This window comes from Pleuronectes platessa, chromosome 23 (genome assembly GCF_947347685.1).
Source record: "Pleuronectes platessa chromosome 23, fPlePla1.1, whole genome shotgun sequence".
In the NCBI taxonomy this organism is placed as follows: domain Eukaryota; kingdom Metazoa; phylum Chordata; class Actinopteri; order Pleuronectiformes; family Pleuronectidae; genus Pleuronectes; species Pleuronectes platessa.
Window position 1 is genome coordinate 5,611,204 of NC_070648.1, and position 236,160 is coordinate 5,847,363.

General features: G+C 42.9%; 16 protein-coding genes and 2 non-coding genes across 26 annotated transcripts in view; 4 read left to right on the plus strand and 14 right to left on the minus strand.

The window, feature by feature from the left end:
• LOC128430194 (carboxypeptidase Z) overlaps positions 1–2,802 on the plus strand; it is a 7,675-nt gene extending 4,873 nt beyond the window's left edge. Inside the window, exons 8-11 of the mRNA XM_053416176.1 lie at positions 603–738; positions 876–1,015; positions 1,170–1,269; positions 1,702–2,802. Of these exons, the coding sequence (XP_053272151.1) occupies positions 603–738; positions 876–1,015; positions 1,170–1,269; positions 1,702–2,054 (729 nt within the window). The 3' untranslated portion in view covers positions 2,055–2,802. The remainder of the gene's footprint in view (positions 1–602; positions 739–875; positions 1,016–1,169; positions 1,270–1,701) is intronic.
• A 27,051-nt stretch (positions 2,803–29,853) lies between these two features.
• On the minus strand, positions 29,854–31,433 carry hmx4 (H6 family homeobox 4). Its single transcript, XM_053416467.1, has 2 exons — positions 31,165–31,433; positions 29,854–30,951 (listed from the first exon to the last, which is right to left on the minus strand). Exons 1-2 carry the CDS (start codon positions 31,379–31,381, stop codon positions 30,404–30,406), a joined length of 765 nt encoding a protein of 254 aa, XP_053272442.1. The 5' UTR covers positions 31,382–31,433; the 3' UTR covers positions 29,854–30,403.
• A 1,586-nt stretch (positions 31,434–33,019) lies between these two features.
• LOC128430597 (homeobox protein HMX1-like) lies at positions 33,020–34,521 on the minus strand. Its single transcript, XM_053416700.1, has 4 exons — positions 34,269–34,521; positions 33,792–33,798; positions 33,622–33,746; positions 33,020–33,441 (listed from the first exon to the last, which is right to left on the minus strand). Exons 1-4 carry the CDS (start codon positions 34,519–34,521, stop codon positions 33,020–33,022), a joined length of 807 nt encoding a protein of 268 aa, XP_053272675.1.
• A 23,530-nt stretch (positions 34,522–58,051) lies between these two features.
• On the minus strand, positions 58,052–59,690 carry LOC128430368 (alpha-2 adrenergic receptor). Its single transcript, XM_053416412.1, has one exon. It carries the CDS (start codon positions 59,360–59,362, stop codon positions 58,052–58,054), a length of 1,311 nt encoding a protein of 436 aa, XP_053272387.1. The 5' UTR covers positions 59,363–59,690.
• A 24,959-nt stretch (positions 59,691–84,649) lies between these two features.
• Positions 84,650–114,073, minus strand: LOC128430264 (protein Dok-7). Its single transcript, XM_053416295.1, has 13 exons — positions 113,908–114,073; positions 113,747–113,792; positions 112,077–112,307; positions 108,325–108,525; positions 103,381–103,500; positions 99,985–100,083; positions 99,026–99,810; positions 96,599–96,647; positions 95,862–96,455; positions 94,693–94,781; positions 93,844–93,910; positions 87,574–87,747; positions 84,650–86,022 (listed from the first exon to the last, which is right to left on the minus strand). Exons 1-13 carry the CDS (start codon positions 113,959–113,961, stop codon positions 85,886–85,888), a joined length of 2,646 nt encoding a protein of 881 aa, XP_053272270.1. The 5' UTR covers positions 113,962–114,073; the 3' UTR covers positions 84,650–85,885.
• Positions 114,074–115,088: 1,015 nt separating this feature from the next.
• LOC128430598 (hepatocyte growth factor activator) lies at positions 115,089–128,182 on the minus strand. The gene is made up of 14 exons (XM_053416701.1): positions 127,995–128,182; positions 127,816–127,879; positions 126,450–126,543; positions 123,664–123,737; positions 123,391–123,534; positions 122,554–122,685; positions 121,152–121,262; positions 120,531–120,705; positions 119,630–119,727; positions 118,557–118,803; positions 117,519–117,658; positions 117,037–117,177; positions 116,191–116,333; positions 115,089–115,274 (listed from the first exon to the last, which is right to left on the minus strand). The coding sequence occupies exons 1-14, from the start codon at positions 128,058–128,060 to the stop codon at positions 115,089–115,091; spliced, it is 1,815 nt and encodes a 604-aa protein (XP_053272676.1). The 5' UTR covers positions 128,061–128,182.
• Positions 128,183–136,128: 7,946 nt separating this feature from the next.
• On the minus strand, positions 136,129–158,182 carry LOC128430433 (regulator of G-protein signaling 12). 4 transcript variants are annotated; one of them, XM_053416483.1, is made up of 15 exons: positions 157,851–158,182; positions 146,005–146,026; positions 144,272–144,441; positions 143,485–143,577; positions 142,455–142,598; positions 141,730–141,912; positions 141,469–141,619; positions 140,746–140,840; positions 140,327–140,512; positions 139,874–139,947; positions 139,642–139,768; positions 139,068–139,164; positions 138,527–138,588; positions 137,950–138,061; positions 136,129–137,703 (listed from the first exon to the last, which is right to left on the minus strand). In XM_053416483.1, the coding sequence occupies exons 1-15, from the start codon at positions 157,875–157,877 to the stop codon at positions 137,129–137,131; spliced, it is 2,118 nt and encodes a 705-aa protein (XP_053272458.1). In that variant the 5' UTR covers positions 157,878–158,182; the 3' UTR covers positions 136,129–137,128. The 4 variants fall into 4 exon arrangements, with proteins under 4 accessions (XP_053272458.1, XP_053272457.1, XP_053272455.1 ...); XM_053416482.1 differs by lacking the exon at positions 157,851–158,182 and adding an exon at positions 150,240–150,355; XM_053416480.1 differs by lacking the exon at positions 157,851–158,182 and adding an exon at positions 149,928–150,187.
• Positions 158,183–163,629: 5,447 nt separating this feature from the next.
• LOC128430599 (regulator of G-protein signaling 12) lies at positions 163,630–167,439 on the minus strand. The gene is made up of 2 exons (XM_053416702.1): positions 167,384–167,439; positions 163,630–165,553 (listed from the first exon to the last, which is right to left on the minus strand). The coding sequence occupies exon 2, from the start codon at positions 165,469–165,471 to the stop codon at positions 163,630–163,632; it is 1,842 nt and encodes a 613-aa protein (XP_053272677.1). The 5' UTR covers positions 165,472–165,553; positions 167,384–167,439.
• Positions 167,440–168,789: 1,350 nt separating this feature from the next.
• msantd1 (Myb/SANT-like DNA-binding domain containing 1) lies at positions 168,790–171,201 on the minus strand. The gene is made up of 3 exons (XM_053416484.1): positions 170,704–171,201; positions 170,320–170,613; positions 168,790–169,075 (listed from the first exon to the last, which is right to left on the minus strand). Exons 1-3 carry the CDS (start codon positions 170,952–170,954, stop codon positions 168,790–168,792), a joined length of 831 nt encoding a protein of 276 aa, XP_053272459.1. The 5' UTR covers positions 170,955–171,201.
• A 2,848-nt stretch (positions 171,202–174,049) lies between these two features.
• Positions 174,050–183,241, minus strand: dtx4a (deltex 4, E3 ubiquitin ligase a). Its single transcript, XM_053416260.1, has 9 exons — positions 183,086–183,241; positions 182,343–182,557; positions 179,577–180,753; positions 175,673–175,734; positions 175,275–175,436; positions 175,128–175,189; positions 174,698–175,018; positions 174,528–174,617; positions 174,050–174,431 (listed from the first exon to the last, which is right to left on the minus strand). The coding sequence occupies exons 2-9, from the start codon at positions 182,548–182,550 to the stop codon at positions 174,201–174,203; spliced, it is 2,313 nt and encodes a 770-aa protein (XP_053272235.1). The 5' UTR covers positions 182,551–182,557; positions 183,086–183,241; the 3' UTR covers positions 174,050–174,200.
• Positions 183,242–183,491: 250 nt separating this feature from the next.
• Positions 183,492–183,563, minus strand: trnaa-cgc (transfer RNA alanine (anticodon CGC)). Its single transcript has one exon. It is a non-coding gene; the product is annotated as a tRNA-Ala (tRNA).
• Positions 183,564–184,427: 864 nt separating this feature from the next.
• si:ch211-119e14.1 (uncharacterized) lies at positions 184,428–187,232 on the minus strand. 2 transcript variants are annotated; one of them, XM_053416002.1, is made up of 4 exons: positions 187,016–187,232; positions 186,521–186,618; positions 186,328–186,429; positions 184,428–185,525 (listed from the first exon to the last, which is right to left on the minus strand). In XM_053416002.1, the coding sequence occupies exon 4, from the start codon at positions 185,521–185,523 to the stop codon at positions 184,942–184,944; it is 582 nt and encodes a 193-aa protein (XP_053271977.1). In that variant the 5' UTR covers positions 185,524–185,525; positions 186,328–186,429; positions 186,521–186,618; positions 187,016–187,232; the 3' UTR covers positions 184,428–184,941. The 2 variants fall into 2 exon arrangements, with proteins under 2 accessions (XP_053271977.1, XP_053271976.1); XM_053416001.1 differs by having other exon boundaries at positions 186,521–186,622; positions 187,016–187,230.
• A 1,346-nt stretch (positions 187,233–188,578) lies between these two features.
• Positions 188,579–194,516, minus strand: coro1b (coronin, actin binding protein, 1B). Its single transcript, XM_053416009.1, has 10 exons — positions 194,298–194,516; positions 193,949–194,071; positions 193,496–193,625; positions 191,709–191,890; positions 191,480–191,599; positions 191,223–191,327; positions 190,988–191,133; positions 190,608–190,665; positions 190,234–190,524; positions 188,579–189,980 (listed from the first exon to the last, which is right to left on the minus strand). The coding sequence occupies exons 1-10, from the start codon at positions 194,499–194,501 to the stop codon at positions 189,858–189,860; spliced, it is 1,482 nt and encodes a 493-aa protein (XP_053271984.1). The 5' UTR covers positions 194,502–194,516; the 3' UTR covers positions 188,579–189,857.
• A 3,055-nt stretch (positions 194,517–197,571) lies between these two features.
• trnar-ucu (transfer RNA arginine (anticodon UCU)) lies at positions 197,572–197,660 on the plus strand. The gene is given in 2 exon segments: positions 197,572–197,608; positions 197,625–197,660. It is a non-coding gene; the product is annotated as a tRNA-Arg (tRNA).
• Positions 197,661–197,997: 337 nt separating this feature from the next.
• LOC128430067 (oxysterol-binding protein 1) lies at positions 197,998–210,802 on the plus strand. 4 transcript variants are annotated; one of them, XM_053416007.1, is made up of 17 exons: positions 198,190–198,480; positions 199,474–199,646; positions 199,919–200,127; positions 200,751–200,919; positions 201,266–201,377; positions 201,584–201,767; positions 202,379–202,496; positions 202,711–202,768; positions 202,954–203,118; positions 204,736–204,981; positions 205,625–205,745; positions 206,010–206,113; positions 206,399–206,494; positions 207,572–207,759; positions 208,557–208,792; positions 208,915–208,953; positions 209,077–210,802. In XM_053416007.1, the coding sequence occupies exons 2-17, from the start codon at positions 199,510–199,512 to the stop codon at positions 209,217–209,219; spliced, it is 2,325 nt and encodes a 774-aa protein (XP_053271982.1). In that variant the 5' UTR covers positions 198,190–198,480; positions 199,474–199,509; the 3' UTR covers positions 209,220–210,802. The 4 variants fall into 4 exon arrangements, with proteins under 4 accessions (XP_053271981.1, XP_053271980.1, XP_053271982.1 ...); XM_053416006.1 differs by lacking the exon at positions 198,190–198,480 and adding an exon at positions 197,998–198,018 and having other exon boundaries at positions 208,915–210,802; XM_053416005.1 differs by having other exon boundaries at positions 198,189–198,480; positions 208,915–210,802.
• Positions 210,803–211,320: 518 nt separating this feature from the next.
• Positions 211,321–215,317, plus strand: LOC128430249 (N-acyl-aromatic-L-amino acid amidohydrolase (carboxylate-forming) B). The gene is made up of 7 exons (XM_053416272.1): positions 211,321–211,699; positions 211,837–212,106; positions 212,199–212,394; positions 212,500–212,593; positions 212,692–212,799; positions 212,901–213,013; positions 215,075–215,317. Exons 2-7 carry the CDS (start codon positions 211,841–211,843, stop codon positions 215,315–215,317), a joined length of 1,020 nt encoding a protein of 339 aa, XP_053272247.1. The 5' UTR covers positions 211,321–211,699; positions 211,837–211,840.
• A 37-nt stretch (positions 215,318–215,354) lies between these two features.
• On the minus strand, positions 215,355–220,757 carry LOC128430250 (claudin domain-containing protein 1). 2 transcript variants are annotated; one of them, XM_053416274.1, is made up of 4 exons: positions 220,466–220,757; positions 219,298–219,405; positions 218,888–219,025; positions 215,355–217,648 (listed from the first exon to the last, which is right to left on the minus strand). In XM_053416274.1, the coding sequence occupies exons 1-4, from the start codon at positions 220,755–220,757 to the stop codon at positions 217,428–217,430; spliced, it is 759 nt and encodes a 252-aa protein (XP_053272249.1). In that variant the 3' UTR covers positions 215,355–217,427. The 2 variants fall into 2 exon arrangements, with proteins under 2 accessions (XP_053272249.1, XP_053272248.1); XM_053416273.1 differs by having other exon boundaries at positions 220,448–220,757.
• A 1,799-nt stretch (positions 220,758–222,556) lies between these two features.
• Positions 222,557–228,999, minus strand: LOC128430156 (mucin-5AC). Its single transcript, XM_053416137.1, has 9 exons — positions 228,854–228,999; positions 228,281–228,337; positions 226,255–228,002; positions 226,003–226,067; positions 225,682–225,860; positions 223,602–224,437; positions 223,383–223,444; positions 223,148–223,296; positions 222,557–223,051 (listed from the first exon to the last, which is right to left on the minus strand). The coding sequence occupies exons 2-9, from the start codon at positions 228,321–228,323 to the stop codon at positions 222,966–222,968; spliced, it is 3,168 nt and encodes a 1,055-aa protein (XP_053272112.1). The 5' UTR covers positions 228,324–228,337; positions 228,854–228,999; the 3' UTR covers positions 222,557–222,965.
• Between the last annotated feature and the right edge of the window lie 7,161 nt (positions 229,000–236,160).

Below are 236,160 nucleotides of genomic sequence, written 5' to 3' on the forward strand. Positions count from 1 at the left end.
AAAACAAAGGATCCCCTTCAGAACAGGAAGATGTGATTTTCACAGACTTTGCCGTTCAAAATAAGTGATGTTAAATGTCAATATTCATAAAAAAAGAACCAACTAATCACAAAGAATGATGGTGTACACAGAACTGCTGTCAAAAACATTCATAATTTAAAGTTATTAAAAGCATACAAGGGTTCATTAATAAAGTAGTTCATAAATTTTTGATTCATGATAAATGTTTTCTATTGTGTTAGGCCTCTGTTATGTTAATCTCCAATAATTAGATATCATAAAACCAGATTACAATATTAACATTAACTGAAAATCTGACCTTAATTTAACTAGAATCTAAAGCAACAAGGATTTACAGACTAACAACATAAATTGCTAAATGTGGTATAAACAGGATACACAATTAAATGAAAGAACATATGTTGAATAAATAGATAAATCAGAGATGACAAATATTTACAAACAATATTGAAAGAAATGCATGTACTGATAATGGATAAATACAGTTTTTGGTACATGGCCCAGTTTGGTAAATAATTTGACATCATGACCAAAAGAAGAAGGAAAAAGTAATGCACCATTTTTTGTATTTTATTTTGTAGGTTTTCAAGTTTCTGGCGGGAGGATACGCGAACTCCCACGAGAGGATGTCCAACGAAAACGCAAACTGTGGATCGTCTCGTCACCAGAGTGTGAAGGGAATCGTGAACGGAGCCCAGTGGTCCAGCATCGCAGGCAGTGAGTCTGACAAGTGAAGTGTCCAGAGGCCACAAGGGGTCACTGTACCGTCAGTTATGATCAGGATGTGGGGGGGACATCAGCACAGTTCTCCCAAGGGATTCTGGGTAAAGCAGTTCTGTTCTGTCACCGCTCAGGTATGCAGGACTTCAACTACCTTCACACCAACTGCCTGGAGGTGACCGTGGAGCTGGGCTGTGATCGGTTCCCCCCCGAGGAGGAGCTCTTCATCGGCTGGCACGAGAACCACGATGCTCTGCTCACGTTCATGGAACTGGTGAGAACGAGTCCCGCCTATTCTGGGTTTTGCATAAGTAAGGTATTCACAAGTATATAATTTAAACTAGTTCATATGGAATTAGAGGGATTTTTTATACTAAAGTCTTAATTTCTGTGTATGAATTGTTTTTCAATGTTGTGGTGTCCCTCAGGTCCATCATGGCATTAAAGGCATCGTACAAGATGAGGGGGGGAATCCAATAAAAGGTGCAAGGATTTCCATCAGAGGAGTACGACATGATATAACCACCGGTGAGGACTATACATTTTTTGTCACACGTTAGAAGTTATTGCAATTATCTGTTCATGTCCAAATTTAATTGACAACTAGGAAAACCCAGAATTTCTCTGAAAGTTCCAGTGTGTTCGACTGGAAGTGACTGAAGACCCAACATGGAGGCTCCACATCTTTAAAGTTACTTACACCCAAGTTAGAATGGCACATACCAGCGCCAAAGTCCAACAGTCATCTTATGAGACCACATTTAATATTCGTAGATCCAGATTTCTAATTGGATCTGCACCAAAATGGACACTCTCATAAATATCAGTCCCCTTAATAGGCCTGATTTATTTTATCACCAAAACCATGAATTACTCCCTGAGAAATCAATCAAATGACCTGCAACATGGTTCAGTGTTTTATCCTTAAACGGCACATTGGGCCTTTCTGTCTCCCCTCAGGTGAAACCGGAGAATACTGGCGCCTCATCAACCCCGGCAGCCACATCGTGGGCGCCTCAGCCCCGGGCTACACCAGGGTCATGAAGAGAGTGGTCATGCCTCGTCGTATGCACACGGCCGGCCGGGTGGACTTCGTGCTGCAGAAGGCGCCGCTGGAGCCCGACGTCCAGGAGGAGGAGGCCACCATCACGACCAGTTACGACCGCTTTGACCCTTACAACCAGTACGAGCGCTACACCAGGGCGGCTGACCTGAGCCAGAACCACGAGGAGAGGTCAGAGAAGCCCTGGTGGTGGAGCTACTTTGTCCTGCCGGGTCGGCCCGCCCCCACCTGGCTGCTACAGCACTACTAGAGCTTTACTGAGAGACGTCCTGCAGGTATACACATGCACACGCCAGGCCTCCATGTAAAGGACGTGCTGCTTTGTATTAATGTATATACACAGCTGAAACGTGTAGCGATAGCTGGCTGGCCCTGAGCTTTCACACTTTTAGTGCTTGATGTTTTTTATAAAATCTTAATATAAGCACCTCTAATCCCCAAGTGAGCGTCAATCAGGATTTCACAGAGAGCTTTGAGTCTGCTTCAGTGTTCAAATGTAAGACTTATATTTGTATTTTACAGCATAAATAAATAATTTTAATGTGCTTTCACTGTGTCACATACATTTCCTGTAAACCTCATATTAAAGTTTACACAGGTCGTTGTTTTATTCTGAAGGAATGACCTGGATTTAGGAGTCTGGCTCAAGTATTTCATTTGTAGTCGGTAATGAAGCCAACTGGCCACCAGGGGGCAGGCTACACAAACTGCTGACCTGAGTTACTACACTCTTCACAAACAGCAGAAATAGTTTCGTGCACGTGCGTCATGGTTGTTATGCTGAGTCAAGGTTTATTTCTGTTGTTAAGTCAGTGACAACAACTTTTAGATTACAGTGGTTGCTCTGAAGCTTCATTTGATGCAGGTAAGAAAGTTATTAACTCTATAATGAACTCATTGCATTGTCTATAAACTAGAATTATCATACATTCTGTACATTAAACAAATGTATTCAACATTTGATGTATTGCAACAAATAAAGAAAATTATTTAGGAGACTTGAGGGTGATCATTTTTAATATTAATTTCTATTCTTCAGTTTTACGGAAGAGATAAGTTTAATTCGCATTTTGTGACTTCTATTTGCCTTAAAATCATGATCATCTAAGAAACACCCACCACAACAACATGAATTCACCTATCAGCAGAAAGTGGAGGAGCTCCTCCTCGAGCATCACCAGCCCCAGGATCTGCTGAAGTCCCAAATCTTATAAACAAAAAATGCTTCTGAAGAATTCTTACGTGAGGTCACGGGAGAAGCATGGGAAAAGCATATTTCCCCCCCAGACAAAGGTCGAGGAAAACTACTACAGAGGGATAGAGGGGAGACCAGTTAGGGAACCACGTGACCCAGGACAAGTCAGTGGGATAAGAAAGAAAGTGCCAGGCTTCTCAGGGGATTTACCAAACACAAACACATGATTTGGCACCAAACTCACAAAAGAGCAGAGGAGGAACCTCCATCTAGAGTCAGCCTGAGAAATACTGACCCAGTGACACAAAGGACAGACACACAAGTTGTGTAAATCACGATAGCGTGTAATTTGAATATTCAGATTTCTAAAAGTAAATATATTAGAAGAAAGAGGCTGCAGAAAAGATGTTTGAAAGTTTGTTAACTTTTTAGTTACCTCTGTTTTTTGACATTTCCACAGATTTTCCCAGGGACAATTCATAGACCTTGATGGAAAACAAAATCAGCAATATTTAGGGCACTGATATCTATGAGTGTGTGCTTCTTAAGGAGTGTTGGTCTTTGGTGTGTGTATTTAAAGTTGTAGTCAATGGAGTGTATGTATTTGTTATTTATCTGAGTAAAGGTTGCGTCTATGGCTAAACAAGGAACGTTGAAACTTGGACGTTAATGTCACAACAATCCCTCACATGGATCTACATGGAGTTATTGGACTGATTGTCACCCAAACCAAACACGGTGTCAAACCAGACCTGTATAGCTTTCTGCCTTAAGGACCCGACTGCTTTTACTGGTCACATGCTTTCCTCCCAGCAAGCATGCGACAATCCCACGTTGGACTGACCCCTCATGCCTCTCTGGGGGCCAGCACCTCGAGCCACCCATGTCAGGTGGGGTGCCGGGTCACCAATTACCCGGCGAGGCTGAGAAAGCAGCGGAGAGCCGCCCCCGAGCCGCCATGTTGTGTTAGCGTCACGCTTCTGGCGAGTAGGTGAGCGACGCCCCACTGCAGCTCAGTGAACCTGCTCTCTGTTCTCAAAGGAGCTTTGATACGCTTACGTCCCTCCTCCGGATCAGTTTGTAACTATGACTATTTATGAAGTCCACCATGTGAGTGTAGTGCCACCAGGTGCCAGTGGCACAGCGGGGGGGGGGTTATGTCATGATTACTTTTTAACACTTAAATGATTTTAAGATATGAGTGATTATGAAACTTGAGATATGAAACTGTAATGTGTGAATATGGGCTTCAAATAAAATGTGATTGAGTGATTTTGAAACCAAATTGACACCCGGAGAAACACAGACAGGAGTGGAAATAACATCCTGGTTGAAAAGAAGTAAATAAAAACGTAAAAGATAAAAATAAAAAAGAACAGAGCTTGAGAGGAACGTTTTCTGAACTGAGATATGAAGTGTCATAGTTTGTTTACTGCTCCATCAGCTGCAAATGTTTTTTTCCCTCTCGACATAATACTTTAATAAGATCTGATCTGCAACAGGTGTATATAAAAGCTGACTCTCGTTTCCATGATTATATTTAAACCACGGTAAGTGAAGCTCGGTGCTCAGAGCAACAATCTACCAGATCAGAATCCTCTTTCATTCATAAAGTTCCAAAACCTCCAACATCATACATTACTACTCTCGTCCAGTCTTCCTCTTCCAGGGGAGATCCACTGAGCCCTGCCAAAGTCCCATAATTGCAAAAACAGCATTTCATTTCCCAATAATGGCTCAATGTCAAGTCCAATTCAGTCTGCTGGTTAAGCGGCAGCAATTACCAAATCGTACATGTGCAGACAAGTCCTCCACCGGGTGATAATAAGCCACTTTCTTTGTTACGGACCCTGAACAAACTCGAGGGGGAAACACGTGAAGCAGAGATAATGCGGCCGGTCGAGCGTGAGCGTGCACAAAACCCCACGATCACTCTACTGGAAAACTCCTCAGCTATGAAAAAAAAGCTGGTCCAACTGGGTTAAGGTGATTCCCACTTTAATAGCGTTTGGGATCCGCAGCCACAACAGAAGCCAACAATAGAAAGAAAAAAAAAATACAGCTGCTCGTCTGCAGGAGTCACTTCCCCTTTGAAAATAAGAGGCCGCGTGTTTTTGAACTTGGGAGGTAACGCCGAGGATTTGAGGGGCTCTTTGTTTCTGTTGGTGTGTTTGGGGTTTCTCCTTCGGCGTGACGGTCAGAGGTCGCCGTACAACGAGGCCACACAGGCTCTACCGTGACCCCGCGGGCCCCGGGGACCGATCGTGTTTGTTGACATCTTCCTGCAGAGTTTGATTGTGTTCGTTATGTTTTGATTTGCCCCCGAAACGCTCTGGTACTCTCTTATGGTGGAGGGTTCAAAGGGGAGATGGCACGGAGGCTCGGCGTCTGCTCGTTCAGGTGTCGGCCCTCGCCTGGTGGGGGCGCCACCCTAACGTCAACTTTCATAAGCTCGTTGATCCCTCTAAATAAAACGAACTATGAAACTTTGGTTGCAAGATGTATTTCTGTTCATAAACAAGACGATAGTCATGTTAAAGTGTCGACCTGCTAAATAACAGCATGTTAGTATCGTCAAACGTTTTTAGCATTGATTTATTTAGATTTTGGTAGAAGTAGAAGAGAATATTAGGTCGTAGAAATACTTTCAAAAGTTTTAAAAATCGCTTTTGTTAGTCTTTTTTTCATTTTGGGTGGTTTTTAGTGTCAAAAAGCAAAAGTTAATCTTACACGTGTGTCATGAACATAATGATGGGTCGTCTCCCCCCCCCCAGTCGGTAGATCCTAACCCAGTATCTTTTGGGATGTGGTAGAACAGGAGACTGGAAGCATGAAGGTGAACCTGAATGTCTCCATCATCTCGTGGGGTCGATGCCATGAGGAGTTGCGGCGGCTCTGAGAGCAGAGTGTGGGTCAAACCGAGCCCTTGTAGCTGTGCCACACATTTTGGTGCGTAAGAAAAAATACAAAGCAAAGAAGTTGGAAGAAAAATGTAACAAAACAATGTGGTCGAGAGTCTGTGATTCCTCATCGAATCCTCATGTGCTGAGTGGTTCTGGGAAGCTGAGACCTTCTGCTTTGGTCTTTCACCAACAAAACGTCCGGAGTGAGAGTTGCTCACTATAAAAAAATCTTGAATACACAGCCTCCTCCAACCAACTGTCTCTTTTACTGGGTTTTTAGCAAATACTTAAGTACAATTATGTATTTACTCAAGTAGCTCAGGGATCTGTCCAACCTTGGACTGTGCAGTACCACTCTGAGTACTTCTTCTCCTCTCTCTTGTTTTACTGTGTACAAATGATTTCTGTTCATAATAGATAGGATGATTTATTACCTGTGGTTAACCAGAGCCCAGGCAGTGATTTATTAATAATATCTAACATGCTGTCATATACACAACAGAGAGACTGAGAAGTTAGAGCATGATGGAGCTGGACCCCCCCCCCCCCCCCCCCCCCCCTCCCAAAAGAAGGAAAAACAGAGTTTCACTCAAATTGATAATTTGTATGACTGTTGGAAAATTTCATGTTGGAAATGAGGATGTGATTTTAACAGGGAACAACTGCAACGTGTGTGTTATTCTGTGACTATTGCTTTACTGATTAAAAATGAGACCTAATAATAATATTTGGATAATGCCAGACATAAAGTTATGTGTCCTTAACTTCCCCAGTAATAAACCAGTGTAACCATCTTCAATATAAAGAATGCATATGACTACGTTCACATTTAGTCCTGAGGCCTGCAGAGCTCCGGATCAATCACTTACATAATTATTCTTAACATATATAGCATATCATGTATTAATACTGCATTTACCTGCCTTTGTGGTTGTCGGTGCAAAACAGAAACATGAAAATAACCATTTTGAGCATTTTAAGTAAAAATCAGACGTTGATAAAAGGTTCAAACTCAATGAAAGTGGATTTTTTTCCTTGTTCAATTGAGGTGAATTCATGCAAGTTTGATGCAAAAGTGCAAACTGCTTGTAAAGTGGGATTTCTGACGTGCTTCATTTATTCATGTGGTGCATTTCCTGGTGAAACGCTGGAGTGGGGGTGGGGGGGGGGGGGGGGGGGTTCTCAAGCACGAGTTTGATTTGATCAGAGCAGTGAAAGGGGGCGGGACTTGACAGAAAATAACTGTGATGTCCTGATTGGCTGAAACCCAGGAAGTGATGACGCCACAGTCAGTAAATGAGTCCCTTTCCTGCAGGTGTCCTCTGAAGCCACAGGTGAGATTTGTTGTTGTTTCCTTTAGATAAAGTTTGTTGTTATTTCAGTGTTGTGTTGTTTTCAGGCTGCATTTTATTGAACTACGTGTGTGTGTGTCTGTGTGTGTAGATGACCACATGGGGTCAGTTGTTTGATTAGTGTCTCGGTCCACGCTTGGCCCAGATGAGCATGGTTTGGTGAATTAATGATTCCCACAATGTGATCGATCAGGTTTGAATCTGTGTGTTTCCGGATCTTTTCTATCGTGTGGATGTGGAAAAAGCTTGGATTGAAATCGATTATGTCAGATGAATATTCTGCTGCTTTACCACGTGTTGTGTTTCACTGGTTTTCTTTTGAGTTCGGATGCTTGAACTCAGTGATGCTGGAGGATTTGACCTCAGAGGCTCTTCTGTGTGTTTCTTCTTCTTCGTGTTTTGTTAGATGACTCTTAGAAGCCGCTGTCACTTCCTGAGCATTCATTTAACAGTTTTTTAACACATCTTTATGTTTCTTCTCCAAACCCTCATGGACTGTGATTGGTGTCACCTGTGTGAGGAGGGGGAGGGGGGGGGGGGGGGGGGGGGGGGAACTGCTGTTACCTGGACAGATGCATTTTAGAGTAAAGTGTGATGCTGATATTTACTTCTGTCAAGTTTGTTTGCAGTATTGTGCAAAACCTACTAAATGAATTTTACATTTTTCACATTAGATGTATAAATCCAACATGCAGTTCATGTGTGCATCAATGTTTCTCTAATGCATTTTCCCTGTGAAATAAACAACTGCATGAATAATGAAGTCCTGGTGCGGTAGCTTTCTTTAACTGCTGCATACTTTTAAATGGCTTGTTGTTGAATTGTAGCTTTTCTATTGCATGTTACATGTTGTGGTGTTTAATGCCGTGTTAAGTTTATTTCTCTGAAGCGGGTAAACTTAGTTGAGTAAAATATGTGACATTAACTTTAATGTTCCTTTTTTTTTGGACTTTGTTTAATGACAGTTTTGTTATCAGATCGTTCGCTATTGTTACTACTACTATCATGTGTAGGTTTGTTCAGCCTGAAGAAATGCACTCTAATGACTGTCAATGTAGTTTTTACTATACTTTAATGTGATGTATAACTTTGTCCTGTTTTCTGGAGGACATTATTTTAAAGGTGATTATTTTTCTTTGTCAATGAACCAAAGTGTTTAACTATACCTGTAACACCACGTATATAAAGATTGCTGACTCTTCTCCACTTCCTCCCACCTTCCAGAAATGAAGCCAAAATATCTTGGGCGTTCAGAGCCAGAGTCTGTGCAGTAGCACTTGGTGGGGGGTGGAGCCACGGTACAGAGGTCCCACCGATACACATGGTTAACCAATGCTGAGTCATTTTCAGCTGTCAATCAAAATATTTCAACCTATTTTTATATCGTCAAAAAAACAGTTAAACCCCAAATTATTGAAAAAATACAATTTTAATACTTCAGTCTGATAAGAACTAACTAAAACTAGGGCTACGTTGTAGCACTAACGGGCCCCGAGCACAGGCGATTTCAAGTATGTTGCAGTCGGGGAAGAGAGAGTGATCGATGACCAAGCGCACGTCTCCGCCTTGTGTGCGTTTTAAGCTCTGCACTAAGGATAAACGCTTCACTTCCTGTAGCCAGCAGGTGGCGCTTTATGACCTATATTGCATCCAGCCACCAGGTGGCTTCACTTTTAAGGAAATGTCATGTCGTCCATCTAGTCTGATAGATTCACATACATCCTCCTGCTGCCATAGAGTAGAGGACTCTAGAATACTCTCTAGTACTCTAGAATACTCTCGTCCAAATACACTACAGACGACCGGTGCACAGAATGTAATGTATATATTTATTCCCTTAGCATATGTCGGAAATGTGTTTGCTTTGGCTTTGCATTTTTAACGAAGCTTAAAAGGCAAATTCCTTCACGGCAACAAAATAATAGGGAAGATGAATGTTTGCCTACTTAAAGTCAACTCTGCTCTCACAGCCCGGGATCCTCCCATGCGAGTTATTCTCGGCAAACGCACATGTCTAGACGCTGCCGAAATTAAGGGCCAGAATAAAACATGAAGCACAATTGAAATAAGTGTTCTTGATCTTAATGCACATTATCGCTGCGTCCCTCGGATGAAACACTTAAAAGTCAGTCATGAAGAAGAGAGCGCCTGAGGGCTCTTTAGGCTGGGTACATGTCCGGCTACTTTAGCTGTCATGCAGCGACATCTCAGAGCTTTCGCCCGTACCCGGCTTAAGCCATTTAGCGGCGGCCTGGTTAACTGAAACCGACAAAACTTCTGATTCCAGCCCGATCTTAGAATAACACCCCTGGCGGTTGTGAAGCTGTCCCTGCCCATTTCGTCCAGCGCGCTCCCACAACCGCGTCTGCAGCTGACGGAGACGCAGAGGAAGATGCCTTGTGATGTTACAACTGTTGCCCAGAGAATTAGATCAAATGGAAAACGTTAAAACGAGAAATCACATCTGGCTGACAGTTGTAGACGAGGAAGGGGGTGAGACTTGTAGTACTGCTCGGAGAGAGAGAGAGCGCCGGATTAAAGGGCGCACAAGTGCCGTCACATGAATAAAAGAAGATGGCATTTGGCCACTTAAAGCCAATGGGGTTCTCCAAAGGCTAAAGTGTTGGATGATTCCGGACCAATCTGTCTGCGGAGAGTTGCTCTTTGCACGGAGGCAGTTGCCCCGGAATCGTGCGGAGCAGCAGTAGTGGGTGATGACATGTTTACAGCTGAGCGGGAATGTGCACGCTGGGCATGTGAGGAGTCAAATCTGCTCACGACACTGGAGCAAATCTCACTAAACATAACGGATCAGATGTCAGGGGAGTGCAGGGCTGAAACATGGCTGCTCCTGCAACACATCCCGAGCTGATGCTTTCAAATCTGTGATGGTGTCTGTTCAAATGTCTGTCGTGCCTTTTTCAAGCTTAAATCTTAGTTAAATGTATACATGCTAATAATGTAAATGTTTTCCTATGCATATTTGCTGCAGCAATGCTGTTAATCACATTTATGAAATTAACTCAAGATACACACGTTGCATGTTTTAGAGCTTTTTGTTGTAGCCTCTTTACTTTTTCAATTAGCTTGACTTTGCTCAGGTGTCGTCATGTGACCTCCTACCCAGACCTATCGGGGGGCCAGAGATGTGGACCAGGAGTCAGTGGACGGCTGGATAAAGACCGAGGACTCAACCTGTGCAGAGTGAGTATCTAATATGGAGTTTTAAATACTTTCCTATAAAGAAAAGAATGTCCACCAGCAGTCCCCTTGAATTCAATCAAGCTAAACAGATATCAGGTCCTGATTCTCTTTTTCTTTTCATCAAAATCCATAAAAGATTCCCTGGACAAGGATCTGGCCCCTAATCCAGATCAGCAACCGGGGATTAGCGGCAGCGAGAGGTAATGACTGTCTACCCCCAAAAAAACACAAATGCCTCTGACAATGTTTTTTCTGCACTGCATTTCTTCTCCTGCCCTGATGCATCATGGTCCCGACAGTGGCAGCTCCACTCTCAGACCTCACAGTGCAGTCTGAGAAACCAACCCTGGTTTATAAAGGCCAGTGTTTCCGTCACCACATGCTCACGCTGCAAGTTAATTAAGCATAGTCCCGTGCACATGAACTTTAAGCTCTTACTCAACAGTGATCTGCCGTTAGGTGCACCGGGGCTAATTACGCGATGATAAATCTTTCCGTGGCACGAGGTAATTTCTCATTGCTCTTTAAAGATGGCAGAGAATGTGGCAGATAACCGCTTGAAGCCTTTGCGAGTCAGCGGCGGCGAAAGCTAAATGTGGCAGCAAGTGTCAGGCCGAATCAATACACGCTTCCCAGGATTCCTTTGGTGCCATAATCCCGGCTGCGGTGGGCACTGACCCCGGGGAGGCCTGGCTTCTTGTTTTCTTGCCCTGTTTTTTTTTTTTTCAGAGGCAGATGCACTTCTGAATATGACAGCGCTGAGCACAAGCTAATTACCGTAGAGGTTTGGGCGGAATTTGTGCTATAAACCACTTAGCTCGTATCTCAGACACGTTGAAACCTCTCTTCCCAACACTGGTCAGCGAGCTGTCCACTGGGAAGAGGATGACCTCATGTTCCTCACTCGCTGCACAACTGAACTCTTAATGCGGGGGGGTGCACTGACTGCTTTATGTGTCAAGCTCTCCCTCTGGATACAGAGCCTTGGTCAGCAAATTCATAATTTCTCCTTGAGCATGAGCTGCATTTTGTAGCTGTCCCCCCAACCTCCCACCCCCCCCCCCCCCAGTGTCTTCCAGCTGATTTCACACATCCCATTAAGTCCTAATCTTGTATTATATGCCTTAAAATAACAAGAGATAATCCTGGCATCAGCCTAATCAGCCGTGAAATTGAGGAATCTCCTTGACTAACTGGATTCCATCGCAGCAAGCTAACACACGATGCATGTGCGCACAACAATGATGTGGGGAAAAAACGATTTTCCATCCACAAATATAAAGTTTTTTCTATTTAAATCCTTATGAATATTGCAAACTGTAAGTAATTTCTCCTCCTAGGTCCACAAATAAAACCACGTCTCACCGGGAACAGATCATTTAATCCAGGATGAGGATCTGCAGGAGTGTGAGGGAGGATTTCCCCCGAACATCTTCCCATGTAAGCAGCGCTCGCTTACTGAAAGCCATCAGCCGGTCATAAAAAATGTAAAAATTAACGTTTTTTTAAAGTGGAACATGATTCTGCTTTGAGCTCGGGGGGGGGGAGGCAGTGAAGCGCGACGCCTGCATACGAAATGCGTTCGGTCATCCCCCTGGCAACAGGGAGGGAGAAAGGTGCACTGAGTGAAACGAGAGCAGATTGCTTTTATTCTTTATTTAGAGAGTTATTCTAGACACCGAGTCGCAGATGCCCCCCCCCCCCCCCCCCCCCCCCCCCACACACACACTGTACGAATCCTTCCTGCTCAATTGAGGCTGTCGGAAGAAAACGTGGAAGGCTCGACTGCTTAAGGGGGGGAATGGGAAAAGAAGTCGTGGATTCAGATTTGTCTCGGATACGTTTTCACAGATTTGGGCTGTTGACATTTTATTCTGGAGATTAACAACATTACAAATCATTCACTTTATTATAAGTGTAAGAATGAAATGGTTAAATCGTGTGTGTGTGTTTAAGTTGAATGTATTAGTAAACAGTCGGGGTCCTTTTTTATGAAATGTGCTTTAGTTCACACTGATGTTTGGCCCCGGGCCTGAAATGTAGTCGTATTAATGTGTTCCGGATGTGTTGTGTGTAATGTGTCCCATATTGTCGGTTTCCTGCATAAGCAGTGTATCCACTTTCCTTCAGGATTTGATTTAAATTGACCTATTTTTTAACTGAAAATAGATTAATACAGATGTTTGAATATCTGCACAGATCGGACATTCACTGATTTACCAGATACTGCAGTACACCGATGACAGAAGTATCGAACTACTGAGCGGATTTCCACGAAACCTGGTCCCACTACCCCCCCATAAATTTAGCAGATAAACAGATAAAGGATTTTTTTTTCTCACTTTCTTTAAATTTGCTAGATGAGTTGAATCATGAGAGAATGAATCACGGATCTTGATGAAAGAAATCTGGAATATTTAGGGGACTCATTTCTATGAGTGTGTGAAAGTTAGTGCAGCCTGCTTGAGTTTAAGGGAAGGATCATTTAGGACAGTTGGGCCTCGGGGCAGGTTTCCGCTCGACTGAGTGTGATTCCAGTTATGTAATATTATGATTACAAGGCAAAATTATAACCTCATTAATGTCATAGGTCTAGACCTTTTTAAATACAAAAACAAATTTAAACCATCTTTATACTGGCACAGGAGATGGAGCGGGTTGTCCACTAATCGGAGGGTTGGTGGTTTGATTCCCAGTTTCAGACCGGATGGCAAAGTGTCCTTGGGCAAGACACTGAACCCAAATTGTCCCTGATGGCAGCGAGAGAATGTGTGTGAGTGTGATAAAGCAATTTGAGTGGTTATGAAGACTAGAAAGTGATGTTTAAATACAGTTAAAAATACTTATTAATATATTCATCTCTTTTGGTCTAAAAAAGTTTTTTTTCTCTTTTGCAATGTGCCAAGGAGGGATTGTAGAAATACAGTAGTCGAACCCCATTTGTTCCCGTTTTCAGTCCCATCTCGTCTTCACATTTCATTTGAGCTTCCTTCAGGAACTGAGGATGTAAAGGCACAAATCATTTCCCCCCTTCTTGTCATCATCAATCATAATTACGCAACAATTTCTTCACCTTGGATCAATTTGTGCCGTTGAGATCAAACAGGGGCGTTAATGGGCGCCCAGATTTCTCCACAGGGTAATCTATATCATGTGGTGCAGGCGGCGGCCTTTCAAAGCCTCCGGTTCTCCTCGCTCTCTGCGTATTGTTTGTAACCGACACAGTTTTTCCCTGCAGCCAAAATGTAAATATATTCTTTTGTCCCTTCCACATGGCTGATCCCCACAGTCAGTCTCCTACTGTTGATCTTCATGGCTCCTGACAATGTACAAATGCCCCTGATGATTGTATCGGGAGGTGGACGCACTACTGTATGTCTTGGGTGTTTTTAGAAAACCAATATTTAATTTGGGCTGGAGATTAAACGAGATATGCTTCTTAAAAAAGTGGTCGCGCCTCTAATCGCTATCGACAGGCGAACAAGCTCTCATCATCATTAGTTCACTCACAACACAAACTGGGTCTTCAAAGGTTTCACCCACGGTGCAATTACATCAAATTACTCTCACCACTGGAGTCGAGGCGAGGGGCTCTGGTTCCAGTCCCCCTCTTCCTGTGGACAGGATGTTTCACAACACTACGCTGGATGTTGTGCAAACGGTGGTTGAGAGCTCGCAAAGAGATGCTGCACAGTGTCGGGCGGGGCGGATGCAAAGGAGGGTGCAGCTCATAAGGGCCGAACCCATTCAGGGTCAATGATGTTGTTCATATGCAGTTAAAGGAGGATTCAAAACTGGATTTACTGATTCAATAGTTCTGCTACTTCGTCAAAGGGTTGTTGGTTCGATCACGGTATAGAAGTAACAGAAACTTTCAAATCACTATAACATGCATGTCCAAGGACTGAATATAAAGATGGACGACCCGTCTCCACTTCCTCCCACTATGCAGGAATTAGGCCAAAAATATCCCAGTTACCAACAGGTACACACCAATTGGGATGTTTTGTAGCATTTAACAACTAATTCAAACCACTTTTATCTCTATCATGAATTTAAGGATCTACACTTCTGAAAACACTTTGTAGAAAAAAGTATTTGGTGTGTACTTTGACTTTATTTTGGTCCACATCCTCTCAATGAACATGGCGGAGGCGGGGTTTATGACCTATAAGGCCATCCAGTCACTTTGGCCTCAGTTTTTTGTGGAGCTGTCATTTCCTCCATTTTATATACAATCTATTAACGAAAACCATTTCACCTTAAGTCTACCTACTTGTCTTTTTTAGTGGTTTCAGCTTAAATAACCAAAAAACTATGTCTTCTGGTTTGTCAACAGGTCCATGATGCACTGATGAAGACTGTGGGTTGTAGCAGAAAGCTCTGGAAGAACGTGAGTAGGCCAAGCTTTATTCTGGGATTGTTTTGTTAAGCTATGACAAACTGATTATTATTATCTGACACTAAAAGGATGCAAACAATTATCATTTATATACGTTTATATATATATAAATTACACATGAGTTTAGCTGGCATATTCTGCACATCATTAATAGATTTATGTGCATGTGGGTTTGAGATGTAGCCACCTCGCCACGTTAGAGAAACATCCGAGTCAAGTTAATCTCTTCAGTTTCTGCAGATTGAGACCAAACCCTTGGACGATGAATTAAATATCAATTGTTGGACTCCTCGGCCGATTCCATCCCGTTGCCCCCGAACTGCTTTGAACCACATCATAAAGTCGCCGTTGCTTAAAAAGACATTAGCATGCGTACCCAGGAGGTGTAACACTATAGTGCTGGGAAGTACAGTACGGCGCAGACTGCGGCACATGAAAGGGCCTGAGCCTTACACGATGTGTTTGTAGTTAGCGGGAGGCGCTTGTTTCTTACCCCCATGTACTGTAGTTTAAGCACCCTGTCACTTTAAACTAGGCAGATCTGATATATTTTGCCGGGTGACTGCAGAGAATGCTAATGCCTTGGAAGTTGTATCCTGTGGCTGTTTTTTGGCTCAAATGAAACCCAGAGAGGCACGAGGAAGAGGCGAGCGGCAGCAGTGCCCACTTGAGAAAGGCTGGTAATGGAATCTATCAACCAGTCCGTGTGGGATCACAGGGCGGGAAGAACATGGGCCGGTTGCTTCACACGCCATTCTTTCATCTGTACGTCTGATATCAAAGAGATGAAGGTTGTTTGGGACCGAAAACCGCAAAGATCTACTGGACGATTTGACCGCTTGTTTACTTTTGCTGAAATAGGTTGTTGGATTTTTTATTTGAGGACATTTGTGGGTCTGAAATATTAGAAACAAAGTACTTTTGTACTACTGTTAAGTACAAATTTGAGGTATTTATACGTTACATTAGTATTGGCATTCAGCAACTTTTATACTTTTAAACACATTATTTACTAATTTAAGGTTTTGAACACAGGACCTTTACTTATAGCGCAGTATTTCCTAAGTGTGAAAGTAGTACTTTTACTCAAGTAAAGTATCAGAATGCTAGTCCATGAAGATCCCTGGTGGTGTTGTAAGGCAGTAGATAAAATCATATTAAGTGAAGATTCACGTCTTCAGATCCTGTCACTGCCGTTTGTCAACTGACGACAGATGAGCAACCCTCACCTCCCCCTCCCCTTCCATACATGAAAGAGAACCTGTAGAAACCTTCAGTTGTCATAAAAACTCAAAAGGTATTTAGTTTGTCCAGTTTGGGCTTCTGTAAAAACCATGGCGGCCTCCGTAGAGAAGAAAAACCACATTTAATACAACTTGGATGATAACACACAGTTAAAACATTACTAGGATTATTTCATATTCAATTTTACAAAAGAATTAAAAAAGAATAAACATTTATGTGACGACCATACAAATGCATCTGTTGGTGAAATCTGGGCTGAAAAAGGTGCCCAATGTTTGGCTTCTGAGACCAAATGCAAGTGTCCAACATTATTTATTCATGTTAGCACCAGAGAACGACCTGGTGTAGATTAGACTCCCATGGATGTGATGCATCCTCAGTAAGCAGAGCGTTGGTCAGAGAGTATCAGAGAAGGAAAGTCACAGATCTTCTTCCTTGTCGCCAAAGTAAAATTGTGCCAAATTCTAAGAAACATGATCTCTTCTGTGTATTAAAGGATTCTATCTATCACGTTTTAACTTTTTAATTGAACTTCAGCGTCAGGCTGCAGACAAAGAAACTACGGCTGCTGACCTCAAATATACCGTCTGACGATGAAGGTTTAGCAACTGGTCAAATATTCATGTGAAAGCCGGCAAAGTTTGAGCCGTATATTTCGGTATTACCGTCTGAGAACAGAATTAATATGACAGTGTTCTCTTTACAGTGCAGCCACATTTACAGCAGAGCAGCAGAGACGAGGCATCGTTGTCCTGTTCTCATCATCAGCTCCTGGCTACACAAAAAAAAAAAAGTATCTGTCAGAACGGCTTTAGTGTTTTATAGCTCAGAGGAAAACACAATACATCTTTTACGCACTTGATTGTCTTTGTTTATCACAAACAAAAATCGTGACACGTGCAAACAATGGCTGAGATTCGCAACAGAAGGAAATCAAGGGAAATTGTGTTTTGCAAAAAAATTGAAGGTTTGGTTCACTCTCCATTCCCGCGTGTGGCTCGTGAAAAGCGCGTTTACAAAAGAATCCAATTTTGATCTCCCTCGTCCCCTCTTGATGGTGAATCACTGGTTTCTAATTTCCAAATATGTGGGTGTTTAATGAGGCCTGAGACGTTTTATTCTCCCCGCTATAGCGCTGTCGACAAAATTGGGCACTGCTGAGTGTAGTCATGCAACGCTCCCCGGCACAGACAACACTCCGGCTGCAGCGAGGCAAAACCTGCAGCCCAGAACTGCTCCACTTACTGGGCGGCTGACGTGAGGCGAGCAGACAGGCGAGAGTGGAAAGCCCTCCGGTCATGCAAAATGCAAAAGAAATATGACTTTATTGCGGCTCCCTAATGGTGACATAACAATCTGTTCGGCCACTTCCCCCCCCCTCCCCCTCCCCCCACCACCACCGCCGAATCTCGGTGCATTCTGGGAGAGTGCTCCGTTCCGCGGGACGCTCTGAAAACGTCCGTCCGCCCGTGTGAGCGAGTTTAAACATCATGGAGTTTGAAATGCAGCTTTCGACCGGCTCATCTGCGGCGGCTTTTATTTATTTATCTTGTGTTGTGCGTGTCAGTGCAGTTAATGGGCCTGAAAGACAACAAAAACAACACACAACAATCTGTTAGAAACTGCTTGGCCTCGGTTTATAACCACTTAAAGAAATTGGTCATGTTTTTGTTTTTTTCTGCTTCTATGTATATGGATCTAAAGCTTGGTGGCAAGCAGCCTAGCTTAGCATAAAGACTGGAATCAGGGGGAACAGCTAGCCTGCTTTGCACCAAAACTCCTAAAATGCATATTTGATACCCGGCAATACGTTTTGAACCAGGAACATTTGGCAGCCATCTATTTGTGGATTTAAAAGATGAATGAAATAAACACAGACTCTTGTTTTCTCTGCGGCAGGGCGGTGGAATTAAAGGAGTGAATAATACATGGCTGAAAGCATCTGTCTCCCCCCCCCCCCCCCACCCCCCCGAACGGCATCTTCTTCTCTGGACACCGGGTGGGGGGGGGGGGGGATTCCAACGCAAGTAAGCACAGATATTTATGAAGCGTCGTTTGACTTCAGAGGAAGCGGATGATGATGATAAGTCACCTCAGCGCTCAGATGATGATTTTAACAGGGCCCACCTCTTCAGATATAGAATAACACAGGAAGTCGACATTTTGGCTTTGAGGTGGTGAAGTTTTGTCTTTAATAGCAGGATTTTTCATGATCTGCTGGAGAAATAAACTGTGATACATGAGTTTACTGATGGATGAGATCGGACTCAGGATCATTGATACCTTTACCCTTCAGCATCTTGTAGAAATTTCAGCTCCAGGTTCTGAACTATATACTAGACTCTAGTTTCCTAATATGCTATTATCATTTTCTGCTGCTTTTTCCACGCTTTTCTTATTTTGGTTTGCTTATCTCTTCAGTCCAGAAGTAAATAATCTTTCTTCTCATTCTCTGCCTTTTGTGAATTTGTTTATATTCCATATGCAACCCTAGTTCTGATCTGAGCCTATATTGTTTATTCCTTAAAATCACATGCAAATACACAGGTCATTATCCGCTCCTTCATATTTGATTATAATAGACTTTGATAGATTAATAATAGATTTAGTTCAAAGCAAAACACCCATAAAATCCCACCTTTTCTTTTTTAACGTAGGACTGAATTGACGTAGACGCCTGTCGACAGCGCTAAGTGGCTGTGACCTGTGACCTTCTCAGCACTCTGTCCCGTCTCGGGGCTGATGGCTAATGTGGAGAAGCGTGTGAATGGAGGCTCTGATGGCAGCTGACAGGTTGCATGAGTCTTTTGAGCGTCGGATCATGATGTTGACGAGAGGCTCGACCCCGGGCTGCTGTCGGGCTGGATCCACTTGTTGGCTCGTCACGTGCCGGGCGGAGCATCTTCGAGCCTCCATCTTCCCGGCGTGGAGATGCAGTTGTATGTCTGAGCCGAGTGTCCATCAGGGCAGTAACTCACACAACAGTTGGTTCTGCTGCACCATCTGTATCTGCACATCACTGGATTTGTTTCAGATGAGCGGTTCTCACAGAAATGGTGGGGCTGTTACAAATTATGTTTTGGCGGAGATTCCAACGAGGGCCAGAGAGTTGGTGAACGGGTCGGAGCTCCTGGCGCTTCACCGGTTAGCTCTGAAGTGACCGGGGACCATTCAGAGAGCCGAGAGGACGAGTGGAACGGGAAACTGTTATCGTCATTGCTTTAACTTATTTTTTGGCATGTTCAAAGAGCCTTAGAATTGTTCTCCGGGGACAAATAAAGTTGTTGTTGCTCATAAAATGTAAACAAATATTGAATAGATGTGACTGAACCCAATCCCGAACCTGAATATTCAGGTCAGGTGTCCACACGGTAATTCCTACACGTTTCATTTGTTCCTGCTTCTTTCCTCTTCATTCCTGGTTGTAGCTGCACTGATGAACGTGTTTTTATAATAATGGTGAATATCTTATAATATCTGTGGGGCATATTTGTGCTGACAAATCCAAAGGAAATCATCACTCCCATCAGCCCAGTGAAACCCTTTAGTCTGGTCAACATGTTTTGGTTTCCTGACGAGCAAAGTCCCTGTTTCTGATTTAGTCTCACGGATCAAGTCATCGGCATCGTCTCCAGATGCAGCAAACAGCTGTCTTCATGGGAAAAGAGCTCAAACATCCAGTTAGTGACTCGCCGGTGAGCACAGTGGAGCATTTAACAGCTTAAGAGTCAGACGCATCCCCTCGGGGGGGGGGGGGGGGGGGGGGGGTTGGTGGAGACCAAAAACGAGTTAACGGAGAGTAAATACTGGACTCGAATTCAGCCGGTGCAAAACACAAACACTTGGAATTGCATCAACAAACTATCAGAAAACAAGGGGTGGGGTTTATGAACTATAATGCAACCGGCCACTAGGGGGTGATCATGATATTTTGTTTGTTTGATTGGCTTCACTTTTAGTAGCTGTCATATCATCTGTCTTTATATAAAGTCTATGTAGTGAGACATCTTGTAGTCTTTCTTCAATCTGTGTATAAATGTGATTTAACTGGACAATCTCTTTGCTGTTCTACCACCACCGTTAAACATCGTGTAAAACGTCACATCGTAGAACGAGTGAACGCTTGATCGCTGCTGAGACTAAAGGTTGTTTCCCAGCAGCTGTTGTTTAATGGTTTTCTTAGTCCTCCTCAGCCGTATGTAATGATTTAACTGCGTCGATGACACAGTCTGTTTAGAGCCGCAGGTGCGTCTACCTGGCAGGAAGCCACTCGGGCTGTTAGCTCACAATCCGATGATCCCTGTTTGGGGAGCAGTTGTCCTCATCGCTGCTTGTACGAGGCGCGCCCGCTGACTGCTCCCTGATCAGTGATATGTGTGTTTACAGATGATAAACTCCCACGACCGAGCGGTTGCACTTTGGATTTCGGGCTGTCACAGTGGATGAGCTGAGCGATCGTGCAGCTGCTCAGCCCCCGGGTCAGAGCCCGAGCTCGCCAGCACATGCTGCCGATTCAGAAGGAGGCCAAGTCGGTTGCAGCACAGATGAATCACATTTTGTTTTGGTGAGGGATGTGGGTCAGGTTGTGTCCTGTCGCCCCAACTGCCTGGAAGATGGAGGGCCAATGAGCAGCAAATACACCAGCAGTCAATTATCTGTCACTCTCAACACAAGCGGTGTCATGCTGAGTCAGCAGTTTGTGAGGAACACGGCTGACGTTTCCTTGTTTCCTGTTCTCTCTGGTAGAGAACTCTCATATGTGGCAAGAAGTGTACAAACAGTGCAGAGACTGACAATTCAGAGAAGACCGTGAGAAATAATGTGACGTGGAGACGAATCTGAAGACGCCTCAGACGTCCTTGTCTGTAAACAGCTCGAGTCGCTTGTTGAGTTGTGACAGGATTAATGATCATTGACATGTGAATCTCCAAAGTTCAGATAAGTGATTTTCCCAACAGATGGTTTTATGTTTAGGATCAAAAAGTTGGGAAATCAAGGATCTACGAGGTCATCTGGGTCTCTAGGGTCAATGAGCCTCTGGCTGCTGATGGCACCACTGAGAGCAAAGAGGAACAGAGTAACAATGAATAAGTGTTTTTAAGAAACACCTATTCACTGTGACTGATCTCAAGGTGTCACCAACTAGAAAGAAGTTCTCTTATTTAATGTTGACGGAGGATTTGACTCTTTTACCTCTGTGGTCGTTAAAGCCCCTGAAAACTTGGTTTCAAATCAAAACCTCAGCTCCTGCTTCATCAGGACTGTGGGTGGGATTTAATCATTTTCTAATATCGGCAAAGTCTGATTGATTGGTTGGATTGTCTTTTATTTTTTTACTGCTTATGAGAAATCCTCAAATTGAGAATTAAAACTGCTCTAACTTGTGCAGCCAACTGTGTGTGGTACCTCATAGTAAGAAGCTGATTGAGAAAATAGGTTTGTAAGCAACATTTGTGAATAATGAGGAGCATGTTTCAAACTCTCCAGTTATCTCAAGTTTAATCTTGTCACATTGTCACACCAGTGGCAGCCGAACAGTTTGCTGTCCTTCCCCTTATGACTTATGATATGAAATGAAGTGGAGCTTTAAAATGGCACATTAAAATAGCAGTGTTCTAAATGATATGACACTCGAGCTCATTCATAGCGGCACCAATGAGCATTTCAGATCCCCTTCTGGCCCTGAGCAGAAACAAAAGTCATTATGGAGCAACTAATAACTTGCTATTGATCAGAACAAGAATCCCTCAGGGCCAAGAAACTGATATTCACACACATGCACAGAGAAGATGCACTAGTGCCCGAACACAGACACATTCATCCTGGTGCGAGCGTACGCAGACTCGGTGCCTCTGTGTTGCTCGCCGGTCACAGAAGCTTCTTTCCGATTCAGTCGATAGGCTTCCATTAAGAGGGGGTAGGCTGTCAAAGCAACCTGTGACCTCCTCTCGCCCTCGTGGAGCCCACTGGCCTGTGATGTCCGTATCAATATGAATATCAGCCCCTTTGCAGCCATCAGCTTCAATTCCCAGCGTCCATTAGTCTCAAGTATCTGTTTCCTCCGACTCGTGCTATTGATTTGGGTCTTTTTGTCCACGGCATGTACGCGGGTCTTAAAGATGGGGACAGCCTCGCATGCGGGGGGGCGGATTCTGTCACGCAGGCGTCAGGGCTCCTCTGTATTCTGCTTATTAAATGATTTCCATCACCTCTGTCACCCAGAGTGATGCTTTCACTCTCCTCCCGGCCTGCAGCAGCCCTCGCAGTCTGTGAGGCAGCTGTCCGGATCGGGTGACACGCAGTTTGAAGTTTGCCCTCGAAGGTCAGGGCTCTTCATCTCCGACAACACAATGAAACGACCCGTTGTTGTCACACATGGAGGAATATCACAGCAAATACTGAAGCACAATATGGTCACAAATCCCTCAGGGTTATGAAGTTTCAACATACATCTGTTACTAAACCCTGTTGTGTAGTGCTCTGTCATGAAACAAGTTTCTTTAAGTAAAGTGAGATTATTTTAAAACTGAAAAACATAAATTGAAATATCAGTGAAATTGAAAATCTCACTAGGAAATAAATAACTAAATATTTATATTTAATGATCTACATTTTATCAATGTAAGAAATTACACATGTTAGCATGGCATAAATAGTAAATACAAAATAATAATGAATAATTAGTGGCCGATGTACGTAGTGATCAATACAAATCAATATATTCTACATAATAACCTACAATCATAATCAAGACATTTAACGTAGAACATGAGAAATGGGACTTTTTCCACAGTTTACTGGTTAGACAATCTTTTTCCTTCAATGTACTACAGTACTATTAAGTACATGTTATTAAATATGTATATAAATAGAGTATTTGAATTATTTAAGAGTGGGACTGAATGTACCAAGTACAGCGAATATTTTCTTAATGAGCTTGGTGAAAAAAGTCACATGTGACCCAAACAGTATTTTTATCATGTGTGAAATGAATAAACTAAAATAAGGAAGACAAAAAAGACTTTGAAGAACCAACTATTCTTCATAGTGATTTTTTTTATCTTACCAATAGCTGAATATTATAGTTTCCCACCAATAAACTTGACTTTTAATAAAAATATGATATAATTTCCAGGTTGTTTGGGTGATAGTCATCAACCGTGAACTGCAACATCCCCATCTCTCTCTCTCTCTCTCCCCTCATTTCCATCCATCACGTCCATTAGCTGTACCACTCATCCTCTTGGGGGGTCATGGGGCCCCTCATTTCATCTTTCCACTAGGAGGCGTTAAATAAATAAAACGCATTAAATTTCCCTCAACTTCTATAGATGCATTCCTTGAAAAGTGGCTGAAGATTGTGTGTTTTGTGCAAATGTCACTAAGGTGCACACTTGGAAGCAAAGTAACGAGGTCCTTTTAAAATTAAGGAAATGGTGATCTGTATTTTATTAAATATCACATCTGTGAGTTTTTTCTTCCAAATTAAATAAAATGTTATTTAAAGCCGTTAACACAAAACTGAACCAAAGTTTTTGATATCCATCAAGGATTAAATGGTAGAAAGTTGCAGACACCTCTTCATCCCCCAAAGTAAAGAGGACCTGACCTCAGTGACCTCAGCTTTGCCTTTAAAGGGAGACACTTAATTGAGAAAGAGATCTGTCCCATTTGTTCCAATCCCAGTAATGACTCTGGTTTCCACAGTAAATGCAAAGGTGTCCCCCAGGTGCCTCTGTCCTCCTCCCAGCGTTCCCAGTGTGTGAATAGCATATGCTGACATTTGGTGGCTCCTCGCTGCGGTGACATGTCTGCCACTAGGGGGCCCCCAGGCACGAGATTAGATATTCCTTAACACAGCAGCCTGGGCCCCACAGAGCAAGATGGACGACCTTTGGCTTTATTTATGTCGTCCCCACTCGTGCGGGACCTTTTCATCAGATACACGGTCATTGTAATCCCACAGCCCCCATTCAATTAACAGAGGCACTCTGTCACTGCAGACCACTAAAGTCGACAAAACGAGTGGATCAATAACGCCTCTGAAAGCCTGCCCCCCCCCCCCCCCCCCAGTCACTATCAAGTTACCTGTCATAATGAATGGGGTGTTGTTTATGTTGTAAAGTGCAGCGTCACTGAGTCCTCTGAACAAACCCCCACGTTACACCACTGAGGTTTGGGACACTGTCAAATTGAAATGTGGAAATAAAAATGTATAACATGCAATTATGTAACTAAAATCTTTGCCCATGGTTGATAAATCTTTATAAACTAATGGTTAAAACTAACTTTTGTGTTGCCAGGTTGCGAAACAAATCCTGTTCCCTTCTCTTCTCACTTATTTGGTTTGTCAGTCAAATAAAGACCCTTCAAGTTGTTACTTTTTCTTTATATATAAACTGAATAATCTGAACCAGAGAGTGTTTCTTTAACAGTTTACCACGGAAGTGTTTTAAATCAAACAAAACCTAAGAAAGAAACACGTAAGATATTAACATAGCATAGAATTTGTAAAACAACGCAACTAATTAAACGCAGCCTGTTTTCTGAGCAGATGAAAAGTCGACACTTTGGACGCGTACACAGTTTGGACAAGACAACAAAGCACCGACTATAAACATTTGTAAAGTTAAACACGAGCCAAACACAGTTTTCCATAACAAGAAATATTGAACAGAACCATGATACAAATAAGAGAAGAATTCCATAACAGGAAACAAGTGTCATGTTTAAGAGTTTATATCAGAACAAAATTGCCTTAAATAAACCTGAAACACTTCTAATTCGCAAAGTTGATTTCAGCAGGTGATACAGCTGATGTCCTGCAGAGGCTTTATTGCTCTTAGTTTTTAGATAAAACATAATTGAAGTTTAAATCTGCTATACATTATTTGGCAGCATTTCAAGCTGGGACATAATTTCCTCAGTTTTCTGTCAGTCTCCACTCGTCATTCCAGCTTATCGACCACGATTTGACTTAAATGCACGATATGCCATCTTCTGCCAGTAGGGGGCTCTCCATCCGTCTGATGGCTAAAATCTTTCATTTGATTAAAAACACAAAGAACAACCAACGTCTATGGATTTCAATTGTATAACAAGTAAACGTCAATGGAAACCCATGTGTAAAGAAGAAATTACACCATGTACAGGCCACCTAATAAAGCGAACTGCTACTTTGAGTAAACTTTCAGATGTTAGTTCTGGAAACTGCTGCATTGAAGCTCTTGGGACAACTCAAGCCGAAGTCAACAAAGTATAAAACGTGGCTCTTGTTGTCTTTATGGGATTCTAATGGGGAAAACTTACATTTGTAGTAATTTACTGCAGTTTCCTCTCAGCTCTCATGCATCATGTTGGCAGAATGAAGCCCGGCCCCTCGCAGTGAGCGCCCGCCGCTGCCTCAGATCCAGCCTATCTCCAGGCAGCTTCTACAGTAATTGGTAGTAATTATAAATCCGGCCTGAGAATGCACAAAGAAACGCTCACGGCAACAAAAAGAAGAAGAAAAAAAAAACAGGGCCTGTTTTTCACCGGCGTGCCAAGAAGTGTGAAAGTAGATTAATGGGTCATTATCAGGGTTATTAAACAACTATTCATACGTGCGGGTCCGGTTACAAACGGGGCCAGGGCCGGATGATTGATATGGAAATCCCAATCAAAGCTGACACTCACTGTGGAGGAGATGAAATTGGGTCTGACAACATGTCAGCCTGTTTGAGACCGGGCACGAGATGAAGATCCTTTGGCCAACACACACACACACACACACACACACACACACACACACACACACACACAGGCAGTACACATAGGGCTTGTAATACGACGGCAGTTTGTGCAAACCTAGGTCTCCGTTTACGTCCTCGGCGATCTCAACGTGATTTAAAACGACTTATCCAAACTTCACAGGCTCCTCTAATGGGACCTCTTATGGTAAAACCAAGCCTCGGTGGTCGGGTCACATCTCCACATTTGCATGCTAGTGGCGCGGGGAGAAACTCCCACCACAGTCCTGCAGCGGGGGGGGGGGCACATTATCACATGCAATTCACCATCAATGATCTCAAACAATAGCTCTCAGCGTTCGTCCGTTTTCAGCCGTGGATGGAAACCATGTGCTGCGTGGGTTACCGCTGGTCACAGTGGAGGAACGTGCTGACAGCTCTGGACGGCCTTGAGGTGCACATCAGAGCCGGAATACCTCTGCCAGACTTGCGGCTCTGCTCCTTTTTGGTAGAGGAGGAGAAAAAAGCTTTGTTGCCCCGGTTGGCAGTAAGTCAATCGCATGTATTAAACTACCCCACAATGCTCGCCAGTCATCGATAGCCCTAAATGAGTGCATATGGTGTCTTGGCTTTTTGGGCGTCTTTTTGATCAGGTGGAGATTTTAATGGATTTTTTCTCTGTGCCTCTGACAGACGAGGCCGGCTCGGGGCAGCATGCGAGCAGCCGGTGGGGTCATTTGAACCTTGTGGTTGCAGAGCAGAGTGCCGAGACGCTAAGAGCCAACGCTGCGTTCACAAGTGTCGGACAGAGGGAGAGTCAGGAAGTCTGGCGACTGTAAACCCCACCCGACCCCAACCCCACCCCACCCTCCACCCGTCTCAGACACACACACCCTGAGACGAGCCAAGTGGGCACTTCAGCGCACACAGAGCTGCACTGCTGCACTTGTGAGGACATTTGTGGTCACTCGCATTCATTATCTGCCCCGTGAATAAACCTCTACCTCGCCTTTAACTTAATTATAACGTTTAAAGGACAATCCCTGATCCACATATAAACATATAAACAAACCAGCACTATGAACACCACTAAATGTTCAAATCTTAATTATTAGTAAATCATGTTTAATAATTTGTGTTACATCACTAGTATTAATAAGAATTTTGAATTATGCAATGATTAGAACATCATTCTTCTGGAGCTCATTTATTCAAATTTACATGCACACAAACATTTTTCTAACATTAAGATTACTTCCAGTGAACTTGAGATATGTAGAAACATACAATTTAGTATATTTTCCACCACAAATTACATAATTCATATTATTTTGGGGGTTAACACATGGCCCTGGGCCTTTATATTTTACCTCTTAATATAAATGTGTTGTTTAATAGATTAAAAAAGATTGTCATAAATCCTGTGCCAATTAGGTTAATAGTTTAAAAAGTATCTTACCTTATTTGTAAATGCAAAATTGTAATGCTTACGTTTTATAGTACAACCGAAAGTTTACAAAATCAAATATTTAAACCCAGTTAAATGAACATGCAACTTTGTGGGATGTGAATTTTTCTCTACATAGTTGTCTTGAGAGATATTTGTCTCCACAATAAGATGAATAAAAAGTTATTTGTAAAAAGCTTCATTGCATTTCTGTAGTTAACTATTTGCCTACTAGTGTTCAAAATGTAGTGGATGATAAAATATGATCAACTTGAAAGTAAGAAGCTGTTATTGTAAAGTGCTTGCACAGATTTAGTTTGCTGTCAGTCTCTTCTTGAAAGAAGAAAACACTTCATTTGTTACATTTTTTAAATACAAACTACTTTCAAAGTAAAAGTTGGTTTATTATCTACTTGCTTTCTTTTTTAAATTCTTAAATCCATATTCGTTTTGGAATGATCTCCTAATTTTGAACATCAAAACTAGATCCCGCATTTCTCTCTTTCCTCTTTTTCATTTTAGAACATTTTCAAGAAAACTATCCCTTAACAACAGCTGCTCATTTCCCTGTGTGCAAAACAATGTCCTGCACCATTGTGTGTGGGGGGGTGGGGGGTTGGATGAGATACAGTACATCTCCACATGCACAGCGAAGGTAGGCAGGAATTTAGCAGAGAGAACAACAGATTTGCAGGCAGACTAAGTGGTTGAGTGAACAGGTTAACGGCGGCGGGGCCTTGAATGCCTGTGACAGGGAGAGAGCAGTGAGAGGCTCCAGCACTGAAAGGGGAAGTGACCCGGAAACGCTGTGTAAGTGCAGCTCGCCCAGGCCCTTTAGGAAAACTCTCTCCAGAAGCACTGAGGCAAGTCCGGCTAAACACACATTTCTCTTATTTCTCTGGCTGCAGAGATGCATTACTCAGCTACACTCATGCGCTCTAACGGCAAAGAAAAACAGATAGTGGGGGGGGGGGGGAGAGCTGTATCCAACAAACAGTCCTGAATCTTGATTTGTGCGTATGTTCAGTACTTAGAAAACACAAAGTACCTGGTCAAAGCGAGGGACATGGTATATTATGGATGCAGATCAACCTTTGCTGCCACAGTGTGTTGACTCAGCCTGACCCACCTTTAGTGTGTGTATGCATAATTGAATTACAAAGCTCGGCTCAGATTTTATTGTGTGGTATGAAAATGCACATCTTTGCTACACAAAGCAGATAAAGTGCAAATTGATCAAAGTAGCTGTGAAGTTTCAGAAGCCTATCATTGGGGTTCTACTCCCATTAAGAAGCTTCCTTTGTTAATTTGTTACAACTTTATTAAATTTTTTATTTAAGTCGCTTAACAAACTACTTTTTGTGATTATCATATATTATTTACATTTATAAGAATCTCAGACAGTCCATGAAGAAGTAAATGTGAGACATTTTATTTTTTTCTCAACCTTATGTTACACTTAACTTTAATCGTAGCTGATCAGACTTACTGTTTACAAACTGTCTCTGTATTTAACCTTTATGGCAACAAAATTTATATTTTTGCAGTAACTTTCACACACTCATGAGAATTTTCAGTATCAGCCAATAATATTCAAATTATATTATTTTTGCCTTGATGTCAACATGTTCCAAGAATTGACGGTGTAAAGCAGAAGCTTATCTATTAATATGTAAATACACACAACGTGTGTGTGTGGTGGGGTGTGTGTACTACAAACACTAACCAGTAATAAATTGTCTGTTGGAAAAAACTAAGTAATAATCCATAACCAGTTTCCCATTCAACTTGTGACTTGTAGAACGTGAACATGTTTTGAGTATTAGAACCATTAGTAAAAACATATGGGTTCTTTTTTTGAATTTCATGTCTTAAATCAAAATGTATAATCTCATTTCGGGGTAGAGAAAAGTTAAATTTGCATTCGATATTCAAGTTAACAGCAGCTTAAAATGATATACTAATTAACAGTAATTACATTTTGCAATAGAAAATACTTTCTTTAGGGTTAACTCAGTTGGAGTTAAGCTTTGAAGCAGCAGTTTCAACAGAGCGAGCTGGGCCTCTGATAGACTGAGCAGGAAAAGGCCTGAGAGCAAGTTTGTAAAGTTCAAACTTCTTTAGCACAACATTAAAGCCTCACACAGGAAGCAGGACTATCACACACTGACTTCTAGAGATGAGACAACTCGACACTTCACTGAGGGAGGCAGAGCTTATGAATGAATAAATAAATACAGGGAAGTGACCTAATGTAGCGTGTGATGAGAAACTAACAATAAGAAACAGGTGATTCGACCTGGAGACGAATTTGAGCCACGTTCTCTGGGATCAGCATTTAAGTTTCATAAAACATTCAATACCAGGAAGTTTGGCACTGCAGAGGGAAAAACAACTTTAACACTGATATAATCTGTGATCACAAAGATTCTACATCTTCTAAAATTATACCAAAGTGTCTTTAGACATCCAATTCACATTAAAAGAATAAGGATAAATAAATAAAAAACTAAAGCCCGAAATAAAAGTCTAGTTTTGAAGTTCGTTTGAAGTCAAAACACGCAGCAAACAACTTCAAACATTACTTATTTTATTGCAAAAATTCATCATCGTCATGATATAGTAACTGTAGTCACAGTTCAACAGTCTGTCATATGAAAGATCAAGTGAAAACAAACCAGAAAAGTGTTCAACAACAACAACAACAATAATAATATAAGGCCATATAAATACAAAACCAAATATTGCTCCAAAGAAACTTCAACATTTCAACACGAGCGATGGAAACGATGACAAAATGCGTCTTTTAACCAAAGTTGCTGCAGCTTGACTCTGAACGTACATTCAGTCTGATGACATTACTGCGCCGAGTAAGAACTGCTCAGAGGAACTTTAATGCATGCACGACCTCAACATATCAAAAACTTAAAAAAATATATGATAATAATAATAATTAATAATAATAATAAACATTTGGGGGGAGGACAAAAAGTGGCACATGCATGTCTTGGATTAGTTGATATGTTTACATCAAAGTTTCAGGAATTATATGAACTCATAAAAATAAAATAAAATAAGAAAAGTGACCGGCTCATGTAAAGTCCAGACATCCAGAGGAAACGATCAGTCCGCGTCGAACAGCCCGAAGTACTTGCCAGTGTTGGAGAAGTAGATGTACGGCGCCGCGTTCGCAGTCGGGTACATGACGGGGAAAGGCATCGGCATCAAACATCCGTTCAGCAGGCTGCTGTCTTTGTAAAAAGTCGGTAATTGCACGTTTTTCCCCGCGTCCGAGAGGTGCTCGGCGGCCAGCGGCCCGTCCATGTCCGTGGACAGCTGCCGCTTCAGCTTGTTGCGGCGGTTCTGGAACCAGATCTTCACCTGGGTCTCGGTGAGCTGCAGCGAGCTGGCGAGGCACGCTCTCTCCGAGCTGCTCAGGTACCGCTTCATGTCGAACGTGGCCTCCAGCTGGAAGATCTGTCTCTTGGAAAAGATGGTGCGCGTCTTCTTCTTCACCGTGGCCTTGCTGTCCCCGGGGCTCTGCTGCTGCTCCTGCTGCTGCTGCTCGGACGCGTCCTCGGCACCGTGCGCTCTGTGCGCCCCGGGAGAGGAGGCGGCGGTCAGCGACGGTGTGTGTCCCCCGCGGTCCGCAGGATGGACTCTGGGCTTCACTGCGAACAAAGCGACAAAATGTATTTAACAGATCGAACATAATTAATAACAAAAATTAGATCCTCATCCAGACATTTACAGGAAATAGTTCACTCGTTCCTCAAATCCACATTTTACGCATGGTTCTGCCTCTAAACGCGTAAATCTGTATTTAAATGTACTAACCACTTTGATAAACCACTTTGCACAGACTGAATAAATCCCTGAGTTACCTCTCCCCTCTGAGCTGCTGTCGTCTCTCCTCCGGACGTCCCACACCTCCTCGCGCTGCGCTTTAAACTCATCCTTGCACCCGCCGTCCCTCTGAGTCCTTGCGCCTTCGCTGTCCCCGGTGTCCCGCTGCTGCCGCAGGTTGAGGATGCTGTCGATGGTGAACGTCAAAGAGGCGCTGCGACCCGGGGCGTCCCCTTTGCTCATGTTCCCCGGCATTTCACGCTCTCCTCCGAGATTCCCGAACAACCGACGTCCCCGCACGCTCCGAGCACCATCGCTCCACGGCTGCGACTAGCGCGCGGAGGAGCCGGCTCGACGCTCTTCTACGACCCGGAAGAGTGCGGTTTAGCGGCTCGTGATTGGTGCGGGTTGCGGGGCAGATGAGGGCGGGATGCAGGTTTCCCGTCTGGCTGCCATATTGTTGCTTTAAACACTTTGCTGTCATCAGAAGCTCAGGCTGCCCGGTTATAGGCTCCCGACCAAAAACAAGACGTGGCTCGAGTCCCGTTATTTTAAACCTCGGAGTTTGCATCATTATCATAGATTTCCAGGACTGATGTGCTGTTTATATTCTTTTATTTAGTAAATTATTTATTTATATGCCACATTCACATCTTCCCTTTAAACATATGGAACTAAAACAGTAATAAACGCCAATCCAAAATTGTCTCTTTGGGTCGTTATGGCACAAGAAAACTAAAAAGTGTGTTATAGTGAATATAAAGTGTGCTTGAAGTATCAGGGAAGCAAACACGTAACATAGTGACCCTGTCAGTCAGGAAACCACAACACAATTTGTGCATCAATTTTATTCACATGTGAACATCAGTGTACAAAAAAATCTGTATTATAATCCTCTTAAATAAAAAATGTCAAATATTATTAGGGGTATTGCTAATGCTATCAAAATTCACAAACACTAAAATGTATTTCATAAATTATGGAGTTTCTAAACATGGTAGATTTAAATTTCTTTGAAATTGTCAAATGATCCAATGACTAAATCCCCAGGACAGGATGTGTATGGGCTCAAACGAGGGTCAAAAAGATTTAGAGCTCGTGAAATAAGGCTCAGAGGGAACTTTTAAAACCAGTGGCATAAGTTAGGAGAAGGTTCCAGCTCATGTTGCACAAAGAAATACAATCTAACACATTCTTTGTAAACCAAATATGTTTGAATCTTGACATTTTCTTCTTTGTGTAACTTCTCCTTGATATAAATCCTCCACATTTTTTTTTATTCCCACATTTTCTTGACAACTCATTTGTACTTCTCCTGCAGTTTCGTGTCCCAGTCAAACACTCGTTTTGAAGTGATGTCCGAACCCATTATTCCTCAAGCTTGAAATATTATGACACTTGAGTGTTCCCATCTGTCTATGGGTCATCCATACAATTTTGAGAAACGACCACAAAACAGAACCATATTTTAATACTGTGTGATCTTGTGTGTAGTGTCCTCGGGGCGACTTCAAGAGTCCCAAAAGATATCCATCACACTTATTAAATCGAACAGAGACTTGTAAAAAAGTCACGTTTTTAACATGAGTTGAAATAAACACTGCTAATGTGGAGAAATTGTTTTGTTTGAGGTTGTTTTAAAAAAGCTACAGAGAAGGATCCCGATGGCTTATGATCCTCCTTGAGTTAAATCTGGCTTTATTTCCCTAAAGTTGCTTCTAGAAAAAGTCCCAAAGAATCAGTTTGACACAGGTTGAATTATCTTCCGTGCATGAGCAGAAAATCAGATTTTACAAAATCTGAACTGGAAGTAAAATCGACATTGTTGCAGCGTTTTTATTTAATAAATTATCCAAAGAGTCTCAAGAATCTCTGTGACTTCTCGTGGACCTTTCAAAGTCCCACCAGTCCGGCCATCTGTGGCGTCAGGAACGACACAGGATGAGTGAAGTGAGAAGTCAATGGATAGCTAATCGCATTAGGGAAGCCCACAGACAGGGGGGACACTTGACGCAGGCTGCTCTCGCGATACAGCACGGGAACTCTGATGACCCTCTGTTGGGCATAGGGGCGCGAGGCCACCGCCGCGCTGCCGCCCGCCTCCATGTCCTCGCTGATCTGCCTCTTCCACTTGTTCCTGCGGTTCTGGAACCAGATCTTGACCTGGGTCTCGGTGAGCTGCAGCGAGGAGGCCAGGCCGGCCCGCTCCGTGCTGCTCAGGTAGCGCTTCAGGTCGAACGTGGACTCCAGCTGGAAGACCTGACCGCGGCTGAACACGGTGCGGGTCTTCTTCTTCCGGGCCACTTTTGTGTCACCTGAGTGGCGGAAGAGGGAGAGGTGTCTTTTTGTTAAAGGTTCCCATGGCCGTTTTCTTGCACATGGTCCCTAGATGTTTCTGCTACGCCTCTGCTATTTCATAAGAATGTCCTGAAAACAACTAAAACAAACGTATGTCTTATAAATTAAGGGTGTGGCTCTATTTGCTCTGGCCTCACCTGGGTCAGAGCCGTCCTCTCGAGAGAAGCAGGAGGAGGGTGTGTCGTCCTCTCTCTCATCCGTCAAACTGTCTCCCTCCTTCTCCTCCGCCTGTCCCGTTAAAGCCGGGGAATCCCGGTCGCTGCTGGGTAGAGGGTCTCTGTGCTGATCCGGGTAGCTGGGCCTGTACCGTGGACCTGTAAAAAGAAACGTCCCTTAATCATGCTACATGCTGACATTTGGAGAATTTGGGTGTTTTACGCACAGAGGCAGTGAAACGTGCTCCAGACCCTTCGTCGAGCCAACTTCTGACCACGCTGATATATTTTGGAGAAATTAAGAAACGTTAGCTGCTGTTGTGGCCCGATTCTGATCCACGTGGTGATTCAAGACCTTTACGCACGGGATAGGATGGTTTTACGCGTGACGTAATTAATTATATCACTGTGCACGAGTGATGCTTTTCCACCGATTTGTTAGATCAGCTTTAAGTGTTGTCACGACCCTATAAGCGCGTCGTAATCCTTCTTATCCAACGTATGAGCGAGGTTATCGGCCGGTCACATTAAAGAGATGATCTATTGATTTCAAATCACGTTTTAAGAATCTCCCCTTTTATTCAGTGATTACATCAAACATATAAAACCATGTGGCGATGGACACTCACTTCTTGAGCTGTGGATCACTGTGTTTGGTGACGTCCCTCTCCAGTTCAGCTCCTCGGTCTCCAGACGTCCCGGACACACCACCGGGCTGTGGACGGTAACTCTGGAGTCCGGATCCCGAGTGGAGATCCCGATCTCCACCCGCTCCTCAGCTGGAGCTCCTCTGTCTGCGGTTCGCAGCAAATTCTCAATGTAAAAAGACGAACCTCTCGATGCAGCGTTGCGCTTCGACGTCTGCGCTTTATCGTCCAGCATTGTGACGTTTAACCCCCGAAAAACACTTTCCCCTTCTGAACGTTATAAAATCATTCCCAGGAATGTGTCCGCTTCCCAAACAGGAGTGTCCCCTGCTCCGCGTAAAACCGCCCAGACGCGATCCATTAGCGCAAATACAGCTCTAGCCTCCAGTTGCAAGAGATCCGGACGCAAATTCAAACCGTCCCGGAGAAGCGATGGAACTCCAGACAAACAAAATAATACATCAAAACCCGAGTGTGTCTCGTGGTCGGGAGCCGCTCCTGTCGGAGTCTGTCTTCAGGCAGCGCAGAGACGCTGTATTTAGGTCAATTAGGGAGCAAACCCGGGCAGAGACGCAGTGTTGTCCTCAGGGCTGCGGAGATGGAGGGAGCTTCATGAAGAATGGCACAGTACCGCCTATTGGTTACATCGGTCCATGCACACTTTATATTTACTATGCACTGTATAATCCAAAGATTTAAACCCTGAGTTGCGCCATAACGATTAAATCATAGACTGTATGGATTAAATGCACGTTTTGGGAAAGGTTATATATTTGTATTGATTACTGACATTAAACCAATTTCCTTTAGTTTGCGTTTGCATCAGAGAAAAACAGAAGGTTGTTAGAGCAGAGCCTAAAATACTTATTATTCTAATAACTATAATTATTATTACACTAGTTGAACATTATTAATCTTGGTAATGTGTCAAATGATTAACAGATTATCAGAGTTTTGAATGTGTGAGCCAAAGACTTCTGAGGCCTAAGAATACTCATTTCTTTCTTTGTTTGGAACAAAACGGAATAATGTTCCTGATAATTCTTCAATATGCTCAGTCCCGTTTAAAACCATTCCAGCCATTTCACCTTTCAATTGCAAAAGTCTTCAATAGTACATTTACAGTTTTGCTTATAGTTGTTTTGCACATTTTTATAAATATACGATAGTCTAATATCTAAATATATGTGTAAAAATGTATTCTATTATCCTTGTAAACATGTTTTAAGACACACAAATATATGTATCGTTATTATCTATTCATTTATTGTAATATAGTTCTTGGAAAATATTAAAAAATATATTTAGTTGAAAAAGTAGCATTTTATTTACTTTTGCCCGATTTACATAATATATAATTTAAGTAAATTAATACAAAAAGTTGAAAACTGGATTTTACTTCAATGTTAATTCTGTGTAGTTTTTTTATTTAGTTGCATTTTGGAACCAGAACTCCTATTTGGTGATTCTTCTGAAGATCTTGATTTATATAAGCTGAGCAAAGAGAAACTTTGATTAAAGTAAAACAACTTTCCAGTGTCAAACTCTCCTCTAATGTCAAAACACCTGAAGTAATAAACAAGCAAAACATATCTTTGAGCAATGGAGGACTTTAAAGCTCGGTTCCTGATTTGCACAGAGAAAATGATAAAAAAGGACTTTTCCTTGTTTGTGTGTTTCCAAATCAACCATCACACAAACACAGGCATGAACAGATTCACCATCAAGTCACTTCCTGGACTTGTTCCTCCCTCAGCGAGGCTTAAAGGACCAATCAGTGTCCAGCACAGGCCTCACAGAGCTGTCTCCTTTCCACCCTGACAGGCTGAAGGAGAAGCTTTTCACCACAACCTGCCTGAAACACTCAAGTGTAGATCATCTGTGGAGAATTGATATTTTTCTCTTCCTGGAACCGGCCCCTGTTAAATGCTCGTAGATGGACTGGACAGTGTGTTGCAGCTTAAAGCAAAAGAGTTGATTAACACTGAAGGTGGAAAATGTTTAGTCAGCTGCAAGACTGGGAACGCTGGCGTAAAAACAGCAGTGCATGTTTGGAGTTGCAATAGGATTTAAACACTGTGAAAAGCTTACTTTCATCTGTGGGGAAGCTTTAACAAATGCTCAGGACATTCCAGGCTGCACCTTCTCAGGCTGCATGTTGACAAACCACAGCAAATCCAACTCTTGCATAGAAAGACACCTCGCAGCACTTCAGCTAATATCAGAAAACAGAAAGACACCACAGCGGAGGAGTGATGTTAAATCTCAGCCGAGCGGTGACGAGAGAACAACAAACCATTTGTGTTCTCTGAGGAATTGCTCACTCTTCGCTCTTCACTGTGCCACAGAATTGACTTTGTAAAAGCCTCTTTGCTGCTAATAGCCGATCAACCTATTACTCTGGATTCTGAGCGGTGCACCTCATTTTACATGAGTTACCAAATATATGCTTTTTGTAAAGTTTAAAATATGCAAAAGGGATTTAAGTAATCAAGTTTATTGTATATTCAGCATTCTGTGACCCCACTCAGGCAGTGTGTTTTGTTATGGTAGCAAATATATGTATTTCATGAGCAGGGTAATTAGAAGAATAAGAAAAAACTTCTGTAAAGTAAGTTTTACTCTATTTTGATGTTTGAATGCATAAATAGCTCAATACATATATTAATGGGCATTATACACAGGATTAAAAAGAATTGTTTACCTCTAAGACCCTGGAAACGTGTATTTTAGATAAAAGTTTTTTCTCTTTAACTGTTATATAATCACAAAAGGTAACAATTAACTTTAAGAGCTGCTTCCTGAGTGTTGTTCAAATTAAGTCCCCACCCGGCTTTAAACTATAAGAAAAATACAAAAATGTCTCTGTTGTTGTAATAATCAACGTTTTTTATTTAAAAATAATACAGTGAGATAAAGTTGAAGGAAAGTAAAAGAAAAAAATGACACTACTATAATTCTGGGATTGGTTTAAGCTTCTTGATCATTTCCTGGTATGTTGACTCCTTTTTCATTCAGTATTCAGTGGTTTGACCAAAGAATCATTTTAAGACTTCATTTTGACTTATTCTGTAGTTTGATGAAATGTCCCCAAAACACTGTAAAACTACTCAGATCAGTTCTTTAAAGGCAGTAAATGCTGGGAGGCCCCATTTGACACACTTGCCTGAGTCTCCTTTCAAAGCGGAGCAGAGTGTGAGCTTTTAAAAAGATGAAGGATTTGACTTTTTCTATTCTCCAACAATGATTCCGACGGACATGTTTTTGTGTCATTTTGAGGGAAGCTAGAAATGATCTCGTGCCACTTTCCCCTGAAGCAACACTAACATAACACTTTCTGTCCTGTCTGGCCTCATTGTGAAGTGTGGGGCATGTTCAGGATCTTTTAATTGAAGACGACACGTCAACCTTTACAAGGTGGATGCAGACTGAACCTCCAGACTACCTGATGAACATCCACTGGGGATAAGAAAAATCTTCTAGTACAAATACACGAAAATACCTAATTCTCTTCAACCCAGGATAAGGGAACACTGTCCATCCAGGCTGAAAAGCTGAAATACAATAAATATAAAGAAAATGTACTTAATACGTATCAAAAGTGAAAGTACTCGTTGGCCCCTGTATTAACATGCACAACAAATTTTAGTGATATTACTAATGGATTAATGTACAAACAGCCTTTTAATGTTGCTTATTGAAATACTGTTGTGCATTTAATTAAGATATTGTGTTCATATATGTTCTATGGAAAATGCTGTTTTTTCACAGTAACTATTGTGTTACTGCAAAATAAATGTAGTGGAGTTAAAAGTCAGTGTTTAAAGTAAATGTAAATACTATATGCCTACTAGATAAATGTAATATTATCAAGCACATTATAGTACAGTCCAGTTTAATGAAATGTAAATACTATATACCTACTGGATAAATGTAATATTATCAAGCAAATTGAAGTAAAGTCCAGTTTAATGAAATGTAAATACTCTATACCTACTACATAAATGTAATATTATCAAGCACATTAAAGTACAGTCCAGTTTATTGTAATGTAAATACTATATACCTACTAGTTAAATGTTATGTAATCGAGTAAATTAAAGTAAGATACCGTTAACATGCAATGTTAACACTGTACTGAGTAAAAAGTCTAGCATTATATGTAAACATGTAGTTGTAATACAATGGATTAAAGTAAAGTACAAGTTTAAAGTAGTAGGACATGTAAATACTCAACTGCATTAGAACGTATGTTTTCTTGTAGCGAGTTTGAGTTCTTTATAAAACATCAGCTCTTATTAAATATTTCTTCCGTGTACATCGAGCATACATCCTGCTGATTACTATGATTTCATGATGTCAGCTCATCCGTCAACTAACCATCAAAATGCAGAGGAGCTTCTCCTGCAGTGTTGTTAACAGTCTATATGTTTGTCTTCCATATGCACGAGGCGAATCCACGTATTGGGGGGGGTTCCTCCACATCATTATTTCTGCCACTATAATGGGCCACTGTGGCGATTCAAGCTGCTGAGGTCAAAGCCACGGCCCAGAATGCAATAGTGTATATGAGGTCAGCGAGGTCCAGACATCTTAGGTCGGCCTTAACGGAGGCGGTCAACCAGAAGGGCCCCTTTGTGCCACATCGAGCAAGGACCCTTTTTTTTTTGCCGGGCTCTCATGCGACCTCTGCTCGCGGTCTGCTGCTGCTGCTCCACCCTCACTTCTCAAAAAGCCACGTTCACACCCATCAGATGAGATGTTAGACCTGCGTCCTCTCTGGCAGCTCACTGGCAGCTCACTGGCAGAGAGAGGTCGTGGTTTGGGGCCCCCGCGCGAACACAGACCCTCCAGGCTCCCAATGTCACTTTATCAGAAATGGGCCTTTTAATATGCAGTTTTCATACCTGCTCAGAAACTCCTAAAAGAACACTCCGGATCACGACCATTGAAACTGACACATACTTCTCCTGCTTAATCCCTATTAGGGCTCCCCTCACTGCACCCGCAGCCCGATTCATGCAGCGGACAAAGCGAGAGCATTCTTGGAGCTGTTTGGGTTTATTGCAGCAGCTTCTGCAGCCGCGCACAAAAGCTAGGTTAACAAAAACAAGCTTGTGTTGTGTGAGTGTGTTTTTAAAAGTTTTGTGAGTTTGATTTTTTAAGTCTCTCAAGCCTGGAAAGAAAAACACGTTTAGCTCTTGGCCGGAATAAACTATTAATGCCTGTTTGTTTAACCCCTTGGACGGCAAATTAACCCCTGTTAGAGCCAGCTTGTCAGTTCAGCACAAAGGGAGGGAGGGGGGGGGTTGGTTTAGCCACATTCTGGCCTAATGCCACACATCCACACCCCTGGGAGAGAGAGCACCAAACCTATTCACCTCACAAGTGGTAAAATGAAGTTTTGCATCACATGTTTTTGTTCCATGTTGATTTTAATCTTAGAAGAAGAGTTTAAAGAGCTTCTATTGGGGGAAAAACACTAGTTTAAGCCGCAATCATCATGGAAATGTCAAGTTTTTAAATTAGCATCGATTGTAAATACTGTAAAACTGCCAGAGGAATGTAAACAAGTAAATTAATACGTATAGTCCTTGTTATTTTAGCTGCATTTCGCCCTAATGTCACACATCTAAACTCCACTGAAAAAGAAAAGCCAACATTTCCCCCCCAGAAGTTTGAAACTTTGATTTTATCCTTTAAAAAGTGAGTTTAAAGCTTCTATAGGGGGAAAAACTCCAGTTTAAGCTTCAACAATCACTGTAAAGTTAAGTAAAGTCCAGTTTTAAGGGAGCGTACTACTGTGTAAAGTACTCTATAGCTGGCATATGAACGCAAACAAGTAAACTTTACACGTAGAGTCCTTTACGGTCTAATGTCACACATCCAAACTCCTCTGGAAAAGAACAGCGAACATCCCCCCCCCCGCCCCCCAGATGTGTGAAACTTTGATTCTGTCCTCAGAAAAAGTGAGTTTAAAGCTTCTATTGGGGGGGGAAACTCCAGTTTAAGCTGCAACAATCACTGTAAAGTTAAGCAAAGTCAAGTTATACTACGGTGTAAAGTACTCTATAGCTTCCAGGTGAATGCAAGCAAGTCAACTTTACACGTAGAGTCCTTTACGGCCTAATGCCACACATCCAAACTCCTCTCAAAGTGAACAGTGAACATCCCCCCCCCACCCCCAGATGTGTGAAACTTTGTCCCACATTGATTCTATCCTCAGAAAAGGTGAGTTTGAGGAGCATCCACGGGAGAAAAACACTTTAAGCTGCAACAATCACCGGCTCCTTCCCCAGCGCGGTGAAGCCAGCCAGGTTAATCACATGAGATCAGTGCAGCAGCCGGCATGCAGGTACAATATACCTACACAGGAAACAGGGTTTATTCCCGCGGGGGGTGGGAAAGACGGGGCACTTCTGACGGATTACAGGCCCCAGAACAAATACCAAGGCTTATGGGACATCAGATCAATGAGAGAACATCAGCTTCCTTGTGATTCCGCTAATGTCTTAAGCTGTGCCAGGAACTGGGGTCAAATGTCACTTTTTCTTTTTTGGTGGGGGGTGGATTTCAGCTAAAAGGTCCAACTTTGTATGAAAGTTGTAGACAGTTAAAAATAAAATCCTCTCCTGCCGACCGGTAGGAGCAGCCTCTATCTGACCCGGGAGCTCTTTAGATAGAACTCTGCAGGAGGAGGCGCAGGACGAGGGCCCGAGGAGCCTCGGCGAGGAGGAGTTGCGTGCGAAAGGAGCGAGGTACACTCAGAGGTAGCAGCTGATGTCCGTGGAGAGTGCACAGCCCCCCCCCCCCCCCTCTCCTGTCCGAGGTCAAAGCACTTCTGTCATATTAGCTTATACACATGGTCCATATTTTTCAATAAATCATGGCCCCTGAAGGAGAACGGGAGTACACGAGCTATCAGAGCTGCATGTGGGACTCCTCCTCCTCCTCCTCCTCCTGCTGCTGCTGCTGAATTATATTTAATGAGGAGCTCATTCTGTTAATAACTCTGTAAGTTATTTGTATTATTATTATGATTATTATGATTATTATCAACTTTAAGAATTTATTATTGTTAGCTACCCTCAAATTTAAGTTGGGAAAAAGCTGATATTGAAGGAGACTGCAGGGTTTATTGATTAAACATCTTGTATGAATAAAATAAGGGCCTGAATAAGTTTATGAGATCAAAAACCAATTGTGAAAAACATGTATTCAAATCTGTATTGTATATATATATATACACATTACTACTACTACTAAAACTACTACTGATAACAATAATTGTAATAATTATCTATAATCTAATCTTTAAATCATAATAATGTAATATATAGTAATACTTGTATTAGTGATAGTATTATTATGATTTTATACTATTATGATTTGTTGTATTAGTTTTACTACTACTATTAGTAGTTATTAAGAATAATAATAATACGATTGATTGTATATTATTGCTAGTAACATTAAGATTTATACTATGATGATAATAATCCTTATTAGTAATAGTAGTAGATCAAGGAGTTCTAGTATTGTAACTATTCATTTTATTATTGATAATAGTTTAAATCATAATAGTAACACTTCCAATATTATTATTATTATTATAAGTAGTAGTAATTGTAGTTTTAGTAGTAGAAAAAGTAAAAATAATAGGATTAATTCTATTATCTGTGTTACTATATATTATTATTATGCTTATTTAAGACGATAGGACATGTAAAGAATCTATAAAGACATTTCCAAGACATCTTTCCTTCTCTTCTGATTCTCCTCCACGCTTCCTCCGTCCCCAGATGATGCAGTTGTTTTTCCCTGTTTGATTGGAACGAGTGTGGATCTCGGATGTGTCTGAGCTCTGAGCTCCGTCTCCTGTGATGAAACATGTAGGAGGCAGAGCAGGAGCAGCATGAAAGATGAAGGAGTCACTTTAATGTTTGCCTGCAGGACATTGAGTCCCGTTTCTGTTTTCTCTCCTCTTGTCACGCGAGTCCTGCTCCATACATGCACAGGCCACATATATATCTATCTATATATAAATACATATACTCTGCTGCTTCCCTGGGAATCAAACCTACATCACTGCCACAGGGTTCTTTTTCTCTATCGTGAAAGGTTTTGGCGTAGAAAGTTTTTTAATAAAGCGTTTTTTCAAATCCTTGTCGTATTAACACAAAACCTCCCCTATTGAAAAATGGTAGAAAGACGCATGTTTATTCTATACAATATTTAACAGTTATTTAATATTTGGACCAATAGTTGAGGACTTCAGGGACCGTTTTGTGGAACCGTTAAACTTCAAGCAACTAATTTAAATAAACGAAATAATAAATAAATGAAAGATAAATGTGGATCAGAGCTGCAATTTCAAGTCAGCTTCTCTTTACTTTTGTTAATTTGCTGCAGATTTTCATCGTTTCTGTGAGGAAACACTTTAAAAAAAGTTTTTACACTTTTTGGTATATTCTTAAAAAGTATATAAACTACTTTCTAAGTAGCCTTAAAGGGACATCCGCTGCAATGCACTTAAAATATAACCTATCGATTGTAATAACCCCTGCATTGATCTGAGGTTTTAGAAATATTTTTGTAATTGTTTAGAAAAGCTTTTAATTTTGAATGACAAAGTCAGAGTTTTAAACTAAATTATAATCGTGTATTTATGTGTATTTATCAATAAAAGTGAATTTCTATAGAAGTCGCATTTAGAGTTGTTGTTTTCACGTGTTAACGGTAATTTAGGAAACTCAGTTAATTATTTAACTCGGTGAGAGCGTTAATACTCGGACTTTGTATTAAGTTCATGTTTGTAAAGTTTGATCAGCAGCGTTAGGAAGTTTAGATGAAGAACCGATCGTTATAAAGAGATTTAATCTGTCGATAAAACACTCGCTCGTTCGTGAGAAGTGAAAGCTGCCCTGCTTTTATTAACTTTAACAAACTGTAGATTTAAAGTCGTGAGTTTCTTCGTGTTCGTTTGGAAGTCGGATGATTTGACGGAGAAGTCCGACGTTTTATTATTTCACCCGTTTAACGCAGCTCGTTCACACTTTTATCACGTTTCTCTCCAACTGCGCTTTATGTTTAGAGAATATATCAGATGATTTTGTTCAAGAGTGAGAAATAAGTAACATAACAAAAAAGAAACACCCCCGTGTGGTTTTATAGACACATTATCAATTATTTAGAGAAGAGATATTGAATAAAAACAGTTTTTAGCTTACTTTTGTTGCTTTATATTATATAGATATATTTATTATGGTTGTAAACATTATTTATTTAAATTATTGATTGCTATTAAAGACGTTTTATTAACTTCCAAGGAATGTGTAAAGCCTATAACCTAACATAACCATAATTATTTCTCTCTCCCTTACACTATAGTCACACACACACACACAAACACACACACACACACACACACACACACACACACACACATTCTCACACATACTCACAGCCTCACACACACACACACTCTCTCACTCATACACACTCACAGCCTCACACACTCAGTGTCTCTCTCTCTCGCAAACACACGCACACACACACGCACTCATTCTCACACTCTCAGTCTCTCTCACACACACACACACTCACACACACACAGTCTCTCACTCATACACACTCACAGCCTCACACACTCATTCTCTTTCTTTCTCTCTCTCTCTCACACATACACACACACACACACACACACACAAACACACAGTTTGATGTCTGCAGTCCATCATCTATTGGCTCTCTGTGCTCGTACTCTTGACACATGAGAATGATATAAAAACTCTAGGAAACAATTACACATTTCAGTTTACTACAATCTGAGGCGTCTCGTCTCTTGTACAGTAAACAGGCCGAGTTGTAAAGTTCATCACACTTGAAGCATCAAGCCTTTTCTTTTTTTTCGGACTTGATACCCATGTGTTCCCGGTTAGAAGAGATTTTACTTCTTTTAGTTTGAGAGTTACTTGTGCACTGCTGATAATACTTTTGAATCTGTGACATGAAAGAAGAAAGTGGATAATTTGCAGCCCTTTCTGAGGGAGTGGGAGAGGCAGGTCTCTTCTGTGGCCTCCAGCTGTTTGCAGGGCTGGGACTGGGAGGCCTGAAACTCCACTTATTCTAATGTGCTGCTTGACTCTAATGTGTAAAAAAGAGAGAAAGGAAGGAAGGAACAAGACTTTCATGTATGCTCGCTGTTCGTGACGAATGCTTTTCTGGTTTCTCTCATCGTTTCACGCCATATGATATAATGAGAGCAAATGAGGAATCCTGACAGGGAGAGAAATCACACACCCTCTGCTGTGATTGGTTTAAAAGTTCAGTTTGAGGAGTTTTTTCTGTGTTAATAAACTGAAAAGTAATGAGCCGGATGAAAACACAAATACAGCTGAAAACCATTAATACAAACAGAAAAGTGAGGAAGAAGAGCACATGCACACAACAGTATTTTTATTACCACAGTCAGCAGAGGGCAGCAATGCAAACAGCACTTTACCTGTGAAAACTCAAAATAGACGTCAAACTATTTTTTTTTTTATATAAGAAATAGTGTAATGTCCATTTTCTTTTGTGTTTATGAATCACAATGGAAAAAGAAATGCATCGGATTTTAGCAGTTATGTTTTTTCTCATACTGTTAATAAAATAATACTTTTTTCATTGATCAAAGATTAAGCATGACAGTGTGTGCTTGTAACACCACTCTTTTGCCACTAGATGGCAGTGCTATGACGTTTCGTACCACGCATTACAAGTACTTGAGCTGGTGATACTACTACTACCACTACTACTACTACTACTACTAATTAACTATCTATACAATAATTTTCAATAAAGAAAACAAAGTTAAACGATGGAACATGAGCAGACAATAGAACAAAATTAAATGTAATGTAATGCAACAATATGTGGAGCTTAAAGTCTCCTAATGTGTGGTTGTCATTTAAAAATGATTATTATTCCTCCAGCCCGCACATTCACAATGAATAGTTTAGTTCATATTTGTGAAAGGGACAGGAGGTAAGAAAATAATGTACTTTATAAGTTGTTAACATAATAAATAACTTTAATTTCTTCTGTCCCTAGTGTCCCACAACATTTCTGACATGTACTCCCTCCCTTGCTACACCAGCCAACGTTATTACGCATGATGCATTACAGTTGTGCCTATGATTGTATCTTTATGGCCGTTCCATTCCCACCAGTGCACCAGGAGGCCCTAAAGCCCCAGCACCAGTCAATCAGAAGCTCATTAATAGATAATTTACTTGAGGGAAATGGGGAAAGCCTTTTCTATCATGAACAGAATCCATTAACCTGGGATTATTGTGTCTGTGAGCAGAGGATGTCAAGAAGAGAGGGGCTCACATATACACATCTTCATCTTCACATAGTGGATGTGATCATGTGGATCTTCTTGTGTCATTAAGGTTCAGATGTTTGATCATGTAGTTCAGTTTGTGACACACAAGCTTTAACAGCAAGGATCCATCTGAGACGTCTGGTTCTATAGTTTTCACCTCTAATGAAACCTGTTGCTTCCCTGCCTTGTCGTTTGACCGCTCATGTTTACAGGGACCAAAGATTATGAAGCTCACTTTTTACAATAAACATGGTTATATTAAACCCTTCAGTGGGGGGGGCTATATGGACATATTTATAAAATATTGAATTGTGTAGTCTAGAACCACAGAATTGCTCAAAATGCAAAAGCAAATCCAGTGTGTGAAGATTTGTGATGTGACTATTGATTCATTGGAGCAAACGTTCTTCTTCTTTACTTACCTCTCTCCTCTACCTTTTCCTTTTTGCTCCAAATATCCTAATTGTCATATTTATACACCTCGCCTTTTGTGATCCACCGCTCTCTCCTGTGCATGATCTGAATCCCGTGGAGCTAAATTGAAGACGGGTCACAATACATCAGAGCCTTTTCAATTTCTCCCAGCCTTGATCTTCAGGGTAGCACAATACCACAGTGGCCTTTAGCTGCTTATCAGCCTCCCAGACGGTGCTGTGGCTCTCAGCCTAACTGTGCTCTGTCAGCCACTTCTCCCCTGCCAATGGGAAGTGTGGGTCTGCCAGCCGCAGATGTGCGTCCCCCCCCACCCAGTACCTGGCTCTGACTGCGCACCGAGGCCACAGGTGGTCGGTAAACCCGCCACGGGTCCAAAATGCTGCAACGGGAGCATAACAACACAGTCACACTCCGGCAGCAGGGGAGTCAGTGATGAGAGTCAGAGAAAATGTGGGTTTCAGGGTGTTGATGACATTTTATTCCGCTTCGTTCTACAACCTCAGTGGAGACTCTGGTTCCCTCGTCTCTAAACGTATTCTTTTAGTCTGTGGGTTTTTACTGTGAGGTTGAAATGTTTGAGTCCGTCACTGATGTCCCTCTTGGGGCTGTGAAGGCTTCAGAACTTTTGATTTGATATTTTAAATGTATCTATAAAAAGTTCTGCCTTTTATTGACCATAAAAGGAGCTTGGAATTTATTGGAAATGTATTTTATTCCACACAGAGAGAGGTATTCAGACACTTGCTGTTTTTATGGCTCTACTGTTCCATCAAATAATCTCGATAAAGTAGTCTCGAGTTTTATTTTACACACATTACATTTCATGGCAATTAAATAAAGTTCTGTGAGTTTGAGAAGTCTGTGATGACTCGGGGTGAGTCTCAGGTTAATGAGAGTGCTCCTCACATCCTCGTTACATACTGAACTCCATTTCCACTGCAGTGTCACCCACCCCAATCACATCAGCCCTGGTGTATTCTGGGTATGTGACTCCTCTTCCTGTGTTTGCACATCAGGACTTTTTCCTGCTGTCTCTGCTGAGGGAGGCTTTTGTCCTGGTCGCAGCCTGATGCACCGTCTACAATTTAAATCAGCACCAAATTTGCAGGAAACATTATCATAATGCATAATTTATAAAAAGCGTTTAAACCCAGGTCTCACTCAATCTGTTCTCCCACACACACATACAGACCTCGACTTGTTCTTATCCACGCTGCTGAATAATTTACCAGTGCCCACCTTTCCTGATACACACCGACTGTGGCCATTCTATAATGCATGAGGTAAAAAATGAGGGTTCTAGATAAAAAATGACCTTGTGGACTCGACGGCAAAGTCAAAAACTACGAATCACCGAGCACGAAAAAGAGAGAAAGCAGGAATCTGTACTTATCGGCAAATATATACATCTCTGTTCCTCACGGAGAATCTATTCTTTGCTCAACCAGCCCCGTCCTCCGGTTGCAGACCTGTGTGCATGAAGCACTCAGCACCGCCGAGTGAGCATTTGCAGAGATAACAGGCACCGCTGAGGCAGGTGGGGAAATAATAGTTGCTCTCCAAAGGGCTGCGAACAATGTGAAATCCCTGACAATGGGCTTTTCCAGCACTCATCGACAACGACAGAGCTCTTAAGAGGAAGCTGTGCTTTACCTTGGCACCGTGAAACTCTGCAATTTGAGGACAGGGAAAAATAACCAAGATTACTTTCACATTAGGATGGAAGCCTTCAGAGTTGTGTCGATTAGAGTTTGCTGCTGATTGACAAGTCTATGCCCTTAATTAATCCAACCGGTGCCGCCTCGGTCAGGAATTGGCTCGCAGCCGGAGCAGCCTTGACATTCGCTTTTATTGACTCGGAAATCAGCAGATAGCCCGATGACACCGGTGATAACACTGTGTTTCCATTAACAGCCACATCGATCACACAACAGTTCATTCTCCCGCCGAGAGGAAGCGACAAATAAGATGAGCTGTGAATGGAAGCACTTTATAAATCCGCCTTTTCCCCCTCACATCCATTAAGACTAATCATCCTGCGTTTGTATAATATATGTAATAAACGTATTGTCAACGGGCCTTTGATTGTTGAGCACTTCAGCTCGACACTCAACACATGGCGTGGACACACTAGCTGGGGCTGTGGCTCTTGTCTGTGTTCAGGGGGATGGTTCTGTTGGAATGGATTTTTTACTGGAGATTCTGTTAGATTGGTTTTCAAGGAGACAATGTGGTGTCGCTAACGACTGTCCTCCACTGGGTTCCCTGTCGTCCCATCATTTCCCCTCTGAACAATTTTCCATCTGCTCTTATTTCGTCCTGCTGTTTTATAGGTGTACAAATGTGTATTGTTATTCATTAGACATTGAGATGATTACCTGTTTGTTTTGAATCCTGTAATATTTTGCTGTGCACCTCTTGCAGGGTTCAATTTCTATTCAGTTTTGCTAAAACGCCGAGAGAGACCCAACAGTTGGGCACAGTGGAGAGGGAAAATAGCATTTAGTGAAAATTGATTTGCAGGGTTGGATATTTTCGTATTAAAACTCGCCAGATGTTGATAAACTATTTTATTTGCTGTAGGAAATTCGTGGTGTGTAAATGTATTCTCTATAGCAGAGGTCTTCAACAGGGGGTCCGCGGCCCTTAGGGGGTCCGCGGAGGTACTGCAGGGGGGTCGCAAAATGTTTGGGTGATCAGACAATTTTTATATATTTTTTGTGAATGTGTATTTAAAGACATTTAAATACACATTCACATGAATCTAACATATTGTAGCGAACGGATAAATGGTTGCAGAATACATTATCTTTGTGTCAGCAATGCACACACTGCAGGTCCTATACCTTGCACATGTTTAAAATAAAAAATGTAAATAGCTTAGTATTGAATGCCTAATAACAGGGTAGCTATGTTTACACCTGGCACAAGGCCAATTTTAATATAAAACACAATTTTTATACAATATATATAGTAAGGGGTCCCTGCTCCATCTCTCCATCAGTTTGGGGGTCCTTGGCCTGAAAAACATTGAGGACCACTGCTCTAGGGGACAGGGTTGCCATTTGGAGCTCGGGTCAATATAAGAAATTTCCATCCCCTGTTTGGCAATGAAGCTCAGAAGACATGTTGTTAGACTATCACAGGACCAGAAAAGACTTGGTTGTGACCACGTCATCACATATTCTCGGTCACTTTTCATAACCCTGCCGCCGCCATCGTGTGACGCGTCTACACGGCTCCCCTGTTGATAAACAGAGCTTTGTAGGTCATGATTAAGGGACTTGTTTGTCTCGCCGGCCCCGTCTGCTATGTTTCAGCCTTCAAAGTAATTAAGGAGCCGAGGAACAACCGAACGCTGGACTGGCCCCCGGGGGTTTTCACTCGTACTTTCATGCGTCCATTAACAACGCGGCTCAATGCCTTCCATATGTACGCTCACGCTCGGGGATTTGCTGCGCTCTTCATGGGAGTCCTCATGTATATTGCAATTGATGTAGTAATTATTCTTTGAGATTTATCGAAAGAAGAGGTTCCGGCGAATGGGAAAGAAAACAACAGATGTGATTATTACCTGATGCTGTTTCAAAATGACCTTTTTATCTCCATCACGGTTTTTAGTGCCCATCTGTGCAAACGCAAGGGAGATAAAGACATTATGGAAAAGGGAAGATGTTATTCAGCGCCCTTTATCCAATCTCCCGACGCGTTTATCACAAGAGCATCAGGACGAGAACGTTTTTTTAATCTCATTACGTCTCAGGCTAAATCCCATTTCTGTCACCTTGGGTTCGGTAGAATTTGTGTGAAAATTGGGTCTCGGGCATGAAAAGCCTCCAGTAGTAAACACACCGGTCACAAACAGGGGGGTTTGGTGGCTCATCTTAGTCTGCAGGTGAAACTCTCACCATGAATACAATGTGCATGTGATTTTGGATCTGTGGGAGCATGGAAGTAATGAGGAAGCGCTGCAGATCAAATTTAAACACAGTCAAGTGGAGGGTTTTCTTTTTACTGCACAGCTCCATCCAGAAAATACTGGGAGATGTAATAACTCCCCGGGTTACATTAACATTCAATGCAGCAAGAATATAAGTATCATTCATTAGCATAAAGTGATCTAAACTTTAAAAAAAAAGACAGATGTGAGCTGGTTTTAAATGAACTCTTCAATCTTACGAACGAAGTTGGAGATTATTACAATTTTATCTTAGACTTCATCGTCATGCACAACGTTCTTCTGGGACCTTTTCAGTGGAGCCTCTCACCTTCATGTGCTGATTAAGCGTTTGTACTTTAGTTCGTCAGGAAACGGCAGAAGAAGAACAGACTGAACACTGGTATCGATGCTTCTGTTAGATCATTTTAAAAAGGAATTAAATAAAACGTGAAGATGTAAGTGCCGGGGCTGCAGCCTTCCACGCAGAACCTGTGGGAGGTGTATCTGATTTCCCCTGATGGCTCTTCCTGTAATACACAACGTGATATTGAATTTGGGGGGAGCAGTTGTTTCAGTAGCAATAATCCTTAATAGAAGATGAACACTCTGACGCCCGTGTGGTGCGGGACGAGGCATGAGACATTAACTGAAAAACCTCAGTCCTCTTCCCCGGGAGCCGAGTTCCACATTGACGTAGATGATGGGAATTAGCAAAAACTGCTCCGTCAATCATTTCTCTCTGTGTGCTCCCCGATGACTCCCCGTCCTCTTCTGTCGTCTCAACTCATTTCCTGTTTATTCGGCCTTGTCGTATTATTAAGACACACACACACCCACACACACACCTGTCAGCAGTTGATGTAAAGTAAATATTGAAGCTTGTGCTACGCTATTTACACTGAAAAAATAAAACTATTAAATCATGTTAGTTCAACTTATAGTAAAGAAGTTATGTTAACACAATTACTAGCTTTTATTTGAGAAAAAAACTTTATTATATTATTACATTTTTCGGTGTAGCTGGTGTATTAACATCCATTCAAGTTTCAGGTTCCTTCTATTTGCTTGAAATCTTAAAATCTACCAAACACTTGATTTTCCTCATTTCAAACACTTTTGTTTTCTTGGACTCGCTGAGCTCCTGTCGCCCAAAGGTACCAAATCCAAATCTGTGAGCTGGCAGGTGATCAAACAAAACCAGTGATCCCACAGCAAACACCCAGTTAGTGACTGAGTCAGCCGTGGCAGGATGAGACTTTCACCCACACACAGAGAGAGAGAGAGAGAGAGAGAGAGAGAGAGACACATGACGTTCTTGAGGGAGGCTGCCACCGTTATGAAGCTGTTTAGAGACTTGAAAAGAGCTGCTTTAGGAAGCTGACGTTCAAGGCCTTGGTGAAACACTGTAATCTTGATGACGCGACCCATTTCTCTCCACGCAAGACTTGTAATCACCACATGCCGGGGATCTGGGCAGGCTCACACAGGGAGGCAGCCTGCAGGATATTTAGATTTTCTTATTGCAAACCTGCCTATATAACAAATGTGTGACTTTTTAACTACATCTTATTAACCGAATTTAAAGATGAAGGCGTTTTGGCTCTACTCTGCATCAATCATTTTACACATTTTTTGTCAGTATAAAATGTCCTGTCTAATTTCTATGGTGCTAACCTCATTTTGAGGCTAATTAAGTTGTTGGATGACGATTTCAGAAACTTGTATTATTTGACCTTTCAACTTCTTCCACCTGCCACTGTTTCACTTTACTGTAGGTTAGTGTTCCCTAAACTTCCCGGGGATTTTGTCTAAAACAAATTGACTTGTAAAGGAATCACTCGAGAATCTGCAGCTGCGTGGCGACCACCTTTTCCGACGTTGGCACAGTTGGAGTTTGAGTTTGCCTCATTTTCTCTTTCTTTCCCATTTGCACTTGTGTCGCCCTGCAAGTGTCCTCGGGTGGAGAGCACGGCAGGTATAGTGTCCTAAATGGCTCTCGGTGCGAAACGAGTGTAATCCTGTCTCAACTGAAGACGTCTGAGACTGGAGCTCATCATCCCAGCTCGACTGAGACGACTGCTGCTATTGAGACTTCGATGCTTGAAAACCCTTTTGTGATAGATTAACGGAAACAAAGTCTCATATTCCTGCTGCAAACACGATGATTTGAACCTTTTAGTTTAGCGTAATGCTCTAATGTAGCTTATTGAAAGACAGTGAAATGGGTTTTATTATATATTGGATTTAGATTTTCCTCTTGGCGACAGGTGAGTGTGTAAAAATAGAATATGTAGATAGATAGATGGATACTTTATTAATCCCCTGGGAAATTTAGGTCATCCAGTAGTTTATACACTTGTACACTTAACCGACATACATACATAAAACACATCTACATAGGTAGAACATGTCAGATACAGGTACATGAATGGGTCTGACCCTATGGTACAGAATGCAATGATGTGATTGTGTCAGTGTCTAGAATTAAAGTGTTCTTGTGCTGCTGGAGTGGATAGTACAAACAGATATATAATATACATATATAAATATTAAAACAACAATATATATATATATATATATAAATATATAAGAATATGTAAGTGGTAAAAGGTAAAATGTTGCAAATGAGATGCTGATTCCTGCAGGTGGGTTATTTTCATGTTTGTTTGTTTGTTGCTGTGCTAAAGGTCCAATCTGTTCATCTCCATCTCAGCAGCACAAACACGACACTCGCGCTCATTTATCGAAACCTCTCGTGTTGGAGTTATTCTCTCGTGATGAAGCACAAACGTTGGCACAGGACACGGTCGCATTATGAGATGATAATAAATCCCATCTTGTTTCCTCTCGCCCTCTCGCCCTCTTCACCGGTAATCATCACCAATTTCACCCAGTGTCTCAAGGCTTTGAGTTCCAGGCTGTAATTCATATAACTAGTTCGATTTGACGAAAAAGAGCCGCCCTGCGTGGTTAGCAATGGTACCATGGAGAAGTAGCTCATTATGTATGATTGGATTTGAACAGCTGCAACCGGTTGTGCAGTCGTGTGTCGTGTGGAGGAGTTGTTGTCGTGCACGTTGTTTGCCTTCGCGTCTTCCCCGAGGCTGGATGAGCTCACTGAGGCAAACAAAACAGTAAAAGTGACTTAAGGGGTTTATTCTGTTTTTCTCTCAAGGGTCTGTCTTGTTCCCACAACACGAGATGATAAAAACAGAGCAGGCTGAATGTAAAGATAAGTAATCTGGTGTCGGGTGAGGTTGCTGGAGTGTTTACAGATATCAATTTACAGCTCAAGTCAACAGAGTGATTCTGCAAACTTAACTATTGTTACACAAAGAAACATTAGTATGCAGTTATAAGGACCATTTCCCCTTATTGAGTCAATTTGAGTTGATACTTTAAATGTATTTTGTTAATGATACCTCAGGTTCCTCAAAGTTTTTATAGTGTGTTGTTATTGTTTCTTAAGTAAAGGACTTGAATACTTAAAATTGCTGAGTTGTGTGCGTCTTAATAATTGGATTTCATCTAATTGTATTTACTTCTTTAGCTATTTAAACTATTTATTCTCTTTGAATCCATGTGATCTCAGCTACTGGGAGGATTTCCCTACTTGAGCAGCTGACCTACCCCCTGAAGAAACCACATTCAGATCCAGGTTTATATTTGGATCTATTCTGCACCAAATTGCACACACTCATAGTTTTCCATTCCCTAATTCCCATGCCAGACTACTGGAATCAAGATCCCATGAATTATTCTCTCTTATCAGTGAAAGTGTAAAAAAAAGAAAAAGATATCACAGAACTGCCCCTTTGTCCAGATCCAAGCCACAATGTAATGAGGTGTTTCTTGGCCCGTCTCCCGTCCTTCCACCAAGTTCAGTGGAAATCCCCTCTGTAGTTTGTTAGCAAGCAAAAATCCTCCTTGGTTGAGGTAATACATCTGGCAAAGAAGCCTGATGTGACTCCTCCCCCCTGTGCTGTGAAATTCAGTTGTTGTCCAAAAACGATTAGAAACGCATCGGTGATTCACGCTGGTGTTCCTTCATCACCCCGAACGTGGGCACTGTGGTTTATTTGAAGTCGTACGCCTGGAGTTACTACTGATGCCAGATGCATGTTACTCCACAACAAATGAACTGTTCACACCTGCTTGGAAATAACATTCGCTGAGCACTGCACTGCAGGTGTTTGAGGAAATTGTTCAGTGGTTCGCCTCAGGATTATTTATTCATCGTTGGTTTTGGTCTTTTTCTGTGGATTTTGTAAACGTGAACACATATGAGTCTCATCTAAGAAAGATGGACGACACAACGGCTCCCCCAAAAGTGAAGCCAAATTATTTTGATCACCCGCTGGTGGCTGGCTGCAGTACAGGTCATAAGCCCCGCCTCCTCCACGTCAGCAAAAGGTGACTTCTATCATTTATGTCGTTTTTAAAACACTGATGTTTGTCCAAGTGCACACTTTGCCGACGTATTTGATTATTTATTTAATGCAATAAAAACGAGGTCGAGCATCATGCATCATGATTGACAGCTGAGACTCGACTTTTGGTTTTGTTTTCGTCTTCCATCTTTATACCCAGGCTACTTTAATGAACTTTTAACACTATTATTATGTCAGGTGGTTACAGAAGCTTTGTTTAAGAAGTCAGAGACGCTAAGTTCAGTTGAAGAGAAAATCTGCTGCAGGTGTTCAGCCTTTTCTTTCCCAGCTGAGTCACGTCTGAGCTGCCTGACGGGACGGCCCGGCGGCTTTCTGCTCAGGCAGCAGATTGTGGGGCTCAGCTGAGAGTGAGCGAGGGAGGGAGGGAGTGTTTGTGTGCGTGTGTGTGTGGGTGTGTGAACGTCTGTGGTGCTCTCCATCATCATGTCACACTGCGATGGACGATTGCCTAATTCATCACACGTTGAAATGGAGATTTAGGAGTCGTGATGCTTTGACGCTGCTTCACCAAACTTAACTGTACGGCTGTCTATCAAATACTCATCTGAAGATTAATATTACTGCCAGGCAATCAGCTAATTCCATAGTGTTTGCAGCACCACCGAAGGTTCAGCCTTAAAAACAACAAGTATGGAATAACCCATTTTTATCCAAACTTCAGACTTTTCACCATTAGCCACCATCTTATTACATTATTACATTACTTTCAGTTGTAGTGCTCCAGAACATAGACTTAGCCGAAATATCCCACGACACATTTCAAACAAGCAAACCTCTCCCTTTTGCCTTTATATCCTTTATATCCAAAATGTTATGCAACATTTAAATCTTTGTGCTTATCTCTGTGCAGAGGGAGTTGAGTGCACATATAGATCCTGTGTGTGTCCAGCAATGACACAGACCGGGAAAATGTTTTTTCTATATTTCTTAGTGAGCGGCTACGTCACAAATTGAGGAGTAAAACAACAGGAGCTTGGTGAGGGGAATTCAGTTTCACCTCACTCCTGTCCATCGGGGCTCCGGGGGGGAATATTAGATCATGAGGCAGCCAGGGTACATCAAACGTGTTATGTTGAAAAGGTCACCGGCACCCTGAAACAAGCCTGGCCACAGTCCAACAGAGGGACTGGATGCTTTTATATCACCCTATCATGGCGTCCTTGCTGATTTCACTGTAACAACGACATTGTCAATGTAAAGTCTGATGATGGCGATAATAGCCTGGTTTGCAATTACCAGGAACAAAATGTACTTGACTTGTACTTTGAGTTTTTAGTTTGGTCCACATCAGGTGGGATTCATGTCTTATATAATATACAAAACATTTAGTGCACATGTGCATGTCAATGAGGCTCCATGTTGTAACACCACATCTCTGATTCCAAACAGGACTTTGTCATCTTTTATTTGTGCACGACAGCAGACAGCTTAAGCAGAGGAAAGATGTATACTGCACTTTGCAAAATATAAATAAAAAACAAATAAAGAGGTAGATTCTTTCAAAATGAGTGCAAAGTAAATGCATGTGATCATAAATACTCAGTAGTTATAATATCTCTTTAGCACATGATAAAAAAGAAAAGAAAATAGCTTATAGTCTGGAGCGTCAGCCCTTCACTGTGCCATCCCGAGGCTTTTAGGTCCAATATTAGATGAACACACCAAGACTGTGGTAAGCAAGTCTGCTGCTGGGCCATTAGTCAGTTTCAGACTCTGGTTACAGCAGAGATGATTGAAAAGGTGAAAGCTGACATGGACGACAACATCATGGCAGAAAGGACACAAGGAACAACATGATTTAACTGTATTGACTGAGTCAGTGCTTAGGGCCTGCAAAGAGATAAATAAGGGGGGGGGGGGTCATGAAGGAGAATCACAACATATTTGGCTTAACCATTATTTTTCAGACTTTTCTCCAAGAACCTCGTTTTATATTTATTCATTTCTTTCATTAAATACTGATAGCTTTAGCCTTACAGGCCACTAAAGTTATTTAAATGGAACACAGGGAAAATAACTTTGGTGTAACTGCTGCAGGCCTCAGACTTACTGCATGTGGACAGGTTTGTGCTCTTTGAATTACATTTACCCTTAGAGAAAAGATCCACTCCTGTATGCACTGGAAATCTGTAGCTGTTAGCTTAGCATAAGACTGGATGAAGGCAGGGGTTTGTGGTGACCTTTCACCGTTATGTGCAAAAAAAGCTGAGTACTGCTTCTCAAACCCAGGGAATCCAACACCTTCATTAACATAGGGATAAAGATATTTATATAATTTAACTCAACAGTGGATATTTTACATGGTTCATTTTAATAAATGTCTTTCAAGGTTTTCCCAACAAAAGCCGCTCCACAGCTCACGCTAACCCCCTCATCGTTACACATGTTGAAAAGTAACACAACTTCTCGTCACTTGTCAAACATCCCTGGATTACCCACGATGCTCCTGTGCAAAACCTCCACAGTGCTGCGCCTCCTCCTGCTTGAGAAATCCCACCTTCTGTCCCCTGGGACACGACGGGAGGCGTGACAGGAATTATAGCGGCTTATTGTCCGGAGACAATAACCTACTGTTGCAACAAGAGGGCAGTAAATTAAAAGATAGTCTATTTGAAGCTCCGACAAATCAGCCTTGCTTGTCCTTCCTGAAAGATGGCTTTACACCGATTGCCTAGCAACAGGTCTCAGCCAAGACACACATTTTTGCACCTTTCAAACTGGGGAATTGAAGATTTCACACTTTGTATTAACGTTTAAACAAATGAGAGGGAGTGTGCCAAACAGTGAGCAATAGAGATAATATGAGACGTATTTCGTCACCTTTGGAGAGAGCGATGCTAGCCTTTTCCCTTTGTTTCCAGTCTTAATGCTAAGCTAAGGTAACCAGTCATTGAGTAATACCAATCTTTTCATGTAACCCTTTTCTAGAAAGTGAAAAAATGCCCTTTGCCCTTAAAACGGTATTGTTGATCCAAGTCTCTATCTTGAAAACATCATCTGTGCCAAAATCGAGTTTTAAAAACAATTTTCTTGTTTTTGTGCATATGTGTTACATATTTCTTTTGATTTAATATTTAAACTCAGATGAACACAAATCTGTGGCCAAGTAATGTTCGAGCCCGAAAAGACATCGAATGAAATCCACCATTAGCGGCGAGAGAGACAGAAGGAAATACTCAGGGGGGTTTGAGGGGGCCCTCTGTCTATATTTGCCCTTGGGGCCTCCTAGCAGATAAATCCGGCCATGTGTGCATCTTGTGTGGATGTTGAGGAAAGCTTGATTGACATTGATGGACTAAAAAGCATTACAGCAAAACTTCAACATGGAAAAAAGAACTGTGGAGCTCACTTTGGGAAAGGCTGTAATGGAAACATCTTTCACGTTGCAGCTCTTAGAGAGAGCAAAGCCCATGGCTGAATTACAACAGGACAATGAGACTCAACAGTGAGTAACAAGTGGCAGTAACAAGCAGACACAGGGTCCTTCTCCTTTTCTTTTTTTTTTTCAAAGTTCAATTAGATATCTCCTGAAAGATTGTCAGGGTGCAACAGGTCTGCTTTTTATGACCTAAAAGGACTTTTTCCACGTCTTGCAGAGGATTTTCTGGAAGGCTCGCCTGAAGTCCCGGTTGAAGATGGTGTAGATGGCAGGGTTCAGGGAGCTGTTACAGTAGCCAATCCAGAAGAAGAACTTAAACAGCGGGTCGGGGATCTTGCAGGAGTCCCTGCACACTCCGTACAGGCTGTAGCTGAAGAAAAAGGGGAACCAGCACACCACGAACACCCCCATGACCACAGCCAGGACGAATGTGAACCTCTTCTCCCTGGCCTGGGAGACCTTCTTCATGGCGAAGGAGCACCGGCGTCGTTTCCTCCTGGAGGCAAAGAGGTCCATGGATTTGTTACTAACTCTGGCGATGCGAGAGGGCTGTTTGGTGAGGGAGCTCTTCTTTTGGCTGGGGCTCTTAGCTCTCTCGGAGTCCTGGTGCTGGGGCTGGGGCTTGTGACCTTTGCCCTCTGAGGAGCTGCTCTCCTCCATGTCAGCATCCTCGGTCTGTGCGCCCACGGTGACGGTGGGCTGGCTGGGCGTAGGCGGGCACTGACAGTGGCCGTTCTCCTTCTCGCCATTGAAAGGGGAGGTGGCTTTGCTCAGCCCATTCTCAGTCTGTTTGGCCCTATCTGGCCTGGGATCTTTTCCCGACATGGCCCTGGTTCTGGTTTTGGCCACCTGGTATATCCTGATGTAGACCAGGACCATGATTACGCATGGCGCAAAGAAGGACGCGATGCTGGAGGAGATGATGTACCAGGTGTCATCGTTCAGCTCGCACTGAGGCAGGGAGCTGAGATCGCTGTGGCTGTCTATAGAAATCAGAGGTGGAGATGAGATGATCGCAGATATGAGCCACACGATCAAGATGATGCCCTTGACGCGTTTAGGAGTCCGCTTCAGGTTGTACTCGACCGCCTGCGTAACGGACCAGTACCGATCCAGGCTTATCGCGCACAGATGCACAATAGACGATGTGCAGAACAAAACATCCAGAGCCAAATAAATACCGCACCAAACTTTTCCAAAATACCAGTAGCCCATGAGCTCGTTGGCCAGAGAGAAGGGCATCACCAGCGTGGCGACCAGGATGTCCGCGGTGGCCAGTGACACCAGAAAGAGGTTCTGTGGGGCTTTCAGTGCCCTGCTCGTCAACACGGCAATAACCACAAGGATATTCCCAACCACGGTGAAGAGGATGAGGAAACTTACAAGGGCTGCGATGCCGGCGATCGCTGCCAGAGAATATCCACTGTCCAGGCTCCAGGAGGAGGAATTCAGATGGATCACCGTGAACGCGTCCATCCCGCTCGCGTTAAGGGAATCCATCCCGACTGTGAGCACTTTGCATGTGCATAAATCCCGTGGTGGTTGGATGTGGGCATGGAGTTCACCCTCACTCCCTCACTAAGAGGATGGAGAGTCCACGGAAAAACGCGCGGCGCCGCGGCCAATTTACGAATCTGACGACATGGATACGCGCGCATGGAAGGACACCCATTTAGCAGAATCCGAGGGCTGGGATCTACATCCTGCTCACCAAGGTGAATGAAGCTCACTTAGATGGAATAATAAAGAATCTCCCGTGTAGAAAAGAAGGGTTTTATCGTGCGTCTCCATGTGTGCCAGGAGTTGTGCCGTCCAGCCGCAGCTCTGCCTTCCTCCTGGTGCGCTCTGGTTCCTAACGAGACCCCATGTGTTGCTCTCATAAAACTGCCACGCCCCCGGCCTGGACCATTATTATTATTATATTGTGGGAATGTGATACGATCAGGAACACGCCTGCATTCAGCCCAGTGTTGTCAAAACAAAGTTGTTGTTGTGTGGCAATTTTAACATTTGAGGACCAAAAATGAGGGAGAAGCCTTGAAATGAATGTGCACGTCATGTTTTTTTTGGCTACAAGCTGCAAACGATTGTCTGACCAGACCACAAGGAAAATCCATTAGTAATAATTCAGAATCACGAGTCCAAACAAATACCTACTCCTCATTTTTTGGAGCTGTGTGTCTTCAGGGTGAGGGAGGAGTGTGGTTGGTGTGAGAGTTTGATTTTGGAACCTGAGCTCACCAGCTGAGCTCGCGTACGTGCACGCTCTCACACACTTGCAGGGGTTTGAATCCAGACATCTGACAGTGCAAGTTGAGAGTCTATTGTTTCCTGTGATCTGTTGTAATGTGTTAACAGATGAAAAATGAACCCCCCCTGATGTGGCTGAGTTGTAACACTTAGTGCTGACATGGGCCCTCAGGTGCAGCGGATTGTATTTGACAGGAGCAAAACACTTTTTGGCTTTGTATTGTGTGTCAACAGGGTAAACATTCTTCTCATTAACAAAGCTTTTTCTCTAATAACACAGATTCAGGACAGGAGACGATGCTCTGGTATTTTAACTGTTATTTTGAAACACTCTGAAGAGCAGTAGTGGTCTCAAGGTTCAGGACTTCAGCTCAGCAGCGATTCAAGGGACTTTAGGGGCCCCAGCAAAATGGACCTGGGGGGGCCCAGTCCCCAAAGGTGCATAATAATAGTAAATAAAGTCCTACAGAATAAATACAGACTAAAATGAAATACAGTCAAAACTATATAGCAAATAGAATAGCATGTCCGGTGCTTAAAAATACCCTCAATACAAAGTACAATAACATTCTGTGTTAGTTATTGCCTCAGATTCTAATGTAGTGATGTAAGAAAGATGGAGGAATTATTGGATTTCATGTTACGAAAGATTTACTTCTATAAAATCTCTTCCTGCTCCACTCAGCCAATTGTAACTGTGGATTAATCTTCGTGTTTCAAAACATTTATTTTTGAATCAAAGCTCCTGCCCTTGATCAAATGCTGGAGCTTTGCTTTTTGCTCTTGAAAGAGAATTTGTAATCACATGAGAAATATTCTTTTATTTAAAAAATCTTTAATCGTCGGGTGAATTCTAATCATTTTTTTTTTATTTAGTTGAACATTTTTATAAATTTGTGTTTAATTTTATTGCTGTTTTGTCCTCTTGTGAACCACTTTGTCATGAAGAGCGCCACTTTCTTCTTGTGACCCTGAAGTAGACGCACAATCTTCATAGCTCTTTAAACTGAAAGTAGCGCAGCACAAATAATGGATTATAGTTTGTTTATAAGTATAAGTAGCTGGTAACATGTCTGATTGAGTGAATTCATTTCATTTTGAATGAATGTTGCAGCATTTCCTGTTGTTGTCAACGCCCTCTGATCTTCGTTCGGTATCTGTTGCAGAGGGAGACAAGAATATGATTCACTGTCTCACCTCCTCCTGATGGCTCATCCGGGGAGTTGAACCAGTGACCTCCCAGTGATGAGCCGGCCTCTGTGCACCTCCTCACCAGCTGCAGGTCCAAGGTCAGCTCCACCATTTCACTGTTGCCAAACGACTTCAGGTTTAGTTAAGATCCGACGTCTTTATCGCTCCACTCGCTGTGACTCCTCTCCATCAGCGGAGTGTACTCGCCCTATCAGCATCTGTATAAATATTGAAACTAATGTGTATCCCTTAATTATTGATCCGAAGCTCCCGCTCGCCGTATCCCTGTGCTCCGTGTTGTTGTGAAATGTCAACAAAAACAAAACGTTTGCCCTGGAGGGGTTAGAAGAAGGAAGAGGAAGAGGATGGTGATCAGGTAGCAAGTGATCCGCAGGGTTTGAGATGTGTGCCGGAAAGGTGAGCTGAGGTGGCAGCCATCAGAGACGATCCGTGTTTGTGTAAAGAACTCAGGGATGATGGGAGATGACGCCTCTGCCTTCACCTGTAATTACTGCTGCGTATCGTTACTGTGAGAAGAGGCTGTCACTGTCTTCTTCTCTCTGCCTCACAGTTTCTCTTTGCTGTCTTCGGTTGGGTCGATGTTGTTTCTTGTGCTTTTGAAACGTCGGATCTCGTGAGTCGCTTTCAATTACCCATCAGTCTCGAGAGAGAGAGAGAGAGAGAGAGAGAGAGAGAGAGAGAGAGAGAGAGAGAGAGAGAGAGAGAGAGAGAGAGAGAGAGAGAGAGAGAGAGAGAGAGAGAGAGAGAGAGAGAGAGAGAGAGAGAGAGAGAGAGAGAGAGAGAGAGAGAGAGAGAGAGAGAGAGAGAGAGAGAGGTGTGTCTGACAATATTCACATTTTGCATCCTCTCACTTAATAGTGTTCACACTCTGGATGGCAGCTCATGGTGCTCAGATGTTAAACCTGACTCATGTTGATATGGAGGGTGTGTTCTGTGCAGCCAGCCAATCGTAGCTCAACCGTACCCTGGAGCATGAGGATCAGAGACCCCCCCCCCCCCCTACAAAAGAGCTGCAAAAATGTAATATTAATTCTCTTTGTTTTTTTAGCTCTGCTTCAACTTAGGACCCTTGTGTTACACATTCCCCTCGGGGGGGATTCACTACTTTTTAAACGTCCGAGTCGGTAAACCTGTGTGACAGCGGAGGGGCAGCATGTCTTTTGACTGAGATCACATTAGTGATTTGATGTGATACACAGTCGATAGGAATAGGAAAACCCGTTCATCAAATCCGAGAGGAAACAATCACACAAATCCATTGCTTCTCTTGTCGTCAGCAGAATGAGAGGCGGCTTTTGAACATGATTTAATGGATTCAAATATTTCCCTCTCGGTTTTACCTTGATAGATTTTGTGCACCTTTTTGTGATATAAGATTTGTGCCATTTGATTTTGTGCAACACAAAAGATATCAAAATGTTGCTCTGATTTGCTTTTACATATTTCAAAGTCTTTTTGACCAGATTTGATTATGACTAATGGCTGCCCCGTAATTATGACTCTGCTGCAGATCAAATTATCTGTGAAAGTTGTTGCAGTCCTCAAATCTTTACTTTAAGATGGTTATTGTAAGATCTCTGTGCAGCTCCATGCAGCACATATACTCAGAATATCATATTTGCACTGGCTTCACTGTCTTTACAACATGGGCTCTGCAGGGTTAACTGTACATCCTTGTCGGGGGGGAGAGCAGAGTGAACAAGCAGCGTCTGCAGAGGAGTGAGTGGTACATTGTTAAATAAGCACAAAAGGCACTTGTCAAGAAACTGTGAGGGGGAGAGCCGAGAGAGCGAGAGCCCAGCGTGAACCCTTCTGTTCCCCCATCATTATGGGAAGCAAGCCTTGCAATGCTTATTAGACGTTGATTTGCACGTAATAATTTGTTAATTTACGTGTTTGGTGTAAGGAGGTTCAGTTTGACCATGTTAATGCACTGGAATCAGGAATGAAAAGCCCCCTTTCTGGCTCAAGAGGCATCGGCCATCTGCGTTTTAAGACCAGTCAGCGGCTCTGGCACTTCCTCCTTCAGGCAGACGGTTGGCAATGAGACGGTTTAGTTCTTGTGCATAAATACAAAGTCCAAATCTTTGCTCTGCGTCCGAGTGAAGCTGCTTTCAGACACGCGTCTGGAGGTTTTCCCCAAATTTTCCAGAGGGGCTCTAGGTGAGAAATTGTTTTCTGGAACTTTTGCCAGTGAAGAGAATCAACTTGGAAAGAAGATGACATTCTTGAGCTTTTGAGGATCAGGGATTTCACCTGGATGCTCCGAAACATTCCTGTTGTTGTGAAAACATCTGACTCCTCTTGCGTTCTTTTAATGTAAAAGGCCAAAAGTTCATCTCTCAACAAATAACAGCTTATTTCTTTGTGCTAACCTTAAGTTTTAAATCTGCCTTTTGCAGGATATTGGGCCTTGAGGCCTCCCCAACACTGAGATGTTTCATGTCTGGTCCATGGGATACTCTCCAGACTCAATGTTTCAATCTAAAACAAACATCAATCATCACCAGAATCCCGGCCTCCTCTAATATGTTGATAGAAATCACAACCCGCACCGTGTGATTTAATTAGTTGTGTTAGTGTCAGTGTTGCTTCGAGATATGATTTAATAAGGGTGGAGAGAGAGACCAGCCCTTCCAGCAATCACACGGGTCACTCATTCTCCCGAGTCGTTTGGGTTCAATGGCACCGTTTGTTCGCTGTCGCCCAGAGAACAGCACGATCCAGGGAGGATAATGGTTGTCACTATTGTGATGGTTCTCTACTGGTGACGCTGAGTCTTTGAGGAGGGGATCTGAATAGTTTTCACCCCCTCATTAAAAAAAAAGCTGCAGGTATTCTGTCAACATATCTGTAGATCATCTCCGTTGTGTTATTGCCGCGGTCCATGTTTATGAAATATGTTTCCTCTTAGCGCGCCCTACGGGGTCACACACTCACTGCTTCAATTAGCCGCTGACCCCCCCCACACAGAGTCATCGTTCACATTAAGTGCCCCACAACTGCTCTTCGCTGTATTTCAAGTAGCAGGGTGCGACGTCAGAGGAGCAGGAGAGTTGCGTGTTTCCACCTTTCTGTTGTTGTGTAGTCAGAGATGCACTGTGGGGGGGCTTGCTGCAGCCGATATCAACAAATAGCAAGTGACAGCAGACACAATGTGCCGTTAACGCCACGCCACGTTCATGTCAGTTTGCCGGGGCAGCTGCCGCACTTCCTGTCAACACTTCTGAAGGCCTGTCACTGCCAAGCACGTGTGTTAGAATTTGCTTCAACACTGTTGTTTCTTCTAACAAGCTGCACCAGAGCTATTTTTACCTCCGTTTGCCCCCCTGTCCGTTTGTGAGTTGGTTTGTGAGTCAGCAGGATTACACAAACGCCACTGAGCTGATTTCCATGAAACTTGGCGGAAGGATGGGACTTTGGCCGAGAGAGAATCTTTACTTTGATTATTAAAGGCCCTGAGGTGCAAAATGGAAAATCTCCTCACGCAACAATAACACTCAACAAATCCCAAAACATGACAATAAATCACAAAAGAGCTGTGAAAAAACGCAATGGTTAAACACAATAACAAAACACAACGACCAAACGCAACAACAAATCACAAAAACACAACAATAAATCACAAAACGCAATGACACATCCCCACACAAACACACAACACATGGCAGCAAACACGGCTGAGGTGCAGGGTCACAAACCCACAGTTGGTTTCCCTGCAGCTGAATGAACTTCGACCTTTGACCCTGATCTACCTGCGTACCTCGGCAACATGAATAATGTATTTGGGCCATTTCAGCTAATTATATGTGAAAGTAATGGAAGAAAAAGAAAATCATATGTGGTTGTGTTGGTGGGAGCTGGACACACACACACACACACACACACACACACACACACACACACACACACACACACACACACACACACACAGCTCTTCCCTTGTGTGTGGATCAATAAGATATTATCATATCTTATCTTATCTTTTTTGTCTTGTGCTTATCCAACAGGAGATGCCTGTAAAAAGCAATGACCCTGTGTTGCCTCCTGACTCCATCATTCGAACGCCAACGCAGAGAGACACACACACACACACACACACACACACACACACACACACACACACACACACACACACACTCACAGCTCTTCCCTTGTGTGTGGATCAATAAGGTATTATCATATCTTATCTTTTTTGTCTTGTGCTTATCCAACAGGAGATGCCTGTTAAGAGCAATGACCCTGTGTTGCCTCCTGACTCCATCATTCGAACGCAGAGAGAGACACGCACACACACACACACACACACACACACACACACACACACACACACGGACACCGGCTCCATAATATGGATTTAAGAAGATGTAAGTAAGTGTTGTATCTCTTGTGTAGTGTGTTGAGCCTTTGGTCAAGACACATTAGATTGTGCTCATAATACAAATCCAGTCAGGACACACTAACATTATCACTCACCCTCACATTTGAAGGTGTTGACTCTGGTATTCACACTTCAAGACACATCAGGGAAACTGTCAATCATAAAGCTCTGTAAAAGTCAAAGGACTGGTTGCATTGTAAGTCCAGTGAGATTGAGAGATTTTCAGACACTGATACTGGTTTCGGAAATGCCTCTATACTAACACAAAATGCCGGGTGTTTCATCTGTGAGTATTCAACTCTATGCACCGATCCAATACCTGGCTTAAGGTTTACCCAGATAAAAACTGCAATTTTATTCTCCTGGAAATTACTTTTTCTTCGCTGCTCTAAAAACAGCAGTTGCTCTGTTTTTGGAGCAGCAAAGGAGAAGCAATTTCCTGTAGCTTAGCGTTAGCCAGAGCTTGTCATAATGTCAGCAATTTGGGAATATTTCACTCGGGAAAGTCTTATTAGTAAAACTGGGTCGTGTACTGAATACATGATATACGTCCTTCATTCTCTGTATTTGTTTTTCAGAGGGTTTAACTTGAGGCAGACCACACAACAAGGACCATCTCTTCCGTACAAGGTCAGTAGCATACAGCTGTTAAAACACGTCTTTACATTTTAAAGTTCAGGTATCGGAACCAGGAGGGAATAAAACTGGTATAAAACTTTCCATTAAATAAATTCCATCTATGACTCGTTTAGATTGTTCCATCTCTCTAAATATTTTGGTATGAAGTTATCCAATTTTTGAAGGAATGAAGCAGCAATATTGGGAATAGACTATATCATCCAAAGCGCACACACACACACACACACACACACACACGCACACAGTTGAGTTCTCTCGCTTCCTCGCAGCCTTGAAATATCTGCTCCATCACAATCTCCCCGAGGAACAGGACTTTTACTTATTCATCTCTGTTGTTCATTACAATTCTGGTTTATAAAAACATCAATAATGTAGAGCTGACTGTGAGTACAGTGCCCCGTGCCTCAGTAATGAACCCAGTCATAATGATCAACGAGCCGCCCGCCTCGCAGCCAATAAAAACAAATAAGCGATGGGTAAATTAATGCATCATTGCAGGGGTACAGTAATCAGCATGGCCCTCTGTGCTTTGATGGCTCTTTTTAATGAGACTGGTGTAGGTCACTGGTAATCAAGACTTGCATCGCCGCTTGGCTCTGACTTAGAGAGACGGACCAAGAGTTCGGTGTCTCAACTTGTTCCATAGAAAGTTGTAATAATTCTCAGTGATGATTCTCCAGGGCTGAGCAGGTTGTGAGTCCCAGACTGGAGTGTGTCAGTCCGGGCAAAGCACAGAACTTCCCCCAAGGCTCGTCCAGCATTCATCATTTTAAATACAATACTTTTTTTGATTTAATCCAGTGGCCCTGTCCTTCAGAATGGCCTCTTTAAAAATCGAATGCTGTTTCTCACCTACATTCTGCCTTTATACTACTGGAGTGGGCAAACAGTATTTGCGACTCTAGTTAACATATACATATTTGGCATTACTCCCAAAAAAATCAAGTTGTGCCGAGCATAGGCGATTAATAATTTAAAAAGAAAAAAATCGGGGAAAATTAAATTATTTCAATGTGATTTTTATTTAATTGGTTGGTTTCTGTATCTTTATGGAAATGGTGAGCAGAAAACTTATCAACTCACTCAGTAACTCTAGTGTTGGTGTCCAAAGAGAAAACTTGTAGGAGCTGGAGCCCAACATTTAGACCCCAACACCTGACCAGTGCACCTGGCTGTGAATAGATAGACCTCTGCTTTAGGTCTGATTTATTTGGGAAGAGGGAGAGTGAGAGTCGTGAGCAGGTTGTTCATATCATCGTGCAGTATCTGGAGGAATGACGTTCTTCAAATTGGACACAAATAGTCAGCTATGTACGTGCTGGGAGATATTCATGCCCTGAGATTGCAGGCAGGCTGCAGCTATCTGGACGAGAGTGAGATTGGACTCAGCAGAGTGTGAGGGGCTATCAGACAAATTGAGGGTCTGGTAAATGCGGTACAGCAGCTGTGACCGTGGTTTGGTTTAAAATGATGGAGGGATCTGGTCTTGGAGCAGTATTTCCCGAGTAAGAAATGCAGCCGAGTTGAGCGTCCGAGGCCGAGCAGAAATATCACAGAGAATCACAGTAGATCACTTTGCAGCACCAGAGTTTTCAACTGTTATATCAGCGATGAGTCGATCACGACTGTAATTTATGCACATTTTTAATACATTTCAACTGCAGCTCGGCTTCATTAAAGCCCTTCACAAAACAGCTGTGGACCTTTTGTGGCTCTTCTCAAAGGAGAGAAGACGTGAGCAGCCTCCAATTTTCCATTATGTGATTCTGGAAAGAGCTCAGAGACTGAATAAAAGAAGAAGTCGTCCCCTCCTCATTTACAGTCTAATCTTCACCCAGTCCCACGCAGTGTTAGCCCGGCAGTGAACAATCATCCCTCATGTGTCCAAGGTTGATACTAGACACTGATATATTGAGTTTATTTAGCTGCAGCGATGGGTAGGATTCATCGGCAGCGGCTTCTTACCTCAGTCCGACCATTTTGAAAGCTGAAAAATTCACAGTATGAGTCTCTGGAGTGTGTTGAGCAGCATGTGGTTCAACTGAAAATCAAATAATCATTTTGTAAACGCACACAGTTTGATATTGTTTTGAGTAATGGCTCTTTTAAAGTGGAATCAAGGAGAGTTGTGACCAGAAAGCATAGAATAGAAATATGTAAGCTAGATGACGAGTAGAGTTCAATAATATGATGCTATATGTTCTGATTGAATTTCAAAGTTGTATCAGTGAGCATAGATCTTTTGTTAGATATTTAAATATTTAATTACGTCTTTTCTTTATGTTAGGTAGTTTGCTTGTTTGTCAGCAGGATAACACAAAAACTACACAATCATTTCCATGCAACATGACATTGAATTATTATCACAGTCTCTGCCAATGCCCCAAATACTCCTATAAAATCCAATCAAGCAGGAAACAATTGCAAACACTCATGGGTATTACTCCTCTCAATAGGCCTGATTATTTTTCATCAAGGTCCATGCTTATTTTTCGAGAAACTAGTCATCAAATAATGTCACAAAATATGGCATAAAAAGCCCTTAATTAGCACTAAAATTGAATCTGTTCTTTCTTGGCCCATGTGTCATCCTTTCACCAAGTTTTATGGAAATCTGTTTAGTAGTTTCTCTGTAATCCTTCTTGACAAACAATGGACATAAACATAACCTCCTTGGCCGAGGTAATTATCAACTGCTTTTATCTTTATCGCCAAGTGAAGTCTATTTAATGGACAAAATCCTGTTTGATGTGGACCTATACTAAAATATACAGAATGGAAATGAGATGTTAGACAATATTTCACCACCCAGATCAATATGTCTTCATCGGGTTGTCAACGTCCTTGTACTTGTACTTAATGGTGATTGTTGTCACCAGTGGCGGCCAGTGATAGAATTAGAAAAAAACGTTTTTGTGTCTATGTTGTAACTTTTTATTTTCGGCTCACAAACTTATGTAAATAAGATCAAATACAATAATGTGTGTGTGTAATGTGTATTTAAGCTTTTTTTAGTTTCTAGGGTTAAACCTTGCCATTGAGCCACCGAGGCAGCCTTAGAAAGACAGAAGATCAATATTTGACTGTGACATTTACCCTTACAGTTGATATTCATGTGATTCTCCATCTTGTTTGCTTAACCTCAGCCAACGTGTACACAACGTGTTTAATCAAGCCTGGCTCATGCATATCGCTTTGAATGGAACCTCCGCTTGACAGTTGGTGTTGACAGCACTCGGCTCTGTTATGATACCTTTCAACCATCCTCATTTAGGGACAAGCATGCAAATGAAATGTCAATGGGTTTCTTGTTTGGATGCATATTATTAGTTGTTCATGCTCGCCCCCTTCCCGCCCATTATTTTGAAGGAGATCTCTTCAGGTTCTGATAAATGTATGAGGTCTTTGTGCTCCTTTTTCCCCCTGGAGTCTTAATCCAAGAGATTAAACCGGCCGTGATTAATCGTGTATAATGCCTACACTAATTGAATCAGATACAAATTGTCCTTTTTGTGCTATTAATGATATATGAGTAACAGAGTAAATTAAGGAGATACAGGCGTCCTTGTGTGTGGTAACAACACAACACTCATGTACCCTGTGTGTATTTTCTCTAGTAATTTGCGGCGCGCCAAATGTTCCTAATTAGAAACAGCACTGCCTGCTCGTTGACCCTCAGAATATGTGATAGTTTCATTTTCATGTAATTCTTGAAGCAAGTATCCGCTCTGCTCCAGTGTCCTTGAGCCAGATTCTGACCTCACTGCCGAGGGAGCTGTGCCAAAAAACCTTTGAAGATCAATAAACAATTACATTATCATAATGATTTGTCAAAGATGATGTGCATGTAGAGAAAGGCGTCCGTTAGTCATAAACGTATCATGAGCTACTGTAACCGAAGCAATACTCAACTTTGTGTTTTTCTTGGGTACTATTATATTATAAGCAATACACATGAATAATTGATAAGGCACAGATCTTTTTTTTTATTCCAGACACTTACCATATGCCACGTCTGCTTGAGGTGTGCGCAGCATGGGAACCGAGCGGTGGATAAAGTGCTCGCTGAATAGTCGCCTTTGTGGAAGCATAGACAATGGAAATGTGAATTCACTACAGAGTTAAATAAATCCGCCCTACGGGTCGATTTATTTACCGAAAATAACAGAGACCGCCGAAGAAGTGAGACCCAATTTCAACCTTTTATAAACGTATACAGTCATTTTCTTATCTTAAAGCTTCACTTATAGTTTTTCTTCATAGCAAATAACTCATTCGGTTGATAATTATTAGCATCTTTCAGATTTCCCAGAAATCGTATTTGTCTGGATCCTTTCATTGGTTCTTCTTTGGTCTGTGGCTCTTCCACCATGTTTGTTAGTGGAAATCTGAACATTAGGTTCTCTGTAATCCTGCTGACAAATAAACCAGCCAACAGATAAACAAATCAATGAACGGGTGAACACATATCCCACTCATTACTATAAGCTTATAACTTATCAGGGACCCAATTTAACTCTGCAGTAAAATAGCCAAAAACTGGATTCAGCTCTTGGCCTGTAATGGTCTGGTTATCAGCTCCATTACAGACGCGGATGCAGACATTTATGATTATTTAAAAACATTTACATTTTAATTTCCGGTCACTGCATCATGCACCAGTCACTATAACCCATGACTGTAGTTTTGGATTTTAACATCACCAAATGTCTCCTCATTTCAATCCAGTGGGCGTGAAATGAGATTTAGCCCAAATCAGAATCCCATGATATCATCCTCAGATAATCTATAAGTGAGGTAGAGCAGAAAGATGGGATGAAGATGGTGTGAGTGCAGTTAGGCTTGTGATCAGAGGGTTTTCACTTCCTGCCTGGTTGAATACCACCTAGAGCACGAACACAAGCTACTGGTGGGATGAAGATACATTTTTAATGATTAATGGTTTAGGTGTATTTACCATTCACTCAGCTACCAGCGTCACACGGCCGTATTTCTCTGCATGTTCTTGGACCTCATTTATATAAGATGTTCTGTACACAGAGAATTTGGAGGGTCTCTCTTTTTTAAAACCTGTATTTGTCTGCTCTGCTGAGTGCTGTGACCAACCAGTATTCTAACTGGTGATTTTAAGGTCAAGACCATTAAGAAAACATCAGTGTCTGAAGAGTGCTTCCTATGATCTTTAATGTTAAATCACTCGAAGTTGCGCGCAGTGTTTCCCATTCATTTCCTAGGCTGTGGGTTTGGTCTGATTTGTCGCGACAGTTTCATAATAATCCGATTTTTTCATAAATACAAACTTGCATTTTGTAACTTAATCTTCATTGGCATTGGACTAAATATTGGACACCCCATTGTTAAGCTGCTATGGGAGCAGGGGCATGCTGCCTTTATCCTCTGAGCAGTTTGAGTTAAATGCCGTCCACACATCTACTATAAATAACTTGACTTGTGACCTTGACGTGACCCTGAATCACAGATCGTTAAACTGATGAGGACCGGCAGTAAGTTTTTCAAAATTGCAGAACCACTAGAAAGATGAAGAGTTTGAGTACAATGGGCGGCATCGCAGCAGATACCAGGTTTAGATTCATGTTAATGCACTTGATGATTATAATGGGCTGACTGTGCTCGCTGGAACCACTCTGCTGCACACTTCACACGAGAGGGGTTCTGTCAGCAGTTTAGAGGTGGCGCTGTATCTGCAAAAACTTTTATGGTTTTAAAAAAGAGTACAAGGTTCAATGAAGCTAGACTTTTCACGATAGGAAAACTTTAAAAAATACACCCAAATCTCCATCAGTGTACTTTACAAACCTTACAGAAAGGCCATTGAGGTTTCAAATGAGACGTAGACCTGCTGTGATCATCAAGCAACTAATATATATAATCACATTAAAGCTTCTTTCAAAGCCCTTGACGTACTCGTTGCAGGGAGAGATTCCGTTTTCCAAGAAGTTATACGATTTCCAAACAATAACTGGAAATTGAAAGTGGCGGAGGTGGGGCGGCCTGTGTGGAACCCTGACATTGTTCTTTCCGCTGTGGGCAGGAACACAGAGTGATGCAAACAGGCCCCGCTGCTCTGTGGCGGCACTTATGGGTTCGCTGAGCTGCGAGCGACTCAGCGGTGCCGCACATCAGTGGATCGTCTGAACCAATCTGTCAAACCAATGTCTGATGCTGCATAAAACTGCGATAATGAAGCCCCCCGCCATCCCGCTGATGTCTCAATACGCCGCTCACACCGAGTAAAGCCGCTTGCTCAGAATCACTTCAGCGAGCACAGACAAAGCGCAAGTGGGTAGACGTGCATCCCCATCACCGGTCCTGAAAGGCATCAGAGCCGCTCCACAAATTGAATTCCCCTTGCAGCCATAGCTCACTGTGATGATAATAAAACACTCAGAAAGTGAAGCTTAATAGATCTCTGACTCGGGTCGCCCTGGCGCCTGCATCAGTGTCGTTCCTCCTGCAGCAGCTAAATTAGAGTTTGATTACTGTTGCGTCACTGGAAATTTGGCGGCGTATATTGGGTTAAAGGTCTGTTAATTGATTTCCAACTGGCAATATATATTCATGGTCAGGGCCATCAGACCCTCCCATGAATACGATTAAACAACGATCACATCAACAACCACTAAAGGGTGGAAAGACCGAGGTTTTCAATAACAGAATATAAATATAAATTGCGCTGTACAAGTGTTTTATTCATAAATGTAGGAATCTGCTGTCTTTGCACGTCATGCATGAACCCCACCAAAGATGAGGATTAGTCTGAGCATTGTGTTTTTGATGGAATGACAGCTGTCACTTCCCCCGAGTGTTCAGGCCATCGATATTGACATATTGATCCTTCGCTCCTGAATGTTTATGTCAGAGAGTTCATTCTTGTGATAAAAGATCAATATGTAACCCGCTGAGGTGCCTGACAACTGACAAACTGAAATCACTGAGCTGAGATGCAATGACAGACACCGACCTCCCCCTGCCCAAGTTCTATAAACCCCATGGACTCGGTGGCTGCGGGTCCTTAAGAACACTTGAATTTGATTTTTGTTTCTGGTTACGTCCTTCTAGCCGGCCTGCTAACTAGTTTATGAACATGGGGAAATGCAAGTTTAACGAACTGCTTGAGAATAATGATTAGACTTGGTGGTTAAAGCCAGTGACTGGAAGTGGATGTGAATCAAAGCATATATAGTAAAGTCTTTTAAATCAAGGATGGTGCGGATCAAGGTGGCAGATTCTAAATGTGTTTACTTTGAATACTTTTTATTTTTTCTGTGTATTTCCTTCATTTATTTCATTAACTTTAAAGGAAAAAGGTTCCTCACGCCTACTATAGAAGAAAGAAATGACACAGCAAGTGTAATACAACAAATCTGGAGATTAGGTGACTGACTTCCAATGTTTTCATGATAAGATTGGAAATATTAGTTCCTTTTCTTTTCTTCATCTTTTCAGGAGAAAAAAAACCCCTGATATCAAATTTATTCCACATGCCTCGATCAGGGCTGATTAGAGAGACCGACTCAGTTGATTATGACCTGATTAGGCTTGTTATGAATCATAGGACACATTTTGCACAGAATGTACTTCGTCTTTTTAATTTAAATAAAACCAAACATCACAAGTTTCCACATGAAATTCTCTGTTAACATAATGTTACTTAGTCCATGTCAGCAGTGTGGCACCTTCTTGATTTACCCCAAACAACACGCGATTGCATGTTGAAGCCTTTTTAGTCAAGTAGAAATGCAATGAAATTTGAATTTGTGGCCTTTGTGAGGCAACGCGAGATGCTTTTAAGCCTTGGAGCGCTTTCTCGACCGCCCTCCGGGTAGAGTCCTTAATTAAATGAGACAAGGAGAACAGGGGATAGGTAGGGAGTGCATGAGAGGCTAGAGTACTTCCTCTCCTTCAACCAATGAAGTGCAGGAGAAATGTCAAGCCAGGGAAAGGCCAGAGTCAGAAATGAAGATCGTTGTTGACTCGCCCGAAATGTCAGCTGATGGTTTTATTGCTTTGAAGGGAGCACAAGGAGAATTCCTGCAAATTAAATTATTAATTACTTCTGTATATAACCTTATCCCATGTGTTGCAATGTTTCAAAATACTCTTGAATATAAATATGCAGTGATTTCGTGTAGTATTGCGACCCCTTCACTTTTTGTACTTATTTGTACTAATGCATAGTGACGACATATGTTTAAAGTCATTTTAGGCAAATTTATTAGAAATTAAGAACTAAAAGCTTTCACTTAATTCCCCATTGTCATTGAAAATTCAATATACCACATGGAGTGTGCAATAAGTCAAGTTCCAAATCTACTGTAGGTACCTTTCAAAAACAAAGTACATGAATAACGGTAATGGACTTTGACTCGCCACCTCGAGAAATTAAGGGTTCGGTAAAAGCCCTTGTGACGTTGGTGGAGATGAACTGCTCTGGGATCAGGAGCCCTCTCTTCTGCCTGCATGAACTTTCAGAACAAGATGTTGTTTTCACTTGACTTCCCCATCTCAGGAACAGTTATTGACTTTTCAGGGGTAGAAATGGGCTCTCACACATTTGATCATATTCTCCATGCTTGCAGGGGGCAGATACTAATGCACCATACTAATAGTTTTCCAAATATAATGAGAGTCCAAATCGTTTTTTTGAAGTTGGTCCCTTCTCGCCTCGACTAGCATAAGCATGAATATTTCAATTTAACTTGGAGTTATACTGATTGACTAAAGTAACTGACATTTATTTGAATCACTCCCCTGAATTTGGGTAAAGATCCAGGTTCTTCAAAGATGACCAGGAGTTGCCGGCTGATAGTGAACTTTTGCTGAAGTTGTTATGAACTTCTTAAGGAAACAAAGAAAGCAATTTCAGCAAACCACCCAGCCCTCCTCTATCAAAATAAAACACTCCCCCCCCTCCGTACCTCTAACACTGTTTTTCCAGCTGCTTCACCCTCTGAAAGCAATAGATTGAGGTTCTCGTGCTTTCTGGCCTCACAATTCTCCAACCCTTCCCCGGCACAAACAGGAGTTAGGTTTAAGTGCGAAACCGTGTCTGAGCAAAGATCCCTCCCACCACTAAGCCAGGATCAACAGTCAAGAGGTTTCCGTGCGAGCTCGAAGTCGAGTGTGTCCATTTGCTCTTAGGGGGCTTTGGAAGGACTCACCACTTTCTCACAAGATTAAAATTATCAGAAGTTTTTGGCGGCCATATTATTTTCCTAGAGTTTTTTTAATCTACTTTAGTACTCTGTGTCCGTGTCTTGGTTGCTCCCTTATTTAGCTCTAGCTGGTAGGCTTAAAACGGATTGCTACTAGACACCAGATTCTAGACTTTGCTTTATTGTGAAATACAAAGATTCACATGGTGCTGACAGAGGCTGGATTGTAACAATTGATTAAATGTCAAAGTCCCTCACTCCAAATTTGATAAAAGTTCATGTTTACATTCAGAAAAGTTCTATTTTGATGCCTTTGTCGGATCTAGCTTGTTTCGGGTTGTCTGTCCGTCCCTTTCTTGTGAATACAAAGAACTAAAATCTATAAAAACTTTATCTGGAAACCGTCCTTGTCTTTAAGTTTATGCAGCAACTTTTACTAATTGATCATGTGTGTATTGATCCAGTAGTCTGACCTTCTTCCCTGGTTGAATAGATAAATAAACCCTTTGTTGCCTCCTTTCATTATTTAATAGCAAATATTCAAACTTAAATATATCTCTGTTTAAATATTGAACATGCTGAGGGCAGAGAAAGTTAGAAATATTTGAAAAATGATTTGCAGCGCATGAACATTTTATTTGACATTTTGCTGAAATGGACAAACAGTGGAGCAAGTCCAAACTTGCTCATTGTTGCAAAATGTCCCCTGTCGACAGATTGCTTAAATCCGTCAGCATCTGGGTTTCTGAGAGGCCCCCCCGATCCAGGGCGTCCTTTACAGTCTGCTCTCATGTGAGTGTTTACAGGACCAGAGTGGGGACGTATTGATCTGTCCCCCTCTTCAATCCATTATCAGGCCTCTATCCGGACAGCCAGGAAGCCTGCGGTCATCGGATTTCCCCTTTTTTATAAATAGGTTGGATAAGAGCCACCAAACTTTGCTATTATAATGGGATGGTCTCTGTGTAAGTGTTTCCCGTGTGAAAAAAATAGCAACGAGTGACTCTTTAAGTCCTGCTTGGTGTCTTCATTACACATTAGTTCATAATAACTGTGCTGTTGCTATTTCTAGGTGTTTGTCTTTCTTGGAAAATCTATTTGAGTTATTCCTTACTGCCTTGTTCTGAAAGGAAATCTTTAAACATATATTTTGAATACAAGGACTTCTGTTACCAGTATGTAAGTATTGAATTATAGGCACTTGGCAAATATAGTTTAGCATAAAGACAGATAGTTCAGCTTTCTCTCCTGAGAGCCACCAAATCCCCAAATAACATTTTAATAAATGAACCATCTATGGTAATTATTTAATATGTATGCATTAATTAATCAAAAATGATATATGTTAATTAATTAGCATTATCAAACCCTTATGACAGAGACATGTAATTGGCTCTTGAGGTTTTTACAGTTTAATTATAAATAATGATAAATTCAAAAAGCACAATGAATTAATATAAGGCTCATAATGGTATATCAATATATATGTAAAGCAGGTCAGCACTATTGTTTAACCCCCCCACCCCAAAAAAAATCAACACCCTCATTTCTAAGCTTTGCATTCCTACCTGTAAAATGTATCACCACTTGTGCACATGACATCGTACTCGATAGACACTCATCACAGTATTTATATTTATAAGATGCATTTCCCACATCTCATGAATCAACAGCGAAAGATAATCAATCGGGAACATACTGTATCTGTGGTTTCACTATCCCACCACGTCAACACGCTCACTGTACGTGAACGCCCCATTATTTTTGAATCGAGTTGCCATGTCAATATCCCCTTTGTGGAACCCTGCCCCCAAATGTGTTTGTTCCAATTATTCATGAGAGCATTCATGGGGCTGTTAGAGGAGCCGTGTCGCTGCGTGGCTCCATCATTCAGATCTGTTTGTTGGAGGCGGCGTGCTGCGGCGACTCCCACTCGTCCTCCCTCTGGTGTGCGAGTGCAGAGCAAATGGAGAAAACGCAACAGACTCAAGTGGATTTTTTGAAACAATAGCTTGAATAAATTGCAATTTGACTAAAAGTGGATCCAAGCTGTGCCTCGCTTGTTTTAAAAACATTGGACCTCTAATCGTTCGATGGTAACGAGGGGTTTTAATCTGTTATTGTATCTTTTTCTAATTTTCCTGAGAGGCACAGGAGACATGAGGAGAACCAGCACTTCTCAAACTCTCACGTTAAACATCTGTCTTTTGCAGTCCATTGACTCGTCCATTATTTCCAACTCTGACAGGTAATGGTTTTTTCTTAATGCATCTCTTGTGTCTTTCTTTAGGGGGCTGTGAAATACAGCAATTGCACCGAAATGGCTAACTGCAAAGACACTGAATCAAATAGTCTTTTCAGGGCCAAGCGATGCAAGGAGCGAAAGTAAAGTACTGACGTCTGATGTTTTGTAACGAGTGTGTAGTAAGTAGTGTGGTCTTCAGTAGTATAGTTACACACAATTTGATTAACTCCAACACTATAGACACTTGTGATGTCAATGGTTACCTTGGTATGTAGGCGTACAATCATTAAAGAAGTCTAATTCTCAATTTATCTCAGAAGAAAATGTATATAGATTATTCTTGCGTACATACATGTAAACCGTCTGCAGATCAACAGCAGACATCTTTATATAATGATAGTAAAAAGTACAGCTCCACACAGCTCTCCTAGCCTAAACAACCGAGGAACCTTGTGACTCATCTCCAAAATGTCAAGTCTTTCAGTGTGTGTGTGTGTGTGTGTGTGTGTGTGTGTGTGTGTGTGTGTGTGTGTGTGTGTGTGTGTGTGTGTGTGTGTGTGTGTGTGTGTGTGTGTGTGTGTGTGTGTGTGTGTGTGTGTGTGTGTGTGTGTGTGTGTGTGTGTGTGTGTCTCTGCCTTGAAGAGCTCCTCAAAGGCCACGTTTCTGCTTGGCACAGATGTGCCGGGACACCCTTCAATTTACTGAAAAGCCCGACAGAGAGGACAAACATGTGAAGCTGAAGAATTTAGTATTCTGTCAACTTCTAACCCCTTTAACCTCTGTATTTTAAAGTAGTTATCTTCATAGAAAGTGATAACAATACTAGTTAATCACCTCTAATAGTCCATGCAGTGATCATTTAACTATAACAGCACAAAAGGAATCCGGAAAGGTCCGCCCCGTCTGCTCGGCCAGACAGATAATATTGTGTTTTCCTGAGCGGGTCACGGTCGGTCAGCGTGAGTCAGACACAGAGCAACACAACAACAGACCTCGGTTAGGGTCCATTTCCCTTCTGCTCATCTTATCAGTGGATGATCACACAGATCAGATTCCCCTGAGGATCCTTACACGAGGCTGTCAGAGTCTCCAGGGAGATTTATCGTTGTGAAGTATTATCGTCCGATTCATTTTAAGCTCTTAGGACTAAATTGAGTAGAAATTCCTGTGGAAAGGTTCAACGTGTTGCACTAAATGTTTGGTAAAATAAGACACGGCTGTCAGAACTGTGTAGGAGTATACACAGGTCTACCAAGTCCAAGTGTCTCTGAAGCTCCGTGAAACCAAATATCGATTTAATGGCTGGAGTTTGTTGAGTGGTTCAGAAAACAATTTCTTGTGATATTCCTACTAAAAATAATCAAGCTAGCAGTTACTTTTTAAGAATATATACTTGTACCACATCAGTGTGTGAGCTGACGTACAACTTCAGTTGAAAGACTCGGTTTCCTTTAGTATCGAGGCCATATTTATGTATCAGACGTCTTTAAATACTTATTTTCAAATTACTGTTGGTTTAATGAAGGGATGCAACTGATTAAAAAAAGCCACTGAAAAAGCAAGAAGGAATTAGATGCTGTTCAGTCATCATCACTTTTCAGATTTGGCTACAGGCTCCACTGCACATCCATTTTGAATAAGTGAACCCCTCTGTCAGCGAGTCACTTGAGGGTTTCTGCATCGTGCTGAGTTGCGTCTCCCTCTGATCGTTATTCTGCATTTCAAAGCAACTTTCCTGATACATTTCTCTTGTGCTTTTTAGAAGAGAACCGCAAATAGAGTTAAACTGAAAAGATTATCGAGACAGGAAAAGACAAAACAGGCTTTAGAGCCAAATCATTTGCACGTCATCCACCTTCCTCCGACACAAGTTCAGCTGCAGGATGATCACATTTGGCCGCCAGCGCTTCACTTTGTTCAAAGCGACTAATGGAAATCAATAGACGGTGTAAACAGAACAAATGTGGAGGGGGGGGGGGGGGACAAAAAAAAGTAAAACTGAGCTCAAGTGGCGAGGTAATGATGTCACTAAGTGGGCTGTTGTTATTGCACTTGTTCCCTGAGCCACTTGACAGCTTTTTGTTGTCCCTCTCCTTTTCAGTAGCAGTCAGCAGACGAGCATCAGGCTGAAGTGTTTGTGTTGCTCTGCATGTTCATTGTTGTGTGAGTGTGCAGAGATAAAAAAAAAAACACAACAGTCCCCATTTGTCGCGTTATGTAACTCACACCCGAACGAACAGCAACTCAGCCCGTGTGTCGGGGAGCATCTGTGGTTCGGCTGAAATATTCCAGAATTTTAATGGAGCTCTCGACGTTGTGTGAGTGATTTTCAAACAGGCCTGAGTGGAGTGTGGCGTCAAAATAATTGCTAGACGATGGTTCCTCCTGTAGCAGCAAGTGAGTGGATCCCAACTACAGATTGGAAGCCCAGCCTGGAGCAGCTTTACTGATAATGAGACAGAATTTGTTGGCTGGAGCGATTACATTCACATGTTGTGTATACGTCGAGCTGTTATCTGGCCGGGGACAGAACATTTTACACCCAGTTAATCCTCTCGAAAGCTATTATGGTTTCCATTTCAATAATTTCTATTTGAAAATGTGTTCGCTTGTCGGTGTAGAGCTCAGATACGGCAGTGAGTGAACCAAACTTTAATCAACATTTAAAGACCCATTAACTTTAATACTATAGTACTTTATATTGTTGAGTCTGAAACAATTAGGGATAAAATGAGTTGAGACTCATCTGAATAGAAAAACAGTCACAGTGTTAGTTATATCACCAATGCATGGTTTTGGGTCGTGCGGAGATAATGGTGATGACCGTGTCCCCAGCTTCCCTAGCACGATGCTGAATGCCTGGAATATTGGAGTCGTATGAAACCGTGATGCAATTAGACCATTATAAAAGACGATTATCTGCATATGAGCACATTTGAAAGAGAAAATGAGCCACAGAATGAAAACCAAGAAGCACGAAGCAGCGGGGGCAGCTGCGCCACAGAGAGAATGAAGTCTGCACTGGGCAGGAGGGGGGAGGGGGGGGGCAAGATTAAGATGTTTCCTCTTGAGATGCCTCCTGGGCACTGACTGCAATCGGCTCTGTGTGAGTTTGTGTGAGACATTAGGAGGTCATAATCGAGTTGGGCTGAACGAGGCCAATGACCAGGGCCCGACGACTAGAGCAAAAAGGTCAACGGCCGGAGTTTATTGGGTTGCCGTTTGGAAACCCCGCAGGCTTCGACCATTTGCCACAAATCACTTCCGACAGATAAAGCGATCAGCTGCTATTTGCGGAAGCGTAACATTTACTTAGAAGCCATGAGGTTGTGGGTTCAAGCATCAGTGCACGCAGCTCAACAGTTAGTGAAGCTAGACTCAACACCGGGGACATCAGACGCTCGCGAGTCATTTCTTTTACGAAAACAAATCTTTTTTATGACTCCGTTAATGTGCCAGAAGGACATGCAATCAAATAACAAACTGTAAGTCTTACCTGACATTCATTACCCCGGACGTGTCCATGTGAAGGCAGCCATTTACCCTCCACATGACTCATTTCAGTGTCCTCTCTGTGCTGCTCTGCCCGACGCCACTTGAATAACATGCGCTGGTGTCTAATCTAATCTGTGGCTGCGCACTTCACAGAATGAGAATTGATTGAAACAAAGGAGAAAAGAGTGACATGAATAACAACATCGTGTGGTGAGAGAGGGACAATCAAGAGATCGATGGTCAGTGGGAAGTAGTGTTTGTACGAACACTTGTTCTAGAAGTTGGTCGGGTGTCACTTGACGAATTAGGACAACAGATGTTCCACTAGACGGGGCAGTTTGGTAAAGAGTTGACACCACACAACGTTATTTTTGTGCGTTGGTCCTTAGTTGTACTCATAATGGTCTTATTCAACATATGAAGTAATTTAATCCTGCATTACTGGTGTTGATTCTGGCCACTGGGGGCAGCACAAGTTGTTACGCAAGCATGGAGGCTAACAGTTGCCTAAGATCACAAAATATCTCCAAGTTTATCAAAGTGCTCTGTAGTGTTGGGCAGGTAGAACACTATCAGTCTACCAGTGTTTCTGTGGTAGCGATAACTTCCTGCCGCAACCGAAAACAATGGAATTACCAAAACAATGAGCCCATAGACGTTAATATAATTACCAGAGTTGAGGAGAACGGCCGTCTCTAGGGACAATTGACCCCTTTCACATCAAGCGCTGTAATTTCATCCATTGTTATTATAAAGTTAGTGCTGCTTTATGTTCCCCAGCAAAGCCCTTAATGAATTTAAAGGTTCTGACAGGTACGTTTTCCCGTAAATGGATTTAACTTGAGGAATTTCTAGTTCTCTGGTCTGAAGAATTGTCGTTTCATTGGCTTTATCAACAAGGAAAGAGGAGTGTGCTTATGTAGCGACTGAGCTCCCCCCCCCCCCCCCCGTTCTACAAAAACAGGCGTCTGATTTAATGTCCTGTGAATAAAACAGGGTTTATTACAGGAGTGTAGAAAGAGGGTCAAGTTGCGGTCACTTGACTTCAGAGGCACTCGGGGCGACGCAGCCACCGAGGCTCGAGAACGACTTTTATCTGAACAAAACAACGATGCATTTTAATGTTGTTGAAAAATTATGAATGCACTTTGTGACAGGATTCTCTCGCCCCCGAAGTGCTGCTGCCTGAAAATAATCCTCCTTGAATAATTTATGAAATTTTGTCTCGATTTCTCAGTCGCAAGAAAGGAGCAACAAGGTCACAGATGAAGTAGCAAAAAGTAGAGGGGGGGGGATTGACCCTCCATGAATAATTGAACACGTTTGAATTTGTTCCTCTGACAAGTATTTATGAGGCTGACAAAGCAAAGCAGACAGTTTGATTTGCAAAATAGCAATTACTTATTTAGCAGATGTAATTTTCTTAGAACAGATAATTAAACCAGTGCAGAGAACAGAAGTCACTGATCCTGAGCGTTTCCCCACAGCAGTTACAGCCTCTGTTCTGTGCCCCCGATGTGCAGAGGCATGGGAAAGTGTGAACCCTTTGAAATCACCTGGTGTTCCACATTAATGTGTCACAATATGTGATCTGATCTTCAATTAAGTCGACAAAACAACATTGTCCGGCTTCATCGACTGGATTCAAGGTTGTTTCTTTAAAAGTCTCCACTGCCTGTTGAAGTCCTCAGCTTCACGTACACTGTCAACCTGCGCCCTGAACATCTCAAGGCCTGTGTATTGTATCCAATATATTATGGTTGTTTATAATTTATCAATAGACTTGTTCTTGCTTCTGTAACGTTCTGTTCCTAGATAAGTTTTGAGTCCTTTAGAGAAATTCAGGGTCCTGGTTAGTCGGTCTCAAGAAGTGAAAAACTAAACCTGAAGTCCAAGAGAGAAATCTAGTTATTTTCCTTTCAAAGCTGAAGTATGTCAATGGTATTATTATTATTATTATTACATAGCTGAGAGCAGCTCCCTATCAATGCTAAGCCATCTTTCCTCCTGAGATGTAAACAGATCTTGGTTCTCTTGTCTTCAGTGAGTGTTTTGTCTCAAGTTAGTTAAACTCAAGATCTGTCCAGCACTGTGATTCTCCCTGAGACAGATCTGTGTCATGATTAAAACTGACCTGCTGTTTCTCTCATTGAAAAGGGGCAGAGCAATCACTTACAAGCTGTCTGCGGCTTTGCATAGTTCATTAAAAAGACCGCCACCAGCTTCTCTATGACATTATCCTAATTTATTTATTATATCAATATTTGACCGCGGAGACAGCCAATTATGCTTTACTTCTGCGCTGTCCGACTGAATTTAATGAGTAAATCAGTTTCCAAGAAACACTTGGCTGCACCGTGTGCTTTTGTTCCAGGTCAGTGAAGTTAATGTCCACAGTGCAAGTGACTGTGTGACGAGTCAACGCGCATCGTGTCCCTCTAGGAGCTGGCAGACCAGACTTCACCATCTTGGAAATGTGCCGGAGAGGAACAATTCCTATTAATAGTCCCCATGCGAGGAAGCTTTTGATTTGGACTTTTATAACTGGCTGGAAATGAACATGCAAATTCTACTTGTTGTCTTCCAGAGCTCTGACATGACTGGTGGAGACCATTCCCTGGAAAGATGCCTTGACTCTGCACACAAACCAAATGTCCACTGGCTCTGTAGCTGAGGCACTACACAAATTATTACCTCTGCCAAGATGGCTGTGCTTTCATCAGCATTAGTTTGCTTGTTAGCAGGAATGCACTAAAACTGCTTACCCGATTTTCACGAAATGTTCTCTCCCACTCTCGTTAACACGGCGTGATAGGGCTTGAGTCTTGGTTCGAGGTATACTGAGTGTTCTTCTAGTTTTATCAGTCACTGGCTCAACAACTACAAGCTTAACAAAGGTCATATTTGTGTTTTGATCCACAGGTGTTTGTTACCTCCTGTGTTCAACAATGGGACAAGAAGAAGAAAGCCCCATGACAGGTAAGGGTCGTCAAGTAAATCTGAATTAGGCTGATGAGGCTTTCGTTTCAGTTTCAATCACTTAGTATTTAGTATAACATCCAAATGACAAAATAGAAGCTAACTTAGATTTAGAGTTCATCTGTTTTTTTAAAATAACGTTGGTCAACACATGCAGATGTCTATAATGGCCACCAGAGGGAGTCTAATAACACGTACACCCATCAATTAATGATTACAAAATGTGAACTGGCTCTTAATTGGTAATTGAAATCCTTTTATTCATCGTTTTACTTTGAGGTTTAAATAGTAGCTTTTTAATATACATAAATGCCATTGATAAGAACAGGTTCCATTGCCTTAATGTTCACTCATGTCAAATAACCATCATAGTCTTAAATGAAAACCCCAAAAATATTTGTAAATATCCTTTTATTTGGTACCTTATACTGGTTTACAACTGAACACACATCCAAGCGGTAGTTAAAGTTACAAATAATTTACAGGAAAAAAATATCGCCTTACATCTTTACTGTACATACATTGTCTTATGTATATTTCGCAATGTACAATCTAAATCAGCTAAATAGAAATAACATATTTACAAATGTCAAAATAGATTAGGAGAGAAAAACAACCAAACCAAATTACGTCTTCATTAATGAAATTTCATTTGAAAATTCCTCGGTGCACAGGAAAAAAAGGAATATTATTAAAAAGGATGATATTTTAACCCCAGTAAAATCGTTATAAAAAAATGTTAACTGCATAGTTTAGAAACACGATAAGCAAAAGTGGCAAACAGTCGTTTTTTGAGTAATTTCAAATTTCGAGAGACATCCCCATCCGCTAGGCTTTCATTATTTATGAAGACTTTTTTTCCCACAGTAATTCTGAGTCTAGAAATGAGTCAATATGCACTGAAGGCAGAAAAAAGCTCAGTAGCAGCATTGATATTCTGTTCATGTGGTAAAAACAAATCCATTCGTTACACTCTGGCAAAAAAGAACATGGAAGTTAGGCAGAGCCGGTAATTAGCCGGGTCTAACTTTAATCTTTGTGAACTAGACTGAATGTGCAGCTTTCTGAGTAAGACTGGGTTATTACTGAGGAATAGGTGAGCGTGAACTCCTAATGAGACAAACATCTCTGCTGCCACCAGCTTCCCTTGTTCTCCCAAACAAGAAGAAGAACAGCGTACTGTGTGTTATTGGTGATGGTCTGAGGACACTGTGAAAGGCCTCAGGGGGGGTTTATCAGGGCCGGTGACTCAGCTCAGGACTCGCACTCCTTCCAAGTTTGCCCGAGGCTCTGGCGCTGACATAATGCCACTTAATGAGATGTCCGAGTCCCCGAGGGAGACCGGGATTGAAACGTTGCTCCTGTGTCAGCCCTTTCAGAGCAGGCTCCATCTTTCTATCGCCTTGTGAATACAGAAGAAATTGTACAGATGGCATTTGAAGCAACTACCCCCAAAAAATGTGCTGGATTGCTTCCTCTGCTATTTCCACTCGATTTGACTCCAGTTAATTCTCAGGATCTTCGGATTGAACAGTGAAGACCGAACATAAAAACCCTCAGAGTCACACTTCTTGAATAATTCGACGTGGTGAGCCGTTCTCTGGCAGAAAGGTCCTGCTGGGATCAACAGCTCAGCGGTGAAGGAGTCAATGTGGCGTCCCTTTCCTTCTCAGCTCCAGAGTGTGCAGGCCCTCCTGCCGACCCAGAGCGTGCTGCGTTCCCACCTTGTGGGCCGTCTCCGTGGCAGTGATGTCAATGTGTGCGTACTTGGTGGAGCTCTTCCCTGTCCAGACACAAAGATGTTTAATTCAATATCCATCGCTGGAGTTCAGCTTGGTCTATTGGCTGCAGATAGTTGACTGATCATTTTTTCCATTAAAAAGTTTCGTTCAGCAAAATGCAATTATTTCCTGTCTTAAATATTAAACAATTTTGATGCTAAGCTAACCCTAGCCACTGATTAGCTCTGTGTCAAAGTAATGAATTCAGAATAGCACCTCTAAATACAGTCAATTGCGAGATTATTTCTTGGTTGCTGGACATACAACAGGTTCTAATTAGAGGTACTGGTTTAACTCACCACTAGATGTCACTGAATCCTTTAATTTACTGGCTCCAGTCTCAAAACTCAGGATCTCAGTAATGTCACTGTTCTTTTATTTTCTTAAACACCAGCCGAGTTCGCTCTTTGGGCTGAGATGTTGTTTTATACGAGATGCACCTTTACTGTAACATCTCAAATCGACGACTAGTCCTGGTTTATGCAAAACGACGGCTCACGTCACTCTGCTGTTTTACTAATGTGATTAAGAAAATAAAACGACAGTGACGTTGCTGAATCCTCTTCTGAAAAGTCCAGAATTTTGAAAACTGACAAATTTCCAAACAGTTTGACGGGGGGTTCAGGGGGAAGAGGATCTCTGCCCCTCGCTGCCAACATGATTGCTTGAAATACGCGAGCGGGCGTCACCAAGCAAATCAGAATATGCAAATGAGTCAACCGAAGCCTTTAAGACTCCGCTCATGCTCTTGTCTTCCATACGCACATCGCGAGCATTACCATAATTCAGTGGCTTTCCTTGTGTGAAATTCAAATAGGAAAGACGTCAGGGCTTTAATCTCAGCGGCGTGTGAATATCAATCAATTCACATCATTACATTGTGGCCTCCTGCTTGAATTACGTCTTTTACAGTTACAAGACATTATCAGTCCCTTTTTAAGAAGCATCCCATTGGAGCCACAGCTGCCATCTGAATGCCCTGTGGACCCCCCCCTCCCAGGTGACACAAAACTGTATCTCTGACGTCACATGTTAACCTCTCTCATGTCGGAGCTCCTCGTATTCCTGAGGGAACGCACGCTAATGGACAACTTGTCTGTCAATTACAGCTCTTTGTCGAGTCTCCGATGACAAAAACTCAGCTGTGTTTATGTACGAGCTATTTCTGGAACTCGTGACGGAGCAAAGTGGAATTACACGACAATCGTGTTTCTAGAGGATCGATATCCTGGTTTATCTAAAATTGGCTCTTTCATATCTGTCTGCATGATATAGAGAATTTACTGGTTCAAAAAGCTAAAGTTGTTTTACTTACAATTTAACATTTTCAGAAGAATGTTAACTTTAAAGATCACCTTGTAATGAAGTGCTCTAATTAACAGGTTGAAATGAACTGACACCAAATTATCAACCATTCATAAAGACATAAGCACATTATGTTAGCTGCTAGCAACTTTAGTTCCAATGTGTGGTGGTGTTTGCCTCCCTGACTGTCCTACACTGACCTGGAGCAGATCGTTTTAAAGATCGAACGTGATGGAGATCAGACTCACTCTGAGCTGGTAGATGTGTGACGGGCCCTCGGGAGCCGGGCCCTGGCTCCTGCAGCTCCAGCTCCATGTAGTTGAGTTGCTTCTTCGATGTGGGACTAACGGGAATATTCACATAGGTCACACCTTCACTGCAGGGCCGCTCGGGGAGGAGTGTCTCCGGGGGGAAAACAAACACTGTGCCAAAAAAACAATGAAAATGCTTTAAACAATGCATTCAGACGACTTTTCCCTCCATGGTGGATTCAGATGATTGATTCATTTGGAATGCAACAGAAAATAATCACATACAACAATCAAATTGAAAATGCAGCCTCCTGACATTATTAACTCGTGAAGTTTAAAAAGTCATAATACATTAGACTCTATTGTCGCCCCCTGGTTTTAATGTATATAAGGGGAAGGGTTAACCGGCAGAGTTTTGCAATAGGCTCATTGTAAGGCATTAAAACTTTGTTTGTCTCACAGGTGAAGGACGTGGGACACATCCTTTCCAGCCGGCTGACAGGAGACGGGTGAAGGGGCCGAGATGGAGCAGCCCACACCGGGGTCTATTAACCGCGCAGCATTACCATAAAAGAACTATATGGAGGATTAAGTGCTGAGAGAGTCGTTATCATTTGTAGCATCCTGACACTGCCACGTTTTATTAAGGAACTACATCACAAGTGAGACAAGATTAAAAGATCTTTTCTGGTACCAGTAGTTAACAATTAAATTGTAATTATTCATTAGGATGCTACCAGTTTATTGTCTTAGTTTTGCTCTAGTAAATATGAGATGTTTGTATAAAGGATAATGTGGTTTAGGTTATTCAAAATGTAAAAGATGGTAATGTGAGTAAATAATTGTATTTTAACCTTAAGTATGAAACTGAAGCTGTTATAAGCCATAGAAAGAGATTCAAGCTGTGATTTCATTGTTAAAAACCTATTGTTTGAGTTCACAGGGATTCTTATCAAACCTTCAAATTAAAAGTTAAAATCAGATCATCTGATTACTTGTACTCAGAGAAGTACAATGTAAAAAAATCAGCCTTTGTGATTTTGCTCATTTCTATGAAACAGTCATGATGACATTAATTAAAACATAATGAAACAATAAGGCTCATGTTATAACCATAATCAAAGCTGGATGACTTCCCCTCCAGGCTGAGCAGCTCTTGAGGCTCATATGTTAATTAGAGTCATTCAAACACACACAGCAGACATCAGCAGTAACACTGGAACACTGTGTTTCCCACTGAATTGCCCCCGAGGCTCATTATGTATAATTAGCCAATCGGCCCCAAAGATAAATTATGAGATACATCATAGTCATTTTGTGCTGTGGGGCAGTGAAACGCTAACTTACTGCCCTTTTGATTAATCCATAGAGTTATTTGATTCATGCTGCTGTAAACTGTGAGCAGAGCTCCATTTCCATTATCTATTTTCTTACAGCATTCTGTCCCGATGTAATGTTCAGACCTTCAGCAAACAACCTGGTTCAATAAACTGTTACTTCTCTGTCACGATGACAGTCAGTGGCATCAAGGTTTCTGATTGTCCGTCCCATTCTTGTGAACATAATATAAAAATGACAATTTGTGTGGCAATGACCTCAACGTTGAAAAAAATCTACTTTACTGACCCCGATGGAAAACCTCACAAGGTCAAGGAAAGATGTGAAGGAGAAGCCATAAGGAGTTAGGAAAGGAAAATCAAACTCTAACTACAACAATTCAAATAAGTGCTTAAATTTTTCCATAATTTGCAACACTACAAACTCAAATCCCTGTTTAAAATCTGTAAAACGACACTAAAAGCTTTATGCATTAGTGCAGAATGTACTAAAAACAGGTTCGACAGTAAACCGATGCCAAACAAGTCCGACGTCTAGACTGATCAAGGAGTGCAGTCCGCAGAAAAAGGTGTCGAGTAGAACCAACAGAAAAATTGTTGCCTTCCACCATCGCTCTTCCTGTCAAACACACAAATTATAGCTCCACCGGTGCCTGCAGTGAATTTGCTGTGTAATTTATACGGCTTGATAAATGGTTTCCAGTGACACCAGGAAGCCCCGGTCGGCTTCAGCTGTCATAAAGCCAAAAGGCAGCTGAGATAAAGAGGCACAGTGGAGTTCACCGCCGCTCGGCTCAATTTCTTATTGATGCAGAATGAAATATGTTTGAGTTCGACCATGCGTCTTCTCATGTGTTTTTTTTTTTATGCCTCAGCAAAGACATCTACAAGCTTCAATAACAAGAAAGTACATTCGAGGAAATATGTGAATTCTTCTGTGACTAATGAAAAGATGTGAGAAGATCAACTCCGTCTCTGCAGAGCATTGATACGAGTGTTTATTATCGATGTGAGACAAATTAATTAACACGCTTTGTTTGGATTAAAAAAACGATCAACGATTAAAGCCTGTGTAGAGCAGATATTAAATATTAAGGTGCGGTGGTCACGCTGCTAAAAAAGATAACTTTCACATTTGGTGAGAATAAACGTGTTCATTAAGTTTAGGCCTCGTTTGGACTTTTACCGACATCAGAAGAGTTTTAAATTGACAAACAGATCTGATAGAGCAGCAACAAGCTCCTTTAATGATCCTTCTGCTTCCCATTCAGCTTCATCTCTAAGTTTACGAATGCACAAACTAAAACCCGACATAATCATCACATTTTAGGAATAATAAAATATTCAAAAACCTATCACCAGTGTACTAGGGCTGATTTAGAACAAATACAAACATCTATTCGTGGGGAAACTTATTGTACGACCTGTTCAGATTCAAAATAAACAGTTGACCAATTTAAACAGAGCGTTTAAATTAGTGTGACCCAGCAGAGGGCGCTCCCTCTCAGGTTGACCTATGGAATGAAACATTAACCTCTCACGCTAGTAATGACATGTTTGCTATAAAAATGGTTAGCAGCTAGCAAAGCCCTCCCTCTGAGAGTCTTTGAAGCATTCTGGGTAAATGGCAAAGTAAACAACAACAACGAATTGCCAGCAACAAACGTGAGGCGGCGATGCCTCTACGGGCGACCGGAGAAACCTCGAGTCAACAACATCGTAAGAATATGCCAACACAGATGAGATGGCGTGCATGGAGGGGCTCATTCGAACGGATTGTGTGTCCTTTCAGATTTCTGGTTAAAAGTGACGGCCCCACTCTACGTAAGCAGGATATTCTCCTGTCGAGCTCCGGCACAAAGCGAACCTGACATACAGAAGAACAACACAGAGCTGATGTGAGGAGCCGGGTCAGGGCTTTAACCGAGGAATTGACGGTTGAGGATCAAAGAGAATATCTAGATCATAAAGAAATGATTTCTAAAGGATCCCTACAGCAAAGAGAGAGACGTTCAGCTGAGGACGGTCAGAGCGAGGAACACTGATGAGCTCAACTCTAAAAGACAAAAGGATATTAACACCTCTACAGTTAATAAAAAGGAAATGTATTCCACATGGAACAAACAGTCTTGTGTCAAAGTTGTAATGTAAAACTATAAAATACAGCAGAAAACACTTTATAGCCTGGATGCATCTTTGCAGCTGCAGCCCGGTCAAATGAGTGATAATCTTCAACATTTGGGGACAAAAGGTTTCTTCTGCGCTCGCCTCTTGGTGAACAGCAGCAGCGGCCATTACCCTGGGGACGCACATACATCAGCGAGAAGCAATTAGACACCAGCAGAGTCTCCACAGGTGCAGCCTTTAACTACGTCAGACGCCTGATGCGTAATTGATCCTGCCAGCCGCTGCCGAGGTGGGGTGTTTTATAATGGCTGCCATTACAACCGTGGGCTTTACCCACAGCTCCGAGGCTTTTTATTATATACTCTGCAAAAGCCTCCGGGGGGCGTTAGAGGTCGAGCTGCGTGAGCACCGAAGTCGACTGCTTCTTAAGAGGAACATGGGTCAGCTGTGTCCTCAGGGTGAGAGACCTGCTCCAGGCTGTTTTCCACCTGTGTTGCTTTAGCTACATACATACATACATATGTCAGGCATATGAATAATTCAAAATGTACACGTTAATCATAAAAACGACTGCATTGGGTACGAAGTGTTGGCTGCCAACATTTGACAAGTTCACATTAGCCACTATCTAGACCCGATTGTAAAGTTGTGTTGATGGTTTTTATGTGATGACTTCAACAACGGCGTTTACGAGAATTTGCCCAATTATACCAACACCACGTGAATGAACCTGAAACATTAAGGAGCTAAGACTTGCACCACCACGAGTACAGTGTTACAAAGTTATAAAACCATCATTCTGAGCTGCAAACATTATGAAATATAACGTCACAACTCAGTTTCAGCTCCAGGTGCCGTCACGCCTGCATCCTCACAACCCCTGAATCACTGGAGTTGGCCTCGTGCACGTGCCCGTCCATTAGCAGCCTGGTGAGGCGAGGTGACGGCAGGCAGGACATGGCGGCCGAGATGAGCGTGCAGCTACGTGAACCTGACTGATGGGTTTGGTGCCACGTTGTGACAGCTGCTGGGACTTTGTCGAGCAGGTGTGCATTAGACTGAGGGCATGTTTCTGGGTGTGTGCGACGCTTAAGTGGCCAAATGTCCTCTCACCTCACATCAGCGCAGGTATCCCTCCACGCGTCACTGCTCTGTCACATATCTGCGTTTAATTGGCTGTTACGTAAATCGGGTTTATGGAGAGATGACAGTTCACTCCACTGCGAGTTCTGCTTGACGCAGTGAAAAGGAGACATCGCCAAACCGAGCCCTTTATTCTAAATTACATAAATTGAAATACAAATTACACATGTGACTGATTCCTGCATGTGATTCATCTTTTCAACTCTCAAATGTGATTATCTCTTTGAATTTAAAGAACAACAGTACAGGGCAACAGCTGTCTTCTTTCTAACATATATCATAATATTCTATACAGACCGAACACAGTGCTTTGATTCTAAGTATTTCCGAGTCAAAGAACTGAAAAATTATTCCACCTGTTAAATCTAATAAAATCTTGAACCTGATTTCTAGGAAGCAACCTTTTCTTCACTGTAAGAAAAGACCTCGGCCTGAAGTGACATCTCCTCGCTTGAAAGAATTCATATAAACACAGCAACGAGAATATGAAAGCAGATAATGGTTTGACAAGAATGGCCTCAATCATACACACTCCTCCACCTAGGCCCTTACAGAACCATTTAAATTCAAATTGCACACACTCGAAAGTATCCGTCCCCTCGGAGAAATCAAGGAACATGTTGAAAAACTTCCTATTTCTCAATGTTAGGAGAGAAAAATAGTGAAAGAAACTAGAACTACTGCTCTGCGGTTGTACGCCAACACACAAGGTCATTGTGACCTTGACCTTTGACAGCCAAGATCGAATCAGTTCATCCTTGAATACAAGGGATGATTTATAACAAGTTTGAGGAGATTCCATCAAGGCCGGTGCGGAGGCATAAAAATCCTGGATCCACATCCATTAAGTTTCATGGAAATCAGCAGAGTATTTATAATCCTTCTAACAAATGCAATCAAAAACATGACTTAATAGGCCGAGGTAATAAATTGATGGATCATACAAATCAAGCAAACAGCTAAGTCACTTCCAGTTTACCTTCAAAATGACATAATGAAGCACCAACCTAATAAATAAGTCTGAAAGGATAAATCTCCCTCTGCCTCAGAACAGACTCTGCATCGATTCTACCAACAACAATGACTTGCTTTCATTATCACAACTATTGAAAACACATCAAGTTTAAAATATCTATTTATTACCACACAAATATCAATTTATTACCACAAAAATACTACTACACACTGCTCTCAGCTTAGTTCTACAATAAACATTAAACCAGAACTAAGCTCTGTTAACAAACACTAAAACTAATTTTAACTGAACCTCAGCAGCTGTCTACAATATACACACGGAGCCACTTCATGGAAATAACTTCCTGTGAGTGTCACAGGCCATTAACCTGGATTAGGTCACGTAAACATAGCGTGTGTGTGGGTAACCTTCCTTCCTCAATCTGCTATTTAACGAGCCTCATTTTATTTATTCCTTCATATCGGTTCATACACAAACGGGTGATGTGTTGGTTTCAAGTGTGTGAGCCATCAACTTCTAAATCTGTAAATGGTTCCTGTTTGTTCTCTGACGCCTCCAGAGCACTTACAGGAAAAACTAAAATGGTCCATTGAGTAGAAAATTGAATCATTTTGACCTGATTGTTTATTAAACTTAAAACTAAAGAGTCTTTGTTACGTTGTTTAATGTTATAATGTCACTAACCTTCCGTCTCTTGATGGAACCTCTGCTGACCACAGATGCCCATTAACTCGTACTTCTTTTCCCCAGCCTGAAACACGAAAACATAGTTGATTTTAATTTGCAGTGAGTAAGTTAGTTACATAAGCAAGTGATGAGAAATTTCTCCTCGACAGCTCAGAGGACACGTCAGGAGTATTAATAGACGGACACTGATATTCAGGATTTAGTCAGAGCTCCGGGATAAACCTGGCACTTAGAAACAAGAAATACCTCATCAATATGGAGGCACAGCCATGGAGCCATATGGGTGTCGCTGTACACACAAAGGGATTCCTCGATGGAACCGTGACCACAATAACAAATGGAACATGGAGAAGGCGGGGTTAATGGCCTGTACTGCAGCCAGCCACCAGGGGGCGATCAAGATGATATGGCCTAATTCTTAGGTAGCTGTCATGTCGTCCATCTTTATATAAAGTCTAAGGTCCCTGCTGATGCTGCCCCTTTATACAGAGATGTACATTTTGATACTTAAATTAAAGCTAAATGCTAAACTAAACCTTGTGGAACCACTTCTGTACTTAACTTGTAGAACTGTAAAGCCCATATTCATAATTCTGATATGCATCATAGATTCTTACAATCTGTCCCTACTGGACAAAACCTTTTGAGACCTGAAACACTCAGTGAACAACATCAAGCTTCTTTACAACCTGTTCTATAATCCCAATTAATTGGTGTCCCTGTGATATCACCCCCCCCCCCCCTCCAAATAGATTGAACTGAGCTCCTAGCACGACGAGTTACCCGGTCAACATGTGTGAGCGGTTGATAGCACAAGGCGGATTAGAGAGTTTGGGATTGGCGTACCTCTGAGTTCCTCTCCGGCGCCCGATTCTCCATAATCGCATAAGCAGGATCAGCTCGGCGTCGCTCCTCTCTGCTATTGAGCCTTTTGTCTGGTGGGACAGAAACACACAGTGCGTTTTAAATATGTAAAACACCGACAACTATTCTGTTGTGGCTTTTAAAATCCAGTTTGTTAATGAAAGCAAGAGATTCCTGGTTAATGTCAAACAGACACAGCAGAGTTTTCATGCTCAGAGATCCAACACCTGATCTAAACACAATAATATGTAATCTCTAAAAAGTCTTTATATGATAGATTAAAACATCAGAATAGACGTTATAGTCTATTATGTCAGGTATAGTGGCATCAACATTATAAACCAACTGATGCTGGATTTTATAATGACACACTGAGGATGAGAAAAGTGGAACTACTGCTCAGTAAAGCTCGTTACAAATCATAAAGATATTTGCTGTAATTTGATTGGTCGGCAGATGCAAATAATGGCCTTTAAACTTGTTGCATCAATGATCTTTAGGATGGAAAATGTCATCACTACATCATTTCATCCTTTGAGTGGAATTTTTTCATAAACATTTGATACAAACGTGTCAGACGGGCAAAGGGAAATATCTTTAATCATTTATAAATGCTAGATCATTTATAAGCCATTAATAAATACTTCAACTGTGAAAAATGTGGTAATAATGGTGTTTAAATCCATTAAATGCTTGAATTTGAAAACTATTAAGGGCAATTAGTTCATCTTCAGTTGATGATTTATTAATCATTAGTTGTAACCTATAAACCCCTTTATAACAGGGGCCTTATTAGAAAGTTGTGACAAAGTTTGTCATCCTAAAAAAACAAATCCACCATCAGTCGGTCAGTTCATATCGAAGCTCATACACATTAATCATTTTATAAACTTTGCAGTAACTTAAACTTTGTTTCAGATCCACCAAAGAGCAACAACACAAAAAGAAACCACAACGAGGACACAAGCAGTTTATTAAAAAGAGAAGACAAGAGGGAAAAGTGTTTTTATTGATGACCAAGATCAGGAAGAAAAAAAAAAAAAAAAGAAAAGAAGAGACTCTTCAGAAGGAGCCAAGAGGAAACCGACGCCGGAGGAATCGTAGACGCTGTGTTATGAGCTGAAGAGGAAACTGGTAAAGAGGCCTCTTACCTTCAGTGGCCACTGAGCGACCATTCATCTCCTCATAATCACAGAGCCCGTCCACGCTGCGTGATCCATCAGCGTGACCTTGATGGAGCGCCGTGTCGTCAGCAGCCGCTTCCTGTTCCTGGCTTCTCCTCAGGTGCGGCCCTGAGGGAGAGCTTGGGAACGTGGGGACGCTCCTGAAGCGGAACATGTCAGCGGGGACGACTCGGGGAAGAGGGTGGCAGTGCTCGCTCCGACACTTCAGACAGTTCTCGTAAATGACGTCTCGGGCTTTCTGCTGTGGATCTTGTGTGCAGCTTCCACTTGGTGCCGGTTTGAGCTCGTTTCCAAAAGCAGGGCTCATCGATTCATACAGGTTCAGTCTGGTTTTCTGAATCTTTGCCTCTGGCTGCCGGTCCATGCCTGGAAAGCCCAACAGATCCGCCAGGAGACTGGATAACCTCTCTCTCCCTTTTATTGGCAGTGGCGACTCCTCGCTCGCCCCAAGGAAGCCTCCAGAGCCGGAGGAGACTTGCTGTTTCTCCTGATCCGCCTTGGCTGTAATGCCGAGTTCTGAGGCAGCGCCGGCTCTGCACGCTGATTTGTCAACACTTTGATCTGCTGGATTGAGAATATAATGTTCTGGAGGCAACAACACTTTGATTTCTGTCCCAGAGCTGCGGCTGCTGCGGTTCGTCCACAACATGCATCACATCATTTCATGCATGCAACGTGCAGAGGATCAGTTCAGCTACACTTACCTGTTACGGCAGCTGTCACTGAACCACTTGCCGGAATGCACGGTGTCCCCTGTGGAATGATCAAGAAAACATACTCATTAGATTCTTCATGAAAAACTAGAGCCTTCAACAATCTATAGGCCTTTCACAGACGCATCACATCAGCTTGTGTTGGACATGAAAACTTTTATTTTTCACAATAAACAGAGAAAAGATGTCCATTTAATTTAACTTTTTAAATTCATGTTCTATTTAATTGTTTTTTTGGGTGTTTTCTTCTTAATTATAATAAGGTTTCTGGTTAAATATCAAACCTCAATTCGGTTTATTTTAAATAAGGTTTGATAATGAGACTTTAGGATGTCATGACTGGATTACCATGAGGCTTTGTGTGTCAAACAGTGAGTAAACTTCTGAGTCTGGTGTTTAATAATATGAGGCATCAAAGTAAAAGGCTGATCCTTATTTATCTATAATCCCATGAAAAGACACCAATGTGCTCATTTGTGTTTTTTCTGATCCGTGTCTCAGCCAGGAGCCGACTTGTTCCCCTGAAGATATAAATCTAAAAAGAAAAATTGAGTTGCAAATATGTAGCTTCAATTTCATAAAAGGTTTAAACACACGTGCACTGCAGAGCTAAGATGAATGCATCAGGAAGGAATCATACATTTGTTGGGGCCCGTTGTCAGATTGTGGATTAATAAACAGTCTAGTGAGAATTTCAGAGCAGATTCATAACAAACATCAGGGCCAATATTCATTGTGTTGATGCAACATGTCATCCGGAGCAGTGATGTGGCTCAGTGATGCGTTTTAATAGACTCTGAACAACAATGAAGCTTCATTACAAAGAAATAACATCTATCAGGCTTCACGGCTTTTACTTATTAGCTGGACTTTTAATAAGAAAATTGAGATTTTTGTCAAATCTATACTTCAAAAACCAGGTCACCACAGGAGACTGCTTTATTTCTGAGGTATCATTAACGTCCTTTACGCCACTGTCATGTGACCACGTCCATTAAATGTCATATTCCAGTGTTCCGCTTTGATTGATGCCTGATGACAGTTACAGCTAAATCATTTACAATAAATATAATCATACATTCCTAAATACATTTTGAAATGTGTTTATGGTTTAATATTTATAGTTTTGAAGTAGCCCTTTGACTGTGAGCCATTTAAACACCACAGGGAGGGGATTGGTGTTGCTCCGGGTGAGATGTTCCCTCCCACACTGATCCATCAGCTCCTCCTGTTTAATTTAGTTTCCTCAGAACTGGCAGAGCAACAAAGAACAGATCCTGCAGAAATGTACTAAGTTTACATGATGAACTAGATGCACCACCAGCAGATGGAGCTGTAGAGGTCAAGGCAAGTATTCAGTAGAGTGAAATGAAAAGAGCTGGGTGTTTAAAACAGGGGTTTTCCAAAGAAATTGAACATATGGAAACTATACATCACCACAGGCTCCAGTGAAAATAAAATAAATAAAAGCATACCAAACTTTTGAGATATAAAACTGCACATCTCAAAATCCCCTGGTCTACACTAAAATCGAATTTATCTTTAAACATATTTACTTATTCCAACTTTAAGACAGGACGATGGAAGCAACAAGGCAGAATTAATGTGAAGCTATTTAAATAATAAATTAATCATTCAAGTGCTGCTGTGACAACTTAATTTCCATCCATCCTTCTGAGAAGAAAAATCACCATCACCCCAGAGAACAAGACGACTAACCTCACAACTCAGACTGAGACCTGAAGAAGATAAGCTACAGATCAGAAGCTCATGTTGCATCTCGCTTTAAAAAAACAATTAAACTCCGGTAATATTCACTTCAGACTCATATTCTTTATATTTAAGAATATGAGACTTCTCCATGTTAATAGAAGGCGTAAGAAGAGAAAAAGTGAAAGTCACTCAGAGGTCTGCCTGTGCTGTCAGGGTTGGCGGCTGAAACGCTAAGTCGCTAAGACAGATGGGCTGTGGGACTGTTGTGACACCGGGCGCAGAGCGGCATCACCGTCAGCCGGCACGATACCGCAAAGGTCATATCGCCAGCGAGCCACGGAACAGATGATACAGTGATGATAAGGCCGGCTCGCACAAGCTGCTACTGCACGACAGCAGGTTACACAACGGAGAGGACCCCTTTTTTTGGGACGGATTCTTTTGACCACATTTTTCTAGAATGGACAATAGGTATTCTCAGTTCTTTATGGAGTGTATTATGTGTTCATATTAAAAACGCTATTCGTATTTATCCTTGTATTTATTGCCAAAGGGTAATCGTGAAGAGCCATATTTTCTATATAAAACTGATGCTCCATGTTTCTGGCAAAAGGTTGAGGAGAAAAATCATTTATTAAAAGCAAGAATTGATGAGCATATAAACAGAAACCTGGTCCAAACCCTATAAGATCTCTTCCCTCTTACCTTAAAGCCACCGCACACTGAGCAGATGGCCACGATGGTTTTGGAGACAGATGTGACGGAGCTGCAGATGTGGCAGGAGTCCGGATGTTCACTGGAGGCCACCATCTTGTTCTTGCTCTCCTCTGAGGGGTCCTGTGAGTGTTGGCTCATCGATTGTTTGTCAGTAGTTTCCGAGTCACGCTCACAAGTCGTGACGTTGCTTTTATCCCCCTGGGACGGCTCTTCAGAAGAGTCTTGAGTTGGGGTGGAGGGTTCCTCGTCTTTGGCGCCCACGTTTCCCTCCTGTAGAAGATTCCTGGGGGAGTCGTGCAGGTACCTGAGTGACGTCGGTACCTGGTACTCGTGTCCAGGGGCACTGGGGCAAGAACAGGGACTCAGGTCTTGAGTCAAGTGGGGAGGCAAATTGAAAACAGAGCCAAAGTCTTCCCCGGAGGTGATGTCCAGGCTGCCTGTGTAGGAGGAGAAACTTCCAGAGTAGGAGGAATGGCTGCCGGTGGCGATACCGCTGTCAGACGAACTCTGACGGCCGATTTCCTGGAGCTGCCGAGGGGGTTTGGCTGGAGGCCGACTTCCAGCCCCCTGGCTGACTGAGAGCTTCTCCATGCTCTGCAGCGCCACTTTGGGGGCAGCATGGCTGACGTTTTCCGTCGGGGGAGAGATCGGCTCGGTCCAAATGGTCAGCCGGCTGCCGATGCTGCAGTCCGATTGGCTGGTGTCAGAAGTGTCGGAGGAACCGGATATGCTGCGGTCGTCTCCTCCAGCTGACGGGCAGAACGTGGACAAGGCTGCGGAGAAGGACGACAATATAATGACGTTTTCATCAGTGATGCATATCAAATTTTTACATATCAAATTGTTTATCTTCCGCCACAGTAATATCAAATCTGACAAATTAAGTCATGTTAGATCATTTAGGGTCGTACAGTTTCTGGACTTCATGTGAGCAACATGTGTGTTACCTGTGCTGCTCCTGTGAGAGAGCATGCTCAGTCGCTTCTCCAGCTCCTGAGTGTCCTGGTTCAACTTCTCCTCCACGCTGGTCTGACTGCCACTGGTATCTGAATCCAGAGAGAGAATCAGAAACACTCCGTAAGTTCACCCACAAACATGAGAGGAAAACTAATGGAACCGAGCACTGATGAGATTTAGAGTGTTGCTGCTGTCGCTGAGACGGGGGGGGGATCAGGAGGGTTTTGTTCTGCGGGGACACAGCTGCCACAACAGCCACACTCACTCCAGATAAACACGAGGGGACACTTTAAAAAACACAAGGGTCTCACTCATCTTCATGTGGCGTCATGAAAACAACATGTCAGAGACCAGAGCAAACGCGACAACAACAAACACGGTTGAAGTGGCGGTGAACACCGGACGGTCAGAGGAAAGGGTCACACAGGGGAGCACCTTGCCACACAGCAGGGTTTATTAATAGAGCGACCACATGGCTCTGCTGGTACGTGCTCTGCTGCCGCTGGTGATGTGAGGGGATCTAATGTAGCTCAGAGCGCCAAGGTCAGCTCTGATGCCAGATCGATTTGTTTCTTCAGAGATCTATCACTGTCTGAAATATGAATGTGATGTGTTGCAGCTGGTATCCATGAATTTATACGTTTGAAGTCCCGTCATTGAAGACGAGGAGATGAAGGTCTTGTCTCAGATGCACATATTCTCCACTGCAAGATGAATTATGCAACAATGCATCTCAAGAATCCTACAACCCCAACCCGAGTATTAGGGTCACGTGTGAGAAAAAAATTCTATAAAAAAAGTGAGAATCATGTGAAAGAAATGAGAATAAAGTAGTAATATTAGGCTAAGTGTCCTTTTAGAGGGCTACTACCAGAAGATCAGTCCATCTCTTACTTTAATATGAAGAATGTTGAGCAGCAAAGTTATATTTTAGTACAAATTTCACAACTTATAAATCCTTCATCTTTTGACAGATCAGCACCATATTATCAAAAGTATCAGGACATTGAAAAGATGGTTCAAGAAACTGTTTGTTCTGAATAAAGAAAGAACCACATGGACTGTTTGGTGCTGGTTGACTGAATATCACTCTTCCAGAAAACAAGAGAACCTCACAAAGGGTTTTCTCAAGAAACAATAAGAGTGGTTCCAGATTGTAAATACAGACGTGGAACTCCAGCAAACATATTAAAGACATTTATTTATATTTTCTTTTGCTTAAAATGTTGAAAATGTAGAAATATAACATCTTCCACAACCTGAGAGATTATCACCATCGAACCTGTGGCCACATATTCCACCTGCCCCCCGTTTGAACAGGTTTCTCTGCCGTCGCCAACATGAGACGAGCCAACAGCTATGACCGAATGCAGCACAGCCCAAGGGATCACAGCGGCATGCATCATGGGTAATACCTGCTCAACTGACAGGTGTCATAGCCAATCACGCTCGGCTGTATTTTTGCCGCTCGCTCATCCCCCCCTAAGCTCCAGTAACGCCCCCCCCCCCCCCCCCCCGGCTCTAGTAGCAGAGACGACACCGAGCTGTGAACGGGCTTAAAAAGTGTCCTGCTATTTATGATGAAGGAAAAGTAAATAAACAGACACTAAGTAGAGAAATTAAAGTTCTTATGTGATAATGTATCATAAAATCTGAGTTTATTCAGGTCAAATCTTAGTTTAAACCTTCTTCATTCATTTCCAACATTTCAGTGATGTTCAGAGTTCAGAAAGATGGACGCACGACAGCGTGCAGACACGATTATGGTCTGCAGAGGAAGATGAAGAGGGGTGGGGGGTGCGGGTAGGCATTGAAGGGTGGGTTGGTGGTGGGAGGTGGGGGGTGGAATCCTGAGGATGAGGTTACATACATGCCCGGAGTGATTAGGAGGCTTTGGCTGCTCTTGCTTATGTGAACTGCGACTTTGAACCCCTCGCTGCCCCCCCCACTCCTCCGACATCCTCCCCTCTATTTATTCTACTACGCGCAGCATTATTAGGAGCATGAGCTCAACCTGCGATCGGGCGTGTGAAAATCTGAATATCGGGACACACACACACACACACACACACACACACACACACACACACACACACACACACACACACACACACACACACACACACACACACACACACACACACACACACACACACACACACACACACACACAGCTCCCGTTATGTTGCCGACTGGGCGAGAATTTTTTTTTTTTTTTAACAGCCAGAGTGGAAAACCGAAAGGTGTTGACACATTCTGTTGCTCGATCTAATATTACTAAACCACGTGGGCAGCGGGAGAACAGATAATGTTTAGCAAAATAACAGAGCTGGTAAAACACACATTAGATACATTGAGTTGTCCCCCGAGTCTTTGTATCCCAGACCTTGTCAGCAACAATATATATAATTTATACATTAATGTCTATTTATCACAATTTACAGTAAAAGTCTAAAAGAACATAATAAAATTGCTTCTTAAGCTCATCAGCAGTTCAAACAAAAGAAAGTTTGGCACAGTGATTAAGTTGGTTATCAAAAGTGTTGAGGATCATTTATTTTGCCATTTAAATGAAACAATAATTAGCTTCAAACTTTTTTAGCCTAGAAATGAACCAGATACTCATTGGGTTTGCATGATTATTATTATTATTCTCATCGTTTCTTCCTTGTAAACATTAAGAAAAAAGGTTTAACTTAAACTTTAAGCTATTTAAATATTAGCTCCAAAATGTTAATATTATTTAATAGACTAGTTGAAATCCTGTCAGACAAATCTGCTGTAACAGTAGAAAAAACACATAATGGCTATTTTGATCTCAGCTCTTCCTCCAGCAGCATCACACCCTCAACTATACATAGGCGACAACCGAGTTTGGTTCCATAATCACAGTAAGTACAGTAGTTATCCTCTTGATATTTAAGATGAGCCTAATCTTTACATCTACTCAAATTAAAAAACTGCTTCTGAGGATTAACCAATCAAAATAAAAAAAACAGCTGTATGTTATAATTCAGTTACATGAAAGCTCCTCCGTCCACGGAGCAGCTCTCTGAATCATTCTGCCAGAAATGGACAGATTCCAGGAACACATGCATCACACCTCACGGCTATAATAAATCCCTGAAAGCACAGGAGGCGAGCCAGGCCCGCTTCGCTACAACAATAATGTCGAGTGTTGACTTAAGTGTTTGCTCGCACTCCTTGGCAACAACGCGGCGGCTCATTATCCAAATACTGAGAGGATCACACAGAGATCCACCTTCTGTCTTTAAATAAAAAGGTACTTGCAGCTGAACTTGCCCCCGTCCGTGCAGACCTCACACATGCCGCTGGGTTTCCACCCGCTTCCAGTTAAGCAGCATTAAGAGATCTCTGGTACTGACCTGGCAAAACGGGCCGCAGTCCAAAAGGGCCTCTGTTGGGGGAGATGCCCCGGACGATGCAGTCGAACAGAAAGCTGATCTGCTCGCTCTCGGCAGACGCCAGCAGGAAAACACCGGCCCCTGGAGAAGGCAGACTTCAGTTAGTGTCGCAGGGTTTTTACTGAAATTAGGTAAACTTTATTCAACATGTGCAAACAAATGAGAACGATATTGCAATCATTTGAAAGTCTTCAATAACAATGATTGGCAGGGCTGCAACTAAAGATTCAGGATCGATAAAACAACAAACAGATCATAGAATTATAAAAGTCAAAAATAGTGAAAATTGTCCATTACAATATAAAAAGGCCCAAAGCTGCCATTAGTTTTTTATCAATAAAAAAAGCCTCAAACCACAGAGCTGTAAGAATACAGAATGTATTAAAAAATATGACCCAGTATTAATTGTTAACTTTTGGTAATGCGAAAGGTTAGTTAATTTACTTTTTGTTAATTTATTGAGTCATCAAAGAGGCTAATATAATGCAGAGGTCAGAGGTCAGAGGTCGTTCTCTCCTGACCTGACTGACGACACAGATGGTCGTCCGTTACAAGGCGTCGCATATGAAGGGTCGTGGTGTCGCCTCGTCACTGAGACCACCCATGTGACCGGCTGACCCCTAATCACATTCCCCACACCCCTGTGGTCGTGGGCGAGGTCAAAGGTCGGCGGCAAAATCTGCACCACTACAAACTCAAGATGTAGTAGATGTTTTGATGTAGATCCGATTAAGAAGTATCTCACATTTAAAGAAAGATGCAAGAAAGATGGAACTCCATCAACTCGTGTCTGGAAGTGAATGAATTCAGCAACTGTCAAGCTTCTCCCAGCAGGTGAGTGGACATCCGGTGCACAGTCACTGGCCACAGAGAAACAATACGCTCCAAGCAAAACAAAGAACAGGTGGCACAGTTTATCTGGTTCACAAAAGATAAGAACTCTGCCTCTCCGCTCCAAAAGCTGATAAAACAACATCTGGCTCTATAGAGCTGCGTGACTGTAAATGAGCTCAACTCTTCACAAGCGCCAACATTAAAGTCTGGTGCTTTTTTACAGCAGGAAGTAAAAACTCCTTCTATAACACAAGTGAGGTACTAATGGAATTAAATCTTTATAGGTATGTTTAACATTGTGTAGTTTGGTTGACCCTGATTTAATACAGAAAAGGAACCATCGCCTCAGCAGCCCAAAGAGCAGTAACTGCTGTAAAGTATTGTGAACGTCTTAAAGCAGCAGAGCAAGTTAAAACCAAACATTCACATTTTACCTTCAACAGTTTTAACACATGCAAAAGTCTCAACAATCATTCGGAGTCGTGTTAGTTTCCACCCGATGGATTCACTCTTAAAAGCTCAGTTTTGGTCTCCACCACCTCCTGAGATAAATCCGGCTCTTAATCTGCCGAATGGTTCACTAAGCTCACCAGCATTAACTCTGTCGGCCATATTGGCTGAACAGGTGGTAAAGAGCTGTAAGGCAGAAGGAAGCACCGAAACCAAAAGACCATGAAAAGGTGTGGGGCTGAAAAACAAAGCAATGAGTGGAAATGGAAATCAAATAGAAACCTCTGTAGAGCGGAAGAAAACTCAAACTGAAGCCAGGTGATGATTTAATTATATAAAAACAAAGAAGAAAGTAGATCATTAGTCACCAAGATTTTACTGTTATTTATTTATTATGGTATTTCCTAATTTACATCCGAGTGTCCTTCAGTTTGATTATTTCCCTCTGAGAATATTAAAGCATCTAAATGGTTTTTCAACTTGATGAAAGTTTATTACACAAACGGATGGATGGATTTATGACTAACAGTGTTTTTCCACCGGGCTGAAACTAATGATCTATTTCGTAATTAATTAATCTGCTGTCATTCTCTTGATTAATGATCCTTTGAACTGATTTACTGATCTAACACACACACACACACACACACACACACACACACACACACACACACACACACACACACACACACACACACACACACACACACACACACACACACACACACACACACACACACACACACACACACACACACACACACACACACACACACACTTTGGTTTCTTGGCTGGACTCTCCGACTGAAACACTAGAAACACGGAGGATAAACTAACAAACAGGACGAGAACAAAAGGTCGCACAAATGCCGCTTCATGTAGAGGTGACAGCTCCAACACGCTACACCGCTTCTCCGTGTGCGGTGAACACGCCGTGCTGAGAGATGACATGTCGCAGGAATGTTCAACCCTTCAACGACACAAACCCACAAAACACAACCTTCGTGTTCGGACTCATTAACGTTAATTGGCTTTTAAAAAAAAACATATTCGAGTGAAAGTGCTGTCTGACCTTCATATTCCGCGAGACCCGCTGCCGAAGAGTTAATGGAGCTAAATAAATCACACGTCACATTCTCCAGTGTCGTGTTTCCAGCGGGCTCCTCGTGTGACCGTGGCGCTCTGATGTCTGCGGCCGTCCCCTCCAGGTGTCGACACACACTCGTCTCTACTTTAATGGTTTTGTATCTATTCCAAGACGTAAACTGTGGTTCACTTTACCACAGTGACACGTGTAAGTGAGCGTAGGGGAAAACAGGAAAACAGCAACTCTTGATGTTGGACTTTATATCCTGCAGCGGGTCTCTTGTTGTCGTGAAGCAGCTGGTTTCTAATGGTTTCTAATGTCAGAGGGCAAAACACTAGTAAAACTGTCTTCTGCCGTTCACATGACACTCGTGGGAACTGTTGGGTTTCGCTGTCATTTTTTAAGAGTCTCAACTGTATTATGCAAAGTTGTTGAGGTACAAATAAATGGACTTTGCGATAACTGTACGCATATCAAATCACCAATAACACAGCTCCATACTCAGCTGTAATAACTCCAACTCACAGAACAGATGCATCCTTCTCGGAAACTCATGACTTCATGGGGCCTTCCACAAACTTCTGCCCCAGCCGCAGAGAAGCAAGACTGTCCTCTAAAGGTTTGAGAAGTTGATCAACAGTTGGGGAACAGTATTCAACAGAGCAGCACGTTGTAAACTTTACAGTCTTCTCTTCAAAACGACCGCATCACAAAACTAACTCTGATGGTAGAGAGCAAGGTGAAGGAGACTGGGAGCAGGGCAACGCAGTAAATCCTAAAACACCCGTTGTTTGTGACTTGGCTACTTCGATCGTCTCAGGTCTGGTTTATAACTTTGTCAGCAACAGGGCAAGAGAGAAACTCACTACAAACATTTACTGTCTGATGTTCTAGAGATTGATGATAAACATAAAGTTAAACAACACAGTAAAGTACAGTAGTATAGTGAAAGAAAGAACAGCTCTGTCAGCAGCTGAGCTGAAACTCCAGGGGATGGATGGTGTATCTGTAGATGCTTAAAGAAAAAAGGTATTTAGGAACATGCATGGACCAAAAACCACAATCTAATAAATAAAAGACAACTCCAGAATCATTAATAAGTAATATTACTTCAACATGCAGAGTCACCAGGGGAAACTAAACCCTATCTGATGAGGCTACAGGGGTATTTTCATTGAGAGACACAGCATCATTCAAGTAGAACCATGACAGAAAGGGCCAGAGACAAAAGTTACACGTGTCCACATACTTTTGGCCAAATACTTAGGCAAAGCAAATCAGACAAGATGAGGTCAAACTGTAATGAGCCAGAAAACTGGAAGAGCAACTAAATTAAACAACAGCTGCAGCAGAAACAGATGAAGTCCCAGACCGCTCTCTGCCAGGGAAACAAATAAATACGTTGCTCGAGACGTCTTTTAAATTTGAGACACTCAAACAAGAGCTGATTGGAGAAAAATAAATAAATCGTACAACTCATGACGACATCTGCACATCTCACCCTTCTGGCAGCGATAAAAAAAAAAACACATCTGAAGGCTGCTTTTCCTCTTTGTTTCATAAAAGTCCATTGAGCATCTTTTGTTAATGTGTCCGCCTGAGGGAGGCCAGATGTACAAGCAGACAAGAGGAGCGACTCAGTGACTCAGCTCAACGCGCTGATCCAGACACTGATGTTCTCCGAGCAGAGGGGCCTTGAACACAGGAAGCAGGTCTGAAACATCATCATTTAAATCCATTTAACGTTCAGTATGTTTATTCTATGTAACCGCTTCTCTAAATACAACATATAAATGTATAAAGGACCCAGTTTTGACTCCACCGCAGGGACATTTTTCATCCATTGATCCTCAACTTAAAAAACAAACCTTAAATGACAATGAGCGGTACCACAATGCTCAACAAACACAAACTCTGAATTAAAAGCAAAGACGGAAGGAGCCTCATTCAGACGCAGCCGAATGAAAAAGGGGCAAATGAATCACAGCCAGAGATGATCTGGTCTGTGTGGAGAAGCCATAAGGAAAAACACAGCTCACATCACGATTTAATGAGCTGTTAGCAGCTAACGATGCAAGAGGGACCTAACGATATGACGAAGATGGGGTTGTACCGAGACTCATCGACTTTCCTTAAAAACTTATTTATTTGTTTTAGTCGTTGTGAACGTCAAAGTCCGGACTTGGTTTTCCTGATTTTTAGCAGAGTCTCTAAACTCCTTTGTTATTTCCAACTTCTCCATTTTTCACTTTCCAGTCTCAAGTCGGATGTTCTGTTTTGTAACCCTGCCATTTTGTCAACTCCTCACTATTTTTGTGGTTTTAAATTAATCTACTAAATGTGCATTGCTCATTAATCATAACTGTTTTGCGGTTTTCACGCAGTTGCTTTATTTCCCCTTGTCTTCCCCAACATGACGGAGCCTTAACTATTGCCTTCGAAAACCATCTGTCAAACATAATATCATTTTATGGGCTGCTTACCTAAACACATCCACATGTGGCACAGAAATAACAAAACGGCCATCAACTTACAGTATCCACATCTCGTCCCCCCCTCGAACACGAATCCGTGGGGTACAGGTCCATAGCGGCGCAGGTCTGGAAGGTTCCAGTGGCCGATGATCACCGGGGGGACGTCCCGGGCCAGAGCCAGCAGGTTGTTGCACAGATGAAGAGTTGCAGGTCCGCTCTCCAGCTTGGTCCCTGGTAACACTCCAACACTGAATCTGTGAACTGAGCAAACACACAAACTTGATAAAAAAGGAGAACAGAGGCCTTTTCTTCAGTTGAGGGACTCACATTAGAAATAAGGATGAGGCTTTCCTATACAGACCATTAAAGACGGTCTTTGGTTGCTTGTTCTGCAGACTAACAATTAAAGACTGTGTTGACTTTCACTAACGAGCTGTGAGGGATGAATAATAAAGTTTAAATTGAGCAGATTAAATGGAGCAGCAACAAAAATGAGTGAATATGACTTTCTTTGGACTTTGAAACTAGACGGGAAAGTGGTCTCAGACATACATATACACACACAGCCCTTAAATGGTCACATATACAGTACATAGATGCCCATACGTAGCTTAAATTTCAATACACATATCGTCATGCATACAAATAGCATACAGAGGGATCAGAAAGACATTTTATCACCTCCACTAAGGACGAGTAAAGACAGTTTGATGCTTGGTTTGTTAGCAGGATGACGCAAAAGCTATTGAAAGAATTTCAAGGACCTTTGGAAGGAGGAGACATGAGCCAAGAAATTATAAAACTTTCTGGCATGGCTCCTGACGAAAGGGCAGATCCAGGATTTTTTATTTTTTATCACTTTAACAGTGCTCCGATTTCCAAGGGAATAAATCCAGGGATTTTGATAAAAAACAAAAACAAAAATCTGTCATATTTAGAGAGTGTGTGAGCTTTATTGAATCTATTGGGCTTTGGCAGGGGTGTCATTCTAGTTCCAGGCTGCAAAGGCAGATGGGGAAACATTACACTTTTAAAATAATAGCACGTGTAGAAGTATAGATATGTTTTTGCATATTTTTACAGGGGCGAGTAGATATGCAGAAGATTGATGGACGACTGAGTTGATAAAACTGTTCTTAAGACTGGTGGTACATGCAGCCCTGCTCCTGTAACCTCTGCCAGAAAATAAAAAGAGCAGTCTACATGCTGCATCACCTATAGAGACTTTATATCTAAACATACGGACAGGAATGGTATTGATTCCATCATCCAGCGATCAGTAAAACACAACTAAAATATGTCATTTGTGTGGGCATGCCTTTAAAGGTTTTGTGAATTTGTAAGGGGTCATGTACTGCACTGTATTGCAAAAAACATAAAGTCCCTACACAGCGATTACTTCACCACGGATTAGGTTTCATTCCCCAATAAAAAGGGGAAACAGCTGCGGAGAGAATGAAATGAGCGATCGGAGCCCTGAACACAACGCGCTCACATCTGAAGCCCGAAAGCCATCAATCAGAGCCAGTTAAACATCTGTGGAGCCGAGTCGAGGCAAAGAGGAAAAGTGATGTAAAATTAGACATCGCGTCTCACAGCCTTGGTGCCTCGTCTCGGCCTGGGGCTCCGGGGGAATTTCATTCAACGCACGCGTGTGTGTGTGTGTGTGTGTGTAGCTTTCCCCCTGAAGCATTGAGTCAAAAAGACTGAACAGCACCGAACAAACTTGAGATTGATGGAGGCAACGGTGAGGAACATGTCGGGCCAGCTGTGTCCCGCCATCGCTCATGTCGAGGGGGATTCATCTGCTGCCACACAACCACACAACTTCTGCACGCAGGGAAGCAGGAGACATCTCTGCAGGTTTGGACACACTCCACTCTGTGGCATTAACATCAGGACACACAAACACACACACAAAGGACGGGCACACAAACACATTCTTCAAACTCCCTAAACAAGTGAACTGACACGTGCACAATATGCAAATCAAGCCCCGTGTTCTCCTCCACACCAGCAGATCCCTTAACATTGTCTGGACTCCTGCCACCAGCTGAACAGCACAGAGCTAATAATAGGGTCCGTTTGTTTCTCTTTATATAACTTGCATCATAGACCCACAGACTGTATACAGGTCAACGCGAGGCTACACTATTCCACAGGGTCAGACGTGTATTTCGGTGAGGAAAGACAAAACACAACCATGTGACTGAATGACGACAGTTTGTTTGTTTAAAGAACGGTTGGGGACCCCGATGATGAAAATGAAAATCTTTTTTAAATGTGATGATCTATCAAACAGAAGTGAAAGATAGAAATCACAGCTTTGGATTTTAAATGGTTTTAAATCACACACACAAATGTTTCTGTTATTTTTTGATATTGTACAAATGGACGAGAAGAAGAGACAAGGAACCTAAATGATCTCAAAAGCAAACAACTGCAGAAAATTTCATAACCTCATGATAAACCCCCTGACTACATTAAATATTAACTGGGTCATGCTTAGTTAAAAAAAAAAAAAAAGACTGAGTAATAATTACTTGCAGACGCAACTTTTCAAATGTTGAAAACCCCCTTAATCCAATCCTCTGATGCAGATCTGATTTGAAACGTATCAGGTTGATTTCTGGTTTGTTCCCCACCCTTCTTACAAAATTTCATGGAAATCTGTTTAGAGGTTTAACATGAAACACAAATGAAAACATAACCCTCTCGGCTGAGTTGATTATCAATCTGCAGACTGACTTCCAAGCAATTATGAATTCCTTTATTTCTTCCAGACCGGACGACTGTGCCGTGCTGCTTGAATCATCGGTACACAAAGTGCTGCCAATCCAACAAACCTGCAGCGACTCTTAACCCTGTGTGTTGCTTTTATTAACACTTTATTATTGTCAAAATAAATAAGGTGGAGAAGACGAGGCAACAAAAAGCAATAAGTGACCGAGACTGAAAGTAGGAGCAGATAATAACACCAGGGCCCTGTCCAGAATCACCCATTTAGAGTTATTTGACATTTGGTAGTGCCGTCTGTATGTTAGAATTATATTGCATCTCACTGGGCATCATTAAAACGTAGTATTTATATCCCATCATGCATTGCGCTCATGTTAAGTGAACTTTAGAAATTAAGTATGGGACTTTCCACCAGACATTGTGACTCAATTTCCAGTGCGCAGAGAATACACCAAGTTGTGACACAACCCATATACGTGTGGAGCAATAATGAGATTGTTACAGTCTTCACATCACAACAAGACAAATACCAGATTCCCAACACTATTTCTACATTTGTGGCTTGACTGGCGCAATAGTAATTGTGTCCTCATCTTTTGCACTGGTTCGGTATTGGAGTTGCACCACTAATTGTTTCTGTGTGATCCAACTAGTACTCAGATAACAGCAGGGGAGCCATTTTTGGGCATTCCTTTCAAATTGGATTAACCATATATAGACTTTTATAAAAAAACTTCCCTAGCTGACATACACATAACTCCTCCTCCTTCCTCTCGGCTTCTATTAACTTCTGCACTCTGGATCTGTTGCTCATGAAAAGGTGGAAACTCACTGAGCCTAAAAACTGTTTCCAACAGGTTTGGTAAATTACAGGGTGCTTTCATTTGACTGCAGTGAATTTACCCACAGTGTGATAGATGAACCAATCTGCTTGTTCAGAATCGCTGGTCAGATCCAGTGCTGTTGTGTACAATGCTGAGTCGTTGACATTTCCAGCAAAGTTTTAATAAAGAGAATAAAAAGAAAGTGAGACAGAAATCATGGAAGTAAAAAGCAGGGACAGATTTGCTCACCCTCTCCGAGGCTGTACTGGAGGCGGACGTCCCACGCCTGCAGCGTCTCCCGGCTGTCGAAGCCCAGTAGAGCGGCCTGGTTCAGGCAGAGGATGCCCAGAGTGAAAGCAACGCCCTCATACCACTGTCCTGCCTCCAGGCCACAGATCTCCTCCAAGGTGACACTGGCTCTCTCCTTGTTGCCCTGCGCTTTGTCGGACTTGTCTTTAAAAACCAGCAGCACGAGGCAGTCTGGAGGAACCAGAGAGGTAATATTAGACATGACGTAGGATGAGAAACGCGGATTGAGGCGGATGCTACTTAACCTTACAATTCTAGAGAACTTAGTACTGCCCTAAATATAACTAGAAAGCTGAAATGCACAATTTATTTCCAATGTTAAGTGTCAAATAAGATGTTTTCTGACAAACAGAAGATGTTTTAGTGTCTTGTCTTTGGCACCGTGAAACAATCAGTGTCAACTGACAAAACAAGACTGTGTGGGTCTGTGTGTGTCGCTCTCCTTCACACCAACACACCTCCTAACACACATAACTGAGGGATGAGAGCACACAGCTGTGATAACACTGACACCGAAGATCTGAGGACGAGCAGCACCCAACCTCCGTCTAACCTGCGGAGCCCGTGGAGCTGCTCAGATCCACATCGCACAGGAGAGTTCTCTCAGTTTGAGAGCGACACACACACACACACACACACACACACACACACACACACACACACACACACACACACACACACACACACACACACACACACACACACACACACACACACACACACACACTTCATCGCTCTGAAACCACAGAGGCTCAGCCATTTGAAATAAAGAGCCAAGTCATTGATAAATGGGTTGAAGGAAATGTAAACTCTGTCACAGGCCTAGATTCCACAAGTGCACATTCATGATACATCTAAAAATACAAGCGGGTATCAAACTATCAGCATTTAGCACATTAACATTGATAGTGGGAGTAAATAAGGGTCAGGGAGCTCGTTTTTAAAAGATAGAGAAACATTTTCAGCAACTCTGCATTCAAGATTTCTTTGTATTCAAGACGCACAAAGGTTAACAATCATGTCGGCTCTTATTTAACACATTTTGTTCCATTTTCTCTGCTCATGTTGTCGTCTTACTCATGGATTCTTCCTTGTAAAGCAACTGAAATATAACGTTTATTATCACATCTGGCAAAAGTTGCTTTTGTTGGCTATTGTGTTACCTGTTGTGTTATCCTGCTCTGGTGCCATCACTGTTAAATGAAGTTTGTTTACATGTTGCCTCTGATATTTCTATTTGAAAGGACGCATGTTGTGATTGGTTGCTATATACACAAATGTGTATCTCATTTTGTACAACACAACTTGCTGTAACTGCTATTTGTATTAGTGTATTTCTTTTACCTCTGAAGTTGCACGTTACTTTTTACTTTTTTTTTAAAACACATTTAAAAACGTTAACACACACACAGGTTTAGAAGCTGTAGTGAACTGGGCCCATGTTGTGAACACAGCAACACAAACCAGACGACAGAGAAACAAACATGGCAGCTCCACACTTCAACTGTATCTCCCCCCCTAACTTCACTGCGCATTTATCTACGTACACAACAAACAATAACAACACAATTAAACAACAACAAACTACGCGAACAACGATGCGTTCTTACCTGCTACCGGTGACGGCTTCCGTAGAACGAGCCACCTGGTTTTCCACTGTAAAACAAAAACAAAAGAATGTGGAGACAAGAAAACGCACGACAAACTTTTTTTTTAATCGCTCAGATTAAAGTGCACAACTTCCGTCAACACAACGCGGGGGAGTTTAAACCTTTTTTCCATCCCGGAGTCTGGCGTATCCCTCCACGACAACTGAATCCGTCATCTTCAGTCATAGTTCCTGACAGCTGCAGCGTCTCTGTCCCTCTCACACGGACACACACACAGACACACACTGACCGAGGGGGTCACTTTCAAAATAGCTGCTCCCTCTCTCTCTCTCTCTCTCTATCTCTGTGTGTATGTGTTTGTGTGTGTGTGTGTGTGAGGGGTGAAAACTCGCCCCCAGCAAAGCACATGGAAAATGGCCTGACCACCGTGTTTGTGTGTGTGTGTGTGTGTGTGTGTGTGCCAGGCTGCTGCCACCTGAGCTGCTTCACTGCTGCAAAGACACACAACTACTGGCAGAGACAAACCACGTGATCTGAGGATTACAAATAATACTTCATAAAAATGCATCTGTAAAATCGTTAACAAACATTTACTTGCTAATTTGTTTAAAAATGGAAAGCTAAGTTAATGTATTAAAACAAGTTTAATAACAACACAACTTTATAACAAGATGTGAAGTCTTAAGAACATTCAACTCATCTTTTGCTTTTATGCAACACAAAAACAATTGACCTCACCCCTTCCTTATCGTACACAAATATATTACACCTTCAAAGTAAGCGCACGACCAGGCTGCTGCTTCACTGCTACATTAATCTGTTCATCACAAATAAACACATTCCATACAATGAATCTCTGAAATCAAACACTTACAAATATATTACACCTTCAAAGTAAGAAACATGTGTAATCAAAAGTTAAAGAACTTTAAATACCGACGGTCATTTTAAAGTTTTGCCAATGTATTAATTGAAAGAACATAATCACAACAATGACACAATTAAAACATCCGGAAAAAGTGTAGCTAGTGACCCTGAGCTGGCAGAAACATCAACTATTGAGCTCACACACACACAAACAAACACAAACACAAACAGCAAGTCAATTTCAAGCTTCATTTCCTCATGAAGAACATGTCAAACAGTTGAAAGCTTTGGACACCAACACAAAAAGACACAAAGAAGTTCCAGGACGCAAAGTTTCAAGTCAGTGAAGGTTTATTCAGTCAAAAATTCACAGTTAAAAAACAGAATGTATGAACTTCCACAATTTGTTATTAATAAAAAATAGTTATAATAAAATACATTACATAATCTTATATTAAAACAAAAAATGTCCAGATCAAGTTTTGTTCACGAAAGCTCTGGATTTAGGTCGGATCACTGAATTGATCCAATCGATATAATTTACCACTTTAGTGTAAACGCCAGGTTTTCCAGTGCGGCCGCAGCCCTCGCCCCAGCTGATGATCCCGTACAGGAAGCTGACATCATCCCTCGCACAGGCCAGAGGGCCCCCAGAGTCGCCCTGAGGTCAACACACACAAGTAGATTCAGTCACACACACAAACATTCATGCACGGATCATAACAAGAGGCCCACACGCAGCTGAGTCACACCCACACACTTCAACCAGACTCAGTGGGAACCTGTGCTCTACCCATGAGGAACCGTGACGTTAAACTGAAGAGGAAGGAGCTCCATAAAGTTTGATCTTATCTTATTAAAAAAAAAAAAAAACTGTATTTAGTGAGGAATTTTCAAAAACAAAGAGTTTGGTGCATTTGTGACAGGCGCAGCTTTTCTAGTTCAGGAAGCAGCCGGGGCTCATGGGTAATATCCATGAGCCCCGGCTGCACATTACATTAAAGTCATTGAATTACTCAGATATGGGAACACATGCGAATTTCTCACCACATATAGCAGTGGGCGCTGTGGTTCAGTAAAAGATTAGCTCACACTTTCTATCTCACTTGATTTTAGACCAGAGGTCTTAAACAGGGGGTCCGCGACCATTAGGAGGTCCGCGGAGGTACTGCAGGGGGGTCGTGACATTTTTGGGTGATAGGAAAAGTTTTTATATTTTAAATTTTTTTTCCAACCAATTTCCCCCCCACACAAATTTAAATGTCTTTAAATACACAATCACATGAATCCAGCATATTGTAGCGAACTGTTAAATGGAGGCAGAATACGTTATCTTTGTGTCAGCAATGCACACACTACAGCTCCTATACCTTGCACATGTTTAAAATACAAATTTGAAGTAGCTTAGTATTGCCTAATAACAGGGCAGCTATGTTTATACCTGGCACTAGGCCCATTTTAATATAAAACAAAGTTTGGGGGTCCTTGGCCTGAAAAATGTTGAAGACCCCTGTTTTAGACTATACAGCGTGTGTGTGTTTTTCGTGTGTGTGTTGTGTCCTCGTATGTTCTCCTACCTGGCAGGCGTCGTGGCAGCCGTTGAGCCCGGCACACATCATGTCGGCGGTGACGTGGTTGCCGTAGACTTCGGGCTTCTTACAGACGTCTTGAGGAATCAGCCGGACTCCGGCCTCCTGCAGGGTGGAGTATCCTACGTCCTCTGTCACATGAAGACAGGTCACGTGTTAAAACTGTTGGTGTGCGTGTTGCTCAGTTGTGTTTTACCGCTCCACACTAATCAGTCATATTAGCCTCCTCTGTGTGTGTCTGTCTGTGTGTAGGGGCAGGTAGAGGTATAAATCGAGACTGGGACACACCTGCGTGGCTGTGCAGAGCCTTAAAAAAGACATGTTTAAATTCAAAATAAGTATATTCTGACTAAAATAATAACGAGTCTGGAATCTGTAGCTCTTTCACAGACACAGAATCTAAAGTCCAGCAGGTTCCTAAAACAACCTTAATTGTGTTAAGTTGTGTTATACATTGTGATGCCTTTTGTTTGTTTGATCTTCGGCAGGATTGCACAAAAACTACACAACTCTATTAGAGGATTCTTTATCATTGTGAGATGCAGCTTCTTTTTTTTTTTACGTTTTCACCAGTTTCCCAAAGCCTCTACCAGCTGGATAAATAAAAGTGAGAAGTTTCTTGACCTCGGAGGAATTTCTTTAACACAAACTCAGTCATGGATTTGTGAATAGAGGCCAAAACCTGATCCTGGTTCTAAGATAATGTCCCTAACATTTAAGTAGATTGACTCTGACTCGTGCACATATAAATCAAAAAATAAATCATCCATGGTTGACTGAATGTGAAGTGACTGAAACATGGGCATGCAGGTAGTTGCTGTCACGATGACTCACTCTCTTGCTTGTACCCCCAGCCGCTGATGGTGCAGCAGTAGCCGTCGGGGAACGTGGTGCTCTTCTCCGGCAGACAGATGGGCCGGATGAACGGAGTCTTCCTCACGCAGCGGCCGTCCTGCTTCTTCAGCCTGATCAGAACTGAGCGGGTGGGGGGGAATAAAAGTTATCAAAACGGGAGAAGAGAGGTGGAATTAGTTATGAAGCAAGTGGTGGACATGGACACCCTGTGTGAGTGTGTGTGTTTTTGTGTTTGTGTTTGTGTTTGTGTTTGTGTGTGTGTGTGTTTTTTTTGCTTGAGTGTGTGTTTTTACAGGGGAGGGGGGGCACAGAAACACAGCTGTTCAGTGACGCACAGCTGTGCACACAGACCGGGGTCTTAAGTGAATTTGTGTTTTTCTGAATGGGGACAGGAGGTCTTCCAGTTTATGAGTCACTTTTGTGTGAGCGGTTGTGTGTGTGTGTGTTTAGTGTATGATTACCAATGTCGTACAGCGTAGGATTGAACGCTGAGTACTGCTTTGGGAAGACGTACTCCTCCACGCCGAAGGTCCTGGTGTTGGGGCCGGTGACGTTGAAGCCCTGCTGGCCGAGGACCACGCGGAGCTGTGACATCAGCGGGCTGCGAGGAGACAGTGTGTTTAAAAATCAATTCAGGCTCTGACTGTCCAATATCTCAGCTCCCAGAGCCAAGTTATCTCTAAAGACTGCCGGCTGCGGGATTTCATTAAACTTGTCTTTGAACTGTCTCCAGACGTTGAAGCCTGAGATTCTCTTTTTTAACATGTTATCATCCGTCTATTCCAGGCCCACAAAATCGATCTATTACATTCATACTTATTCATATATTTTGCCATCAGGGCCCCAAGACTCTGGATCGATACATTTCTGAGACAATGTCTTCTTCCTTTTTTCTCTCTCTCTCTCTCTATTATAACATTATTATTTATGCACTTCCTGTACTTTCTGTATTCTAACCATTGGTTTTCTTGTGTTGACAAGTACTCTATAAATATAGTTACAATCATGATTTTATGCACCAGAGGATTTTGTAAAGTGGCGTGTAATCAACATGGTGGACTCTCATCAAATCTGATAAGAAAACAGTTTAGCCTTTGATGTGCATCCTAGAATAAATCCCTGCATGTGTCTCTTTCTGAAAGATAAAGTTGAACCTAATGATTTAATGCTTGAACGAAAGATCTTTGAACTCGAACAGTTGCTCGTCTCTTGACATCGGGAGCAAATGGAGGCATTCGCACGTGAACAGCATCTGTGCACGAGGTGTGTTTTTTTAGGTTTTCCTCGAACCGGCCGCCGGCTCTAAATATAGTGCGTTCACAAAGCTGTGAAGCCGAGGGGTCACAGTCTCTGGATGGCGCGCGTGTTGAGTTGTGACGGAAAACAGGGACACAACATGACCTCATGCGTTTCACATTGTCTCCAAAGGGCATCGAACCCTCTCCTTGATCTGCAGTAACACGTATTCAAACATCCACTCATGCGTATATATTCCTTACTGGCGGAAGAAGCAGTGCGCCGCAGACACGATCCAGCAGGAGGAGACGAGGGTGCCGGCACAGAAGTTGGAATTATCGAAATAAATGGCCGCCATCCAGGGGTGGGTGCCGGGCAGAGCAGCGTTTCCTCCCATGATTCGGCCCCTGGCTGGGGACAGCCTCTTCTTGTGCTTCTTCCCGCACACAGGCTTTCCGCCGGGCTTGCGGGAGCTTGGTTTGTTGAATGGGATAATCCTCCGAGAAGAAGCTGCACAGGGAAACAAGTGCTTGGTTATAAATCACAGAAACAGGAGGGTATCATCAAACACTGGTCTAACAGCTAGAATACTGCTAGAACTTGCTCGCACACTTCCCACCTGCAGGAAGCAGAGCAGCTTCATCTCTAACTAAAAAGATGAGTTTGTGGATTCTGTTCCTGAACCTGGCAAGCTGACAAACATAAACATTTGGTTTCACCTGACGTGACCTATTTCCCTCCTCTCTCATCTTAACCAACGTCTTGAGGGAAAAAGCTCGTCCCTGAACTTCCTCTGAATTCAGCTCTTTTCTGCAGCAGTGAGTCAGCAGAGATATGCTGTGTTTTTAGTTCCTTAATGTTTCTCAGATGGCGAGACTGTGTCATTTGATCAAGACAGAGACAAAGACTTAGAGATTGAAGGATGCAGGAACTGGCCTTCAGGAAAAGTAAGATAAATCAAATAAGAATATGTCTTCCTGGAGAAGGTGCATAAGAAAATAGACATCTAGCTTCTCAGGGGCGACAAGAACTTCTACTGAAAAGGAAATGATGCAAATAAATAAATCATCTGTCTGACTAAGCATCAAAGTCTATCAATAACACAGACTGGACATAAAATAGACGCAGACTTCTGAGAGTGAAGCGGATGCTGAAGTGTCTGGAACCTGTGTTCTCTTAAATGACCAGCAGGGGGAGACAAAAAGAAGAAGTTCTGTCGAAGTCTATGAAGAAATTCTATCTCTCTAGTGATTCATGAACGTTAATATTGTACATCATGTTCATTTAGTGACACCAGAACTTCGACAACACCTCTCCCCTGTGTGTGTCTACTCACACACGGGCATCACACAGGAGGGGACGTCACAGTACTCCCAGGAGATGGCGTCCTCATTCAGCGTGTAGCACCACGGCTTCCTGTCCCCGTCTGGGTTTCTGCACAGACACACAAAACACAGTGTACATTGTGAGTGTGTGTGTGTGTAGAGGTGTGGCAGCACTTTTTTTAGCTCCATGCATTACTCAATACAATACAGAAGCTAAAGGGATTAGACAGGGGCTTTGTCGCTATTCAGAAGGTGAAAGCTGGCTGGGATTTCCAACCAAAGCCTCGCGCATCAATTATTATTTATTTTTGCTTTTAATTAAATGGAGATTTAATGACTAATCTGAAAGAGAGTGGATGGTTCATGTTAAAACTGCAACGTGCAACTTTTCCAGCCTTAAACTAACAGGAAGTCCGTCTGTGAGCCGGTCAGTTGGTAGAAATTGGCGTCTCTTCGATGATTGGGGCCTTTTAGGACATATGGCCTCCTGCTTGTGGATATGCCAAATGGCTGACGGGGCATCATGGCAACAGAAACAAGTGAAAGCAGCATTCTTCCCAGTGAGAAAGGGAAGAGGAGTGAATGTGCAGGAGATAAGAAAAGTGTCATTTATTTCAAAGTGTTATTTATTTGTATCAGACTTCAATGTGGCGGTTTCATGGCTGCTGGTTCACTCTGGGGAGATTTGAGGGCTCGTGCATGTGGGGGACACATGCTGACACACACACTTTTGACCGATCAGCCTTGTAAACAGTGTGTCACCACGAGGGAGGCGAGTGGATACACAAGCTTTAAAATAGATTTTACGACAAACGTATGAGGAACTCTTGTAATTATCATCTCAAAGCCATGATTTGAAGAATCTCTCATGCAAACACACACATACATACACACACACAAACACACACACACCTGCAGTAGGCGTGTTCGCCGAGGCCACTGAGCTGCGACGCGACCACCGTGCCCACGTGCAGCTCGTCCAGCAGCAGGTCGGAGTTCCACGCCAGACACCGGGCTCCAGACACCGTGGTGTTCGCCAGCCCTCTGTAACTCTTCCCCCTGCTGTTATAGCACTCAGTCTCCGGCTCTGCACACACACACACACACACACACACAAAGTCAGTTCCACGCAGGCATGTAAACATCACAAGTGCAATCAGACTGTTTGTGAATGCAGATGAGAATCTCTGGGACGACTGATCTCTTTCTCTTCACGCTGGTATCGGTCGGAACAAGTCTAGAAGAAAAGCCACAGTTACAACAACTGTGGACAAGTTTGGCAGCCTGCTCGTGTCTCCACCTGCTGCCATTAATAAAAGCCTTTTCACGCACATGCATGTGCAGGAACATGCGTAAAGGACAAATGCACAGAAGGGAACATAAATAATGTCTTCCAAGAACTGGTGACGCAGACTGTGCAGCCACTGGAAAATGTGAATACACTGAACCATTATTTTCAGCCTGATATGAGCATTGTGCGTTTATAATATAATATATATTTATAGTTTAACAGCGTCACACAGTGTAACTCACCGAAGCTACAGTCGGCGCCGCTGTAGCCGTTCCTGCAGTTACACACTTCCTTGCCGGTGGCTGTGATGAGTCGACACGCTCCATCGTTGTGACACCGGTTCGTACGGCACTCTGGACACATCGAGAGACACAACACGACAACTTAACACCTGCGTATTTGATATGTTTTAATGGTTGACACAACTTTGACACACTTCAGCATCATGACATGATCTTTCTATCTTTCTTTCGGAATTTAAAGCTGCACTAAGAGATATTTCTTATCTGAACAAAGGACTGAAAACTCGCTCGTATTGTTCAACATACACAGAAATATTACACTGTGGGACATCGCGGCTAAAAAGCCACATATTTGCCTCTTCTTCACCAAGTCTCCCTCATAAAAGAGATTTTTAATTTAAGTGCGACTAACTTAACTAAATATCTAAATAAAGGCTAATACAAATAATTAAAACGTGGAGATGTCGCGTATTTTGTGCTGCCCCCTAGAGGCCAATTACTGCAGGTTCAGCAACAATAAATCTCACCACTGAAATATGGTTTAATTTTTATCTTTTCATTATTTTACATAGATTATATATTTGTCCTGAATGTTTCTCTAGGATCTGATGTTGAATCTCTGAAACAGTTACGCTTCATCTACATCAGATCCATCTAAAGAGCACAGGCCCCAGCAGGTGATATGGGAAGTGAACTCACCCCTTTAAGAAACCTTTACTTAAAGAATAAATACATAAATGCAGCTGATATCAGCACACAATAAAGATAACGTGAAATTCCAGCTCAAAGCCGAATCAAAACTCAATTAGGTGCAACGAGTGATTTTTCAGTTTCATGGCCACTGGATGACAAAAGAAACACAAAGTGACAGTTTCAGTGGAGGGAGCCTGAAACCACCTCAGTGCTGCTCGCTCCTTGATGCCAGAGAATGTGTTCAGATGAAAGCAGCGTATGGACCCGTGGGGTGTGTCCTATAACACCATTCCTGAGTCACAGTGAGTCATGTAATCGGCTTTTTTTTTACCAAGGTAACGGCAAACTGCGGAGCTTCGATCAAAGAGAGGGCGGGACACACCTTTCATATCATCTATAAGGACGTGATGTCGGAAGGAGAGAAAAGGGCTTTCTTTTTTTTCCATGATGAGACGAGACATGATACTTAGACGTCTCTGGGGGGGGGGGGGGGGGGGTCATACTTTCCACTATCTTTGGTTTTTGGGGAAAGCCCTCGTACACATCAGGTGTATGTGCTGAGTAAAAATGCTGAATACATGTATTTCATTGTGAGCTGATGGTTAGATTAACAGCTTGTTTTCCGGGGCAGGACAAAGGGAACAAAAGCAGAGCAGAGAACAAACGGCAGACACAGTCGGAGCCGAGGGAACAAGAGCTGACGTCTTACCCGAGTAGCGGACTCTCTCACACTCGATTTCCCCGGCCACACACGTGCACTGTTCCACGTTACGGAGGTGGATGCGTCCCCAAGACTCTCCGGTGTCATAATGGCGCAGGTGTACGGTTTCGTAACACTTCTCTGAAAAGAAGACAGAAAAGAAGATAAAAGGCCGTGGGTTGAAATGTGAGAGGAGATGGAGGAGCTCAATGGAGCGGACAGAGTGAGAATCACTGACAGGAGAGTGGCTGCATGTGGACACAGGGTTCTTATTGTTTTTGCAGTCGGCCGTTTAAATCATTTCAAAAGTACAAATGACCCATAACTGATTTTTCCATTTTACTTTGGGCGTATCTGGAAATAAAGGTGAAATCTTTCAATCTATCTGTTTCACATCCCTGATAAGTCGTCATTTAGTAGTTTCAGTTTATCACAGTGACAACAGGAAATTATATAAAGTATGTCTGTTGTTCATTTAACCGAGTTAAGTTAAATCTCACTCAATTACTTGATGTAGATAGTGGTACGTGATGGAAAGAACTGGGAAACACTCGTAAGTTTAAAGTAAGTGCTGTAAAATCCAGATTAGATCAACTCATAACCTTTAATAGTTGATAGTTTTAAGTCGGCAAGTTTTGAGAAATTATTTTGAGACGTTGCTCGTTACACACGATCATATAAAAACACTTTGAGAAAACCAAATTCAAGGCAAAGTAAGTAAACATTGTAATAGTACATTGTATAATAACATGGACAACTAAAAGTGAAGCCAAATCATCAAATGCTGAATGAATGAATGAACATTAGAAAACACTGGCATTATACTTATAATAATAATCAACCTACTCTCTTCACACAGTCTCCCAGAGAATCTCTCAGGACAGTGGCACTCGAACGTGTGTCGGTGGGGGATCAACGTGCACACGCCGCCGTTCCAACACGGGTTCGCCTGACATGGATCCGTGATTTTACGAGACGTGTGGACGAAGACTGAAACACAGGAGATAAGAGGAGGTCGATGAGAGCACGATAAAGAAAAGAGAAACACGATATTTCTCATGACAAAATTACTCGGGTGTCGGTGATTGAATGCACTTTTATTGTGTTTGGTGAACTTACTGTTTGGTTGAGTTCTGTCCGGTGCACAGAAACCCCACAGCCGGTCCCGGTCAAAGTTATGAGAGAGTGAGCACCTGAGAGAAGGGAAACAGACAGATACACCAGTGAGAGCAGATTACACTCTGTAGAAAAAGATATATAGATAGATAGATAGATAGATAGATAGATAGATAGATAGATAGATAGATATATAGATAGATAGATAGATAGATAGATAGATAGATAGATAGATAGATAGATAGATAAATAGATAGATAGATAGATAGATAGATAGATAGATAGATAGATAGATAAATGGATAGATAGATAGATGGATGGATGGATAGATAGATAGATAGATAGATAGATAGATAGATAGATAGATAGATAGATAGATAGATGGATAGATAAATGGATAGATAGATAGATGGATGGATGGATGGATGGATGGATGGATGGATGGATGGATGGATGGATAGATAGATAGACAGACAGGTAGATAGATAGATAGATAGATAGATAGATAGATAGATAGATGGATAGATGGATAGATGGATAGATAGATAGATAGATAGATAGGCAGGTAGATAGATAGAGAGATAGATAGATAGACAGACAGGTAGATAGATAGATAGATAGATAGACAGACAGGTAGATAGATAGATAGATAGATAGATAGATAGATAGATAGATAGATAGATGGATAGATGGATAGATGGATAGATGGATAGATAGATAGACAGACAGGTAGATAGATAGATAGATAGATAGACAGACAGGTAGATAGATAGATAGATAGATAGATAGATAGATAGATAGATAGATAGATAGATAGATAGATAGATAGATGGATAGATAAATGGATAGATAGATAGACAGACAGGTAGATAGATAGATAGATAGATAGATAGATAGATAGATAGATAGATAGATAGATAAACAGAAAGATAGATAGACAGAGCGATAGATAGATAGATAGATAGATAGTGTCAGTTTTTTGAAAATGTAATACAGTGATAAAGTGACATAAAACCCTTTCTATCACTACGGATGATTAATGTAATCCAACCACCAGGAACATTGCACCTTGGCAGCCACTTTGAGTCGGAGGTGGAAAAGGGAATAGACAGTTAGACAGATAGATAGATAGATAGATAGATAGATAGATAGATAGATAGATAGATAGATAGATAGATAGATAGATAGATAGACAGAGCGATAGATAGATAGATAGATAGATAGATAGATAGATAGATAGATAGATAGATAGTGTAAATTTTTTGAAAATGTAATACAGTGATAAAGTGACATAAAACCCTTTCTATCACGACGGATGATTAATGTAATCCAACCACCTGGAATGTTGCACCTTGGCAGGCACTTTGAGTCGGAGGTGGAAAAGGGAAAACACTTTCTGTAATAACCGACCAACTCCGGTGAAGTCTATCAATCATCCACTCATTTAATCAACGAGTCGAACCATCAGCGTACTTCAGTGCCGCTCACTGATCTGCAGAGCGTAATAGTAAATCCATCTCACCGCCGGCTGCATGAGCACATCGGGGAAACACGCAAGCTCATATTGTCGTAATGTGTTTATCGGAGGTGGACCAGAGACGTGGGGCCGTATACGGTGTAATTGCATACGTGTTGCTCCATCTTGCTGCCTGGCACCCGCCCTGACTGTCTCATATCTAAAGAATGACGAGGAGCGCAGAGCCCCACAGCGAGTCTGATGTCTTTTTTTTTCTTTTCCAAAATACACATCCAATGAAAAATGAAAAAAAGAGAGAGTGCAGCTGTGTCATAATCTGAGGTAATAAAAACGCACTCGTGACGGTTTTGCTTAGGGCAGATACACACCCTTAGGATAAACTGTAAGAAGCGGTAAGTGTCTTATAAACTTCATTTGGAGTCACAGTTCAGATGTTTAGATTTGTCAGTTGGCTGAACAAAATGCGAGGGCCTTATGATGATAGTCCATTTTCAGTCTACGTATTTTTTTCCAAGAACCAGATGCGATCACCATGACACAGAAGACATTTTTTATCAAATTCAAAAGGACTCCCTGGAGGTGTTTCTAAGATATAGCATTCACAAAGCAACACATATATTTGGTGAGGTCACTGTGACCTTGACCTCTGAACTTTGGCCACATTAGGGTTTGAAAACGAGATCTTAGGACTCACTAACTGGACATAAACATGTATATGTGATATATCAATGTCACAAATCTTATACTCATTCATATTAATATCAGCGTCAGCCCCCAAACATCCAAACTGGCCGTTCTACATGTCACCTTTAAAATCAGCTCCTTCTGATTCCTCTGTTCCGATGTTGTAGCTGTGACACACAAATCATTACGAGGCCCACACACATCTCAGAGATGAGAATTCCACTAGAGCGAATTAGCCCCATTACCTCATTATAAAATTGCATTATGTCTCCTGTTGCACAAATCCCCCATCAGTGCGACCTGTAATTAAGTGCGACTACGCACCACGGTTACACAATGCCTGGAAAATCACAGAGTTAACTTATGACACCTTGAGGAAGAGTCAGACAGAATCCTGTGACGTAATAGCTGCGCAGGGTGAGTGTCAGAGTGGCGTAGAGAAGATCTGTGGTTTCTGAGTGTGTGTCTGAACCGAATTAAAAATGACGTGGCAGCACAGTCTGACCTAAGTGTGTGGAAACCGTGAGTGACTACACACACACACACACACACACACACACACACACACACACGCACACTTGTTTGTGTAACCAAAAAACAGTGGATCCAGACGAGGTGGAGGACTCACCAGGGTCTCGAGGACAGAATGGTGACGCAGTGATAGTGGAGCCGGCCGCCCTGACGGAACGGGAACTTACACTCTTTCCCCGTCGTGGTGAGAACTGACCGACAGAGGAAGAAAGAAGAAGAACGTTACGTTCACTGGACACAGAAACAAACAGAACGTTGAAATGAGAAGAACACTTGGGCCGTTTCCCTCTTGTACCTCACACACAACTGCTTTCACTTTGAAAAGGCCATTAAATCTCTTCAGACAAATAAATCCTAGTGTTGAGTGACAGGTAACAGACCAACACAAGCACATGCTCAATATTTATTATATTATATTTAACCCACTGTGACATACAATACCTTTTCTTTTTCTTTGTTTTAAAGATCGGGGTCTTTCAGTTTGAGAGCAGGACTTATTGATTTCACGTTCAGATTTCGTGACGCTTGCACTCAAAGTCCTGTGCTTGCACTCAGATGGCTCCTGCTTGTGCTCAAACTGCGCACTCACAATTACACATATTTTCTTGTTTGGACAGATTTCCAAATATTTTGTTCTTCTGCAATTGGATTTTTTTGTGCAACACAGATGTGGTGTTGACAAATTAAATTGTGCCTCCCTGGTTGTGGGTACGTTAGCTTAACTTCCTTAAGACTCCTGTATGGCTGGGTTCTTTAACCCTGTCCATGCAGTCCCATACAGGAGCTGGTTAGAGGAACTTTGACTGATTAGTTGCCAAAAGCACAGAAGAAAAAAAGTTGCAACAAAATTTGTGAGTGCAAGTGCACGTCTTGAGCACAAGCAGGGTTTTGAGCGAAAGCGTTACAAATCCGAATGTGACATCAATACGTCCAAGACCGTGATCTTGATTATAGTTAGAGGACAAAAACCTAGGCTCCTGGTCAAGATGGACAGAGCCGGATGATATGGTCAACAGTTGTATCAACATAAAAATCAGTCGACATTGATAATTATCACGATAAATGTCACATTATTATTTATTTACAGACTGATCAGTCGTGCTCTAGTTTTAGAGGAAGTTTCTACATTTGACCTTTAACAGTGACATTAAAAACGACTCCTTTTGAACATGATGAACAGAAACACACTTCATGAATCTGCGGTGGATCATTGAGGCGTCATACCTCCACACCGTGTTTTTAAACTGCATGATAATCAATACAATCGCATTTTTCGATGACAATTAAATCGTGATAATTATTAACATGGTTTTATCGATCAGGCCTACCCACAAACTTCACAACAGACTTTCTCTGTAAAAAACAACATCATCCCATTCAGTGCCAGTCTAATGCGCATCCCCTCTTCCTCCCTCCCTCCCTCTTCTTCCTCTGAATTAAACACAGGTCTCAGTTCAACATACCTCTCCTGCTCTCCCTGTGCGGCTCTGTGGAGATGACTGCCTCACGTCCAGGGACCAACAAGCGCTGAAAACAAGTCAAGAGAAGGTCGTTTGGCGCGTTTCTTCCTCTTTTACGCACGCACGGTGGCACAGTGGATACGAAAGTTGCGCAAAATGTGGATGAGATGGCGAGAACCTACCGTCCCGACGCTGAGAACACAAGGCAGGAAAAGTAACATGACGTGAGCCATGGTGAGAGTTTGCATCGGGGGTCCGGAGCTGCTGGTTTCCTGGTGGAGGAGGAACTGTCAGGTTACTCCAGAGAGTTCGCGAGTCCTCAGCCCGCTGTTGGTCATAGGGAACGTGGGAATCCCTGCATGTATTATCCTGTCCCTCACAATATTAAGCGCTATTGAGTAAACCCGTTGCGTCATCATCCTCTGGTGGTTGGAGCTTCCCTCACACCCACGGGTTATTATCACTGGAGGAACTTTCCAGAGGCTGAGGCAGAGGCTGCAGGGGCCCCTAGAGCCCTGAGACCCCCCCCCCCCTCCCCCCCAGGCAGCATGTAAAGCCACCTTTTCACCAACACCTGGCTTTTGTCTTCAATCGGATTTCACTCTCGGGGTCAAATGACTGGAGGACGCTTTTATCGTCCCGGGCTTTGATTGGCTGTGATGCAAACGTGCCTCCTGGGTGGAAGCGCTAGTTCGGCAAGACATCGAGGTGACAGGTTAGTTTATCTTCCTCTGGTTTTGCTATAAATAGCAATGAAAAAAAGGATTATATTTGATTTGGGGTATGTAAGTTTTTATATATGTATAAATATAGTTATAGAGTATATGACTGTGTATGAGCATACTATCTACAGTGTGTAGTGTCTCGGGGGATATGGCTCCTTTCTATGTCAGGTCTATTTACTGCCCTCATATTAAATGACTTGCAACAATCATGATTTGAATGGCAGAACCCCTTTGAAACCAGTTTTACACTGTAACAGACAGCAAACATGGTTTTAGGGCCGTGCATCATGTTCCACTGAAATTACACTGAATGTTACACAATGAAATCAAATAGGATTTGGGCGTCTTTGGCTTCAATGAAAAGTGAGCACACGCTCCCATGATCGAACAAATTAAGTTCGCCGAAACACATGCACACAACATTAAGACTGTAATATGAACCTCAAGACATATGATGCACTTGGTATATTTTAATATTTCAACTATTTAATACATCGTGGTAGAAGTGCTTTATTTGTGACAAAATGTGACTGAGGCAATAAAGAGGTTTCTGCCCTTCAAAATAAAAGTGGAAGCAGCCTGCCCATCAGGACATTTCCAGCTGATTTACTGAGTTATCCTGAATTTCCAAGATAAGAGAAAGTCTAGAGTCTGGAGGCAGTAAATGGTTCTGATGAAGAACTCCGTAATGACAGTGGCTTTGAAATGAGGGAGGTGAAAAGCCGGAGTAACTTGTGTGTTGTCAGCATTCCTGCAGTTACATGCCGTGTCACGACAAAGTCTCCTAATCTAACCTCTAATTTTCACCAGCTGTAATAATCTCTCTCCAGATGCTGAGCTAAAAATACAAAGAGGAGGCCGGACGACAAAGAGCACACGTTCACATGGGCCACTTAGCCGCAGGTGAAGGTTCTACAGAGGAAGCTGTTCAACTAAAGTCAACTACAACGTTAATTATTGACATTTCTGGCAAAGCAAACACATTAAACCGGACAAACACGCCAATATTGTCAATGGAGGAGTCTTGCTTAAGACTAAATTGCAACAGAGGAGTATTTCAGGTATGTTTTTACAAGGTGAGCCCAGGGCTGGAATGGGATGGTGAAGATTTCTCTACTGGCAGAAGCAACAGCATCAATCATGCGCAGCGAAGAAAAGAACAGGAGGGACGAGGATTGCCGCCGTCAAAGCTTTTTAATCATTCAACATTTGTACAACCTCAAAACCACAGAAGAAGAAAGTACAGACAATAGAGGTACTGTCATGTATTAGCATCTGTAAAACATAGGAAGTAGATATACGTAGGAAATAGTTAAATATCCGAGTAAAGCGTGATTTGCCTCCGTGTTGATCCTACAAACTGATTTCTGATGTCTAACATACGATCCAACGACTGAGGTCACCACTTTCCAACAGGGCACACAATACAAAGTTCATTTTTTCATCTCAGAAATAGGAAGCAAATGGACACGGAGTTAAGTTCTAAGTATTTATGAGTTGCAATTTATAGCACAATTAGTTTAATGAATTGCTGAACTCAAGAGTATTAAATCTTCTTTTAATGATTTAGCAATAACAACATTTTATAGCAGTTCCAGGATGTTGCGGGAAAGGAAAAACCTGATAAGTGGACACTTAGGTTAAGGTCTGTTTTCTCACATTTGAATCGCCTGAGCAATCTGGATCTGGATTGGGGGGGGGGGGGGGGGGGGGGGGGGGCAGATACCTCATTATAATCATACATCTCATAATAAATAACTTAAAAGAAAAACAAAAGCAATACAATACAGTAACATGTATAGAACTTGAATGAAGACAAACATTAATGTAGATCGATGTAAAATTGTACTGTCAAATATACAACGGTATTTCTTTATGATGATCTTTGAGTTAGTTGGTATCTCCATGTTGTTGTGATGACACTCATCTCAATTTGAAGTTGATCAGATGAGAGCCCTGGTACAAGTACCTCAAAGTAAAAGGTGAAATATGGCCAAAATGGCCACTAAATACAAAACAGCAGTCTTCCTGTTGCTTTTTTTAAATTGCACCCATAGACTTTTTTGTTTGTCTGCTCATAAAACACATGTGTATCGTAAAACGCAACAGGAAGCCTGCTATTTTGTATTTAGTGGCTATTTTTGCCATATTCCACATTTTTACTTTGAGGTACTCAAATTAAGTTGTTCATTAAAATGATATTGTCTAGCTTCTTCTGGAGGTTTTAACTGTATCTCAGAGTCTTCCTCAGAGGAAGAGTAGTGGGAAAAAAGCTGGAGTTATATAGTGTTTCTAGATTGTAATACAATTAAATCCCTTTAGCTGATACATGTATTTCATAATGTAACTCCCTCATTAGCAAGCAATGACTGATGTATAAAAAAAAGAAAAATAATCACAAATAAATAATTGGTAATGTATGCCTCAGTAGACAATGGAACCCAAAGAGGCTTCTTCCATGGCTGTCCTCGGTCTAACATGGCTCATGACAGAACTGCTTTGTGCCTAATGATGAAGCTATACCATAACAAATACGTACCACTGTCCCAATATCACAACCAGTACTAAAAGAGACGCCAGAATCCTGAAGAAATGTACAACATCTATCACTCTATTCTTGATATTTTTGGAGTGGTCATTTACATCTTTCTACATGCAGCCCATCACTTTGACTCGCTCTCTTTCAGAAGACGTTACCTCAGGCTTGAAAAGTGCAGCAGTGGGGTGGGGGGGGGGGGTTCCCTTTTAAACAATTGTGGCCTTGAAAAGTTCTGTCTGGCAGTCGTTGCCCTCGGGTGGGTTGCGGCCGTTCTGCGGCAGCTGGCCCGTCCTCATCTTGCTCTGGCACTGCCGCAGCTCGGCCACGTAGCCCTGGAAGCTCAGGCTGAGTTCAGACTCCTCTCCCCCCCGGGGCGTCTCCGGCGTCCCCTCCTCGAGATGCACCCCCTCCACGTCCATCACCTCCTGAGCCGCCTGTGGGCCGCCGGGCCTTTCGCCAGGGGATTTTGCGTTTGGGTTTTTTTCTGTTCAAAGGAAAGACAACAAAAAAAAATTTTTGATCAAACATCATGGATTGTGGAGAAAACTGTGAATGTGAAATATAGCAAACAACCAAACACGTAAACATGCAACTTAACTGCAGCCACTAGGGGGCTCTTGATCAAAACAATAAGAAAAGACCTAACAGCGTGGCACCATGGGAGTTCTTCAACACCATTATGTTCAGAGATGAGGTAATGTATGAATTATCATGATTCATTATGAAATGATTCAACCGGACAACTGGCTAGCAGTGTGTTTCTCATTCTTCACACTTTGTTTACGTTGATGAGAGCCGGAAATATACCAACCGCGGCTAATGAGCTCATAGAAGATGCAAACACTTGGAAGCTACAGCTGCAGGTTGAGTGATAATCGTCTGTAGGGTTTGTTACCTTGAACGAACCCCTTCACATTCCAGTGGAAAAAAACAACTAACTTATAATTAAATAGGGAAATCGGTTATCTATCCTTACTTAACATACGGTTGTGACGACAACCAAACACAGATACCAACACAACCCGATCATGACTCACGTGGGGACCGAGCGCCGACTTCACGATACACCTCTGTGTGGTTACACTACATTTCAGAGGATGTGAGAAACGGAAAGTTTCCCCCCCCACACAGGTGCACACACACTGTAACCGTGCATCACTTGAATGAACACATCGGCGTGGGGCTGCGTGTGCGTGTGTGTGTGGTCTGACAAACGCTGCGGTTGTGTAATCTTGACGGCTGTCGTCAAGACAAACCTGATGACATCACCGCTGCTGCACCAACTTGCTTCACTCACACGTTTGCTTATTATTCACGGGAAAGAACCAACTTGCATTTAACCAGGAGGAAATACAGTCGTTGTCACGTTGTGGTAGACTTCATCATTACCACCTGTATTGGATTCTAAAAACTATTCGGAGCTGTATGACTTCATCAGAAGGTTCCGGTCGCAGCTTTGTTTATTTATCAAAACTCTAAGCTCACTTTAGAAGTGGGTGTGCTGGACATGGGGGCTCTGATGTTCCCTCTGCCCTAACGAGGATGTGCTCCGGGGGCTAGAAGCTGAGGGATAAACTCTCTGCTTCTCTCTACAACCCGTGAACCCTGTGGCCCCTCAGACTCTAAACACTGAGGCCCGAGTGACTCAAACACTTCAACACAGGGACTCTCCCAACGCTGGGATTCTGTGATTCACTGCTGTCCCCGCTCACGTGTAAACACAGTCTCTGAGCTCCGGCAGCTGAGCCTCCGAATAACACAGAGCAAGGTGGACGACCGGATTGAAGCCCCCCCCCCCCTCGGGCAAATATGAGCACTTTACAACAACATTGGGAGTTTAAGGGAGATGATAACGAGTTGTAAGAAACATTGGTTGAAATCGGAAACAATTAAGGCCTCTTGTCAGAACTTGTGCCGCATCCACACGGATCTCCGTCACAGGCTTTCCCGCAGGATGTGATGTGTGGATGTTGGTATGTGGAGCTGTTAGGTGACACATTATGATGAATTAGGATTTAGTACATTTAAAAGAACTCAGTACTTCAAAAGGCGAAAGAGATGTTTACTTCCTCTACGCCCCATTTGTCACTTCTCTGTATCAGTAGATCCCACTGTGGGCATCGGGCCTCACAGTATGATAACAATTTGTAAGATATGAGAAATTAAACTTAAAAGCTAATCTGTTTTATTTTGAAATACTGGTCAGCTTTATTGCTTCAGGTTTAATAATGTATTTGAAATTGACATGTGGAGGTAAAATATATTTGCTTCAGCTCACAGCTCAGGAAAATATGCGCCAATATGGAAACTGCTCCTCGTTTCACAAGTGAGAGTGAAACTTAATTAATTGATTTTATAGTTGCTCCATAATTTTTTATTTTTTTTCCCAGTCTAATGTCAAATTTAAAGTTGTCTTTAAATCTACAGTACTTATTTGTCCTGGTTAATCGATGGTTAGCAATCAGCTTACAGGTGCATTACTAAATAAAACCATTAGTTCTCTAAATGTTCGCCTCAGTACTTCTCCTAGAAGTTATACAATTAGGAAATTAATTTGGATTCTATGTTATTTTATCTGACAAAAAGTCTAAAACCTAAAGATGTGCCACTTAGACGCATACAGAAAAATGTGAAAGTATGAAAGACTTATCTAGAAGCCATGACCTCACTAGACCTCATCAGAACAGTGTCTCACATCTTTATTGTTTAGCTATAGATTTTATTACACATGATATTTTACATCTTCCAACTTGGTGACTGTGATTCCTGTGGTGAGTCTCGTCCACAGTCATGTCAGCAGCAGCCAGCTTGCAGCGGACCCAGCTACAGCCCTGCTCTCACCACCAGCTTCACGATAAGGCCGGGGCCCGGGTCAGCGGCTGCCCGCTCGGAGAACTGATGCAGGGACACAGTGCAGCAGATAGTGAAACTAATTCCGAGGGGGGTGGAGGCATATGGTGCCTGAGGTCACATGGCTGCAAACAGAGTCATTACAGAGCACGTTCTGCTGATAGTGGATGTCTCAATTACTCTGAGGTTTTAATCTTCTGTGTTAGGATACAATCACATCAGGTGACCGCTGACCCTCACTGCTGAGAGGACTCAGAAACACGACCTCATTGTTATCTCTTCTACAATATACTCCTTATTAATAATGAATACTTATACTTCATAAATACAGCTTTATGGTTGACTCAACGGAAAACTATCGAGTTAAAAAAACTGTTTAAGAAGAATGGAGTTACACTGTGTGATGTCACCCCCTAGTGGACGTCCTAATCCCTACAGACCTGCCAGACTGTGATTACAGCTGCTTGAGCACAGAGCTGCATTTTTCTTCCTCTGGAAACAAAGGGGCTCTGGTTTTTATTTCTTACAGTGTATTCAGGAAGCTAATAAACACCTGACTCTACCCGTTACCCAGAAACACTCTTATAGAGGTAGGATTGGAAAAACTCATTTTTAGAATCATCCATTCAGTCTCACATATGAGGGGAAGTCGGAGTCTGTTCTCTTACACATCACTTCGAGCTTCACGCTATTGTGATGAACTCGGGGTGAGTTTTGATTTAAGGGAGACGTTGGTCCACATCAGCTGTAATGACATCTGCTCCCTTGGAACAGCAGGGGGCGTCAGTATTACACAGAGGGTCTGCAGTGACTGAATCAATCTGATTGACAGTAAGAGGGAAGCGATGGTATTAAGTCATATTTGTCTTGTTTGGTGCTGTGTATTCATCATCTAAATCGGTGCGTGTTTGCCTCCTGAACACAATGTACCTCTGTGTGTCTTTCCACCCAAATTCTAAATCTAACAACTTCATAAAGTGACTAAAAAGTGGTAAAATTACGGAGGCGTAGCTTCAGATTCCAGCAGATTCAGCCCAACAGTTTTAAAATATGGCTCCGTTGAATCATAGCTGTTCCTATTTTAGCTATTAAGTTGGCGAATGGGCAGAGAAATGGGCTCCGGAGATAAGACGAGAACCAGCAGTGACAGTTTCTATCTGTAGCCCTGTTAACTCTCGGATAAGGTTACCATGGCGCCCGGTGGTGGTGGGTAGAATCAAGTTCGCGCTCTTAGCAACCAGAAAAAGAAAAAGGAGCGAGTGTGCGGAGGAGCTGAACGGCTCCGGTTCCTCCCTCATCATCTCGGTCTCACATCACCTTCGGATTAAAGCCCCGGCCATTACCAGGAGGTGGCGAGGTCAGAGTCTGCAGCCGCCTCGATTAAGAGCTCTGATACTCATCACACAGGCTTTGTTATTGGAGACATGTTGAGTGTGATTATCTTCCTCTTCTTTTATGGAGTTCACAAGAATTCCAAAAGAGGCTTCCCTGGGATTTTAATGATAGCTAGAATAGAACATTTGAAGTGTCTAATTGGATATCTGACACACGCACACACACCAACACACACAGTGCAACAAGATTCTGACAACTGCAGAAGAAACACCAACACCAAAATAAGTCCACCACTGTTTGTTTGTTTACCCATAAGCCTCATCCCTCAACGCACACAGTGGGAACTGCAGGGGGGAAATTACAGATCGACACTGGAAATTGTGGAGGAAAATCCATTTGCAGGAGACGACAATGACCTTGCACCTGACAGACGCAACACTCCAGCAAGCTTTGAAAACAAGAGACACACAGGACAGACTCAGGAGAACCACAACGCCACGCTGAAGCTACACACAACAGAGCGGAGACCCCCCCCCATGAGTTAAAAAACACACCAAGCAGGTAGACAAAGCTGTGTTTTACAAGAGCGCAGAAACATGCCACACACAGCAATCAAACAAAGCCACAGCGGCGGCCTGACAACAAGCGCACACATGAAAGTACACAGAAAGGAGTGGGAGCCGACGAGAGGAGGGAGCCACAAGACTAAATGAGACCGAGCTGAGGGAGAGCGAAGGGAAGGCATGCAGAGGCGGAGAGGAGAGGCGGCGATGGAGTAGGAGGAGGAGGAGGAGGAGGAGGAGGAGGAGGAGGAGGAAGTGGATGGATACTGGGATCACAAACGTGTAAAAAGACAGACGAGAGTGATTTCCAATTCTAACATTTATTAGATCTACTCAATCACAGGTACAGAGTTTATTGGCAGTGATTATCTACAACAGGAATCTGAGAATGAGAGAGACAGGGGGAGAGATAGGGAGGGAATGGGGTGACCCAGATAAAGAATGACAGGCAATTCAACAGTGTCACCGGCTTTGAGCAGCACTTGGTCCTTCGGTGACGAATTATTTTCACCGCTGCTCAAACTGCTGCAGCACGATCTGACACCGTTTAATGAGTCACCGGTTATGGAGAGTTACATAAGGAGGAGGAGAAGAAGAAACTTGTTGAATTGCTCTTAACTGGAGGAGGTGGGATGGAGAGGAACACAGCATTTGTTTTGTAATGACCATTTAGCATCGGCACGTCCAACACTGTGCAACATTTCTATGGGTCTGACCTCCGATGTTTTCTAACTGTATACGATGAACCAGTAACTGCTGTAAACACCTGCTGATCTCGAGACGTTCCACCGTTCGGCTGCTCTGAACTATAAACCTCAGTACAACATTTACTGACCACAGTTCTGTCAAATATGGATTATTATTGATCTGTATGCAATATTCATTTATATAAAAAAAAGCTCAGCAGTCAGTTACATCAGCGTTCTCATGCACCCAAACCCTACAACATAAATTCGAACCGGAATAAACTCCGGTCATGTGGCAGAACCCAACAGTTTGTGTCGTGTGGAGTGACATCAACGTAAACGTTACTTACTGAACAAAATATACACATCACTATTTACATGATGATCCGAGTGAAATCCCGATCGATCGCACACATGCTCTGCTGTGTTTCAGCTAAACAAATTAGTTTAAGAGGAAATTGGCAAACTGAGAAAGAGTCAATATCAATTTGTCATTAAAGTGCATCAGGGTCAGTGTAGAGGGGGTTTGATCGGGGTGGTGGTCGGGTAGAGACCACCGGAGGGAGCGCACACATGCACATACGACAGACACACGCAAACACAAGGAGCACTGGTCGGTTACACTGTGGAAATACCTGAAGTGGACTTTCCCTCTCCACCTGCGTCTTGAGACTTGGGGTAGGGTGGCGGCGGAGTGAAGTTGGCCTCGGGCAGGCTGCTATTGAAGGACAGCATGGGGGACGGCGACGGGGGCAGCAATGTGCTGTTGGGGCTGCTGATGTCGCCCTCGCCCACGAGTGTCAGGTCACAGTGGGTGTCCTCCTCCACGGTGCGGAGGCTCGGCCGGGTGTCTGAGGGCCGGGGGATGGGGGACAGGTGCATGCCGAAAGTCGGGTGGCGGGGAGGGGGCATGAGGCACCGCCTGGAGTGTCCGTTGGCACTAGAGCTGAGGGAGGAGTCGAGGCTTTCCGAACGAAGACTGGAGGTGAGGGGGGCCCGGGAGGGGACGCCGTTCTCTCTGCTCTGTTTTAGTGAATCGGGAGTGGAGCAGGCCAAGTCAGAGGAGACGGAGCAGGAGGTGACGGGTGGGATCAGACGCAGGAAGTCGGGAAGCACCAGGTCTTCTTTGCGCAGGAGTCCGCGCTGGTCGTTGGCTCGGCCGCTCTGCGCCCGGCTCAGCAGGTCAAAGAATTCTGCAAAAAACAAAACAAGACAAGTTCTCTCACTTTATCTTTCAGAGCAGGTGATCGCCTCGGAGCAAAAGGATTAATTGAGTTTAACATGCAGCGTAGCAGCCTCACACCAGACAGAGACAAATAACCCTGTAGTGAAGCCAAAGAAATCAGTTAGTCCTGAGGGCGAAGCGAAGCTAAGAAATCCACCACAAACAAAAATAAATAAATAAAAGAGAAAGAGAAAGAAGGAAAAGGGGGTTTTACCTTCAGCTTCATCTATATTAATCTTTTTCTGTTTTCTCTTTTCCCCTGGGAGTGCTGAGTCTGGTCCACTTGCTCTCACAGAAAAGTCCTTGGGTGTTGACCTCTCATCTCCCTGCAGATGCAACAATAACAATGCACTCTGTTAGGGGATGGAGGGATGGGGAGTGGGAGTGGGGGGGGGGATAAGCATGAGCTGCTGAGCACCCTACTGAGCTGAGAGTCCAGATTTACTGGGATCTTCATATAAAGTGGAGACAGGTCCATCTGGTGGCTCAGCGTCTTCTCTGACCTTGCCAGTATCTGGACCGAGAACCATCTGACCACATATGGTGCAGTTACTCCAGCACGGAGAAATATGAGTGAGTGAGTCAGCCACAGGCAGTGTTAGGTCGAAGAACACAGACAGACAAAAACCCAGGAAAAATAAACACCAACGGATGGCTTAGCATTGGCTACGTGTTAATAAAGATTAATGTGGGCTGATATTCAATGCTACTGAATGTTTGCAGAAGCAGCACAGCAACAGAAAAGGACAAAACACCACCATGTGACCAAGACTGAACGAGGGAGAACTTACTGCTGCAGAAAAACTCCTGGTAGGAGGGTGACCTTTTATGGTGGAAGACTTGGATTTGTCTGCTTGAAAGAGAGAAACAAGAAACAAAGGGGAAATAAATGAGAGAGAGAGGAGAGGACACTTAAAACATATATTAATTAAATCACATGAATAACAGAGGTCGACGTGGTTTATAATAAGGTGTTAAACTTCTCAAAGTTCTTATTCCTTTGTCAAGTTTTTAGTAACCTCCAATGAGAAGGTTGTAGTTTATTTGTTTAGCTGCTTTCAGATAACCAAGCACTGTAGAGATTTTCCAGTACAATTAAACAAAAACAAATGAACGAATTTCTACTTTTCTTTATTCTTTTTTTGCCATGTTCGCTGATTTCCCAAGGACTTATTCATGGATCTGAATTAAACAGGTTTAGGGGACTGATTAGGGGAGTTTGTGCAATTTAACTGTGACTTCATATGGGGACTGCTGGGCCTTGGCAGCTGTATGTACTCGAGTGAGGGACATTCTAGTAGTTGGGATTAACAGTGTGTAACGTCTTCTTACCTTTCCCTGAAGCTTGGTCGGCTTTGTCCAACACAACTCGCAGGCCGTCCAAACTGGATATGGGAGCACCCAGATCCAAAGGCTCAGTTTGTCCACTCTGAAACAAAACATAATTAGACGTTCAGCGAGTTCGTCACATCCCCTGTTTTGCAGAAGTCTACATGTGCTGTGAGTTAATTCCTCTTTGCATATGGTTGTTTTTTCTGAGAGCATGAGCCTAATTTATGAACTGTGTTTCGGCTCCGGTCTACTGTATAATACAGTTATAATGCCTGGAAACCGACAAGACTAAAATAAATCATCTGGCAGGGAATTGAGGGGAGGAGTAAACAGTCGGCATGTTTGAGGAGTGTCGTCATTCTTAATTATAGCCCCGGTTCGCCATCTTCAGAGGCTGGGCTGAGTCACAGCGCTAACCACCATGTAGAGATGGAAAAGGATGCGGTCGATTCCCTCCCCTAACCATGATCCTCCACCCTGTGGCAGTGTCACACACACGGCGCAGGGCTGCTCTCCGGACACACAGCAGCTTCAAACACATTAAGCCGTTGTGGACGACAGGGGGGTGACTTACTATCTTGGCCACAAGATCGCTGAGGTGGAGGCCATATTTAGCCACCACAGGACGTAGGACCTCAGTGACTGGTTTGGTGGGTTTGGCTTTCAGGCCCACGGAGCGGTTAATGGGAACCAGGTCCAATCTGAGAGCAGGTACAATTAGTACAAGTAAATATCACAGCATTAAAAGAATAAACAGAAGATATGGAGCTGACGGATCAAGTCAAAGTTTGACGGGTTGTTCTCACCTGAACAAGGTTCGCTTCTCCAGCCTGAGGTCTCGTGAGCTGAGGGTCAAGCAGTCTTGGTCCAACACCAAAGGCTACGAGGAGAAAATGTATAAAATTACACATTATCAACACAGAAATCCCACAGAAAACTAAAGACCTTAACCTACGGACAAATTCTGCACTGAAATCCTCTAATCTATTCAATTCACTTCAGATTGTTTAACTTAGCTTCTCACAATGACTCCTCTAACAATAGAACAAAGCACATTTAAATGTTGAGTGCAGTCATACTGTATTTATCAAAGCTCGAATCCTAATAAACAACAGAGCCGAGTCAATTCATTCAAGAGCTCCTCGCAGCACCGCTCTGGTTCCTGTTTCTATTAGCAGCAGATGTTCTCTGCATTTTTGTCAGTAAGTTGTTGGGAGAGTACCCCCCCCCCCCCCCCCCCCCCCCCTGCCCCACCTCACCTTCTCCCCTCCCACCAGGAACAGGTCGGCGGCTGCGATGTTGACGCTGATGCTCCGGCAGAGATCATGGAGGACGTCCCTGATGGAGGCGCCGGGCCGAAGACTGATGGAGGAGCAGGAGCCGTTGGGCAGAATCACGCTGCATTGTTTGGGGGAGCGTTCCCAGACTGAGTGGCGATTATCAGACTAAGGAACAAAGGTTTAAACGGTTAATTTAGCTCCAAAATGGAAGAATTGAGTGACACATAGATTCAGTTGTAAATAAATTTCTTCATTTTCTAAACTTTTCCATCTATAAACAAAAAGTGAGTGGGCTGACAAGTAAAACAAAAAGAAGAAAAGAGCTCTGGTCTTTAATGATGGCTACACCAGTTACTGGGCCCAGTGTTGCCATGGTGATCTGTCCAGAGGAATCTTACCTCAATCTTGCCGGCAGAGCAGGAAGTGGCCATCTCCAAACTGGTACCGGACGACAAGGAGCCCTGGGATTCCCTCCGCCCATTGCTGTAGTAGTCTGCTCAAAACACAGAAAGAGAGGATGAGTTGTTGCAGAGAAGAACTAACAGCAACACTAGTCACATTAAATGAGAATTTAACATACGCAACACCAACATTATTAAGCTATAAGTTATAGAGTTCTGTGGACTGAGCCAGTTTTACAGTTTCAGGAAGAAAGCTGCAACCAGCATAACCCCAGCCCAAGCTAACAACCCATTACCAATAAGCATGTTAAGAAACGGCCACTGAACCAGTAAGATTACATTTTATTGTATTGATATATTATGATATTATAACCATCAACATTGAAGAATAGATTTCACATCCCCATATTGACGACATGTGGTTTGTTTATAACACTGGCTCTTGGATGATAATTCTCTAAATCTCCCCTAACTGTTTAAAAATGTATGTTTTTGCCAGTGTGTGTGTGTGTGTGTGTGTGTGTGTGTGTGTGTGTGTGTGTGTGTGATTAGTGCAGGGCAGCTGCGTTTCATCATGATGCTGTTGACAAACCCGGAGTTGGCATTGATTTGGTGTATTGTTCGTGGACACTAAAGATCTGCTAAAGTTTGTGCGTTGCTGAAGACTCCGTGGGGATCTTTGTAACCAGAAGGCAACAGGCTTGTTAATTCATTTCTCACCGAGGTTAATGTCTCCGATTTCCTTCTTCTTGGGGCCCTTCCCAAAGCTCCTGTTGCGGGACCACGAGAAGAAGATCCCACGTTTCTTGTCGGCGCTTTCGTCTTTGCTCTCTTCGTTCAGTGACCTCCCTGACCTCTGCTTTCTGACCTCCTGTGAGATGGAAGACAAACAATACGTTCTTAACCTGTCACACTGAACTGATGACCATACATTTTCATCTGTTGTCACTTTAAAGCATGCAGTCTAGTCTCTTGTGGCACCTTCTTCGGAGTGGACAGGCTGGAGCGGTCCGAGCTGGCGCTGTGTTTGGATGGCGCAGGGCTGCAGGGGATCTGGTAGGGGTCCGGCAGGGGCTGACCGTCCACCTCAGCGCGCACACACTCCTGGTAGAGGGAGGACTTGAGGAATCGGGAATAGCTGTCGAACTTCATCAGGTTGAAGATCTGGAGACGTGGAGAAAGAGCGATGAAGAGACGGAAGTCAAGAGGGGTCATTCAAGTGAGAAAAGAGGCAGGGGCAGACTAAAACAAGGGGGACAAAACTACTAGTGTGGACATAAGTTTACAGCTGATGTTATGACAGGTGTCTCAACAGTTATCATTTCTATCATGCTCGTGTGCAGGCTGGAAATATACAGATCTCTTGACTGCATGTCTATGTGTCTGTGTGTACAGTATGCTCTGGATTCTCTGTGGGTGTATGCCAGTTTGTGTTTATCTCTGTGGGAAAGCCTCAGCGCCCTTTCGTAAACAAACCCAGATGGCCACCAAAGAACCCAATATGCTTGTGCAAAGTGGCTAAAGGCGAGAAGAGAACAAAGCCCCCTATAAGAGAATGTCTCCTGATAATAATTCAGAGTGAAAACTCTTAATCTTCAGCCCATGTTAATCAAAGATGTGAAATACTGGAATAACTGTGGAAACACTGTTTTTTTAAACAGATTGTGGTGTCTCATTTAATCCACTCCGCTGCTGTGTGGTCGTACCTGTAGCTGCTGGGTCTTGAACATGTCGGGGCGTGGGGAGGTGAGGACGTCGTCGGCCAGCTGGGCTTGGCTGTCGATGTTGACCGGCATGGTGGCCTTGCTGGACAGGAAGCTGTTGTAGATCTCTCCTGCTCTCTGGGACAGCTGCAAGGAAACGGGAGAGGTGATGTTGAATTACAAAAACAACAGCAGCTTCCATGTTGTGTCTTCTTATCTATCTGTTTCACACAGTGAGACCCCTTGTTTTAACCCCATTAGTGGCTCTATTACCATAAAGCAGTGGTTCCCAAACCTGGGAGTCATGACCCACAAATGTGGCCACAAGATAAACATGAGACAAACTCGTTCTATGGCTGGAGCAACCATAGAACGAGTTTGTTTCAAAATAGCGTATTAAAACAGTGCTTTAGTGCTGTATCATACCTTGTATCATACCTTGTCCATAATAACACACCTGATAACTTACAGCATGTGACCTGTCACATACACTGGACATGTACATGCCAGTGTAAACAGGAAGCACATTGTCTACTATGAAGGAGAAGCAGCAAAGGTGAAATACAAGACGAGGTATCTCTTCTCTTGGACTCACAACGAGGTGGAGCTGTTACCAAAGCTGAGTGTTAACAATGTTTTGGATTCAACAATGGTAGGAGGCCAATGCAGGTGTTTTGACATTTTTTTTAATACTGTTGACGCCAAACATAAACTTAGCAACAGTTGGGCAGTATAAATATTAATGTGGCAGTGTGGATGTAGCCCGAGGGAGGAGAGATTATTTATGAAATATGAGAAAATATAAACATGGATTCCTTCACGTATCAAAAAAGATGCAAATGAACCATTAGAATTTAAAACCTGTGAAAAAATAGGTCACATAATTTATTGTGTTTTAAATTGGAAACCACTGATGTTAAGACAATTATAATTTAACCACTGTGTATAGAGTTTTAAACAATAACATAATGTGTCAGTTCACATTGGACCACAAAGCTTTGACTGCAGCTATAGCTGCATACCGTGGACTTACCTGCTTTTTATCAGTTGCTGGGACATGACTGAAGTATTCACAGGCCTGCCAGAACAAGATATTCTCCTCACTGAATTCTTTCTTGAGAAATTCCTGTGAAGACACAAAATCCCAATAAGTTTCTTTATGATCTCAAAGTGCTGATCACTTTCACATCCTCCTGGCACTGCTGCTACTGTTGCTGCTGAAGCCACTAGCGAGGAGAGAACATTATTTTGTGTTATGCTGTGACCAAAATTGGAGTAAGTGTGGGCGCAGGATGGAGTGGGCGAGTGCGGCTCTGATCAGCGCTGAGGGAAGGTGAGGAGGGAGGTGGTTCTGGGACGCCAGGACTTAATGCGGAGCGTTCCGAAGGTGTTGTGGGCTAAATTCAAACACACATCTTTTATGTGGGAGGTTTGGTAACATAAAGAAAAGCTGGTACTGAACTCGAACTTATTCCCGATTTTTACCTTGTTTAGAAAAGCTCTCATATCACCGCTCTCACATCACTGCACTACATGCGGGTCAGAGAGGAAACACTTACAGAATGTAATTACTGTGTGTAAATAATTGAATAGAGGAAGGAGGGTGAGTTTACATTGCGGCTCTCTAATTGCAGCACAAGTTCAAATTCATATTTATTTAACTTTTCAACTCCTTTAGCTTTCATTGAATTAATGAGCAAGATTAAAAGAAACTAAACTGGCTCCCTGTGTTTAACTCCTACATCTGAATCATGAAGCTGCTTTCAACGCCACTCCGCAAACTTTCAAGCAACGTGAGAAACTTGCTCTGCCCAGCTTACCGAGAAGTAGCGCACGCCCACTGGGTCCTGGAGGAGCCGCTCGAAGCAGGCGGCCCAGCTGGCCACGCGCTGCTCTGGAACCCCCCGGCGGCTGCCCGCTCCTGGAAGACTGCCATTGCTGTTCAGGCTGCTCTGGCTGCAGCATCCCTGCAACTGGACTCCACTGTAGTCTGCAGGAGCAGGAGAGTGACGCAAAGCTTTAGACAGATCATGGGGAAAAACGTAAAAGGGACAAATTACAGCTATCACCCTTATCGGCCTTAATCTGCATTTTTTTGGTTATTTTTTACCTTGCAAATTTTGAATCTTTGAGAAAAAGTAATCTGTAGTAATATAGTTCCAATATATTTCCCTAGACCTTGTTAAAAATATGATTAACTAAACACTATTATTAATAATATTATTATTAACAAACTACATTAATGCACATAGGTTAAAACCATAAAATACATCAGATTCGGGCTCTAGTGCTAATGTTGCTAGCTCTAGAGGGACGTGTGGAGCACCACACATCTGATTGCATCCTACAAGGAGTGAAACAGCAGCTGCCACTCGGGTGATAAAAGAGGAGCAAACAGGGTGCATGACAATGAGGGAGAGGAATAAAAGAAGAAGGAGAGTAGACACAGACGAGAAAAGGGAGACTGGCAGGGAGACCGGTTGAGGAGCTGGGGGTCAACTAAAGTGGAGAAGGAGGCACTTCCTCTGAGGTACCTGCTATCGAGGCGGCAGATGGCCACTTTAGGGCTGCAGGACGAGCCGGGAGGGAGTGCAGAGTAAAAACAAAACAAAAGGATCACAATGGAGCTGGTTAGAAATAAACTAGCGCCTGGTGTCACGTTGTGAGAGAGAGTTAAACGGTTGGCATGGGCAACTGATATTTACAGACTTTCTCTTTTCTATTGAGAGTAGAAATCCTGGATTCACTGAAATGTTATTGTGGCGTTGTGAAATAAAGCAGCTGTAAATAGCAAATAAAGTTCTAATGTGGCCTCTTCATGACCCTTCGAAGCAATTTGCAGAACGGTGAATTATCTTCTTCGCTGTGACGACACAGGCCAGATGACCGATTTCCTTGTGTCACTTTCTGTCCACAGTTTGCTGACAAGCCATTTGTGTGGACTCGGTTTAACGTATTAGGACTGAGGCTTTTGAGATGCCTGTTTACCACATTGTGTGCAGCTCAGCTAATGAGATGGCTTTAGAAAGCAAACAGCCATGTCTGATCCACATCCACGGTGAAAGGAGCGGTGCTGCGCGTCCACAACCGCAGCCTCGGTCGGCCTGTTAGCAAATGTTATTAACTGCTATGAAAGGGAAGGACCAGACAGCATGCACGCTAGAACCGACTGTGACCCGAAACACGCTCAACAAACAGCCTTTGTTAATGAGGCATGCTGCCTGCAGTGCATACATCATTCTCACTATAAGTATTTTTATTAGACCATTTTATTGAGCGGCGACAAAGTCCTCTTTTGAGGCTCGAGCAGAAAATGAGAAATAAAAATGCAGACAGGGAAAAATGGACAGAGCATCAATATGAGCAAACGGGGATGAAAAAGTTTCAGGGTTAGTGAAAAGGAATGACTTTAAAATCCGGTTAACAAGCCTTTTGTTTAGTTTGAGCGTTAAGATCACAAATATCCATTAGAGAGCTGGAATTCTACTCCGCTTTTACGCTTAAGCTTCCCTTTTTAATTTTGTTTAAGTGGAAGTATAAGAATGGTACTCACCGCCATCTGAAGAAGCAGCAGACTGAAAGAGAACAAAGAGAGACATGAGTGAGGAGCTGCTCTCATGACCTCTTGTACTCAGACAAGAGGCTGAATACTGTGCCGATAGCAGCGTCTCTCCAGGCATCTGACCAGTAGCTCTGAGGTGTGTGTAAGAATGTGACCTTGTGTGTGTGTGCTACTAGAAAACATTCATTTGTAAGTGGGTGGACCCCTGCTTGCTCCCACACACAGCTGTTCACACCTCCACTCCAGGACCCACCCCTCATTTTATATTTTCCTCTCAGGCTTGAATGTGTGCATTCCTGCAAACTGTAGCCACAAAGATCAGAGCTCATCAGGGCTGAGCTGCTTGAGAGGCCATCACTGGCCTTAATGGTCCTCCTTTCACTTGCTAATTCAGGAAGTGAGTGGTCTATGCATGAGTAGATGTTGCTGAATAGACACCAAACAGTTTCTCCCCCCCCCCGGGGAGCACAGAGGTTTTACGGTGACAACTTTCTGTAACTGGTATGTAATTAAAGACAAGAAATGATGCCCAGATCTCATGATGGCTCCACAAATACTTAAATGCAATTTAGCCAACTTTCAGCATTATTTTGGTCGGGCTAATAAAGAGAGATTTAACGCCTAATCTGTGAAGCTGTTATCGTAAATAAATTGAAAGGCAGGGGGTGGATATGAGAGGCGCATCTCAGGGTTCGGTCCAAGAACAGCACAAATCTGTGCGTTGGAGGATTCAACTGAAAAGGGGAGACTATTTCCAGAAGAGTGTTTGCTGAGCTGCCACTTCAAAGTGCAAATATTCAAGACTGATAATACAGCTAAACAAGGTTCTCATTACCAGGCACTAAGCTCTGGTGTGAGCTGTAGATACATTGTGTGATTAATGGTATAATAATGGATTGTAGATCTAAAATAAATCAAAAATAAATCAAATCCTGGACACAAGGCCTGATCTGGATCCACAACACAATTTAAAGGGTTCTTCCTTGGACCTTGACCAATACCACATGTATCCACCAACTTTCGTGGTGATACGTCCTGTGGTTTTTGTGCAATCCTGCTAATTAACAGATACACAAACAAACAAATGGAGATAATCACATAACATCCTAGTTGGAGGAAATAAGGGTAAGTGTTGTTGTCATTATCAAGTTTCAGCCTCATCAATGAGCCTGAGAACACGTCCGGTCATATATCGTGCTCCGGCCTCTTCAACTGGCCATCTGAAGGCCGAGGACGTCCCCTCCGTCATGTGCTGCCTGCTTCCATTTTGGGAGTGACCACATGTAAAAACTCTATCAGACCCAGACCGCTAAACCACTAATTGTCCGCCACAGCCCCTTTACAACTCGGCTGCTGCTGACTATAAGGAGCTCCTGGCTGCGTACAGTCAACACCCAAAATCATGGGTGGATAGCCAGAGACCAACATGAGGCTGAAACAGAGGAGGGAGAGACGAGAGAACACCCACTCCATCTGTCCGTCCCTTTTGGATCTAAAAACAGCTAAACCTCTAACCTTAAATATATGGAGTGTTGAGACTGCGGTTTGTTTTAAAGAACAAGACAGACATCAAACAATGTGACGTAAGTGTTGTTTTTAGCGAACAAAAGGGTTCCCAGGCTGGGAATTTGAAATTATGAATTGGTATATTCACGATTGTCAATGCTTAATGAGTCATTGCTAATTCTTAAGCCTCCACATGGAGATATTTTACATCTGAGATGATATCAAAGATCTAAGTCTTGTAGGAACGAAACTTCCTCAGCGATACGCACAGTTACAAGTGGGAGAGTTATCACAATGAAGTCTCCGTTGGCACACACTAATGATGTCAGGGCTAAGCTTCTATAAATCCTGCGTGTGTCAGAGGAGAATTATGTCGATGACACACATGCCATGAGGTGCGTTGAACACGCCTGAGTGTCTGAACAAATGTAATTTTGTAAAACCCCACAATCTAAGCATGTGTCATTGCTTTAGTTCCCTTTCTTGTTCTTTACAGTGGCCTTGGGAACCTTGAATGAGGCTATATAAATCCAAGCTTTATCAACTGGCAGGAAATTGTAAAAATAAAATGTCCACGGTAACATGTCCGAATGGCCTGATTTTTCCAATCAAACATTCCCTATGAGATGATATAATAGGGAAAATAGGTATTTATATACGAGAGGAAAACACAGATACGTCGACTCTTTAACTTGATAAATTAACTAAATGATAAATCATGTTGGCTAATAATCTGTAGATCAGCTAATTAGCTGACTGACTAATTACTGACACAAACATGATTAACCATAATTAAAAGTTGAGCAGGTAGGGCTGGCAAAGATACAGAGGGCGGTGTGTATGTGTGTGTGTGTGTGTGTGTGTGTGTGTGTGTGTGTGTGTGTGTGTGTGTGTGTGTGTGTGTGTGTGTGTGTATGAGGCAGCAGGGGTTAGACCACACACACACCAACAAGTGTTTTTAAAGTCGTAACTGCTTCCTTGACCACGAGTCCCCCACAATGAGTCTGAAGTGCTGACCCATCCACACCATCCCCTCTTGTCCACATACGCTTCCTCTGTCGACACCTCTGGTGACAAGCGGCTCCACTGTGGGTGGCTCTGCAGCACTGCAGGCCCTCTTTGATCCCTTTCATCTGAGGTCAGATTGCAAATATCCAATTTCACAGTTGGAATCGCTCTGAGTGCCGTACATGTCGGGTTGTTATCAAGCAAACAGACAACATCACAGTTCAAGTCACAGTGAGTGGCTCTTCGGCTGGAAAATGCTCTTCCAAGCTTTACTGTGGTACCACCCCCACGCCGTGCAGTCTGGCATCTCAAGACACCACATGCTAAAGGAACGTAGATGAGCACACCGACAGATTTATGTGTGTGTGATCTGAAGTGACACATCAGGACTGAAACACACACTTTTCTTGAATGTAGTGTTGTTCGGTTGGTTGGTCGATATGCCCTTGTCCAACCAATTGTCATCGGTGGAAACTCAAGCCAGGGCCGATGCCAATATTAGGAAGTAAAAAAATTCCAATACTTATATAAATTGGCCAGGATACATACCCTAAAATTATATTTTAAAGTTTTAACAATAAAATCAAATATAAATAATTATAAAAGGAAAAATAAAGCACAGATACTACATATAAGCAAGTTTAAATGATAGAATAAAGATTAAGACACATCTTTTCTGTAATGTTTATTTAGAAAAATAATAGCCTTCATATCGGCAAACACTAATACTAATATGTCTATGAAAGGCTCATATTGATGGATTTGAATGGTCCAACCGATACATTTGTCGGGCTCTGGTGAAAACTGTCTCCCAGCTTTGTAAGGTCAAATATCAGTTTTTATATCACAGCTCAACAGCAAACACGGCTCATCAACTTGCTCCTTCAACTTTGTGTTTAACGTTGAATGTGAGCATATAAAAAAATAGCCATAGATTAGCTTTAAGTTAAATATGCTGCAAAGACCAACCGAAAAATGTTGTTACCCCCGTGACTTATCGATTAGCTGTAGTCGGTACGATTACACGGTTTTACGTGTCCGACACCTGACGTAGTCAAATCGGTTAAAAGATAAACAACATTCACACAAACGTTAATGCAGCTCATTAGCTCCTCTCACAGAGTTAAAAGTTAGGTTTTTCTTGACAAGGCAAGTTCCTGCCGTCAGAATTTAGATTTTTAGCCCTGTTAAACACACGGCTAAAAAAACGAAACAAAGCAAAGTCAAGTCAACACACAGCCACAGTTCCCCACCGCTTCAAACAGCTGTTCAGAGCATTCAAGAGATCGGCGACAAAGAGGGAAATTAATGAGAAAAACAGCTGACTTAACAAAACGAGTTTCACCGCTTCGTACAGCGGAGGGAGAGGAGGCTCGGGCGGAACACCACAGTTTACTTACAGTGCCGAAGTTCCAGGTCCTCTTGAAGGAAAGTCTCTTTTTGAGACTCATTGTTCCCAGTCTGCTACACCAGCAGCCCACAGACAGAATATGTGTGTGTGTATGTGTGTATGTGTGTGTGTGAGTGTGTGAGTGTGTGAATGCATACCTGAACATTCCCCACCCAAAACTCAGAAAACCATGTCTGTACAAGTCGGAGCGGGGGAAAGAGAGGGAGGGAGAAGGAAGCAGAAATCTGACATGGTACTGGACAGAGAGGAGGAAGAAGAGGAGGGTGGGGGGGTATGAAGGAGGAAAGATAGATTTCCTTACTCTGCAGCTGTTACCATGGTTCCCCACTGACAATACATACAGCCTGAGCCACAGTGGCATGAAGGAATCAGATGAATCAATCCCCCCCCCCACCACTCTCAACTATTGCCACAAAAACACACACTCGCTATGTCAAAACCACAGCGGCCTTCCCCTTTTGTTTCCAGTCCGGGACCCCCCCCCCCCCCCGCCCCTCTCTCAGAAATAAGTACTCAGTCGAAACTTAAAATGGAAACCAGATGGATTTGGTTTAATCAAAATAAAAGTTTGGTCGTCTCTTAGCTGAACTCGGGGCTTAATTTCCCGCTGTCAAAAAGCACCATTCTTATGAGCCCAGCCGTAATCCTGTCAATTGGTGTTTTCTGCGAGCCAAGTAGCTCACGTACGAGAAAAGGAAAATATGTATATTTTTTTGCTTTCCTTTTATATTCTGGCATCGCTCCTCGTCTCCGCCGTGTTTCCGCGCCTCCACATATCTTCTAAATCTCTGTATTTCGAGAAACTATTATTCTTGAATAATGGGGCCTTGTGTTCTGAGGTTTTCCAACAAACGTGTTTGTGTTCTTTGGACTTAATTTTGCCATAAATAATGGATGAGATATGGTGTTTATTAACAGACTGCTTTTCATGGTAGATTTCTCCTGTTTAATTGGATTTTAACATGGTCTCCCCCTTTGGATCTATTGGAGGTTTGTAATATTTGCACGCCTGTGAAACCACAGGTTACATCTGAGAGGCTTTGTTCATGCATGCACTGGGTTGTATAGATCTGTGTTTGCATTGAAATGTACAAATGCAGATAAATAATGGTGGGACACTTTCATGTGTTGCACCAGATTGGGACATGCATTCACAAATCACTACAATCGTACATATCACAAATAAATCTAAAAATAATGAATTTAAAGAGATAATGATGTGATTCTCTTGCCGGCGTCTGCGCCACAACAAGTAGGGCTCCCACGATGAATCATATTAAAAATTCCCTCACGATGCATATACGCCAATTCAATCTCACTTCCAAGTGACACAGACTCTGCAGCATTGTCATTAGGGAAATCAGCTGCATCAAAACAGGGGCTCCCACTTTGTCCCTCAACAAATGACAGCGCGGCGTTACACCACATGATGCAGCAGAAAATTAGCAGTGAGATAAGTAAACCCATCGAGAGCAATTCAGAGACTCACAAGAAGGACATTAATAAGACAAAATGAATCCAGAAGAAAATCCCATTGATTGTGCGGAAGGAAGAAGATGTATTTGTGTAGTTTATAGGAAAAGCTTCTTTCAGCACTTTACCTATTATTAAGTATTAGTGAGTTATTGAGTAAGACACATTTGAGTCTCATATCATCCAAAGCTCTGCAGGACTACACCCTAACATGTTTCTTTATGTCTCTTCATGTGAAGAATATGATTTATAGTTATTATAAATCAAGCATCACAAAGCATTATTCATTATTGTATGATTTGGCCATAAACACCTGCACCTACAATTCATTATCGAACCTGTAAAGTAATGTGCTGTAAAGAAAAACAGTGCTTTTCATGTAGGGATTTGTAAATCACAAGTTCCAGATATTTCCATGTTTTTTTTTAGATGAATTAGATAATTGCATGTTTGAATATAAGAAATCCGGTGGGCTCCTCACTGGGACAAAATAATCGTTGTTCATTGTGTGCGTTATTGTCCTACAATACAAAGCACAACAGAAATAGACGAGCTCTCACAGCTGGAAACATTTAAAATGATTCTAGACAGTGTTGATACAGCTCCAGGAACATCTTGAAAATACTAAATAAAGAATTAAAAAACTGGATGATCTAGAGTTGTAATGGCAGTAGCTTTTCAAAGTCATGTTTGATGTTCGCCACCACATCTGTTGTATCATTTTTGTACAAACGGTTATTTATTAAAAAACACTGCATTGTGCAGATAATTACCAGTGTATATACGTAATGCTTTAATATAGAACTGTAGCACAGAAAGCATGTGTGCCTTCATGTGCAGATAAAATCTGTCCTGCAGTAATTAGAAGCTATTCGAGGCGCTGAGCTGAGTCATCCATAGCTGTGGTTAGAAAATCACAGAACGCAGAACGCTCAGACCCCCAGCTCTAATTCTGCTCTTTGACCCCCCTGAGGCAGAGCGTGGCTACAGCAAGGTGAGCGCATCCGTAGATTCACAACAGGAGCGAAACATGTTGGAACTCTTCAAGCAAAAAGCCTCCAGGACAAAAACATTTCACTAGCGCCTTTCTCCAGTGTTGCTGCTCCAAGAAATCCAGCCTGTTGCCACAAAGTAAAAAGGATTCACGTGAGCTCTGAGCCTTCGCTTGATTAAATCAATGTGCAAAACATTTCTACACGGGCTTCACAGCGACAACGAACGCCGCTTGTCACAAGACCTGATTGCATGTCAAGCTCTCCGCCAGGCAATCTTGACCGAGGACGGGAAAATAATCTGGACCTGCTATCTGCGGCAGACGACAAACTATTCCCTGAAAATAACATCAAGAGAGAGCTTCGCATGGAGGCAACTTCCTTTAGAGGGAGGGAGGGAGAGGGTGCGGTGACTGATAAGATGGAAGAGACATTTCTTTCCCAACCAAGCAAGGAGAGTGTGAGAAAGGGAGGGAGGGAGTCAGACTGATTCAGGGAATTATGAAACTCATTCGACCATATCCAAGTGAAGATAAGTGAAGGCAGACGACAGACAAGCTTGTATTTGATTTCTGGTGGTTAACAAGTGGATCCCAGTGTTTTTATTGAGGGTAATCTTGTTTGTCACCACAAATATGCCAGACACTCTATCACATTAGCAAGGATCTGTTGAGGTCAGCATGCTTATGTGATGCTACGGGACCAGGAAGGGTAAACAGCATGAACACAATTCATGTGTCTCCTTTGCTATTATGTCCAATACATATCAAGGGCTGTGACACTCTGTTGATTCCTGTCATACAGTCACATTATCCTCAGGTTTCTGCAAATATCAAACATTTCAACATGTAACTGACAAATCCTATTCTGGTGACAAGAGACTAAGAAATTATAACAGTTGTATAATTTCACTTTTGCTTTTAATACTAAAAAGTAACTAAGTAAAACCACATGTCAAATCAAATATTCTAAAACATGGTGTCTGTTTAGGTAGTTCCTTATCACACCGATGTAGTTTGGTTTTAATATGATATTTGATGATGTAAAAACAGGGTGAAGCATCATGATTGACCAGCAATCTGCAGCGCAGTATCGTGGCTAAACACCATGTCACAAGGAAAAGATGGCGGCACCTGCAGTCAGGATATTTCGTACAATAGGAGGAAGTTAATTTGTGTCGTCCAGCTTTATATACCGTCTATAGTTCAGACCTGGTACTAACATCCGTCTCTGGGGATCCAATCAAAAATGAACAGCTCTCACGTCAGTCCACACATGGCTTTAGAATGTGTCTCCTCTCCCTACATGGGGTGGATCTCAATTCCCTGCTCCCTATGCAAATAACACGTATTTTCTGTTTGCAAAGACCAATTGTTGTTTTTTTGCCAGTCTGAGTTTGACAGACAGGTTCATTTACAGTGTGTGTGTGTGTGACAGAGAGAAAGAGAGGCTGAGAGAGAACAGGCAGAGGATGGGCTACGTGAATCAATGCTCTGCACCGCAGATTTTACTCATTTGAAACAGTGAAAAGAAAATAGAAAATCAATGTGGCAGTCAGTGGTAATATGGCGGAGGTGGCCACAAATAAATAAATGGATGAGAGAGACTGAGAAATGTAATAATCGTTTAAAGTTAATTATTAAACTTTGGGGGTCAGTGGATGTAGTATCCTTGAATGGGCCAAGGACACGTGTGTTCATGCTGCTTAAAGAATGTGGTCCCATGTGTCCCAGACCACGGGCCTCACTTGGCATCCTCAATGCATTGTGGGTACATTCACACCTGTGCTTCATCACCAGAGACAGACGTTTAATACCAGATCTGAACAGGGCCTGACAATGGCCTCTTGTATCGGGTGCTTTAATTAAGTGGCTCTCTAAATAGTTTGATTTAGAAACAAATAAACATATGAAAGTTCTACCTCTGAATTTATAATGATGCTGGGTGAACAAACATCAAGCCCTGTGTCATGAGCCGAGTAAAGGGTCCAGACTTGTGTGGCGGCGGCTTTTAAACGTTATCCTCTCAGTAAATAAATGAGGTGCTCTCTCTGTGTCTTTAAAGACATGAGTGATTTGCATGTGAACAGAGGCCATCGTCACGGTGCGTTTCATCTCCTAATCCCCTTGATCAGCCGTAATCTACTGCCTGTTCCCCAATGCTAACCGGTGAGCCCCAGCAGATGGGTATGGCTCGACTCCTGTCTGGATTAACGTGGCATTACTATGATTTCCGCAGTGCTTCTGCTGTGTGTGGGTGCACATATGCGTGTATGTGTGTGTGTGTTTGTGGGTGTGTGTGCCACTTGCTGCTGATAAGGAAGCTGACAGGGTGTGCTAGCCTGTTTAAATTTGTCCCTTTGCTGCCCTCCTCACTGAGGCAACCCAACCAGTATCAGACTCTCTCTTTCCCAACTAATAACAATGTCAACTCTGATCTTCACTTTGTCTGAACCTGTTCAGCTCATGTTAGCAGACACTCAACTCAGTCACTATAACCGTGAAGCCTTATCGCAAGCCTTAAAACATAACATGAACTCCCTTTGTTGTGTTGGACAAACACACACGAAGAGCGGCACAACACAGCTGGACTGAAGAGAGCGAAACTAGAACCGGAGACCAAGACCCCTCCCATCCCCATTTATTATCATACAAAAAGGGCTGCGCACACATGAGCCTGGAGGGCTTTAGGTGGGTAAAACCACATAAGATGCCACCACACCCTACTGCTGCTGCTGCTGCTCTCCTTGTCTTCCATAAAGAAAAAACACCAGAAAACGGACTTTCCAAACTGGAACCTGACACCTATAATTAGCCCTGTGAACCCCCCACCCCACGTTTTCCACCACACGTTCTTACACGAACACTTAGTGTGTGTTGTTTTGAAAAGTCCGTGTGCTTGGGTGTATTTGGTGGAGTGATGATAAGGCAGAGATATGTGTGCATATCGGCCTCCCGGGAGTGTACAGGGCTATTTAATGCCTGTGACAAGTAACTGGCATAATTGTTTATTTCCTGTGGGAGTCCTCCTGACCTTACGGGGGTGCACTAATCTTATTGGTTATGCAGGAAACATTAGCTGGATGGATGAGACTAGGGAAGAGGTGAGGACAAGCTTGGCTTAAGTCCATCAATTAGTTTGAGGGCTGTAGGAGGACACTGAATCTCTACTGGTATTTGGCATGATAACAAAATCCTGATAATGCTCACGGTATTGTTATAGCTGAATAGCTGGTAATACAATACTTTGTTGTGAGTTTTTACTTTTGCAAAAAAAAAGGGCTCGTCTGCACACTCAATGCTTCCTAATAGACAGTTACTTATTTCTGTCATAACTTTGCTTTCCGCCATTTTGTGTAGAGCTTTGAGTTGTCTAGCACTACATCATTTGCAGTTCAGGGCAACCTTTTCATTTTCTGCCATTAGAAGCACAATAACTCATGGTGCAGGACATAACACGCCCGTGGCATTTGCCTCAACCAAAAGATGGAAGCTATATATTTCTTCATGTTGACCGCGGGATTATGATGTTTATAGAAAAAGTGCATGAGGAGAAGTTAGTGTTTACACTGCCAAAGAGGAGCGCCAAGCCTCACAATATCACAGGGAGAACTTGTCTGCCCTGACAATCCATGTTTACGACTCCAACAGTGCGACCTTGGCCCGATTCTGGAGCATCTTGTGCCAATTCAAGGCCACAACGATACCAACTACACACTCAGCTCTGGGTCTCCCTGCCATCCCATCACGGTCTAATGAGACAGGTCTGTCTTGCTCAATGCGACTCCACGTCAGCGTTGTCTGAGCTACAGGTGTGGGGTAAAGAGTTGAACACGACAGGCAGCTCGCTCTATCCCAGACATGTCTGAACTGTTACCAGGGAGGTGATAAAAGACTTTGGCAGGTCCTGAGCTGTTCCTCGTTGAGTAACCTCCACACCCTTGGCAGTAGATTCCCTTTCGGTGAAGCAGAGAAATGTAATAATAGTACAATTGAGGAAGATAAACAGTGAGTGGTGAATCATTCCCGGCAGTCGTGTATCAGATGTATAGACATCGTGGTACAGGCAGCTTCTACTACAGCCAATCAACCGATGATGATATGCGGTTTGCTGAAAAAGATACATCATAATCATGGATGTTGATAGATGATGTCATAGCGTTTTTGCGTGACAACCGCCAAGAGTGGAGCTGCAGTGCGTCTCCATCCAGAGATGGCGAGGCAGCGGGTATTTTCCGTGGTTACAGCTCGGTCAAACAGCAAACTCAGCAACCACAGCCACATCTGGTCATCGGGTTATTGGCTGTTGCACATTCATGAATCGAAAAAAAATCAGCCGGACAGTTTTAATAACTTCTACTCGAGGACTAAGCTTTGTTTTGTTAACGGGCTGTTTTTCCATTGTGTGGGTTTGAAATGAGCAAAATTACTAAATCGCAGTGAAATGTCTCGCAATGAAGAGGAGAAGGAGAAAAGGAATCATATAGTGGAGACACTTACAAAATGTCAGGCTGCTTAGTCTTTGCATCCTATAATGCTAGCCTAAGGAAACATTTCGTGAGTGCAATTGTCCGCCCACACTCCAGAACCGACCATGTGATGTCTGTGAGAAGTGCGTCGTGTTCTCCTGCCTGTAACGCTGATCCCCTTGAACGCTCTATTCTGGTTCCTATCCTCAAGTCATAACATCCTCATACATAATTGACAGATTCATTATCATAATCAAGTGTGGCATCCCAGCTTTGAAACTAATGCAATATAGTTGAGCGAAAAAGACCACGCAGCAACAAAAGCAGGACACATTTGAGGAATCAGAGCGAGGACATGTCAGCACAACGCCAACACAGGCAAGGTAAAATCACAGGCAACCATTTCAAGTTCAAACTAGTGTCTTGCTGTAACATGACCAATGCAAAAAATACAGTGCACTTGAAGATTCCCCTGAAATTGTAACTCTGTCAGACGGCCATAACCTCAGAGAATCTAACTTCTCCCATTGTCACTAACTGACTGGGAGAAGGCTTCCCCTCTCAGAGCGAGTACAGCAGAGCGCACATCCTTCAAAGGCTCATACAGTTCACAAAAATAATCCGGGGCTCACTTTACAAACCTCTTTTAGTACAGCTAGGTCTAATTTAAAGTCAGCATGCATCCTGATGTCGGAGCTACACCACATTCTGCTGTATACAGCAGTGCTGTGTGTACCATAAAGCACATGAGAATTCAGCTGGCACGACTCAAAACATTCCTCTGACAGACCACACAAGCTAACCACTGTATGCCGCTCAAAGGCTACAACAGGAGCCACAAAGAGCCCAAAGAGGGAAAAGTAATGATGGCAGGCAAGATACCACCAAGTGTGAAAGATGAGGTTGGCATCGCCAAAACAGAGAGGTGAGGACAGACGGAAAGATGAAGACTTCCAAGATTTTCATGACAAGGACTTACAGAGTTGAGAGTTAAAGTTTGCTCCATGTATGACGCTGTGTGCGTGCGTTTGGCTCGTCTTCAGCGCTTCTCCACACGCCTGCTGTGTGTAAACGAGTCCATCCGCTGGAGCTCCCTGGCGTGTGTGTGTGTCAGTGTTTGCGGCGCAGAGAGACAGAGCTCGACCGGGGGACGAGAAAGCGTGGAGGAGAGCCAGCAGTCCTGACAGCTACTGGGAGTTCAAAAGCTCCCTCTCTCTTCCTCTGCTGCCGGTTCCTCTCTCTCCCTCTCTGACTCGCTCTCTCTCTCCCTCCCTCTGCCACCCTCCTCTCTCTCTCTCGTTGCTGTAAATTCCTCCTCCTTTCCTCTCTGTTTACCTCCCTCCCCGCCTCTGTGTCTTCATGCTTTCTCTTGGTTTTTCTGAAACGCCCACAGGATAGATCTATTACCCACAGGCGTGCAAATGAGAGCTGCTAATGTCTCCACACCTGAGAGGAGAAACTTCACACTCATGGAGCAAAAAAAAAAAGAAGAAAGAAGAGGTGCCCCAAATTTCCCGGCAGACACCGAGAGTACGCCTGAATAAAAAAGTGTGCACTCACGTTAACAGATGTTTTCACATGCAGCAGCACATCAGAGGACATAGTCAGTGTGAACACAGACACAGCAGCCAGCTAATGGTGTCATCTCTGTAAAAATTGCAAAGCATCTGTTTGGAGCCTATAACAAGGGGGAGGAAGGAATCGGCTCATAGTGGTGGTGGAGTGGTGCGGTGGGATGTGGGGGGGGGCATTTTCAGTTGGGCTCAGAATATTTCTGCGTGGAAATAACATAAAAGCAACACATTCTTCAGCATGCACAGACATAAGTGGACGTGACAACAAAAGCTCAGCATACATCGTGATCTCTTCATCACAGGATGCAGGGGGAGAAAAACCAGTCACCTCAAAGACAAACAGAGAATCAAAAAGAAGCTTCTCCCTCTATTGAACTAGACAAGCTCAGATCCAAATGTGTGCGAAAGGCACAAGATTATGTGCGTGCTGTTCTGACTCGTGGGTGCGTGGGTTTGCAAAAAAAGTCTACGTGTCGGAGTCTTTGTAATGTGAAAGAAAACACAACAAGCCATTGCTCATTCCTGCGCCAGCCACTGTGACGCACAATGCCAACCATTGGTAGAGCAACACGGCCACACACGTCCAAAATTGTGCCGGGCTCATCCAGAACCCGCAGCGAGGCCACGAACGGGGGTTATCCACAAGGGTCTGCCCCGAGCACTGATGGTGAACTCCAAGATAGTCTCACGTTGTCCTTGTGAGTCCAGATGCGAGCGCTGGCTCAGAGCTTATCACGTTTTTTATTTGGCATGAGAGCAGTCCTTCAGAACATCCTTCACAACAACACACAAGCTAGAAAGTGCCGCAGAAAGCCGAACACTTTACACCTGTCAAGTTTGTTCCTGCGCTGCTATCGCTGAATATGTAAAAGCGTGTTGTCACACAAGGTGAGCGCTTTACTTTGGAAGGTTAATCGTTTCCTTTTCAGCGTTCTCTCTGAAGAGGAGCGCAACGTTCAAAAGACGAGAGGATTTCTGAGAGTTGAGTTTTTTTTCTGACTCTGCTGTATGATGCCCAAGGTCTTCATAGTTTCCAGTTTTACAGGGTCTACCCAACCTCTCCCCCAAAGTAAGCTGGGATTGTCTAAAGCCCCTCATTCTCCGGGGGGATAAGTGGTATAGATAATATGAATGGTTTAGAGACAAGTGGTTCTCCAGATCTGCTGCTTCAGATAAACCACCAAACCTTTTATAAACCATATGCAAGTCTACATTAGAACACAATTGGTAATGCCAATAAATGGGCTTTGGTTTGCTTTGTAACTACACATCTGATCTCTGACCGTGACCTCAGGGTGAAGCCCTTGAAATGAGACCCTAAGTGCTATAGGAGGATCTAGTTGCCTTTGACGACCATAAAACCTTCCCTATGGGGTCATTTCTTGGAATGTATAGGCGCAACGTGGTGGGAAAAGGCACAGGTTTGATATTGCTCTCGATTAGATGCAGTGTGATGAGTCCGGTGCATCGTGATAAACTTGTCTTGTCTTTCCTATAGGAGGTAAAGCTTGACTGAAAACAGCAGAGAAACGTTGAAGTAGAGTGATTTAGAAAGAGTTAACATAATTTTAAGGACATATCTAGGATATAATAAATAGCATTGATGGGATAAAAAAATGCTTTTTTATGCTACAGGTTGATTTTTTACCTTTTTCGTTTTCTAACGAGCCTCGAAAATCCAGTTATACTTCCCTTTAAGGCAGGAAACATGCCACCAGAAATCTGAAGGTACAAAACCTTATTGTAGTAATTTTTTAAAGCTATAAGATCAGCCTGAGCCTGTGTTCTCACTTCCAGTCCTGATATAGTCGAGGTGGGAAGGTCCAGGTATTACAGGTGATGAAATATTGCGTAACAAAGCAAACTCAAGGCGTAAAAATAAACGATAGAGAAGTCAACACAACACACCACAAGTTTGAAAGTATCCGGCTCACCACCGAGCCAATGTCGGTTTGTTCCATTGAAATGAGATTGACTACAGACACGGATTTACACCCTGAACTGAGAGCAGGAATAAATGTCTCATAACAAGGCCGGCGGAGGTTATAAGGGATGTTGGTAAACTTTTGATAGATTCACCACACTTAGCAACTGCTAGGACACTAAGCACCATAGTAACTGAATTTATTAAACATCATCAAACCAACACAAACATGTGGAAATCAACACATTCCAATTTAACGACTTGTTTCTATGATGTGAACATCGTGACGGCTGAGGGGGAGTATCTTTAGTATCTGAAGCATTTTTATCTCTTTTGTCCTAGAACCTGAATGTACTGTGGTCTGATGATTACAGTAAAAGCATATCTATGCTCATCGTTGGATACGTATAAGGAGCGTTCATTTCGACCATATTTGTGCACCTCTTCTTAAAGTTTACGGATCAGGACAGAACAGACAAAACGGAGCAGCACCCCTGGAAACCATGGGGGGAGCGGGACCATTCTAAAGCCTATAGTACATGCCGGCTTCTGGCGTAAATTCAAAATCTTTATCACACATAAAGCACAAATGTGGGAAGTGATGGTTACATTGTTTCAAACAGACGTATCTCTTCGTTTGTAAGGGCAAGGTGAGTGAGCCTTAAATCAACAAGGGATAAAGGCAAAGAAGTTCTGCTGTATGCAAGCCAGAGCTCTGTGGCGGTACCTTTATATAGCCACCTTTAATCCTATAGCTGTACATCTGCAGCAGACCCTGAGATTTTTTTTAACAATAGCACTGTATAGTTAGGGTTGGAGTTATCCCGAGGAGGAGATCTGTGGCGACTCTCTTCGAGTACAATGTGTGGTCTGCAGGTGTGTCTATGTGACTAATAGCTGGATATGCAGCACAGTACACCACTTTTTGGTTTGTTATAGAGTCTCTACATGTGCGTTCAGAGCAATTATGGGATGAAGGAACAGTGTGCGTATGTTTTTATGAATGTGAATCAGCTGTGTATGAGTAATGCTTGCATGCAGGGACGACCGGAGCAGCAGAGTTCCTCGGCAGCATTTATACGAGAGCCTGCGAGGGCGATGTTCAGTCGCGCGGCAGTGCTCATTAGCGAGACCAAACAAACAGGGCCGTGCCTCAGGCCCCCGCACAAAGGCCACTTTGTGGTGTCCCCCCTGTGCGCAAGTGTAGCAGCAAATGCAGAGTTCAAGGCAACGGAAATGAAAGGTTAAAAAAAGAGCTGGAATTGGAGCAGAATCAGTCACAATGGTTCACCTGAATGTGCACATTAGAGAATCTGGCCGACCTTTCTGCAAACAGGGCCCAGCATAAGGGGAATAACACTGTCAGACCGTCAACTTGGATTAAAAAAAACGTAAATTCTAAGATTGGGGAAAGTGGTGCACGTCACATATTACAGTGCCACTGTTTGTTATTTAAAAACAACTCAATAACTCACATGCCAGGAAAACTAACAATAAGAAAAAGAATTTGGTGAATACCTCAAGGTCGTCCAGTGACCGTGCCAGGCTGAGACGTTTGACAGAGCGGCGCTTTGAGGCACGAGCACCGCCCCAGAACCTGGAGCCCTGTCAAAATAAAGGAGAGATGGATGAGCAAAAAAATACACATGAACATTGATATCCTTGTACAAGTAGCAAACTTATATAAACCCCTAAACAGTCAGTCATTCATAAGCACTTGCTCCAAGTTACTGTCATTAATTTAACACAACTTTATTGCCAACATACTTGTGTCCAATCCTGATGTAGGTATGACGGCATGGAAATGTTAGTGTTTATACTAAACTTGACAGATTGCCTTGTTTGAGCCTCTACAAAAATGAGGGTGATGACACAAAATTGCAAGTGGTAGCATCATGTTAATGTGAACTGGTCTGGCCCAGTGACAAAGCACCAAAAGAGAAGCACTTCATCTGTCACAAACTACCATTGGAACGCAGAGAGAAGCGCTATGGTTATCTGCCTTCCCATCATTGCGGGAATGATTATGCAGTTTAACCAGCTACCCCTATTCTTATGATGAGGGACGCTGTGTCCAAAGTTTCAAACAGGAGTTGAAGAATTACAGATAATTACCAGTGCATGACACTGGCTCTACCCTGTAATTTCCCCGGCTTCCTGCACAAGATTGTCCTCTTTCTGATTCAACAGCTCGGGGACGAAGGCACAAATTCAGCTTTGGTGTATAAATACTTAAAAAAGACTTTGCTTTGAAGGAGGCAAACTCCAGTAAATGCTACTTCTTCTCTTTGTGTTGTTAAAATACAAACACACTCGGAACACAACTTAGATTGCCCTTCAATACTTTACTTTGTACAAAATATCTGTGACTATATGTCAGTTAACTGGAGCCATTTCTGTGGCTGAGAGACAGAAACTAATACACCCATGTCAGCCAGGACTACATGGGAACACAGGGACATCTTGTGGCCAACGAGAAGCACAACACACGCACAGAAAAACACGCATGACAAAGACACCATTGAGCCACAACAGGTGCTTTCTGAGCTCGATTCACACTCAGCACCAATTGACTGTTGAAATAGTAGAACTGTATCTCATTTGAGGTGACACAGAAAACAGACTCGCTAACACCCCCGGCCCTCGACGTCTGGAAACCCAAGTCCCCGTGAACATTTAATACTTCCTGTGTCGCTGTGTTAGACACGGACCAAGTACAGAAACAGATGCTCTCGGACAATGGAACTATTTTATGTCACTTCGAAAGAGGTTTTCTCTCCACCACATGGCAAAGACATTATCCACAAGAATACAAGTATATGAGCAAAAACAAGACTCTTTAGAATGAATACTCCTGTAGTATCTGGATAAAGTACGCACAAATACAAACTATACACAAGTTTTAAATAATCTGTATTTTTACAGCATGTGAGAGGATCAGATTTTTTTGTTTATGTGCGAAGCTGTTTCTCCAAATCTCTAACAGGCAGCCGAAATTATATTATATTATATTATATCACTAGTTAATGATTTTTAATTGAATTGATTGAGATCAGTGGTTCATCATAATCAGACTATGCTCTGTAACATATAAAAGGGAATCTGAATGAAATATTCCATTAGCAACATATGTAAATATGATAATGAAATAATGTCTTAGTCAGAATAAGATCAATAGTTGTGGTCATAATAAAAATAAGGTGGGAAATCCCTGAAATAGACCAGTGCTCACCTATGTGACCTGAGTAAGGAAAGTATCTTCACGTGTGATTTTTAAATGTTGCATTTAAACAAAGCTTACTCACATGTTTGTTGCTACCATCTTTCCGCTGTTTCTCCCTCTGGTCCAGAAACCTCTTGGTCCATTCCTCTCTGGGAGGCAGCATCATGACCTCTGCCGACTGGTATCTGTCTGAAGGAATCTGGTACATGGCGGGCGGCAGGTTATTCGTGCCTGAGCTAAGGTTAATGCACGAGGAACAGTTGGTGGTGAGCATCACTGGAGGCTCAGGGTCATCGTTCGGGGCTTTAGGCCACTTCTGCTTAGTGAACCACCTTTGGCTTCCTCTGAAAGACTCTCCGAAGGTGTTGCTTTTTTTACCCAAAGGCAGAGGAGGTGGTGGGGGCTTGAACTGGAATTCGAGCCTGGGTGGGGGACCGCCGTAAAAGCCGGTTAGGGAATCGGGACCAGGTAGAGATTCCGAAAGGGAATGTGTGCTGGCACTGTTGTCTGGATTAAGTTTTTGTCCATTCTCAGAGAGGTTTATTGGGGTAAGGTCTTCAGTCGGAGGATAATCCCATGGACAGCTGGGGAGGTGGGCCCCAGGGTGGTTTTGAATTGCAGGAGGGAAATCCCTATCCGTTCTCTCCTCAGGGGGGGACGCATTCCCAATACCACTGTCCCCATTGCTGCTGGTGCTGCCTTGTTTGTCAGTGCTGCCATTCGCCTTGGCTTGCTGCTGAGCCTCCGTGTCCAGTTTCCCTCTGAGCCGCTCCACGGGCTCTCCCATGTCACTATACAGGACGGTGACAAAGTGAAGGACATCGGGGGGAGTCTGAGGGAATTCCAGGCAGCCCACGGCATCTGGATCTGGAGTGCACTCAAAGCCAAAGCGTCCAGCGATCCCTTTGTGGTCCTCGTGGCTTCCCAGCTCTGGGTCCATAAAGAACACATGGCAGGAGGCCCGAAGAGGACCATCCTCTGGTACATGGCCATCTATTATATGTGCTGTAGTGACCAGGCAAAAGAACCGAGGGTCTTCAGCACACACAGCCCCTAAGACCAGGTTCTCAGCGGGGAGGGCTGCCAAGACAGCTCCTGTGTCGTCACAAAGGCGGATGCAGTCAAACATAATTTTCATCAACACCAGAGTGTGGGTATCCTGCTCTGTTCCCAACTGTCGTATTCGCTCCCGGATGGCCTTTAAACAGTCCTCCTCTGATTCTGTAGTGTTCAAAATCAGCTCTGTGGAGCTCAGGTAGCCGACCACCAAGGTCATGTTTAAAATACCCCAGTCTGGGCTAGCGTCCTCTGGGTCTGTAAACACAGAGTCTGAATACCCCTCGCTGGACGTTTCCTCCTTGGGTTGCCCAGTTACCATGCTCCACTGCTGGGACCACTGGGACATGTCGGGTTCAGACACGGGCCTCTGTTTCGGGGTGACAGCATGACTCGCGTTAAAGGAGGAATTGCTTGAATCGTGGGAGATAGTGCGAAGAACACCAGCCTTCTGGTAAAACCCCCCTTTATTGCCAATCCCGAATTTTTCATCGTGAAGGATGGGGTTCCCCATTATTCTGCTGTCAGCATGCACCACCAACCCCAACGGTCCTTTGCAGCTGCCAATCAGCTGCACAACAGTCTCATGCAAAGCAGCGGACACGTCTGTTCCATTGATTGCCATGATGCGATCCCCTTGTTTGAGTCCCACCAGGTCAGCAGGACTGCCCTCCAGGATGCCACTCAACAAACATGGCCTCTGTCCAGTAATAGTAAAACCATATCCTGCTCGACCACGGATGATCTCCACTCCCCTGAGCTCCCCGAGTGCATTTAAATCCAGACGCCTCCTTGCGCCCTCAGGCTGTCCCTGTATCCTCATCTTTGTTGTAGGGGGCTGTGAGATCCAGTGTGTGGGAACCGAAACACTTGCAGGTTGCCAACACTATTGTGTGGGTGTCATCCTACAGTTACACAAAGTGGACACAACAACAAATTGTGAGAAACAAAGTTATAAAAGGTGTTGCAGTTCACTGAACAACACATAACACATGACTGAAGGAGTGATCACTAAGATGAAGGAATAATTAATAATAATAATTTTTGTGATCAAATATTAATTTGCATTAAACTAGTGCTGCAACTGAATATTTAAGGTTTCAATTATTCTAAACACTGAGTTAATAGTGATAATTAATTAAGCTAATTGTTTTGATCATTATTTGGTCTATAAAATGCCAAACACCCAGATGGCTGGAATCAAATATGATTAGCTGGTTTTGTCCATAGGTCCATAAAGTAAGAAAACGTCACTTTAAAAGAGCTGGAAACTGCTATTTTCAATTCATTATTACTTAAAAATAACTTAAACAGTCAATCAAAAAAAACAAGTTCCTGTCCAATAATTAACTGATGAAATCTTTAAACATTTTCTGAGCAATAATTTGCTTTTATGTTTAAATTGAATGTTTATTTGTGACTCTTCCTGATGCTTCTATTTTTACTATCCCCTTTGCTGCTGTGACATGGAAAACTTCCCAAATTGTGGGACTATTAAAGGATTACATCCTAATACTTGAATACTAATAATACAATACGGTTATAGAGCATTTTGGTGATATGGAAAATGACTAAAACAAATCTAAATGCAAAAGCCCTTTCTGGATGAATTATGAAAAGGTAAATATTGTGGATATACACAAAATAACACAGACTTCACGGAAATGAATTGTTTCCTCTAATCGTTTGACCTCAAATCTAAATAAAACATTAGCATCGATCTGATCAAACGATTATCTGTCACACGAAGCCCCCCCCCCCCCCCCCCCCCCCACACTCCCCACAGACCCTGTCCCAGCTGCCTCCATTCTCACCACCAACACTTTGACTCACCGCGGTTTCAAATCGTTCCAGTTTCCCATTCACCACAACTGCTGCTGTTTTGAAACAAACAGGAAACAGGGGGGGGGCGGCGCCGCTTGTATTTCAAACTCAGGTGTAAAAAAAAAGAAACGTCCGACCGGTAAAACGACGCTGCGTCACTTTGGTCCCAAACTACCGCACGCTAACTTTCCCAAACTACCTTTTCTCCCCAGAGGCGAAAACGTCCTTTAAAAGAAATTCTCCACGCTTCCATTCCGCGTTTAAAAGCGTCCTCACGTTAGCGTGTCCCCGCATTACGCGTCTTTTTTCTCTAATAGTCACTTTAACGTATTGTTTCACTCCGCGGCTGTTCTGTCCACGTGGCTCCGCCTCCCGCCGCCTGCACCACAAAGCGTCTTTCACTGTAACCATGACAGCGTAACGACTCCGGGACGTGACTCGGCGGCTCGCTGGCCAATCACCGCGCCTGTATTCAAACGAGCGGAGTGACGCTATTGGCCCAACGCGTGTCCGACAGTTTGCAGGCTTTTATTTTCTTTTTGTGCTGAAGTGAAATTTAAAAGCCTGAGACACATTCTGCTTAATTAATGTGTTTATATGATGTGTTATGTTTATATTGTTTGTATTATTTCTATTTGTTTCTATATCCTGGCTTAAATATAGAAACGTGTGATTTTAAACTACTCATTTCATGCTTCAAATCTTTGTTAAAGATTTTACCTTATCATTATGATATATTTATAAATGTGCTATACTAATAATGTTGACATTTACATATCACAAGGAAGAACTTTATATAAAAAATGCACAACACATCAGATTAGTAATAATAACCATAAGCCCTGAATATTATATACTCTCAATAAGTATTATTAAAAAAAATTACATAATAAATAATGTAAAATTCCTACCAGTATAATTTTGATTTTACTCCACTCCACCTCCACATGTGTTTCCTCCTGTGTCCTTGGAAGAAGGTGTGTAAACATTACCTCTGTGGTCAAAGGGCTGCAACGGCTGCACACTGAGTCACATGGCTTTATTACAGGCGTGCAGCCAACACATTTGCAGCAAACAGAGAATACGTCATGTGACAATAGGTTTATTGATTATTGATTGAACTCGTGCAACACAATGACGACAGGTTGCACTTTGCTTCACTTGTCACTGATGTGAGTGTAGTGTTCCATCACAGGCTGCAAGATTGGTGTTTATTTTTTGGGGTAAAAAAACTGAGTTGCATTTTTCTTTTTCTTGAAGCGGTGGCTTCCATGGAGTTGGTGTGGTGTGCGATGGAACCAATTTAATCCCTAGTTTCTCCAAATCCTCTTAAAATAGGCTGGAAGGCAAAGACCTTAACATTTCAGCTCCATCGCTCCCCGTCCTTCTGTGTATTTCTGCAGTTCAATAATCCCACTGCAGAAACAGATATGCTGAGATGAAATTACAGTGAGACACATGAAATCATGACCGGATTATGAGTTGTTTTTATTCAGCAGAAATGCGAAACGAGACCAAGTCATCTCAACATTTGAAGAGAAAAGAAAACGTGTTATTCTGTCTCTGTCATGACATCTGCATGTGTCAAATCCTAAAAGCACACATACCCCAAACGTCTGTAGGGTCACAATGACACACTGTAATCCGAAGTTGCTGGATTGGAAAAGGATTTATTTTATTCATCACATATAAATGTTTTTGACCTTGGAACAGTTTTTTTTGTGTATGTTGATGTTACCACTCTACAGGTCTTTTCTGTGGGGCTACATCAACGGCCACTGTATAATCAAGACACAATTATGTCACTTCTGCAGGAGACTGTTATTGTTATTACCGACTTCTATTGAGCACAAAAAGGACATATCTAAGAGCTATAAAATGCCCCCTAACATGGAATCTGATGCACTTTGTTTCGATTGCGATGCTATTTGCTGTCAACCCCCTACAGTACAACAGGGATTATTGCCTAGATTTCTGCTTCATAACAAATTGTCCTGTTTTAGCATCAAACTGCCCCAACTTGCAATTATCTTGGCACAGTGCAAGGAAAAACTGAAGTGATCAGATAGGTCTGTTTCTTCTTTGCTGTTTTTTAATGGATGCAAGTTATCAAGAAAGATCTGCAACAAGTGTCCTTGACTTCCACTGATGACATTCAGGCTGAGCAGGCCTCCAGAAATCAGAAGTCCATGTTGTTGTTCCTCTCTGTTCAACGTTGAAGCAAAATCAAAAATAAATATGCTTTATTTTCGTGTCCGAGAGGCTTGGCTAGGCTTGGCGTGGCAGGATCTCACCCAGTAACCAAAACCTACATGTCTCATGGCTTCCCTGGGTCCTGCTTTCCACTCTGACCCCATGACGTGGCAGAGGACGGCTGGATCATCTTCTCCAGGAGGTTCATCATACGCTCCTGCAGCTGCAGACACTGCACCTGGAGGAGGTTCTGTTGGTGCATGGCTCGACGGACCTCCCTGCACGTCTCCTCGATGGCTCGGCTCGACCGCTTCTGCTGCTGCAGCATGGCCTGCATTAACCGCAGCTTCTTCCTCTTCATGGAAAGAGGCTTGTTGGATTGCCTCTTCTTCACTGAAATATGATGGGAGCTGGAGAACAGAAAGACGGGGGGGGGGGGGGGGAATTGTCTCAAAATACAATTTTAAATCCAAGAGTCTTTCGCCAGCGTCCATTCTGCATTTTGTGAACACCAACAACTCATAAGTCATAAAACTAGAGTAATGTTGAATACCGAATCAAACAATTCAATTGGCATTGATTTATATACTGGTTTACAAAAGCTAGAATGTCAATGCATGTTCAAATTTTATTTAAGACTAGCATCTAACCAGATAACCTTTGATTTTAAACAAAGGTTTTCCAACCTCATCAAAAAAGCTGTTATTTCATTTGTGTTTATGATTTCAAGGAAGACAGCATGTAAGATGTGCTGTTGACCTCGTACAAAGGTTAACGCTCAATACCGAGCTAGTCAACTGCCTATAGCGGGTCGTGGAGCACCTGAAGATAACAATGGCTAGCCTGGATTAAACCTACATTTAAAAATATCCTGATAAAGTTGTTATTTATGAGGCAGCACCTAATTCCAGTTCTAGGGAGAAAACATTCTCCAGCTGCAAAGCTAACAGGCCCAGCTTGGATCCAAAGGCAGCTTTTTACTTCAAGGGAGTCAAGTTTTATATTCAATTCAAGGTAATTAAATTAAGTCTCAGTGAAAGAGAGCTTAGAGAAGCACACATTTTGTTTGTTGATGTAATACAGTATCAACAAGACTGATAAAATCTGGTGTTTCCCCTTCATATTTCCTGTTGTTTCCCAAATGCTGTTTGATTTCTTAGTTTTAAAATAGTCTTAATAGAGTTAAAATGAATACATTTGATCCAAGCCATCTGAAACAGTTTACTGAGTCAGCCTCAATATTATCAAACCTTTCTCCACAGCTATTTCAAATTTAGCACCACAGTCTGCTATTTATCGTGCAGAATTAGTTTTTATTCTTTCTCAGTGCCACTTCTAACTTTCCTGCACTTTCAGCCACACTTCATGGCCTTCTTCAGTGGATGGAGTAGGTTAGTAGTTTTCATAGAGATAGCATTAATACGTTTGTGAATGGCTGTTAGTGACTGGAAACGTGTCCCATTCCAGCATCTAGACATCCCAGTCTGGATGGTTGGATGGATGGATGCATGGATAGATAGATAGATAGATAGATAGATAGATAGATAGATAGATAGATAGATACATAGATAGATAGATACATAGATACATAGATACATAGATAGATAGACATTGATAAGCATACACCCATACATGCACTAATATTTCATATTACCTGGATCCCTGTGTGTTGTCACTGTCGGAGCTCAACGACTCCAGCTCTTGCTTTATCTCCATCTCATCTGAAGACCCCGTGTACTCTGGCAGGAATCCCATCATGCCCTCCTCCGACGGGGCCCCCATGTTGTCTGTGGACTGGGAGGAAGTGGAGGGGCCCGGAGCGGAGGCCTGAAACTCCACAGAGCTCACCCGCCCGTTGTCCAGCGGCTTGGTGAGGATCTTCTCGATGGATTTGAAGTACGGCCAGTCCGGCACCTCCCCGCTTTCTGCAATTGAGGATTTCAGCCGCCTGTTGGGAGCAAAAGAGGGACGTTAATAGTCATGCACTACTGGAGTGAGGAGTCACTGCTCTGGATGGACACCGAGCTGGTGCACTTGCCTGTACTGGAAGGACATGTTGGTGATTTTCATCTTGATCTCCTCTTTGAACCGCTGCTCCCCGGTCAGCTGGAAAAACCTCTGCGACATCTTCTCGTACACCTTGGCGTTCCTCTTGCTCATTTTCAGTTCGTTGTGGTTTTCGTCCCACACGTAGAGGAGGGCTTTCATTTCCCCGTCGGTCCAGTTCGGGGCCCGCCTGTGTTTCTCATTGTGGCCTGGTGTCAGGTAGCTGAAATCCTCTGATGCCATTTCTTTTCTCTGAAATGGTTCTCTCGGCCTCTGTGTTTGCAGAAAGTGGATCTTTAAGAGGCTGGATTTGAAAGTCTTTTACTGAGCTGGGAGCTGTAGGAGGTGTGAGACATGCATGGAGGCACACACACACACGCCTGTGCCCTTCCCCCTAGCCTCGCTGAAAGAGGACTCAAAATGGGGCCTAAGGCGGGAGAGGAATCCGGTTAAAAGCTTTTAGCGGTGCATGATGTCACCGTGACATCAAGTTGCCTTGGCAACGGTGAGGGAGGCCCTTCATCCCCCCCCCCCCCCCCACCCCACCCCCCTCTCTTCTCTAACCACTCCCGTCCGCTCGCCTTTCCCCTCCATTCTGCACCACAGGCAGCACAAAAAGCTTTTAGCTGAAATGCAGCAGTGTGAGCGCTACACAATCCTGGCAGTTTTGAAACATGAGCCTCGAGGGGAGGAGGAGAGAAAAAAGGAGAAGGGAGATGCGTTTCCTCGGCAACAAGGCACCAGAATTGGTAGTCAGCCAACACGCTGCTCCATTTAAAAGCTTTTAATAATAGACAAGTCAGTCTGATGCAGGGAGAGGGGAGAGTTGCTTTGTCTGGAATGATGAAGCAGAACAGAAAAATGCATCCAGGCTGCAGTCTGGACCTAAAAGCAGCAAAAGCCTTTCACTGGAAAGATGGGAAACACTTAAGGTGGAAATAATAAAAGGAGAGCTATCAGACAAACTGGCAACATGTGGTGATCAGACCACAGGCGACCCTCGAGTGGAGCACAATATGCTGCCTGCTGTAATCAGCTTTCTATTCATAGCAGTGGCAGGTAGACAATGGACCCCAGCAGGAAGGGTCTCTCTGACAGTTAGAGACCCCTCCCCCAGTCGAGTCTCAGCAAGGCGCAGATCTCCGTCTGCCCCCATCTCTGCCACCTTAACCTAGCATAACATTTGCATTTTGCCTCTTGTCTGCTCCTCCCTTTCTCTCTCTCTCTCCCCTCTTTGTTCCCCCTTTCTCTGCAGCATATCAGCTGCTGCTCGTCCTCTCCATATTTATCCTTGCAGAGCAGGAATAGTGATGCAGCAACTAAATCATGGTTATCCTCTCTTCATCTTTATTAGTGCCACAAGTTGACGTCAGCGTGGCTTAACTCAGTTCTGGTCTGATTAGACCCTCGACCCCATCTGCTCCTCAGTAACCTGACAGGCGGCTGGTGAGTTCGTGTCACATAACACAAATTGGCAGCTTTGCCCGATCCATCACATCTGTCACTTAAGAGAAACGTTAAGCTCCGTTTGTTCAGAAATGGGAAAAGTGAATGAAAGTTAACGTGAAAGGCTTTACATTTTGGTTTTTCTCATTTGCCTTCAGCCGACAGTTAAAAGGCGTGCACCTCCAAAAGAGCAGAAATGTCAGTATTTGTTTCAATGTGAGCTCAATGCTCAACTCATTATTTCTGCAGGGTTGTGTTTGTTGCCTTGAAAACAGAGTAGATGCCTAAAAGTAATTAAATCTAAAATAAAAAACTATTTCAGTGACTTAAACAACCGCAGCTGCCTATAAACCTTCATCTATTTCAGTTTCACGACTGGGTTTTCTAACTGGGCTCCATATAATTGTATTTTCCACAGTAATTTGTTTCATTCATTAGGGTAATGGTAATCCAGACTGCTAATCCAAGAGCCAGACTAATCTACAGATAAACTGATCATGCGCCACCCATGTCTAAGAAGTATAATGTGAGTTCGGTGATCTAAAGCACCCTTCAAATTTAACTATACGACAAAGCCATAAATATTCAAAGCAAATTTAATGCCAGAAATTACTTTAAAGTGTAACAATTACTGCCACATTTATTCAATAAAAGTTGCATGATCAATAACACAAATAATAAAAGAGTAAAACCAGAGTAGGGTTCTGATACGTTGGAACCTTAGAAAAACGTTTAATGCAAATTTGTGCACATAAAACAGATACAGTACAGTGCATACGTAACGTATCATAAAGTATGAATGCTTTTAATGTTGGCCCACGTTAGTATGTCAACACATACTGTTGTACACTTCTTCTATAGTACCTCATCATAACCCAGTTTGTGATGGACCGGATGCAATCTGACTGGACCACTTGGTCCAAAGCTGCTTCCCCAACACGAGTCTTTTGCACCGGCTCATGCAGGCGAACACCAAACATGACGAAAGCAACTAATTGTCCGCATTTTGTAGTTTGATAAGAGCATTTGAGGCTGGTGTGTGTGTGTCTAACACATAAGTACAGTAGTTACAAGTTGTCCCGTGTCCTCTCTGTGCAAATCCTGGCATTGTGGGTACTCCGATCAGTCTTTAACATTAATGCAGCTATTAGAAGACACAGAAAGCTATTCATTTCACCCATGCTCTGAGGGCAGAACTATTAAGGAATGTCAGTTTGTGAAACTATAAAATAGAAAACACTGTAAATTATATTTGTTTAAAGAAAGGGGTTGTTAAATGGCAAATTAAGTGTCAGGCAAATTCAGGTACAGCACTCTGTGTCTCGCCACACCCAAAAACAGAGCAATGAAACACACCATATTAAAAAAACTGTAAGATTAAAATATAAAAATATGACAGAATGGAAACAATATACTATAATATATCAAGTATTCATAATATACAATAATAAGAGGTTAAAAATCAAACCTAATAAGGAATGTCGTTCTGGAAAAGTACCACTAGAGGTCAGCAAATATCCATGCTCAGATATTCAGTTATACACATGAAGTATTTATCTGCTGTGAAAAGTTATTTCTGCTTGTGGACAAACACTTTAAAAACTTGCGGAGCCAACTTTTTACTTCATTTTAATCTCCTTCAATTCCACATAGCAGCAGTCGCAGTGATAAACACTCCAGTTCAGCGAAATTGACTTTACGTTACATTCTTGATAAGAAGTCTCACAGTAGAAATTATTTTTTACCCCTCAAATGTCCCACTCGATAACATCTGTGATCTTGACACCGTTACTGCATCAGGGGACAACAAGGATTCCCCATGTTTCAAAACTGACTCATGCAGTCATAGGAGAAGGTTTCATCTCAGCGAACTCGGCTGAAACTACTTCCATTGAAGAGTTTTTTTTTTTTTTAACTGTGGTGGTAAAAGTTAGTCTTTTATAGATTTTGAAAGTGTCTAACTCCCAATCCTGTTTCCAGTGTCGTGGGTTTACAGACTCCGGTCTGGTGTCTCGTCTCTCCAGTGTCTTGAGTGTCTCCGGCTCAGTCTCTGGGTAGACATTCCTCCTCGGTGATGCCCTGAGCCTTGAGCTCCTCCAGGACGTTGTCCAGGTGGCCGGGATCAGGGTAGCCGTGGCCCGTCAGGTTGGAGCCAAACTCCGTCTTGTGGTGCACCTCGTTCCAGATTACTGTGTCGGACTCGCCGGTGGTGCTGGACGTGCCGACGGAGAAGATGAGCCGGCGGTCCCACGCTACCAGGAGCAGCCTCAGAACCTGGACGAACAAATTACATATTTAATTTTCACATAATCAAGGCATTTTTGTCCTCATACTACTAATAAAATCAGAAAGAGGTGTTCTCTGATTTACCCTGCGTCCCTTCTCACTGTCAGGGAGGTAGCAGTGTCTGGGGAACCCACGGGCGGTGAAGGGTTTGCCTGGATTTGGATGCTCTGGGCCCTAAAGAGAAAGTTCCTCACATCATCCGAGCCAAGATTTAACATCTACTATAGAGATCATTTTACATCACATCAATGTACCTGGATGCCAGGAGGGATGTTGTAAATGATCCGGATGGTTTTACAGTCCGGGTGGCCGGGCAGTGAGTGAGGGATGACGTGGTACTCCATCTTGCCCGGGGGCTGGTTGCCGGTCTTGACTCCGTAAATGGTTTTGCAGGTGGGGCACTGCAGGCTGCCGTCCTTGTTGCCGTTGTTGTACATGGCGACGAGGCACTGGAGGTGGTACTGGTGGCCACACTGTGCCAGGCGGCCCACCGATTCAGCCCGGGAGATGCCGCCCACGCCGGGGCCCTTGTAGCCCGACGGTCCTGCCAGGGCCTCCATGCAGATGGTGCAGTCCTGAGATGGGTGAGGAAGGATTAAGATTTATTTCTCATCCGACATGATACAACAATACTAACAAACCTATGTCCAAGTGTGTATTTGGGCCAACTGTTGCTGAACTCACCTCTTCTGGAGGATTACGAACTTTCTGAAGGTACCGCTTCACCACCTCCTCGGGGGTCTTGCCTGAGAAAAAAAAAACACAAAGTGTGACGATCTGTTCGTGAACAAAAAGCACATTACAGGCAGACAACCTCTTCATCGTGCCCACCTTTACGGGCCTGCTTCTTGGTGGTCTTGCGGCAGCAGTGGCCCAGACCGGGCACGGGCTTGATGTCACTCTTGCTGACGGGTGGAGGGTGAAGCACCAGCTTGGGCGGGCGGGTCAGACAGACAGGAAGCCCTGCTGCGCTCATCAGGATGCCTGTGATGCCTGCATACAGCCACAAGAGGGAGGATGTGACGTTTACTCATTGCATGATGAGTGAACTATATATGGAGTGTACTGGTGAAGGTGGATTTACTCGAATACTACTCAAATGTGTGTTGCCTGTGGGGAATAAATCAGTGAGATGCCTCTTTAAAAGGCTGAAAGGCTGAGTTTTAGACCCAATATAGAGTAAACATGTCTGACTGATAAGGAAATAGGTAATTTGTCCATATTTGTACCTGCCAGTGCGGGGTGCACAGGGCTAGATCCATTCAGGTTCTTCACCGGAACTGTTGGCACACTGAAACACATGAGGAGGAAACCCACTTGAATTAATCTTCAGATGCATTATTTGCTAAAATGAAACACTCAACAGGTCGGGTCAACTCGGCAGCACCGGATTGAAGGTGTCAATATCTGACGAGTCACGTGTGCACACACAGCCAGACGCCGCATAAGCTCGAGGCCGGCTGACCCAGTGTCAGCGGGGCTAAGGAGCTTTTGTCGAGTCATGAGGAGAAACAAATAGACCTGTTGACATACTTCCCCATTATTATGATCAAGTGGGACTTCCGGCTGTGTGAGACTTAAGCCTAGGATGACAGCACATGACAGACAAGTTATTTATGCTGTTAGTTATAGGGTGTGACTGATATTGTACTTCTCAATACCTGGACCGTTAAAATATTGATAATTAATAGACTATGATTCAAAGTTTTTGAAAGAACAAATTTCAGTGTTTTCGACCTAAAATGAGGACATGAGTTTCAGTCCCTTGTAAGATGTAAAATCACTGTTCCTCACATGCTTTTATTTGAATAAAATATCAAACCAGTGAACTATATCTCTGCTCATCCAAAGGGGAAAGTCACATGAATCTCACATTCATATCACCACTACATCTGTCCTCTCGCAGGTGAGTACTTACATTCTGCCAGAAGTGATAACAGTCATCTTTCCTTCTCAAATCAGCAAACACCACTGATACGAGTGAAAAGATTCCAGCAGCAATATCCACTTGAGGCAAAAGTCGTTTCTGACTCTTATTTTTCACTCCTGCCTCTAACCGATCCTCACGTTTAACAGCGGTGTCTCCGTCTCTCTCCTCCTTTGCTTGTGTGCAGGTCTCCTTCCACGTCTATAGAGCTAATCCACCTGTTTTCCATCTGTTGACTTCAGTCTAGCTGCAGGCCACAGATTCGTCACAGCAGGGATTACCTGTGGGTTACCACATCCCACACTGCCAGGCTGCCGTAAGGCTGACAGGCAACTCCCGGAAACAACTGTTTACCAACACAATGCTGGTTCACAGAGGTTACAATAAAGTTGATGTAGTAAAAAACAGATTTCAACCTTTGACCCCTGTAGATTTAAGAATCAGGAGCTCGCAAACATGTTTAAAATAATTTATAAACTGTAGTGGACCCCTGATCAATGTCTTATTACTGTTTTGACTGTTTTCTGTGGACTTAGCTGATACAACATCAATGTCTCTCACATCCTGTTAACCTTTATTGGTGCAACTGTGTGCTGGATTTGATTCTTCTTTCTATAACAGTGCCAGACAGCAGCCAGTTTGTGTCTGCTGTCTGTTCTGTATCACACTGACTGTGTAAACCTCTGCAGAGCTAATAATTAAACCTCTGAAGACAACTCCGGTCTGAGAAATTCATTATTTCAAATCTCATGATAAATTTCCATGAAAAAGCCTATGAAGCAAAATAAGTACAGCCGCTAACATGAATTAATTAAATTAAATGTCATTTGAAATCACGAGATTCTACATATTTTAAAACTATTTGGACAACCACACTCATTTAACTCTTTCAACACAGAAATGTCCGCTTCAAGAAACCAGTACTTGCTAGTGTGACCTTTAAATCTGAGCCTAGTTACCGACATCATATGATAAAACTACCACAGGGTCCATCAGCTCCGTGACGTGGAGCTCTTCACCTGTGACGTGACGGGGTTTTACCGCAGCAGCAGGTGTGACCGTCGGCTTGATGGAGGAGGACTCTCACCTGATTTGCCGGAAGAACGGGTCGGTCTGACAGCTCAGATTACCAGAGCAGTGACATTAAGCCCGTGCTTGTCAGTATTTATATGAGGATTAGCTGGTGTGGAGCTCGTCTTCACCAGTGTGAGGATTCAGAGCACATAGTCTTTCTACAGGAAGTGTTGGTTCACAGTACAAGCAGCCCAAATTTATTAGGACTCTTCAGTGATTCTTCGTGTGTTTGAAAAATGTGGGATGCACAAGACCCTGCTTTGCTATTCTTCTCTTTTATATTTGAGGCTGGAAACAAAGACGTGAGCGTCCCAGAAAGAAAAAAGGGTTTCAGCGAGACGTCGAGATCGTGAGGAGGCTGTAATTGGAATATGATGAAATCCAGACGGTAACATTCGTAACACGCTCACACAAAATCGCCGCCAGCTGCAAAACAGAGAGTTGTGATAAAATAATGAAGAACCAGCTGCGTCCGTGTTCACCGAGCCACAAACCTCTTACACACCAGCGCCCTCTGGTGACGACACTGAGACTGGCCTCGCTTATTTATCTTCACTGATGCTGACAACTGTTTAAAACTAGTCTTTAGCAGAAATTTACAAATAAAAAAAAAAAACACCCTGCAGATATGTCACAAGACAATTAATTAAGTAAAAATGTGATCCTGAGTTTTTTTTTTTATATATATATATATATATATAATAATACTATATATTTACGTTCTGAATATCACCGAAAAAAATTCAGAATCTGTAAATATACAAACATTTTTTAATTCAAAATGTAACTACTGAACAAAAGACTTTTCCTACGTCAATGAAACATCGATGTGACTGAGCACCGGGGGTGTTTTCAAAGAGTGGCTTTAATATGCTAATCTTTTTCTTTCTCTGCTCATGGGGCTATTGCCAAGCTCTCGGCTAAAAGTGAAAGTATAAGGACAGTGAAGTTATTCAAACTATTCCATAAACCTGCTTTCTAGCATCACTGGTCCACATTGGTTGTTCCCAGGCAATTCGGATTCCCCACCATCCTTACTGTTTGGTGAAAACTGTATACTAACTACTTTATAAGTCAACTGCACGTCCACAGTTGTGTGTGTGTTGATGATGTAATTTGCTGAATGACAAATGTGTGGAATGTGCAAAACATCCCGACTTCCCTGTGAAAGCTCGTCATTGTTTCTCCGTTGAAAAGAATGAATTCAGGGGACCTTTGTCACAAAGATTAAAGGCTCGCTATCGCTAATGAGCGCTAATGTCCCACTGTGTAATGAGGCCTTCCGACACATGAAAAATCCCTGTCCCTTTTTTTCCGACGCACCCCGATTAGTCCTTTCAATTTGTTTTGTGTACAGCAAATTGAGACGGGACGTGATCACTGGGAAGATTTTGAATTATACATTTTAGCTAAACTTTCCAGTCAAGAAGAGCAGAAATATTTTTTTTTTTTGTCTGTAATTTGCTCAACAACTGTTAGTTATTTTCACAAACAGCAAATTGATATTTAGATTTTTAACAGTTTACACGTAACGTCACTTCCTTCATATCACACCTGTCTATACACAAGCCAGTTCATTCATCCGCAACTGTAAATAAAGATGGACGACACGACAGCTGAGTCACTGAAGCCGATTCATCTCTTTCGCCCCCCAGTGGATGGTTAAAATATAGGTCATAAACCATCCCTCCTCCATGTTAGTGGATGGGACACGGACCAAACTAAATAGTTTAAGTAAATGGGTTTTAGTTAGTTATTTGATGTTATAAAGATTGGGTGAAACATCAAGATTGACACTCGAGACTGTCTCGTGATTAGTCCAAATGATGGATGTGTATGATATGTCAAAAGGTGCAAGATGGCTGTGCTCTTATCCCAGATTTATTTGGCTTCATTTTTGCCCAACGGAAGGAATTGAGATGCGTTGTCCATCTTTATTTACAGTCTATAATTTGCAAGGGGGGGGAAATTGGGTTTCTTCTGGAGCTAAATTGAAAGACGCTGAACTGTTCTGATTCCCTGTGACTTTTGTCAGAATGCAAGTGCTTGTCTTCTTAACTGGAGAACAGAAGCGTTTGTGTTGTATGAGAACATTTTGAGTGACAACGTGATGGCGGCGGTCGTCTACTCACCCCGAGGCAATGAGTGCACGTGACTGAGCCATGGCGATACGCTGCAGCGCCGGTCGGCTCAGCCCCGCGAGGCTGGACCGGGGCGGCAGGGGCGCCGCGCAGGCAGCAGCGCCGGACGTAGACACTGGGCCCAGGACCCGGGCAGAAGGCGAGGGCGTGCACGTGGAGGCAGCCGTGGAGATGAGCGCGGGGCCCGCAGGGGGCGCCGCGGGGCCAGGACAGGAAACAGAAAGGGAAGTGGAGGCGGAGGAGTAAGGGGCAGAGGTGGCGATTGATGACGACAAGGTGGCTGGTGGAGGAGGAGGCGGCGGGAGTGGGGGCAGAGGTGGAGGAGGGGGCCGGGTGGAGGAGATGGAGAGGGCTGCGTTGGCCGAGCCGAGGAGGGAGAGAGAGTGAGTGAAGCCTCCTCCGAAGCCGAAGTTGGCGTTGCCGATGCCGCTGCCCCCGACGATACTCACACCTCCAGGCCCACCCATGCCGCCCACACTGAAGCCACCTGTCGCCCCAACTATAGACGTCCTGTTAGGGGAAAGCGACCGGGACAGGGACGGTGGCCGAGGAAGGGTCAGTGAATACGACCCTCCCGGAACAAGGTGACTGCTGATTTTGGGACTGGGTGGTTTGGTCAGTGGCGGCCTGCGACCCAGAGTGTGAGTGGTTGACATGGTGCCTGCTTTGACACTCAGCACCAGCATGCACTGCTGACAGGCGCAGGGCTGTCCCAGTGAGGTGATGGCCGAAGCAGGGAGGGCGCCGCTGGGGTACGCACTCCCGTTCCCGCTGCTGCTCACCCTGAGCCCCATGCCCACCCCGGACACGTCCACGCCGAGCAGTCCCCCGTGGCTGGGCATCGACGCCGGCCCCCAGGCGTGGTGGGACTTGGGCAGGGGCCCGGCCACCAGCGGGTAGGCCAGGTCGGAGCGCCGCTGGATGCGCCGGCAGCGTTGCGTCTGCCCGTTGATCTGGGTCATGGTTTCAAAGTCAATGAGGTAGCAGAAACCCAGCGGCGCCAGGTCCAGCCAGGGCTGCTGTCGATCCCGTGCCGCCTGGATGGCGATGCCCACGTCCGTGTCGTATGCCGTCCAACTGCCAGTGTCGTTCTCCCACTCCCACAACCAGCCCTGGCCCGGTGCCGATGTGGGGTCGTAGAAGCTACGTCGTACCGGTCGAAGGGTACCTGAGGCAGAGGTCAGAGGTCACGACACACAAGTGAAGGTTTCATGCACATTATGAAGACTGTAAATGCAGCTCTGCAGATTTCGACACACTTTTTGCGGTAGATATAAACTTTAAAGCTTCTTGACCAGTAATCAAGATGCTCTACGATTCGAGGTAGATGCGGGGTGGAGGGTTACACTATTTACTGGGGACAAGTAGATTACAACCCTCACAAATTCAACATGTCCGCGTTTGCTTGCTAGGAATTTGGGCCAACGGGTCGCCCCTGGTAACAGCACAGGGTGTTCTGATCCCTGATTGGCTGGCAGCCTTGATCCGAAACCAAAGCCGAGCCTGTGTTTGCTTTCCCAGGCTGTCCGAGAGACACTCCACTTTCCAAAACCTTCCACTGTCCAATTCTGTCTTCAGGAGGAGGAGGACACACGCGTTTATATGGGCACAAGTGTAAATGTAATATTTCATCTTTTCTTTAATAAGCAGTGATGAAGTAACCCCGGTAGGTAAAAGGTTCACTACAGCATCCATGCATTACAATAACCAGCCAGCTCCTCATCCATACAGTAGGTGTGACCGCTTCACACCAGACAACAGGGGAGTTCATTCACAAAAGCTGCTCCTGTCGACCCCATTTCCTCACTGACCTCAGCCTCCTGAAATTCCTCTCTCCCCCCTTGCCTCCCATTTTGACTGGGGGGGGGGGGGGGGGGCACCCAGCCTGCCTCCCACCTAGTTTCAGCCTCTGGTGGGTTCGGAAAACAAACTGCACAAAGGCTTTTGTCGGCCGTCGTTGAGAGAGAGAGAGGAGGGAGGTGTTGGTGTGTCTGCCAAAGTAAGACGTCTGACAACTGACGATCCCCGGCTTTGTCTTCCTCCTGCTTATATGAAGCTTTCACTTGGTCTGTAAATATGGCCCTGAACCTGCCCTACAGTATTTCAAGCATTCACACATATATGCAGCACTTTCTCTGTCATACTTCACACGGCTGGCACCGCCACCAGGGGCAAGGTGGGGTTCAGTATCTTGCAGAATGGGGGCGAATGTGATCAAACCACAAACCCTCTGTTCAGTGGGCTACCCGCTCTACCTCCTGAGTCACAGCCTCTTGTGATGGATCTTCTCTCATGCCCATATGCTCTTATAAAAACACAGAAGTGGTGATGGCGGTTTAAACGGACATGTCCAAGTGAAGTGTTTACAGTGTGTGTGAGAGTATGACTGGACACTTCAGCTGCTACTGTGTCCTATGTGACACACACACACACAGACACACATGCACACGCACACACACACGCAGCAAAACATCCCTGTCCTTAGATCATGTTTGCACAAAAATGGTCATATTGTGATATTTTGGATCCTAGTGCACATTAGAATTTGAACCCTGCAGATGTTGGAGGCCACTTTGCAGCAAAAGAGACCTCCAACATCTGCAGCCGACGAGATAAATCACAACACGAGCAATGATAATAATAATAATAAAAGGCCTCTCCACCCGAGGCCCTGGCTGCACCGTAGCATCCTCCACCGGGTGTCTCTGCCTCCCCTCTCCTCCCTTGTCCTCCCTCCCTCCTCATCCTCCTCCTCACCTGTGTCTTGTCGGAACTGGTGCATGGAATGCAAATCGATGATGTAGGGCGAGAGGCGAGGGTCCACCTGGCCGAGGACGACGCTACCACAGCGCGGGTCGCTCCGGATGACTGCCTCGATGTGGTGACAGACAGCCGGGCTGTAGGGCCGCCAGCGTCCGTGCTCGTTCAGCCATTCCCAGACCACAACGGCGGACGCTAGTAACATCCTACTCCTGCGGATGCCAGAAAAAAAAAACGATGATGTTGATGTGTGATGAGTGATGGGCTTATTTATTTTTTTACAGATCCCCTGCTGCCGCTCCGCCGTGCATCCGTGCGCACAGCGGCGCTGCATCCATCTTGGACAGTTTTCAACCCAGATGTGTCTCCTATCTATATATAAATATATATTTATATATATTGTGAGGAGAGGGGGGGGCGAGGGATGACACTACATGCAAACCGTACCTTCCATGTTTGTAGTTTCGGGTGTGCAGCAGTAAGCGGATCCCCTGATCACAAGCCGAGCACAGAGAGCGTTTCTGGGCGATAAGAAAAACACAGCCTCGCAGGACGGTTGCATTTTAGTCCCTATGCAGATGAGTGACGTGGACTGAAATCATTTCTCTGGCAACTATCAAGTTCGGCTGAGAGGACGCCACTGTGGGGCTCGGGCTGGTGGGGCAGGTTGCTGTGACAGGTCGTGCACATATTTACACATGACGCTCAGTGAGCGGTGCGGGGATCAGACGGGTATTTACCGGGTTTGATCGGCTCCGGGGGTTTTAAGGATCCATCCGAGAGGCTTCTTCACTCCAGGTGAGACTCCCTGGTCCTTCTCGGCTCCATCTTGGTTTCTGACAGCTCCTCCACACCGACGGCTCCTCTCGTCACAGCTGGAAATTATTCAACCGGCGGAAAAATAGACAAAATCTGTGACACCCGCGTGCGCGAACACGCCCACGCCTCTGCCGCCTCCGACATCCAATCAGATTGGAGCCAGGGCTCCGTTCGTCCAATGAGGAAGGACTCTCATATCGCACACATGTTGGGTCGTGTTGGAATACAAGTGTATTAAATGTATTAATCATATGAGTTAAAACAGTCGCACACGTCTACATGAAAAACACGTGTCATGATTTATATTTCATTTGAAAATAAAAGTGGTGGAGATGCCGGGGATTGAACCCGGGACCTCATACATGCGAAGCATGCGCTCTACCACTGAGCTACATCCCCATTGGTTCCTACTGAAGAAAAATGTCACTATATAAATATGGTATCAGTGTTTTGTCATTTTGTGGTTGTTTTGTTGTTATGCACTTTTTAAATACAGTTTATGGTGTTTAGAGTGAACATTGCCCTCATTAAAAAGCTTAATTCATATTTTAAGCATATCCATAATGTCTGCTTGTTATTTTCATTCATTAACAGGGCTGTTGTCATTCTACACTTTACCGCAACAATAATTTATAAACTATGAAATCACCAGTTGCATTGCAGAGTGTGATTATACATAAACTACACTATATGATAAACTTATATAATGTGATGCCTCATTATAAATTTTAAAAAGCATAGTCGATAAAATCCAACTTAACTTTCTTTCGACTATGATTCTTCATGTGAAAATGCATCCGTGATAAATATACCAGTAAAAATATAATGTTAAAAATAATAGATTCGTGCTTTTACCTTTGTTACTTCAAATACATCTAGCATATAATACTACAAAATGTACGATGTGTACTTGTATCTGCAGTTTTACAAGTTACCTTAACTAAAGTAAATGTCACTAGACTATCATTAAACAGCTCGGCCATAACCACAATTCTTTACCTGTAAGTTGAAGCCACTTTCAGTTCACAGTGACGAATGTTGTTGGAATTATTTAATTGTATATATATTGTATTCATAAACATATAATGAAACAGTCAGCTGTAGAGTCAAAATATGATTCCTGGAACCATTTACTTTTTGCAATTTCTTATATCTGCTCAAAATAAAAAATAATAATCAATTATCAATAAAGTCGCCTATCAATGTTCTGTAACATAAGTAATTGATATGATTTTAAGTAAAAGAAAAACATGATGAAGTCTGTTTGTATTTTTCGGTTTTTATTTTCAAAAAACATTTTACACTACACTCCAAAATGTACCACATCTAGATGGTTGACACAACAATAGAAGATCTGATTTCTTAACTGAATCAGTGTGACACAATAAAACATAACATTCTTAAACAACAGTGTACATCTGCATTTTTATACCAGAGCCACAGCAGGAAGTAATAAAACCAGGGCTTTTACTTAATCTGTAGTTACAAAAATACTCATTGTAGATGTTGATATTTATTATCATAATTTCTAGAAAAACACACAAGGATCAGCATTTCTGCTACATACAAAATTGCTTAACGAGCTAAAAAGAAATAGGCTACTTCAATTGGTAACATGCAAATGAATTAGGTTGGTTCAAATTCAAATGAATAAGCTATATTAACTCAGTTGAACTGTGATTTGAAAAAAACTCAATTCATTTGTGGGGTAAAAACTGAAATATCCTTTAAGCTGGTAAATTATTTTCTTAGGTCAGTGCACCTTCTTCTCCTGAGCTCACAGAGAAGTCACCTCCCTCTCCATCCCCTTCTCTTCAGACCAGATCGCACTTCCAGAAAACTGCTTCAGGTCAATCAGCAATCCAGACCCTCCTCTTTCCTCTCCTCTACTTGCCGCCTCCCCCTCTTCCTCCCTTTTCCCCTCCACTTTTGCCTCCGGCTGATCCGTCAGCCTGGTTTGCTCCCCTTCCTTCAAACCTTCGGAGCTCGAGGTAGCATGTGAGATGTTATCCCCCTTTCCCTCCTCCTCCTGGCTGCCCACCTCGCTGTCACCCCACTGGCTACCCCCCTCCTCCACCTGTTCCTCCTCATCTCTGACCTCCTGCATCTCCTCCCCTTCCTCAAATGAATCATCGCCAGGACACAGTCGGACTCTGAGACCTGTCCCCAGAGCTATTGCTGTGACCCTCGCCTGGTCCCTGAGTCCTCCTTCCTTAAGCACCATGCGCTGGATGGTGTATTCTTCATTATTCTCCTCGTTCAGCTTCTTGTAGAGGAAGAACAATAATAAAAGCAGGGCTATTAGGAAGAAAGAAAGGATCATGATATTCACAGTGGATTGTCGGTAATCGTCAGCCATGCCTGTAATGAAGACAGAAAAAAAGGTTTACTGAGTTAGTGTGTCACATATTCAGTGCTTGGATTTCATCTATTCAAAGATTTTTGTCTTTGTTAGACTGTCTCCTAAAGAAATAGACATTTTGCAAACTGATCACATTTAGCTTTTTTGCTTATTGTTGAAAGAGTCAGTTGTATTTTCACAACTGCCCTATTAACGGTTTAGCAGGAGCCATCTCATTGGAATGCTTATCATCTCACGTTTTGTAGAGCATATTTCAATCAATCAAATTATATTTGCATAGCCCATATTCACAAATTCAAATTGGCCTCGTAGGGCTCGACAAAGTGTGACATTCTTAGTCCTAAACCCTTAGTCTTGAGTGAGCACGACCTTCATAGAAACATAGAAACCTCAGAGAGAGTTGCAAGTGAAGGACTGACAGAAGTACAATAGATGCCGTGTGTTGAGCACATTAACAAAATAACAATATAAACAAAAACATAGAACAACTCTTATAAAACAAGAGACTTTTGGACCTGGAAGGAGGTATTATGAGTTTTTGCTCATATTTGGTTGCCACACTGTTGTCAGCTGTCCTAAAACAATGCTGCATGTAAAAGCAGGATAAGACCCACAAAAATGAACATTTCTATATATGTCTCTGCTGTATATAAGTTTTGTGAAAGCTAGTTTCCCCTGTGACAAACTCAAATCTGGTTGACATGGATATTATGCAGAGTGTGTGAACCAAAATCCTGCGAGTTTTAACAAACTCATAATCCCACAATACTAAGTCAGACTGGAGTCAGAAATGCGCAGTACCTCTTTAGAAAGTTCCCTGTTCAGTAGAGAAATCCCAGTGGCTTGGTGTTCCAGTTCAAGGCTGGTTTTTGCCGTGAACTCTGACAAATTTACATTCAGGATCTAGAAAAAAGTCCAGTTAATGAAAACCCATTGCAAATAATGCTTCAATACTACAACAAATCATGTTGGAGAAAAATATGAATATACATACATTTTCTGGAGATATGACAAAATGTCTGTGGCGCCTTTATCTCTGCATGCATGCGTTGCAATGACAGGAAACTAGCAGAGCGCTCACACCATCGCTGGCTTCCTGTCAAAATTATAATTAAGCATCAGTGTGGAAGAACACTTTGTTTTTACTAAGATCATACAATATGTGCTGCAAAATCCAGTTTCAAAATACTTATATCAAATGAAGTAAGTGCAGTGAAAACACAATTAGAGCTGAAAGGTGTGAGGGCAACTGAGCATAGTGGTAAATGAATGCCATTTACCACTTCATATGTACGGTACGTTAAGTGATGGTTCGAGTGTTTGAAATGTGAAAGGTGTAATATTAAGATTATACATTTGGAGTTTTAATTGTAGAGAAGTATTTTAAGTAATTGAAGTATTTAGAAAAGAAAAATCTTGCGGCAAAAATGTGCTGAACAATGAAAATTGAAACATAAAAACATAAGGAAGTAAATTGTGAGCTACTCACCGAAGTCGAGAGCAGGAGATAGAGTTTGTGCCGCCACACATGAAGACGAGTCAGGAACTGAGTGGTGATCAAGTAATTTTGGAGTGTGACAGCCTGTGTGTGTGTGTGTGTGTGTTTGTGTGTGTGTGTGCATGAGATGTGGTGAGGTGTCTGAAACTCTCTGTGGACGGTGGAAGGTGGAGGCTGAAGGCGGTGAGGACAGATTGAAGATAAAAAGTCAAGCAGGGCGTGGTGGAAAGTGCAATTTTGACTATTCATGGAAAGAGGAAGATGAAGAGATGTGAATTTATTCTAAAACAGAGTCGACTTATGCCTTTAACTCTGCAGCACAGGTGCAGGTTATTAGGCAGCATACTCTGAGTACATACACACATTTTTACTTGACTTGAATTCACCTACGAGCAATGAACAAAAGACAGTGGTTTGTCGTGACAGATTCTAAGCATGCAGTCATTTCCGTGTACAGGGCTGAAGAAGGGAAGGGCTCTGTCAATTTTTTTCTTCAAATTCACATAACCTCAAGAACTAAAGCCTGAACCAGATGACAATGTGATTTAGGCAGCGTTTATCACGGTTTGGCAAAGATGTGAGCCAATCCGAAGAATGCACGAGTTCAAACGCTGCACGCTGGCTGTGAAACATGTCAGCCACATCCTGTTTGCTGCTTCAGTGGCCACACATCCACAGCCCCTGCATCTTGCAGAGAGGACTGTCTGTAATACACTGTATTGCCCCCCCGAGGGACACAAAAGACCCGCACAGCACACCCACGACTGTGTGGTGTGCAGAGCATGACACATTATTGATTTACAGTCGGTGAGCAACTGTGCTGTGAAGTTTTAAAGAAACGTTTTGGGCGGCTTCCATAGTTTGTAACATATCAGTGTGTTGTAAGCTCTTTATCAGCAATCCAGATATTAACACGCTGTAATAAAACTACAAACAAGAACAACATGAAACTGATAACAGATTTACATTTTTTTGTCCATATCAGTAAACTCAGCTTCATACCTTATGTCTCTGTCTGTAGTTTGAGAGATAACAGGACATTTCCGGGGTTAATCTTCACTTGGCTATTTCGACTTTTCTTCAATGGGGGTAGTGTAACTAAATCTTGGTGTCCGATATTCCTTCACATCTATTGTACTTAAAATCGGTTTTCAATTTTATTATGAGGTCACAGTGACCTTAAGCGGTGTCCTCTGACCATCCAAAATGTAATCAGTTCAAACCGGAATCTAAACAAGTACAGCGTAAGAACCAAATTTGAATAAATTCCTTCAAGGCCTTCTTGAGATGCCGTGACGGATGGACAGATAACCCGAGAAAACCCTGGTGTCACCGGCACGGAGGCTAACAAAGCCAAACCCTGAGAAATCCCATAATCAAGGTTGCTCCAATACTTGATGAATGCAGTGTGTGCATACAGTGAGGCCATTAGAGCAGCAGCCACCTCACACGCAATAAACAGTGAACACTTTTTAAACATCATGATCTGAAATTCACCACAAATCAATGAACACGAGCAAAACATTTCTTGGCGTAAAGAAAAGAGCCACTCAATTTATACAAAGGAGGAATGAATATTTATTGAGCTTTCACAATGTAGTCTCATTTTAAATGCTACCGCTTTCACAATTAGTGTTAGGAGGTCAGTGCATTGAGATACATAAATCACAATTAAAGGAATGCAAGGAAAAGCTTGGTGTGGAAAGTACCGGTGGTGCACTGTGAGTATACTACGCTATAAGTGCCTTCGAATGTACTGGCAAAAAAGTAAAAACAAAAAAGAATCAGTTTCAACACCATAACAAATGCAAAATGTAGAAAATGTGTCACACTTCGGAGTAACTTCCTCTTTCTCGTGGATGTAAAACTGATCATTTGAATATATTGAGTGTGTTACCAGCGAGGCCGCACTGTAACTCGTGTGAACGTTTGTATTTGAAAAAAAGTGTCAAGGAAGCTTAAGGGGCGAGTGTTTTTCTATTTTTTTATCTTCATGTGGACAAATGTGTCACCTCATGACGTGAACAACACGAGGTACAAATTCACAAGCGGTACCTTTTCATCGACGACACGGGATTTCACGACAAATACATATTTAGCTAGGCTCTCATCAGCTTCCGTTCAAAACACATCTCTCCGTCGAGGTCGAGATTTGCTCACCCGAAAAGATTTTCCTACCGTTAACCTCACACACACTCACACACACTCACAGCGTCCTACAAGTTAAACAAAAGCACAAGTCACAAGATGGGTAACAATTGAGGGTCTGATATGACATCCCTGTTTAGCAGCCTTAACTACCTGATTAAATAGCCCTAATGGTAACATTTGTGAGTGCATCAGAAAGGAAGAAAATCATATTAGAGGTACTTCATTGCTTTGCTATAGAATATGAACCTTCATTAGCTTGAATATAACGCTTGTTGCTAGCGTGTGCATTAATTTGGGGCAGTGGTGCTAGTGTAACTGCTTTCGAAAAAACCTTCAAAATTATGACATGGAATTTTTGCAAAGCTCCAATATGTGCACCACCAAACAGCCGCTACTACTCTCCCTTCATAAAAACCAAACATTATCTCACTGTTAAACTTCACGCTACGCAGATGACGCCTTGTTCTCCAACCACAATCTGGAAAACTCACCGAAACAAACTGCAGGGCTCTTTTCACTGCAATAGTTGACTTGACTTGTAAGCGACTGTGATTCACAGTTAGTTGCTACCGTACACTACATTCTCCCACTTACACAGCTTAAGGTACAGTTGATTCTAGTAAGGCTATGGTCTATGGATTAAGAGGGAATGCCCTCGGAATGTAGTGAATCTCCTGCGTCCTCATACGTCCCCATCCTCGATCCGAGCCAGCTGCCGCTCCAGCAGCTCGATCCTCTGGCTCTGAGCGAGCACGACGGCGCGCAGAGCCTTCATCTCTGCCAACAACTCGTTCAGCACATCATCCTGAGGAGAGAGAAGAGACGGAACATGTCAGAAAGATTACTCGAAGCCCGAAAGACATTAGTAAGCTCAATGGGACTCATGCAAGAACGTGTTTGTTTCCTAATCCTTAATTTCTCCCACCTATGGTGAGTCTGTCAGATTCATCAAACGCGTCTACCTTATTATAAGTGTATAGATGATGAGAGATTTCACGAAATCTTTCAGTACGAACGGTTCTTCCCTGAGGCCTGAAATGTCTCACTCATCGACTCACCTCTCTCTTCGGCCTCTCCGCATTTCCCTCCGTCTCTCTCACGGCTACTCGTGGCGCCTCTTCTTCCGGCTCCTTGGTGGCCGCCGCTGTTGGATGGGCACCCGAGTCCTGTGAGGCGAGCCGGGGCTTGCTCCTGAGGGTGTCCCTGTGCTTGGACGGAGGAGCCGCGTAGCCACCGCTCAGGGAGACCAGCAGCGGCGGTGCGTCCCGCCCGGCGATCCATTCCTCGGCCAGGAGAGCCGGCTCCGAGCTGGCTGTGTCCGGGTAAAGGTCTCCCTGAAATAGATCTGACTGGGGAGGCAAGATGGAGATGGGGTGTTTAAGTAAACTGGATTTATTGTTAACGTGATGTCATCAATTTGTTAATGTCTTACCTTGCGTGGTACAGTCATAGAGATGGGCTCCACTTTTCTTTCATGCAGTTTGTAGAACCTACAAAAAAAAGCAGGGAATTAGAACACCAGTCTACTATAATTCTATCTTCTCCCATGAATTTCAATGTAGTATTTATTTTAAGACTCTCAGACTTCCATATATATATGTAATGAATTAAATAAAGGCCATTGGAAATTATAATAAAACCACAACACCCTCCACCCCTCCAGGGTCCGTGCCACTTTTAACCATATGCGCATTAACATGGTTTTTATAAGGAGGTCCTGCCACCTGAATCTTTCACTAGGAGTTACATTTTAACCCAAAAGAAAAATACACAATTCCCTCCGCCTCATCTATCTAAACAAGCAGAACCTACCGGGCGATTTCACACTTGTTGACGTCCACACCTCTTTTACTGAGAAAGCCCGCCCCCTTCTGCGGCTCCTTGCTGCTGTACAGGCTGAGGAAGTGAACATACGGGGATTCATCCGTCACCTCGAAATACCGGATGGTGCAGTCCCCCTGAATACATGAAGATAAAACTGAATTAAAACGAGTGCATCATACTAAACATTACCAGCTGGGTGAATTGGGGGGTTGAGCATATATACCTTTCCACACAGGTAGACCATGTTGGTGTCAGGGTCGTAAAAGGGGAGAAGAACTCCATTACTCGTATCCATTTCTTGTACAGCCATTGGCTCGGAGAGATCTTTCTGTAAGACAATAAATATTGATCCGATACTTATTATGAGTGCTTACTAATGTCCATCTAATGCACCCCAACCTTCACTAAACAAAAGGGCAGACTATTTCCCGCAAACAATATGGATACTGGATGCAAGTAGTGTACGTCAGAGTTTCCTACCGTATCCCACAGTGCCAGCTGTCTCTCACTCATCCGACTGAAGCCTGTGGTCAGGATCTTCCCATCAGAGAGGAACACAGCTCTCATGGGCCTGGTACCATCATGGACCTTCTCCCTGACCTGGCAGAAGAAGGAGAATGGAGCACAAGGGGATTTATTTACCGTCAGGATATGTCCATGCATGATGCGCAACTGTACAACCTCTTTTGTACACACTGCGAATATTCACCTTGAGGACGGTGTTCCTCCGAGGGTCAATGACGCGCAGGGCCTTGTCTTTGCAGACGGTGCAGATAGCGCTGCCGTCCTTATTCCAGCCGACGCTGTAGATCAGGTCTGGATGGGAATCGCTCAGCTGGTACACGAGCTCCCCCGTCCCCACGTTCCACACACACATAACGTTATCACAGCCTAGGTAGAGAGAGCTGAAGAGGTGAGTACACAGGAAGGGAATCATGTTCAACCTGACCTGTGTTCAGATAAAGAAATGAGTTCAACGGTGCTTTACATGACTTTAAGTCGAAGTTCAGGAGGCCGGATGACAGAACATAGAGGAGTCTGTCGGATATTTACTCTGGAGCGAGGTCATGAAGAGTTTTGGATGCTAAGATGTCGGATCAGTGTGGTTCTAAAAGGAAAAGGTCGGTGGTGGACGTCTATGGAGGACGTGGTCTGATTGTTTTAGGAAGGACGGAGGACACATATTTTTATCGATCTGGAGTGGGACATGAGACATTTGAAGCTTGAGTGGGGAGAGCTGGGAAATGGTTCAGGATTTACCCTCCATAAGTGAGGATTCCCTCTGACGCTAACCTTGGGCTGAACATTTTATTAAGGAGTGTTTATGGCCGTGCTCATCGGCTCTTAAATCTTAGATGTGAATGAACGGGTTTGCTGTGTGACAGATGTGTGCGTCTATGCGAATACAGGGAAATAACGCGATTGGGTCAAGAGCTGATGGCCTCTGCTGCCAGGAGATATCAGGTCGAATTTAACTACGCCAGTCAAATCTCACCTTTGAGTGTTTTAAAGGAGACGTATTATGCCCACATTCGGGTTCAAGCTGAAATGGAAAAGGTTTTCATGCTCTCAAGTTAAGAAAGCACATCACTTTCCTCAGACTGTCTATTGATGCAGCGCCTCTGTTCAGCCTCTGTCTCAAACACTTAGCTTAGTGGCAGAGAGGAGCTCTCTTTACTACTGTCGTTAGGCTTTTTAACTTTGCATAACTTTTACATACACAAAACAAATAACACAAGAGGAAAGACCAACTGAAAGAGCCTCTTACATCTCCTTTAACTCTTGATAAACACAATCTAACACATGAAAGTTTCCAAACTTTAACTTCGATTTAGACTTTCTCAAAAATACCAAATGCTTATAGCTTAAATATAATTTATTTAGTTTATTTGAATAAGGGTTGCGTTAAGATGGCGCGTAGTTGCATGGCAAAGTCAAGCCGGCATGTTATGATGGCCTTGTAAATTGTAAAAGCATCGTTATAGTTCATCAATAAACGTCTTTGGTTACTTGCAAAACAGAGGTAGGACACCTAGTTGTTGGTTAATCGGAAAATGAGGCACGGTAAATGATAAGCACACTCACAATGTTTCAATAACAGCAGCTCACAATGTCACACAGGTTTAACTTGAATTGTACCTCTAGTGGTTTGATTATATGCAAAGATAAGCAATGGTCTTGTACACTTGCCAAATGATACTAAATCCAGTGCAGTTGCAGCAGAGTGAACTTATATCTCAGGTTAATCCGGTCGATCAGGCTGCCCTGCATGCTATGAATTCCTGCGGCAGAGCTTCTGATTCCTTGCTTGTGCACGGAGGATTTTATATGGCTGTCACTGAACGCCAACTCCTTCCATATAGATTTACATACATCGCATTCCTGCAGATTCACATTGGTATACAGCTCAAGAATGACACTTAATGATACAAAAAAAATATAACACTTTTTTTAGAAACCAGAAAAGTGGAACCAGAATGTGACGAATGACGCTACCTGCAGTGAGGAGAATGTTGAAAGCGGTTGGGTGCCAGGCCAGGATGCCCACTCTTTTACTGTGGCCCTCCAGGGTCACAATGGCCTCAGTCATTGGACTTGTCAAGCCCCCGTCTGGGATCTGCCACAACTACAGGCAACACAACACAGCAGGCATTTGTTTAGGTACAGCTGCATGCATTCATATAGAATATCTTTAAATTGGCTCACGGAATTTGTTCTTGGTCACGGCTAAGAAAACGTTAGCACAAGCAAAACAAGGACTTAAGAAATTAGTTTTCTTCCTACTAAGGGTGTATGGTGACATTTTTATTCGCTCATGTCAGCAAACATAAACAATACCATTATTCCCTGTGATATGAGTCATTTCTAGAAATCAGTAAGACAATCTGTGGTTGTGCCGCAAACCCCCAGCACAACCACCACCAACATGCCCCGCGGCGGTGAGGATACCTTCACTGTGCAGTCCTCTGAGGCACTCGCAATGATGTTGTCGTCATGAGGCGACCACTGGATGTCCAACACCGGGGCCGCGTGGCCGCACACTGTCGGGCTGGACTGGTCGACCCTGCCGCTCTGTGGGAGGAACAGAAAGTTGGACTGTGACACTGGGACAGCTCGCTTGAGACATGTCCAACGATTCACAGTTTAACCTTTGTCCACTATTTGTCTTGGATCTGTAGAAATGCTGCACAGGCACTAGTCATAAAAGGAGTGAGGAAACTCAGCAGAGTGGAAGACTGAGGCTTTTGAAAGTATTGATCGAGTGTTGAATCTGGATGTGATGCAGAGATGCTCGGACCTTGCTGATGGGAACCACAAGGAAGGCTCCTCCTCCGCCCGCCTCGATGATAACGGCGATGAATTTGGGGTTGACCGCGCAGAGGGACGTGTCCCACGTCACGCGGGACACTCTGACGTCGTCGATGCCGTGCTCGGCCTTCCACGCCTGAGCAAACACATGGCGGAACTTGCTCTGCCTTACCACACCGCGCCGGAAAGACATAACTGTGGACAAGGGAAACAAATGGCAGACCTGAATTGGAAATGAATAAACAACAACTTTGACAAACAAGGAGCAGAAACGCTCTCGTTCCAGCGGCTGAACTGTGAAGATTTACTGCTTTATTTCTCAGTTTCAGATCATTGCAACTGTGACATCTGTGATTGTCTTGAATCTCTGATGTTTTATTGTCCAGATAACCGATGAGTTGACACACTAGAGGAGCAGCTACGAGTTTGGGCTCTCAAGCTTTCATTTTGGGCCTCTTCATCTCACTTGGCCTTGGACTGTATTTCAGATCATCAGTCTACTTTTGGAGATTTTAGACATAGTATGACCAGGTTGGTTTGTTTGATATCTCCACAAAATAGATGGTAAGCAATCTAGGCATTAAACCAAAAGTACTGGGCAGATCACAATGAAACTTTGAGTGGAGCTCATTCAATTTTGGTGCAGATTCCAGATCTTGATTTTAATTTTCTTGACAATAGCAAGATAGGGACTTTTTAAGATTTTTGGGGAGAAATAAATAAAAAAAATCAGGTATGTACATATATATATATATATGTATCAGGTACAAAAGTATATATATATATATAGGGGACTGATATCAGTGTGTAATATTTGGGGCAGGTGGATTTTAAAAAGGGACATTTGGGCCTAAGGAGGTTTATGCTCTTTTAAGTGCCACTCTTGTTCTTATCAGTGTTTTTTGACCTGTTTATTTGTTAGATTCTGTGTTGTCATATATTAAATACTTGACAAGCACTTCTCAGAGTCCAACTAGTGTCCAACTAAAATCCTAGTGCATTGTTCTTCATTGTTCTTCAGTAAATTCCCCCACATCTTCAGACCAGCCTGCGAGAGAGAAAAGCCGGGTTTGTCCAAACAGCAGGGGGAAAGCTCTCATGCCCGGAAAGTGTGTCCTGAAAAGTACAGTCAGGCTTCAGTGGACAAAAGGGCATGATCCGCCGGAGACCAAAACATGCTAAGGCCGTGAGTGGGAAGGGGGGGCTGGGCAGTCAGATCTGCTGAGGCAGGGGAGCCAGTAACTCTATACGCCATCTACCTAACGCTTCCCAGTTGTCCAAGCAAACTGTTACGAGCAGGAATGCAGGAAATGGTCCAAATTGTGCTCGTGGGGATAAAAACCGATCAAGTGGAAGCCATGACTGAAACGCTTGCATAGGAATTCAGGTCTGAGTGGACCAATGATGTGATGCCATTGGGGAGCCAGACATTTAACAACATGCTTTATGGTTACACACCATTTAAATGCATTGCACACAATACAAGGATATGTGGATTTGAAGAGAGAATCCTTAGCAGTACAAAGGGCTAAACAAAGGCGTATTCACACGTAGTTAATCCATCAGTGAGACGAGGAAACAGCGGGGTCATTATTCTCGAGTGGACGATCTTACCTGGCGTTTTTTGGGCAGCCTCTCTTTACTCGAAAATGGATCTCCAAAAAGACTCGGGCGTGACAAGAGCAGGCCAATAAAAATAATCCTCCGCCAGCAGCAGTAACTTAATCCTCTCCCGTGTCCAGGCAGTCGACAGCGTAGACCTGAGCGAAATCCGCGAGAAATGAAAGAGCCAATCCGAATTATTAGCCACCGCGGTTAATACTCATTTCCCGTTGGATTGTGCGTAATTACGCATGAGCACGGTGCGTTAGCAGCCTGACCTGGTGGAGCATGTCCCGTGCCGATGGACTCTGCATGAATGGAAGCCGGCTGACGGCGATGATGATGATGATGATGATGATGATGGAGTGTGTGTGTGTGTGCGTGTGTGTGTGTGTGTGTGAAGAGACGCAGACGCTGCTCGCTCCTTTACAGGCGAGTGTTTTGGAGATTGAGCAGAATCCCAGACACTTCCGGTCCTGGCAGGATGTGACAGAGGCACGCAGGAGTCCAGAGAGTTGTGATCCGTTACGTCCACATCCTCCGTCCGTCTGCTAAACCGGATGTAACAGAGCTGCTCAACTATTAGCTGGTGTGATTAATAATATACCAACATATTAATTAATGACACAACACTGCGCATGCGTCTTTTGCATTACAAAGAGCAAAAGTTTTAAAAAGAGAGTTCCAATTTGGTTCTTGATCTTATTTTGATTATTTGTTGTTAAATTTCACTTTATTTGCTGTAACTTTTTTCACACGTGCATGTTTTATTATTATAGCTAAAAAAATAAACATATTTTGATATTTTAGGTCTTATTTTTTCCAGATGCAGATTTTATTTATTACATTTAGATTTCACTAAATTAATTTCGACAAAACAAACATTATAAAGGTACTTCTTATCGGCCAGTGTTGTTTCAAGATATGTTGCTTTTATTGACATTATGTTGTTAAATGGGTGAAGACAGGCAACTGCTGCAGGAGTGCTCATGTTTTCATATGTTGGAGCGCCCCCTAGCGCTCCAAGTTGTGCTTCTTTGCTTTTTAGATTTCTTATAAAGCAAACTTTCAATTGATGAATCGAGAACAATCAGGAATCTGTTGATGGATCCATACTAAATTTAAAAACAACAGTCTCTATATAAGTATTTGGAACTGCCTCTACTACAACAAACCAAAACAGTAAAGTCCTGTTTTTACTTTCATTTCAGGCAGGAGGTTTACTTGTAATTAAGTTATTTTGCTGTGTGGAATAAGTACTTTAACCAAAGTAAATGATCTGAATATAAAAAAAAAAAATCTACACAGTAACTTTTTTTTAAAGAAGTGCTGTAAAAAATTAAGATATTATTTGGTCATCATATTTGCGTTGCACAGTCGACTAAAGTGAAATTGCACTTGAAATTAGAAAATAACTTAAAAAGAAAAACCTGGGCAGTATACATTGAGAAAGTCTGGAATCACGTGGTTGTGGTGTATTCCTCCGTAAGTATTTCCTTTTATATCCACTTTTATTGGCTCTCTGGTAAAGTAAGATTAAAAAATGTTTTGGTTTTTCTTGTAAATGTGTAACTTTGACGACATCCTGTGTTTAACGCACTACTTATTATCCACCCCTACATTACGAATAAATAGCATTGGGTACATCCAGTGCAACAGGTGGCTCCGTGGCGCAATGGATAGCGCATTGGACTTCTAGGCTATGAATGCAGTCATTCAAAGGTTGTGGGTTCGAGTCCCACCGGAGTCGTATTTTTGTTCCTACGTTTTGATCCGTTTACTTTTAACTGCTTTATCTAACCGACCTTTTGCTTTAATTGTATTAATCTGTAGTTTTTAATAAATGAATTATAAAAACACGAGTTCATCAGTAATTTATAATAACAAAAGCAGGTTAACACCCTTGATTCATTATACGTAGACGTTGCATTGTGAAGCTAACGTTACACTGGCTGGTGGTGCTGAACAATATTGAAGAACGAATATCAATATAACCTCTAAATAATACTTTCATAGAAAAATCAACTTAAGCAGAAGCTCCAATTACGTCCTCCACAAAAAGAGCTCGTGTCCGCTAATGTGCCGATAATCTGCTATGAAAATAAAAGGTAAAATAACATCGATGTTTTGGGGATTAAAATGTACATTTTATCTGTTTTTACGTGTTGATGAACTATTATTTTAAAAGGTCAACAACAACAAAAAACACCGGTTCATGTGACCTGTCGTGTTTCTACACGGAAACGACTCGTGTTACACCGGGTGTAACCAGCAGCGAGCTAATGTTAGGCTAGTCAGCTGTAGCTAGCTAGCATTAGGGTTCATGTCGGCGTGCAGGGGTGTAGAATGAACAGCACGCACGCGGCTCACGAGGGATACGACTTCATTCCGCTGGTGTCGCGTGGTGTCGCCGTCGCACCGCTGTTGCCTCACGCCGGGCCGCTCTCCCCCGGGCTGGCTAGCTAGCTAGTTAGCATCTCCGGCTAGCCACAGCGGCGTATGGGTGCCAAAGTTAGCCGAGACTTCCCCTGGTGCCTGGTGGCCTGATCTCACGTTTCGGACACGTCAAGGTAAACGCTTCGCCAGATCGAGCGAGTTATTAAAAGTTAACCGGCGAAGGGGACGGTGGTTTCGGCGCTGCAGCTCGCCGTGCACCGGGGCTTGGGAATTGTGTGAATATGCACACGTCAGCCGGCAAACTCCGAGCAAACATGTCAGTTGGTGCAAATTCACTTTAACTCATGTTCTGGCTGTACTGATCCAGTGACTCCCACTTAGCCCTCACTGTAGCTAACCAGCCCCCCCTGACTAGCTTCTGGTGGCAAGCTCTTTATGAACTTTCCCATTTGAATGTTTTGTTGTTGTTAGTATTGTTTGGAGAAGTTCTCTTTCCCCCTTTTTTTTCTGACATAAGTCAAAATAAATCTCACTATCTGTGTCAGTCACTTATATTAAGTTTAAATGTCATCAACAAGACAATAATGATTCATCACTACTTAATCTCTCTTTCATTTAGATAGTAGAAGTGTGTCAATAATGAATCTGTATTGATCCTATAGTTAACCTTTGACCCCCTCATACCACACTGAAAGATCAATATCCGCCACCGGTACTGGTCTGTAGTAATGTTGCATTCAATGTTGAGCTGGTTTAGTGTGAGAACAGGTAAGTGACACGCGAACATTTTTCATAATCAGTGAATCTGCTTATTATCTTCTCGTTCGATTGTTTTGGTTGTAAAAATGTCAGAGAAGCGGCTGCAATATCACAAACTCCAAGTGGATATATTTAAAGGACTTTGCTTTTCCCAGTCAGGAGCCTAAAGTGCCCAGATAATGTTTTTTATAGAATTGAAGACAATGAAAACCAGTACATTTTTACATTTGACGAATCGGGACCAGCTAATGTGGCTTATTTGCTTCAGAAATTACATCAACAACAAACAGACAATCGAAATGGTGATTTTCTGAGTCAACCTTTTTATTTAGGGATCTATTTAGCTTTGTGTAATGGCACAAATCTTGTCACATGCGTTTTAACTTGACTTCTCCTTTTATTTGAAGGTTCCTCAAATCCGTATTCTGATTTTGGGGGCAGTGATGTCAGAGCCTAAGACCCCCACCCCTACCCCAGCTGGTGACACATACAAAGGATGGGTCTTCAAGTGGACAAATTACATCAAGGGTTATCAGCGGAGGTGGTTTGTCCTCAGCAACGGGCTGTTGTCATACTACAGGTTTGTTTCCCTGCAGAACACAGACCACACAAATGATGCAGCCTTGATAATGTGACTAGAGAAATAGCTTTGTATTCATCCTCAGTAACTACTGTATAATTACACCCAACAAACCGTCCTGTGTTATTTCTATTATAATCAATGTCTGTCAAATTTAAGCTCTCAATACAACTGTAATACAGTGAATAGGACAGCAATTCTGTTATGGCCATTTCTTCTTTCTCCATCTTTAAATGTTGTATGCCAAAAACTCATTACTCTCTGGCTATCAGGACCCAGGCAGAGATGGGCCACACATGTCGGGGCACAATCAACTTGGCCACCGCGACCATCACGGTGGACGACGCCTGCAACTTTGTCATCTCCAACGGGGGGGCGCAGACGTATCACCTGAAGGCCAGCTGTGAGGTGGAGCGTCAACGCTGGATCACTGCCCTCGAGTTGGCCAAAGCAAAGGCAGCTCGCATGCAGGCGGAGTCAGGTAGAGCCCAGTTCTGATATCTTGACTGAATTTATATATTCATTTAGTTTATTGGAAAATGTCACTGACAAAAGCCGCAGATTGGACCCAAATCCGCGTTCAAGTAGCAGTCACAAATTGCTATGTGTGAACTCTAATGCAGTCTGAAGGGTCGATGACACGTTGCACTGTCCAACTAGATTGCTGGCAGCAGCTACAGGCAATCAGAGCGCAGGGTGGGGTGACGATGGTGAAGGTACATGTTGTTGTGAGGCGCACCCTGACTTCTGCAAATTGCTGTTACGTGAAGTACTTAAGGAATTCATTAAGTAGTAAGCTTAGTTTGAGTATGAGCCACCCAAGTTAAAAGCTGTGTAATTACTAAGTATAAAGTAATTAAATTTAGATTTGACAGTCTTTTGAAGACTCCCTCTTACAGGACAGCTAGTCCTGTAGTGAGAACTGCAGTGATCTCAGGAAGTTTCTTCATCGGAATTTTGGATTAAACATTCAAACACAATGGAGGATGTAAAAGAGCAGGCGGGGGGGGAAAGCATTTAGTGTTTTTGATCTGTGGATCTTTTAAAACTCAGATTGAAGTTATGATAGTAGACTTCTTCCACTGTTGTTTTTATCATCAACAGATGACTCCGGGGATGACTTCTCACACTCATCTGCTCCAGTGGCGCCCGGCCAAGGTGGCGGCTCTCAGAACTCAGAGGTCCAGACTGCTCTCAGAACACTCGGCAGCAAGGTGGAGGACCTCAGCACGTGCAATGACCTGATCTCCAAGCATGGCTCTGCCCTCCAGAGGTCAGGCTCTGTCGCTCTGTTTGTCCTTATGCCCTCAGTCCATAGTTCAATGTTTATCACAGCTCTTCTTTCTAAAAATACAAAGGAAAATTCCCGAACATGAAAGCACACAATACGTACACACTGACATTTGTTAAAACACAATGACACAGCTCCAAGAATAGCGACTAAGTGTAGGTGTGGTGGTGCCAGCATGCAAAAGAAGTATGTAGATACACAGATGAGCAGACATGTACTTTGAGTTATAAAAATAAAGCCTGTGAGTCATGCTCATGGTTTTTAACAATGTAACTGGATGACGTCTCTTGCCAACAGATTATTATCATTGTGCGTTTTATTATTTCAGGTCTCTGTCAGAGCTGGACAGTTTGCGCCTGACTGGAGAGGCTGGGGATAAGATTCGACAGGTCACAGAAAGGGCCACGCTGTTCCGCATTACCTCTAATGCCATGATTAATGCAAGTGTCACGTCTTCTCTCAGTACATTTATACCTTGTCTTTTAATTATGTAACCAGTGAGTCTGGCCCTTCTGAAAAAACAGGATTTTTCTCCCGTCTCCGGACTGATCTTGTTTGAACTTAAAGAATCCAAACTCACTGTCCAGGCCAAATAAACACGTTTTAGTGGTTCTAACTGAACCTGTGTGAATGTTCGGCTCCTCAGGCATGCAGAGACTTTCTGAATCTGGCTCAGGCTCACAGTAAGAGGTTGCAGAAGGCCCTGCAGGCAGAGCGGGAGCAGAGAGTCAGGCTGGAGGAGACTTTAGAGCAACTGGCCAAGCAGCACAATCACCTGGAGCGGGCGTTCAGAGGGGCGTCGCAGGCAAATGCCACAGCAGATAATAAAGGTAGCAAGCGACTCTCACCCTAACCAGTTCCCAGACCACAGTTTCCAACTCATTATTTAACAGGTTATTTTTGTGAACACGCATATATTAAATCCCTCACTGATTAAATTGTTGCTGAGAGTTTTTCTGCCAACAAAATGTCACTCAAGAAAACGCATTGCTTTTGTTGAAGTGCAACATGATTAGCGTTCACATTGTAGTGAACTCAAAGTTTGGCTGATTGAAACCATGTCGTAAAATGTTTTTGACAGGTCATCGAAGTGCATCACAAATCCTAAATAGACTGAGCTTCTGTGACCTTGATTAACTCTCGAGCCCAATTTCAGTTGCAACCTCCGAGTGTGGGAACCACTGCATTAGTTGATACACAGAAAACCAGCCTGCTACCTTTCCTTCAATCGCTTCTTTATTTAAGATATTTCTTTCCAAGATATGCTGCTTTTTTGGCGAAACAATGAGATGACATTACCTTTTTATTTTAAGAAATTGTGATGCATGGTTTTGACATTTTAAATACCACACATTTCGTTTGATCAAGGAAATACTTGTGAGCCTGAATGCTTTCTGCTGTTGTCAGTAAAGAGTCTGCTAAGTAATAACTCTCTGTAAAGGTGCTGCCGGGCCGGGAAAAGGCGAGGCCAGTGACGAGGAAGATGACAATGAATTCTTTGACGCTATGGAGGAGGCTCCAGAATTTATCACTGTACCTGCAGATCCACAGTTTCACAAGTGAGTTGCACACCATTCACAATACATGTGATTGTAGATAAACATGTGTTCTGACTAAAGGGTGAATTCCCAGAGACTTCAGTCGTTAATTCATGTGACCTGCTTCCTTGTAAAACATGTCAGTTAATCACAAGGGTTATCTTACATTGGTTGTTGGTTGAAACAGAAACCTTTTATACACTGACACAATCCATGTTTTTTCAATCTCTTACAGAAGGTCTAGCAGTAATGTCAGCGGTTTCAACAGTGAAATGTGTCCTGATGATCAGTCGGTATGTCTCCAAGCACCAGTTCAGTTCATTCAAATGTTCATTATGTGTTTTTGTGCTACAATCAAGAGTCGGATCAGAAACATTTCAAGAACGACTCATTTTGAAATCCAGTGAATCGTTCTTTAAAGCTTCATCTCTTCCAGTAGGTTTCATGCTGATTACTGACAAAACTTTCTGCCCTTCAGCTCAATGAGGAACCTCTCGCCATAAACCCGGAATCCCCTTCTCAGGAGCTGGTGCCCTTGAAGAAGAGGCGAACACGCATCCCGGACAAACCCAACTACTCCCTCAACCTGTGGAGCATCATGAAGAACTGCATCGGCAAAGAGTTGTCCAAGATCCCGATGCCTGTGAGTATTTCTCTGGCTCTGGGTTGTTTGCTGATCTGGCGATGAATAGGTCACATGAACGATGACCTCCTCCTCTGGCTGTCCTTTTTGTGTATTTTGTTTGTGTGCTTGTAACAACGCTTCCAGGTTAACAAGGTTCACACGAGGTTAAGGACGTATCAGCACGTCTCAGCCATGCAGCACCAGAGTGCGACTATCATGTTGTCTTAATTAAATGTGTGTTGATCTTCGTCACTGCAACACTATTTCTGTCACATTCTTTGGAGCCTTCTATGATTGCAGTTCCTCTATCACTTCATCTGTTGTGGGAACAGTCATCACCTCAACTGAGTCATTCTGTTTTTTAATTAGTTTAATCATCTGGGATTTGTTCATTGTCATTGCTGTTGAATAATACAAAATTTGCAGTTTAGACAAGTTCAGTTTTATGCTTTAAAAATCTATTATAGTTTATCCATACTTTGTTTTATTTTATTTATAACGATAGTAATAACTTTTCATATACATAATGTCATGTTTTCCGTAGCTTTTTGTAGGTCATATAAGGGGGTTATTATTATAATTATTATTATCATTGCTATTATTATAGCACACCAGTCAATAGTCTTAGTCCTCTGGGCCTTAATGGGATTCTATAAAAGAAGTAATGACAACACATTAGGATCTCATCTCATCTCATCGTCATCCGCTTATCCGGGGTCGGGTCGCGGGGGGAGCAGCTCAAGCAGGGGGCCCCAGACTTCCCTTTCCCGGGCCACATTGACCAGCTCTGACGGGGGGATCCCGAGGCGACACATTAGGATAATTACCTTAATCGACCTTTTCAAAATCCATATAAGCGTGTCACAAAAGAATATAATATAAAATGGCATTAGAAACTAAATACAATTTTGAACAAGTCATAAAATCACCAAATTTAAAAGGCAATAATTCAGCTGTGGTGAGATGAAGGCGTTTGAATACTTAAAAAAATAAATGTTTATGCTGATAAATACTCTTTTATTTCCTGCAAGAGACTATGTATCTATGTTCCACCATCTAGCCATGTCCACCATGTTCCACCATGTAGCCAACAGAGGGCAGAATTTGTTTGGCCAAGTTCAGCGAGCCAATGACGAGGATCTGTTTTGCTTGTGAAAAGATTTTGACGTCCAGTTTTTAACATCATTAGACATAAAGTGACCTCAGCCGTCCATCTTCAGTGGGTCTAACATCTGTTTGTCATCAGGATAATAATGTCTAATCGAATCAAATATACTTTATTGTCCCCCTGGGGAAAGTTTTCTTGGGCCAAAGTGCTACAGCAGCTGCAGAACAGTGCATTGTACAGCAGACAACAAACAACCTTACACAAAGACGTATCGTGTAAGACCGAGAATAATAATGCAGAATAAAAAGCAAGTTGAATATTGAACCTGTCCGGAAATCACTTAACACTAAAAGGATATGTCAAAGCTTAAAGGTTATTGTCTATGTCAAAGTGTTTTGTCAATACTAACATTATAGTAGCAATATTAAACTACACTATATATATATACGGCCAAATAATGTACCATAGCATCTTCATTTGTGATGACTGCAACCATTACTTTACACCTGTTCTGCTCTCTGCTGTAGGTGAACTTCAACGAGCCCATCTCAATGCTGCAGCGGTTGTCGGAGGACCTTGAGTACCACGAGCTGCTCGACAAGGCCGGCAAGTGCCAGAGCTCCCTGGAGCAGATGTGCTACGTGGCTGCCTTCTCCGTGTCCTCCTACTCGACCACCGTCTACCGCACGGGCAAGCCCTTCAACCCCCTGCTGGGAGAGACCTACGAGCTGGACCGCCGGCGAGAGAGCGGCTACCGCTCGCTCTGTGAGCAGGTGGGATGCATGCTCTGCAACATCTTCCTTTCCTCAATATTGACTATTCATTTTTCAAAACACAAACGGAGAACAAATACATTTTTACACACCTCTAGTGTTATGCAGCAATGCGGATAGCTTTGGTTTTTCAAGATTTTTGAAAACTTATACACTTAATGACGACCTATTTCCTCGTAAGAACTTTAGAGAGAGAGTTAGACGTATTCGAACAGGGAAGCAAAACTGAACAAAGAAAGGAGGAAGGATGACATGAAAATTCCCATTGACTCAGCACTTTGAAACATTATAGGGAACTAGAATTCATGAGGGTTGCTTAGTAATTGAGGTTAGTCAGACCTCATTCGGGAAGGAAGTATAGTTTTTATTTACTACCATGGGCATAGCAGCGTGTTTCAGTCATGTTTCCTGCATATCTGATTCTAGTTCTCTCCCTCTCTTCTGATCAGCATCATTTTGACATTTTATTTTTGCTTCCGTTAGTGGTTACATTTTGGACACTATTACAAAAGCAGTTTGAAAGTCATGTTGCTTCGCACTCTGATTCTGAAATGAGAAGTTTAAATGGATTTTGACTTTTCCTACTTAGCAGTGTGCACAGTGTGTTTGTTTACAGCTAATGTATCTGTTCCTCTTTTTCCAGGTGAGCCACCACCCTCCTGCAGCAGCACATCATGTGATTTCTGACCGTGGCTGGACTCTGAGGCAGGAAATCACTGTTGCCAGCAAGTTCAGGGGGAAATATCTGTCAATCATGCCTTTAGGTATAAATCACTTTGGTTCAAAGCATTTCAAATAGGCCTTGTGGTTTGATGATGACGTTGATGGAGGGTGTGCTGTGAACATGGCAGTTACGTCTTTGTGGACAAAACAAAGCAATGTTGTCAGCCAGTGAGCAAAGCCTGAGGAATTCATCCGTCACACCTCAGCCTAACTGAAGGTTGTCAGTCTGGAGCCTAGAATAACAAACTTTTGCTTTGTTAGTGTTGCTGGTAAATTTAACATCTGCATTTCCTCTTTCTGTGCAGGCACAATTCATGCAATCTTCGAAAAAGGCAACCATCACTACACATGGAAGAAAGTGACCACCACAGTGCACAACATCATTGTCGGAAAACTGTGGATCGATCAGGTGAGAGCGAAAGAGAGGGAAAATAGCACTGTTTAAAAATAAAAAAGCTTTGAATAAACAGCCCTAAGTTGATGAGCAGCAACCTGTTGTTGATGCATTTCCAAGAAAGTCAACAACAATAGGGAGATGAGAAATGACGAGTCATAATGATCTCGGCTCGACTCCAAATTATATCAACAACAACTTGCCAAAACCTGAACTTAAGTTTTGAACGTCTATCTGTTGAAAATGTTATTATTCCCTTACATTGAGTTCCCTCAAACTTACTTTCTGTCTCCCTTCTAGTCTGGAGAGATAGACATAGTGAATCACACCACTGGAGACCGCTGTCACCTGAAGTTTGCTCCTTACAGCTACTTCTCCAGAGATGTGGCCAGGAAGGTAAGTAAAGTGCAGAAACCTTTGCCTCGCATCAATTTCGACTTTTGCAGATTTCTGAAAATGTACTGCAACTGGTTAAAGTTTTTATGTATTCCATATTCAATTAACTGTTAATTGTGACACAGCAGAAACTGTTCGCATGTTGCAGTTTTTCTGCTTTTATCAAAGCATAGAGAACACGTCCCCTTCTCACTCAGAAGGCCGCACAGGTTCTGGTCCAGGTTCTTGTCATCTCACGCCTAGACTACCGCAACTCCCTCCTGGCTGGTCTGCCTTCTAGAGCCCCCTGATCTCTGTAGCTCATCCAGAATGCAGCAGCTCGACTGGTCTTCAACCTTCCTAAGTTCTCTCACACTACACCGCTCTTCTGCTCCCTTCACTGGTTACCAGATGCTGCCCGCATCCGCTTCAAGACACTAGTACTTGAGTACCGTGGTGCGAACGGATCGGGCCCATTCTACATCCATGGTTAAACCTTACACCCCAGCCCGTCTACTACGCGCTGCATCGGCCAATTGGCTTGCTGCTCCCTCACTGCGAGCTAGCCACTCAGCCAAATAGCGACTGTTTGCTGTCCTGGCTCCCAAATGGTGGAACGAGCTCCCCATTGACATCAGGACAGCAGAAAGTCTACACATCTTCAACCGCAGGCTTAAAACACATCTCCTCCGACTCCACCTTGGCTAAGAAGATGGTCTAATAACCATCGTCAACTCTGATGTTGAGAGAGAGAGAAAAAAACACAAAAAGTTAGTTGCACTTATATGTTGCACTTACATGTAGCACTTTGTAGTTTGGCTTTTTTGAAGCTACTGTACTGACACGATTCTTGCTCTTGTGGGTTTGTACCCTCATGGTTGAATGCACGCTTTGGATAAAAGCGTCAGCTAAATAATATGTACTGTAAAATAATTACTCTTTCGTTGTTTTCTGTGCTACATGCATCATACCTCTACTTCGAGATAGTAAAGATCTGCTCTCTTAGTTTTAGCAAAATCAAAGTTGCATTTGATACTTCCGGTGCTTCTCGGGTCATCATGTGTGACTCTGTTAACCCCCTCTGTCTCCCATCTGCAGGTGACCGGTGTGGTGATGGACAAAGACGGCAAAGCTCACTACGTGCTGTCAGGGACGTGGGATGAGAAGATGGAGTTCTCCAGAGTGATGCAGAGCACTCGAGGTGGAGAGAACGGAACGGAGGGCAAACAGAAGACAGTGTACCAGACCCTTAAAGCCAGAGAGGTCTGGAGGAGAAATCCTTTACCGTAAGTACCGTCTCTTTAAACTGAGAAAAGGTTTAGACTGGTTGCAGGCTAACTATGAATCACACGTGGTACTGTAAATACTCGTAGTAGTTTACACTGTCACACACACAAAGGGGAGAGTTGTGACGGAAAATGACGGATGATTACAATGATTGAATTTGAATAATACTAAACTCTACAGCAGGGTGTGTAGTTGCATAGCTGTTGTTCAGAAACCATTGTGACTTATGTTTATTTGAGCAACGCCTTTTGGATTTATATCGTTTATGCAGTCGTACTTTCTCTAACTGAATATTGGCCGGTGGCCGTAGGCGTTATGTTTTTGGGCTGTCGGTGTGTCTGTGTGAACAATGATATCGCAACAACACTGAGGCAATGTCTTCAAATTCGGTACAATCGTTCAGTCGGACTCGAGGATGAACTAATTCTATGTTGATGGTCAAAGGTCCTGACGTCACACTTTTCTGTAAAAATACATGCATGTAGTTTTTAAATTCACTGGTTGTTCGAGTCATACAACTGTTAATTCTAGTTTTAGATAAGAAAACTGTGTGGAATATATATAATATATTCTATATGATGTCTGGGTTAAGGTTTTATTTCAGGTTAAGTGACCTACTTTTATAATTAAAGACTGTGAGAAACCTTTTATTCAAAATAATACATTAATTACAACGATTTAAAGTTGAGTGATACCGAACCCTTAAGCACAATGACTGAGTTTAATTACCACTGTGGCATCATTTTACACCCAAAGAGATTTTCTAAGTTCTGCTGTTGTGTATCTCTATCCACAGTGACGGAGCAGAGACCATGTACTACTTCACCGCCCTGGCTCTGACCCTAAATGAGTCCGAGGAGGGCATGGCACCCACCGACAGCCGCCGCCGGCCTGACCAGCGCCTGATGGAGGACGGTCGCTGGGAAGAGGCCAACGCCGAGAAGCAGCGGCTGGAGGAGAAGCAGCGCAGCGTCCGGCGTGAAAGAGAGAGGGAGGCCGCCAGCCAGCGCACCTCCAGCCAATCGGATGAAAGTGAGTCAATTGTGTATTAATGGTTTTTCTTCTTCTGTATTCCTATCTACTGGGTATTGGGGGGGGAAATCTTGGAACAAAGGGCTAAAAAATATCTGTGATCCCCTTTTCTCTTTCCAAAGCTGTCGATGAGGATTCTTTTACTGATCCCTCCTTAAAAAGCAAGTATTCCTCATTTTGTCTCACTGTCGCATCTTCACACTTCAATTTCTGCTCTAATCATCTCTATGGATCGATTTCTTTCAGCTTTTTTGCCAATTTTGCCAATCTCTTCTCTCTTTCAGGCTCACCTTATGACAACTACCAGGCACTCTGGTTTGAGAGCTGTGAGGACGAGATCACAGGTGAGCAAATCCATCTATATAAGGGCGGCTACTGGGAAGCGAAGGACCACGGCAGCTGGGAGGGATGCCAAGACATATTTTGACCTCGGCGTTGACTGCAAAGTGCCCTGAAGAGACTGGTCCATCAAAACTGCCTGGTGGACTCCGACCACAGAGGCCTGCCTGCCCCCCTACTCGGCAACTGCTTCCCTCCAGCGGCTCTCTGTTCTAAGAGATCTCCGGGACGGCCACTGCTGTCTGATCCCGAGGGAGCAGGGTTTTCCCTCCTCGACCCCCTTTGTTGCTGTCACACATCTGAGAAGGCTGAGAGTCTCTGTGCTGCTTTGTCCCGGGTCAGGCTGGGCATAAAGGGGAGGAAATGAAACCGGCAGTGCTTCCAAACGGAGAGTAGATCCTCCTTGTAGCCTCTCTGCTCACGTCTGTTCAGTCTCTCAGATCAGGAGCAGGAGAGGTTTTTGTGCTGAAAACATTTTGTGCGATAATGTAGTGTACCTATTGTCATCCACAGCAAACGTGTGCTTTGGTCATACCTCTAAAAGTGGGACTAAGACCTGGTTAATATATAGATTTATAAATAAATATGATAATGATAATTTCAGTAAAATGTCAACTGGTGGCCTTCAAGATGTTAGCGAGGATTTCATGTTTCTCACTCTCTCTGATTCAGTGTCTTAATGTAATGAAGTGAAGGTTCTAGTGTGCTTGTGTGTATGACTGCATATCTGTTCTTCCATCACTTTACATCCCTGCCACTGTGCAGTAAAAAAAGAAGTGATTGGCCAGAGCTCTGGTTGACCAGTGTCATGTTTTATTGTTTTTGTTTTTATTTTTTACCGAGGCTTAAAGGAAATTGATGGTGAAAATTACAACAAGGCCTAAGCACCTGTTCTCTTTGCCTTAGAAGCAAGTAGCCTGCTCTCACTTGCATTTACAACACAAATGAGTCGATACGATCCTGAAGTGTATCGCCGGTTTCTCGTGGAACCATTTAAACGTGGTTTAAGATGTACTTAAAGAAAGAAACCGTGAGCTGGTGAAGTTTTTTTTTCTTCTTTTTTTTTCCGGTGCTGAGGAAATCTCACATTAGTGCAGTTTTATATAAGAACAGTTAATGGAATTATCCATTTTCACAGCATCGGAATAATGTTCAGTCATTTTGCTAACAAAGCGAGAGGTAACTTGATTACATGGCAGTATAAATGGTGTTAAGAAGTGTTAAATATTTGCTGTGATCAATTTCTCGATCAAACGAAAGAGCAAAGACAACAATAACAAGTAAATGCAGTGGTGAAAACAAACGTCACACCATTTATCTGCAGAAGTATCCAATCATATGCAAGTATATTTTGACACCAAAAACGTGAGATACAATGTGTGTGTGTGCATTTCATAATTTTGTTTGTAAGTGTACTTAAATATGAAGAATAAATAAACAAAGAGTTTAAAAGAAATGCAAATAACTATGATTTTATAAATGTATAGAATTTCATATTATAGTATCGTTTTTTTCCCCCAGTATTTTTGTTTCCTCACATATTACTCGAAGAGGACTGTCTTCACTTTCAGAAAAAAAGGGAGTTTCCATTGAGAGGGGAGACGTGACATTGTTCAGTATTTTGTATTAACAAAGAATCTGTAATAAACAAATGCTGTGATGTCAAACAAATCGCTTTTCAGACCCGTTCTTCATGCTCCAACATTTGTATTTGACGCACCAGAAGGTTAATGTGTCCCACTGGTTTGTATTCCAGTGGATTTGATGATGTCATAGCAACATCTCTAAATGCCAGACCTCATTGAAAAGTGTCAAACTTACCATTAGAATGTATTTCATGTTTATTAATAATAATCGTAATGTTAAATTGGCTGCTGGTCCTCGGCTATTTGGAGTCTATGACGGCCCAGATTTTATTTTAGCTATTTTAAAACACCGTCTCACAATGAGTCAGTAAAAATAGAGAGTAACACAAAGTTTAACCCGATATTTAAACTCTTCCTTGAGCAGTGAAACTCTACTATGGTTTTAAATCCCCGGCTGCTTCACATGATATTTTTCCTGATGAGAAGAGCTCTTTGTTCCCCTGTTCACATCGCAGGCGCCTCTCCTGCTGTGTCATGCCAGCAGATTTATTTTCAGCCCATTTTCTGAAAGGCAGACTGGAACCTACCATCCTATACAAGGGGCCGACAGAATCGGGAGGACACACCCTGATACAGTGTAGTGCAGTGCAGTGGACAAGAGGTGGTAGAGGGACGCTGGGAGTTTGCATAGCAGGCAGCTGAAGCCTGTACAGTGGGAGATGTGGGAATGCTGAATCAGTGAAACTGCATGAAAGCCGGGTAGAGGGTGGAAGAGGGTAAACGGCAGGGTAAGATGTACAGTATGACGCCGCGTCACTCATTTCCTCTCTTGGTTGTGAATGTGGAGCTGACAGTTCTACCTCAGGCTTTCCTCCTCGGTTAGAGAGACTTTGAATAGACTTTTATCTCTGTGCTGCTTTGGTGCGTTTTTTCAAAAAGCCGGAACTGCCCCCTTCACATTTCAGCGAGCCAGAAAAGCGAGGTAAGGTTTCACAAATCAATATTTCAGCTTTGTGTTGCCGTGTCAGTGACAACAGAGGATTTGCAGTTGTTGTGCACGCCGAATAAAAACAGACAGAGAGTGACAGTTCTTGCCCTTTCCCCCCTTTCTGCTCCCAGTCTGATGGAAGTGGACGAGGTGGTGTGTTTGCCGCGGTTGTCCCGAGTCGCAGTGTGTGGGGGTACCCATGGCAATGAGCTGTCCGGGGTGTACTTGGTGAGGGAGCTGCTGAAGGCGAGGAAGGAGGCGATGAAGAAGAAGGAGGAGGAGGAGGAGGAAGAGGAGCCAGCGTCGGTGCTGATGGTGCTGTCGAACCCACGAGCCACGCAGCAGTGCCGCAGATACGTGGACACCGACCTGAACCGCTGCTTCACCCATGCTACCCTCAGGTAAGGCCGCAGCGAGAGGTGGTGGTGGTGGTGATGCTGATGTTGTGACAGATGATGAGCTGTCTTGGTTATTTTTGTTCCCTGTCTCCCAGCGGTCCCGTCTCAGACATGGCCCCCTACGAGATGATCAGGGCCCGGGAACTGAACACGCTGCTGGGGCCCAAAGGCAGTGCCGAGGCGGTGGACCTTGTTTGTGACCTCCACAACACCACCGCCAACATGGGCCTGTGCCTCATCGCATATTCTGACTGCGACTGGATCTGCCTGCACATATTCAGGCACCTTCAGGCAAGACAAAGACAAACGGTCAAATCCATTCCCTCTGTACATTTGGAGAAACCTCCCAGAGTAGAATAGAAAACCAAAAAGGTCTGATTTGTCTTTTTTTTTCAGAGGCAGATGCCAGATGTACCAATGAGGTTCATCCATTTCGACGTCTCCAGAAAAGAATCCTATTCCCTCGATTCAGTGGGAAAACACGGCTTCGGTAAGAAGTTCTTTTTTTACTTTAAACTGATTGTTGGAAGGACAGAGAAGCTGCAGGATTTGTGATGTCTCTCCCTGTCTCAAATCAACTTGCTGTAGCGATGGAGATCGGCCCTCAGCCCCACGGCGTGGTGAGGTCCAACATCTACACGGCGATGAAAGATGGCGTGCAGCACATGCTCGATTGGGTTCGCTCCTTCAACTCAGGTGCGTGTGAACACAGGTCACCAATGGAGACATCTCACTTGGCGCACTTTCTAACCCCTTGTTGGACTCCATCATCGGTTTGTTTTCGCTTTTATTCTCAGGTACTACTTTTGAAGGAGGATTGGTGGACGTGTTCACCATGGTTAAACACATCGACTACCCAAGAGACGGCCAGACTCACGACATCACAGCCGCCATTCACCCCGAGCTCCAGGTACAGTCTGAAGAGTATTTGTAGCTGCAGGGCTTTATTCACAGACGGGCCTTTGTCCAATTTGAAAGCTGCTTCGCTTGATTGCGTAAGTTCGAATTAACCAGGGAGTGGATCAAATAAAAGGAATAAACATAAACTACCTAACAATGAAGTATCCTCTTAATTCCAATACAGCATGAACACAAAGGTGGCTTTTTTCGCTTTTGTTTAAAGGTGCTGTGAACAACACAGGGATGAATGTATCCTGTGCTTAACCTGGCCTGTTGCTCATAGATCTATTTGACAGCATTCGTTGCAACAACAAGGTCGGGCGTGGTTCTCTAAGACGTCTTCATACCAAAGGAGCAACTATGACGTTAAAGCACTAAATCTGCTCCTAATTATAGCCTACAAATTACATGGTGACTTACAGGCATCCGGAAACCTTGTTTAACCAGGGACTACAACTCCTACAATGACAGTCAGGCCTATATGAAGAATTTCACGACTAGACTAGAGGGCCATTCAGTCGCCCCCATAGGCAAACCAGTCCTCTTACATTCAATTAAGCTGCAGCGAGATCCATCAATTATTTAAAGGAAGTGGGGGAAAAAAAAAAAATCCTGGATCCACACCAGAATATAATGGATGCTATCCTAACCCACATGACACCCTTCCACCAAGTTTTTGCGGTAATCTGTTTCCTGCAATCTGACCAGGGTGATAACACCAGCTCCTTGGTGGAGGGAACAAAACACAGTGATCAGTAGGTGCACCTGCAATGAATGAACTGACCCAGAGTGTTCCCTTGAGTCTGTTATTCAGTCCACAGCAGAAAAAAAGTCTTATCTTCATAAGAAACATACGGTTCAACAAATATAGTGTTTGGGGTTTCTGTTTAATGTTTACTGGGATTTAAACTGAGCTTTTCTTTCCAGAGCATCGAGGAAACTTCCATGACAATGATGTGGAAGCGACAGACAAATACAGTGTTTGTGTGTTTTCTGTTGTCTAAAGTTCAAATGATGGTGCAGGTAGGAAGTGTAAAGAAAATACAAAATAAAATAAATGCTTCAAGGTGTGGGCCCGTAGATGACAGGAATAGAAACAGGTGGATTGAGGCTCCTGACAATGATGCACGTGTTGATGACTGCCATGCCAGGCAACTTCTTTATAAATAGCAGACATTGTGTCTTTTACAATTGTTGATTGAGATTTGTGGTAGAGTTTAAGAGCATTAGAGGTATTTGGCAGCGATCGTCGCTTTGATGACAGTGAGTCACAGGAGGATGATGCGGCCATTACCGACACTTGACCTAAAATAACTGGTTCCTTACAGGAAACGTACAATAAGAAGAATTGTTTTTCTTCCCCTGAAAGTAAAAACGTGTTTTTCTTTGGCACAAAGTTGTCTCACAAAAATCTAACTACAATCCTTTTTACTCAGACGTAAAGGCTGCAAACATACGAACCATTATTTCCCATAAATAAACAAGTAAAACTTATAATCATGAACTCAATTAGGTTATTTCAATCCTCTCCTCAAACGCCTGAGCCGACAGAATCGACGTAAAGTACAGCTCGTCCAAAACGCAGCAGCCAAACTGCTCATCAAACCAATTTAGATAGAACATATTTCTTTGATTTTATATTCTCTTTCTTGGCTTCCAGTGAATATGACTTTAAGATCTTATTGTTCTTTTTCGGTCCGTTCTAGACTTGCACCTAACTACAGGTGATCAGGCCTTTTTGCCACTCTCAGGAGAACCATCCTGCAAATTCAATATCATCTTTTAAATCTATCTTAAATACACCTTTTATTATAGGTGTGCTTTCTCCTAATCATGTATCACGTTCAATTGTGCCTCGTTTTATCCCGTAAAGCACTGTTTAACTCTAAACTGTCCTTTTGAAACTTTTTTAGCAACTTTGGTGACCTCTGCTCCTCAAACCACAGCACCTCTCGGGGGACCCATTGTTAGCTGTTGCACTGCTGAAAAACCTCACACACATAAAAGTGTGGCGCTCTCGGCTGACAGCAAACCTCAGCTCATTAATCTGATTCCCTGCCCTCCCACACAGGACCGAGACTTCTGCCTGCTCCACCCCGAGGACGCGCTGTTCCAGACGTTCTCAGGTGAAACCCTCAGATACAAAGGCCTCGAACCTCTCTTTCCTTTCTTTGTCAACGAATGTGCTTATTACGAGAAGGGCATCGCTCTCTCCCTGGCGAGAAAGAGGCACGTGATGATCCCGGCCGTCCGGGTGCAGACGGAGGCCGAGCAGCAAACTGCCGAACAGGGATTTGCGTCAGAAGAGGAGTGAGGACGGGATTTTTTTTTACAAACCAATGACACTGATGTGACTGTGAAATAAAGTTTTGCAAAACTTTTTTTTATTAAAACCACAGCAGTTGCTTATGCTCACACACAATATTCAGATGGAGGATGGACGACACATTCACTGTAGATTCACAAAAGCACGGTCATACAACTGTTATACACTATTTACTCTATCTTGGATTCGGGGGGTTGAGGAATATCTTGTATTTAAAGGCTGCATCATTACACAGGCTTTAGCACATATAACCATGTGAGCACTAATACTCTATATATCATTGGAAACTTACAGCAGGATTTTAAATGTAACAGCTGCATTTTCTGTAAATTCATTTGATTTTTTGGGACATTTACATTGTGAAAAAATAGAAATTCACTACCAAGCACTATAGCAATATTCAGATATGTTCAAAAATAATTTAAGTGCAAAGGAATACTGTAGCTCATCCTAATATGGCATTTAAAGTACATTCGTAATGCCTCACCGGAAACTGTTTCCCTTAGATCCTGTTATTGACTGAAATTTTTTTTTCCACATAATGGTAAAAGAAGGAAATGATTGAAAGATAATAATAATCAAGGAACAAATATAAATCAAATAAATAACAATATGCACTCACTAAATCACAAAAGACATGGAGACCTATTTCAGTGAGAATACAAGAACACAAAGAAGTACCTTTACTGTTGAGTACATGAGGGATTTTTCATATTCTAAAAAAAGCTACAAAAATCTGTCAAACATTAAAATCGTACTTCAAAATAGCGAACAAAACAATATCCATGAAACACCGTGTGACCTTCATTTCCACAAGTGAATAAATGTCAATTAAGTCGAACGTCAATCTTAATAAAACTGACCTTTGACCTTTCACATTCCCAGACTGTGCTTCGAACCTTGTTGGTAAAAGGCTTATTACGCAACGTAAGAATAACTATCTTCAATTGTTTGAGTTAGTACAGTCAGGGCGCGTCTGGGACATCATCAGAAATGTCACCGCACCCAGTTTTCATCCTGGGGTGTGAGCAGAAGTCTAACAGATTTCAACCAGTAGAGGGCAGTGAAACAATCGCTGCGTCCCACTCTAATGCACTACCACACTGTCTATAGAACATAGTCCACATTTTTCCTTTAATGCCCGGAATTTGTACAAGACGCATGTTGACAGACATCCATCGGGGACACGCCCGCCTGTTTAAGCACTGTGCTTTTCAAGGAATGTCACATTCTGTCCTCCAGGAAGAATCTCAGAAATTAGGTGAATTCAATGTATGTACCCGAGTCTTTAAGTGTACTTTAAAGGGCCAGTGTGGAAGATTTAGGTGAAAGGGATCTATTGGCAGATTTTAAATATATAAAATAATCCTAGCGATGTTTTCAATTGGGTACTCTCTACGGAGGCTGCTATGTTTTTTTACAGTGGCCCAAACTGGACAAATTAAACCCATTTTAACAACTGTTGGCAACAACACGTTCTCTTTCATGTTTGGAGCGGGAAAGTGAGGTGATGAATATTCAGTTCTAACATGAAACCTCACCACTAGATGTCACTTAACTCTGCACACTGGACCTTCAAGTGTCCTTAAAGGAAAATTCTCCAGACTCTGTGGCTTGTTCAGGGCATTTTGGACGCTCCCCCCTTTGCATCAATGCTTTCTACCCAGATCAAATTGTACAGGGAGTAAGACCACAGAACACGTGTTGTGGTTTTTAAGTGACTGCATTTTCAGTGTCTGCAATTAACCTGGTAGAGACAATCCTTCTATAGTAGACGTGAAATGGAGCCATCCTGTGATCCAGAACTTTTCTGATGTGAACGCATGTATATTGAATTAAATGAGCGTGTAGTAATCTACTCTTAACCAAGCATGTGCAGCGCTATACACGTCTTTCTGATTGACTGTTTTTTAAACCAATTCCCAGAGAAAGATGAAAATCAAATCTTTTAATTCAGCAGATAGGGTCTTTACTGTAGTGTGCATGCACGTTAATCCATCGGAGGTGCGCAGATTGACCCAAATCCCGCTCCTCTGAGATCATCCTATAAAATCCATCTTGGTGTCAGAGCGGGGTATGAATTCACCCAGCGCTCAGTCTATGCAACGCGGTAGGCTGTCATGCGGTAGTAATTCTGACTGTGGCTGCGTGCCGCCCACACCAGCAGCGCGGCGGCCATCATGTGGAGCGGCGAGGAGATGAGAGCCAGGTACAGGGACCAGCCCAGCGAGCCGTCCACCTTGTCGGGGAGCATAGACACCCTGTGGAGCAGGTCCATCCCTGCCAGGTAGCAGCACACTGTGGCTAATGTGCAGAGACCTGCAGAGAACAACCATTAGGGGGCGGACTGAGACACTTCTTACATTTATTTTTTGTGCCTGACATTTCACACGCTCCTATTGTTGGACAAATCAAACAATAAACACAGAGTGTGTGAAGTATTGCTGCAAACAAGCCATTTTTCCCCAATCAGACTTTTTGAGAAATCCTCAGAGGGAAATCAAGACAAACAGTAAGAGAGAGTGTATGTGAGCCAGCATGCACAATATCAGGATCCTCAACCTTTAGTAACCATCCTTCATTCGTGATTTAGACCTGTGCATTTCTTACATTCAAAATGGCCTAAAATGTCCCTGATTTGGACGGCAATGCGTCACAGACTCAAGCCAAAATGGACAATTACTGACTTTACGGACATTGATCGAATGCCGTGGATCGTCGAAAAGTAGATTAGCTGTTGTGTTATACTGTAAATCTCTCCGATGTTGTCTATTGCTGCGTTGCTCTGGTCTACGAATAGTCAATATTGCTGTTTTAAATCGTACTAAACCTGCAATAACAGATTTTTGACCAACCGGGAAAATATGCAACTAGTAGCCTACCAAAAACAAAATTGACATATGGCAAACATGTTAGTGCACAGCAGAAACTGATGCATTTTTGGCAACACGATGATTGTAAATCCATTAATCTTTTTTCATTATTCGCCTTTGAGCTCTAACTTGGTCTCAACCACCGGCTAAAAACTCTGCTGTGCTCACCAGCTAGTTTCTGTCTGCTGCATGTAGATCAGGTTATGAGAGCAGGTTTTTTACTGCCTGCCACACCTCAGCATTGGTTTGCTGGAAGAGGTGGGGGTGTCTTGTAAGTGTGCTCAACACGTAACATAAAAAATTAATTGAAACGACGCTGAACAATTATATTTCTGGTTAATGTGGCGCTAGCATGGAGTTAAAAAACCTGACAGGAATAAATGAGAATATTCAGAAATAAGTTACCTTCTTTGCCACAGTTTTAATTTCCTTTTTGCCAATGCATGATTTGATTTCTTCAAATAAAGAATTGGGTTTTGGATTTGTATTTAACTGTTATCATGCCTTTATGTTGCTGATGAACTCATGTGACACTGCTGATGGACTCAAGTAACCTGCAGGTTCAGCTCAAGGCCATTTACTTTCAAGAAAGCTACTCAGTAGCTTATTGTTCGATTAATTACTGTCTTTGCGGATGCATAAAGAGAAATGCCCAGTCATGAGGTTATGACCGAACAGGTCTTACCAGCCAGCAGGTGAAGCACTCCGATGCCAAGGGTTGGGGTGAGGCTTCGGCAGAGGCAAGCGAAGAAGCCAATCAGGGCTGCCATCACCACTAAGCCCAGTGACACCAGTGGCAACAGAAACTGACACCTCCACAAGTCTAGACACACAGACACAGGAAGGATGCAGTCAGTGGGCTTCACAGTGACTTCAGTTTTCCACCTTCTTTTGCACGACAGACGTCAGGGACACAATTGGCGACAGTGCATTATTCAGCATCACATATTGGACATAATTAAAGGGAAAGTCCCCCAAAAATGAAAATCCACTCATAATCCACTAACCACTATGCAGATGGAGGGGTGGGTGAGATGTTTCTACAAGCAATGAACACCACTTGAACATGGGTGAAGCTGCTGAGACAGGACTTACAGGTGCGCAGCATGTCCTCTCCACTGTTGTGATTTCCTGGTTCTTTGTACTTGGGAGTGAACTGCTGAGACAGAGTGAAGCTTCGACACTCCAGCACCATTTTGGCATCTGAAAGAGGTTGTTCACTTCAACAAGCAAAATCTGAGCATGACAGTTTACTACACGTGGCAGGATGCAGTACATTAATGAGCTTTTTAATGTACTGCTTGTTTTATGTTGTGTCATGTGCCGTCAGTAGTCCTTCTCTTAGATAAACTACTCCCTCACCAACAATACATATGACAACGTGTGACGAATCTTTATTTTTCTCAGCTTCTTTAGAAGAACACAATGCACTGTCTAAACTACCAAACGAATGCCTTCATTATTTGGTTAAAATCTGAAATGCTCTTATTCAAGTTTTGGGGTTTCACTGTCACCTGTTGGACAAATACTCTTCTCTGTATACAGACCCATGTTGTAATGAACTTATATATTTAGGTCAACTGAGGCTCCTCCAGTTACTTCTTTTATTCACCACTGTGAACACATTAGAAATTCAGCCATCTTTCCCCGATGGCATACGCGTGTTGGCCAATTAATGAAGCTGCACTTTTGTGACCCCTACATAACGCAAAAAAACTAAAGTGGCCTACTTATACAAATATCCTAGAACAAACGTGGACCCTTTTCAGAAAACATGAGGTGCTCTAGGTAAAGTGTAATCTGGATGTGAAACTAAAATTGCCAGTTTGGTAAATTGTGATTTTGTCACAAATAGCAAAACACTAACTCAGGCCACTTTTTTTTTGCAAGTGGTATTTCTATGGCTGAAGTGTGGCTCAGATCTGGATTGGACCGCTCATACTTTACAGAGTGAGGCCAAAACCTGGGCCTGAAACTGTTTTGCTGTGCCGGCTTCAACACGCAGCCGTGCACATGTGTCTTCACAGTGGGTTTATTCAAAGACGGTTGGGTGTGATTGAGCTCAGACTGGATTGACAACTGCAGAAATCCCCTGTTATCCAAGTGCTGAATCCTCTGTTACACCTGTTTGGAGGGTGGGCCACACCTGCGGTTGTTATTAACGAACGAGGTGGGGCTTGCATAACAACATCTCCAACACTTACGGACCGATGCCTCGCCTTTCTGGGTAAGTGATGTGTGTCACGTGAGGTGAGCCACGTACCTGGCTCCTTGTGCCAAAGCGCGTGGGCAGGGACGAGCACGCACCGCCACCAGAGGCCCACGGTGCCGTTGAGGCGGAACAGGGTGTCGCTGTAAGTTTTCTCGTCAAACTCCCCGTCCAGGAACTCCTCGTACAGGGAGCGCAGCTCAGACACGTTGGCCTCCCCGCGCACGCTGGGGCTGCTGTACTGGTACCAGTGCTGCGTCCCGATGGCCACCGACACGTACACGGTGGCCAGCGTGCTCAGCACGCAGGCGATGACCAGGGCCGTGGCGTAGCGGTTGTCAACCATTGTTCACCGGGCCAGAGGCGCGTCACAGGAGATTAGGTTGATGCCAGCAGGTCGAGTCCGCCGCGCGCATCGATGAATGCCGATGAATCCGCGATGCTCCCCCACATCCCACCCCCCACTCTCACTCAAATCACTGTGGCATCGTCAAGTTCGCTAAAGATGGAGCGTATAGAAAAACAGGCAGAGACAGGCGGTTATTTCACTGACTGATCCTCAGCAGCCCTGCAGCCCGGCTTGGACGCGCCATCTGTTCCCTTGTCCCACTTCCGCGGATGGTGGGTGGCCCGACGCTGCGACAGAACCCCCCCACACACACACACTAGCTGCAGCCCGCATTAAAACCCTCTAGTCCTCGGCGAAGCATCCAACACAAGCCCGTGATCTGATCATTCTCATAATAACCATAATCATGTCTGCAGAGTCGAAACAGCGGCCCGGGACAAATGCAAACAGCTCTGGTCCGCTTTGGGAAGGCAGGATGATGCCGGGTGCGCGCAGGATGAAGGGAGTTGTAAACACACTAATCCATGTGTTTTCCTCTTCCGGTTTGGGAGTCTCTGTCCATCGAGGTCATCGAGCGAACAGAGAGACATAAACAAGTGTTCAGGGAAAGGGTTCATAGCATTGGTTGGTTGATTGATTAATTAAGCTTCCAAATAATTGGTTGGCCTTGGAACAAATTGGGAAAGATATCCATCACAGAGACCACCTATTAATAAAACACTAATAATAATAATAATAATAATAATAACAACAACAATAATAACAACGAGGTCAATCACGTTTAATTTTGAGTATAACTCAAAACAAAATTGAATAAAATATAATACCACTAATAAATACAGTTCCGTCAGACAACTCCTGTTCAATAGTTTATTGTAAGAGTAGAACACGTTCGTTTTTGGAATTGAGGCTCCGACTTCCTCACTCCCCTAGTATTGATTACATAGATGGGGGTGTTGATCAAACATTCATAAAAAAAAAAAAATTATGATTTTGAATTATTGAGTTGAAGAAAATGTTGTGCCCTCCAACTGTGGAAATAACTGAGACAATCTAGAGCAGGAGCAAGGCTTCCCGGGTCGTCACGTCTCAGAGGAAGGTCGGTTTCTTTGTTATCAGCCCAGCAGTGAAAAGATACATTGTGGCGATGGATTATTTGACAGCGAGAACATGTAGATGGTGAATCAAATTGGACCTAAGATAGAGCCTTGCAGCACACCACAGGAAATGTGAGTTGTTTAAAAGCTGTGATTACCATGAGCAGGTTCTTTGTAAAATATATATTATAATTGAGATGATCGATTGTTCAAGAGTCATCGGTGAACTTGAGGGGAACAGTTTCTCTGTAAATCTCTCAAACCTGACTGAAACTATTAACCTAACCTAACAGCCTCTAAGTAATTCTACATATTAGCTAAAGACTTTGCCCGGAAATGTTTTCTCTAATAAATAAAGTTGTTTATATTATTTTAACCAATTTAATATTCCATTTTAAGGTTTGAATAACTAATAAGGATTCTAATTATGTGTGTTATTTTTTTTGTATGTAAAACTCCAAGGAAATGTATAAAAGATCAGTCATAGCCACAGTGTTTTTCCTGCTACAGCTTTATGTCTGCTGGATTCAGGTAAACTAGTGTTATTTTGAAAACTCTAGTGGTTTTTGTTTAATAAAGATATAGTTTAAAAAGTTTAGAAAGTTTAGATTGATGCTGCTGCATAATAAACCGTGGCCTTGACTCAATCTCGTTCCACTACTGTGTTATATCCAAGTGCGAAAAGAAAGAAATGCAGGGTTTGATTTTATGTCAACATCAGTGATGCTTTTATTAACGCTTTTGATTCAGACACATGATCCAGTTTCTACTTAATCAACAAAATTACAAAACGTCACGCAATCAACACTTTAAGGTGGAAATATGTTGTATTCTAATCTTTGTAAAGTGTTTTACTGCTAACATTAAGAGCTCTCACAAAACACAACTATGCATCACATTGAATCACAATTTTACATGAATTTGGAGATTATAAAAAGGTTTAGATGAGACATTAATATCGAACAAAGTTAAATTAAGTTAATCCAAAACCGTGCAACCCATTAAAAAAATCCACAATCTGGGATTCTTGCTGACGATAAAGTCCTTTTTCATTCCAGAGATGTCGTTCTTGTTCTCATGGGAATTCATAACAAACTCAGCGCAGATGCTAATGCTGGCTTGACAGTAGCCATGACAACAGCACCAGACAGGATGCAGTGACGAGACTGATCTGTTGACTGACTCCACTTGAAGCTGTTAATGAGGAGAAAATGAATCATAACATTAGTTTGATGAATACTTTTTCGGCCGGTGAGGTTTTCCTAACAAGCAGAACTCAGTATATCTTACCTATGCCTTCCACGGTGATGGAGCTGCCCTCAATGTCGAAGCCGGTGACTGATGGAGCTGCATTTAGCAAAACGACTGCAATCGCAGTGTTGGTAGGAACAGATGTGCCAGTGAAGCGGAGGACACAAGTATTGATGATTGATCCATTACTGCAGGAGGAGAAACAAATAAATGTTAAATTGAATATCGAATTAGGCTGCAATCCTGAAAATGTAACAATATGTCAACAAATTACCTGAATCCCACCACTTCCAAGGAAGAGAAGGAAGAGAATCTGTTTCTGTATAGAGGTTCAAGCTGCAGAAACAGAAAACACAAGGTATTTTAAAAAATCCACTTGTTTTATGCTCTATGTTCTTTCACTTGATATTATTTTGGCTCCTTGATAAAAAAAAACTAAAATAGAAAACACAATAATGTGAAGCCACAGGTTTCATTTTGAGAAGAGGCTTACCTGATTCTTTATGTTAGCAGCTCTTTCTTTAAAAGCAGCAGATGATGTATCCAACAAGTCGGTTGTGAATGTTTGCAGAACAGACCTGAACACCACTCGCTTTGTTGTGATGGCAGCAGTTGTTGGTGCTGCAGTTGTTGGTGCTGCAGTTACAGTTGTTGCTGCGGCAATTGTTGCTGCTGCAGTTGTTGCTCCTACAGTTGCAGTTGTTGCTGCGGCAATTGTTGCTGCTGCAGTTGTTGTTTCTGCAGTTGCAGTTGTTGCTGCTGCAGTTGCAGTTGTTGCTGCAGTTGCAGTTGATGTAGCTGGAGCTGGAGCTAATGTCGCTGAGGTTGCAGTTGTTGTTGATGGACCTGGAGCTAATGTCGCTGCAGTTGCAGTTGTTGTTGATGGACCTGTAGCTAATGTCGCTGCAGTTGCAGTTGTTGTTGATGGACCTGGAGCTAATGTCGCTGCAGTTGCAGTTGTTGTTGATGGACCTGGAGCTAATGTCGCTGCAGTTGCAGTTGTTGTTGATGGACCTGGAGCTAATGTCGCTGCAGTTGCAGTTGTTGTTGATGGACCTGGAGCTAATGTCGCTGCAGTTGCAGTTGTTGTTGATGGACCTGGAGCTAATGTCGCTGCAGTTGCAGTTGTTGTTGATGGACCTGGAGCTAATGTCGCTGCAGTTGCAGTTGTTGTTGATGGACCTGGAGCTAATGTCGCTGCAGTTGCAGTTGTTGTTGATGGACCTGGAGCTAATGTTGCTGCAGTTGCAGTTGTTGTTGATGGACCTGGAGCTAATGTCGCTGCAGTTGCAGTTGTTGCTGCTGCAGTTGTAGTTGCAACTGGACTTTCTATAACACATTTTTTAGAAGTGCAAATTAATAAATCAATACTTACATCTTCTGCTGTTGTAAGAAGCAGAGTTTATAACAAATACTTTACAGAACGAGTATTTTAGATGGATAAAAGGAAGCAAAGACTATTGAATGTTGCCACACAGACACAGGAACTGTTGATAGGTTAATTTCAACTGTAGAGAACTGAAAAGTATTATCAGTTCTGTAGAGAACTGATAATACCAGTAGCACATGGTATTATCAAAGTGCACCCAATTTAATGACTTTGTCACTAGATTTATCGACTGTTCACCTTCCCACTAAAAAATAATTTCTACATGAACAGAGAGCCTCGATTTCAAAAGACTCTATGGGAATGTGTCTCAAATTAATGTTGGTCAGCTGAGAAGAGCTCTATTACAAAATAATTATCCTTCAATGATAAAATTAAGACGACAACATACATTTTTACAACAGAAACCACCCTTTAATCACTCCCAGCCGTTTTCCCCACCCACACTACCCCAAAAAAAGAATCAAGGACCAAATCACATGTGACGTCATTATGCAATCTAGCGACATTCTGCTACACTTCAGAGAGCCAATGGCTTCTTCTGGTGAGATTTTTTCGGGAACACTGATTTCACATGTATTTAGGACTGATGAGAGTGTCGCTGATGAGTTGCTCCATTTTAACAAGCTTAACACTTGGTCTGAAGCACATGCTGCAGGAGCATTAGTGTTGTTTCCAAATCTAATGTCACTTGTTTAACAGAAAAATGTTTGCTGCATCAGACACATGGTTCTTAACTTTTGTCATAACAGGCAATACATCAATCATAGTGTCACCTATTAAAAGCCCCTTGAACATTGGTGGATTACTGTTATAAGCAGATTCTCCATGAGTATTAAGACACAACGCTTCTCTGCAGAGGAAACGGTTCTGCTAGTGCTCAAAGGCAAAGTACATGAGCAGATTATCTGTGTGACAACAGTGTACATGCCCTGTGCAGCATGTGGATGCATATAACTATCTTTATAAGGCCCCATGAAATAACAGGAATATACTGGACGATTAACTTTTGAGGTAGTTTGATATCAATGCACCAACACTGCAGCCAACGACAGCTTACTTGAGGATAATTGGACAGAATGGTGCTCAAATGAGTGCAGTAGTATGAACTAGATGATGAACTTGGCTGGAGGAGTAACAAAAGTCAGTTGTGTCATGCTGTGAGATAGATGTTGTATTTACTTACCTAGTACTTTGATTGTGTTGGAATCTATCATCACGTTGAAGGGGCTGTTGGTACTATTTACAGCTGTTACTAAGGTTTCAGCAACAACAGCATCCGCTGGGAGTTCTGAGATGATGGAATTCGCAATGAACTCAACGTTCAAATCTGCATCAACTCCATCTGCTCTAGTTGGTCGTCGCCTACGTCAGGAAACCAAACAAGTATTAATAATAATATTGTGTAGATTAATCCAAACATGTAATTTGTACATGAAACTATCAACACTGTGAATCAGTAACCCTGAATTTAAACAATATTAGTAAAATAACAAATATGTTTTACCTGAATGCTTTCACTCTGCACTTGTCAAACTTAGCACCAAATTTGTTCTTGTATATTGTGTTGCACTGCAAAAAAAGAAGCAAAACTTAGATGATGGGAAGATTTCAAACAATTTTCATGAACTAAATTAAGGAATAGATTAACATTCTGGTGGAAATAAATCATCAAAAGTGGTTTCTAGAGTAAAATGTAATAAATGGCCAAAACTGACAGACTTAACAATTATTATTTAGAATGTGAATGTGTACTCACCGGCCCAACAAGTTTTTGTTCAAGAGCTATGAATTTAGGGCTTTCTCGGTTATTGAGATCTTCAGTAAATGGCTCATTAGGCAAGCCTAATGAGACAGTGTAAGTAGGTTGAGAAGCCACAGTAGTAGGGGCAGCGGTTGCAGGTGCAGCGGTAGTTGGTGCAGCTGTAGTAGGGGCAGCGGTTGTAGGTGCAGCAGTAGTCGGGGCAGCGGAAGTTGGTGCAGCGGTTGTAGGTGCAGCGGTAGTTGGTGCAGCTGTTGTAGGTGCAGCTGTTATAGGTGCAGCGGTTGTAGGTGCAGCGGTTGTAGGTGCAGCGGTAGTAGATGCAGCAGTAGTTGGTGCATCGGTAGTAGGGGCAGCGGTTGAAGGTGCAGCGGTAGTTGGTGTAGCGGTATTTGGTGCAGCGGTAGTTGGTGCAGCTGTTGTAGGTGCAGCGGTTGTAGTTGCAGCGGTTGTAGGGGCAGTGGTTGTAGGTCCAGCGGTTGTAGGTGCAGCGGTAGTTGGTGCAGCTGTTGTAGGTGGTGCAGTAGTAGGTGCAGCTGTTGTAGGTGCAGCGGTTGTAGGTGCAGCGGTAGTAGATGCAGCAGTAGTTGGTGCATCGGTAGTAGGGGCAGCGGTTGAAGGTGCAGCGGTAGTTGGTGTAGCGGTATTTGGTGCAGCGGTAGTTGGTGCAGCTGTTGTAGGTGCAGCGGTTGTAGTTGCAGCGGTTGTAGGGGCAGCGGTTGTAGGTCCATCGGTTGTAGGTGCAGCAGTAGTTGGTGCAGCAGTAGTTGGTGCAGCTGTTGTAGGTGCAGCAGTTGTAGGTGCAGCGGTAGTTGGTGCAGCAGTAGTTGGTGCAGCAGTAGTTGGTGCAGCTGTTGTAGGTGCAGCAGTTGTAGGTGCAGCGGTAGTTGGTGCAGCGGTAGTTGGTGCAGCTGTTGTAGGTGCACCAGTAGTTGGTGCAGCAGTAGTTGGTGCAGCAGTTGTAGGTGGGGCGGTAGTTGGTGCAGCGGTAGTTTGTGCAGCGGTTGTAGGTGCACCAGTAGTTGGGGCAGCTGTTGTAGGTGCATCGGTAGTTGGTGCAGCTGTTGTAGGTGCAGTGGTAGTTGGTGCAGCAGTAGTTGGTGCAGCTGTTGTAGGTGCAGCAGTAGTTGGTGCAGCAGTAGTTGGTGCAGCTGTTGTAGGTGCAGCAGTAGTTGGTGCAGCAGTAGTTGGTGCAGCTGTTGTAGGTGCAGCAGTTGTAGGTGCAGCGGTAGTTGGTGTAGCGGTAGTTGGTGCAGCTGTTGTAGGTGCACCAGTAGTTGGTGCAGCAGTAGTTGGTGCAGCTGTTGTAGGTGCAGCAGTTGTAGGTGCAGCGGTAGTTGGTGCAGCGGTAGTTGGTGCAGCGGTTGTAGGTGCACCAGTAGTTGGTGCAGCGGTATTAGGGGCAGCTGTTGTAGGTGCATCAGTAGTTGGTGCAGCTGTTGTAGGTGCATCGGTAGTTGGTGCAGCTGTTGTAGGTGCAGTGGTAGTTGGTGCAGCAGTAGTTGGTGCAGCTGTTGTAGGTGCAGCGGTAGTTGGTGCAGCGGTTACAGGTGCAGCAGTAGTTGGTGCAGCTGTTGTAGGTGCAGTGGTAGTTGGTGCAGCAGTAGTTGGTGCAGCTGTTGTAGGTGCAGCGGTAGTTGGTGCAGCGGTTGTAGGTGCAGCAGTAGTTGGTGCGGCAGTTGTAGGTGCGGTTGTAGTTGTTGTTGTAGTTTGCTGGCTTGTAGTTTGGATAAGTCCGTAAAGAACTAAAATACAAGATTTGTGCTTAACTGGTGAACAAATAAATTAACCAACAAAATAAACTGTGTTAAATGACTATCTTATAATTGTTCATCTAAACGTTTGTTGTGAGTATTATATTCTGTATGTTTTAATATGATTCAATATTGTCTTGTGTAAGATAATGGATAAAGTTTCTACCAAGTTCTCTTACTAAAGTCACATAGTATTGATCATTACGGACTTAATTATTATTTATTTCAATACAATCTGAATTCAATCAGTTCAACCTTATTTATCTTACCTGTTAGAATCAGGAAAACTTGTTTGATCTTTCTGGTCCCCATCCTGTCAATGTAATCTGCAAAATCAAACAAGATGGATGCAGAATGTGAAGAGATTTTGTTCAACAGTTGGATCAGTTGATCCTCAGAGATGTATAACCTTGTCTCTGATGAAACTATTGAATGAGTTCATACACCATCAAAAACATCTTGATTATATTTGCATTATTCTGTATTTAACTTTTTTAAATCTTATTTTGATCCACACCAACAACACCAACTCAACTTTTCACTCTCTAAGTGTAATTGGGACTCTAAAATTTAAACTGCAGTCTGAAACAAATCCTTTGGAAGATTTCCATCAATTTTACAGTTCATTAATTACGAGTATTAGGTATTTGGCGGAAAAAACCTTAACATCCCTGAACAATAAAGAAAAACTGTTTTGTTTCTAATTCATAATGAAATACATGTTGCATCTTTGGCTCAATAATTAAACATGAAAGAAAATGAGTATAATAAATAATCTAAAGTTTTCAACACACACAGACACAATTTAGAAAATGGACGAAAAGTTCTAAACTTGTACTTACCCAATTATAGATCGGTACAAGACGAAATGTTATCGATTCCCTAGCTTTTCCAACGAACAGGTTCTTATAATGTTCCCTTTTTTCTTAGCTTCAGCTCAGCATACATCTGATAGACTGCAAAACTCTCTTCTTCTGTGACTGTCGACTTCTACTTGGTTCTCTATATATTCAATTGTAAGAGAAGCTAATGACGTGATGGATTGGTGAATCATCGATCAGAAATGCTGCAATACCTCCCAAAATACCAATGTGTTTACAGTTTGTTTACTTGGCATAGTGCCATTGTACTCTCCCATTCTTTTGTCCTGTGAGAAAAGTACAGGTGCATTCCATCAAGGTTAGTCCTTGTGTGACAGTAAATCAAATGAAAACAAATGAACAATTGTATTTGAGTAAAGTGAATACGAGAAAACTCAGATGATATTACAATTTTTTTATTGTAAGCAGCCACTGAATGAATATCTTAATGCGATATTTGGAGATACAATACAGGTTAAGTGTGAAACTTTGATGTTCATATGGACACATCCAAAGATATTTAAAGAGGCACCAGATATATTTCCTCATATTTGTTTGAGGGTGTGCCAAGTTGTCACACCTAGAAAAAGGTGAGGTGGAAAAACAGAATTGACAACAGTCAAGTTTTTATAAATAATCTTCTGTCAGACAAACGCATTTTTGGTAACCTTGTAGTCAAAACCAAATCCAAACACAGGGAAAACACGGGTAAATACCCAAAACACAACCAAAAATCTAAATGTTCCAAAGCCTCATGACAAGGGCAGAACTCCTCCATCAATGTTGTTAATTTTCATTGTTTTTAATAGATGTTGAATATATTTACATTCCATCCTGAATGTTGGTGGAAAACAAAGTTTCAATTGTAACAAAGTAAGTATGGAAGTAAGGAAGTATGCTTTTACTGCTGCTTTGTTGACTATTGTTCACAAGTTATACAAGTGCTATAAAAATAAAATAGTTATTATTTACGGCAGGGGTTTTCGACTGGTTTTGTCCCAGCGACCACCATTCTGACTAGAAAGTAATCCGCGGCCCGCTGATGTGCCTACGCACGCGCGTAGTGTGTGTGTGTGTGTGTGTGTGTGTGTGTGTGTGTGTGTGTGTGTGTGTGTGTGTGTGTGTGTGTGTGTGTGTGTGTGTGTGTGTGTGTGTGTGTGTGTGTGTGTGTGTGTGTGTGTGTGTGTGTGTGTGTGCGCGCATGTGGATAGAAAGGAAGTTTCATTTTCAAAAACATTTGGTTTTCCATGTTGGTTGTTGGTTGATTTTCAGTGCTTAAGAATTGAAAACAAAATTAAAATGCAGTTTGTAGTTGTACTGGGGGATGCTTCCTTTGTACGGATTGGGATATCTTTCTCAAGGATACGGACATAGACAGTGCTACAGAAGCAACTACTGATTACATCAATTTTTGCATTGAGTCTGTCATACCCACAAAGACAATTAAACGGTATCCCAACAATAAATCTTATTTTACCCCTGACATTATGGACTGTATTAAAAGGAAAAAAGGCGCTTTCAAGTTGGGGGATAAAGCGGCGGTCCGAGCGGCCCAAAAGGACCTAAATCTGAAGATAACAGCAGCGCGCCATCAACATAAAGAACGGGCAGAGCAAAACTTGGCGGAATGCAATACTAAGAAACTTTGGGACTCAATTAGACATATGACGAACATGGACGCGAAAAAGAAACCTCTGTTTGCTCATAACGAAATGACCAGGGCAAATGAACTGAACAATTTTTATATGCGTTTTAATGTTGATAACAGTGCAGATTGTGCCGATGTTTTAGAATCTGTGATTTGTGATTTAAATGTGGATAGGATTGTAATTGATCTGGAAACAGTCATTAAAACTTTTAAAACTATTCAGATTGAAAAGGCAACAGGTCCAGACGGCCTGTCAGCTTTTATTTTGAAATCTTTTGCCGAGGAACTGTCCCCGGTCTGGGTGAAACTATTCCAGTTTTCCATGGACACTTATACAGTGCCAAGACTATGGAAAAAATCTATTATACTACCCATACCTAAAAAGGTCAGTCCCCAGGAGGACAATGATTACCGGCCGGTGGCCATCACCTCAAATGTTTTTAAATCATTAGAGAAGATCATGATAGAGAAGCTTCGAACAGCTGTGCAACCAGCACTTGATAAATATCAATTTGCCTACACCAAAAACCGCAGCACAAGTGATGCCATAGCGACTGTAATGCATCTTGTTCTGAAGCACCTAGAAAATCCAGCTGGATATGCTAGACTTCTTTTTGTTGATTTTAGTTCCGCTTTTAATCTCATTCAACCACACATTCTTTTGAAGAAATTAGTTCAGCTAAATGTCAATCCTTTCTTAATTCGGTGGTACTATTCTGTTTTATCGAATAGGCCACAGAAGGTTAAGTTTAACTCAGCTTTGTCTGATCTGGCTGTATGCAGCACTGGTGCCCCCCAGGGGTGTGTTAGTTCACCTTTTCTGTACACGTTGTATACCAACGACTGTGTCAGTTCTGAGCCAAATCAATTCACAGTAAAATTTTCTGATGACACTGTCATACTTAGCCTGCTCACCAAACATACTAATTTGAGTGTTCATCAACTTGCGGTTGACAAGTTTGTCAACTGGTGTGATGCCCACTCGCTGCTCATTAATACAACTAAAACTGTTTAGATGTTGTTGGATCCTAGATCAATGGGAGACCAGAGCCCTGTGGCTGTCCATGGCCAGGACATTGTGCAGGTCAAAACATTCAGGTACCTTGGTGTCCATGTTGACAGCGATTTGAGATGGGGCACACAGGTGGCCAATGTTTGTGCCAAAATTCACCAACGTCTCCATTTCCTACGTAGGCTCAGAGTATTTGGAGTTTGCAAAATTATTATGCTAATTTTTTATAGAGCAGCAATTGAGTCAATACTCCGCTATGGTATCACCAGCTGGTTTGGTAACCTATCTGTTAAATCTAGAGCTGAAATCTCAAGCCTTGTCAAAACTGCTGGCAAGATTATGGGAATAACACCCCCCCTAAATCCACAGGACCTTTTTGAGCAGGCGACGATCAGACAGGCAAATGCCATTTTAACAGATAGTTCTCATGTGCTGAATAGTGAATATACTCTCCTGAACTCTGGAAGGAGATATAGGCTTCCCTTGTGCAGGCACAATCGATACAAACATTCCTTTGTGCCTGTATCAACCAAACTTCTCAACAGCAGGAAATGATTGCAATGTTTCTGTATATGTATACGAACATAGGCTATGTGTATATGGAAATGAATTATGAGTCAAACTATGGACATACTGTATGTGAGTGAACGGATTAATGTATGCTTGAGGTTATGTGATGCTGATATGAATGTATATTTATGATCACAGTTAGAGTAGCGGTGTGGAAGCATGTGAATGCGTTCACGTCGGCTTGCTGCATGTGCAGGATTGTCTAGTGGTCTGTTTACTCCACCAGACTTTTAACTTGATGTTCTTTTTGTACTGTATGTGTTTTTATGTATGCAACATGTTCCCTGTCTTCACGACAAATTTCTCCCTGGTGGAGACCAATAAACTAACCTAACCTAACCTACTGCATCTCAGAACCATATGTACATCAATATATAACGTTCATGACTTAAATGTACAGAAATGTAGCTGACATGTTGAGATCAATAACAATCAACATAAACTGGGGCTACAACTGAAGAGGGAAGACGACAAAGTATTGCAGAATATGTCACAAATGATAATCATACAATATCACACAAACAATTGAGGCCTACTTAAGTTTAACCTCATGATCACCAACAGCAAATCCCACCTACTGCAAGTGTTTGGGGGAGGGTGGTGTGTGTGTGTGTGTGTGTGTGTGTGTGTGTGTGTGTGTGTGTGTGTGTGTGTGTGTGTGTGTGTGTGTGTGTGTGTGTGTGTGTGTGTGTGTGTGTGTGTGTGTGTGTGTGTGTGTGTGTGTGTGTGTGTGTGGAGAGAGGGGAGACCTATCAGTGTGATAACTTGGCATGGTGAAGTCCACACAGCATGTGTGGCCTAGTGTTTAGAGTGGTGGTTCTCCAACAAGAAGGTTGCCGGTTCAAACCCCACTCTCTCCCATCTGCATGCCGAAGTGTCCTTGGCAAGATACTGAACCCCTAAATGGCCCCTCATGAATGTTGAGTGTACTAATTGTAAGTCGCTTTGGACAAAAGCGTCAGCCAAATGATATGTAATGTAATGTCTATTCGTGGTGAAATGGTAGACAGCGACAGTCTCATGTCATTCTCTGGTTCAAGCCTTGCCCTGTACTTATACTTCAATTACGCCAGTGTAGAAAAAACGGTCTCACACAGGTAGGTTGTTAGTGGGCAAAAGACAACTCATTGCTTTTGGAGCAAGCTATGGAAATTCTGTCTGGCAACTTATCCAGAACTTAACAAGGGGCTGTGTGTCATAGATGTAAGTCTTAGAGCACTCCTAAGAAATTGTTTCTCAACCAGCGAACGTGGTAAAGTTGACTGTTATTGCAATTAATTGTTTTGGCTATTATGCCAATTAATTTTTCTTGTTACAAAGTATTTGTTTTTCGCTCTTTTGTCTTTATCTAAACCGCTCTTCTACATCCCCTTCACACGCATGCACAGGGGAAAAGTACTGGCAGTTTCTAGCCCCAAGCCGCTTTCAAGGTTCCCCTCATCACCTTTATATTATTTTAGACATATGTTTCTTATTTTAGATATTTTTCACGATATTTAAGAGTAATCTGGAAATGTGTTGAAATATCAAAACGAATTTTGCAGACCCGCTGCAATGCCGTCGTTTTCAACCAGGGGGCCGCGAACCCCCGGTTGAAAACCCCTGATTTACAGTATTTTAATGATAGTAGTTGCTGTGATGTATTCTTATTTTGTAACTGATTTGTCCATATGCTGTATGTTATAGTTGCAATCTGTATGATTTCAGGTTCACTGTTGCAGGGTGGATTTTGTCAAAGAGGGCACGTTAAAATGAAGGTCAGAAACCAAAGACCCAAATTAACAGAGGGAGAACTCCACATATAAACCTAATAAAAATAAACCCAACGAGATTATCAGAGTGGGATTAGGCCCATTTGGAAGCTTAATGCTAGCTAGAAATAATACCTTATCAAGTAATCAACAGCCAGACAACGCCACCTCAGGAATTTCACCTGATGAACTATTTTGATTTCAGTTATACCGGTTCCAAGGCATGCAGGTTCATTACACAGATTTTATTATTTTTATTACAAACATATCATGTATTAAAAGGCAGTAAAATCCAGTCACACAGGGACATGGGGAAAGGAGGTCCTAATCAGGAGCTGAGGCTTACCAATGGGGGGGATGGGTCGATGAGGGAGGAGGGATCCCAAAAAACAAAATACAACTTCACCCCAGTCACACGTGAAGACCACTAGCAAACATATGTTGTGAGGAAAATCAAACCAGGGAGGGCAAGCACACAACGGGGGAGCCCACCACCCGGGACACCAGCAACCACCACCTTCGGCTCTCAGCCAATGAAAGGGATAAGGGAACACAGTCAGTAGGGTAACAGGCAAAATAAATTAACCAATGTACAAATGAACACAATATACCAAAAACCTATGGGGTTGGCTGCCATCAGGATAGAAAATAATTAAACCAAGGCCCAAATTACTCAGAAATTGATAATCAATTAATATAATTAAATGAATTAAACCAAAACTCCAGTGATATCAGTTCTCTGAAATGGAACATAAGACATAATGCAACTAATTCAAAAATAGCAAACAAAAATAAATGTCAAATGAAGAGGAGCTAATATTGATTCAATGAAATAAACAAATGATCACAAGCTAAATAAAGGGAATAAACAATTTAAATAATGAGGAACTCAAACAATTCAGGTCAAAAGAAGAAAAGTAACCCCAGAGTCCACTCAAACATTTAACATGTGACCCGAGCTAAAAGGGACCCAAAGGCTTATCTGGCTGTGTAGCTGTAGCATCCCCAGCTGAATGATGGTCTGACTCTCTTTATACTGATGGTTAACAACCCCTTTATTTCCATCTCCATACATGCTGTGATAAGTGTGAACACACCTGTTAGAGCTAGGAGGAAAACAAAACAAACATTATTATTCCCTTATATACTTATAAACAACTTGTATAGTCTTTTGAAGTTGTGATATTATTATCCAACTGTCTTTTATATTGTCCTTGGCTTGACTTTAACATGAATTTATACAAACATAAAATCGCTATGAACTTAATAGCTATTTATCTTAACAAAATAATAAACTCTTAATAGAGGTCTGCATACAAGCATATTCTACTTAAATTAAATTATTTGTCACTTTATAAACCCCACCATAATATCATAAACATAACGAAAAATTATTAGTGTGAATGATATTCTCAGTATGAGCATACTTTGCCCCTCATATTGTAAATTTAAAACACAAAAACACACACAAACACAAAACTGCAAAAGGACATTTAGAATTCAGTCTATAATAATGACAATAAGAAACAAAATATTCCCAAACCCTGTGCCTTCACCAGCCAGGTGCTAAACAACTAAAGGTCATGTTTTTTCATTCAACAAGGAGGCACACCTGCCTTTTTATCGATCATCTTTGCTTTTCGGGATCTACCTTTTTCAAAATAAAAACAATGCCATTTCTCTTTCAGCCACCATTTCAAAATAAATGCATCAAATACCAATAGCGCATCTGCTTGGACGAAATTAGGAGCACAACGCCCACACACCAACAGTGAATCTGCACCGATGAATGGAGGAGGAAGCAAACACAGCGACCCGGCAGTTGTCAGGCTCACGTGCGTGTGTGTGTGTGTGTGTGTGTGTGTGTGTGTGTGTGTGTGTGTGTGTGTTCAGGTAGAGGGTTAGGGTAACCCAAGCAGTAGCGTTTCTACATTAGGGGCACATGGGGCACTGCCCCACCAGATCAAGATGGCGCTGTTGTGCAGAAAGCTCAATACATGTGTACTTTGTGGAAAAATATATTTTATTTTATTTTATATGCAAAGTAGCCTGAAAGTGTGTGTGAATAAACTTGAGTCACAAGCATTCTAGTCTTGTTTGGGAGTCATTTGATTCGTGTGTGTTTCTTCCTGTGTGCTTGCTCTGTGAACTGAGCTTCTCTCTTGCCGTCCGTCTCTGCTCTGGGGCAACGGCCCAAGCTTAAGACCATTGCCATGGAAACACCAATGAGCATGAACCACACAGGCCGAAGTTAACATTGGGTGGGGGGGGGGGGGGGCACTCTCAGATGTGCTCCACGAAATCTGCC

Bases quoted from the DNA above. Each gene is read 5' to 3' on its own strand.
- LOC128430599 (XM_053416702.1), bottom strand. From the start codon at position 165,471: ATGAGGATACAGGGACAGCCTGAGGGCGCAAGGAGGCGTCTGGATTTA.
- LOC128430264 (XM_053416295.1), bottom strand. From the start codon at position 113,961: ATGACGGATTCAGTTGTCGTGGAGGGATACGCCAGACTCCGGGATGGA. The intron at 96,648-99,025 runs GTAAGAGGGAAG...ATCATTCCACAG, and splicing joins CAGTGTGCGGTGGCTTTAAG to GGGACACCGTGCATTCCGGC. The intron at 87,748-93,843 runs GTTAGTGACATT...TTTTTGGCACAG, and splicing joins GTTCCATCAAGAGACGGAAG to TGTTTGTTTTCCCCCCGGAG.
- LOC128430597 (XM_053416700.1), bottom strand. From the start codon at position 34,521: ATGCTGGACGATAAAGCGCAGACGTCGAAGCGCAACGCTGCATCGAGA. The intron at 33,442-33,621 runs GTGAGGCCAGAG...TCCGCCACTCAG, and splicing joins AGAGGACGGCTCTGACCCAG to GTGACACAAAAGTGGCCCGG.
- LOC128430156 (XM_053416137.1), bottom strand. From the start codon at position 228,323: ATGGGGACCAGAAAGATCAAACAAGTTTTCCTGATTCTAACAG. The intron at 228,003-228,280 runs GTAAGATAAATA...CTTGTATTTTAG, and splicing joins AGTTTTCCTGATTCTAACAG to TTCTTTACGGACTTATCCAA. The intron at 223,297-223,382 runs GTAATTTGTTGA...CTCCTCCTGCAG, and splicing joins TTGGAAGTGGTGGGATTCAG to TAATGGATCAATCATCAATA.
- LOC128430598 (XM_053416701.1), bottom strand. From the start codon at position 128,060: ATGCAAACTCTCACCATGGCTCACGTCATGTTACTTTTCCTGCCTTGT. The intron at 117,178-117,518 runs GTAATCATACAC...CCACCCGCTCAG, and splicing joins TCCTACGCTGTACGACATTG to TTCTGATCAGGCTGAAGAAG. The intron at 116,334-117,036 runs GTGAGTCATCGT...TTCATGTGACAG, and splicing joins CTGGGGGTACAAGCAAGAGA to AGGACGTAGGATACTCCACC.
- coro1b (XM_053416009.1), bottom strand. From the start codon at position 194,501: ATGTCTTTCCGGCGCGGTGTGGTAAGGCAGAGCAAGTTCCGCCATGTG. The intron at 191,600-191,708 runs GTGAATATTCGC...TTCTTCTGCCAG, and splicing joins GGAGGAACACCGTCCTCAAG to GTCAGGGAGAAGGTCCATGA. The intron at 191,134-191,222 runs GTATATATGCTC...TCATGTATTCAG, and splicing joins TGGTCTACCTGTGTGGAAAG to GGGGACTGCACCATCCGGTA.
- si:ch211-119e14.1 (XM_053416002.1), bottom strand. From the start codon at position 185,523: ATGGCTGACGATTACCGACAATCCACTGTGAATATCATGATCCTTTCT.
- LOC128430250 (XM_053416273.1), bottom strand. From the start codon at position 220,757: ATGGTTGACAACCGCTACGCCACGGCCCTGGTCATCGCCTGCGTGCTG. The intron at 219,026-219,297 runs GTAAGTCCTGTC...CTGTGTGTCTAG, and splicing joins AGAGGACATGCTGCGCACCT to ACTTGTGGAGGTGTCAGTTT. The intron at 217,649-218,887 runs GTAAGACCTGTT...TGTTCTCTGCAG, and splicing joins AGTGCTTCACCTGCTGGCTG to GTCTCTGCACATTAGCCACA.
- LOC128430433 (XM_053416480.1), bottom strand. From the start codon at position 150,083: ATGTTCAGGTATGCATTCACACACTCACACACTCACACACACACATAC. The intron at 146,027-149,927 runs GTAAGTAAACTG...GTTCTCTTTCAG, and splicing joins GGACCTGGAACTTCGGCACT to TCTGCTGCTTCTTCAGATGG. The intron at 143,578-144,271 runs GTAAGCTGGGCA...GTGTCTTCACAG, and splicing joins TGGGCGTGCGCTACTTCTCG to GAATTTCTCAAGAAAGAATT.
- msantd1 (XM_053416484.1), bottom strand. From the start codon at position 170,954: ATGGCATCAGAGGATTTCAGCTACCTGACACCAGGCCACAATGAGAAA. The intron at 170,614-170,703 runs GCAAGTGCACCA...TGCTCCCAACAG, and splicing joins AACATGTCCTTCCAGTACAG to GCGGCTGAAATCCTCAATTG. The intron at 169,076-170,319 runs GTAATATGAAAT...TCTGTTCTCCAG, and splicing joins GACAACACACAGGGATCCAG to CTCCCATCATATTTCAGTGA.
- dtx4a (XM_053416260.1), bottom strand. From the start codon at position 182,550: ATGTTACTAGCGTCCGCCGTTGTGGTCTGGGAATGGCTGAACGAGCAC. The intron at 180,754-182,342 runs GTGAGGAGGAGG...CCTCTGCCTCAG, and splicing joins CCAGTTCCGACAAGACACAG to GTACCCTTCGACCGGTACGA. The intron at 175,437-175,672 runs GTACAAATATGG...GGCTGTATGCAG, and splicing joins TGTGCACCCCGCACTGGCAG to GCATCACAGGCATCCTGATG.
- LOC128430067 (XM_053416006.1), top strand. From the start codon at position 199,510: ATGTCAGAGCCTAAGACCCCCACCCCTACCCCAGCTGGTGACACATAC. The intron at 200,128-200,750 runs GTAGAGCCCAGT...TATCATCAACAG, and splicing joins TCGCATGCAGGCGGAGTCAG to ATGACTCCGGGGATGACTTC. The intron at 208,793-208,914 runs GTGAGTCAATTG...CTCTTTCCAAAG, and splicing joins CTCCAGCCAATCGGATGAAA to CTGTCGATGAGGATTCTTTT.
- hmx4 (XM_053416467.1), bottom strand. From the start codon at position 31,381: ATGCCGGGGAACATGAGCAAAGGGGACGCCCCGGGTCGCAGCGCCTCT. The intron at 30,952-31,164 runs GTAACTCAGGGA...CTTTGTTCGCAG, and splicing joins CAGCAGCTCAGAGGGGAGAG to TGAAGCCCAGAGTCCATCCT.
- LOC128430249 (XM_053416272.1), top strand. From the start codon at position 211,841: ATGGAAGTGGACGAGGTGGTGTGTTTGCCGCGGTTGTCCCGAGTCGCA. The intron at 212,395-212,499 runs GCAAGACAAAGA...TTTTTTTTTCAG, and splicing joins ACATATTCAGGCACCTTCAG to AGGCAGATGCCAGATGTACC. The intron at 212,594-212,691 runs GTAAGAAGTTCT...AACTTGCTGTAG, and splicing joins AGTGGGAAAACACGGCTTCG to CGATGGAGATCGGCCCTCAG.
- LOC128430368 (XM_053416412.1), bottom strand. From the start codon at position 59,362: ATGGATTCCCTTAACGCGAGCGGGATGGACGCGTTCACGGTGATCCAT.